We start from the raw sequence: 209,718 nt of genomic DNA, 5'->3' as shown, positions 1-209,718 counted from the left end.
TCGGGGCAAGTTCGCAGCCAGGCCCATTTAACAGCTGAAGCCCAACTCGTAGAAGAACCTGGAAGCAGCCCAAGTAGCAGAGAAGCCCAACTCGGATGCAAGAGTCTAGAGTCCTAATTCGAATGTAATCTCCCAAGAGGGAGAGAGTCTTATTAGATCTAAACTTTGAATGTAATCCTATAAGGATTAGATGGTTGGGGATTAGATAAGAAATAGGATAGGATTAGTTCAAAGAAGATCAAGACTCCCTAAAGATAAGATGATCTCCTAGAAGGAGTTGGAAAGCAGCCCTCTCCTATGGTTATATAAAGAGGGGGGCGAACCAGCTCTAGTATCACTCATTCCAAGATCCAAGAGATCATCAAGAGGCCAAGAAGCTCAAGAAAGCAGTTCGGCCATGGAGAAGCAGAGCATGGAGGTTTCGTAGATCATGAGTAGCTAAGCTTCTTTTCCTGGTTCAAGGGGGGATGGTCGATTGTGTCATTGTGAGGTTCTGTAGTTAATTTATTTTCTTGCTTTTTAATTCAAGTATTCATTGATTCTTGTGCATATCTTTATTGGATGTTGATGTTAATTAGTTTGACAAACTGAATTAATGTTGATTTTCCAACTGCTGTCCATGATTTCGGTGATCCGTAATTGTCACGAATAATGGTACAAGTAGCAATTAGGTTGATATCTTTTTGGGTCAATTGTTCGTGACAGCCTTTGACCAATGTTTTAACATGGTTCAACCTAAAGGAATCGATGGAACAAGATTCAGTAATTGCAGCTATTTCAATTATTGTTATTTTGGTTTAACTGTTTTCACAAATCTTAATGATATCACCGGTTAATATGGAACGCTATCGTACCCAGTTGAGTGGTGATAAGTGTTGATCGAATGCTGGGTTTGGTCAACTAAATTAGGAAAACACAAGATTTATTATGGTTATCCTAATAAATCTAAGGTTAAATGCTTGAATGGCAAGAATGCTGAAATTTACCTAGGATCGATGGCTAATCGATTCAACCCGAACCCTTGAACCAGAATTGGTAAGACTGATTTTCTCTTGTTTAGTTTGTTATTGCTTTCTTTTTCTTTTAATTTTAGTTATTAAATTTTTCCACTCAATTACTTTAACCATTTGGCTAAGAGATTACTGAATTGCTCCCTGTGGGATTCAACCTACTACCACTTTTACTGCAAATATCTTGTTGTGGGACTAGTAATAATTTTGAGGGCTTTGACAAACCTGTCAAAATTTTGGCGCCGTTGCCTGGGAGCAACGTTAATTTCTTAGCTATTACCTTCTTTTTTTAACCTTCTTGTTTTATGACTCCTGCTTCTCAACGAGGTGAACTCGAGTACAACCCCGAAATTGAGAGGACCACCTGTCGTTTAGGGAAGGAGGCTAAGCAAAGGAAGGATCGTTCACCAAAAAGGGTGAACTCAGAGTGCGAATTGCCCACTTGTGATTTTGCCATCTTCGAAGAAGGAGAAAGAATGGCTGACAGAGAGAGGACATTGAGGGAGTTGGCTGCACCGATTATGAACCAACAACCCTTGTGCATCACGTATCTCACTCTTGAGGTAGCCTTTGAATTGAAATCTGGTTTGATACAATTATTGCATATATTTCATGGTTTTCCAGGAGAGGACCCTCATAAGCATCTAAAGGAATTCCATGTCGTCTGTGCAAGCATGAAGCCCCAAGGTATGACCGAGGACCAGGTAAAACTCATAACCTTTCTATTTACTTTAAGAGATAAAGCAAATGATTGGTTGTATATTCTTCCTCCCGGTTTAGTACGCACATGGGATGAGATGAATAGGATATTCCTGGACAAATATTTTCCTGCATCCCGGGCTGCAAATATAAGAAAAGAAATATGTGGAGTTCGGCAATTTGGTGGTGAGACACTATACGAATATTGGGAAAGATTTAAACAACTTGTTGCTAACTGTCGACATCACCAAATACCCGAACAACTGTTAATCCAATACTTCTACGAAGGGCTGCAGCCCATGGATAGAAGTATGGTCGATGCAGCCAGTGGAGGAGCCTTGGTGAACAAGACACCCGAAGCGGCCAGGGAGTTAATCTCCAACATGGCTGAAAATTCACAGCAGTTCGGTGCAAGGACAGACGGTACCATTAGACGGGTTAATGAGGTAAGCCATGTAAATTTAGAAAATTAGATTTCTGACCTAACTGCTTTGGTAAGACAACTCGCTGCAGGACAATTTCAAACTGCCAGGGTGTGTGGTATCTGTTCGATTCCTGGTCATCCTACGGACATGTGTCCATCATTACAGGATGGGTCGATTCAGCAAGTGAGTGCCGTAGGAGGATTCCCGGGCCAGCCCCAATGAAAGTATGATCCCTACTCCAATTACTACAATCCGGGGTGGAGAGATCATCCAAACCTAAGCTATGGGAACCAAGGAGGACAGCAGCAATATCAGCCCCATTTTTCAGTCGACAGCCCCAGTTTTCAACACCCATCACAGCGCAAGGCCAACCCCCTAATTCAGGTACGTCATTAGAAGATATAGTTAAGGCTCTAGCTACTAATACTTAGCAATTTCGGCAGGAAACAAGAGCTAGCATTCAGAATTTGGGGAATCAAATCAGCCAACTTGCCACTTCCATTAGCAAGTTGGAGGCGCAGAGCTCCGGGAAACTACCATCACAAACAGTAGTCAACCCCAAGGAGAATGTAAGTGCAATGGTGCTGAGAAGCGGGAAGGAACTGCAGCTAGAACCCACCTCACTAAGGAAGGTGGATAAAAGACAAGAAGAAGAGGAGGTAAAAGACTCAAACGAAAGCCCCATTAAGGTAGGAGTTGGAGAGAATGTTTCAGTCGTGATCAAGAGGACCTTACCAGAAAAACATGCTGATCCAGGTATGTTCACCCTACCTTGTGTGATTGGCAATAAGCGAATCGAGCATGCCATGCTAGACTTAGGTGCATCTATCAATGTCATGCCATACTCGATTTACTATGCTTTGAGATTAGGTCCTTTAAGGGAAACTAAAGTTGTTATCCAATTAGCTGATCGTTCTAATGCCTACCCAGAAGGGATTGTTGAGAATGTAATGGTGCACATTAACAATTTAATTTTCCCAGCTGATTTTTAGATTTTGAAGATGGAGGAGGACACGATCGAAAGTTCAGCCCCACTTCTATTAGGCAGGCCATTCATGAAAACGGCCAAGACCAAAATAGATGTGGATGAGGGTACCCTCTCCGTCGAATGTGACGGAGAGACTGTTAAATTTAATATTTTTGAAGCTATGAAGTACCCAATTGAAGACCATTCGATCTATTCGGTTGACACTTTTGATCCAACTGTGCAAGAAATTTTTGAAAAAGATATAAATGAGGAGTTAGAATCGAGTGCACAATTGGATACGAAGGCCCCTATTCCAGATTTGAACCCACCTATGATGGATGGAAGGGGATCACACCGGAAGCTGCAACCACGAGAGTTAGGGTAGCAAAGGAGAACGTCGAGCATAACGACGTTAAACAATTACGCTTGTGGGAGGCAACCCATTGTGTTTAGTTAATTTTGTTATTTTGTTTGGTTTTGATTTTTGTGTTTAGCAGGAACCTCAAAAAGCGAACAGGGAAGTACCCCCAAATCCTTCTACTTTATGCATAATCACATACATTGGGGGCAATGTATAACTTAAGTGTGTGTGGGGGGGGATTAGGAAAATCTGATGGAAATTTGGGATACCTTACCTTCTTGAAATTCTTGCTCCCTGGAATCTTATCCTTGAATGATTTCAACTTATCAAGAATCATGTTTTTAGGCTGAATAGATAAGATAGGATGCAAGCATGACTAACTGAATCTTTCTTGGCTGAATATGGTACCTCATGATTTTAATCGATCAATAGGCAAGATGCATAAGGGTTTGATTGATTTTCACATAATTTTCTATCAAACATGGGTTGATTATTCTAGAACTTGCTGTGTTAGACATATTGAGACCACGGTCAATGAATTCATGGGTCAGGCGGCGAAACCCTGTGATTCTTGTGTAAAAAAAAAATTAGAAAATAAAATCGTGACTAATGTGAGATGGAGCATAAAATGCACTCACATCTAGAAACGAAAACAAGTGTGAGGTGGAGCATAAAATGCACTCACATCTTGAAAAGAAGGCAAGGGTGAGATGGAGCATAAAATGCACTCACCCTAGAACCCCAACCCCATTCTCTCCTTCAGATTCTAGGAATTCATACTAAGTGGTGGAGATGTGATACATAGCAAGCTTATGGCAATAAGCACACCTTGATTTGGCTTAAGAAACAAAGAAAGGTAAGTGAATCTGTCTGTATTGGTTTGTTAAAAGCAATAAGTACTCGTTCAACCAGGGAGTTTCAGCCGAGAAAGTTTGTCTCATTGACTATCGATTTAACTTGGGACCATGAGGAATGGTGATTTGCGATCACTCTTGGACAAGAAAAAGGGGAGGAAGAGATGAAAAGGGAAAGGTTACCAAGACTGGACTGAAGCATGCATTGGACCAGGTCTTATGGAGAGAAAAAGAAGAGAGATTCATTAGTTAGGTTCTCTTGTTTTGCTTGAGTTTTTGCCTTGCCCGAGGACGGGCAAAGTTTAAGTGTGGGGGGATTTGATGAGACTTAGAAGAACCTTATTTTGTCCCCTTAATTTCATCCTTTTACACTACTTTAGCACTTAAATGCACTCACTACTCTTGTATTTCGATTCAGGGCAATAAAGAAGGCAATAGGAAGGAAACACTTCAATTCGGGTGATTTTGCACAGTTTCGGCGACAATCAGTGATCTGGGCCTAACTCACAATTCCGGATTCCGAATTGGGCAATTCAAAAAGCATTAGAAAGAAGAAAGAAAGGCCCACAACTTTTGTTTTGCGCTTTGATTGATTCAGTCCGCATCGAGTACAAAATTGGGTCCGAAGTTGGGGCAAGTTCGCAGCTAGGCCCATTTAACAGCTGAAGCCCAACTCGCAGAAGAACCTGGAAGCAGCCCAAGTAGCAGAGAAGCCCAACTCGGATGCAAGAGTCTAGAGTCCTAATTCGAATGTAATCTCCCAAGAGGGAGAGAGTCTTATTAGATCTAAACTTTGAATGTAATCCTATAAGGATAAGAAGGTTGGGGATTAGATAAGAGATAGGATAAGATTAGTTCAAAGAAGATTAAGACTCCCTAAAGATAAGATGATCTCCTAGAAGGAGTTGGAAAGCAGCCCTCTCCTATGGCTATATAAAGAGGGGGGCGAACCAGCTCTAGTATCACTCATTTCAAGATCCAAGAGATCATCAAGAGACCAAGAAGCTCAAGAAAGCAGTTCGGCCATGGAGAAGCAGAGCATGGAGGTTTCGCAGATCATGAGCAGCTAAGCTTCTTTTCCTGGTTCAAGGGGGGAGGGTCGATTGTGTCATTGTGAGGTTCTGTAGTTAATTTATTTTCTTGCTTTTTAATTCAAGTATTCATTGATTCTTGTGCATATCTTTATTGGATGTTGATGTTAATTAGTTTGACAAACTGAATTAATGTTGATTTTCCAACTACTATCCATGATTTCGGTGATCCGTAATTGTCACGAATAATGGTACAAGTAGCAATTAAGTTGATATCTTTTTGGGTCAATTGTTCGTGACAGCCTTTGACCAATGTTTTAACATTGTTCAACCTAAAGGAATCGATGGAACAAGATTCAGTAATTGCAGCTATCTCAATTATTGTTATTTTGGATTAATTGTTTTCACAAATCTTAATGCTATCACCGGTTAATATGGAACACTATCGTACCCAGTTGAGTGGTGATAAGTGTTGATCGAATGCTGGGTTTGGTCAACTAAATTAGGAAAACACAAGGTTTATTATGGCTATCCTAATAAATCTATGGTTAAATGCTTGAATGGCAAGAATGCTGAAATTTACCTAGGATCGATGGCTAATCGATTCAACCCGAACCCTTGAACCAGAATCGGTAAGATTGATTTTCTCTTGTTTAGTTTGTTATTGTTTTCTTATTCTTTTAATTTTAGTTATTAAATTTTCCCACTCAATTACTTTAACCATTCGGCTAAGAGATTACTGAATTGCTCCCTGTGGGATTCGACCTAGTACCACTTTTACTGCAAATATCTTGTTGTGGGACTAGTAATAATTTTGAGGGCTTCGACAAACCCGTCAACGTTATTGGTCACGTCAGTTAGCCTTCCAAGGCGTTGTCAGGTGTGCTTCATCTGCACCGTTGATCCCTCCTCGGTCTGTGCCCCTGATAGTTATAAAAGGGAAGAGGGGGGCCCCTCCCTATCCTCAGTATTGCTTGCAAGAGTGTTTAGCATCCATTGCTAGGCAGATTCGTCGGTCATACAGTTTGGTAGATAGCTCGGTAGACAGCTTGGCAGATAGCTTGGTAGATAGCTTAGTAGCTTTCGTTCTTTAGCTCCGCAAATTGTTTGGTATGTCCTCTTCATCTCATCGGTCCTCTTCCCCATCCGGGTCCTCCAGTAGTTCTGGTTCCAGCTCTTCTCGCGGCTCGACCTACGAGCCTGAGCTGAGAGACTCCATGGTTGCCGAAATTGAGGAAGCCGAGGCTGGTCCCTCTGGGATGGAGATGGAGCTTCCTCTTCGGGTAGGTCACTGGTTCAATACCACACCCGGCGTCTTGACTCCTTGGGATATGGCTCAGATCCGATGCCCGAGGATATGGGCACTGATGCTCAGCCCGGTGAGCTGTGTGTTTATGAGCACAACTTGGAGGCTGGGCTGAGGTTTCCATTGAGTGAGGGGCTCGCCGAGGTGCTAAACTGGTATAGGGTGTTGCCAGCGTAGCTGATGCCAAACTCCTTTAGATTTTTACTCAGCCTTATGTCCTATTGTGCCATCCATGATGTCGAACTAACCCTGGGGATGGTGAGCTTTATCCTCCAACTGAAACACCACCAGCAGGGGTATTATTACTTCTCCACCTGGCGGAATATTTGGTCATTGGTCGGGGCCTCTTCTTCTATGAAGCACTGGAAGGAGTCGTTCTTCTTTGTGTGAATCCCCAAGGGTCTCCCTTTTCCTGTCGAGTTGCGGGGGCCGAGGATGACTCTGCCATAGCCTCAATGGTCGACACTTACTTGGGAGGAGAGGTTGGCCCTGAGCATGAAATACAAAATTGACGTTATCGCATACACGTGCTCAGAGATGCTGATGCTCGTCGGGCTGATGGAAAGGGTGATCGGTATGTTTCCTTTACTTTTATTTGTTGAGTTAAATTTACCTTGCCTGCTTTGTACTTATCTTGAGTATCCTACATTGCAGGTGTGAGCGTGGCCAACGAGGAAGAAATTTTTCGTCGGATGAAGGCAGTCCGACAAAGGCAGGAGCGAGTCGGTGTGCAACCGGAGGCTCATCTCGTGGCAAAAGAACGGCCACGGTCCGAGGACAGGGTGGCTCATCGGCTAAGAATAGTTCGGCAACGAGAGGTCGAGGAGGACGATGTTGTCATGGTTGACCCCGAAGGGGTCCAACGTCCCGCTGGTGCATCAGCAACTAAGGCAGGAAGCAACTCGGGCCTTCATGTATCGAGGTGGTCGGTTCACGTAGATGATAACCTGGAGATGCCTAGGGTTCCCGAGCAGTTACTGCGGGAATCATGACAATGTCCATAGCTTGGGAATCGGTTGGGGTTAGTAGCGAAGCCTTGGAGTGTGCGCTGCTGCGGTCTGCTTCCCAGGTAAATCCTCTTCTTCTTATTCCTTGTGTTTTGCTCTCTTTTTCGATATACTTATCATATTCGTCTGCAGAATGCTTGTGCGGCGGTCGCACTGGTTGATCATCTCCAAGACGTTCGATCATCGTACAAGTGGGAACACTCCGAGTATCTGTGGCAGAAGACCCAGTTGGCCGAGCTCCAGGCTATTGGGGAGCGGTTGGCTGCGTTAGAGAGGGAGGTGGTTGAGCTAAAGGCACAACTGGTTGATTAGGCTAGTCTTGTTCGGGAGCTAAAGTGGGAGATTTCCGAGCTTAAGGATGAGTGGGATAGGTTGAGGTAGGAGGCCGTTGAGGAAGTCATCAATGAGTACAAGGCATGGGAGGAGATGCAGCTGCATATGGATGAGTACGTCGAGGCTTCCTTCGCGGTTGGGTTCAATCTTTTCCGATGAAGGATACTTCGTCGTCACCCAGTGTTGGCCGTTGAGTCGCAAGGCTGGGATGCCTTTGATCCAAATTCTCTGCAAGGGTCCGCCGAGGGAGCTAAAGATGAGGCCGAAGCTTTTGTTGGTGCTGCTGATTTTTTTTGGCTTTTTTTTTTAGAACTGAAGATGAGGCTGAAGGGTCCTCCTTTGTTTATTATTTTCTATGTTTTCTGCTTTTTTTTTGGGATCGGTATGTCGAGCCTTTAAATGATGTAATGAACAGTTTAGTTAAATGTTAATGTTTCTTTATCTGATCATGTGTTGCTATACTTGTGCCTCTTTTTCCAGCTGAAGCCCATTTGGCCGAGCTGTTGTGTGTGCTAGGCTGGGCTGTCTCTCGTGTGATTCTGTTGGTTGGAGTGTGGTTGGCTGTGCCATTGCATGGGCCGGGGTTGGTTGTGCCTTGGGCAACCTCTTTGCACTTTGCGATTTTAGTTCATAAGTTGAGGTATAGCCGACCGAGGGATGGTTAGCCGAGGTGTAGCCGGCTGGGCTATGCCTTGGCGCCCCCAATCTTGTACTGACCGAGGTGTAGCCGGTCAGGCTATGCCTCGGCGTCCCCAGTCTTGTGCTGACTGATGTGTCGTTGTTCGAGATATTTCGGTTCCTGAGCTCTTAGCCATGGGACGCTCAGTTTTTGGTCTCGGGAGCCTTTGGGGCCCTTCTAGGGTTAGCCGTTTCCCAGCTAGCTCAGCCGTTAAGCCAACGGTAGTGCGGAGTTCCTCGACCACCCTCAGACCTTGGTGGGCGGGGGTGTTCTTCCTCCACATTTAGGCTCAGCCGTTGGTAGCTGAGTCGGGTAGCTTGCATGGCAATGTGTTGCCGAGCTAGGCGTAATGGGCTCAGTCGTTTGGAGATCAGCGGAGTCAACTTAGTTGATAGTGCGACTTAGCATGTGTGTGTAGTGTGTGCGGTGGTCGTAGGCGTGCCTCTGGGTCGGAGAAGTAGCTTAAAAGGAGACTTTTATTGCTTGTGGGTCTACTAGTAGTACATCTTGAGGTTTCCCGAGTTCCAACTCCTCGATATTGATGGACTTTCGAGGTCTTCAAGTCTATAAGTACCTGGTCCGAGGACTCTGGTGACCCTATACAACCCTTCCCAGTTTGGTCCGAGCTTTCCTTCTCCTGGTGTGGGGACTATGACTTTGCGTAGAACGAAGTTGCCTGTCTTGAATTCGTGTCTTCTTACCTTAGAATTGTAATGCCGTGCTATCTTCTGCTATTGTGCAACCATCTTCAGATGTGATAAGTCCCGAGCTTCTTCTACTAGGTCCAACTCCGCGCGTAGATCTTTGTCATCCTGTCCCTCGTCAAAGATCTCAATCCAAAGGGTTGGGGAACCTATCTCCACGAGGATCATGGCTTCAGAGCCGTAGGTCAGACTGAAAGGGGTCTCTCTAGTGGCAGTTGACGGGGTCATCCTATAAGCCCAGAGAATGCTCGACAGCTCCTCAACCCACTTTCTCTTGGCCTGATTTAGACTCATTGCGGCTGGTTACCTCGGTCTCCCCATTGCTCTGAGGTCGGTGTACTGCAGTAGTCCGGTGATCGATCCTTAAGTCGGCACAGAGGGCCTCAAACTTCTTGTCGATGAGCTGTGTTTCGTTGTCTTTGATGAGCACGCGTGGGATACCAAAGCGACAGATGATTCCCTACCAAAGGAAGTTTCGGTCATTATGGGCGGTGATGCGTGCCAGGGCTTCGGCTTCTACCAACTTCGTAAAGTAGTCCACTGCTACGAGAAAGAACTTCTACGCAACCGCGATGGGGAAGGGGCCGAGGATGTCCATTCCCCATTGGGAAAATGACCATGCGCTGGCGATCGGTCTCAAAGGGGTCGCAGGCTGGTGATGTAGATTAGAGTGACGTTGGAAACTATCGCACTTCTGGACTAACAGGGCGGTATCCTGCTTCATCGTCAGTCAGAAATACCCTGTCGGGGTGCCTTATGGGCTAGTTTGCGTGCGCCAGGGTGATCTCCGCAAATGCCCTCATGTATTTCCCTAAGGACATAGTCTACCTCGGCTGGGGGGAGGCACTTCAAGTAGGGAAGCGTGTGGGAACAGCAGTAGAGTTGACCCTGTATTAGGAAATACCTGGCTGCTATGTGTTGGAGTCTTTTCGCTTCTGCTCAATCCTCCGAGGAGGTGCCCTCTCGAAGATACTCGATTATGGGGTCCATCCAAGATGAGACATGTTGCAATGGAAGGATGAGGACAGTTGATGGTGCGATGCTCGGTTGGGCCAACGTGTCTAACCGGACAGTTGAGTCAAGGTCGGTCTGTGGCGAGCTGGCGAGCTTTGAAAGGGTGTCGGCTTGAGCATTCTCGGCTCGAAGGATCTGCGGGATGTCGAAGTGCTCAAGTTGCTAAATGAGCTCCTACACCTTCTGTAGGTAGCTTTCCATAGAGGGAGTCCGAGCCTCGAACTGGTCGTGGATTTGGTTGACCACGAGCTGAGAGTCTTTAAAGGCCTCGATTCGCCGTGCCCCAAGGTCTAAAGCAAGGCGGAGCCCACCAATCAGGGCCTCATACTCAGCCTCATTGTTGGATGCTTTGAACTCAAACTTGAGGGCGTATTCCAACACTACATCGTCCAGGTCGAGGAGGATAAGGCTGGTGCCGTTGCCCTGCTGGTTTGATGAGCCGTCAACCTGGAGGGTCCATGCTGGGGGCAGTAGGGCCGGTTCCTCAATGGTAAATGTATATTCTACGATGAAATCTGCCAAGGCCTGGGCTTTGATTGCCGCCGGGTGCGTACTTGATGTCGAATTCACTTAGCTCCACGCTCCACTTGACCAGGAGGTCCGATACTTCCGGTCTCTGTACCACCTGCTCGAGGGGCTGACTAGTGAGTACTCGAACGCTTTGGGCCTGGAAGTAGGGTCTGAGTTTTTCGGCTGCGGTGATGAGGGCCAGAGCGAACTTTTTGAGATTAGAGTACTGGGTCTTTGTGCTGTTGAGGACCTTGCTGGTGTAGTAGATTGGCCTCTGTTCCCGGTCCTCTTCTTTGACTAGTACTAAGCTGATGACCTCATCCCCAACTGAAAAGTAGAGTAATAGCTCATCTCCAGGGCTCGGCTTAGTCAAGAGGGGCGGCGAGCTCAGGTACTGCTTTAGTTCTCGGAAAGACTGCTCACACTTGTTTGAGGGCTTTGAAAAAGGGAAGGCACTGTTGAGCCGTGGTGTTCTAAGTGTTACCATAAACCCAAAAACTTTCCGGAGCCAACCCCGGAGGCGCACTCGGTTGGTTTTAACCTCATCTTGTACTTTCTAAGTGTGTCGAAGACTTCGTGGAGGTCGGCTAGGTGGTGTTCAGCCTTTTTTCTCTTCACGAGCAAATCGTCGACATATGCCTCTACATTCCTACCGATCTGTTCTTTGAATACCTCGTTCACCAGCCACTGATAGGTGGCGTCGATGTTTTTGAGGCCAAAGGCATTACCTTGTAGTTGTGCAGGCCATAGGCCAAAGGGCATTACCTCGTTCGTTCTTTGTCGTCCGGGTCCATCCGGATCTGGCTGTAGCCTGAAAAGGCGCCCATGAAGCTTAGGAGCTCATGCCCTGCTGGTCGATCCTTGGCAGGGGAAAGTTGTCTTTGGGACAGGCCTTATTTAGGTCGGTGAAGTCGATGCTAATTCTCCACTTTCCTTTGGCCTTCTTCACCATCACTATGTTGGCCATCCAATCGGAGTATTTGACTTCCGTAATGAAGTCGGCGTCGAGCAATTTCTGCACTTCATCAACGATCACTTGCCACTACTCTGTGGCGAATTTTCTCTTCTTCTGCTTTACAGGTTGGTAACGGGGGTCGACATTCAGCTAATGTATGATAACTTTGGGATTGATTCCATGTGTGTCTTATTCCGACCAAGAAAATACATCGGCATTATTCTTTAATAATTGAGCAAGTTCCTCTCAAAGGTGGTCGCCTAGCGAGGAGCCAACTTGGACCGTCTTTTCGAGATCTTCCTCAAATAGGGGGATCTGGACGAGGTCTTCCTTGGGTCGGCCGCACTATGCCTTTACTTCATCACGTAGGTCATATGCTTCAGCCATCAATGTCTCGGTCGCTGGACGTGGTCCTCGGCAGGATAATTGATAGCATTGTTGCGCTGTTTTCTGGTCTCCGCGCGCCACCCCTATGCCATACTTGGTTGGAAATTTCATGGCGAGGTGGTATGTTGAGACTACAACCTGCAGGGCGTTGAGGGTCGGCCTGTCGAGGATCACGTTGTAAGAGGAGGGGTAATGCACCACGATGAAGTCTACCATGGTCATCGCAGTCACGTCGCCATCTCCGATCAGGAGGGGAAGAATTATCCTCCCAGTGGGCTAGAGGGACTCTCCCGAGAATCCCATCAAGGGAGTGCTAACTGGTGTAAGTCGTTCTCTATCAATGCTGAGCTTTTCAAATGCATCTTCAAACAATACGTCGACAGAACTCCTTATGTCGATTAGGATCCACCGTAGCTCAAAGTTGGCCACTTCGGCTGGGGGACCTCGGGGCGGGGGCTGCCAAGCTTTGTCCACTCTTCATTCCTCTTGGGCTGACTTCTCCTTGTGGAACTCACAATATTTGTCTCGGTTCCTCTTGTTACTTTGCGGTCGCGGATTTGCATCAGAACTTCAGACTGCGGAATATTAAGTGGCGTGAAATTCCAATAAGTCGATAGAGGGGTGCAAGGTCTATGGTCGGTCTGGCGATCTTGTCTCTTGTGGTCTTTGTCCAACCTCTCGGAGTTCCGCTCGTCGTTCTCTCTCCTTTTTTTGTCGGGCTTCTCACCATCGTCTCTGAGCTGCGCCTGGGCCTCTTCAGCGTTGATATACTTCTGCGCGTGGTTCATTAGCGCAACTAATGTTTCAGGAGGATTATTGGAGATAGAGAAGTTTAATGGGGAAGGGCGGAGTTCATGTTGTATGGTCGTCACCGCGACTGATTGATTTAAGTCCCTGACTTGGAGTGCTTCTTTGTTGAACCTCGCCAGGTAATCTCTAAGGGACTCCACCTTTCTTTGTCGAACCTGCATAAGGCTGGCCGAGGTTTTCCAATGCTTCTGACTAGTTGTGAACTGTGCCAAGAACTGGGTCTCTAGTTGGGCCCATGACGCTATAGACCACGGCGGCAAGGAGGAGTACCATGCCAAGGCTGGACCTTGCCACATGGTTACAAGGGCTTTGCACATCAGTCCCTCTGACGCACCATGTAGCATCATTTGGGCTTTGAGCACCGCGACATGGTCGAAAGGGTCAGATTTCTTGTCTTACTTGTCAAATTGGGAGACTCGCCATCTGATAGGGGGTATCTCATCCACTATGTCCTGGATGAAGGGTTGCTCCTTGGTGATATGCGCGGTGGCCTACACAGGTTGGTTTACTGTGGGAATTGCACTCTTATGGGTGGAAGTGCGCTCTAACTCTTCTAGATGTTGCCGGAGCTCTTTAATTTTGGCATCTCTGTTGCCTGGGGCTACAATGTGTATGGCCTCTCTTTTGGGTCGTGTGAGGTGATCCTTGACCAAGCTTGACTCGGCAACTGAGACTACAAAGGGCAGTGTCCTTTTGCCAAGCCTTTCTTTGGCGGGGATGCGCGCTGACTGTTGTGTCTGGCTATGGTTATCTCGTCCACGGGAATGGGCGGTGGCGGCGGGCCTTCGGGTCGTGTCCTGCCTCATACGCTCAGACTGCTCTCCCTTGCATTTGATCGGCGTGCTTTGGGGTCCTCGGTCCGAGGATCGTCCTTCGTGCGTGTCGGGGCATGAGGGGGGACAACCCGGTTGGGTGGCGCGGCAAACCCTAGTGTTTGCATGAATTCAAAGATCTTATCAACCTTTTCCCACATGGCTCGGAATTGCGTTGGATCTACTACGACCGAAGGTTGCGGGACTTCTTGGTTCTCCCGAGATGGGGAATGGCCAGTTGATCGTTCAAGCTGGTTTTTAGGCATCTTAATCGCTTTCTTAATTGCGCGGCGAGGAATGAGATTTTCGGGAAAGGCTTTTTGTGCCCTTCCCATAGACGACGCCAATCTGATGCTGCTCGATCCGAGGTAGTGCACGAACCGAGGATGGCAATCAGATAGTCCTCGTTGGTAGGTCAGGGCTGAGCTTCAAGGACGAGGCCGCGCTTCAAGATCTGCGATCAAGGAAGAAGTCAGAAGCTCGAGGAATTACCCCCGGGTAAGTACTCCGACGCTCTAGTCAGTAGGAGGTGGTGGATGACTGGGCAGAGCTATAGGGATGTTGATCCGGGATAATTAGCAATGTGGGTGTTCCAAGTCAAAAGTCCCTTACCTCGAGCATGAAGTACCTTTTTATAGCCAGAGGGTCCGTATCTTGATTGCAGTAGGTTTCTAGGGAAATCAGGGTAGAGTTCCCCGCCGAGGTTACAGGGGGTAAAGTCCTACTCCTCGAAGGAGTTGTCTTCCCATCCCTATTCGTTAGGCGGGCTTATCTGTGGGGCATAGCTGACGTGGTCGGCGGAATTATGGCAATGCCATAGTCTGACCAGACTATGCCGACGTGGCCGAGCTGTGACAGATGGCCAGGGGCCTCATGGCCAGCTCAGCCATGTCCCCAACACCTACAATACATAAACTAAAGATAATGCTTGGGTCAGACATGGTCTCACTGGACCCAATTGGGTTGGGTACGCAACCCAAATTGAGTTGGGACAATCTATGTAAAAACTTGGGTTGGATTAGGTTGGTCTCACCCAAGTTGCAACCCCACACTTTATACTTCGACATTAATTTACTCTATTTTGCTTTCCAATCCCTTTGGAATGTTGTGATTTTTTCATTTAAAAAATAGATAAAATACAAAAACCTCCCCTAAAGTTTTTAATAATTATAAAACCTCCATTATAGTTTCATTTTAGCAAAAAACCTCCCTTAAATTTTTAAATAATTAGACAAAAATCTCCAATCCGTCGGTAACCCAGACGGAAAACATCACCATTTACGAAATTACTCATCCACATTTACGAAATTGCCCTTATCACACACCCAAATCCGGGGAAAATGGACGCTTATTTGTATCACACCCCCAAATCCTTTGCGCCTTCTTTCTTTTCTTCGAGTAACGTTAAAACATCAATCTCTGAACACGGTAATAAACATTTCAAACATCACCCTAAGATTTAAACGTTGAACAACATCAATTTCTGAACACTGTAAATTAACAACATATCAAATCTGAACTTAGCTCTTTATTGCCAGATGAACATTATACTCTTTGGCGAAGACGAAAGGGACGATCCCTTGAGGGAGTTCGACATGTAAAATTGCGATGTGGAGGAGATGGCCACATAAGCCAATAGCAATGGAAGCCGCAACCATTACTGTTGGGCCCATTAGAAAACGCATGATCATGATGAACGCTGCAACCAAGTTCCCACATGCCGGAGCACCATAACTAAACCGGTGCAGTTTCAGTCATGGAGACCTTCCGATAACTGAATCGGTGCATTTTCAGTCATGGAGCCGACCACACAAGACTAGGAGGACCACAAGAAACGTGATCGTTGGTTTCACATATCGGCCAATGGACCGGGGATAATTGACACACCTTAATTTACCAGAAATGTCACAGGCTATTGCCATCCATGGAAGTCGTCGCTTGCAGTAAATGACTAATCCCATCAAGCCTCAGTCAGCTCTCTGTTCAATCTTCTTGTGGCTAGAGAAGATTATTAACCATGGCCCACAAATTGGATGGCCATGTTCTCTTTGCCATTTTCAAATGGCTGAGAAACCAACGTTTGAGCACAGGGGACCGTTAATAAGTTATTAACGCCGGTCATTCGTATCCGGCCAACGCTCAGGCTGACTCTAACACTGTAATATAACTGTCTATACAAAAGTACATACACATTCAGTTTCATTGACTGAACTCACCTAACCAGAACATGGCCATTAGACCGGCATCAGAGTATAGAGATTGATCCCTTTATTATTTGTAACATCAACACGTCCCACTTGCATTAACGAAAAAGAAATACTCCATAAGCTAAAAGGCAACAAGCATAACGACAAATAGTTAGATAATGGATGCTTCATGGGAAAAATCAGTTTTTCTTCGCCGAGAAGCTCACCGGAAGGAAATGAAGGACCAAATAACACCGAGGAGGCTGAATACGTTTTTGCGCATGCTATTGTAATCTTTAAATAACGCCTCAGGGGTAATTTTGTAAGTATAAATGTTCTCTGTTTGGGTTATCGATGGAAGGGAGGTTTTTGTCCAATTCTTTAAAAATTTAGGGGAGGTTTTTGCTAAAATAAAATTATAGGAGAGATTTTTGTAATTGTCAAGAGAAGATTTTGTACTTTACCCCAAAAAAAAATCAAACATGGGCTGCTTACAACAAAATTATTTTCCCTTTCATTAGGGAATTGAATGTAATGACTCCCAATTAATAGGGCCATCTCTTAATACTCCCATTCTCAACTTCCTTGCTTCTTTAGACATCTTACTTCCTACTAGAAAAGTATGAGCTTCAAATGGTAGTCAAGGTTCTAAATATCAACACGGGCCGATATGCCAGTAGGTGGTATTTTTTTTATCAAAGATTCAACCATGCTAAGTTTTTTTATTGGTGCTTATTGTTAGACAGTGTATGCCCTTAGCTCCAATCAGCATGATGTACATTATGACATTTATTGTAAATGAATAAAGTACATATTTGATTCATGTTAATTATAGTGTGTTTCTTTGTAATACCCTTAAATTGGACACATATGAGATTCATGTTAGTTTATAATCTTCACAACCGCTGGATAGATCTGGGGAGACTTATCCTGCCAAGGTAGATACTGATGTACCACCAAGTTGGTTGGGGTAGCTTGTCTCAGCTGCCAGGGCGAGACCTGAGGTACATGCAGTATGAGTTTTCTTGAAACCCTGAACCAGACCAAAATTCCAGTATTGCCCTGGACCTTGGAGATAGATGGGAAAAACTAGAATGTTACACCTGACCCCTAGACTCGATTATGATACTGCACTAGGTGTCAGATTGGGCTATTTTTTATGTGTCAAACAGTGAGATCCTTAGAGGGGGTAAAAACCTAGGTATGTCGGGACAGTCCAAGAATTCATCTGAGTGGGTAATCATAGTGATAGGATCAGCCCCTTTGTCGGACAAAGTGAATGATCGGGGATGCACTCTCTCTGATGGAAACCTAAACTGCCGGCAGTTGATTTCAACCGTTGAAATTTGTTTTGCAAAATATATTTATATAGAGATATACATATATATATTATGGTTTCAAAATATTTGCAAAATGTTTTAATTCCCGGGATCCATGTGAGTAAAGAGTGCAGTATTGCACCTTGCAGCCGAGGGAGAGGTCATCTCTTATCGGGCAATATTTGATCATTATGGGTTGAGAGGTTAAGTGTAAGACCATTAAGGATTATACCTGATGGACTAATCTAGCATCTACCCATAGTCCTTGGGCCTTCATAAGATGGCTGGACCCAAGGACCATTTAGTGTAAATGTTAGGTCCATTAAGAGCCCATAGTGATGGACTCAGGGGTTTATTGTATTTAGCAGTGAATTTGGCCAGGCCTTGTAACAAAGGTTAGGCTGTACCCATGTGGCTATTGTGTAGATCAATGATAGGGTCCCACGCCATACAAAGAGAGCCAAGCTAGGCATCATTAAAGTGGAAGTGAGCCTGAAAGCTTAATGGGCCTAAAAGCCCATTTTGAATTGGGTTAATTAGATTAATTAAATAGGGGCGGATCTGGGATTTGGATCAGCAAATAAGATAAGGAATTATCCTTATCCACTTAAAGAGTCCATATCCGAATAAAGATTTGGATCAAAGGAACTCATAATTTGATTAGGAAGGCTAAGCTTTATCTGCAGATAAGATAAGGGATTATCCTTATCACTTAAAGAGTCTATATCCAAATAAAAGATTTGGATAAGGAAACTCCTAATGAGAGTAGGAAATTATCTCTTTAAGGCTATAAATAAGAGAGCAGGGTGAACATTCAAAACACATTTACTGAATACAGAGAGAAGACAACATAGTTAGATTGATCTTGCCTTCTGCTCTTTTTTCTTCCTACTCTTGCCGCCCTACCCTATTCGATCTCCAGTTCTTGGATTGGATCAAGATTCGATCTTGATATTGTTTCTTGCTAGAAGAAACAATCTAGAAGTTGTGCTCATTGTCCCACTCGATTCTTGCTGAAGAATCACTAGTTCTTGGTGAAGAACTACCTATTGATCCTGCCTCATTCTAAGCTATGTCATCTTTAGTGGATGGAGGATTTGGTACTCTCTTTGGGCGTGAACACCTACGTTGGGAGGAGCATTCTTGCGTGGATTCCGTATCAGGTATATCCCTCCCTTAATTTGGTTTCAGATTTGGCCTGGTTTGGTTACAAGAACAAACATTGAAAATGCAGTTTTCTAAATTGGGAATATGATTCCCAGATGGGAGTAAAGAATTTTTTTTGAAATTTCACCCAACCTTCTTGTAGGGTTCGGCCATCCATATGATGGATCTCCCATCCCTTCACCTATAACCAGAAGACCAAGAGTTTAGGAGTTAGCTTTGACTCTTTGAAATAAATTAGACTTCTTCACGGAATGGAGAGTTGTGTTCTATTATATAGAACAAGTAGCTTTTATAATATAACTTTAGAAATTCAAAATGCATAGAAGAAAGTAATTTAATTATCAAAGTGTAATAATCATTCAGAAAATGTACATAAAGCATCCAATTATCCAAATGAAGAAAAATATTTTGATTTTCTTTTTGTGGTTTTATTTGCTCTTTGGTGAGAATTCATGACCAGGGAACTACACGAACTTGATTTTTTTTTTCATTTATTTACTTACTTCGATGAAGTTTTTTGAGCAAATACTTCCCTGTTCCATTGCTCATATAAAGAAGCCCCTTTTGGGGTAACTGTAATTCCCATGGTGAACAGTGTATATTACTTTACTAAGAAATGTTTTAACCCTAAATAAAATTTAATTTCCATGAACTAGGGTTTTTTATTGACAAGGATAGTGAATGTTCTATTCAAAGATATTAGAAGGAAACCCAATTACTCTAAAGCTAGCTTGGAGATAAAGGAAATAGTTGTTGCATATATCAAAGCTTACCTAATTACTCTCAATCTATCCACTGCTTAACCTCAATGCTTTGGATGGAGAAGCCAAGTGAGAATCCAAACCCTGCTAAAACTCAAAACTTTTGATTGAAAAGGTGAGGGATGCAAGACATTCATAGTTATCTTAGAAAAAAAACAAGGAGAGATATTCTATTGTTTGGGTGAATTGCAAGCCCAACTCAGCAAACCTGATTTAGGGATGTAGCACATTTCGTAGTTATCATAGAAAAAACAAGGAGAGATATTATATTGTTTGGTTGAATTGCAAGCCCAACTCAGCAAACCTAATTGAGCTTATCTCCATGTAGGTCTACAAACAGATAGGAATACAGTAGATATACCTAGATCCAAATTTCACCGTTGTTCTTTAGTGTTACTTAGATCCAACCTAACCTAAACCCTATCTCTTTCTAAACCTCTCATTTCCATCATTGTGCTTCAGTATTGTCAAGAGATTGGACTGTTATTCTTTAGCCATCCCACAACTACTCTCAACTCTCCTCCCACAATTAAGTCTCTGAAACTCAGAAATCTTGCATGGTTGAAAAATAAAAAACATTTAAGCTTTAAACCTTGAAGTTATGCTGTTAATTTCACCCTTGTGGAGTCCCTGTATCTTATATCGGTCCAAAATATAAGTATAATATTATCCCATTACAATCTCTAAAGGCCCCTCTTATATCAGAGGGATCTGGGTTGCCTATGCTATATCATGTAGGCCTTCATTGCCATGAGACTAAGGGCTTCCACAATCAAGTTTCTTTCTTTCTCTTTTCTCTCTTAAGAATGTCTGAAATTTCTAACATTTCAAACTCGAAATCAAGGCTATGTTATCTTACAAATCCGCCCCAAAGCACAAATATTTGAAGAATGAGTTCAAGCTAAAAAATGATTCATTTTTAAGTTAAAATGTTTAGCTTCAAAGAATGAATAAGTTTATTCAAGCCCATAAAAAGAATTAGTTCCAACCAATTTCATAAATTCAAACTTAAAAATTTGATTTTTAGAATCACAAATTTCATCAGAATCAATTCTATGTAAGCATGATATTCAAATTTTACATCTGTTTGTCAAAGCCATATACATGAATAAATACAAATATGTATCTAACAATAACTATACAAGCAACTAACTGCATGGATTGCGGAGAAGCTCCACCTATATTTATTTATATACATAAATAAATTTGACCACTTGGTCCTAAAATCCTAGTCATTTACCAAAATCAAAACTTACGAAGTAAAAAGATTGGACAAAGAACCAAAGGAATTAGAAAAATTTCCATTGAAGTCATTGAAAGAAAGATCCCTTGCATCCACCAAAATGTCAAATACTCATTAATCAACCTATAGATGTTAATAATCATTCGGCAAAACAAATAAATCAATTTCCTGAAAATTGAAGACATTATTTATCATTTATTATTAATTCAGGACATTAACATAGAGAGTTTATCTATTGCTATTCCACCTCTCAGTTTTCTTCCAAAATTCATTTGTCAGTTATTCAAATTCTTCTATCACCTTCTCGTAATGGAATTGCTCCATATGCTTCAACATTCTTTAATACTTCTCGCAATCCCTAACAAATCTTTAGTAGAAGTCAATGACTAAACTGTAGAGAACAAAAACCAAGTTAGACATTTAATTCAAAGATTGTGGAACAATCCGAATGGGAACAAGAAAGAAGAAAAGGAAATAAAACAAATGACACCAAGAGAAGTTGTTTTGCCATTGATGCATAGGTGTCAAAATAGTCAATTCCTTCCTTTTGGTTGAGTCTTTTGACTACCAATCTAGCCTTAAAAGTTTGTACAGTTCCATCAGTATTGCATTTTCTTCTAAACACCCATTTATATTTGATTGGTTTTAATCCTGGAGTAGTCTACAGTCTACTAGTACCCATGTGTTATTTGACATTATCGAATCCATTTCATCATTTATATAGCTTCTTTCCAAAAGGCAACATCTCTAGAGGTTACTGTCTCATTGTAGGTCTTTGGATCATTTTCAATGTCTAATATAATGAGTATTTTATTTAAAACTTTTTCTTTATCAGCCTCAACCGAGAACACAATTGACTAAGTAGAGATAAAATCAGAACACAAGTGTTTTTATGTTCTTTGTCTTTGAATTTTTCTAGGTTCTAATATAGGTGTTATAGTCAAGGTTCAAAGTATCGGAAACGCCAAGTGTATCAGAAAGACAATTTTAAAAGACGTATCGAAATACATCTTGGATATGCATGCGTATCGGAGAAAAACTAAGATATGCATAGATACTCTTTGAAACACTATAAATACTTTAATAAATCATAAAAATACATCAACAACACTAAATATAAGACCTCTATGAGGTGTATATACATTAAACTAATATATTTTAATGGTTTTATGAAGAAATATATTGTAGTTAATTATAATTTCATTAAAAATCATATGCTTAACAATAATTTATAAATTATAATTCTTAAATTTTAATGTTTTATGGGATGGGAAAAATCCGACTCTCCTATCCAACCACAAAATATGCATTCGCACAACTTCTAAGTGAAAATATAATTGATAATTATTTACTATTTAAATAATTATTATTTATTATTTATTTTCAAAAATATCTAAAATAAATAAACATTATATAATATATTTAAAAAATAGTTATTAAAGAAGAAATTCTAATTACTTTATGGATATGATAGATCATCCATAGAATTATAATATATTCAATCATTGTGATCAAATGATAAAATACAACTAATTATTATTTATTTTTAATTCTAAAAATATAAAAATCAAAACAATATTATAGAAGAAATTTCAATTGTTTCTTAAAACAAATTGAAATTTCAATATTAAAGAAGAAATTTCAATTATTTCTTAAAACAAATATAAAAATCAAAACCAAAACAATATTAAAGAAAAATATTAAACAATATTAAAGAAGAAATTTCAAAACAAAAACTCTATGGATATGATAGATAAATTCATAGATGTATAACATACTTACTCTTTATAGGCAGAGAAAAAATTGCATTTTCAAATTTTTTTGTTAATTTATATTTCCCCAAATATCTTCATGAAATTTCCATAAATCTATTGATAACACAAAAAAATATTATGATTTTGAATGTAAGAAATGTAAATTAACATAAATTTGTACATTTAAGAAAAAAGAAATCATAAGATATTACAAAAACTTCAAAAAAATACATATTTTTACCATATTTTTTTTTTAAATTTGAAAAATCTTCAAAAAAATTAACAATTCACACTTGTTTCTTGCAAATTTTTTCAAATCTAGCACTCTAGGAATGTGGTTTGGAGTTTTAGGGAATGTTCATTTTCCTCTTAACTCTTATTTCTTAAGAGAAATCTTTTAACTTTAAGAGAAAAGTGGTTGGTCATTTTCTTTTATCTCTTATCTCTTAAAAGTGCAATCATACAACTTTTTGTTTTCCAATGATACCCCAAAAAAGACAAACAAAAACTCTAATATATGGGGTCAAAATAAATATTTGATAATTTTCAGAATTCAGAGTTCAGAACAACATTTTTTGCACTCAAAGTTCAGAGGAAAGAAAAGTTCACAAATACCAATATACCTCTTAATGTAATTATTGCATTTTTAGATGTCAGATTTCAAAGCAAACGAACAGGCCCTTTGAGTCATTTGGGGGTGAAAGAAGGTTTATTTCAGGGAAAATAAGCTTATTTTTCCCCTTTATTTTTTTTCAGTTTTTAGTCGTATCTTTTTTGTCGATATGCTACCAATACGCCCCGATACACTCTCGATACGCCTCCAATATGCCTCGATACACTCCCGATACGGGTCCGATACGAATGAAAAAAGACGATACACACAATTCCCTTGCATATCTTGTATCTATTTTTAAAATATAAGATAAATCGAATTTTAAACCTTGGTTACAGTTGTTTCATTTCTTCTTTTAGTCTCATTGTTACCAATAGGTATTGAGATCTGAGTTTTTCTTATTGGTTTTTTGTCATTTTCTGTGGATTCAGAATATAGTTTATTTTCAAAGAATTCAACATTTCTAGTTTCAATTATTATGTTGGACTCCAAATCTAGAAGCCTATAGGCATTGCTATGTTCTATATATTCAACAAACATATTTCTTTTTGCTCCAAGTCCTATCTTAGTTCTTTCAGGATTTGGAACTATGTAATATGCTAAATAGTCTCACACTTTTAAGTATGCTAAGTTAGGATTTTTTTCTGTCCATTATTCATATAGACACTTATTATTAATTATAGAAACAATCCTATTATATAAATGACAAGCTGTTAGGAGTGCTTCTCCCCATAGGTTTAAGGTGCATTAGCTTTCATCAACATACAATTTATCATTTTTGTAAGAGTTCTATTTTTCCTTTTGGCCAAGCCATTCTGTTGAGGGGTATAGGGAACAGAGCATTGATGTATTATTCCAAATTCTTCAAAGATGTAATTAAATTCATTCTTAAAGTACTCAACACCCCTATCACTTTTGAGTATGTTAATTTTCCTTTTCAATTGATTTTCAACTTTAGTTTTGTTTTGTTTAAACATGTCAAAGGCTTCATCATTAGTTCTCATAAAATAGATATAGGTGTATCTTGAAAAATCACCAATAAATGTTATGAAATATCTCTTACCTCTTCTAGTTAATGTACCATTAAGTTCGCAGATGTCAAAATGAATTAGTTCTAAAAGTTGGGAATTTCTCTCAACACTTGGGAAATATTTCTTAGCCATTTTAGATTTTACACATGTCTTATACTTATCTTTTAATTCATTACTATAAGTAATTAAACCGAGATTTCTCATGTTCTTTATGGATATAAAATTCAAGTATGCTTATCTATTATGCCATAAAGAAAAAGAATCAACAATATAAGTAAAAATTTTTTCCTTCTTTAATACTTAATTTGAATATACCATTACAATCATATATCCCTTTCCAATAAACATCTCATTTTTGGACATGATTAGTTTGTCGGATTCAAATACAACTTTGAATCCCCTCTTACAAACAAGATTTACTGAGACCAAGTTCTTTATAATATTAAGAACATGGAGAACGATCAAGAGAGCTAGTATTTTTTTGGACGTAAAGTTTAATTCCACGTTGCCTCTTTCAACACAAACTATAAAAAAAAAGAACAAACCAACTAAAAAAGAAACAAATAATTAGTCCACTAATCACGCATCTACTAGAACGAATTAATCAGTTTATTCAGTTATGGAGTTATTAATTGAATCTAATAAATCCTTTGACTCTAAATCCCAATTGTTGGAGAGCATCAAAGACATCTCATCCCTAGAAATCAACAAAAGATAGCCGAAGTTCAACTCCCCTGCATCATCTTTCTCTTTCCCCTCTATCTAATGGGTCTTATTCTTATACTCCCCCACATCAGCAACAAACAAGTACGAACAGTGGTTTCGTCTTATATTGTTTTGGGTTTGAGTTTCACAGTGTAAACTTTTATAAGAGGACAAATTCACAATGATAATGTTGCACACAAGGTTTTTAAAACTGGACTGGGCAGGGAATCATTATGGTTTCAGTTCCCAGGTCGAATGGTTTGATTGTCCGGTCCGAACGGATGACCTGCTCTAACAAAAAATAAATAAAAAAAAACAAAAAACAACCAAAAACCATTGTCCAAATTGACGATTCGACCGTTCGAGTCAACGTTTTGTTAACGTTTTTTGGCCAAAAAGCAGTTTTAAGGTAAAATGAAACTGGTCAAGTGATCGGTTCCCAATTTTTTCAATCTGGCCATTCGGTCCGATCCAATTTTGAAAACCATAATTACACACCAATAATAAAATGGTTAAATTTCTTAAATTACCGTTGTCTTGTTTTTGACAATTGACTATCAAAACCCTTACACATGTGACATCACAAAACGTTTAATTTTTTCAAAATGCCTAAACTATGCTTTTATGGTCCAACATACCCTTCGATTTTAGAATGGTGTCCGGAGCTTAGAAAATGCAAAGCTCAAAGATCAAAACCGGTTTTCGCAATTTGGGTTCTAGAGGCGATTCCAAAACCTTGTAAATTGACCAACGGGAGGAGTTGAAGTCTTTAGTCCAGTTACATCTGGATACAGAGCACCACCCCAACACTGCAATCTCCTCTATCTCAGCGAGCTAAAATAAAATCATACATGCTTCTCTCTCTATCTTCTTTATCCCATCCCCTGCCTCTTTGCATCAACGCCATCGCCGCTGCAACTCCTAGCAATGGCGGCTTCTTTGGTTACTCTCTCGGTCTCCCCTCTTTCTTTTTCTCAGCCTACACCTCTCTCTTGTTCTCAAGTGATCAATGCTCAAGAGCTCGTCTCAATGATCTTTTCCTTCAAAAGCATAATACGGACCAAACCCTATCGTTCTTTTCGATCACACCCTACTAATCTACAAGATTTTTGGATTTGATGAGTCGCCAGCGTTGCCTCCGTCTAATGGATGGAATGATCAAGTCAATGCTTCGAACAAGAGCTTGCAAGTGGGGCTTTTATCTGCACTCCTCTGCAACCCAAATCGATACTCATATCTAAGATTTGGTTCGTCATCCACCGCCCTTCTCTGTTGCCGATACTCGTCGCCCAAGTCCTTCAAACGCGCAGCTACTCCCAAGACCCGGGTTGGACTTTTCCCTGTCATTTAAACTCCCCTCCAACCTTTTCTCATGTGAACCCTAACCCGTACGAGACCACCAGCGACCAGTACCAACTAGATCTCATCTTGAGCACGATCTGAGGTTCTACATTCGACACTCCCGAGCCCTCGTCCCCGAAAACCACTTGCATTCGCTAGGTTCGTGTCAAGACAAAGAAATAGGGGAAGAATATGAGAACTAGATCGAAGCGATGTCAAACCGCATCTGGATTGCCTGTAACACGGGAAGGTCAGTGATGACACGGGGGAGAGAGAACGAAGGGGAAGAGAGAGAGAGAGAGAGAGAGTGAGGGGTTACCGCGCTAGTTAAGGATCGAGCCAGTTCGGTTTACCGCTACTTGAAGAAGATGGTGAAAGAGAAGAAGAATACGGTAGAGGGATGGAAGGTACGTCAAATTGCGTATTTCTGTACTCCGGTTTCCGTTTGCTAGCTTTTATTTGAAAGGTAAAAAAGTAATAATTATAAGAATAAAAATGTATTTTCTGACACTTTTATAATTAACTTTTTGACCAAACTTAATGCATCGGATCGTTGGAGTATTTAGTAAAATGTGAATCGCATTTGCATTCATCAACGGAAAAATGGGTAAATCGTCATACATATATCTTTAGCTAGTTGTAGTTCCTTGGGGTTTTTGGTTAGTTGTAGTTTTCTATTACAACTGAATCTTCTAAATTGTATATATACGATATCTTGCATAATGAAGACACAAAATTCTTCACAAAGATTTTTTCATGGTATCAGAGCGTGGTGTGTTCGAACGGAATCTCTGTGTAGCTTCGGTACTTGACATGTCAGACAACTTGGGTTTCTCCTCAACTAGAAACGGACCGCCTTCCTCCTATCGAAGTTCGACCAGTCATTGTAGCTTCCGGCGACATCCTAGAACCTGTGCGATCAGATAAAAGTGGATTAATCCTCCGCGTAGAATTTCCGGTCATATATGAAATTTTTGTGTCGGATTTGCTCTGCTGGTTTCTTGGAATGCAGAAGTCCCTTGAGTTGCAGAGCTTCTAGAATATGCTTTAGCGTCTCTAGATCCTTTGTTGGTTCATCGGTTCCCGCATCTTCAACCGCTTCTCGATCTCTCCGTAGAGAGAGTTCGTGTATTTTGGTTCCGGAAAGAAATCCTGCGTGTCAAAGAAACTCTTACGGTGCTGTTGCGTCTTCCATGATGACGTAGATAGGCCTCTGCTCGAAGGTCTCGAAGGTTCAGGCTTTGGTTCTCTCACATAGAAGTCAATTGAATCCGGTTTCTTGACGTTAGACTTATTATCTTTCGGAGCCGCATTGTCTCTAATCACATTGCTGGTGACGTTAGCTCCAAAGCTAGTCTGGAACTGCTGCTTCAGATTGAAGCAGATCTCCGTAACTTAGGCTGGTCTGATTTCTTGAGAGGCTTGTGCCTGGAGTTGGGCAGCTTCAAGGCCCATAAGTCGGGCTATGACGCTAGGTGAATGACGCTGCTTGTCGTTATCCTCAGGAGACACCGTTTCTGCAGAGCTCTCGAATTGAGTCGCGGCGAAAATCGCTGCGTTGGTTCGGATCTCTCTCGGGTATAGGCTTTCCTGTTTGAGTGAACCTAGACTGTTCACTCTCTTCCAACAACGGCGATACCGAATTCCCTTTCGGAACAGTGCAAAACAGTATCAGGAGCTAAAGCTCCAAGTTCGTTCCTGCCAGTCGACGATTCAGAGGATAATCAAAGACTGTTGTGTTTCTTACTATTTCTTACTGATTGGTACCATGACTGCCAATAACGACCGAAACGGTGAGAGCTCAAGTAAGTTGGAATGGTGGGGAGACAGACCTCGCGGTACGTCGTCCGGGAAGGGAGCAAGTCGTGGGCGAGGTGTTTCGAGCATGGGTGCTGGCGGACGTGGACGAGGGAACAATGCAAGAGCAAATGCTGCCCAGGTTGCGACGAGTGAGACTGGAGGACAGAAGGTTGGAACCACGAATGATCATGATCATAGCGGATTCCCTGGGCTGAGTGGTGAACAATGGACAACACTTCTTAATATTCTGAACTCACAAATCTGGTGGAATGGGAAGACTTTCTGGTAAAGAATTCTACTAATTGGATAATTGATTCCGGGGTGTCGCACCATATGACTGGAGATATTGATTTATTGATGGATGTACGGAATATTACACCATGTCCGGTGTGACTTCCCAATGGGAAGCAAACCACTGTAGTGAAGGAAGGGACTTTACATTTGGGTGGAAATATTTATTTACATCATGTGTTTTTTGTACCAAGAATGAACTGTACCTTTATTTCCGTAGCAAAATTATTGTAAGAGATAAATTGTACTGTCACTTTTACTGACAAGCTGTGTGTGATACAAGACCAAACCTTGAGGATTTTGATTGGAGCGGGTAAGCAGTGTGATGGGGTCTATCATTTTAGAGGAGCAGCACCGGTTCAGGCGAATAGAACAAGAGGTATGGATGAATGGGGGTTATGGCATCACAGATTAGGGCATCCGTCTAAACAGATATTATCTTTTCATCCTAAAGTAGATAAATTAAATAGTAGAATTGAAGGAGATAAGCCATGTGATGTTTGTTATAGAGCAAAACAAACACGGGAAATTTTTCCTGAAGGTAAACATAAAGCTGATGATTGTTTTTCTCTAATTCATTGTGATACATGAGGCGCCTATAAAGTACATGCCTCTTGTGGTGCAGTTTACTTTCTAACCATTGTTGATGATTATTCTCGTGCTGTGTGGGTTTACTTGTTACTGGAAAAAAGTGAAGTAGCACATATTATTGAGAAATTTTGTGCCATGGCAGAACGTCAGTTTGGCAAACAAGTCAAGATTGTTCGAAGTGATAATGAAACATAATTTAAAAGCTTGAAATCATACTTTGAGACTCGTGGCATTCTGCATCAAACTTCGTGTGTCAGGACACCGCAACAAAACGGTTGGGTGGAGAGAAAACACAGGCATATCTTGAATGTTGCGAGAGCATTGAGATTTCAAGCAGGCTTGCCCATTGGTTTTTTGGGGGAGTGTGTCTTAACCGCCGGATATTTGATAAACATGACACCTTCTGTACTTGGCGGGAAGACTACGTATGAGGTATTGTTCGGGACACCACCTCAATTCGAGCAAATGAGAGTATTTGGCTGTCTCTGGTATGCTCATTGGAGTCCTCGAGACAAGGATAAGTTTGGAGAAAATAGTAGGAAGTGTGTTTTTGTAGGTTATCCCTACGGAAAGAAATGTTGGTGCGTATATGATGTTGAAAGAGGTGAATATTTTGTCTCCCGTGATGTAGTCTTCCATGAGAATGTATTTCCATATGCTGCTAATATAAAAGCAACTCTGGAAGACAACCCTGGCCTAGCCATTGCACCAGCTGATACTGTGGTTGATGACGATGTTTTTCACAGCCACAGAGGAAATAAAGACAGGGGGAGTGATACAACCGATATTTGTGGTAGGGGGAGCCTTGAAAATAATGATGATGGTAGAGAGGAGGAGCAAGGAGATGGAGAGAGTGTGCAGGAAGTAGAAATCAATGGCGGTGAGGACGAAATTAGTGTGGATCCAGCACCATGAACAACACCAGAAGAGCAACTTGGTAGGGGACATTGACATGGCACGCCGTCTGTTCTGTTAAAGCCCTACGTAACCTACACTGCTCGGTGTTTGAAAGACCCCATTCACACTCAAGCCCACTCTGAATCAAAGTCCTCAGGTACGACTCCCTATCCCATAGCAAATTATGTGACATGTACTAACTTCTTTGCTAGACATCAAGCTTTCTTAGCTGCAGTCATTGTAGGAGCCGAGCCCACCAGTTTTTCTGAGGCAATGAAAAGTGAGAAATGGAGAGAAGCTATGAGAAAGGAAATCCATGCTCTGGAGGATAATGGTACTTGGACATTGGAAACTCTACCTCCCGGTAGAGTTGAACCCAAAAGGCATAAGGCATGCCTAGTTATTCTCTGGAATAGACAGGTTGAGGGGTTAGATTACAATGAGACTTTCGCTCCTGTAGCCAAAATGACAACAGTCCGATCCTTCTTAGCCGTGGCAGCCGCTTGGAACTGGGAGATGCATCAGATGGATGTACATAATGCATTCTTACATGGGGATTTGAATGAGGAGGTATACATGCAGTTGTCGCCAGGTTTTACAGCTAAGGATCGAACAAAAGTGTGCAAACTGAAGAAATCTCTCTATGGATTACGTCAAGCTCCCAGATGTTGGTTCTCGAAATTGATAGCGACCTTGATACAGTTTGGGTTTGTTCAATCGTATCCTGACTACTCTTTGTTCACTTATTTCACACACAATGTTTGTATGCATGTGCTGATATATGTTGATGACTTGATTGTTGGGGGAAAATGATACTGTAGCCATTGCGAAATTTAAAGAGTATCTCAATCGATGCTTCCATATGAAAGACCTAGGTCCACTCAAGCACTTCCTAGGTATTGAAGTAGCTCGTGGCCCTAAGGGAATATTTTTGTCTCAACGGAAGTATGCCCTGGACATTATCTCGGAATGTGGACTGTTGGGAGCCAAACCAACATCCGTGCCCATTGAACAGAATCATCATCTTGCGCTGGCAAATGGCGCTCTAATGGAAAATCCCAATCAGTATCGGTGACTAGTGGGGCGGTTGATATACTTAACAATCACACGACTTGAACTGTGTTATTGTGTTCATATCCTAGCTCAGTTCATGCAGAGTCCACGGCAAGAACATTGGGAGGCAGCTCTACCAGTAGTGCAATATATGTAGGGATATCCTGGACAAGGTATATTGTTACGTTCTGATAGCAATCTGTGTCTATATGCTTATTGCGACTCTGATTGGGCAAGCTGCCCGTTGACACGACGTTCGTTGACCGGCTATTTTGTTCTGTTGAGGCAGTCACCGATTTCTTGGAAAACGAAAAAACAACATACTGTGTCACGCTCCTCGGTAGAAGCAGAATATTGTTCAATGGCTGCGACAAGCTGTGAGTTGAAGTGGATGAAGAAACTCCTTTTGTCCTTGGGAGTGGTGCTTGATGAACCTGCACGATTATATTGCGATAATCAGGTGGCTCTGCATATAGCCGCAAATCCAGTGTTTCACGAGAGAACAAAGCATATTGAAGTCGACTGTCATTTTGTTCGCGATGAGCTACGGCATGGGAACATTGTTATTTGTCATGTTCGAACCACAGAGCAGTTGGCTGACATCTTGACGAAGGCTCTTGGAAAAGAAAAATTCGCCTATTTCCTCGGCAAATTGAGCATTCGAAATCTTCATACGCCAATTTGAGGGGGAGTATTGGGAAATCCTTATCTTATCGTCATACATGTATCTTTAGCTAGTTGTAGTTCCCTGGGGTCTTTGGCTAGTTGTGGTTTCCTACTACAACTGAATCTCCTAAATTGTATGTATACGATATCTTGCATAATGAAGACACAGAATTCTCCACAAAGATTTTTTCAATATGTAGTGTACATATTTGCATTTGCATTACAATCAAACACAATCTAAACATCGAATATTAACAGAAGCTAATGACAAGGGTAGTGCTAATCAATTGTCAAAAACAATACGGGTAGCGTTAGAAAATAATTAAACAATAGGTAGGCTGCATTTGGCATTCCTTATTTTAACGATTAGCTAAACTATAAGGATAGTTTAAGAAATTTATCCTAAAAAAATGCATAAAATCCACATAACGAGTAAAGGTGTAAAGCTTTAGAAGTGGACAAATTCACAATTTTAATGTTTCACACCAGAAATAAAATACATGGGACCCGTACAGCCAGTAAAAGTATAAATCTTTACAAGTGGACAATTTTTTTTTTTTTGATAGAAACCAAGAGGGGTTACACAAGACGGGGGTAGCATGTCCCCATAAATCAGACTTACAAATACAAGCTAGATTCCAAAGAAGATCACTAAGATTGAGACTTACTGTACCCTGTAGGGACGAAAATGCTTGATTGGCAAGCCAGTCTGCCGCTTGATTAGCTTCCCGATAGACATGATTGTAAACCAAGTCTTCGTTTGCTCGATTCTTCAAATCCAAACACTCTTCAATGATGTTCCAAAGGTTCTAGGGGGGGTCGATGAGTCATTTCAAACAACAAATCATGATCAAGGAGTCGCCTTCAATGATGATGGAATGGTTTGGGAAATTTCTTTGCCAAGTTGTGGGCCTCCCACGCGGCCCAAGCTTCCGCCAAGTTGATTGTCGTAGAACGTAAGTGGTAAGGCTTGTAATCTACCACCTCACCCATCAAGTTCCTAGCTATGGCTGCAACTGAGCACAACCCATTGTTTAGCTAGGACGCATCGAAGTTAATTTTGATAGTACCAATTTTTGGAGTTTGCCACACAACATATTTGCACGACTTATGAGAATCCACCCCATTAGTCTTCAAATTGGTTTCATAGTATTCCGAAAGGGCTGATAGAGCTCTTTCAATCACCACTTGAATAGGGGTTGATGCATTATTAAAGGATTTTTTGTTTCTATTTTTCCAGATGTACCATAATAAGAATGCACACTTTTCTCTTTCATTGTTTCCTCCATTTGAATTTTTCTTTCCAATTTTAAGCCACCAATCTTCCAATGAAGGATTAAATCCTGAAGGACCCTCCAAAATGGGATTTGTTGCATCCCAAATTTGTTTAACAACTGTACAATTTTTAAAAATATGTTCAACATCCTCATTATCTCCACAAAAATTACATTTTCCATCTACACTTAAACTTCTATTTTGCAAAAGCAATTTTGTTGGGAGTTTTTTATTATGCAGGAGATAGAGAAAAGTTTTCAATTTTGGTAGACAATTAACCTTCCAAATGGTCGAATTCCACTTTGGGTTCAACTCTTCATGAATAAACAAGTTACATTTTTACAAGTGGACAAGTGGACAAATTCACAATGATAATGTTCCACCCCAGTAAAAATGCAGATTCCATATATTTTATTACTGGTGTGGAACATTATCATTGGTTCCACAGCCCAATGAATAGCCATCACATTCAGCTAATTCTTGTTCTCATTGTTTTTTTTTTCTTGGTATTCGGTGCTATTCACCATTAATAACTTCCCCATTCCCCTTGACCCCTTTTTCCCCAAACTGCTGATTGTGGGATTTGATTCCACAAGCCAACCAGCACATATATCGTTGTTAATAGTCTTTACAATCTTCTCAGTCATGGAGAGACGTAGAGGAATCCAACGTCAATGTGCTCTTTTGGACCTGACTTTCTTGAGATGTGCTTGAGGCGTTTGATTGGCTATCGCGTGAGAGCTTCTCAAAAGCCTTAAACCTCATCCGTTCATTTGGTGAGCTTGGTTTCATTCGTGGCGCTTGTACTGGCATTTTGCCTTCGAGAATACTCACCACACTAGACATAGTTGGCCTGAGAGAAGGAGATGGATTGGTGCATAAGAGAGCCAAGTTCAGCATCCTCAATGCTTCTTCTTCAGAATAGTTTGATTCGAGGACAGGATCAACAAGCTTCAGGAGATTTCCCTGCCCTTGTAAAAGATAAGCCTGCAATTCCATGAGAGCAAAGATTAACAGTCAAACCACGTTTATATTTGTCTTATCAAAACTTTTCAATCATCACACTATCAATACTGATGACACTACAGTCATTTGCCCGACTAGTTCAAGAAAGATGACTTGTGCGTGAGGTGAAATTCCCTCTTAGGAGTATTTAAGAACAGTACAAGCTAGGTTGCGAGACTAGGAAGACATAAAACTTCTTTTGGAATGTTAGACCATTTAAAAAGAAAAAGTTTAAATAACCAGCTAATTACAAAAGGTTTGTCCTTTTTTTATTTTTTTTATTCCATATCATTTTTGAAACAACCAATGAGAAACTCTCCTTTTCACATAAAAATCTACTTAAAATCTCTCTAATAAGAGAAAAAATAAATAATACAAGAAGACAAATAATAAAACTAAAGTAATAAAGTTTAATAATTAATTAAAAATATTATTATAATTATAAATAATAGATTAACATTATAAAGTAAAAAAGTTATTTTCAATTTAAAAATGATTAACATAATAGAAAATTAAAAATGGGATATTACTTTCTAATTTTAACAATAATATTTGTTAAATTTAATTACATTAATATTATACTTAATTTGTAATAGAAAGATATAACATTATTAAAAATTTTAAACAATAATAAACTTAGCATAAAATAAAATCATAATTTAAATTATTCATTAATAACAATTTATTAAAAAAATAAAACTTAATAAAAGTAAAAAAGTTATTAATTTAAACTAAATTTAAATTTAATTTTAAATTAAAGAAAACTAAACAGAACAAATCTGGTTCAGTACATGTTTGCCTTCACCCTACCAAGGCCCTTCATTTTGCCACATCATTGGGCTCTTAGCCTTTAGCCACATCGCCCTACATCCCATTTCACTACCATAACAAAGGTGGAAACTTCCCAAACATTAAATGAATAGGTTAATTAAAATAAATAGAAAATCAATTTATTTTGATATTTTTAGTAACTAATTATTTATAAATACATATACTTTTTAAAATTAATTTATTCAGTTGAATTTATTTATTTATTGATATTATTGTTGAAATTATTACTCAAATAATTATCATTAATAATAATTAACAAAATAATTAATAAAAATAAGTTTCTTTTTTTTTCCTATGTTTGGATTCATGAGACTACACAATGACATGTAAGTTAAAACATGTCTTTTGCACATATTACATTAATAAAATCCACTTAATAAAATTATAAAAATTCTAACTAATTATAAATTGGGTAAATTTAAAGTAACTTAAAATATTTCAAATAAATTTGATTAAAAATTATATTAATAAAATATAAAATTAATTAATTAGTAAATATAAATTCAAATCTTAAAATTTAATAAGTTTCAAAATATTAATAAAATTTTTAACTTTATTAATAATTAATAATAATTAACAAAGCTCATCTGACCAAAAAAAGTAATAGTTGGATTGGGCTTGAACTAGTACAACCTAATTGGAAATGTCACAAGGCTCCTTTTGTTTCAATTTCTATGAACAAAAACACAACTTAGATTGCTCTTTTGCTTCAATTTTAATTCCCTCTATCATCGTATTGGATAGTGGCTTTTCCTGTGCATCACATGGGGCCCTACTAGCACTTCTCTTAAAAAATGATGGTAGTTAGCAATTTTTTGAACCAACCAACTTAGGATCAAATCCCGCCTTCACCAAGTCAGGAGTGGACCCCCCATTCTATAGCCCCATGAAACCAATAAAAAAAGCAGGTTTTGAGTGGAAATGATAGAGTGCTTTATGATACAAATGAACAGAAACAATGCCTGGCTTACCCAATCAAGAAGTTGAATAAAATCCTCCTGTGGCAGAAAACTTGTGTTACTTTTTCCACTGACAATCTCTAACAAGACTACTCCAAAGCTGTAAACATCTGCCTTGTCAGTCAAATAACCCCTCATTGCATATTCAGGAGCCATATATCCTCTACAGAGGGAAAAAAGAACAGGAAAATATGTTAAGTATATAATTTTGATGATAAAAAAACAAATGCATATGCCATATAAAAATGGAACTATGCTAGAAATGATGTAATGAAATCATTTAACGAATGGACTATTGATGGGATTAGCATTATTTTTTTACTATATTCTCTCACAGTTGCCTATTGTCAAATTATAGGTGCTTAAATCATTTCTTAGTACTTCCACCCAAGTCCTTTCAATCTGCCCCTTTCTTTTCTAGCCCCTTCAACTTGTAATAGATAACTTCTAATGGAAAAACTTGCGCTGTTTGTAGATAACAGCCTGAACTGTTTTGTGAGACTGCTGTGAATGATGTCTCATAATGACTGGGTAAAATAGTATTTACACTATTTTTTTTTTCAGTTGAAAAGACAAATAAATACCTGAGTTAGCTAAGGTGTCATGTGTAGAGGCTCCCAAGACAGCCCAGGCTGTTTTTTCCAAACAGCCAAGGTGACCTCTGCTTCTAACAATTGTCTATCTCCATTAGGTTCACAATTTTAAAATATGTAACTTCTTTTTATTTGACCAAAAAAAAAAGATCAACTTCTATTATTATAAAGGGCATCTTTTTCCTTCACAATTGGTATGTGTCCTCTTTATTTCTCAACCGCTCTTGCATTGCCTGTTTGAAACCTGCTTGTAGGAAGGTTACATCAGGTTTATATCTGGGCAGAAGCCCTTTTCCACATAATTCCCAAGGATCCTGATTTTATGCATCAAGCTCATGCTATGGCATGTATGCTTAAAATGAAGACTTCAGCTAATGTCAAATGGCAGACATCATTTTGTATACTTCAAGCAGTATGGAAAGACCTGGATGATGATCAATGTAATTATTTATTACTCTATATAGAGGATTTTAGTATTTTTTTTTAATTCCAAATCCAATCACATGCTGAGAAGAAATAAATAGGGAATAAAGTCTACTCACACAGTTCCAGCTACTCGGGTGCTGATATGAGTGTTTTCCTCTTCATCAAGTTTAGCTAAGCCAAAGTCAGATATTTTGGCATTAAGATCCCTATCAAGAAGCACATTTGTTGCTTTTATGTCTCTGTGGACAATCTTCAGCCTTGACTCTTCATGCATATAAGCTAGACCCCTTGCTATCCCAAGCAAATGTTACACCTCGTTGGCCAGTCTAAGTTCAGTTGATGTTTCTCTTTTCCTACATATAAACCAATTATTATCAACATTTAACTTTTTTTCTGGACTAACTGGAAACTACTATTATAGTGGCAGAGAGGAATCACTTCTAATGGATAAAATAAGGTCAAAGAGATTTACCAAATAGAGCACGTGCAAGACTATTATTTTCCATGTATTCATATATCAGTAATAGCTGGTTTCCTTCAACACAACATCCATAAAGCTTCACGAGGTTTGGGTGTTGTACAGCAGATATCATGCCTATCTCATTTATGAATTCACGGTTCCCTTGCTTTGACGTAGAGGAGAGCTGCTTGACAGCAATTACAGTACCATCTGACAGTACCCCCTAGGGTCACAAAGATAAATTCTGAATAATGATTGTGCAGAAAGATAAGCACATGAAACATGTGGAAGAAAAATGACTAGACATCAAGGCTGCAAGACAAATCAACCCTATGAACAAGACAAGCTAATTGATGAAGGATTTTGAGATAAAAACTCCCAATTCAGAATTACCTTGTAAACTGGCCCAAAGCCACCTTCACCTATCTTATTTGCATTGTCAAAATTCCCAGTTGCAGCTTTGATTCGTTTTAAACTGAAATAACCTTTCTGTAACTTAAGGTAGCTAAGTTCTGCAAAATCAGTGATAATTCTTTTACAAGTTAAAATATAACTTCATGAACAATTACTGATATACCTTCAGAAAAAGAATGTATTTTATTTCCTTTTCAATCTTCTATGGCCCATATTGTGTGTGTGTGTGTGTGTGTGTGTGTGAATGCATACATACAGTAGAAATCACTGTTTGTAAATCAGGATGAGTTCCTTACGAAGAGAAAGAAGAAGAAGATGAAGAGTTTCAGTAGTAGAGAAGAAAAGAGAAGAAATAAAGAGTGGGATGTTAACCAGAATTGAATTAGTTCTAGCAGCCAACCCCTCATTATATTTTATACTTAACTTAAAAGAATGAAAGATTACAAGAATGCCCTTAGTAGGGTGGCTACTAAAGTAGCTGAACAGTCACAACTTAAAAACATAAGCTAATGGGCCTAAATCCCAACAACTTAAAATAAGAACTAAACAACTGGGCCCAATAACTAGAAATCAGCCTAACTCAACACTCCCCCTCAAGTTGGGAGTAAATGTCACACATTCCTAACTTGCATAGATCATGCTGCAGCTTGTTCCTTGCAACACCTTTTGTGAGAACATCAGCAAGCTGCATATCAGAAGCAATGTATGGGAGACAAACTTTCCTACTGGGTTATGGGCAATGTTGATTGTTGCTTGGTTATCACAGTACAACATCATAGGTTCTTCTGCCTATACTCCAATTTCTCCCAATAGGGAACAGATCCAGAGAAGTTCTGAAACTCCATGTGCCATGATTCTATATTCAGCTTCAGCACTTGATCTTGCCACCACTGTCTGTTTCTTACTATTCCATAAGACAAGGTTACCCCCAACAAGGTGCATACTCCTAAAGTAGATCTCCTGTCATCAAGGCATCCTGCCCAATCTACATCTGTATAAGCCTCTAGTTTCAACTGTCCATGATTAGCAAAAAATATGCCTCTGCCCGGGTGTCCTATCAATAGCCTCCCAATGTCGGACTCATGGAGCATGCATGTATTGACTTACCACACTTACTGCATAAGAAATGTTTGGTCTTGTCATACACAAGTATAGCAACTGCCCCACAAGTCTCTGATATCTCCCAATGTCCTTTACTGGCTCACCTTCTGATGCATTGATTCTATGATTCTGATCAATATGAGTATTGATTGCCTTTGTTCCAAGCTTTCCTATTTCTTGAAGAAGATCCAAGACATACTTCCTCCAAGAGATAAAAATTCCATGTTTTGATCTTGCAACTTCAATGCCTAAGAAGTATCTAAGTTCTCCAAGATCCTTAATTTCAAATTCTTTGTGTAGATTCTTCTTTAGACAATCAATTTCACTTAGGTCATTCCTTGTGACAATAATATCATCCACATAAACAATTAAGACTGACACCAAGGATCCCCTTCGCTTCACAAACAAGGTATGATCAGATTAAGTTTGAGTGTAGCCAAAAACAACCAAGGTCTTCGTGAACCTACCAAACCATGCTCTAGGAGATTGTTCTAAGCCATAAAGTGACTTCTTAAGTCTGCATACCTTTCCCTTTTTAGCATCACTGTAGAAGCCAGCAGGAAGGTCCATATACACTTCCTCTTGTAGATCCCCATTTAGGAAAGCATTTTTCACATCAAGTTGAAACAAGGGCCAAGAGTATGTGGCAACAAGAGTAAGAAGTATTCGAACAGAGGTCATCTTTGCAACTGGTGCAAAGTTCTCTAGGTAATCAATGCCATAGGTCTGTGTGTACCCTTTTGCAACAAGTTTGACCTTGTACCTTTCTATACTTCCATCTGCCTTATATTTTATTGTGTAAACCCATCTGCATCCAACAGTCTCCTTGCCCTCTAGTAGGTACACAATCTTCCATGTCTAATTCTTAATTAAAGCTTCCATCTCTTCCTACATAGTTGTCTTCCACTCAGGCTTGGAGAGAGCCTCACTGACACCCTTGGGTATAGACATAGAATCAAGAGAGGAAAGAAAAGCACGATAGGAAGGAGAAAGTCCATTGTAGGATAAGTACTGTGAAATACAATGAGTAGTACACTTTCTCTTCCCTTTTTTGAGGGAAAAAGGAAGGTCCAGGTTATTTGTAACAGGATTAGTAGAATCAATGGAAACTGAAACAGTAGAGGTATCAAGAGGAATACCTGAATCCGTGTCAGCTGAATCTGGAGTTTCCAACGAATCGAAAGGAAGTGATGTGAGTTCTAGTGCAGTGGAATCAACCTCCCTATAAAGTCTCTATCATGAGTAATGCTGAGAAGCAGGACGCAAGGGAGGTGGTAAGGTAGGTGACACAGGAGGGTCAGGCATAGGAGTGGACTCAAGGACTGAAACTGGAAGAGGAATAGAGTGTTCACTCACTTCCCCAAAACACTCCCCCTGAGAAGGATTCTTTGAGAAAAAGTATGTGGACTCAAAGAAAGTCATCCATAGTAACATACCGACTCTCAGAGACTGGATCATAGCAGTAGTACCCTTTTTTATTTTCTGCATATCCAAGGAAGACACACTTCTTTGCCTTTTGGTCAAGTTTCGAGCAGTGAGGACCAAGGATGTGTGCAAAGCAGACACACCCAAACACCTTCAGAGGAATATGAAACATCTCCTCCTCAGGAAAAAGGAGACTGAATGGGGTGCTAAATTTAAGTATACGAGTGGGCACCCTATTGATCAAATATACTGTTGTGAGAATTGCATCACCCCAAAACTGAACTAGAACTGTAGATGTGATCATCATGCTTCTTGCAATCTCAACAATGTGTCTATTCTTCCCTTTTGCAACACCATTCTGCTGTGAACTGTAGGAGCAGCTGCTCTGATGGACAACAACATACTCTAACAGATATGAAGCAAGGTGCTTTTCAAAATATTCCCTGGCATTATCTGATTTGAACACCTTTATTCGTGTTCCAAACTGTGTTAGTACCATCTGATGAAATTGCCTTACGAAGGATGGTACATCATCTTGGGACCTCATCAAGTAAACCCAAGAAAATCGAGAGAAATCATCCACAAATAAAAGAAAATATCAATGACAACCCATAGAAGGAACATGATAAGGTCCCCACACATCAGAATGAATAGCATCAAAAGAAGAAGAACATCTTTTGTTACTAGCTTTAAAGGAATGTCTATAATGCTTTCCAAGTTGACAACCTTCACACTCTAGACTTGACAAACTAATAGACTCAAATAGCTTTGGAAACAAAAGACTCAAAGAAGAAAAAGGCAAATGACCCAAATGATTATGCTAAAGCATAATTTGACTCACAGACCCCGACTCTGATGAGGAGGAAGGACATCCAAGAGGTAGATTCCATTCACTTCATGACCACTCTCAATCGTCCTCTTTGAATCCAAATCCTGTAAGATACAATGACCAAGAGAAAAATTACTGAATAGTTCAGGTTCTTAATCAAACTATTAATAGATAACAAATTAGTGCTCAACCTGGGAACATGAAGGACAAAGGGAAGGGAAATGGAATCACTAATCTTGACAAACCCCTTCCCAGCAATGGGAACATGAGATCCATTAGCTGTGGAGACCCTGTCTCTGCCAGAACAGAACTGATAAGAGGAAAAAATAGTGGAACTATGGGTCATGTGCTCTGAGGCTCCAGAATCTATAATCCAAGGAGGTCCCTCCTTACCTGAAGTAGAAACATAATTTGTAGTGGCATGTGAACTACCTGTGTGAGCAAAGGAAGTAGAGTGTACTCCACCAGAACCACCTGTACCTTGTTGTCCACCTATTGCTGAACTAGAACTAGCTGTATCCCGCTGGTTCAGAAACTGTCCATACCTCTCAAGTTCGTCCCTTACTGTAGCTGCTGCAACAGACTCCAGAGCAGCTGTAGTAGGAGGGGCAGGAATGTATCCAGTGACTGCCATGTGAGCATTTCCCTTCTTATTTTTGAGTTTATTCGACACAAGACGTGGATGAAGCTTCCAACAAGTATCTCTTGTGTGTTTAGGCTTCTTATAGTAGTCACAGATCAAATCATTTTTGTCTTCCTTCTTGATTTCACTGCCACCCCGGTCTCCACCTTGTTTAGGTCTTAGAGTGTTAACCATGGCTGATTGATGAAACCCAGAATTTTTCATCATCACATTTCTCCTGCTCTCTTTGCCTGACACAAAGGCATATGCCTGGGAAAGAGTAACACTATCCCTGAAAAGAATGTGCTGTCTTGCAATATCATACTCGGGATTAAGGCCAGCAAGAAATTCAAACACCCTACACCTCTCTAGGTACTTCTGGTAGGCAGTTGCATCCTTAGTGGTTTCCCAAGCAAATGTCTCTAAATGGTCAATCTCCTACCATAGGGTTTTAAGGACTAAAAAGTAAACTGCAATAGGTTTATCTCCCTACCTTGTAGCATTTATCAGATTTCTCAATTGATAAGTCCTAGCAATATTCTCTCTCTGTGAATAGGTTTCTACAACCCCATCCCATATTTCCTTAGCTATATTTGCACACAAAAAGTTTTTACTTATATGGGGTAGCATGGAATTACATAGCCAAGTCATCACCATATAGTTCTCCTATACCCACCGGGAGTTGTTAGTTTCGGGTTTCACTTCTTCACCAGTGATATACCCTAACTTCCCATGAGCACCAATGGCCATCTTTGCAGATTATGACCATTCTAAGCAATTCGAACCATCCAACTTAACTATAGTAATGGACCCAACCCCGAAAAAGTCTCCAGCACCTCCTCCTACTGGTCCTATTTCACTCCTAGGCTTGTTTTCAACTCCGTGACCCTCCATACTTCTCAAAAGGTGCAAAGAAAATTACTGTAATATGCAAGAAGATCAAATGAAACACTTTTGGAACCAATGACATCCTTCTGGTGCCCTAGATGGTCCTCCCACAAAAGATTCCTTTTCCGCAAGACGAGAGAAGAGGCAGCCGCTCTCTCCAAAAACCTCCTGATCAGGTAGGACTTGAACCACCCCCTACAGAAAACTCCAAGGAACCCCAAAAAATTAGGGTGCCACTTCCTAGGTCAAAATTAAAGACTCCAATCGAAATAGGACTCTCCTCCTTTCTCTAGTTTTTCTTGATTTTGATGAGAAACCCTAGACCAGCTATAGGGCAAAACAGATTCACCAAAAAATCCAAAAATTGGGCTTACCTGAGATCTTTGATTAGCCTCTTAAATCACTATACAGTTGACCGATTTAGGGCTGCATCAAAAAACAGCTCAAGGAACCTTCAGCCTTACTCTGATACCAAGTAGAAATCATTGTTTGTAAAACAGGATGAATTCCTTGTGAAGAGAAAGAAGAAGAAGATGAAGAGTTTCAGCAGTAGAGAAGAAAAGAGAAGAAAGAAAGAGTGGGATGTTAACCAGAATTGAATTAGTTCTGGCAGCCAGCCCCTCATTATATTTTATACTTAACTTAAAAGAATGAAAGATTACAAGAATGCCCTTAGTAGGGCGGCTACTAAAGTAGCTGAACAGTCACAACTTAAAAACATAAGCTAATGGGCCTAAAGCCCAACAACTTTCTAACTTAACAACTTAAAATAAGAACTAAACAACTGGCCCAATAACTAGAAATCGTCCCAACTCAACACATACATACACACACACACACATATATAAAGACAGATAGAGAGAGAGAGACACTTTAGGGGTTAAAGCTCACTCTTTGGTACCCAACCACATTGCCTCCACCTTTAGCCTTTTAAAACCTTGATAATGAGTCTTATATTGCACAAATCGACATCTCTCTCTCTCTCTCTCTCTCTCTCTCTCTTTCAGAATGAATGAATGAATTAACCAATCAACAAATGATCTCCATTGCAATTTCAATAAGGAATTTGTTTTTCATTTCTAAGTTCAAAGATATATTATATAAAAAGACTTATTTCTCCATGTGAGAAGTTTGAAGAAGAGCACATCAGTAATCTCGATAGGCTCATTTTTTGTTTATTTTTGCAGTAAACAAAAACCACATTGCACCTTTTGCCAAAAAAAGAACTAGAAGTAATGGCCAAGGAGAACTGTAGTATTGCATAGAATGTATTTTGATAATGAAAAGATGAAAAGCATTATGTTTAATTTATTTCTCTCACCTTTGTCCTCAGGGCCCTTTCCTCTCAGGTAACCTTTCATCCAAAGGAATACCAACATCAATACAATAACCATGCACCCCGCAGCTATGATGCCAAAAACAGCTCCAACAGATAGCCCAGTATCAGGGTCAAAATCTACAGCATGAAAGTGATTCTTATTATGAAGCCGTTGAGAGTGGGAAGGGGCCAGGTCAGCAAATATCTAGATGAACTTACTAGGTGTCACTCCAATAGCTGATATAAGGGGTCCATATACACCTCTTTCTGGGACAAAAGTAGTCCCCTTTCCTGACCAATACAAGTGAATCTCCAATGTGCTTCCATTAACAAAGACATCAAATTCCCTAATGATGCTTTTACCAGTGCCATTAGCCTCTTTGGCAATGTTAAAGTCCTTCAATCGTATTTCACCCTAGATTAAGCAAAAAGTCCCAAAAAAATTAATCTAGATGGAACTAAATTCTCTGAAATGATTAATTATCAGTGGACTATCACCACTGAAAAATGAAACAAGTAGTTAGCTGTGGCAGCCTTCCAATTACTCACATGAATTGATATGTCAAATCTGCGCTCACCAACGCTGTTAAATGTCTGGTCTTCTGTATACATAATTTCAGCAAAATGGAGCTTCACTTTTAATTTCCTTTACGTAAGCAGAGCCCATAGTACCAGAGTGATAGAGGGGAAAGGCGAGCTGTGCTGTATATTGATGAACTACTCATGTTCAGCAGAGGATTTGCTTGGGCAGTGAATTTAGCTTTGTCGTTGTACAGGTAGTCTCCTGTAGTGCTACATGCCCATCTTTCACCATATTGGCGGAAGTCTGATGGACCCATTTGTTCCGAGTCAACTTCATATTTTTCCCCATTAAATTCCAATAATTGGCCACCACAATTAATGAACAGTGAATGATCTGTGTATGCAAGATGAAAAATATATAATCCCGCCGACAAAATAATAATTACTTGGTAGCATTGCTAATTTCAACACCCAAGGTTTGAAAACTTAATGATCTAATAGAAAGAAAAAGCTACTTAACATTTGGGCGTGCTAGTGCAGGGCAGGTCCTTCTTCAAGCACCAATTGATTCTACAATAAAAGATTTTAGATTCATTTAGTTCCTGAACATGTCCCTTGAGTGAATTAAATACACTTCAAATAAACTAATAACTTACAAGTTGTTCCAAGTAGATGAATAATTGGAAATTGCTTTCCTGTCGAACAACATGAAAAGAGAGGTTACACATAAAAGGAATGGTGTAACAATAGAATGTATATTAAATCCAGATAGCTACTTACACTAGATGTTGGTTCTCACAGCTGGGCTGTGTAGCGTATACAGTAAAATTATTGTAAGAAATGTCTCTGCAAGACAGATCTATCAGGTATCATGGCAATGAATTTTTGGGGGAAGAGAAGATTGCACAGGGAATCAGCAGGAAATAGCCAGAGGGACACTAGTTAGAAAATAAAAGCCATATATGGGAAATAAGAAACAAGTACAGATAGAAATATTGCATGGAAAACATAGTAAGATTTGAATCTTTTCATAATATGTACATACATAATTTTATTCCTGACCATGATCCAAGGTGGCACTAATCCAGTTAGTGAGTTGTTAGTGAGATACCTACATCCATATACAAGATTGTGTCTACCTTGTGTCAAAACAGTCTATCATGAAGGAAATCCAATAACCAACAGATAAATTAAACAAACAAAAGAAGAAAGAAAATTAAGAAAATCAATTTTTCTTTTATACAGAGAATTTACATACAGGTATTGTAGGCTTGACAAACCCTGAAATTGTGTAGGAATTTCACCAGTCAATCTATTGAAGGACAAGTCTCTGAAACAAACAAGTTAGAACAAAAACAATACAAAAATGAAATGTCTCATTAATTCAATAAACAGTGAGTTCATAGTGCACTTCATACACAGAGGTTATAAAACATTGCAATGAAGTACCATAAGTACATTCAGTATCTAGTGAAATAAGTTGCAAGGAAATTCCATAATAAAAGGGAAAAAAGGCAGATGTAGGCTGTAGTACCAGCTGTTATTTAAAATCTGCTGGTAATGGAATATTGGAATCCCATAAAAAATGTCTTTGTTGGGCCTGCATCATAGGAATACCAAAGCCTTGGGGTGCAACCATTTTATGCTTTGCAAATCCCAAGGTGAAAAAAAATACTAACTGGGTGCAGAAAGATAATGGTTATTACTTCCATAGTTAAATCTGTTAGGCAACACCTCCTAGATCTTGTCTTCAGAAAATTATTGACTTCAACAAATATACTTCAACGAATTTCCTTTTCTATGAAATAGATTCTTCCATGTGATGATTTCTTTTAAGAAGTTAAGTTCAATTTGCACATGGATATCAGGCATGGGGCAATACCAATAACATTTAACAGTTCATTAAATAATCTGGATAGATGGATTACTAGATATAGACAAATAAAACCAAAAAACCATGACTTGGATATTGGGATTGCAAACCTAACCTTGATTGTGCTGAAAGCCATCACAATAGGCTCAATTCTTGCCCAAGTGTCAAGTGAACCATTCAATAGCTTCAAGGTTTTCCCTAAACCTTGAAAGTTATTAAACGTAGGATTCATTTGGAAAGGCCCCACCTGAACCTAGCCAGACCAAATCCAAGCTCTTGCAGGATTGGACTTGGATTCTCAAGCTTCAGACTGGGCCTAGGCATGGAATTTCAAGCCTTCATTCAGCTTGGGTTGGATTGGGTTTGGGGCATAGGATGGCCCAAGACTGGCCTAACACAACCCAAGCCCACCTGACCTTATATATATACCCTATGTATCAACAAAAATATGTAAATGCATTTATACAATATGTATTTACACTATGTATATACAATACCCATTCCCCTGCCCCCTCACATACAAAGTATGTACTTCATGCATAAGTATGTAACTAAAAACATTTCCATGGATTTTTTGTTTATTATCCATTCTAAATTGGATTATAGAGTAATACAAATATAAAGTAGGAAATCATGAATAAGAAAACCCTCAAATTTGACAAACCTGCTTAGGCTCGACCAAACTGAAGCCTGGGCCTAGTTGTCGTAGGCTTTAGCTTGGGGTACGCTCAGGATTTACCTTGGATTCAACTAGACTCAGATTGGTTGGATGACTCTTAAAATTAGGCCTGGATTTGGCCCTAAACTTCACTCAGCCAACCCAACACTCCAAAGTTCAAAAAGTCTCGACAGACTTCGATCTTGCCTATACCAAACTACCAATCTTGAAAGTTATTTTCCTATTACAAATTCATTCAAATCAAGAATATCAAAATAATTGACCTTGATTGAATTCATCACTTTGTGAATCCTGAGCAGTCAGCAGACTTAGCATCCAGAAAAAGCAACATATAAATGAAGTTAAAAGACAAAGCATCTGGAGAAAGGTATCCAACCATATAAACTTACATCTTTTTAATGTTTGTCATTTCTTCTCCAATGTAGTTGGGGATTTGGCCTATAATCATGCAATTTCTGAGTATCCTAGAGAACACAACCAAAGCCAAACACCTTGTGGGTTAAAGGAACCACAAAAACATTGCCATGAAGTTACACCATGCATATTTAATCTCACAATTCATGCATGAATTTCATGCCACGGAGGTTGGGAAAACTCATATTTGATCCATTCAAGTCAGTCACCCTCCTGAAATTTGAAAGGCATCATATCAGAAAATGCGTACCATCATTTATCTTCATTGCTTTTAAGCTAAAAAACCACTAAACTTAATATAGAAGATACAAAAGAGTGGAATGATGTCTCACAGTTCAGTTAAGTTTTTCAACAGGGAGATTGTAGAAGGAAAAGGGCCCTCCAAGGATGTACCTTGCATGTCACTGCAACAGTTTGAAATAGTTACGTTGTTGATATAGTGTCTTTAGATAACAGTAATTGTTATCGATCTTGAATAAGCTCACAAAATGCAGAGAAGCGCAATGTAGTTAAATATCAAGTATGGTACTCACAGGCTTTCAAGTTTGGTCCAGTTCCCGATGAAGTTAGGTATTTTTCCAGATATACTGTTTCCATCTATCCTACTACATGTAGTGAGTAGAAACAAAATTTAGGGAAATGTAACCTGAAAAGCAACAGCGGCCCAAATTGGTAATATCGACTTACAAATCTGTCTAGTTCCTTAGATTTCCAAATGTCTCTGGTATTGGGCCCGTTATTTTGTTTGCAGAAACAACACTGGAAGAGTGATAAAGCAATCTATATTAGCTCAGCAAAAAGAGAAAAAAAAGAACATAGTAATAGTATTATAATTGTTAATGGCGATGATGCACTAAATTGGAGTTTGAAGGATTCAATAAGGCAACATGGTGAAAGAATGGCAGCATGTAGCTTGTTCTTTTACAGCTAAGGGGATTGTACCTTATGCTCCCTCCGGCCCCAAGGAGCTAATAAACTCAATTTTGAAGGATTCTCTTTGGGCAGTCCAAGTCCTTCAGGAGTTGGTGGGTGTTCAGAAGCCATGATGGTTATATCTTTAGGTCTATACAGAGGCTATTTATGTCAGAAACTCTGGTCATGCCATCATACTGTATCTTTTGAGAGATCCCAGACTGTACCCTAACATACCACTCTGTAGAGGAGGAGAACTTTCAGATCATGGTAGGCTAGATGAGAGACAGAGGGAAAGGACAAAGGATTGCAGACATCTCAGTCAGGAGGATAGATCCTTGGCATTAAGAAGGAGAACCTCATCCTGCTGGATCAGGGAATCTGCCAATAATCTAGTTGATTCCTCGGCCAGGAGAGTAGGCAGAACTAACTAAGATGCTTTGGGGCTTAACCCTCCCAGAGTGGTTTCTTTCAGGTGTATTGGAGGATGAAAAGGGTCAGTCTGAGGGACTTCATTCTTCCTCGGTTTTTTTTTTCTGTCTAGACAGTAAAAGAAAAGAAAAGAGGGAAAGACACACACTCAGAGATTTGAATTTACACTTTAATATATTCCATGCATATTGGATAGTTTACGAGGACGGGCCTTGGCACAATGGGGGTGACCAGGGTTCAAATCTTGGAAACAGTAAGGCTGTGTACATCTGCCCCTCCCCAGATCCAACATTGGCGGGAGCCTCATAAACTGGGCTGCCTTTTATATTGAGTATCTTATATTAAAAAGTGAAATCAGAATTAGTTAATCAATCCACCACTAACAGACTTGCCAATGATGTAGGAAGCCTAGAAATAAAGTCCATGGCATGGGGCCACATACTCTCTGACTTTCTTCTTCAGAGCAGGCCACTAGAAATGGAAAGATAATCAGTGGTACGTCCGCAAAATGCCAGAGTGCCCACCTAAGGGGCTATCATGAAACAGTTTCAGCAGCTATGGAATGAATTTGGATGTTAATGGTATCACCATCCAGCCCTTTTAGAACAATATATTCTTAGTTATAGAATACCCTGAGTGAAAGATTGTCGATGCTGGTCCATAAGGGGAAAACTACGTCTAGAAACTCCCAAGTGGGCCATATGCGTGAAAGATTGTCTGTTGCCTTGTTACTTAGACCTGGTTTGTATTCAATGACATAATCAAATCCCATTAACATGGCTAGCCAGGCTTCGCTGATCGGTTCTTATAATGATCCTCTGACCCAACAAATAGGCCTCTATCTGTGAACTGCAGAAACAATGGCCAGTAGTTTTTGTTTCATAGGCAGATTTGGCCTGAGCTTGGGGTGATAGAGCTTTACTAAAGAAGCCCAAGGGCCTAGATAGTACAGAATGGAAGACAGGATTTATCCTTCCAATCAATTAGGTGATAAGGCAGCTGCTGCTGATGATAATATAACAACATAAATTTTTCATTAGCATTAATATCAGAAATGGACAAATTGGTCCATATACCCAAACTTGAAATTAAACGGTAAAGAAGACAATAGGCATATTGTTGGAAACTGAAGTATACTATAATAAAATAAAAACAAAGGGAACAAGGTTAGAAGCCTTACAATCTCCTCAACCGACCTAAATTACCAAGCTCTGGAGGAAGGGTTCCTCCAAGCTGATTATCTTCCAACACCCTGAAAACCATATTAGGATCAGAAACATAGATGCCGTTTGTTGATATAATCTATTGAGAATATTAAATCATAACTTACAGCTCCTCCAGTGTTTTAATGCTACCAATTGCTGCTGGAATTGATCCACTAATGCGGTTTGCCAGAAGGGATCTGCAATGCACAATGATTTCAGTCATGTAATCCTATCAAATAATTCTGCTAGACCTATAAAACTCGAAATGCAACTACAGTAAAGGGATGAGAAATTACATGGTGTTAAGGGGGCACCGAGCCCAACTCGCAGGAATGGACCCATTGACATAGTTTCGGCTAAAATCTCTGTTGAAGAAGAAGGCTTTCTTAATTGTAAATGGTATGCACAAAACAATACTCACGAAATGCAAACCTCGAAATCTAAGACTGTTGCTTGGGGAAATTTTGGCCAATCTTCTCAAGCCATTGATCATCAGATGTAGGACATATACCCAATCTTCTTAAGCCATTAATCATAAGATGAGATACATAAATACCGTTTTCTGAATGCACAAGACAAGACTCACAAAATACAAACCTCGGGCTCGGTGATGATCAAGCAGCAGTCAAATATGGAAGATTGGGCCCCACAATCTACCAACGGTTATTTTCTTTTTTTTTTTTTTTGATGATCAAGCAGTATTCCATGTTCTCAAAAAGGGAAAAATATCTGAAATGCCCAAATAATCACTTACATCTCTGTCAAATATGGAAGATCCCCGAATTCGTCAGGAAGAACTCCGGTCAGGTTCAGACCCTTCAGCCGACTGCAATTCAGTAACAGTGAAAATAGATAATAAATATGAGAATAATGACCCCAGGCTGATCATGGCCATCGAAGCATTTGATTCAGTTGGAATCCCACTACAGCACAACTCGCTCTGGTTCGATCTAGAGAGGTAGAAGGAGAAGGAAGTGGGGGTACATACACATTTGTGACATGGCAAACGATGGAGTTGTTGAAAGAACAGTTGCAGATGACAATGCTGAGAACACGAGGACCAAAGGTTGTGTTGAAACCCCCATTACTGCAAGAAGTCGTGCTAATGTTCCAATATTTGTTATTTAATTTAGCTGATATTTGCTCCAGAGCCTTCACTGTAAAGAGTGATCACCAGTGATCGTTAAAAATTTAGCATGCATTAAATTTCCCAGCGAGCACAAATTAATTAACCAATGCAGTAATGAGTGGTAATATAAAAGCAGTTAATGACATTTTGGGTGAATGCAAGTCCTCTTTATTTTCTTATCAGATATGTATGAATACGTAAAGTTCATGAAATTAAGAAACTTTAAAGAAGTTTTAGCAACAGTCAAAAACTTTAGAGGAGGTTTAAATAATTTGCCCTTAATTATTTGATAACTTTTGAAAAATAAGAAAAACAATAACAAAATTCCAAGGGGTTGAGAAATAATAAATAGGGGTGCAAATGTTCTCTTAGAAAGAAAGGACCTAAACGATTTTCGTTTTATTTTTCTTGTTTTTTTGGACTTAAATGAAATTTAGATTTGGGAATGCACACAGACCTCACGATATGAAAACAAATAGGGGTGCAAATGTGGGATTCCAATTTGAACCCACCCGAACCTGACCTGAGTTTTTATATGGATTGGGCCTAAGGTTTTGGGTTGTAGGTTGGGCCTGAGCCTGCAAACTCGGGTCTGATCTAAAGTTGGGTTGGACTTGGGTTGAAGACTCAAGTAGCTCAAGCTTGACCTGAACTGGGCCCAATCCAAACCAAGCCCACTAAAAAAATGCATGCATATTTTATTATATTTATATAAAAATATATTTTTAATTATGTACTAGTGGGGACCCGTGCGATGCACGGGATTTATTAAGCGAACAACGTTAAATAATAGAAAGGTCATTTACTAAAGTATCCCTTATAGTTTCATGGGTTTACTAAAATCTACCCAATAGTTAAAATTTTACTAAAACACCACTTATAATTTGCAATGGATTTAATCAATCTTCCATTAGACGACAGTGGAAAATGACAGTGTTGATCCTAATATTCATTTAAATAAATTTAATCAAAAGAAAATAACAATAAAAATACCATTTCTGCCCTTTATAAAACATGGGCAACCACTCTATTGGTCATATTTAGTTAATTTTGTTTTATGTACAAAAAAAGTGTTAATGGTATTTTTGGAAAAAAAATCATGGGCCTAATGGCAAAACAAACACTCCTTAATGCAAGGTTGATTAAGTAAATAAATTGTAAAATATATGAGATGTTTTAATAAAATGAAAACTATAAGGTATGTTTAAGTAAATATATAAAACTATAAGATGTGGTGTAGTAAATGACCCTAGTAGAATTACATAAGAGTATACAATTATTTTATATTTTAACTTTTTAAATAATTATTAATTATTCATATTTTATATACTACTTTTAGTAATTTTTTATAATACAAAAATAACAATAATTAATTTTAGTTAGGTTTATTCATTAAACTGATGAAACCAACAAACCCGATCAACTCGACCCGAGTTGGTTGGTTTTCAAGTATTTTAGGTTGGCTTTGGTTAAAAAATTTCCCAATTCGACCAAGTTGTATCAATTTCACTTTGGCCATTTGTAAACCAACCAAAATCGAATTTCCTAACCATGGATATATATTAACATTTTATATTTTAAATATAAATTTTAATATGGAAAAGTGGAAAAATTCTCATATTTCTTAGTCTAAAATGTTATATATCATAAATCTAATTTTTAAATTTATATTTTAATAATTGCACTATAATTTTTAAAATTCAATTTAATTTTTAAGTTTAAATCTTTTGAACTGATTGACCAAAACAAAAAATCAACCCAAACCGATACAACTTGAGCGGATCGGTTTTCACAAAAAAGGCAGTCGGTTTCAACTAACCAACTCCCCAACCTGACTAGGTCAATTTGGTTGGCCAAATAGCCTATGACCGAATCAAACCAACTCATGAACACGCATCATTTTAGCTAAATTAATAATCTCAACTCTAATAAATAACAATAGTTTAATCTCCAATAATTATTGAAAATTTATAAAAAAAATACATAAATATTGAAAATATATTAATAATGAAAAAATACAAAAATTATAATAATTACAAAAAAATAATAAGTACAATAAATTAAATTTAAAAAATTCAATAATAGTAGTTTAATCTCCAATAATTATTGAAAGTTTTCTGTTAAATAACAAAACAAAATAAATTTATACATAATCATTGAAAATACATCTATCACAAAAAACAATAAATAATTACTGAAATACAAAAAATATTAATTTTAGTATATATAATTATATAATAAATACAGATTAAGATTTTAAAATTATTATTAATAAATATTATTTTTTTGAAAGATATTTTCTCGAATTATTACTTGATAAAAGTGAAATTCCTTATTTACAATATTATGTAAAAATATTAAACTATTATTATTTTCAATATTATGTTATAACTATTTTTTACTTTTCAGATTTTTTTTTTAAATTTATTACATAATTTCTTTATTTTAACTATTTAAAATCTATCTAGTTATGTTAAATATTTTTTATTTAAAATATTTAGTTATTTAAATACTTAAATAATATATATAATATTAATTATTTATTGAATTTAATTATCCATAAAATCATAATTTATACTATTATTACATAATTTCATTATTAATTTTGTAATATATTAAATTATTATTAATTTCATTATTATGTTATAAATATTTTTCTAATTTGAATATTTTTTTTAATTTATTACATAATTCCGTTATTTTAACTATTGAAAATCTAGTTAAGATAAATATTTAAATAATCTATAAAATATTTCAAATTTTTTGTTATTTGAATTTTATTTATTTAAAGCTATTACATATTATTAAATATTTGAAAAACATTTAAATTGATAATCCGAAAAACATAATTTAAATTGTTAGTACATAATTTCGTGATATATTTTATAAAACTTTAAAATTATTATTTGTGTTTTTAATAAATGTTTTAAAGTTATTATATAATTTTGTTAGAATATTTAAATAATTCTTAAATTTTTTAATCCGTACTTTCTTAGATAGATATAGATAAAAAGTAGGGGAGAGGATAAATAGGAATTAGAGATAATTTAGGAGAGAAACTCTATACTAAATTAGAGATAACTGTGGAGATAAATAGAAATTATAGATAATTTAGAAGATAAATAGGAATTAGAGATAATTTTGGAGAAAGTCGGGGGAGTTTGGCTTCAGTCTAGACACCCTCAGTCAGGCACCATTCGCGCAATTGGAGGACACGCCATGCATCCTCCTATTCGTGTAAACGATTGAAGCATGCAGGATGCTTCACGTCGTTACTTAACGACGTCGGTGAACCAGTGGTGGATTCTCTCCCATTTCAGACCTCCACCTCTACCCTCCCATCCTCTCTTTCTCTTTTGTCTTTCTCTCCCTTTCCCTCTTCTTCTGTTCTCTCTTTTGTCACTGTTGATATCTGGAACACTCCCTTGTTCAAGATGAAGCACAGTAGTGGCAAGCAGTGAACCCAGACAGAAATACGACCGGGACCAGCAGTAGCAGCGACAATCCCCTCCCATTTTCTGATCTGATTCACCTTAGTCGAATACTGGCAACCGGCAGCCATCATCACCGGTTATTAAACACAACCATTACTAGCAGCCATCATCACTGGTTATTAGAACTAACCGTAATTGGATACTAGAAACCGGTAGTCGGTAATGGTTGTTTTCAACTTTTTGTTTTCTTCCCCTCAATCGGCAGCTGATAATGGTCGTATTCAAGTTTTTATTTTTCTTCCTGGTCTAGGAAATGAAAATGTTCAAGGCTGGTTGTTTGAATTTCTTACTTCTAGATTCAGATGGCTTTGGGTGTGGTTATCTAAGGTTCAGGGAATGAATCACAGATGGCTTTGGGTGTGGTTGAAAGCAACTCTATCATACAACGACGAATTTCAGAGGGCTAACGGCCGCCTGCAACTGCTACGTTGCTTTCTTGAGGATGCTGATAGGAGAAATAATGGAAACCTCATGCCTCGCAGAGGGTATGCCATGTTAGTGGAGAAGATCAGATTCCTGGTTGAGAAGACATCGAGAATACTTGAAGGAGTTAATGAACGTGAGCAACACCTGTTGCGTGGTTACTCATTTTGGTGCTGCTGCCACCCTTTCTCCTTGTTAAGCCACTGCTGGGTGGATGAAGGGAGACAGAGGGAGAAGAGAATGAATCCCTGCGACACTCAAGGAGAGGAGAGGAGAGGAGGGGAGGGGATTCGAAAAATGAATTAGGTAAGGCGTGAATCATCCCGCATGCTTCAACTGCTTACACAAATTGGATGAGATGTGGTACCTCCTCCAATTGCGCCAAGGGTGCCCTAATTGAAAGTGCTTGAAGTCGAACTCAAGTGGGAGAGGTAGTTTAGGATAAATTTTAGGGTTTCTAGTATGTAAGGACAACTTTTGGTGTTTAATATCAATAAAAGTAATATATTTAAAAAATTTTAAAAATAAATTAACTTTTTAAAAATAATATCAATAAAGGGCAAAAACATTGTTCATCTTCTTTTTCTTGCCATTTGTTCACCAGAGCCGCCATCCGTCGCCTCCTCCACCCACCTCCTGATGGTCATTCCTCTGCCTGCCACCACTGCCACCTATGTCTCCACCCATCTCCGGCAACGTTGCCAGAGGTGGCCAGAGGCAGAGGTGGCGGAGGTGGGCGAAGGCGGCGACGGGCGACAAAGGACGGCAGTGGCAGGTGGTGGCAGACGGCAGCTTTGGTGAACAAATGGCAAGAAGAAGAAGATGAACACTATTTTTACCCTTTATTGATATTATTTTTAAAAAGTTAACATATTTTTTAAAATTTTTAAATATATTACTTTTATTGATATTAAACCCCAAAAGTTACCCTTATATACTATTACCCTAAATTTTAGCAGAAGAGATTATTTATGTAATTGGGAAAGTACATCTCATTGATTATTTCAAAAATGACATAGAATAAAAAAAATAAAAAATTCAAAAAAAAGAAAAAATTTCTTGACCACTTTATTTTAATATATATATATATATATATATATATATGTATTTATGTATGTATATGTATAACTTTATATAGATGACTATGTAATATTATGCATAGAAATTCTTTCAAACATGACCAATCCATCTAAACCCAACTAACCCAGCTTGAGCTTGAGCCCAACCCAAGTTGTATTGGGTTAAGTTCAGGTTGGGCCTAAGTAAATAAACTTGGGTATAACCTGAGATTGGGCCAGTGCCAAGCTCGAGATTTGCACCTTTAAAGTTAGCCTGAGTTGACCTTAAACACCACCCACCCAAGCCGCCCAACTTGCACTCCTAAAAAATAAGTAATACTGATACCGGAAAGCGTGATTAGTTAAATGGGCCCACACCTTACAACCCGTGGGCGACGATCACCATTTAGTACAAATTAAAAAGGTAGACTATCAGAGCCATCATCTGTGACTGTGTCCTCGTGGCTCACATTGAACCAATCAAAACCCATGACGACGACTGCATCTAGACGCCCAAACGTGAGTGAACTGTGAAGTGTCCTCTCTATATCTCTGGTGGAAAGTCTACGGCTCTATCTCTACGCTACGCTGGATCTTTACAATCAAAAGTGTAACGACATGAGAACCAGAACTTCAAGATTATTGAAACTTGGAACGGAACAATCAATGTGGAATTCCTTCTCTCTCTATCCCTTCGGTTCAACCAAGCATGAATCTCTGACCAGACAGTGAAGAATTTGCAATCCAACCGATCTGATACGGTTAGATAAAGGGAAAAAAATCTATGATGTGGGTTTTGATGAATATCATGTACTGTTATTGGTTAACACTGGTTGATTGGTACAAAGTTTTCGTGATATCATGCCTTTACCGTATCATGATCGAGACAAATTGCTCAAAAAGAAACTACGACAAGTTTTTCATTAGAGAGAGACGTACCTTCTTCTTCTGGCAAGACTTGCGCTTGAGATCTATACTCTCCGAAGCAATTCAACGAAAGAAAGAAGACGACAAGAGCAGATAACATCTTCTTATTCGAGCTTTTCAGTAGTACAGATACCATCTCTCTTTCTCTCCCTTGTAAGGTGAAATGAAACTAAACCAGACGGGATGGATACCCACGTTGTGTAGCCCATGAAAAGAAAAGAAAACCAGAAATGGCTGACGCCCAGTTGAAATAAACAAAATGACAAAACAGATGAGGATGACGATCCATTGCAGCGTGCCAGCGTGAGAGCCTTTCTTCATGGTTTTTAAAAACGAATCGGTGACTGAACCGGTCAGGGGTCCAGTTACCTGTTTGAACGGTCTGACCGTTCGACTTTAATGGCCGGCCCGTTCTGACAAAAAAATAAAAAAATTTAAAAATTTGAAAAATGGTCAAAACCTTTCGAACGGTTAATTGGCCGATTCAGTGGTTTGTTGACCAAAATCAACGGTTTTGGGGGAAAAAGCAGTTTTGGAGGAAAATGGAACCAGTCAGGTGACTGGTTCCCAGTTTTTCCGGTCCGACCACCTGGTCTGGTCCGGTTTTGAAAACCATGCCTTTCTTTGTTCAAAAAGGAAAAAAAAATATTTTTCAACCCCAACACGTTACAACATAATATTTTGTTGGCAGAAGTAGCTGACTCGTCAAAGTAGAGACCTGGGATCAAATCCCATTGCCACTAGGGTTGTTAAGGGAGGGGGAGATGGGCTACCTAAGGCTGCAACTTGGGCCAGGTTGGCCCGAACCCAACTCAAAAAAGTTGGGTTAGGTTGGGTTGGGTTGATGTTTGGGTTAGGGTTAGGGAATATTTTAAAAATATGAGAAAACTTAGAGATATTTTAAAAATCAATATTAAATCTATGAATATTTTACTAATTTACCATTAGGTTTAGGGAATTATATGCAAATCTCATCCCTAATTTGGGACAAAAATATTTTTCCTGTCCCCACCCCATTTCTGCCTTATCCCCATTTAAAATTTGAGAAAACTTGCCCCATTCGGGGCGAAGCAGGGTAGGGCCCCAATTTTATAGGAAAAATTGTAATCCCTGCAATTTTAATAATTTTCTATAACTAATTAACTAATAGTGAATTAAATAACAATAAATTATAATATTTTATAATAAATTCCAAAAAAAATATTGAAATTGCTATTGATTAGTAGTAATGTATAGTATATTAATTATTTACAATAATAATAAATTAATTTAAATTATTTATTTTTTAAGTCTAAATTATTTACTATTAATCAAAGTAAGTTAATGTAATTATGGTAAATTATATTATTTTTAATCAAAAGTAAACCATTTGTTATTAATTAATGTAAAACCAGGTATGATCGAAGTCAACCAAGTGGTCTAGATCGGTGTGGATAGATTCGGAATTGCCTCCATCAATGTCACAAAATGCTAGGCAACGGGAAGGAAACAGAGCAGCTGATTGGCTAGGCCAACGCAGGTCATGTTGCCACCTTAAGTTTAGTGAGAGACTTTCAAAGGGATCTTTCTCCCATTTGCCTTTTCGATCTTTGTGGAAGGCCCTCCCTCCAGTAGTTTTTTCATAGAGATTTCTTCCTTTTATATAAAGAAAAACAAGTTTATTTAATTTCTTGTTTCATTCACTGACATGAATGTCTCTATCTTAAAATATAAAAATTATCCACTCCTTTCTCCAATAAATCAAGAAAGACCAAACTAAATCTTAAATTTATATTTAGCAGAAACAAACCTCTACCATTTCGTCTGAATAATCCAACAAAAAATCTGCAAGGATCTATTACAGTAACCAAGAGGAAAACTAATCCAATCACGAGTTGTTTAAATAAATAAGAAAAGGGTATATTGGAGATTTAAAAATTTTAAATAGCTAAATGAGAATCTTTTTCTAAGTTAACTAAAGAAACTTTAATAGAGGGGGGTACTTGTGGCAAAGCAAAAGTTCAAGAGGTAATTGTCACTGACCCCATAGTACAAGGGGTCTTTGCAATTTACCCTTTTTGAAAGGCAAAAATTGAAGATTGCTTGGGAACTTTAATAGAGGGGGGTACTTGTGGCAAAGCAAAAGTTCAAGAGGTAATTGTCACTGACCCCATAGTACAAGGGGTCTTTGCAATTTACCCTTTTTGAAAGGCAAAAATTGAAGATTGCTTGGGGCTACAACTTGGTTTGGATTAGCCCAAACCCAGCCTGAAAAACTAGGGTTAGATTGGGTTGGGTTGAAGTTCAGGTTAGGGTTATTAGGGTTAAAAAGTATGACTATGAACCAAATTTAACTTTACGTTGTGTAAGGGTTGAGGCCTTAACCAACCTGAACCTGACTTAACAACATATATACACGTATAAATATTATCTAAATATATATATTCATGCATGTAAGTACTTGTGTATATGCAGATTCACTATTCTTGCACGTATGCATATGCAACCATGCAACATCCATAGATGTATATATCTTACATATATTATATGTAAAGAATTTTTAGTTTAAATATATTTTTTCTAAAATATGATAACTATTTTTTTTATATTTATACATAATAATGCAAATTTGAATTAACATGAACCCTTAGGCTCAGTTTGGAAGGTGTACAAATACAAATATGTAGAGTGCAAAACCTTGTATTTTGTATTATTTTTATGTATTTGTACTATACAAATTTGCATTTGTACTCTTTTCAAACTGAGCCTTAAAATCTAAGAAATAAGTATATTTGGCCAATGGAAGTAGAAAATTCGGGCCAACTTGTGCGGATTGGGTTAGGGTTATAGTTGGGGGTTTAACAACTTCAATTGCACTAGGGTTGACCTTACTCGAACCTAATCCAGCATGACTTTACCCCTTAGACCCGTGTATGGAGTTTGACTGCGATCAAAGTGATGCCCGTTCCAACAGCCCTTATAGCTTTGCATTGGGAATATCTTTGTAGTTATGTGCTTTATTTCATGGGGAGATATTCCCAATGTGGTTACAAGAGGATGTTGGGGTGGTGTAAGCACGGGCTTGACCTGATTGAAGCCAATCTCCCATGTGTGGGGGCAAGGTGGAGAATCAGGATATTTTTTTTTTTTTAACTTTTCCCATATTAGGGTGCAAGTATCTTCCGAACACCTAATTAATTGATTACGCATTCATACGTGGAGTGATCGACGGACCCGATTAAATATATGATCTGATAAAATACTTTTAAACAATGAATCATTCAGGGTTCGATTCCTGGGTCGAACGATCTGACCATTTGAACTGAACGAATGGCCTGTTCTAACAAAAAAAATTAAAAAAATAAAAAAATGACAAAAAATCACTGAACGGTTCGAATAGTTTGATTGCCCGAGTCAATGGTTTTTGGCTAAAATGACAGTTCTAGGGTAAAACAGAACCAGTTCTCAGTTTTTCCAATCCGATCATCCAATCTAGTCTGGTTTTGAAATCCATGACTCGGGCAATCATGATAAGTTCCTCGTCAGCATGTTTCTGTCCTCTCCCCTTCTCATCACTCCCACAAAGCCATGTCAACATTCCCAACCCAACTACCTAAAAAATATTCCTAGAATCTCTCTCCTAAGGTATCTCCTTTAAGCCTTTAGGAACTTATCATGTTACCTCATTCCTCAATCAATTCCTAAAATTTCTCCCCCCAATTTATATCCACTTTCCCTCCTTTAAAATATTCATATCAATTAAAAAATAGTTAAATATGGCTAATATTTAATCCAATCCATATTCAATGAATATTAAATAGTGTTATTGCCAAAAGTTGATAAATACGATATTAGTAAATTATCAAAAATTAAATATTCTTATTAGTATGTTTAGTAAATTAACAAAAATTAATAAATATTGTTATTAATTAACTCATTATGAGTTTTTAAAGTATTTTTGGTAAATGCTGTTATACTCATGTTAATTAACAACATTTTATAGATATTCAAAACTCTAACTAATTTCTATAAAATTCAGAATTATATTTAACAATTATCAAAATTATAAAAGTTTAGTTATTGCTATTATTATAGTTAATAATCGAATGCAGATGGAGGAATAAAATGTTATAATATTGAAAAATAAAATTACTAATTAATTTATATTGGAAAATAAAAGATAAATTAGTGTAATTTTGTTAATAAACTACCTAAAAAATAAATATTTAATAATAATTTAAAATAGATTTCAATAAATCTCCATAATTACACAAATGTAATCATTTTTTCAAAATTTTTCATCAAACTACATTTTTGTAAAATAACATTTTTGAAATTAAAAGATATAAAACTTTTGAAAGTTTATTTAAAATATGTTAAATGATTATTGAAAATTATTGGAATATTTTGGAAAATTTAGGAAAACTTATTACATTTGATAGGTTTTGGAAAACTATTGAAAAATTATGTACTTTTTTATTGTAAAGTATTAAAAAATTATTAAAGGTAAATGAATATGGGAAAGGGAAAATTGTAATTCGAACCAATAATTACATAAATCATTAAGATAAATAAGTATAATATTGGAAAAAGGAAACTATTGATTAGTTTATATTAGAAAATATAAGATAAATTAGTGTAATTCTATAAGTAAACCATTTGAAAAGAACATAAATTATTTAATAACAATTTAAAAATAAATTTTAATAAATTTTCAAAATTACAAAAATGTAATAAATTTTCCAAAATTTTAATAAAATTGCATTCTTGAAAATTAAAGACAATTTAGTGTACTTTTTAGAAATTTATCATGTGGTTGATACTTAGTATATCACTTTGATCATTTTTGTCATCAAATTGAATATTGGGTTGATAGTGAGTGGGTGCCTTGCCTTGAACCTGCCCAACATTGGGGATGGGGTGGGGAAATTCAAGGATTTCCCATCCTTGATGAGGAGTAGATGCCTTGCCCTGAACTCACTTGACATTGAGGACGAGGCAGGAAAATTTGAGGATTCCCCGTCCCTGATTGGGGGTGGGTGCCTTGCCCTAAACTTACCTAACACTAGGGATGGGGCGTGAATGGTGTAGACTATCTTGACTACGGGGTGGGGACAGCAATGGGGTGCCCCGCCCTGAACCCACTTAGTTGTCATTCCTATCTAATTGTTAATTATTAGTGAAAATAATAAACATGTTAGCTTTTGTAATTATTTTTATTTATTTAAAGTCAACCAAAATTTCATTTAAAAGTAATGAAAATAATAACAATTATTAAAATTACTACAAATGACTAATAAAATTAAATTTATTAAAAAATATATGTCCATATTAAATTAACAATAATTATTTTTTACAAATCAACATCAAATGAAAAATACAATTATTAAATTTTTAAATATTAACTATAAATTTGAATACTTTTACTTAAATAACACAAATTTTGATTATTAATTTATAAATTAATTAATAGTAAATAAAATTGTTCAATCTTTCAGATTTTCCCGTGCATTGCATGAGTCCCCACTAGTAGATATATGACAGTCCATGTCACTTTGCATCTCCATGCCTGCATTCTCCTTGAGACCTTGACTCTCTCTCCTCTCCCCCTTCTCACCACTCCCAATTTGCCATCTCAACACCCTATCTTCATTCTTCTCCCTTCCCATTGGGTTCTCTCTCTCTCCCCCCACAACTCACTTCTCCCACTTTCTATAACAACCTAACTTCTCTCCTTAATTAGCTCAATATATATTTTTATCCTCTCCTTCACTTCTATATCTAATCCCCTTCTATTCTTTCCACTTTCCCAAAAAAAAGGGCTATAATTATTAAGATTTGGTTTTCCAAATCAAGCAATATTTATATCTATAGACGGGATTTCAAGCAAAGAGAGGGGAATAAGGGGAACTTGATGTTTCCTATATTTTCATGGCATCTTCTATTATTTTTAAATAATCCATTAGTTATGAAAATTATTAAAAATTTATGGAAAATATTCTACCAAAAATTATTAAATAATTATTTCAGAAATAATCCATTGTTTAACAAATATTAAATAATTTAATAATATACCAAAAATTAATAAATAATCCATTATTTAATCATTTTTTGTTATTAATTAATGTCCAAAATTTATATGTTTAGCATAATTTACATTAATCTTTGTAATTTAATAATTTTTCATTAAATTTTTACAATAATAATTTATTGATAAAATATATTAATAATTAGTGTAATTTACTAATTTCTATAAAATCAATAATTATACTTAACAATTATCAAATAATTTAAGGAAACTCTTTAACTAATAATCCATAATTATTTTTTAAATAAGTAATTAAAAATGAAGAAATTAATCTATGGAAAAAATATTCTCCAAAACTATTTAAATATCAATCCATTATTATTATTATTATTATTCAATTAAATAATTATTAAAAATTAGGAAAACTAAATTAGGAAATTAATCTATAAGAAATTGTTTCATAATTATTTAAATAACAATCCATTATTATTATTTCAATAAATAATTATTAAATAATTTAGGAAATTACTAAGTCTATCCAAGCCAATCTAGACCACTTGGTTCACTTCAATCATACCTGGTTTTACATTAGTTATCAACAAATGGTTTGTTTCTAATTAAAAATAATGTAATTTATCATAATTACATTAATTTACTATAATTACATTTACTTTGATTAGTAGTAAATAATTTAGGCTTAAAAAGTAAATAATTTACATTAATTTATTATTATTATAAATAATTAATTTACTATACATTACTACTAATCAATAGTAATTTCTATAATGTTTTTGGAAATTACCATAAAATATTGTAATTTATTATTTTTTAATTTATTGTTAGTTAATTAGGTATAGAAAATTATTAGAGTTGTAGGGATGAAAATTTTCCCTGTAAAACTAAAACCCTACCCTGCCCCGTTCTAAATGGGGCAAGTTTCCTCAAATCTTAAACAGGGACAAGGTAGAGATGGGGTGGGGACAAGAAAAATATTTTTGCCCCAAATTAGGGATGAGATTTGCATATAATTCCCCGAATGGGGCAAGTTTTCTCAAATCTTAAACAATGATGGATAGAGATGGGGTGGGGACAGGGAAAATATTTTTTCCCCAAATTGGGGATGGGGTTTGCATATAATTCCCTGATGGTAAATTAATAAAATATTTGTAAATTTAATATTGATTTTTAAAAAAATATCTCTAAGTTTTCTTCATATTTTTATAATCTTAGGATCCCATAATTTCATTTGTAAAATATCCCCAAATTGTCATAATCCAATTCCTAAAATACCCCCAAATTCTCATGATCGTATTTTGTAAAATATCCATAAATTAGATTTTTTAGATGATTGCCTCAAGGTGAGGAAAATTTGGGAATCCCCCATCCCCAACAGAGAATGGGTGCCTCACCCCGAACCCACCCTGCCATTAGGGTTGGGGAGGGGATGGAATAGAATGTCTTGACTGATGGGGATTATTTGAACTATATAATTGATTCATAATAACAAGAATTGATAACAATAGAACCTGAACCAACATATCAGTTCAACTGCTTTGGTTTTTCAAGGTAAACCCGACCCATTTACAACTCTATGTTGAACTGAGTCCTAATTATAATACGAGTCCTGAAAGAGACCATATATAGTAGGGAGACCATTGTGAGCATGTAGAGTAAGCACTCAATAAATATCATGACAGCTGTCTTAGTATGCTCACATAGTGTGTCTACAGCCTACCTTATCACAGATGGGATGGGCTTCCCACAAGAGCATGCCTCACAGCCCATCCCCTTGAATTGGGAACATCTTCCCATGACAAGCACCGGAGATGTTCCCAAATGCCTGGGTAGGGCGTCAACAGTATTTGAAAATTTGATATAATTGAATTGAATTCAAATAATTTGAATATCTAATTGGTTTAATTTGGATATGATTTGATTTAATTCGATAAATATTTAAATTTAATTAATTATTTAATTGTTATATATAATATATAAATTATATAAATAATTTATATATTTTATATAAATAAAATACTTATTTTATATATTTATTAATTACCTAAAATAATTAATTGATCAAATTCGAATCAAATCGAATATTGAAATATTTAGTAAAACTCAAATTCGAATATTAATTTTCAATATTTGTTGGATATTGAATCAAATTCAGATATTGAATTTTTTAATCGAATTCATATTCAGATATTGTCTAATTTGGTTTGAATTCAATCCGTTTACACCCCAAATGGGGGTTGGGGTGGTGGGGGGGAGGGTGTGGAACGTGCTATGTGGGGACTATGCATTGGACACATTTTATAAACACATTGATGGAAATTGTTTGAGATGTGTGGGCATAGGTCATGTTGGGATGTGTTGGAAGAATTTTTTATTGGGAGGAAATCAGAACTCCACAGAAAGTTGGTTTGAAGGTCAAGAGCAAGTGAAGTCTAAGTTTTTTTTTTTGGAAAGGTCCAGCTGCTTAGTTGTGTAGACCCATCTACCCTCTCTATTTGTGAGGTTTTAAAGTTTTAATAAAGTAGTTATATTGTAAGTTGTGGACAAGGTTCAGATTCAAAAGCGCGCAAAATGGAATTTTCATATAAATCTGTTCCAATTCAAGAAAGCAAAAATCTTAAGAATTTCTTGACACTTCGATGACTCGTTGTTAGTCGCCAGTAAGGCTTCTCAAGGAAGGGAGCCCAGATTTCCTACTCATTTTTCTTATCCACTCTGATCTATCCGTTTTAAATTGGAGTGGAATCACATATTTTTTAATTTATAATAGAGATGTGTGGCACTAATTCACGGCGGGTAAAGAGTGGGTAAGAAAAGTGAATAAGAAATCCGAATGTCCTCAAGAACATCATCGAACAAAATTAGCCAAGCAACAGAAATTTATTCAAGGTGATATCGAACATGTTTTAAGAGAGAGAGAGAGAATGACGACGTACCTTCTTCGTCCGGTAAGCGTTGGGCTTCAGATATGAACTCTACGAAGCAATTTAACAAAATAACAAAGAAGAGAACAGCCAACAACTCGTATGAGTTCGCAGGAATAGCTACTGAAACCATCTCCCTCTCACACAAGCTCCAACACTCTTTGAGGACCAAAATCAAGGTCGTTCGAAAGGTGGATACTGGATACAAGAATGCGTAAGGAATCCCAACATTTATGGAGAGATGTTTTCAATCTATGATTGGAATGACTTGTTTTGTGTAATAAATAAATTAATCCAGATCAGCTATCAATACACAGTCCCAACATTCATGGAGAGATGTTTTCAATGTATGGCTGGAATGACTTGTTGGGAGCATTTTAATTTTATTTATAGAAAATCCTTATTTCAGTGATAGGGACCGATAAAGCCAGACACCAAAAAGTAGTGTAGATACAAAACGATATTTACTCAGGTCAAGGTCTAAGTCGTCGCTGATCATATTTTTCCATTCTAGTATTAAATATTGTACTAACAGGGTAATAATTAAGGAGTTTAGATATATTGTATGGTGCACATGTGGTACATTAATTTTACCACCAAGAGATGTTTTCAATGTATGGCTGAGATGACTTTTGGGAGCATTTTATTATTAGTAGATCCTTATTTCAATGATAGGGACTGATAATACAGTGAAAAAGCCAATATTTTACTCATGTCAAGGTATTAGTGCTTGTCAAGGTTTTCAAAATCAATCCAGAAACGGAACCACTTCGACCACTAGTTTTTGGTCAGCAGTTCAATCATTTGGGTCAAATGATTAAACGTTTCAATAATATATATCATCCTCATTTTTGGATTGAAATATCAGGGTAAGAAAGATATAAATACTATGGGAAGGGGGATGAAAATGAGAGTGAGGAGAGGTCTCTATCCGCTTAGAGAAGGAAAAAAAGAAGGTTGACAAAAAGAAAGAGAATGGAAGAAGAAGAAAGGAAAAAAAGGTAGAGGTGTGGGTAACTTGTAGCAGTGATGGCAACGGCCACAGCGACATTAACCTGCAACAAACATACTGTACTAAGAGGTAATAAAGAGTGTAGACATAGCATGGTGCACATGAGGTACATTAATTTTACCACGAATAGATGTTTTCAATGTATGGCTGGGATGACTTTTGGGAGCATTTTATTAGTAGTAGATCCTTATTCCAATATATGGATTGACAAAGAAACAAATCCAAACGTAGTCTAGACGTAGAAATGATATTTTACTCAGGTCAAGGTCTTAATTATTATCAATTTTTAAAAATCAACCCGGAAATTGAACCACTTTGGCCACCGATTTTCGGTCAAAAGTTTGACCATCTGGTTCAAATGGTTTAAATGTTTCAACAATATATCTCATCCTCCTTTATGAATTGGAATATGAGAGCAAAATAGATATAAATACTATGAGAAGGGGGATGAGAATGAGAGTGAGGAGAGGGCTCTTTCCACTTAGAGAAGGATAAAAAAGAAGGTTGAGAGAAAGAAAGAGAATGGAAGAAGAAGAAAGAAGAAAAGGCAAAGGTATGGATGGCCTGTAGAGGTAATGGTGACGAATACCTATAGCGGTGATGGCAATAGTGACCTGCAGCGGCAATGGTGACGGTGACATACAATGGTGATGAATCTCTCTCTCACAAATCTGTCATCTCAGCTTTGAGATCTCTCTAACAGATCTCATCTTTGAGATCTCTCTCTCTCTTTCTCTGTTTCCTTCTATTTTTATGATTTTTGTTATTTTTATTTTTTGAAAATTTTAAATAAGGTATATTAGAATGTAAACCATTGTTCGGGTCGAACGGTTCAATGGTCAAACCATTTAGATCAATGGTTCATTGACCAATTCAACAGTTTTTAGTAAAATAATAGTTCAACACTAAAAAGGAACCGATACTAATGTAGGCGCACATGGCAGGTCCAGGATGGCAACACGTGGCAAGGACTAGACCGCATCCTAGCCTTCCACTGCTAACAAACTCCTGGAAAGCTCAAGTATAAATAGGTGTTTCACTTATTATGTAAGTTGTCTTGGCTTTTCTACTCTCATGTTCTCTAGCACTCGGGTGACCTCATATGAGCTCCTTCTCTTAGGCCTCGTCTGACCCCTTGTTACGCACTAACTTTACCACAAAAGTACCTTGTTACCCTCAACCTATCCTTGGCAGCAACAATTGGCGTCGTCTATGGGAAACTTTGCTAAGACCTTCCCTTAAGTAAATACTTACTTCAAAAACTACTAAGCTTCCAAATAATGACTGATAATCAAGATAACGCCCATAACGCTTAGAACCTGGTAACCATGGACCAATTCAGGATGGTCCTCGATAAACTTGACAATATCACTTAGAGACTAGACGAGGTGGGGCGCTTGACAAGAGGCCGCCCATAGGGTAGCCCCCCTGTTGGGAGCCAAGGGCATCACATTGGACATTCTACCTAGGCTCCACTAATCCAATGCCCCTCGGACCTAAAAGAGTCGACCCCTCAGTGTGCAATAGAAGTAATTGACGCGTTAGCAAGCCGTTGAAGACCTCTTGCCTCCCTAGCCGATGGACGGGTGATCATGCCAGATCCCACGACAACCGTTAGGACCACGACCGCTACTATCAAGTAAAGAGCCCTTTGGACAAAGGCGGGCGCTCTGGCACCTATAGTCCTCCTCCGAGGGCTAGAGGATGACGCGACGCCTCTCCCTCTCATGTGATATACATCCGCGACCTCCTCAATGACCGACGGGCCCGAAGAAACCAGGGCATGCCCGTGTCAAAGAACTTTGGGAACTAGTCTGACCAGTTCCGCGTCCAAGAGGACTAGGACAAGGCCCAAGCTCTTATCGATCGTAGGATTGTTGACCTACAGACGCAAATCGACCCCATGCAAGATGAACTTCAACAGGTTAAGGAGGGTCAAGGTGATGCCTCCGCAAGTTAGAACCCCTCGTCCAACAAAATGGATGCCTCCACCGACTCCATCACCTCAGAGCCTCTCCTACCTCACTTCAAAGCTTCCACACTGGAGATGTATATGGAACCACTGACCCAAACAATCACCTGGAAATGTTTTGAGTGCTCATGCTCCTTTATGGATACTTCGACGCCTTGACCTACCAAGCTTTCCATAAGACTTTTAAGGGAGCAGCACGCTGATGGTTCTCTAGGCTTCCACCCTGGTTCAACTCATGGGAGCAATTTGCTGACCTCTTGCTCGCTTCATCAGCAACCGATGGTGCCAGAAGACCATCATCTCCCTCATGTCGGTCAAGCAAAAGCACGGAGAGAGCCTCCAAGCTTACATCAACCGTTTCAAGAAAGAAGAGCTCAAAATCTGGGACCTCGACCCCTCAATATCTATGCACACCGCAATCAACGGCATTCGGCCCGAACCTCTCAAGTGCTCCATCACTAAGACACCAACCAAGAATAAGGCAGAATTTTTGAAGAAGGCACAAAAGTACATCACCATGGAAGAGGCCAAGGCCAGCGAGCACCTCCATAAGAATGAGGCAGACCCCAACTGAGGGGCATCAAAGAAGAAAAGAAAGGACAGAGACAACCATGGCCACAACAACAACAAAGACTTTGACAAGAAGTTGTCGGCCCCATCCTTCAATAAATATACACCACTCAACTCCACCCGAACGCAAATCCTCATGCAAGTAGGGAAGGAGGACTACATAAAGTGGCCAACAAAGATGAAGAGGAACCCCAAGAAGGGTTACCCAAAGAAATATTGCAAGTATCATTGTGGCACCGGCCATGACACCAAGGATTGTTACGACCTCAAAGACGAGATTGAGTCCCTCATCTATCGTGGTCACTTGAAGGAGTATGTGGGGGGCAATGCCGATGCCTCGTTCTCACAACAATAGCAACAACAACTTGGTCGGGGTCATCGACATCATTATGGGGGGCACGACCTCGTGTGGAGCCTTGGCCTCGGCTCGGAAGGCCTATGCCAGGCAACTCAACATCCAAGGGCTGGCTCCTAAGAAGCCAAAGAAAGACGAGGTCATCTCTTTTTCGGACGACGACATGAAGGGAGTTTCGGTCCCCCATGACGACACATTGGTGGTGTCGATGACCATCGCCAATTTCATGGTGAAGAGGATCATCATCGATAGTGGATCATCATCCAACATCCTCTTCTATGATACTATTGAGAAGATGAAGTTGACCCCAGAGCGGCTACAGTCGGCCGACGTGCCACTCGTCAGCTTCTCCGAAAATGTCATCAAACCGGAGGGAAGAATTACCCTACCAGTCACGGTTAGAATAAAGCCTCGACAGGTAACAAGGATGACTGAGCTCTTGATCATGAAGATAGGCTCCCACTACAACGCCATCATCAGGAGGCCGACCCTTTATGCACTAAAAGCGGCCATTTCCTCCTACCACCTCACCACGAAGTTCCCAACCGAGCACGACATTAGAGTCATTTGAGGGGATCAACAAACAACTAGACAGTGCTATGTGGTAGTACTAAAGGGCAAAAATAAAGAAGCTTTGCCGTTGGAAAGGCTCAATCTCAAAGATGAACCAATGAGCCAAGAGTAGCCGGTCGAGGACCTTGTCTTAGTACCCCTAGACAAGGCTGAGCCCAAGAAGACGATGCTTGTCAAGTCCAACCTTCCTCCAAACACCCTTTCCTAACTATTAAGCTTCCTTAAATCTAATGTCAACATCTTTGCTTGGTCTACCATTGGCAAGCCCAAAACTGACCCCTCGGTCATTACTCATAGGCTGAGTGTGGACTTGAGTTGTAGGCTAGTTCGGCAGAAAAAGTGGAACTTTGTACCGAAGTGCTGGAAAGCCATCGGAGAGGAGGTAAACAAGCTACTTGACACCAACTTCATCCAAGAGGTGCATTATCCTAACTGGTTGTCCAATGTGGTCATGGTTAAAAGACTAACTGGAAATGACGGATCTGTATTGACTTCATAGACCTCAACCGAGCCTTCCCCAAAGACAACTTTCATTTGTCAAAGATAGATCACCTCGTCAACGCCACTACAGGGTACGAGCTACTGAGCTTCATGGATGCCTTCATCTGATATCATCATATCAAGATGCACTCTAAGGATGAGGAGAAGACCTCGTCCATCACCGAGCATGGCACATACTGCTACAAGGTTATGCCCTTCAGCTTGAAGAACACTGGTGCTACCTACCGGTAGCTTATGAACAAAGTCTTCAAGAACCAAATGGGAAGAAATGTCGAAACCTATGTGGACGACATGGTGGTGAAAAGCCTAAAAGCCGACTAGCACACCTTAGACCTAGCCAAGACCTTTGCCACACTGCGGAAGTACAACATGAAGCTTAATCCCAACAAGTGTGCTTTTGGCATCACCTCGGGCAAATTCTGAGGCTTCATCGTCACTCAACGGGACATAGAAGAAAACCTAGAGAAGATTCAATCCATTCTTGACATGGAGCCACCTCGGTCCATCAAAGAAACACAAAGGCTTACCGACTGAGTGGTTGTCCCCAGCCAATTCATGTCAAAGTCGGTCGACCACTGCCTACCTTTCTTCCGAGCCATCAAGAAACTAAAGGACTTCCAATGGACCAAAGAATGCCAACGAGCCTTTGACGAGCTGAAGTCTTACCTCACCTCGCCCCTTCTACTTACTCAGCCGCTTCCAAGAGATACACTATTCTTATACCTCTCGATCGGGGATGGGACCATCAATTTTGTTCTAGTGAAGGAGTGCAAAGACCTATCTACTATGTCAGCAAAGTCCTCTGCAACATCAAGACCAGGTACCCCAAAGTGGGGAAGTTGGTCTTCACCTTGGTGGTCTCGGCCAAGAAACTCAGACCTTACTTTCAAGCCCACAGCATAGCAGTGTTGACCAACCAACCCCTCAAGTCTGTTCTCTCCAAGCCTGAGACCTCAGGTCAACTGACCAAATGGGCTATTGAATTGTTTGAGTTCGACTTGCAGTTCTAGTTGAGGCCTGCAATCAAAGTGAAAGCCTTGGTGGATTTCTTGGTGGAGTGCACCTTCAGCAAAGCTCTCAACCAAGCCCCCGTAGAAGATAAGAGACCTCGACTGACCTGGAAACTATTTGTTGATGAGTCTTCCAATGCTAAGGGAAGTGGAACAGGCCTTATACTCCTCACTTCGGATGACAATGAGATGGAGTACGCATTGAAATTTGACTTCTTGGCCTCCAACAACGAAGTCGAGTACGAAACCTTGCTCATTGGACTACAACTTGCCAAAAACCTCGGTGCCTGGCATATTGAAGTATTTAGCAGCTCTCAACTGGTGGTAAACCAAGTAAATGGTGAGTATGAGGCCAGAGAAGCCAACATGGCTAAGTACTTGGCCAAGGTACGAGAGCTAGCCCACTACTTTCAACACTTTGCCTTGCTGCAAGTCCCACGGGCCGAGAACATGAGGGCCAATGCCCTATCCAAACTAACAAGTACCTCGGGTCCATCCCTTGGCCACACTATCTATGTCGAGAAGGTAGAATGACCTAGCATTGAAGAAGTTCAGGTGCTCCCTGTGCAAGCCGATCCCTGTTGCATAGATCCCATCATCACCTACTTATAGCTTGGGCAACTCCCCTCTGATAGAAATGAAGCAAGACGAGTTCGACGTCAGGTAGCCCATTATGCTTTTCTTGAAGGGAAACTATACAGAAGGTCTTTTACCTTACCTTACCTCTGTTGCCTTCGTCAGGAGGGTGAGTACATGCTCGAGAGATCCATGAAGGCATTTGCGACAACAACCTTGGATGTAGAGCCATGGCCCAAAAAGCACTAAGGCAAGGGTATTTTTGGCCAACCTTACAGAATGATGCAACCAAGCTAGTGCAGTAGTGTGGCCGATGCTAGAGACACTCCAACATCTTCCATCGGCTAGCTTCAGCCCTCTTGGCCCTCAGCAATCCATTTCCCTTTGCCAAATGGGGAATGAATCTCCTCAGCCCCTTCCTTTAATCCATAGAGATCAGAAAGTACCACGTTGTTGCTATTAACTACTTCACCAAGTGGGTCGAAGATGAACCCTTGTCATTATCACGACTAAGATGACCTAGAGCTTCTTTTGGAAGAGCATCATTTGTCGCTTCAACATCCCCCACATGCTCGCCACAGAAAATGACAAACAATTTGATAATGCTAGGTTCAGAGAATGGTGTGCTAGCCTCGGAATCAAGCAATAGTACACCTCAGTAGGCTACCCCCAATCCAACTGCCTAGCCGAGGTCACCAACAAAACTATCTAGGATGGGTTAAAGACCAGACTAGACAAAGCCAAAGGCCTCTGGGCCAACGAGCTATACAGTGTACTATGGGCTTACCAGACAACTCCTTGGACTGCCATGATTGAGACCCCGTTCAACTTAACTTATGGCTATCATTCCAGTAGAGATCGATTAGCTAACGCTTCGAATCGAGGCGTACAATGAAGAACTTCGAAACAACTTGGATCTATTGGAAGGCATCCGAGAGCAGGCTCAACTCAGAGTCACGGCCTACCAGCAGAGGGTAGCCTACTACTACAACTGTTGAGTAAAAGAGTGACATTAATTATAAAGAAGGAGACATCGTCCTCAAAAAATTTATGGTGCCCAAGTCCGGTGTTGGAAAGCTTGGCCCCAACAGGGAAGGACCCTATAGGATCAAGCAAATGGTTGGCCCTGGCACCTTTCGTCTAGAATACTTGAATGGAAGACCAATTCCTCATACTTGGAACTCTAAGAACCTCCAAATGAAAAGTGCAAATTTCCTCTCACCTCGTCTCCAACTTTAGTGTAAATGTTCCGACAACACTTAGGCTACCAAGACCCCTCGGTTGTGTGATCAATCGCAGCACACAACCTACACCAAGGTTATACGCTCGGACGGGATGACGGCTAGGGCACACGACTCTTGGCAAGTCATACGCCTACTTGCCTTTTTACTAAGGCAAAAAACCTCGAGGATCTCGGACACGATATCGGCCAACGACTTCGGCCCACTACCTAGTGAACAAACACACTAAAAAATGGACAAGTCACTTCACTAAGACAGGAAACACCCCATGACCTCGACCAGACATGCCTTGGTTGCACGTGGGTTCATATGATAAGTCCCCCGTGACCTCAACCCATGGTATCGGCTAAGGCATTCACCTCCATTTCCTTCTCGCTAAGGAAGGGGGTGTGGAGCCCTTGACGGCGCAATTTGGCCTTTGCCTAATTACGTTGATGGGGATGAGTAACAAGCTAGGAGAGCTAAGGCATTCGCCTCCCTTTCCTTCTCGCTAAGGGGGCCCCAAGCCCTCAGCGGCGCAGCTCGGCTTCGGCTTGACTCCCTTAAACTTAATTTCCTAAGTGAATGACTAAGTAACAAGCAACTACCTCTTCGCTACTTGTGACCCCTCGGAAGGGGGGGATGGCATCGTCCCCTAGCGTAACAAAAAAGAAACACAAGCATAAAAAAGGCACAAGTTAGACAAAAAGTTTGTTCATTGATATATTCGTTCAGCTTTACAAAAAGTGGCCTTGGATGGGGAGGCCAAGCCCCTTATAAAATTTTGGACAAGAGAAGGTAAAAGGGAAGGAGGGCCAGAGGACGACCCTTCAGGCATAGCGTTCCCCTCAGCCGCTTTAGTTTACACGGGCTGCACTTCACCTGTCTGACCCTTGGATGGCTGCACTTTGTCGGTTGGTAGGGACCCCTCGGCCACGGGATCATGCAGAAGCCCCAACTGGCTAATATCAAAACTAGGCATCAAGAGCAGCACCTGGCCTTGGTGTCTTCAATGCCCTCTAGATACGAAGAGGCACCAAAGGCAGCCAACTCCTTCTGGTAGTCCAGGGTCTCCTTCCATGCCTCCATGGCCTTCTTGGCCCTCTTCTCAATAGCCTTGCACCCCTCCTCCGTCAAGAGCAGGCTCTCCTCGACACCTTTCAGCTTCTCCTCGATAGACTTCAAAGAATCTTTAACAAACCTCAACAGCTCCCTCTCGGCCACGACCTTGGCCTCCAAGTCCTTCCTCCGGTCGCTCTCCTCCCGCATTGCCTTGGCGATCACCTCTCAGCCACTCTTTGCCTTGGCCACCCAGGTCTCCAATTGCACCCTCTTCTTCTCAGAGGTCCTCAACTGCTCCAGGAGGACCTCCACCTTGTTGCAAAAGCTGATCGCAGTACAAGATGCCTGCAACAGAAACACAACTCAGAAAAGGGAAAGCAAGAAGAAGAAAAATTTTCTAAGTACCAAAGGAAGTATTACTCACGTCGACCAGACGATCCAAGAAGGTGTCTCAGACACCCTACACACCCATCTGAGTCATGGCATGCCTATCCATAGGTGGCAACATCCCAGTGAGCAGGGCTCGGCTAACCCTTGGAGTGCTCAAGGAATCCCCCTCTCGGACGCTTCACTAGGGTAACAGGTTCGCCACATTGTGAGTGGCATGTCCTCGCGTAGCTCAGATGAGGTATGAGGCCCTGAGTGGTGGGACCCCCCAACAACTCCCTTCATCGAGCGCCCCCTCGGCGTGTGCAAGCCTCCTTCCCCGCCCCTTGGAGGCTGGAGGGGCTCAGTTAGCCTCTTTGTGGTCGGCTCCTTGCGCCAGTCAGCCTCGGTGAGCCCTTTCCCCTTCTCGACTCTCTTACCAGCAAGTGCCTTTGGCTGAGGGGTCTTCTTGGTTGGTGCCCCTCCCTTCGGTGGTTGTTTCTTCGATGGGCCCTTGCCCGGAGTCTTCTTCAAAGACTTGGCTTGCTTGCAGCAACATCTCCTTGGAGTTCCCCTACATCTCTACAAAAGCACCAAGAGTGTGTTAGTATGATACGCAAAAAAAGCAAGCTGACGTGTAAAGCTGGCAGCAGGAATTTCCCTACTGAGGCACACCAAAGATTCCTCCAACACCAAGGGCTCGGCGTGAATGGTTCCCGACACTTGAATGTGGGTAATCACTACAGTCTCCTCATCCTTGTGCTAGGGCATTATCCTCTTGCCCACAAGATCTGGTCCCCCTCCCCAACTTGACCAAAAGGACTAGCCCTCCGGACAAGGCATGGAGAAATACTTCTTCAAATTATGGATGAACGATGAGTTGTCGACCACCCTTCTGTGTCGGCCCTGGAAGTAATACAAACCATCCCTAGAAGGATGCTTCCTTCACGAACATGACCCGAAAGATCTTCTCAGTCATGTGGACACCTTGTAGACGAGCCATCACAAGAACAATAATGATTGTCCTCACGGCATTTGGGGTCAACTGGCTGAGAGAGATGTTGTAACACCTCAAAAGCTTAGGATGAGGAGATGTAAGGGAACCTAAGGCTGAAATAGAGGTAGTGCTCGTTTACTCACACCTCCCCCTTCTTTGGCTGCCAAGGCTGATCACTGGTATTGAGGACTCTAAGCTGATATCCCTCGGTATATGGTACATCTTAGCAAGAGTCTTCACCTACTCTATGCTAAGCTCACTATCTAAGTTAGAGTGCGGGTAGCACATTATTTCTATGCCTCGAGCTGCGACCTTGGCTATGAACTTGGGGCTCGGCTCTTCAGCTTCACTGCCCTCCACCACCACAGGCGAGGCTAGAGCATCGGCTGGGGTGTTACCCATCGGCCTCATAGATCCTACATTTTTACAAGGAGAGTCATCAACTCACCGGTTGCACTCGGTGCCTCCAAGAGCAGTCCTCTTCCTTAGTACCTGGATCTCAGGTCATTGAGGTGAGCCCTCGGACCCACTACCGCAACTCTTGTTGCTACTAATGGAAGTAATGGGACAAAGCGAGCTTGCACCTGATAGGTCAGGAAGTTCGTAGCACTCAGGACCACAGTCAGAGTAAGACATGGCTAAGGATGTAGTCTTTTACCTTGTGGACAAGGTCTTTGAAGTCTAAAGGATTGACTAAGATGGTGGCCGAGGTCTCTGAATACATGCCTCAGGCCATGGAGCAGCTGACCTGGCAGTCCTTTCCGAGGCGTAACACGTGTTGCCGACCTTAGGAATACGAAATGACACGGAACGACTTGGCCGGTTTGACCATCGACCCTGGGATATAAGTGACTCAACCCGGGTGGCCTAACGCCCATCTTGCGTACGGCCATGACCCATCGACTGCACGGCTATGACCCAATGCTTGTCTCACGCACGATCACCACCCATCTCGTGCATGGTCATCACTAGTCGACGTCAGCACCCATCTCGTGCACGCCTCCGCACTTCTGAGCTATGGCTATCTCCGACAAAGCCGAGGTCCTCACCAGAACACACCACTTAGCACCTCCCAGTAATGATGTTACACTCTCTTCGGCCGAAGCCGAGGTCTCCACTCAGTCCTCCACCACGGCCTCGAGAGTGGGGGGCAAATGATGTGGGTGCACATGGTAGGCCCAGGATGGTGACACATGGCATGGACTGGAGCGCATCTTGGCCGTCCACTGCTAATGAACTCATGGCAAACTCAATTATAAATAGGTGTGTCACTTATTACGTAAAATATATTGACTTTTCTACTCTCAAGCTCTCTAGCACTCGGGTGACCTCGTCTGAGTTCCTTCTCTTAAGCATCGTCTGACCCCTTGTTATCCACTTACTAAATTGACTGTCGGAGTCTCCACCCCTGGGATTACACCCAGGGTTTCTGACATGCTTTACCTTCATAGGTCGGACTTACAGACCCTCGGCTTCACCAGCCGTCGGACATATCAGCCCTCGGTTAAGGAAGTAAAAGTACCTTGTTACCCTCGGCCCATCCTTGGCAACGACAGTTTTAATACCATGCCGTTGCTAATCTTATGTTTTTATTCCAATATTGCATATTGTACTAATAGGGTAATAAAGAGTGTAGACATAGCATGTGCACATGAGGTACATTAATTATGTTTTCAATGTATGGATGGATGACTTGTTGGGAGCATTTTATCGGTAGTAGATTCTTATTCCAATGATGTGAACCAACAAAGCCAGACAAAGCCAAACGTAGTCTAGACACAGAATTGATATTTTGCTCAGGTCAAGGTCTTAGGCGTCACTGATCTTATTTTACTATTCTACTATTACATATTTTACTAATAGGGTTATGGGAGTGTATACATAGCATGGGTCACTGATCTTATTTTACTATTCTAATATTACATATTTTACTAATAGGGTAATGGGAGTGTACACATAGCATGGTCCACACGAGGTACAATAATTGTACCATGAAGAGTCTTTACACACTTAGGCCCCTTTTGATTCACAGGAATAGGGTTTGGAATAGGAATAGGAATGGACTATTCTGATTACAATTCTTTAGTTGGGTGGGATTGAAATCCCATTCTCATTCTTATTAGAATGGCATTCGGCCATTTGAGGGAAAGACCATTTCCTTTTTCTCCTTTGGTAATGAAATCCCAATCTTATCGATTCCAATTTTCATTCCCATTCCTGTCTTAACTAAACAGACAATGGGAATAGACCATTATGGTTCTGATTCCAAAGGATTTCAATTCTAACTCCAATTTCAATCCCAACTACAAACCAAACAGATCCTTAAAGGAGCACCGAATGACCATCTATGAGGTCATCTTGTGGTTATACCTAACATGATCTATAGAGAGTATAGACAAAACGTCTACATCTTTACAATTGGATAGGGCTGGCAATCTTGACCCTAACCCATTTGACCCACCCAACCCACCCACCTTGGAACCCACCCATTCTATTGGTGGGTCAATATGGGTCGAGCAACCCATTAGGGTCAGTAAAAAAGGGTTAGAGTGAGTTGGATCGAGGGAGTCAAGGGTTGGGTCGACAATTTCGCCAAGCCTCACAATAAAAAATGCACATAAAGGGAATTGAACTTGAATCCACATAACATGTAAACATGCTCCTATTTCAAGCCACAAAGCTAAATGAGATTTTGTGATTAAACATTGTACACAAACGATTTTATTAGCTTTTGTGTTCACATGCAATTTAAACAAAAAACAAATATTTATATTTAATAACTCTAACTAAAAATTAAAAAATATTATTTTATAAACTAATAGAATAAATATTCTATCAAATCTACATTTATATAAAAGGATGATGTTTAATATCAAAAAAATTATTCAAATAGAATACTAATAATGGAATAATTATTTTAATACTTAAAATTTATAAATTTGCAAATGATATAAATCTTAAAATTTTTATATATTTTATAAATTATTAACTAATATTTTAATTTACATTAATAAGTAATAACAAAATATTTATTATTTATAAAAAATAAAAATATTATAAACAAAAGTATTGATGTATAATATTAAATTGAATATATCAAATGCACTAATCTACATTTATTTCAAAAAATGATTTTTATTTTATAAAATATATAGAAATAAAAATAGTAATAATGGAATAATTATTTTAGTAATTAAAAACTATGAATTTGTATATGATATGTAGCGTAGAATTCTAACAAAATCGATACACTCTAAGTTAAGATTATATTTTTATAAACTTTTAATTCATATTTTAATTTGAGTTGACTTTTTGTTAATTTTAAAAAACTAAAATGGTAAAATAAAATAATAATTGATATAATAATTAAAATATAATAGGTGTGTATATTTACTATCTTAGACTCTTGATTGATCCATTATAAATAAAATTATATGATAGCTACGCATCTCAGTATACTAATTGTAATATATTTCTTGTTATATATCATTAAAGTTTACATTTTCCATGTATTTATATACTATTTTGTGATTATTTTGATCTTAAATTTAGTGTTATTAATGTATTTATAAAACTTGTATGTATTTCCATAGCATATCCATATGTTTCCATATTTTTTATTAGTATCCATACATTTTCAAAGTGTATTTGTATCTGTGTTATCCAATATAATACCCTATAGTCAATGCTGATATGTTTCCCCCTTTCTATTTAGTATCCTAAATTGTGGAGAGCTCATTATTCTTTTCCTTATTCTTTTGACTCATCTATATACATACATATATATATATATATATATATATATATATATTATAAAGAGAAAAGAGAGGAGGTGAGGATCCTCTCACCACAGGCCTCACATGTAAACCTCTTCACTCTCACACATTGCACATGTGGCCTTTAGAAAATAAAAATAATAAATATTAAGTCATATTATTTCCAGTCCAATTAGAACTTATTATTTCCACTCATATTATTTCTAGTCCTATTAGAACTTGTATACAGACAGTGCTTTCTCTTATTATTCTCATCAAGCAACGAGCACTTATGTTCTTCTCTACAATGATAAGAGGGTGATTGCAGCTGCAGGTAGTATAGTGCAAGCACAAGATCCAGCTGAAGCTGAATGGAAGGCAGTCTTTCTAGGGCTTCAAGAAGCAAAAAGAAGAAATATCAATATCATCACTATTTTTTGTGATGCCATGGGAGTAGTCGACACCTTACATAGCAATACTGTAGATTGTAACTGGGTCAATAAGTTGTATTCAGATGAGTTCTGCTCTCTTACTAGGTCTTTTGATGTATGCACAGTTAAGCATGTAAATAGACAACATAATATGCTAGCTCATGAAGTAGCTATTAAGCCATGTAGGAGGGGTTCGGAATTGGTCTTTCACTTAACCTCCTTGACATATTTTCAAATCTATAATTTAAGTATTCTCTTTTCAAAAAAAAAAAAAAATTATTTCCGTAGAGTTGTATATTTCGTAAAGAACAGAAACTTTTCTCCTTTTCCACCATCTTTTACACCTTATCCGTTACATTCACTTTAATTCTATCCATTACATTTCCATTAAAACACTCATTCATCTCTCCTTGAAAAAAATGTTCATTGGTCTTACTATTTTCTTTTCCTTTGCAAAATCAAAACATCCATTTTCTACATTAGAGTAGTCAAGCTACTTGTGATCTATATATTCAGTTTTAGGATTTTTCTCTTTTCATTATAACATAAAGAGAACTTTGAACTAATGAGCTAAAATAGATAGCAAGGCAACTAAGTATTTTTTTACTATGCTTTTTATTATGATAATTACGCATACCAATGTGGAAAGTAAGAAATTGTTTGACTATTTGGCCAACCTACTTTGCATCATTTTAGGTTTTTATGATTTATATAACTTAGGCTCAGTTTGGAAGGAGTACAAATACAAATATGTAGAGTGCAAAACTTTATATTTTGTACTATTTTATATGTATATATTTGTACTCTTCCCAAACTTAGCCTTAAAGTCATCCACCTTAAATGTATATTATATAATTCAAGTACAAGTGTGCAATATCATTTTTTAACCTCTAAGGGGGTGTTCTTTTTTTGGATTTTGAGAGGGGGGAAGTTGGTCAAAGGGATTTTGGTTCCCATTGACCAAGAATCTATGTTCATTTTTCAGATTTATGTAGGGACCAGGGAAAGTTTATTTTCCTGGGTATCACTTACCCGAATAAGTGATACCCACCTCCTAGGTGGGTAAATAACTTTCCCACCTAGGGGGGAAGTTGCTAACACTTGAATGGGACAAAAATGCCCCTTTTAATAATGGATTTTTATGGCTAAAATGGTCATTACCTTATTTGCCTAGAAAATAAAAGAACATGGATAAATGCACTTACCCAGGTAAGTGTTTCCTAAGAAAAACATAGTTGCATTTACCCGGGTAAATAACTTACCAAAAAGCGAACGGGGTTGCCGCTAATGTATCGCACGGGTTTGCCACTAATGTAAATATATAATGTACATTGCACTATTAATGAGTGACATAACAATTCAATTTCAAAACCTTCGACTCTGATTTGTCAAAATCACAATGAGAGTTCATAATAATTAAAAGGATAACTTTCTTTTTCTTTTTTCTACCACTATATATAGGATACAATTACAAACCTAAGGTGGATTTAGGGCTTCAAATGGTATTCATTTATCAGAATTTGAATTGAAATTCGATCCCATTAAGGGTGATTCAAATTTGATCCATTTATAATTGGTTCAAATATAGATCCACCTCTATCCAATTCAATTCGGTATATATGCACATATATACTTAAAATTTATAATGTACATGTATTCATAAAGCTGGTTTGAATATTATGTTTTACTGAATGCAAAATCTATGGTGCAACCTATGTAAATGTTGCAACATAACTTAAATATGAACAAACCAGTGATAAAGCAACAAGTCACAATGACATCTTTAACATTGTAAGTCTTTAATGATAAGTACATCTTGTGAAATGTGAAAGCACACCTTGTAAAATGTGAATCAATGAAAAATAAGTAGATTATAAGATATATTTAACGTGATTGGTTGAAATTGATGTAAAATGTCATAAAAAAACTTTAAATGCATTGCAATTGCACTTTACTAAATTGTCGTAGGTTCAAGTTTTATACAAATTATTTTTAATTGATTTTGATCATGAAATACAATGCAAAAGTCATTTCTAGTTCATTTATTAATAATATATGATATTTTGATCATTTTAGTTTAACTTATTAGCACTATTCAATATCTGATTGCAATCCAAATTTTACTCCAATATGTGATATACACCGAAAGGATATGTCTGGTTCCAATTTGAATATAAATGAATAAAATTTGGATCTATCATCCCAAAGCCTATTTTCTGAAGTAGTTCAAAAGAGTTTACTTTCTCCATGTCCAATTTGCATATTAAACTCAATTCTCATCATGACCGAAGTCTTGAGTTAATAGATTCATTTACTATCAGAGAGCCATCTAAACTTTGACAACTGTCTACAAACACACCTTGAAAAGGAGAAATAATTACATATATAAAGGTAGAGTTTGCTGCCGTGGTTATGACAGATTGATCATGAAATTCATGCATTGCCATCTGATCATGTATACATAAAAAATGTCGTATTTCCATAATAATTACATTACATATATAAAGGAAAAGTTATGAACAACACCCAGATATATGCTTACATTAAAAAATAAATAAAAAAAGAACAGCACTCATTCTAAATTAGTTTCAATGGCATCAGGCAAAAGTATGCTTCCACTGGATTCATATCTATTCTCTACTCTCTTCTTTGCTCGGGAGAGACGCAGAGGAATCAATCCATGGACCATCCATGGATATGCTCTTCTGCATCTGACTTTCTTGAGATGTGATAGAGGTATATGATTGGCTGTCTTGGGAAAGCTTCTGAAAGGCCTTGAACCTCACTTCTTCATCATCTGAGCGTTTCTTGATGATTGGGGCTTGGATCGCAATTTTCCCTTCAAGCATGCTCACCACGGAGGACATGGATGGCCTCAGAGTAGGAGATGGGTTGGTGCAAAAGAGAGCCAAATTCAGCATCCTCAATGCTTCTTCTTTGGAATAGTTTGATTCAAGAATAGGGTCAACAAGTTCTAGGAGATTCCCTTGCTCTTGTAACACATAAGCCTGCAATTCCATAAGAAAAAGAATTATATTTTTCTGCCTCATCAAATTGCAGTTGAGCTCATTTATCTGATACTAGGTATCTTTATTTGACCATTGCAAAAATGAAGAAAATATGAAGTTACACCAGTGTTGGATCAGATGCCTTCTTATCTAAAGTACCCTAGAAAATAGAAGATTGAAAAATTCAATGTCTTCTTTTGGAATTTTACCACTTCGAAAAATTCAATGGCCAGATAAGTGCCCATTTGGGAGGGCTGAAGTGTGGCAGCTTCTGGCTGTCCGTGTGTGAGGCCCACAGACAGCACAAAAGCTATATTTGGTGATAAATACAGAGAGCCAAATCTGCTGTCAATCAACAGTTGGAGGGCTGTCTGCTTTAGCATCTTTTCATAGCTTATCTGGAGCACCTTGCCAAATTATCGGACTTCTTAGGTAGCTAAGCCAGTTGGCAATAAACATAGCTTACATTATTTATGCAGCTGAACCAAAGCTTATCTTCAGATCAGACCTCCCAAATGGGCCCCCAAGGCCCAAGTAAATGAGCTTGAAGGACAATTAATCAAATTACCAGGACCATGTTTCAGTTCAGCAGGTCCAGAAAAAAAGTTCCAATGTTTCATACAGGCTATGACAACAAAATTATATGCATGATAGGTAGGTATATGCATGCACAACCAGATAACCCATATCATAGTCTGAAGTTTCTGAACCAATATGAACCAGGTTTTGTGCAGAAAGGATTCAATTCTATATGATATATATGGTCTGCAATTTTTAGCTTACCCAATCAAGAAGATAAACAAAATCCTCCTTTGGCCTATAACTTGTATTGCTCTTTCCACTGACAAGCTCTAATAGTCTGAAGTTTCTGAACCAATATGAACCAGGTTTTGTGCAGAAAGGATTCAATTCTATATGATATATATGGTCTGCAATTTTTAGCTTACCCAATCAAGAAGATAAACAAAATCCTCCTTTGGCCTATAACTTGTATTGCTCTTTCCACTGACAAGCTCTAATAAGACAATTCCAAAGCTGTAAACATCTGCTTTGTCAGTCAAATAGCCCCTCATTGCATATTCTGGAGCCATGTATCCTCTACAAAAAAAAAAAAAAGGAAAAAGAGTGTTATATTATATTCTATTGGCCATACTGGAAACAACCTGAAGAAAGCAGTTAGAAAAGAGATTACTGATGGGAGTTGCAATGTTATTTCAAATGCCCATGGTTGAGTTCAAATTTCTCTTTATAGGGATTTCTTAAACACAATTAATCGGGGAATATTCTCATACAGAGTTTCTAAGAAGAATTCTAAATTATAGACTTCTCTCCAGCCTTTTGAACTAATTTCTTCAACTAAGAAGTTTCTGCATCCTGGTCAATGGTCTGAGTCTTTGTAGCCTTAACAACTCAACTCTAGAAAGTTAAAGACTATGATTTTTCACTAGAAGATATTTACTCAACCAACAAGACTTTGGGATTAGTTAACTTGATTTGCACTACAAATGAGTCAATTTACTAAATTTTCCCAAGTTCAGTCACTTGATTTTGTTCTTCCCACAGTATATGCTAGGTATAGAAAGGACAAGGTGGACAGTTGGGTTGAAAGGTGTCCAAGATGCTAGCATATTGGACATATTAGCATCTTGGACATTGTCCTAGTCAACTTGGGAAACATTAGTAAATTGGGCTTCCAAGGGACTCATTTGGGTCACTTGGTTTATATGCTAGGTATCCAAGTGACTCATTTGGGCTTAATTAACTTGGTTTATATGCTAGGTATCCAAGTGACTCATTTGGGCTTAATTAACTTGGTTTATATGCTAGGTATCCAAGTGACTCATTTGGGCTTAACTAACTTGGTTTATATTCTAGGTATAAAAAGGACAAGGTGGACATTTGGGTTGAATGGTGTCCAAGATGCTAGCATGTTGGACATGTTAGCATCCCACAGAACATGCTAGCATCTTGGACATGGACTGCTAAGGAATGTTAAACACAATGAAAAAGTATAAAACACGGGTTGAGTGGTGTTTGTTACTATAGAAACCCCAATTGTGCATGAACATATTGTGTTCTAAAATTACATTCAGTATTTGATGCTAGCATTTCTATTTCTTTAATTCATCCTTTTTCATATGCATTTTCAATAGGTAAGTCTTAAAGTCTCAAGATTGTGATGACGAAGTGTCATCAAATTAAGCTATGACATATCTGTCCAAATCTAATCACATGTGGAGAAGAATTTAAGAAATGAGAAATAGGGAATAGCATAAATGACTCACATAGTTCCAGCTATTCGGGTGCTGATATGGGTGTTCTCCTCTTCATCAAGTTTAGCTAAACCAAAGTCAGATATCTTAGCATTTAGATCCCCATCAAGAAGCACATTGGTTGCCTTTATGTCTCTATGGACAATCTTTATTCTTGACTCTTCATGCAGGTATGCAAGACCCCTTGCTATCCCCAAGCAAATCTTACGCCTTGTAGACCAGTCCAGGATTAGTATCTGTTCCTCACGACCTACATACAAACTTCTTATCAACATTAATGATATAAAATTATTTTCTGGACCAAATGAAATCAGAATTTCTAGATGCACAGAGAACTCATTTTTTGAAGACTAAAATAAAAGGCTAAAGGGATTTACCAAATAGAGCACGTGCAAGGCTATTATTTTCCATGTATTCATATATCAGTAACAGCTGGTTTCCTTCAATACAACATCCATAAAGCTTCACAAGATTTGGGTGTTGCAAAGCTGATATCATTCCTATCTCATTGATGAACTCGCGGTTCCCTTGCTTTGACTTGGAGGAGAGCTGCTTGACAGCAATAAGAGTACCATCTGGTAATATGCCCTAAAACACAGGAAAATTTTGGAATCATAATTCTTCAGAAAGATAAGAGCATGAAACTTGAGTTAAAGGAAGAAATGGCCTATTCTTTTCTCCTCATGTGCAAACTTAGATCATAGAACTGCTATCGCTTGGAGCAAAGGTAATATCAGACTGACAAGCACAAGGCAAGTGCAAGTATGAAAGTGGCCATTCGTGCAAGAAAATGCTAATGGTTAGGTCTGTATCCAGTCAAACCCTTCCAAGACCCCTCTATGGCCAGAACTAACATTGTGTAATGGTCCTTATGCCAATTTGGATCAAAGACCTCAAGGTTCAATGACATACCATCAGGTTAAGCTATCAATGTTGAGAACAAGATGTGTTGACTTTGTAATTTGATGAAAAAGGAGAAAAAACATTGGAAGTTCAAAATTACCTTGTAAACTGGTCCAAATCCACCTTCACCTATCTTATTTTCCACATCAAAGTTCCTAGTAGCAGCTTTAATTTGCTTTAAACTGAAATAACCTGTCCCTAGGCCTCTAAGTTCTGCAAAACCAGAGATATTTCTTAGACAAGTTAAGATACAATTCTAGAAAAGAATATTGCATTCATTTTCATTGACAAATATTTAGAAAGGTATCCTGATAATTATGTAGCTTACCAATTTCCTCTGACATTTCATACTACAAAGAATTCTTAATCCAAATTGATCCAGTATTACAGTAGGTTTGAACATTAAATTCATCATTTTATTACCAGAAACTGTAAAAACATTTAACCAAGTCTGAAGAAAAGTATTTTATATACACAGCAGACCATAAATGGGTAGCTAGACTCAGCTAATTACCAATATGATTGCCAATTACAAGACTACAACCCAAAACATCTAGTCTGTATGTTTCTTTTTTCAACAGAGAAAAAAAATATTCAAATGAAATCTAGGTAGAACAAAGTTAGATAAAACCCTTTTAATGGAAAGGAGCTACATGCTTAGATTATTACAAGCACGATGGGGACCTCTCTTGAACAATGTCATCGATGCGGGGAAAAAATGCAAAATTTATCATTTGCCGGCCCCTGTTTTGCCAACCCATCAGCTAGGTTGTTTGCATATCAAGGTATCCACTTAATGAGGGACAAATCTAATTAAGGTAGTTAAGTATTTTGTCTATCTAATTAAGATTAAGTTGTCTATTTTGTCTGGGTTTAAGTTGTGTGTCCCATACTTAATGAGGGACAACTGTCTTTTGTAATCTAATACAAAGAGTATAAATATAAAGTGGGTCGGCTGACAGAGAGTGACTTTTCTTCTTCTCAGACTGAACCCTTTCTCCTTTTCTTATCTTCTTTCTCTTCTTACTTACTTAAGACCTAGAACTGAACTAGGGTTAATCGAATAATTCACATGGTATCAGAGCTCTAGAAAATCATTTTAGGACTCAGTTTTTTTTTCTCCCTTTGTGCCCCTGAGATCGCCATATCAGAACTTCTCTTTGAAGTAACTCCTAAACGAATTGGAGGATCGATAAGGGACCAAAAAGGAGTGGTTGTTTTTCCTTCTTGGAGGTAAATATGCCTCCAGTTGCTATGGTTGTGGTTGTTGTGGTGGTTTGCTAGAAACCCTCTAATTGATGACACAAATGTGGCTGGTTGTGGACAGGTGTGAACAGAAATCTCTAATCGACTGATAGTGGAGTGTGTTCTCTCTCTTTTGGGCTGGATTTCATCCATGTGGCAGTGTTGATTGGTAGGTATGTATATGAACCTTCTTTTTTGGGTGCTGAACCCATGACAGCAGTAGTGTCATCACAACAGTACTCTATTGTGTGGTGTGTGATGTAGTGCTGAATGGTAAAGGGTGATTTTTTTTTGCTTATCATAGTTGGAGTTTGTTTTTTGGCAGTGTGTGGTGATTCTGTTATAATGGCAACAACGGAGAGAGAGTAGTGATAATTAGACAAGTGTTATGATTTCTCCTAATTACCTGAATGTTCAAATGACCTCTATCAAATTAAATGGTGAGAACTATGTACCATGGGCTAAATCAATGGAAGTGTTCTTGAGAGCCAAGAAAAAGGTGAAACATGTGAGAGAGGAGAAACCCTCTTCTAACTCTCTAGGGTTTAGTGAATGGGAATAGGAGGATGCACAGATTATGACCTGGTTGTGGAATAGCATGGAGCCTAAAATTAGTGTGAATTTTATATTCCTGGATACAGCTAAGGAAATCTGGGACCATGCTAAGAAACTTTATTCTGGCCGAGATAACACCACTAATGTATACCAACTTTACCAGGAGTACTTTAACCTGAAGCAGGGTAATCAAAGCTTAGAATAATACTACGCAAGCATGAGAAATCTCCGTAATGAGCTTAATATGTATCACCCTCTTACTCTAGACGTTAAAATTCAGCAGCAACAACGAGAGACTTGATGTGACAAGGTTTTTAGTGGGTTTAAAACCTGAGTATGAACATGTTCGAGCACAAATATTAGGTAGATCTGCTCTCCCCTCTCTTGAGGAAGTGTTTTCCCGACTTTGGAGGATTTCTATTGAACCTATGGAGTCTTCCTCTCTCTTGGACAGGTCTGGTTTTATGGTGACAAGAGGGGGAGGTCATGGAAATAGAGGTGGTGGAAGTGGTCATGGATTTCCAGGGACCCAAGGTGGTCCTATGTTTAATCATACTGGTGGTCACAGTGGAGGTCAAGATTCAGGGGGAGGTCATGATAGAGGAAGAAGTTTGCAGGCTGAAGCAAGGAAACAATGCCAAGTAGACCATTCTGTGTTCAGCCATGAATCAGAAGCAAGGAAAATCGTAGTGTATGTGGATGATGTTGCCATAACTGGTAGTGGTAGCAATGGAATTGACAGGTTGAAAAACTTTCTACAGGATCACTCCCACACAAAAGATCTAGGTAAGCTGAAATATTTCTTGGGGATAGAAGTTGCAAGGTCAAGGCATGGTATTAACTTGTGCCAAAGAAAGTATGTCTTTAATTTACTTGAAGAAATAGGGTTGTTGGGTGCCAAATCAGATGAAACACCCATGGAACTGAATGTTGAGTATTGATGCAGGTGAAGAGTTTGATGTTCCTGGAAGGTAAAGGAGGTTGGTGGGTAAATTGAAACCTAACTATTACTTGGCTAGATATATTATTTGTTGTAAGCATGGCGAGCCAGTTTATGCAACACCCTCGAGTTCCACATTGGGAAGCAGTTCTAAGAATTTTTAGGTACTTGAAGAGAGCTCCAGGTCGTGGACTGTTATACAAGAGTGGAGGAACTCTTGAGATAGAGGGGTACTCAGATGCTGACTGGGCCAGATCTGTTTCTAACAGGAGATCCACTAGAGGGTGTTGTACCTTCCTTGGTGGCAATCTAGTAACTTGGAAGAGAAAGAAACAAATACCAGTGGCAAGAAGCTGAGTACAGAGCTATGGCTCATACTACATGTGAACTACTGTAGATGAAAAATCTTTTGCAGAAAATGGGGTTCTCAGTTGATAGACCCATGAGGTTGTACTGTGATAATCAAGCTGTTGTCCACATTTCTTCTAATCCAGTCTTTCACGAGAGAACAAAGCACATCGAAGTTGACTACCACTTTTTAAGAGAAAAGGTGATTAGTAGAGTGATATATACAGCTCATGTGAGTTCAGTAAACCAGTGGGCAAATCTGTTTATAAAAGGGTTGAGTCGGGGAAGAGTGGATTACATATGTGACAAGTTGGGACTATATGATATATACTCTCCAGCTTGAGTGGGAGTGTTAGAATCGACAGTACATGGGTAGTTTAAGTCTTTTGTCTATCTAATTAAGGTTAAGTTGTTTATTTTTTCAGGGTTTAAGTTGTGTGTGTCCCATACTTAATGAGGGACAAATCTGTCTTTTTTAATCTAATACAAAGAGTATAAATATAAAGTGGTTCAACTGAGAGAGAGTGACTTTTCTTCTTCTCAGACCGAACCCTTTCTCCTTCTCTTCTCTTCTTACTTACTTCAGACCTAGAACTGAACTAGGGTTAATTGAATAATTCACACTTCCTACACCTGAAATCCCTGGGTTGCCTAGGCTGCACCCATCACAATTCAGTTGTGTGTATGGGGAAGGTGGAGGGTTCCATTTATCACTTAGGCCCTGTTTGTTTGCCGATATTTAGTGGGGGGTAAGTTGGTTAACCGGGTAATTGACCACAATCCCTGTGTTCATTCACCCTCTCTTGAACAATGTCATCGACACAGGGAAAAATGCAGATTGAGGTACCCACTTGATATTTGCTCCCGTCACAATTTCTGATCATACTTCCTACACTTGAAATCCCTGGGTTGCCTATGATGCACCCATCACAATTCAGTTGTGTGTATGGGGAAGATGGGGGGTTCCATTTAGCACTTAGGCCCTGTTGTTTGCTGGTATTTAGCAGGGGTAAGTTGGTTAACTGGGTAATTGGCCACAATCCCCATGTTCATTTGCCACTTATTGGGCCCCACAGTAAGTGAAGATGCCAGAGAGTATCAGTTACCTAAGTAACTAATAACCTCCAGGTGGGTAAGCAACTTACCCACACTAAAATAAAACTCCCTCCCTCCTGCCTTCCCCTTTACCAGAGTAACCTGTATCACAAAAGAACTCTGGAACCTATCTTACCCAGGCAAGTTTTACCTATGAAACATTTGTCCGGGTAAACTCACATACCTAGGTAAGTCAAAATGAGCAGGCCTTAGTATGCCAGCAAGATCAACACACTCATTGACCTACTTTCTGGAAAGACACATGTCACATGAATTATTTATCGAGCAAAAACCAAAAGGAAGAATTCTATAGAATGTAAATTGAACTAAAAGACACAAAGTTTTAACTATATTTATCTCACCTTTGTCCTGAGGGTCCTTTCTTCCTAAGTAACCTTTCGTCCAAAGGAATATCAAAATCAATATGATAACCACACATGCAGCAGCTACTATTCCAACAATAGCTCCAGTAGATAGCCCAGTATCAGGATCAAAGTCTACAATGAGAAAGTGATTGTTACGACCTGATTGTGGAGAGGAGAAAGGGGCCTGACAGGCAAGTGTATAAGTAAACTTACTTGGTGTCACGGTAATAGCTGATATAAGGGGTCCATATACACCTCGGCTTGGAATGGCAGTAGTCCCTTTCCCAGACCAGTATAAGTGAATCTCTAGAGTGCTACCATTAACAGTGACATCATTAAATTCCCTAATAATTCCTTTTCCAACACCATTTGCTTCTTTGGCAATATTGAAATCTTTCAAGCGTATTTGATTCTACAAGAAGAAACAATGCCACAAAAAAACAGAAAATCATCAGCAGAAGAAAAGTTTCCTTTACTCTTTATTTATAAAATAGCTTAGCAACACAGAATTAAATAGAACATTTTTCAAACCCAGCATGGAGGCTGAACTATTTTTCCCTCCAGGTCAAAAGGTCAACCATGATTTCATAACAACAAAAAAATAAAAAAAAAAAACAGTAAGCTGTTAAATGGGTCAGATGGGTCAATAGTTCAACTGTTCAGGTTTGATGGGTCATTGACTAAGTCAGCATTTTTTTAAATATGGTGGATTAGAGGTTGACTCAAAACAGAACCGTGACCATGTCAATGATGGGTTGAAATCACTGGTTAGATGTAACTAAATTCTATATTCTATAGGAAATGATTATCAGAAAAATTATAGTCATTGGTCAAATGACATGCAACAGAACTCTAATGACAGCAATAGCTAATTACTCACTTGGATTGATACGTCAAATATACGGTTTCCAAGGCTGCTATATGTCTGGTCATCTGTGTACATAATTTCTGCAAAGTGGAGCTTCACCGTATAACTTCCCTCGCGTAAACAAAGTCCATAATACTTAAGTGACAGAGGAGCAAGGCGAGCCGTCCTGTATATTGTTGCATCAGTCATGTTCAGCATACTGTTTGAGGTTAAGTAATTAGCTTTGCCATTCTCCAAGTAGTCTCCTGTCGTGCTACAAGCCCATCTTTCACTAGAATGGTGGAAATATGATGGACCCATTGTTAATAAGTCATCTTCATATTCTTCACCATCAAATTCCCCCCTAGGGCCACCACAGTTAATGAACAAGGAATAATCTGCATATGCAAGATTAATAGTATGTAAAATTAGTTAAAGACAGGAATTCCCAGATGTAAATTAATGGCTAACGGTTTAAGATCTTGAGGATCCCATGGAGAGAAAATACTTACATTTGGGTTCACTAGAGCAGGGTAAGTCCTTCTTCAAGCACCAACTGACACTACAAAAGGTTTTTAGATTCATTTATTTCCTTAATGTGTCTACCGAGTGAAGTAAGCAGGATTCAAGGGAACTAGGAACTTACGTGTTGTCTTCTGAAGATGAATAACTAGCAATTGTTTTCCTGTAAAACAATATGAAAAGAAAGTTTATTTCCATAAAAAAGATGGGGTAAGGATTAATTAAATATCTAATCTGGAGAGCTACTTACACGCCTGATTGCTCACAGCTGGCTACTGTAGAGTATCCTGTAAAGTTATTGTAAGATATGTCACTGCAAGAAAGCATATTTAATAGGAAAGTCATGTATTTGTGAGAATGAACAATGAGATGTAATAGGGAATTATAAAGAAATGTGGTTTGAAGATTTTAATGGGAAATGCACACATAAAAAACTTGCTCTCCATGATCCAAGCTGGTACTGATCCAGTTAGTGAATTGTTAGTGAGAAACCTACATTCAGAAATGATATCATGTGAACTTTTTGGTTGGAGAAACTATATTATAAAAGAACAAAGAAAAAATATTTAGAAAAGAAAACCAAGATTATTTTATGTACAAGAATTTAAGTTTAAATTATTTATTCTAAATGGCTATATACGTACAGATATTGTAGGTTTGACAAACTCTCTAAGTTTTGTGGAATTTGACCAGTCAATCTGTTGAAGGTCAGGTCTCTGCAACACCAAATGTTATGATAAGAACAAAACAAGAAAAGATATCTCTAATTGAATAAGCAGTGATATCATGATCTATCTTCTTCATATTAAGTAGATTACTTAATAGCCAATAAAATAATCTTCATTGAAATTCCCTAATAAAAGTACAAGTTATGGTCCCATAATAATTTATTCTAAGAAGAAATAAGAATAAAACAAGAAAAGATATCTCTAATTTAATAAGCGGTGATATCAGATCTTCTTCGTATTAAGTAGATTACTTAATAGCCAATAAATTTCATTGAAATTCCCTAATAAAAGTACAAGTTATGGTACCATAATAATTTATTCTAGGAAGAGTGCTAATGTTGTGGCAATTCCACCCAAAAGGTAAAGCGTTACTCCTACAATGCATCCTTTTACAATTCTCAAGGCTTTAGGCTATACAGCAGCAACTTTTAATTTTCTTTGATCCCAAACAATGAATTCTATAAGTTTTTCACAAAGATCATGAGCCCTGCTTTCAAACAGGCAACTTTTTTACCAAGCTTACTTAATTTTCATATCTAAATCTTAGGCTGAAACCACTCTTTGTTTGGCAATACAATATGAAAAGCATTAGTAAATAGGTGCATAAAAATGGATTCATTCCAAAACAAGCCTATTAGGAACCAATTACCATTTTCTTATTCTTTGTAAAACCATTATCAACTTTCATAAATATGTAATATGCAGTATATTCTGCCAAAAGTCTTCTCCCTTGTGAAGTATCTTTTCCTGAAGTTCTACTTCAAGCATAAGATGACTGTCAATATAGGGTGATAATAGTTAAAAAGTAGAACATACATGGATCAATAATCAAATGTAGACAAATACAAACCAGGAAACGATGATTTGGGAATAGGAATTTCAAACATAACCTGGATTACACTAAAATCCATCACAATTGACTGGAAGCTTGCCAAAAGTGCATAAAAATGCAGAAAATTTCAGAAATTGGGCATTTCTCTAATCTTATCTATTCATCACATTAAGCAAAACAAGTGCAACAAATAAAAATTATTGTTGTCAGTGTTTAATAAAATAAATCGATAAATGCAAATAAAAAAGAATAGATGTCTAGCTCATGACCCACTGTCTGGGTCAACCAGATCAGCAGTTCAACCACCCAGGTTGCCAGGTCTCTGACAAAGTCAACAAGTTTTTTTTCTGAATGCAGGTTGGAGGTTGACCCAAGCCAGTATTATGACCAGATGATGGGCCAAATGGTTCAATCGACTGGCTCAACAACAGGCTGAAAACATTGCTTAGAACTCAAATACTATTACTAATATGTTGGTGCAGTAAAGATTCTAATAATAAAGGTTTGTAGGATTATTGGAAATTTTAACACATAGACATGGGTGGAATTATCGCCTATCTAAAGTTCTAAACCATCCAAGTGAATTAACCTTCGTTCATTCCACACCTTCTGATTCCACAGCAGACAAAATCAGAAAATAGGTTTGAGTGAATACTGAACTCTAATGTATATTTCAATAACTCTCAGTGGTGCAATATCCAAAAACCAATAGATAAATGAAGAAGCATGTAAAGCAATGCATCTGGAAAACTACATCAACTCATGGAAACTTACATTTTTTTAATATTTGTCATCACTTTTCCAATGTAGTTGGGAATTTGGCCAGTAATCATGCAATTTCTTAGTATCCTAGAGAACCAAAAAAACAGATAATGAGAGAAAGGAGCCACAGAGACTGTTTATACAATTATGCCATGCATGGGTAAACTTACAATTCATGCATGGCTGCCATGTTTTGGAGGTCAGGGAAACTCATATTCGTTGTGTTCAAATCACTTATCCTCCTAAAATTTAAAATACATGAGATTAGAAAACTCAAATAATAACTCTATTTTCAACTTTTATGCTGATAATTGTAGAAAAGAAAAATGTCCAAATGACTTGAGAAAGAATTGAAAAATAGTGGATTGTTGCCTCACAGTTCAGTTAAGTTTGTTAACAGGGAAATTGTAGAAGGAATAGGCCCCTCCAAGGATGTTCCTTGCATATCGCTGCAACATTTTGAAGCAGTAAATCATGAAGGTATGTTCAGGAATGCAGAGAAATTGCATGTAGGAAAATATTAAGGTACTCACAACTGCTTAAGTTTGGTCCAGTTGCCAATAAAATCAGGTATCCTCCCAGATATACTATTACCATCTATCCTACTGCATGTAGTAACCAAATTTAGGATAGTATTTGAAAAGTGACAGTTGCCCAAGTTTATAGCATCAACTTACAAATCTGTCAAGTTCTTCAGATTTCCAAATGTTTCTGGTAATGGGCCTGTGATATTGTTTGCAGAAAGAAGGCTGCAGGAGTAAGAAATCAATATACATGAATCCAACAACAATAACCATAATAATGATAATTATAATAACAACAGCAGCAGAAACAACAATGATAGAACAAATAAAATAACAACAACCATAACAATAATAATAGCCATAATAACAATATTGAAAGTGATGATGATAAGAAGAAAATTGAAGAAACACTAAACAGATACTTGTGATCCATCCAGGGCATTTTTGGAACCTCATAAGGAAAAAAAGAAGCCAGAAGGATACATAAATGGAGCCCAAGTAATTTGGGCCATGAATGCTTTACTAGCAAATTTACTCTAGCAGATGATGAAGTACAACGTAAAACCAATATAGAGGAGATTTAGAAAGCTCACTCATCAATAAGGATTCACCCTGAAAATATACAATGTTTACTATACAGAAAGGTGAGGGATATAAGAAGATAAAAACACTCTCTCTACAACTCATTATCCAAACTTAAAAGATCCGACTGCTGCTACATCCAAACTCTGGCCAACTTAAAAGAAGTATCAAGCTTCCCTTGAATAAGTTGACCACTCTTTCCTAATTCCTAATTGAGATTACTCAGAATTATAAGATTTTAATATTCATGCTACTATGTTCACAGACCAACTAAACGGAATTGCTTAAGGTACCCACAGGTATATTAATTTTTAACAGAACTGAGGCACTTATTGACAAAATCTTAATAAAACTATCATACCCCCCAACAACTTGAACAGGAAGAATTCAATTGTAACTAATCCTTGGAAACTTAATGATATTGCTAATTAGATGGCGCTGCAACAGGAAATCTTCAGATGCTCCACAAATTTGAATCTAACAAAAACTTATTAATTAATACCATGGTGATTCCTAATGAAAGATGATATAATGACAAATGCATACTCTATGGTAGTTCCATTACTACTAGTAAATCTATTTTGCACCTCTAACCTGGTCTATTTGCTTGAACCTTTAACCGATATAAACACTGATAGTATCTTTTAACCAGTATACCTTGACATGTAACATAGTGTTAGGTGGTGATGATGACTGAGATTATCCAAGCTCTGAAAGTTGGGAAGAGGGTGAATGGAGCTCAGATCTGCTGATTCGGAGATTGGTAAGAAAGGGAAACACTGAAAACTGGTGGAAGAGGAAGCTCGAGCTCCCTCGATAATGGTGGAACCTGAACTTGAGAAGGGGATATCCCCAGGTAGAGCTCCGAGGATGATTCTCCCCTTTTCCTAATTCCAAGGACTAATGTTCTCCTGTCCCCTTTTGAGATGCAGTTAGGTATTTATAGATGCTCCTAGAAGTTTCTGGAGTTTGCATTTTTGGTTGGTTATCTTTCTTGGGCATCACAACAAATAAATTTGTTATAAAAGAATATCCATCTGACATGATCGATCAACAGTACTACGTTGCTCTTATTTGTTATAGACAGGATCACGTGAGTATTGCTGTATCGATTTGCAGCAATACTGGGTTAAACCCCACATTGTGTGCCCTGGATGTGTCTGTTCATTTTCTTATTTCTGACATCTTACTTTCACAATGTTATAAACGCCAAACTGCTATTTCCACACACCCTTTAATGACTAACCACGGTTTTATGCAAGTCTATGCTCTTAGACATGGGATACATAAATAATCTAAAAACATAACAAAATTAAAAAAATCAAAGTGTGAACTCTTTATTTTATTTTCCTTTCTTATAATATTTTATTTATACATGCTAAGTGCAAAGATTTGTTACTGACTTTAACTTTGGAAAGTTGGAGCATCATTGTGATGCCATAAGAAATCATGTCAAGTACCAATCATCAGTAGTGTGTCCAAGTGATAGCACAAGTGGACCTTCTAGTTTCAAAATTCTTAGTATCCTGGCAATGTTGATCTTAACCAATAGCCCGCATGGCTCCTAGTTACTATAGGTAACTGATTACAAACCTTTGCAAATTATCATGTCCACCCAGAAAGTACAATTCTACACATAAAAGCAGTACAGTACAGCATGTTCCAAAAGCTATTTATAATCATACTTGTAATTCGTTTTCTATTGAAGTATGAGACATGCAATTTTGAGTAATAGGGAATGGCTCCATGTTTATCATGCATTCATGAATCATTTACATTGCCAGGCAATCATAAAAATAGAAAAATTTTCTTCTAGATGGATCATCAATAAAACAAAGCAAATGAAACCCATATACACTAGGAAAAGTCTTGAAGATATTCATCCTTGCAAGACAAGATAGGAAACCCTCCAAGTACCAAAACACATGGATGAATATTGTCTACATAAAGTGCATATTACTGACATATGAGAATTGTGTATTACTTTAACCTTTATAGTTCATTACTCAAAATCATTCTCTGAAAACATACCTGCATTATGACCACAAAATTGTTCCAGTACGTTGATTAGGTCAATAAATGACTATCTTATTACAGATCGACATATACCCAAATCAAGAGTATAATTTATGATATAGTTGACTATCCTTGTTATTGTGGTTGTCAAAATTACAAGGTTATGTAATTTTCAAATAGAACACGGTTAGTGCTCAAGTAAACTCTCAATGTAAGCCCTCAAATAAAAAAATTCCCCATGAAGGATACAGCATTTATTTGACATGTTATCAGCATTTATTACTATTCACTGCAAGCATGAGTTTTCTATTTAATGGTTTGCTTCAACTACTATAATTTGAGTCAGATGCTTCTAAATGATTTGGATCAGCAAATATCCAGCAATTACCGTGAGTAGACATGACACACAAAACATATAATGCATTTACGACAAATTTTTTCTTCTGGTATTTGTGAAGCTTTCTCCACCTTAAAGGCAAATTTTTGTTTGTCCAAGAACTTGAAAATCGACTAACCGTTCTTCAATAAACTACACAAAAAAATGTGCCACCATCTTCATAATGCCACTGCATTATATCACCATCCCTTAATGTAGGCCAAAGACCCAGTTTGTAGAGATGGTCACTTGGCACTGTTCCCATAATGGATATGCAGGATCAGACCTGCAGAATTGCAGGCTCTCCATAGTCTGGCCATTGGATCTCGCATGCACTTTGCTCTGTCCCCACCCCTGCATCCCTACTAACCTCTGACCAGCTATCCCGACTATTTAGATCATCATATACCAACTATATGGGATTGGCTACATGAATCCTGTTTCTCCATTCAGTTCTCAAATCAGGATCTATGTTCATGAGAGTTTGGCAAAAGTTTTAGTGCCAGCTGCCAATCTGATGCAACCCTCCTTATCCGGGCTTGGGACCAGCAGAGTAAAACAAGCTCACACTAGCAGTGTAAGACAGCCCTCTGCCTTTAACCCGACTATTGAGGTGCCAAAAGAAAATTACATTAATGTAGGAATATCAAATACTGCTTCCTGAGTCACCTAAAAGTGGCTATCCAAAGGACATGCATGTGTTGTTCATTTGCATTGAGCATACAAGAAAGAGTTCAAAAGAGAGAAGAACAGAATAAGTATGGGATTTCTACTAAATACGTAACAACCAGGTCCAAATGACCTCTATGGCTTTTCTCTAAACTGCCTTGTTTGATTCAAGTACTTTCAATATCAGAAATGCACAAATTGGTGGGGATACTGAAACTAGAACTTTTCTGCAATTATTGGTCAGCATAAGAGAGTATTGGAACTTGTCACAAAGTAAAAAGGAAAACAAAAAAGAAATTAGAACAGAAGCCTTACAGTCTCTTCAACCGGCTTAAATTACCAAGTTCTGGAGGAAGGGTTCCTCCAATCTCATTATCTTCCAAGACCCTGCGAAAGCCAGGTTTAAGATCAGTAACATAAGCAGACGTCATTGATTGCCATAATCTACCGAGAATATTAGTTAGTTTATGACTCACAGCTCCTCAAGCGTTTCGATGCTACTTAGCTCTGCTGGAATGGGCCCACTAATGCGGTTTCCAAGAAGACTTCTGCAATGCACGATAATTTCAGTTATGTAATTGTATCATCAATTGGTTCTATCAGAGCCATAGAATTACAAAGGCAACTAAAGGAGCTGAATTAGATTTAGAGCTCACATGGTGACAAGAGGGATCCGAGCCCAACTCACGGGAATGGTCCCATTGAGATAATTGCGACTGAGATCTCTGTTTCAAAATAGCAAGAAGAAGCCAAGCATTACAATTAGAATTCCCGAATTTTCAAACAACAGTTCGCCACAGACATAGGCATGATTCTGTATCATCAGACAACAATCAACAATTAAAACTCACATTTCTTTCAAGAATGAAAGGTTCTCGAATTCATCTGGTAGAACACCAGTTAGGTTCAGAGTCTTCAGCTGACTGAAACAAAGGAAAAAGAAAATGGAAATTAATCAGAAAAAGTGAACGTTGAAACCCTGATTCCTGTGTGTGTGTGCGAGAGAGAGAGAGAAAGAGTAATACATGTTGGTGACGTGGCAAATGGTGGAGCTGTTGAAGGAACAGTCGCAGGTGACATTGTTGACTCCAGTAGAAGTACCAGTAACATTCCCGCTAAAACCTCTGCTGCAAGAAGCTGAATTGATGTTCCAATATGTGTTCTTTAATTTCGCCGATATTTGCTCAAGTGCCAGAACTGCAAGAGTGATGACTATTCAGTCTTTTACGGTTTAACCGTTTAACTGCCAACAAACACTGGCAATGCGCTCAAAAGCTCAATGCAACAAGGCATTTTTTGCTTTTTTTTTTTGAAAATAATGCAACAAGGCATTTGATCACAAGCAAATTCAATCAATGCATTCATTAGAAGAACGAAATTGAGTTTTGTTGCAAACCAATTCCATGGATGGAACTCATATGACAGTAACACCCCACTAGTACAGAACTCCAATTTGAAAAAGATGAAAATGTTGAAAAGTTAAGAGGTAATTTTATAATTTTTCTTTAGGCTGCATATGTAAGAAATGCAATTTTTTTTTTTTTTTACCGTAATCGTAATCAAACAAAATAAGCTAAAATTTGAAACAAAAAATTGTCAGAATTTACACTCAAATCATTTGCATTGCCATAATTTTACATCAGTGCAAATTAAAACCCCTTTATATATTTTTTAATCTGAAACATTTTGAGACAAAGATAATGAAAAAGTCAAGAATAGAGTAAAATCCGAACCGAGCTCAAAATTATGAATTTTTTACTCGAATCATACTCAAGCTCAAGATTCTTACTCGAATCAAACTCGAACTTAAATTCAAACCTTGTAGAACAGTTTCAAACCGAACTCGAGCCTCATACTATTCGACTCGGCTCATACTATTCGAATCCACCCCTCAACAATAACTCAAAAGATAGGGTTTTCATCACTTAATCCATCGTTTGATTCATCTGTACTGTATTCTTAGGTTGGCATGATATATTTGACTGACTTATTACGCGCAACATTTAAAGAAAAGATGTCGACCCAACGACACAAAAAATACTGATAAATAGTGAAGAAAAAAACACCTAGAGGATTCTGACTTTTGACCAATTTAGGTTTTGACGTTGTTTGCTTTGGATAAAGCTTTACTTTTAAACTTTGAGCAAAAAGTACTTTTAGCATTCGATAAGAATCGCTTCTCCGAAGAACACTCCTAATTTTAAGCCCCAACATATTTTACATGAAAATTCATGTATAACCTATTAAAAATGCATATAAAATAAATATAATTATGTTTTACATCATAATAAGAATATATTGAAAATTAATCATCTTAGTATTTCTAATATTCTTAAAATTCAGAAAATTATAAATAATTGAGGATAATTTGGTAATTCCATCTTGGAAACGGACAAAACAGCAACCAAACAAAACTACCGGAAGACAACTTGTTTGGCATACGCACGAAGGTGATAATGTTTCCAACTTTCCATCATCGAGAAAACTGATGGGCCACACACACTCTTGGATGATGTATCTACAGCACTACACGTTATACCGTGTGACTCGCCTTTCAACTGTAGCGATTTGACTGACATATCAGTTAGATAACAGTCTCGTAGAATTGTAGATAAGATGGCAAGAAAGGGAAAAAGCTATAGCGGCAATGGTGACGTGTTAATTCTCACAGTTTCAGACAACTGTAGTAAAATGAAGAACATTTTGCAGAGGAGAGGTTGCCAATCCATTTACGCCAGATGGAAGATATAGGCTTTGGTGGAGGATAACGAAATAAGATTGAATTACTGAAGAAGAAAAAGCAGATTAATTTATAGAGATCTTCAATTGCAGCAAAATTAATGAGATGAAATGGACACGAACACAGACTGACAGACAATTTTCTTATGATGGCAGCGCTTCCCAATCGTCATCGGCAATTCAATCGATCTGAACTGAGACGAAACAGTTCAGTTTTCAAGGAATTTCTTCGAACAGATTTACGTGGCGTTCGGTAATCGTTCAAAATTAACAGAGAGCAAATTTCATTCCAAATTAAGAAGAATTTCAGCACAGAGAGAGAGAGAGGGAGGGAGAGTGGTACCTTCTTCATTGGGTAACACTTGAACTTGAGATCTGAGCTCCCGGAAGCAATTCAGCATGACGAAGAAGAGAAGCAGAGAAGGAAACAGGTTATTGGATTTGGGTAGAAGGGCTGCGACTGACGCCATATCTTTGTCCAAGCGGCAAAGCAGCTGTTCTTCTGTTGTTGCTTCAGAGCAAAAGTAATATGCGCTCTTTATGTCTGCTGGATGATAGTGAGATTAATGAAACAACAGAGATGAAGGGCCAAACATGACGTCGAAATCCAGGCGAAGAGAGGGGGATGGTAGGAGAGAAGTGGAGTAGCGGGAAAAGGAAACGAGAATGTATTCAAAGGAAGGGAGGGTTGAATCTTGAATGATCAAACTTGAAGAAGAAGGAAGAAGAAGGAGAGAGAGAGAAAGGATGCGGAGGATTCGGCCGCCACCGCCAGCAAACGTTCATATCGGTCAACCTTTGCTGGCTGTACTACTACTGTGTTCCCTCGCCTTTGTAGATTCAATCATTCAGTTATTATTGTGGGCCCATCATCAGTTTAACGAAATGACGTTGTGGTGGGGCCACAGCAATCCTAGATTGAAAGACCATGATTCACGGTTTTAGGCCTGCGCTACAACCATGTTACAGCAACTCAGCAAGAGTAAACTCTAAAGAAGGGAAAATTGCTTAACAGTACCTAAACTTTGGGGTTGTGTTAAGTCAGTCTCGGAGCTTCAAAATGTGTAAAAACAAAAAATCAGACCTGATGACGAGTGGACTCTAGTCCAAAATAAGAGGAAAATTCGAATGACATGATGAGGAGTGGATTTTAGTCCAACAAAATAAGATGAAAATTCGAATGAGAAATTTAGATGTTAACAGGAAGTCCCAAAGCACTAAACTGTTTGAGAGATAGAGGGATAGTCGATGGTATCCAAGGAAGGATCATTGGTCCCATGTGAAAGCAAGTAGAATGGAATCGGTATTCCTAAATTCCGGTCATGCTACTATTGAACCCCTTAACCATGGGACTTACCAGCAGAAACGGATTCAAAAAAGTAATAGCGGGAAAGAAATTCAGACGGGGAACCTTGGTTCCTGTAACAGATTTGATATGGAAAAAATTAAGGTGAACAATACTGATGCTATTTTTTTACAGGGAAGATAGTCAGTCTGTTGAGAAAATTGTTGCAGTTTCTCACAAGGTGGTCAGGGAAGACGATGAGATGCTAGACAATTGGGATAACATTCAGCCTCTAAATGAAGAAGAAATCCTTGAAGAAGCTGATGGTAACATGATGACTTATGAAGAGATGCTGAACCAAGAGATCACCAAACTGGAGAAGGACAAGCAAGGTCCTATTAGTAATGTGATCAGTGATGCAGATCCTTAGCTGGAATGTCTGTGGGGCTGGGAGGAAATGCCTCCAGTGCCAAGTTTTAGAGATTGTGAAAGTCTACAAAATTGATGTATGCTATCTTATGGAAACTAGAGTTAATCCAGATAGAGCTAAAAAGATCGTTAAAACTTTCCCTTTTGTTAATCATATTTTAGTTGAATTTTCTGGAGGCTTATGGGTCTTGTGGAACAAAAATGTTTGTAAGCTTCATGTCATTTTTTCTAATGATAGATTTGTTCATGTGAACATTAGTGAAATTGGCGGTAATGTATCTTGGAATTGCACATTCATTTATGCTCCTCCGGCTAAAGCTGAGCAAAGAATTGTATGGAATTGGATCAAGGATATCGCGTTAAATTCTAATTCTCCTTGGCTTCTCATTGGGGATTTCAATACATTTAGGTCAAGTGAGAATAAGAGGGGTTGTATAGAAGTGAGGCCTAGTCAAACAAAGGAATTTAATGATCTCATTTTTGAGTGTGAACTTATGGAATGAGAAATGAAGTGTAACCCCTATACGTGGAAGAACAATCCTACATGGGAAAAACTTGATTGGGCCTTAGTGAATGATGAATGGAGACAGTTGTTTCCCTCGGCACTCCTCAGAAATCTCCCGTTTATGGCCTCTGATCATACCCCGTTGGTGCTTTCTACCAATTCAGATCAAAGTTATGGGTTGAAACCATTCAAATTTGAAGCCATGTGGTGTCTAGATCCGAACCTTAAGCAAATAGTTAACCAAGCCTGGAATTTTAATTCGAATGGATATAGAGCAATGAGATTTGTAAGGAAAAGAAATAATCTCGTCCGTAAGCTGAAAATATGGAACAAAACTCGGTTTGAAAATATTTATAAAAAAAAAAAACAAGGTATTATCTCAGTTCTCGAGAAGGTCCAATTATAGCTAATTAATCAAGAAAATGACAAAGCTCCTAGGAACCTTGAATTGGCCCTTCAAAAATAATTAAATAATATTCTCTTGAGAGAAGAAGTTTATTGGGCCCAAAAAGCTAGAATTGATTGGATCAATCTTGGTGATAAAAATAATAGATTTTTTCAGGTTTTAGCGACTATAAGAAGAGCTAGAAATAGAATCACGTATATTTTCAACCAAGAAGGTAATAAAATTGAAAATCACTTACAAATTCCAAATTATTTTACTCATGAGTTTACGAAGAGATTTAAAGGTGAGGGCTCTGTCGGCATCAATGACTTCATTAAAGAGATTTCAAAGAAAGTCTTTGAGGAGCAAAATAAATTTATTATTAGAGAAGTTTCTGATAAAGAGACCTTTGAGGCCCTCCAATCTATTGGGGATCTCAAAGATCCTAGTCTGTATGGTCTTAACGCCCTATTTTTTTAAGAAATTTCGGAATATTGTCAAAGATGACTTTTGTGGGATTGTTAAGTCCTTCTTCACTAGGAAATTGTGCCCCATTCTGAATAAAATGTTCATAACTCTTTGTCCCGAAAGTAGAGAATCCAGAGACGATTAATAATTAATAATTACAGACCCGTTAGTCTCTGTAATGTGATTTACAAGGTTATCTCAAAAATTTTTGTGAATAGGATAAAACCATTCCTTGATAATCTAATTTTTTCATACCAAAGTGCTTTTGTTCCCAATAAACAAATCAAAGATAACATCCTAATTGTTCACGAAATGTTTAACTCCATGAGAAGGAAGAAAGGCAAGAAGGAAATTATGGCTTGTAAGGTTGACATGGAGAAAGCCTATGATAGGATGGAATGGGATTTTATTAAGGAAATCTTAAGGAAATTTGGGTTCCACCATAAATGGATTGGTTAGGTGATGGAGTGTATCAAGACGATTTCTTTTCATATTCTTATCAATGGCACTCCTTCCAAAGAGTCCAAACCTAGTAGAGGTATTAGATAGGGTGATCCTCTTTCTCCGTACATATTTGTTCTTTGTGCAGATGCTTTAGCCATAAAGCTTGAGAAAGAGGCTAATGAGGTTGGAAACCCGATTGGGTATAGAGCTGCTAAGAATTGCCTAAAAATCCCAATATTACAATTTGCGGACAATTGTATCATTCTTGTTGAACCCTCATTAGATGTTGGTCTCAAAATTTGAAAAGTTCTTTTGGATTATGCTAGGGCCTCAGGCCAAAGCCCAAACTTCAATAAATCTACTGTTCAATTCTCTTGTAATATCCCTAATAGGTTTCAGAAAATTACTGCTTGAATTTTAAAGACTCCTATTCAGTCTAAATCAAAGAAATATTTTGGAGCCCCTATTATCAATTCTAGAGTCACAAAAAATACTATTAAGGATTTAAAAGAAAAGGTTAGCTCGAGACTCTCAGGTTGGAAAAGGAAAACATTATCAAATGCTGAAAGGTCGACTTTGCTAAATTTTGTGACGACCATGATACCTCTTTTAATTATGAGGTCCTTTAGAGTCCCTCAGAATACTATTGAGGAAGTTGATAGAATGCAAAGAGACTTTCTCTAGGACAAAGATAATGGTAATAATCCTATTCATCTTCTTAATTGGAAAAAAGTGTGTACTCCAAGGAGAAATGGTGGTTTAGGGGTGAAGAGGCTCAAGTGGATGAATGAAGCTAGGATGGAAAATTCTTAATGAAGAAGATAACATTTGGGTTAAAGTGTTGAAAGGGAAATATTTGAGTAAGGAGAGTCTATGGGAGAGTAAGAAAAAGAAAGGAAACTCGTGGGATTGGAGAGTTCTTTGTGCTAGAGATCTCCTGAAAACGGGCCTTAGATGGGAACTTGGTAACAGTAACTCAATTAAATTCTGGACAGATAATTGGGATGAGGGTGGCCCCCTATTGGGGTATCTCCCTAACTACGGGACTATCAATGAAGAAGAAGTTGTAAATGATTATATTGATGAGAGACGGGTTTGGATGGAGAAAAAAATCCAAATTTAGTCCCAATGTACATATGGAACAAAATTAAAGTCGTCTTCATTCCAATGGTTGGTGAACAAGATAGATTAGCTTGGGGTTTAACTCCGAGAGGTTCTTTCACCATGAGATCGACTTACGAGCTGGTAGGTAATAGTAACTTTCTTTGTGAGTCTCCTTTGAATTGGTTCTCGATGGTGTGGAATGCTAGTTGCCCCCAAAGTTAAAGGTTTTCTTGTATCTTATGCTTAACAACAAGCTCCTCTCTAAGGTCAACCTTCATAAGAGGAGTGCTAATATTGTTGAGGGCTCTGTTTGGTGTGGGGTTAGGGAGGATGTAAAGCATATTTTCTTGGACTGCATCATTGCTAAGCAAGTTTGGGGTTGCACTGGTGTCAATCTTGACAATTTTAATGGGGAGAGTAATCGAATGGTGATTGGTGGACTACTATTCACAAGAGGGACATTACAGAGAAAAAATTTTTTAAGGAAAAGTGTGTGTTCATTCTATGGAAAAAATTTGTTCTGTTGCGGCAATTGTAAGAGACCATTTGGATAGGGTCTTGGATTCCAAATGCTTCACTCTTGGCACTACTTATATTAATGCGGCTAAGGCTTGGGATGCGTGGGAAGCTCACAATCTGGCCCTTAACTTTAATGACCACCCAACTACGATTGAGGGGGACTCGAAGATTGTTATTGGCTGCTTAAAAGAGTAAATTTCTCCACCGTGGAATCTTAGGAACGTCATCTTGGGTTGCTTAAAGTTGAAGGAGTTGCTGGAGAGAGGCAAACCAGGTGGTGGATTGGCTCACTCACAAGGCGATGTCTTCTATCATTATATTTTTTTCTTTTAACTCTTGTAATATTCCGAGGGATCTTTATTTTATTTGCTTTAGTGACTTCTAGGGTCGTGCTTCCCCCCGGCTTGTGTAGCACATTTTATTTCATATAAAAAAAAAAAGTGTTTTTGTGTTATCCTAACTTTCAAATTGTATTTATTAGGTTCTTACCGTTAATTGACCATCAGCCAAAACCATTACGTGGTATCATGTGTGTATTAATTAATTTTAAAATGGTAAAATTATCCTTTATGATATTTTTCTGACCATTTTACCCATTTCGTCCAAGTGTTAAAAGAAGAAAAGGGGAAGAAGGTTCTGAAACCAAATAAGTGATCATCCGGTTACAATTGATCATTGAATGGGGGATCTTGAAAAGGGGAGTGGGAGCTTCAACAGTTGATCTATCTAGTTTTGTAACCCTTTTTTCCCTTTCCTTCTTTTAACACTCAGACAAAATGGGTAAAACGGTCAAAAATATCATAAAGGGTAATTTTGCCATTTTGAAATTATTTAATGCGCACATGATGTCACGTGACGGTGTTAACTAATGGTCAACTAACAATAGGGACTTATTGAGATCAAATCAGCCCCCACAACATCCCACAACACATCCCCTTCGTGTATTGGGAACATCTCTCGATGATAATACTAGAAATGATAATGTCATCATCAGGAGATGTTCCCAATACACGACAAGGATGTGCCGTTGGACGTTGTGGGGGGGCTGATTTGAATTCAGACCTATTAGACACAATTTGAAAGTTCAGGGTACTATAGAGACACGTTTAGAAGTTTGGGAACTAACTTGACACAACCCCCAAAGTTAAGGGTACTGTTCAAGAATTTCCCAACTCTAAAATATCAGCTTCGAAATCGAAAGGACTGATATATCCTTTGTCAAAACTGCATTTTATGCGCACATGCATCATTTTGACTTTGATTTTTCTATTACATCAAGTAGGGTTTCAATTTGGGTGGGCCAAGTTTGAATCTGATCTAACTCGATCCAAGTTTTCTATATTGTTTTTCTTTTAGTTGAAGGTTTTTATATGGATTGGGCACGGGTTTTTGAGTTGTGATCGAGATGGGGCTATATAAAAAAAAATAAAAAGGGCTTGACTAAAATTGGGTTTGGTTTGAGTTGATGCCTTGGGTAGTTCGATCCTAATTTGAGCTCAATTTGACTAAATTCGGGTTTGTCCAAACAAATACATGTATAAATATTTATAAATGCAATTAGCATATATTTTTAATTCTACTCCCACTTTGGGCTATATAGAGCTCAATAAAAAATACATATACAAAATTACAAATACATATTTATGACTTCTTTCAAACCTAATCAACTCATCCAAGCCCGAGCCTAGGTCAAGTTATGTTGGGTTAAGCTTATGTTGGGATTGGGTTGATAAATTCAAGCTTAATCTCGAATTGGGCCTGGCCTAAATCTAATATTTGCACCTTTAGGGTTGGACTTGGGGTGATCTTCAACTCAAACCCAAATTGCTTGATTTGCACCCCTACCATAAGGCCTACCTCATATAGTCGCACACTCATTTAGCATACCACCTCCCATGAATTTGATAATTTACATATTTGTGGTGTCACCCCTTGCTTTATGAGATTGTAAATTGTAAATTAAGGCTCCATTTTGAAGAGTGTAAATACAAAAAATGATCAGTACAAATGCAAGTATGTAGAGTTCATGAAAATGCAAAGTTCATTTAGTTTTGTAATGAGAATTTTGTACTCTTGCCAAATATTTTTAGTTGTGATAGGCATAAACATGAATCCCAAGAATGATACATTTTTTACCATTGATAAACTTTGAGTGCAAAGTTTGCATTCATTTTTTGAATACAAAAAATGTCTTAAAATTTATCATTTTCAAGATATAAATGCATTACTACCAAACACTAGCAAAATTGAACCAAAGTGAGAATATGTACTAAACTAGCATTTGCGCTCTTCTCAAATGGAACCTAAGACTGCAATTGGAAGTAGTGTAACTACAAAACTCCATCGGTGGAAATAAAGAACGTGCGTCAATGTAAAAATAAAACCGGTCGAATGCACATTTTACACTTGTTCATTTGGCAGAACGATGTAAAATCATCAGTGGATTTTATGTGTTTGGAGCTAACCAACAGTGTAAAAGTACACCATGTTTTAATTAATTCTTAATTGGATCTTCCGATTTATGTATATATGGCACATCAATTCATTTCATTGATTAACCACACGAAGATTTTCCAAGTGGATTTTAGTGAAATCTTCTTCTCTTCTATCTACTGTCTCTTTGAAAACCATTGAAGAGTGGGGTTTTGTCACCTGTTTTTCTTTGGTTTGGCCTTTGACAATGTAGATCTTCTACTTAATTTATAGTAAGAACCAAGTTTGGACATCCTTCTCTAGTTTGTTGCCCGCTTGTCTAGGAACAACTCAAATCATTTTTTTCTCATTTCCACTGCCTCTCTTTCTTACTTCTTCTAATCTCTATGGCCGATACATATGTCCCAATGGATACAATCCTCCTCCGCTGTGGTGCTGCCCAAGAATCAATAGATGTTGATGACCAGAAGTGGACTAGTGATGTTTGTTGGAGGGATCACCCAACTGCACCGTAGGGGGCAAATGTGGTTTTAAGGAGAGTGATCAAGTGGCACGACTCAGCCCTCCTCTCTGCAGATTCTCAATTTCATTTTTCTGCAATACTACGCCACTGCAAGTTCTCAGTTTAGAAAGCGATTATCGATAAGTTCCACTTTACTTCTTTATTATTTTCCAACAATGTTGGTTCCAATTTACGTTTGTAACTACCAACACATTGACATCTACAACTGCTACTCAAGACCCCTCCGTCCCTGATGTCCCTCACATGACCGGAAGAATATTCCATTCTGAATTTACCTATAACTTCCCTATTGCATCTAGCCAGAAATTTGTTCACCTTTACTTATACACATCTTCCCCTCCGTCCGAACCTAGCACAAAGAGAACAAATAGTGAGAGAGAGAGGGGGGGGAGTGGAAGAGAGAAAAAGTAGGTCGACGTAGATTGAAACCATGACAAAAAAAGGAGGGTGCCAGAGAAGATTGAAACCACAATATCGATGGAGCAGCTTTGGAGGTGAAGAGAGATGTTACTTTTACACCAATGAAGAGTTCGAGTTTTTCACATCGATTTTTTCGATATAATTTTCACATCAATTCTTGATGTAAAAGTATGTTTAAATGCTCATTTACATTCTTATTTTACATTTCATCCAAACACATACAAAAATGAACCAGAGTGTAAAAATACATCAAACCAGGTTTTACACCACAAATAAATACAACCTAAGGCTTAGTTTTGAAGGAATATAAATACAAATGCGTACAGTACAAATATACAAAATACAAGGATTTACACTTTACATACTTGTATTTGTACTCATTCCAAACTGAGCCTAAGGGTCATTTGCTTAATTAGATACCACATGTAGTTCTACATATTTACTAAAGCTTTACGCTTTAGATTTCATTTTACAAAAACATTCCTATAGTTTGCAAATTGTTTTACTTGAATGACATTCTGTTTAAACTTTTTGTATTTTTGTATGGTAATGGTCACGTGACCCCTCAAAATGAATGAAAAATGTGAAAATGCATGGGCCCAGGTTTTTTTATGGGAAGGGGAAGTTTTGGTTCCTAGAAGGTTGATACGAGAACTATATATTAGTGATACTTTTGAAAAAAAACCCTTGAACTCGCGCCCTTTCACACTTTTCACTCATTTTAATTTTTAAAAGGTCACGTGATCATTACCATACAGTAATACCAAAGGCTCTTGATAGAAGATTGATTAATTAAAATGGTTGAAATTTTAGGAGGTGTTGTAATAATTTACAGATGAAAGGATAACCTAGGTTTTAATAAACACAAAACTATTGGAGTGTCTAAGTAAATGACCTTAAATTACATGCGCATGTAGAACACTAAAGCATTGGTGTAAGATTTGAACCAAATTAGAAGATTGAACCGTGAAAATTTGGGAACAGGCATTTCAATCTGTAAGAACCCCATTGATGACCTATTGAAAACCAGTGAGAACTATTGAAAACTGTTCGCTTTCAACGACAACCAATTTTAAATGACCTGTCTAGATCATTGATTTATCATAGATCATAATTAACAACTTCGGCCTGAGTTACAACATTGCATTAGAAAGTACTTGTACATACACTTGTAATTTGTAAATTGTAAATATATATTGTAAACTAAGATTTCGTATGGCTTAATAAAGCTTTCATTAAACAAATTGGTGCAAACAAATTTATAGAAAAGAATAGAAGAGAAGATGCCACATGTCAACTAAGGCAGAATAAGCCGATTTACTGAAATGTGTTCAGGTGAGGTCATGCCACATTTTATGTGGAAGTGTTGTGCAATTGTTTCTGTCTGCCACATGACAAGCTGTGATTGGAGGGTCAACTCACCCTGATCAATATGCAAACCACACTCTTTGTTATAGGAGTACCCCTTCTTATCTATTGAATCACAACCTATCTAATGGTTGTGTAAAAGCAAGACAACATTAACAGGATTGTTAGGGCTCAAGGAAATAGAGAATTAGAATGGCGTTTAGAATTATGTTTTTTAGCAAAACAATAAAGTAAAATCTCTATTTTCTATCTTTGGACAATTAACAAAATTATTGTTTATTAGTAGTTTAGCATGTTTTCCTTTTAAGAAAATTATTTATTCCAACAACAATAATGGACTAACAAAAGTGATTTATTACAAGTTGAAGGGGCTAGAAAGATTAGGGATAAAACAAACGACATGGGTAGAAGTAGTAAGAAATTATTTAAGTACTAGTAATTTAATAAAGGATATGGCTTTAAATAAAACAGGTTGGCGAAATAGGATTCAAATAGCCAACCATATATAATTGGGATGAGGCATGGATGATGATAATGATGATAGATTAATAAATATGATTTAAGGGCCTATAGCCTAGAAGTTTTGGGGGCAAACCCAAAAGAACATTGGTAGAAATAGTAAAATGATTTAAGTATACCAACATTTTACTTTTTTTTTTATTTTTAGTCGTATTTTCCAAAGGGTAAAATATAAAATCCTCCCTTGAGGTTTTACTTCAACAAAATCTCCCCTGAATCTTTAGAAAACCCAACAAATACCTCCCTTTCACGGCTGATCCAAAGAAGAAAATAGTCAAGTTGCAAAATTGCCCCTAATTAGTCGTTAGGGCATCTTCAACAGATTTTAAAATGCAAAAATGCCCTTTACTCGAGTTTTTCCCTACATATATGTTCGCAACCCCCGTCAGAAGGCCTTTTCCTTTCATCTCTGGATTGCTACATAGTGGAGCCTCCAATTTTGAAAGGGGGAGTAGGTGGAGAGAGAAAACTCACCCCTAACCTTCATCACTGCTCCTCTAATACAAAGTTGATTGCAGGTGTGGTAATCTTATTTTCTACAAAAACCCAAACAAACCCAATTAAGAAAAGAGTGAATAGAGATAAAAGAAGCACAATGGCCCAACTGGATTTCTCTTGAGTTCTGAATCACAATATGGAACAAGAAAAAAATGAGAGGTTTTGAATTGAAAACACAAGATAAAAACAACAAAACCAACTAGGTATTTTTTCTCTATTCCGCTGAATTCCAATAGAGTTGCAATGAGATATTGACCATATTGACGAGAAAGGTCTTTGTAAAGTTTAAGTGATATGTAAATTTCTCTTGGTGGGATTTGTTTTAGTGCAGGAAATGGAGAAGGGAGATCTCTCTAGTAGAGTTGCACAAGTGATATGTAAATTTCTCTGTTTAAAATGTTGAGTCTTAAAATGAGATCAAAGAGAAAACGAGGGTCTGTTGGAGAGAGAGAGAGAAGCTTAGCTAATATTTTAGAGGAGATGTCGCATAGTTCAATTGGCCAAGGTTGTGACCTTGGAAACAAGTTGGATACCCATCTCGGGTCCCTCCATGAAAAATTCAGTTTGTTCGTGTAAAGGAACCTGTTATTTCTGAAAAACTGAATTGGTTCGTATAAATAAGTTGAATACCCATCTTTCAACCATGCGATTGATTCAGGTCTCAGGCCTTACACTAGAACTTGTTATTTCTTGGTTCGTGTAAAGGAAGTATTGAGTGTGGGTTTAAATGAGTTGGATCGTGTAAAGGAAGTTTTGAGGGTGGGAAAGTCTATGGTGGTTGAATGCTGCTCTCTTCTAAACTCAATATATTGGGAGATTGAAAGATAAGAAAGAGGACATCAAATGGGTGATTCATGTTAGGGTTATTCTAGTAAAATTTTATATGAAATCATATAAAAAGGGTAAAATGGATATTTTGAAAAACGTAATGTATAAGTCAAACATTTTTCGTCTGGGTCAATGGAGGAAAGAAGGTATACGTTAGGTTTTCTATAAGTCAGGGGAGGTTTTTGTTAAAGTAAAATTTTAGAGGAAATTTTTATCATTGTCAAAAATTTCAGAGGAGGTTTTTATATTTTACCCTTTTTCAAAAATTCATTTTCATACATGCTTTTATATAATTTAATCAATAAAAAACTAATTTCCTCAAAACAATTGTTTATACGATGCGATTATATCATATTGAAACTTCCAAACTTGGGAAATTGGGAATGATGAAATAGGATGCCTGTAGTTGGCTTGATATAGTTGGGACAGTGCTTACACTCTGATGATATATGTAATTGTCAAAAATACTCAAAACGAGAAAGAAAGTTATTTTATTTTTCTTAATATTTTTGTTAAAAGAGAGTAAAAACCATTTACTTTTTTCATTCCCTGTGTCAAAAGTAAAAATGGAGTCTGCATTCCCTGTATGGCTGTATCAAAAGTAAAGCAAGGCTGCGTTTGTTTGCATTCAAAACCATTTACTTTTTTAACAAAAAAGTAGAACAAATTAAGCAGCAAATTGAAAATTTTAAGTGAGAGATACTGCAGTCAAATAATAACAAACGGGAGAGTTCTACTTCCGGATATGTATATGTTGAGGCTTTTGTACATACTAAGAGGGGCTGAGTCAGGGGTGGTAACGAGCCGAGTTTTCATGAGTTGCTCGAGCTCAGTTCGTGAAAAGTTTGGCTCGTCTCGTTTTCAGCCGAGTTCAAGCTTATTAGAACTTGGCTCATGAGTCTCGCAAGCCGGCTCGAATATATATAATATATAATATATATATATATATAATAAAATTATAGAAAAGAATATATATAATAAAAATATTATAATTCTTAATTTTTAAATATAAAATAAATTTTTTATATATAATTTTTATTTTTATAATAAAATATTTATAAAATATATAATAAATAATTTTATAAAATATAAAACGAGCCGAGCTCGAGCTTATGAACTTTTGACTCGAGTTGAGCTCGAGCTCAAGGTTCTGGTTCGAACTGAGCTCGAGCTCGAGCTCAAGCCTTATAGAATAGTCTCGAGCTAAGCTCGAGCCTGGTACTATTCGGCTCGGCTCGGCTCGAATCCACCCCTCGGCTGACCCAACGATCTTGTTCATTAAAGGCTTTTGTACATATGTTGCTCGAACTATCAATCTTTAGGGGTGTAAACGGTTCGAATTCGAATCGAGACCAGGCAACATCCGAATCGTATTTGATTAAAAGATTCGATATCCGAATTTAAATTTGATTAAAAAATTCAATATCCAAATTTGAATCGATATCTAATGGATAGTGAAAATTAATATTCAAATTCGAATCCAACTAAATATTCGAATATTCGATTCGATTCGGTTCGAATTCGACTAATTAATTATTTTAGGTAATTAATAAATATAAAAAAAAATATTTTATTTATATAAAGTATATAAATATATAAATTATTTATATAATTTAATTATTATATATAAATTATATAAAATATTTAAAAATTTTATATATTATATATAAAATTAAATAATCGGTTGAATTTGGATATTTATCGAATCGAAATAGGTCATATCCAAATTCGAATCCGATTAACTATTTGGTATAATAAGATATCCGAATTTGACCGCTTAAATACTCAAATTATCTAAATTCGATTCGACTATGCCCAATCTTAAATTCAAAATCGGATTTTTGAATACGGTTAACATCCCTATCAATCTTCCTTCACTATTGGACTACTCAATTAGGCGTCTCGACTACTCAATTTGACATTATAAAATTTTTTGAATGTGCTGTTAACGGTTTTAAACAGTGCAGTAACGGAAGTTCTGTTTATGTTAAATATGTAACTATCACGAGTGAAAACACTAGTGTTCCGTATAGATAAGACCCACATCTCATATTTCTTATAAAGAATAAGATTTGACAAAGGCTTCTTAGTCTTCAATCCAGCAGCCTGGTTTCTCACAAAATATGATTGCTATTTAGACAGATTTTAGTCTTCAAATCAAGTACTCTTTTTAGCTTAGCAAAACAATCATCTTTCCCTTTATTTGTTGTCACCATCAATGGAGTTGAAATCTGAATATTGTAATTAATTCTTGAGGATAACATGAGAGATGATGAAAGGGAGGATTTGGTTGAGTTGAACAAATTCTGACTCCAATAAGCGAACTAAAGTGAGAAGGCCCCTCATGGATTAATGGAAACCACACAATATAAATATTTAATTGGGGTTCTACAGACAACCATGGTCCACTGTCCTAAGTCCTAACTTCCCAGAATTAACCTCCCAACTTTTCATGCAAAATATCTCTCCCTCTTTTATAGGGAGCTATTGCTTTTGGCTCTCCTTGATTACTCTGTTTGTTAATCGAAGTCCAAATGCTTGAATTGAAATCTATTTCACGGTTTTCCACTTTCTACTTTTCTTCTCTACCTACCTGCTCTAACAACTCTTGTTGGCATCTGTATCTGTCAATTTTTGTTGAAATCAATCCTTCCTCGTGCGTCCATGTATATATATTATGAAGTTATCATCATCTTAAGTTGACGTGGGATTAGGTCTCTAATCCCAGCTTGCTTTTGCTTTTTTAATAGCTTGATTTTCGAAAGGCCACATATGTTGTGCTTTCAGATAATTAATTCTGCTTGGTTAATTATATGAAAAAAGAATAATAATTAATTCTGCTGAATTTCTTCATTCTAAAAAAAAATTATTCAAACTATTTCCTACTTAAAATCTCATTATAAAAATCAAATTTTAATATGGAATTGAAAATATTGCTTTTAAGAAAGAATGATTTTTGGTTCAAGTTCATGGTACTTTTGCCAAAATTCTAATGGGCCTAGACCAAAGCCTGAGCCCAAGACTATAAAATTGGGCCCAAAGCCAACCCGTGAACAGGTGTATTCAAGAGTAGAATTTTAACCAGATATGGTCAAAAAGGGTTCTAAGTTAAATAACGAACGTATCTGTTACACGTCGATTCATGCAATAAAAAAGGTTAAATAGTGCAGGGGCTGCAGCCTGCAGGAATATATTATAGTGGTATGTTGATTCCTTACGGCAAAGGAAGGATTAAGAAAGAATAAATGGTAATGGCAAAGAGAATATCGTAAAATATTGAAAATATAGCAGATATATTACAAATTCTTCTGTTTTCCAAAATAAATGCAGTCTTTATAATTAAAATGTTATACATTTTTTTCCATTTACAATAAAAAAATTATGAGGGACAGAAAGCAAAATTTTGCTAGAAAAAGAGGGTGAAAATACAACTCGGTTTTGCAATCAAAGCGTTCAATGCATTATCATAAACCCAATTTGAATCAGAAGTTATGTTACGGTGGCCGCAGCAATACATATGTTTTCGTACCATCATTGACCCAGACAATCGGATTATTGGGTTTGGGAACCGTCTAAATAACCGGTTCCATTTTAACTAAACCCAGTCCTTTGCCAGAAACTATTGACTTGGTCAGTGACCCACTGGCCCAGGTAATCAAAACCATTGACTCATTTGACCTGGATAACAGTTTTTGGATTTTTTTTTTTTTTGTTTTAGCAGCAAGCCACGTCAAAAGATGTTGGTCAAGAGATTATTTCCTACTCACTTTTCCTATCCACTGTGAATTCATAATAGAGATGTGTGGCTCCAATTCACAGCGTAGGAAAAGTGAGTAGGAAATCCCAAGTGCATTGTACATTTATCTATCTACTATCCATGTATCTATCGATCTACATATGTCATTATATTTAATGGTTAACTTTTTTTTAAGTATTGTCACTCTATGTGATCAAATTTCATCACCTGTGTAGGTTAGCCTAAACAAAACTTGCAAAGGAGCCCAGATCTCTTGAAAGCAAAAACTCTAACAACATAAAACCCATCCGCACAAAGAAAATCTTTCATACCTATCTCAAATTCATGAGAAGATAAGTTCCAAATATGCAGTTGGATTTGCAGAGTATTTGCAGGGTTTTTGCTTTCATGAGATCTTGTCACCCTAAGTTGAAGTTCGGGTCAAGAATAGGGTTAAAAAATATGAACTCAACTTTAGTTTGAAATAAGCAAGGTGCCAACTGGCCATTTGGCAAGGTATTTGCCTGGACTTGGGATTTAATCATACTTGACTAAGGTTGGGGGTATGAATTTGAGAATGGACTAACCCCCCCCCCCCCCCCCTCCCCTCTTCAATAAAAAAAAGATCGATACAAGCAATTTATGTGAATCAGAACGTACTTCTTTTCTGCATGCTTAACTGAAATTTGTCTAATTAGCAACACTGTTGTTATTTATTTTATTAATAATATATGCCAACACACTCATTTTAAAAATTTGTCTAATTCTTTTCTGCATGCTTAACTGAAACAGAAACTGGTCTTATAGAATATTGATTAAATTACTTTTCCATAATCTCGTTCCCTCAGTCTGTATTTCTTGATTCGACTTGAGATGTAATAAAAAAATCTACTTGCTGTCCATTGTTTACAATGGGGTTTTGGGACCTTACGTATCACTTCACCATTTTTTAATCCTTGTGAATATTAATGTTCACTATGGTTCGACTACGACGGGATAGTTCATATTGGCATTGGGCAATGGGCAGCAATCTTTGACAATCAAAGGATAACTCTCCATTTAATGTAAGCATGAAGGTATTAAGCATGGACAATCTGATATATACAATTTAGGTCAGTTGTATCCTTGCTAAATTATAAATCAAGTTGATTATTCAAACATTTCACATTAACTTACATTAAAAAAAAAACGTTAAGATGGCATTTTTCATTTTTCTTTTTACTTTTTGTAATTGCAGCTTCTTAATGGTATTCAATTTAAGCTAATGTCATTAACATCATGGATAAGTTTCCTTTCATCAGATTGGTGTTCATTCTCTTCATTGTACGGGAAAGACGTAGTGGAACCAAACCTGGGATCATCCGCGGATATGCTCTTCTGCACCCAACTTTCTTGAGATGTTCCTGAGATGTACGATTGGCTGTCCTGCGAGAACTTCTCAAAGGCTCTTAACCTCAATTCATCATTCATGGAGCTTTGATTAAGTGGAGCTTGTACTGGAATTTTTCCTTCAAGCATGCTTACCACACTGGACATGGTTGGCCTGAGAAAAGGAGATGGACCGGTGCACAAGAGAGCCAAACTCAACATCCTTAATGCCTCTTCTTTGGAATAGCGTGATTCGAGGGTTGGGTCAACAAGCTCTAGGAGATTATCCTCCTCTTGTAAAACATAGGCCTGACATTCCATCAGAAAAGAAATTGTATTTGTTTTTGTTTAATCAAAACTTCCTTATATCATTGGGGCAGATGAGATTGTTAATCCATCATTAGATTTATTGCTCAACCAATTTGAAAAGAACAAAGAAAAAAATAGTCCAACTAAGTTATTGAAGATTGCTTCTCATAAACACCAAAAGAATGTACAAGTTAGCTATGAAACTAGGAAGACATTTCACCGTAGTTTTTTATACAGTATTTGACTTCTGCTACAGTACAACAGGTACAAAATCCAATCATAAATAAATACACCAGAAATCTGTACAGTAACCAGATGTATCATGAATTAGATTTTGTAGCCCAGTGTACATGTCTTGTTTGTAGATTCAGAGCCATAACATTGATATTATGCATATATTAATTCATTTTTTTTAAATACATGCAACTATGCATTTTCAGATGTAAAAAGAAGATCAAGTTTATCAATTATATATACACACACACACACACATTAGATTTTCAAATTATGTTTACCAGACAAGAATGCAGCTTTATATGTTCTTTTATCATGTTTGCTTGACCATGTATATGTACGTGTGTATTAACTCTTGATACTAATTTATACATGAATTTTCCTGTATCAACTTATCCTCCAAAAATATTAGCTATTGTGTTTGATTACCTTGTCATGTAATGATACTTATTTATTTATTCATTCATTTATTTTTGAAAGCTGTGTAATGAATTTAATGATAATAAAGTTTAAATAACCAGATGAAGTAAGCAAAATTGAAGAATAAATAATCAAATTAGCAGGATCTATATTTTAGCTAAGCATATAAAATGCATAGACCAACATGCTTACCTGCTATGTCAATAAAAACAACATGCATTGACAGATAAATATATCATGACTGATGAATTTTCGTGTAGAAATGACACGAAGCTGTATGATTAAAAACTGAAATAATGCTCAGCTTACCCAATCGAGAAGATAAACAAAATCCTCCTTTGGCCTATAACTTGTGTTGCTCTTTCCACTTACAATCTCTAACAAAACAACTCCAAAGCTGTAAACGTCTGCTTTGTCTGTCAAATAACCCCTCATTGCATACTCAGGAGCCATATATCCTCTACCAAAGGAAAAAAAAATAAAAAATCACGTTTTACTGTTTAGCATGGGGCACAGAAGAAATGATCTGATGAAAGTAATTAAAAGAAAGAGATCATAATCAAGGTTTAAAGTATCGATACAGAGGGGTCGCTCTGTATTGAAGCTCGCTCCCCCTTTTTTTTTCTTTGAAACTGGTTCAGTGGGGTTGGTCTAAGGCTGGTCTACCCCCTGAACCAGGTAACACCCTGATATGACCCCTGTGGGGGTGTATCATTAAATGAACGATACGATACAATACGCCCGGTACAGGGCGTATCGTATTGAAATTTTGAACCTTGATCATAATGGGACTGGCAACAGTTTGTTGCTATACCCTTGATTGAGTTGTATTTTTCTTCATAAAAATTTCTCATGCTTAATCAAGCTCAGGTTATCTTCTCACAAAGTGGTCTTAGACAAGGTCCTAAATTATAGTCTTCTCTTCACATTCTTTCTATTTAATTTCCTTTAGGACTCTTTTTTCTTATCCATATCAATACTTTGAACCTTTGACATCTCAAAATTCTGGACTACCACTGGTCATAAGCTAGTCACTTTTCCTAAGAGAGATTACTCAAGCACAAATAATTGGGCTTAGTTGAACCAGTTTTGCTCCACCCAACAGATCAATTTGGTAAAGTTCAGGCTTACCATATTTGATCCTGTATCATTTCCTGTAATATTAGCATGCAACCAATGCCATGTATGCATGCATTTTCATAAAAATATTTAGTAATATAATAGGTTATTTAGAACAAATGAAGGTTATAACATGTGTTTAATGTCCAGTACAAACTTCTTTCTTCTTTTGCTTTGTTGTTTCATTTGAATCTGAATACAATAATAACACGTGAACTTGTCAATGTGGGAAATAAGAATTTTCATGTCCGTTCCTGTGTCTAAGTGGTTTTCTTTAGAAACTGAACAGCATTAAACATGTATATTTTCAATATAAATAATATATCATCTCAAAAACTTTCACAAAGATACCTAAACATCAGGAGAGAACAAAAACGGACACAAAGAAGGAACTACATTAGACCCCTCTCCAATGAGCCTTTTATTACATGAGGAATGCAAATCATATCCTCACAACTAGGATTAGAGATCTACTCTCATCAATTGTTTTACATGTGTCCATGTCAAAGGCACTTTGCCTTTTCACATGGTATTGGTTTGGTTATTTTACCAGCCAACATGGACATGTGTAAAAGCACTGGTGAGAGTACATATCTAATACCACTTGTGAGAGGAGGATTGAAATTGCTCTTTATTAAATAGAAGCTTTTATCTACAACTACAGATATTCCCTTTGATCCAAGAATGAAATAAAAGTGAAGGATGCACATAACATGATGCTATAACTGTACAATAAAATATTCCATCTATAATCCCTATGTTCACATCAAGGACCCCAATATCATAATTACACTTCATCTAATTGACCTATATTTCCTATTACCAGCTTCAGTAACCTAATTTTCATTATTAATTTCTAGCCATATGATTTTTCATCCATTTTACCGTTTAACCATCAAGGTTTTGCATTTTTAACTTCAAAATCTAATTTTCTTTTAATTTAAACCCAATAATATGCATAGAAGAAATGGTAAATAGGGAATAAATTAGATGGCTCACATAGTTCCAGCTATTCTGGTGCTGATGTGAGTGTTCCCCTCTTCATCAAGTTTAGCCAAACCGAAGTCAGATATCTTAGCATTCAGATCCTTGTCAAGAAGCACATTAGTCGCCTTTATGTCTCTATGGACAATCTTCAGCCTTGATTCTTCATGAAGATAAGCTAGACCTCTTGCTATTCCCAAGCAAATCTTGCGCCTAACTGGCCAGTTTAATTCTAGTCGATGTTCCTCACTTCCTACACGTGGATCACCATTCTTATCAATAAGGATATAGTAATTGACTGGACCAGATGAACAACAATAGTATTTGTGGAACTGAAATTTTTTTTTCCAAAATCAAAATAGAAGGTTGAAGTAAGGACTTTACCGAAAAGAGCACGAGCAAGGCTGTTATTTTCCATGTATTCATATATTAATAATAATTGGTTTCCTTCAACACAGCATCCAAAAAGCTTCACAAGGTTTGGGTGTTGTAAAGCAGATATCATTCCTATCTCATTTAAAAACTCACGACTCCCTTGCTTTGACTTTGAGGATAGTTGTTTGACAGCAATTACTGTGCCATCTGGCAGTATACCCTAAGATTACACAGGTAAATTTTGGAATCACAACTTTGAAGAAAGATGAGTAAAAAAAATATGTAGAAATTAAAAGATAAAAAATTTATGCTCTTTTTCATTTTATATGGAAAAATTGGATAAAACCTGCCAATAATCTGTGTTGACTTGACAGATCAGAAATGATCTGACCCAATTAAGACCCTAACCAATTATGTAAAATTATGTGTATATGTACATAAATGCATAAATGCATATAACAAATATAACCCCCAAAATATTATGTGTTTTCTCATGGTTTAACTGTAATAACTTTATATAAGATCTCTCCACTTTAAGAAGCCCATGGAAAGCAATTCCAACTTTCATGAAACATATAAGGTATCATGCAGTCTTTGTTACGAAAGTGAAGTTTTGGGAACAGACATGGTGGAGAGATTCTACTTTTTTTGAAGCCTTTCTGAGAATATATAATGTCACTACCTTTAAAAACAAACATATTGCAGATTTGATGTCTCATGACGGGACATGGGAGAGGGTGGGTTTGAGGCTGAGGTTAAGAAGGGCTTTGAGAGAGCAAGAGGTGGGTGAGATGATTTCCCTACTTGATGTCTCAAAAAATAAACCTTTGTGCTCAGGGGTGGATGAGAGAGTGTGGGAACCTGATGCTTATGGGTTTTTTTCTTGTGCGGTTGTGCCTCTTTCTTTCAAATCTTTCACTAATCTAATGAAGGGAACCCTTTTCCAATAAAAGAAGTACGGGCAGTCTTATCCCACCTAAGGTTAAGGTCTTCTGTTAAGAAGCTGCCAATCAAATCATTAACACCTTTGATAGGCTCCAAAGAAAGAGGAAAAGTTGGTTCCTGTCTCCTCATGTCTGTGCCCTTTGTTTGAGGAGTGGATAAACCACAAACCACCTATTATTGTATTGTACCTATGCATCCCAGATGTGGGAACACTTCTCATTGGTTGGGTGTATTTGGGTAGCTTCAACAGGTGTCAAAGAGCTGTTTAGTACAAATTGGATGAGATGCACCACAAAAGGACAAAAAATATTGTGGCTATGCATAAGGGATTGCTATATTATGGGGGTTTTGGAATGAAATTAACACGAGAACATTTTACAAGAAGGAAAGAGGGGTGGGAGATCTGATTGAGATCACTATGATAAGGGTAGCCCATTGGGCTTTGATGTGTGATAAATTTAAAGGTGTCACTCTAAGTTGTCTATAAAGGGGATGGAAAGTTATTGCTGATTTTCAGGAAAGGGTACCAGGAAGAGTAGTTAGTTAATAGCTAATAAAAAAAGAGTAGTCAGTTAATATGGACTGGCTGTAGGTAGTGTCAAACTAAATTTTGATGGGCGCAACCTTGGGAATCTAGGAAACTAAAGTATTGGAGGCGTAGTCAGGGATCATAATGGAAATATTCTACTTAGCTACACCGGTCCGAGAAAACAAGACATGATACCATGGAAGTTAAGGCTGCTGGTGAAACAGGCACGACCCTTATTGCACAGCTCATTCAATTAGGTGCCTAGCTGATTCTCTAGCTAGGGCAGGGGTGACTAGAAAACAGCTTGAATGGGGATGTCCAGGGCCAGGTTGTAATTTGTAACTTGATGGTATTTCTATTATTGGATCTCCTTGTGACAGGAGCTGTATTTTTGGATTCTTGAAAGCCTGTTTGTACTGCTTTTAGTTTGCTGCCACCTTTTGAGCAGTGGGTTTTGTTAATGAAATTTACTGTTTCCTATTAGAAAAACTTGTAATTTTAGTAGACGATCAAGGCAACAATCAGCCTTGAACCCTAATAGATTTCAGATTAAGAAAAGTAGAAGAAAAGTAAGAGGAAGAAAGAAAAGAGAGGAGAAGAACCGGAGAACACAAAGGTTTGTGTAGAGAACACTGATGTAGGCCCCACAGCTGTGGTCCCACTCTGTCCATAGGGTAGAATGTACCTAGTCATCCTAGGGTTAGCTGCTGTTATTCTAGTTGTTATTTATTTTTCAGTTTTATATTATTATGTGTTATGTAAATACCAAGGGCAGATGTGTCCTTTCATGTAACTAGCATAACCTATAAATATTAAATAGAAGTGGCGGCAGCAGAATGATTGAGATTCTGTCCTTCCTTTCAAAGTTTGTGTTCTACTGCTCTCTCACTACTCTTTCTCCTCTTTCCTCTATACTTTCTCTCCTCTTCGAACCTGAAATTTATTAGTGCTCAAGACTGATAGCAGTCTTAAACACTATCAGTCTTAAACACCTACATGGTATCAGAGCCAAGTTAGGGTTTCTCATGTGAGTCTACTACCAGCCGACCACATGAGAATCTCCTAGGACTGGAAGCTGAAAAGGTGGAGTTCGCAGACTGATTCTTGGAGATCGCCAGAAGGGCTAGCAGCTGTTGAAGGCTTGTCACGGTTGCAGAGTGTTGGTGGTCAGGAAGGATCAGAGAAGACTAGGGTTCGGGTAACCTTGGAAGGCAGCGAACTTTTTTTCCTTGTAAGTTATTTATTTTCTAAGAGAAGTTCTATCAGAGAAAATAGGTTGGACCTATCTGGAGAGGGCGGCCGAACCATTCTAGGGTTTTACAGCAAACCCTACTGTTGGGCCGAACTGCCTTAGTTTTGTTTCTCTCTGCTCTAGGGTTAGAAAGTGATCTTGCGGCAAGTCCTAGTGTTAGACTGAACCTTGCGATCTACCTGGAGCTGAGCTCAAGTTTGTTGTTAGCATTGATCAGATTCTAGGGTTTCATATTAACCCTACTGCAAGTCTATTTATACGGTACTGATTGGATTGTGCAACTGAACTGTGCACTTTAAGGACTGATTAAAACCCTAATTCTGCCAAGCATATCAGACTTACTTCTAAGCTTTTTCCAGAGTCTTTTGGGGTTTTCGAACTCTCTTAAGGGGTGAGAACCCTACAGACAGCTGCTGTTGTGTTTGCTAGTTGGTTTCAGATCAGAGTTATCCCAGTTTTGTGCACATACACTGTGAATACAGATTGGTTCTACACTTTTTGATTGTGATTGGTAGTCCACGTGCTGTTTTTGAGACTTGACCGAGATGGAGTTTAAAAATCAGGCAGAAGGCAGCTTTGGGAACATCAATTATGGTGGTGTTTCTAAGACGGGTGGTCAGATTACAACCGTAAAGTTTGATGGATCAAACTATTTGGAATGAGCCCAATCAGCTGTGATGGCTATTGGGGGAAGAGGTAAATTAGGGTACCTCTTGGGAGATGTGAAAGACCCCCCCAAGGGAGACCCTACGTATACCAAGTGGATCCAAGAAAACTACTTGGTTATGACATGGCTGTGTAATTCTATGCAGCCTCATATTAGCCGCAATTACTTGTGGGCAAAGACAGCTAAGGAGATATGGGATGTGATGAAAGAAACTTATTCCCAACCCCTTAATGTTGCCAGAGCATATGAATTGAAATGTGAAGTGAAAAATCTTAAACAAGGAGAGAAACCGGTTTCAGTATATTTCTCTACCTTGCAGTCCCTGTGGCGTGAAATTGATCACTTAGAGACTCTTGAGTGGGAGAGCCCCAAAGATGCACAGATATATAGAAAGCAGGTCGAGATAAACCGGGTGTTTGAGTTTTTGGCGGGCCTAAATTCAGAGTATGATATTGTGCGGCAACAGATTTTGACTAGAGACAGTGTGACTCTCTCTCAGGCATACTCGTTTGTGCACAGTGAAGAGACCAGAAGGAAAGTTATGATGCAACCTCAGCCCCTCACACCAGCCTTTGTAGTGGTCACACCCAAATCAGGAGGTGATTCAGAGAAGGACAGGAGGAAGGAAGACAAGAAGGATGTGGTATGTGAACATTGTAAGAAACCCAAACATACAAAAGAAACATGTTGGAAACTGCATCCTCACTTGGTTCTTGCGAAGTTGAGGAGCAAGAAGGGCACACTGCTCATGTGGTCGTGAACACTGATTCAACATCCTCATCTGGCACAAGAGGAACACCTTTAGAGACCTTAGTTGCAGTTCAGGCTGCCCTAATACAGTTAGAAAAGGAAGTTGGAAATTCAGCTCAGCCACCGCAGTCACCATCAACTCCTTCCACATCTGCCTTCGCACATTCGGGTACTCGAGCTTCAGCCTACCATGCCTCAGCTCCAGGTACTACTGAACCTTGTTGGGTAATAGATTCAAGTGCATCCGACCACATGACTAGCTTGCCTTCACTGTTTACCACTTACCATTTGTCTTCTGGTAGGGATAAAGTATCTATTGTTGATGGCTCCCTGGTTCCTATTTCTGAGAAGGGTGACATCAAGTTATCAAATACTATCTCCCTGTCATCTGTTTTGCATGTTCCTAAGCTTGACACTAACCTTCTTTTAGTCAGTAGTATTACCAAGCATATGAACTGCTCAGTAACCTTCTTCCCTGACCGATGTGTTTTTCAGGACTTGGAGACGAAGAAGGTGATTGGGACTGGCCGTGAGACGAATGGGATCTATCTGCTCGGGGAGAGGTTCCGTCAGGAAGAGTCAGTAGAGAAGGTGTCTTTTGTTTCTCAGAGTGTGAGTCTGGCTATGCTTTGGCATAACCGATTAGGTCATTTGTCCTTTCGATCTCTAAAGAGTCTGTTTCCAGCTTTATTTGAGTCTATTGAGTTGTTTCAGTTGCAGTGTGAAAGTTGTGAGTTTGCTAAGCATTGTAGAAAGCCTTATTTATTGAGCAATAAAAGGAGTAATAATTTTTTTGATATTGTGCATACTGATGTTTGGGGGCCTTATCACATCCCTTCCATGGGTGGGTACAGATATTTCTTGTTATTTGTTGATGACCATACCCGTTTTTCTTGGGTTTATCTCATGCGTTCACGAGATGAGGTACCTACCCTGACCCAAAACTTTCACCAAATGATCCTAACCCAATTTGATGCCAAGATCAAAGTTCTCAAATCTTATAACGCAAAGGAATACTTTGCTAAACCATTGACATCTTACCTTCTCAATCATGGGGTTATCCACCAGAGCTCTTGCCCTCATACACCTTAGCAAAATGGAGTTGCAGAAAGGAAGAATAGGCACATCTTGGAAGTGGCTAGAAGTCTCATGTTTACTTCCAATGTTCCTATTCACTTCTGGGGTGACGCTATCCTCACGGCGGTATATCTTATTAATCAGGTCCTTGATATGAGAACTCCTTTTTCCCTTCTATACCCAAGTGAGGAGTTGTTTTCTATTCCCCTTAAAACATTCGGTTGTACCTGCTTTGTTTAGCTTCTCGGACCCCATCACTCCAAGTTCGAACCCAAGGCCTCCAAATGCATCTTCCTTGGTTATGCACAAACTCAAAAGGGTTATTGCTGCTATGATCCTGTCTCAAGGAGGAAGTTTGTCTCCATGGATGTCACTTTCTTTGAGGGGACACCCTATTATCCTCGGGTTTCTCAGGGGGAGAGCAGTGAGAGTGGGGCAGTTCCTTTACCTATTCCATTGGGTGATGAGAGATGCAATGGTGAGGGTGGTCAGAGGGATCAAGAGTTGAGGGAGAGCTGCAATGGCGAGGGTGGTCAGAGGGATCAGGAGTTAAGGGTCTATCACAGGCGGTGCAGGCAGGTTGATCCCGATCATCAGCAATCCAGGCTAGCTCCAATCTCATCTGCAGCTCCAAGTTCAGGTATTACAGTCCCAGGGCCCACAGACTTCCTCTATTGTTGCCATTTCACCTCCTACAGATGAACTTGACCTTCCGATTGCCGTCCGTAAAGGGAAACGACATTGTACAACATCTACAACCCACTGTATTTCCCAGTTTTTATCCTATGATCGCCTATCTCCTACCTACGGGTCCTACCTTAGTTCCATTTCCAATGTCCCTACTCCAAGAATAGTGCAAGAAGCCCTATCCGTCCCGGAGTGGAAAGATGCAATGCAGGTTGAGATGGATGCCTTGTTAAAAAATAACACCTGGGAGGTAGTTGATCTGCCCAAAGGAAAGAAACCAGTTGGATGCAGATGGGTATTTACGGTGAAGCATAATGCAAATGGATCCATTGAGAGGTATAAGGCTCGGTTAGTTGCAAAAGGGTTCACACAGACTTATGGCATAGATTACTTGGAGACCTTTGCCCTGGTAGCCAAGATGACTACCATTCGGGTCCTATTATCCCTTGTAGCAAGTCACACTTGGCCTTTATACCAAATGGACGTGAAAAATGCTTTTCTAAATGGAGACCTGCAGGAAGAGGTTTACATGTGTTTGCCTCCTGGATTCTATGATGCAAAAACAGGTAAGAAGGTCTGCCGGCTCAACAAGGCTTTGTATGGTTTGAAGCAGTCACCTAGGGCTTGGTTCGATAGATTCAGACTAGCCCTTGTGAAGTTTGGTTACGTACAGGCCCAGTCAGATCATACTCTATTCATCAAGAGGGTAGAGTCCTCCTTGACACTACTGACAGTATATGTTGATGATATTGTGGTGACAGGGAATGATAGCCATGAGATTGAGTCCCTTAAATAGCTCCTTCATCAAGAATTTGAGGTGAAAGACCTTGGTGTACTCCGGTATTTTTTAGGTATTGAGGTTTGCTAGATCCAAACAAGGGATCTTTATCTCTCAGAGGAAATATGTCCTAGACCTGTTGGCAGAAACTGGAAAGTTAGGTGTCAAGCCTACGGATACACCCATTGAACAGAACCACAGGATTAGTGCAGAGAGTGGGGAGCTTCTTGAAGACAAGGTTATGTTCCAGCGATTGGTAGGAAAGCTCCTATATCTCTGCCTCACTCGGCCAGATATTACTTATGTTGTTAGTGTTGTCAGCCAATACATGCATTCTCTTAGAACCACACATCTTCTTGTGGAATAAAGAATTTTAGCCTACTTGAAGAGATGCCCGGGTAGGGGTATACTGTTCAAGAACAATAACCACATGAAGGTGGAGATCTATACGGATGTCGATTGGGCTGGGAGTGTTGATGACAGAAGGTCTACCTCAGGATATTGTGCCCTTGTGGGAGGTAACCTTGTCTCCTGGAGAAGTAAGAAACAAAGTGTTGTCTCTCGGTCTAGTGCTGAATCAGAATACAGGTCCATGGCTAACGGAGTGGCTGAAATCCTATGGCTAAGATCTCTACTTGAGGAGTTGGGTATTGAGTATGAGAAGCCCCTGATGTTGTATTGTGATAATCAAGCAACTATTAACATAGCACATAATCCAGTGCAGCATGACAGAACCTAACACATTGAAGTTGACCGACATTTTGTACGAGAGAGGGTCTCATCTCAAGAAGTATGCCTCCCTTACATCACATCCAGTATGCAACTAGCAGATATCCTCACTAAAGCTGTGTTAAGAAAGAAGCTAGAGCCGGATCTATCCAAGTTGGGAATGATAAACATTTACTCCCAACTTGAGGGAGAGTGTAGAGAACACTGATGTGGGCCCCACAGCTGTGGTCCCACTCTGTTCGTAGGGTAGAATGTACTTAGTCATCCTAGGGTTAGCTGCTGTTATTCTAGTTGTTATTTATTTTTCAATTTTATATTATTATGTGTTGTGTAAATACCAAGGGCAGATGTGTCCTTTCATGTAACTAGCATAACCTATAAATATTAAATAGAAGTGGCGGCGGCAGAATGATTGAGATTCTGTCCTTCCTTTCAAAGTTTGTGTTCTACTGCTCTCTCACTACTCTTTCTCCTCTTTCCTCTATACTTTCTCTCCTCTTCGAACCTGAAATTTATTAGTGCTCAAGACTGATAGCAGTCTTGAACACCTAGAGTTTGAAAGAAATGACAGATTCTAATGATCTGCCGCCGCCACTCTCTTAGTATTTATAGGTTATGTTCAGTACATAGGGGAAAGGATAGATCTGCCCTCAGTACTTACATGACAAATAAAGCAAATAAAAACTAAAATAAATAACAACTGAAATAACAAACTAACCACCAACTGACACTACCATGACTGAAACAAATAATTACACATATTGTCCTACAAACACAGTGGGGACCACAGTTGTGGGGCCCACATCAGTGTTCTCTACAATTTTATAGGGAATACACAAGATAAATTGTAAAGTTAGATCAAGGGAAATAATAGGTTTATTTTAAAATTTATGAATCTGAATGACCGTCAGTTATGATCAGGCTTATCTGGTCTGACCCAATAAGCCTGATTAATAATGCCAGTTCTGGTTTATTACTTATAGACCCTATAGGATCTGGGTGAGGATTGGGTCTATGTGTTTTCTTACCAGTTTGGGACTAAGTCTATCATTACCTGAGCCAGACCCAACCCATTGACATGCCTAGCTAGGGCTGTCAACCACAAGGTTGCTAGACATATCAGGTCCTGTTAAGATATCAGAAGAAATTGATGGGGGTAATAGAGAAGGGGGGAAAACCATTTTCCATCCATGATTACCTTGTAAACTGGTCCAAAACCGCCTTCACCTATCTTATTTTCAGGGTCAAAGTTCCCAGTGGCAGATTTAATTTGTTTTAAACTGAAATAACCTGACTGTATCTCTAGTCCTCCAAGCTCTGCAAAATCAGTAATAATTCTTGCACAAATTAAATATAATCTACAAAAAATACTGCAGTTTATTTTCTTTCAATATTTCATGAAAAACTACCTAAACCAATAGCATGAAAAAGTTATTTCATTTTTGTTCTATTATAAATTTATGGTTCAAATAAATCCACTAGATTTAAGTTTCCAAGTCCATCATTCTACTTTAGGCAATTTTCTTTTTCTGTCCTACCAGACAGTGTTCAGCTGCATTCATTTTCTTAACCTCACGAAATTCATTTGATACCCTGCAAACAGCCTAAATCATGAGACCTGAACTGCTGAATATGGTATAAGAAAGTTAAGACCAAATTGAAGATATCATATGATCAGTAATGGAAATTAGCATGTTTTATTCCTCAAATTATATTTGGACTCTTCAACTCTTAGTAGTAGGCTTTGACTCTCTGTTCTACTTCAATATCCTTTTTTTTATTTTTTTCTGCTTTCTTAAGTGTTTCAGAATCTACATTGTGAAAGACAGATATCAGAAAATTTATTGTTCTCCCTAGGTTAAGTAAAAGTAGGATCCTAGGTTACTTTCTCATTTTTCTTTTTCTTTCCATTTATAGAGTTCTGGAATTTCTTTTTTTTTTTTGGATCGCTTCCTGTTTTGGTTTAGGCAATTGCTATGATGCTGGAAGGGTATGATACTGGTATTGGAAGAACTTTGACCAAGCAGACCCTCCCCCCTCATGAATTTTTATGAATAGTGATTGATTGATTGATTACGACTTTTCTGATACCAATTTATTAGTTATCAGTTTTTACGGTATCATGCCCTTTTGGTATATAGATAGAACTCTATGGTTAATTGAGCCTACACAAAAGTAGGTAAATTGTATAAGAAGTTTCAATGCGGCTTACCTCAAGTCCAACTAAAATTTTCGTTTGCAGTCAAATAGTTTATAGAGCTTCTCTGGACCTGGATATCCAGCACCAAAAACTTGTATATGTACACAATATTGTGATGCAAGACGAGTTTACACAGAATAATGAAGTTTCAAAGAAGCTTTTGCTCTTTGGCACTTTGAATCGTATTTGAAGAGTTTACAATGTCATATGCACCTTTCACAACATATTGTGATGTTAATGATTGTTCAAATATAGGTTAAATTCCTTAAACTTATATATTTATTTTTGATCAATAACAAGGATTCATTAATGAAAGACCAAAAGGAGGAAAAATCAGATATACGAGAATGCAAAGGAAAATGACAACACAACCCTGCCCCCAGTTGACCCAAAGCTTTCTTCATTCTTAAATTTGTTATTTTAACTTTTGAGCTTAATGACATATCCTCTGCATGATTCTTGAATTTTATTCCTAAATCATTGTTATTATTCAATTAGTTCATACACATTTCTCCATGCCCAAGTCAACCAGCATAATTTCATATGATAGAATCCCTTTGATCCCACTCTATTCCAACCCTAGATGCTTTACTCTGAACCATAAAGTAGGCATTTTTAAATTGCATTGTCATACATCGTATCTTTTATGCTGCATAAGGGATGTATATGCATCATATATGGACATGTACAAGAGGTTGGTCACTTCAAACATGGCAAATGACATATAGTCAAAAAATGACAAAATGTTAGCTACATGCTATCCTGGATGAGTAAAGCCAAAGTCCCTGTCATATGAATTAGTCACCAAAAAGACAAGAAAAACTGATCAGGAAAGATGGGTTTTATGGAGTTTATGTTGATCTATAAAACACAAGTTTAAATGAATTTTCTTACCATTGTCCTCAAGGTCCTTTCTTCCCAGGTAACCATTCATCCGAAGAGTTACTAAAATCAATATTAGAACCACACATGCAGCAGCTACAATGCCAACAATAGCTCCAACAGATAGCCCAGTATCAGGGTTGAAGTCTACAACATAAAAATTGTCATTATGAAAAAGTTTTCTAGAGAGCAAGGGGCCCAGCAGGCAAATGTATATACATACTTGGTGTCACTGTAATAGCTGATATAAGAGGTCCATATACACCTCTGTCTGGAATGGCAGTAGTCCCCTTTCCTGACCAGTATAAGTGAATCTCCAGAGTGCTCCCGTCAACAAAAACATCTTTAAATTCCTGAATGTTACTTTTACCAACACCATTAGCCTCTTTGGCAATGTTGAAATCTTTCAAGCGTATCTCTCCCTGCAATAAGAAGCAATATACAAATTTTACAACAAGAGGAGCAATGATTATCAGAAGATTATAACCAATGAAAAATGATATCTATATTCATTAATAATGATGAGAATCTGCCAATCTCTCACTTGGATTAATACATCAAATATACGCTCCCCAAGGCTGCTAAATGTCCGGTCTTCTGTATAGATAATTTCAGCAAAATGGAGCTTCACTGTATAGCTTCCCTTGCGTAAGCAGAGTCCATAGTACTTGAGTGACAGAGGGGAAAGGCGAGCTGTTGAGTATAATTCTGAGTCAGTCACATTCAGAGCAGTGTTTGCTTGGACTTTGAAATTGGGTGGATCACTGTATAAGTAATCTCCAGTGGTGCTACAAGCCCATCTTTCATTAGAGGCATGAAATGCAGATGAACTCATTGGTGACAAGTCTTCTTCATATTCCTCCCCATGAATTACAACCTTTGGACCACCACAATTAATGAACAAGGAATGATCTGCAATTGTTAGATGAACAATAGGTAGTCATAATCACAAGAGAAATTGTGATTCAATTCTACAGTCTTTTCTAAACTAAGCACCAGAAGTATAAAAACATGAAGATCTCATAGAGAGAAACTACTTACATCTGGGTTTGCTAGAGCATGAGAGATCCTTCTTCAAACACCAATTGACTCTACAAAAAAAATCAGATTCATTTATTTTTCCGTTTGTACAGCTTCAGAGTTAAGTGAACCAAGGAACCGGTGACTTACAAGTTGCCTTCTGGAGATGAATAACTAGCAACTGTTTTCCTGTTAATCAATATGAAAAGGTAGGTTTACAGAAAAAAAAGGGTATTGACTTAAAAATGATATCAAATCCAGTTCATAAAGCAACTCACACGTTTGTTTGCTCACAACCAGGTTGTGGAGAGTATCCTGTAAAGTTGTTGTAAGATATATCTCTGCAGGATAGATCTAGGGAATGTCAGTGTAAAGAATTCCTTGATGGAATGGATAATTGCTTGAGCCGTGGTTAGGAGTTGAAGGGGGCATACCAGTCTAGAACTAGAAGAGAATTTAGTTATAAAAGGAAAGTGATATGTGGGAAGAAGACAAAGAAAATATCATTCAAATATTTTAATAAAAAGTACGCACATATATTTTTTGTTGTCAATGATCCAAGATGGTACAGATCCAGTTAGTGAGTTGTTTGTGAGATACCTACATCCATAAACAATATCATGTCTATCTTGTGATTAGAGAATCTATGAAGGAAAGGTAATAAACAAATAAAGGAGCAAAACATTTAAGAAGAAAATCAGAATTTTGCATGCAGAGAAATTGAGTTTAGATTAATTTACTCTAAATGATCATTTACTTACAGGTTACTTAAATTTGGAAAATCTTGAAATTTTGTAGGGATTTCACCAGTCAATTTGTTGGAAGAAAGGTCTCTGCAAATAAAGATTTATTATGAGGAAAAATGAAGGCAACATGCCTTTTAAATATAAACCATGAGTTCATGATGCATCTTGTCCATATTGGATTTCCCAACCATAGAATGATAAGGTTTTCATAGCTCCTAAGAATGGTAAGTTCAGTTGGACCATAAAGGAGTGGACCACTCCCCTAATTACCAGTCAAAAACTACATTCTTCAAAAGAGTGTAAGACTCACACTGGAATGGCCGGCTGGACCACCAGACCCGGGAACTGGAGGCCGTTCTGGTTTTTCAATACCCAGTTTTCTAGAAATCTGGAAAATCGGTCAAATTGGTCAAAACCCAGAAGAACTGTTGAAAATCATTCGGGTTTCAACAATCCAACCAGCTTTCACAACCTGCCCCGGTCACTAAATTGATACAATTTTCAAAATGTCAATATGAAGATTTGAAGTTCAAACCTCTTAGTCGTGTGTAACCATGCTACCACTAGTCCAACACATATTTTGAATAAAATGCAAACTGTAAGGCTTGAACCCTGCGCAGTTGAATCTAAAACTAGCACTTTAACCATCTGGCCGCATCTTAGACATGTGTTGTAACCCCCAAAATTTATTTTGTGTTATTTATACAATTCGACACTGCACCATTTGGCTTGGGAATTGATGGCCATTCCAGTTCTGTGTCCAGTCCGAGTCTTACAACATTGATTGCAAATGAAATTTCCTAATAAATATACTAGCTGAATTACCATCTGTGCTTTAAAATCTTCATTTCCAAACAGAACTCCATAAAAAAGAATTCTTTTACGAAGCTCAATTGAAAACCTAACCAAAGGATGCAAAAACCTTTTGTTTGGCAAACCATAAGATGAAAAACATTACTAACTAGGTGTGAAAAGAAATAGCTTTATTACCAAAAAACTCCTTAATGAAACAGTTTACCATTTATTTGTGTTTTTAATTCAGACATTCCACAACATGGATGATGCATGAATTACCTCTTATGCCAAAAGGTTTCCATCTGGTGATGTGATTTTAAGAGAAATTATACACAAGTTGAACATGAATGTCAATTTTGGGAAGATAATAAATGAATTTAACAATACAATGAAAGGATCTTCTACATGAATAGGTATAAAATATAAATCAAGAAACCATAACTTAGAAATTTAAGTTTTCAGCCTAGATCATACTAACTCTATTGCATTGAATTTAACAATTTTGGGAAGATAACAAATGAATTTAACAATACAATGAGAGGATCTTCTACATGAATAAGTATAAAATATAAATCAAGAAACCATGACTTAGAAATTTAAGTTTTCAGCCTAGATCATACTAACACTATTGCATTAACTTGAATCTTATCAATTTTTTAACTGAACCATTTAAATTTCAGAATTCCTTTTGCTTAAAATTATGAAATTCTTAAAGAATCGGAAGAGTCTGAACCAATTACTTTGTTGCACAAATTAAATTACTATTCATAGAAATATGTATTTTTATTCCAGTAGTGATACTATGTTAAGATAGTAATGCACAATCCCTGTCTTCACATAATCTGTATTCCCTAAACTTACAACTTTAGTTGTAACTTGGTGTAACAGAAAGAGCAACAAGGGAGAATATTCTTTTCTAAAGCTCCTGATCAAAGTGGTTAACTGCTGATGTTTTCAGAACCCTTTTGTGAAAATATATATCTTCACAGTATGGCCGGCCAGAAATAAGAGGAAGAGAAGAGAAGAGAAGAAGAAGAAGAAGAGAGAAGAGAGAAGAGAAGAGAAGAGAAGGAATTTGCAATGTAACAGTGCTGGCGGTGCCAGCCTTTATTATAATATATATAGGGCGGCAGAAATAACAAGGGAAAAGACCATTGTGCCCCTGAGTACAATAACAGACATAACAGAAGTGAAAACGAAATAAAAAAACACTTTAACTAACCAAACAGACCCTAACACCAACAACTAAAATATTTTAACACTTCCCCTCAAGTTGGAGCATAGATGTCAACCACACCCAACTTGTCACACAAATCTTTGTGCCGCACATGATGAAGACCTTTGGTGAAGATATTTGCAAGTTGTTCTTCTGAGCTGACATATGGTGTACACACTTCTCCATTTTCAAGTTTCTCTCTGATAAAATGCTTGTCCACTTCAATGTGTTTCGTCCTATCATGCGGGACTGGATTAGTAACAATATTGATGGCAGCTTTATTGTCACAGTAGAGTGACATAGGATTGCTCACTACGAAACCCAGTTCACCTAACAGATTTCTTATCCACATGATTTCAGCAACCCCATGAGCCATCGCTCTATACTCTGCTTCAACACTAGATCTAGCCACCACACTTTGTTTTTTACTTCTCCATGTGACCAGGTTTCCTCCTACAAAGGCACAATACCCACTGGTAGACTTTCGGTCATTGACTGCTCCTGCCCAATCTGCATCAGTATATACTTCCACCTTTAAGTGACCATGTTTCTGGAACAACAAACCAGCTCCGGGAAACTTCTTAAGGTATCTCAAGATCCTCTCTGCAGCTTCAAAGTGAGTTGTCCTAGGGTTGTGCATGAATTGACTAAGGACACCCACTACATAGGCAATATCAGGCCTGGTCATAGACAAATACAAAAGTCTCCCCACGAGTCTCTGGAACTTCTTCACATCTTTCAAAAACTCTCCCTGACTGTCTCCCAAATGATGATTAGATTCAATTGGTGAATCAATTGGTTTTACCCCCAACTTGCCTGTATCTTCTAGTAGATCTAGTACATATTTCCGTTGGGAAATAAAGATGCTCTTATGAGAGCAGGCAACTTCAATTCCAAGGAAGTAACGTAAGGGGCCTAGATCTTTCACCTCAAATTGAGTGGCTAAGAATTTTTTTAGTCTCCGTATTTCAGCCTCCCAATCTCCTATGATCACTATGTCATCCACATATACAATAAGAGCTGCAATTTTACCTTCACCTCTTTTCACAAATAGAGTATGATCTGACTGGCATTGTTTGAACCCCATCTATTGAACTGCTAAATGGAACTTACTAAACCAAGCCCGAGGTGATTGTTTCAACCCATATAAAGATTTTTTTAACCTGCACACCTTTTGTTCACTGCCTTTGGCACAGAACCCTGGGGGTTGGGTCATGTACACTTCCTCTTCCAAGTCGCCATTCAAGAAAGCATTTTTGATGTCCAATTGGTGAAGTTCCAAGTCAAGATTTGTTGCCAATGAAAGAAGAATCCTGATAGAGTTCATCTTGGCTACTGGAGCAAAAGTCTCTGCATAGTCCACTCCATATACCTGTGTAAAGCCTCTTGCTACCAGTCTAGCCTTGTACCTTTCAACAGTTCCATCAGCCTTGTGTTTCACTATGAACACCCACTTGTAACCCACTGGTTCCTTCCCTTCAGGAAGGTCTACCAACTCCCAAGTGTCATTTTTGTGTAAAGCATCAATTTCTTCCTGCATTGCATCTGTCCATTCAGGTTTAGATAAAGCTTCTGCCACATTCTTAGGAACGGGGACAACACTATCCACAGAAGAGAGGAAGGCACGGTATGAAGGTGAAACATGATCATAGGACACAAAATTAGAGATAGGATGATTAGTGGTATAAGACCTAACACCCTTTCTCTTAGCAATAGGAATATTAAGATCATTGATGACAGGTGAATCAACATTTAGAGGAACAGACATATCAACAGGAGCAAGTGTACCTGGCTGATGAGACGGATTTGCCTCGGGTGAATCCGATGATGTTGGTTGCATAGTGTCAGGTTCCACGGCTCTTGAACTCTGTTGGCTTTTATGGCAACGATGAAAAACCCAGAATGGAGGAGGAACCAAGAAAAAAGGTTGATTCTCAAAGAATGATACATCAATGGAGACATAGTACTTACGAGAGGTGGGATCATAGCAGCGATACCCCTTTTGAGATAAAGGGTAACCACGAAAAACACAAGGAATAGCCCGAGGATCAAGCTTACCACGAGTAGGGGACAGGTTATGGACAAAGCAACGACACCCAAAAACACGCATCGGAATGGTGGACAACGGGGCTATAGGGAACAAAAGCTTATGTGGGGCCTTATACTCTAGTAGCCGAGAGGGCATGTGATTGATGATATATGTAGCACACAAGACTGCATCCATCCAAAACTGTTTTGGCACATTCATATGAATTAATAAGCCACGAGCTACTTCGAGAAGGTGGCGGTTCTTCCGTTCAGCTACACCATTTTGTTGGGGTGTCCTGGCACAAGAGCTTCGTTGAAGTGACCCACTCAAAGCAAAAAACTCCGTGAGATCACTATGGAAATATTCCTTCGCATTGTCCGACTGGAAGATATGGATTTCCGTTTGGAACTGAGTGAACGCCATGCGTTGAAAATCTTTCACAATTTTTGGCACTTCATCTCGAGATCGCATAGGGTAAACACAAGTGTATCTAGAATAATCATCAATCAAGGTAATGAAGTACTTATAGCCAGCCTCAGTAGGTAGAGTAACAGGGCCCCAAACATCAGATAAACAATATGAAATGGAAATTCAGATCTTTTATTCCGCAAAGGTAAAGAACTTCTACAATGCTTACTCAATTGACAAGTCTGACACTGTAACTAACTCATTGACAAGGACTCAAACAACTTTGGAAACATAACTTTTAATGACTCTGTTGTAAGGCTTATTTAATTGTTACTTTATAGCTGTTGTTAGTAGGCTGACTTCTTAGGATACTATTAGTTAGTTACTTGTCTTTTTTTTTCTTATTATTTTTAGTTCTAAAATGTGCCGCCAGGGGCATACTTGTAATTTCTATTCCTTTATTAAGTTAATATAAATAAGAAGACTGGCGACAGCCAGTAGTATCTTTTTCTCTCAAATCGTACCTCTCTTTCTCTTCTCTTTCTCTTCTCTTTCTCTCTCTCTCTCTCTCCCACTCTCCATAAATCATTACATGGTATCAGAGCAGGTTTTCTGGGCTGTAAAAGACCAACAATCCCTCCTGTTTTAAGCAAGGTCTTCTTCTTTAAAAGTTTTGGACGTGGAAGATAGGGAAACCCTAGTAGATTTCTGGTGGAAACCCCAGCAGTTTCTGGTGGCAGTTTCTATGGAAACCCTAGCAGCTTTCTGGCAGCAGTTTCTGTGGAAACCCTAGCAGCTTTCTGGCGGCAGTTTCTGTGGTTTTTTTTCCTTGGTCGTAATACCAAAAAAACCCTAGTCGGAGAAGGGTGATGCTGGTACAGACTCTCTTCCTCCTCTGTTCGATGCTGAGAAGCCAAATTCAGGTTAGCACCTTCGTACAAGTGCTGAACAGGTGTGTTTTTTTGTTTCAGTCCTCTTTGGCCGATGGTGTGTAGGGCTCATTCCTTGGTTATATAGGTATTTGTTTGGATGTTGGATGGTTAGACTGTATGAACTACAGTCAGGCTGATAGTAATGTCTGTCTTGGTGGTGTTGAACTGATTACCGGGCTGGTTTAATGACTGGTTGTGTTGACTGAACCTTCTCAGAGTTGTTTTCAGCAGTGGTTTTTGTTCTCTTGCTCACATCCTAGAAGTAAATTCCTTGAGGATTGGTATTCTGATTGTGGCTCCAATGTAGTTGGGTGGTGTTTGGATTCTTTTTCAGTAGTATCCGATGGCAAATTATGAATCAGCTTCATCGGGGGCTACACCAACCCATAGAACAGTGGATATGGGAGGTGAAAACATGGTTTTTCCCATGCCAATTACCCCCTTAAACAGTCTGAACTACCTGGAGTGGGCTAAGAGTGTAAAACTCTATGTAACGGCAAGGGGTAAAGCTGGTTACATTAATGGAAGGGTGAAAGAACCCAAGGGTGAGACGACTGAACATGATAGGTGGGACCAAGAAAACAGTATGGTGATGTCTTGGCTCCTCGCAGCCATGGAACCTGATGTGAAGAAGAACTTTATGTGGGCAGACACCGCTAGTGAGATCTGGAACAGGCCAGAACTACCTATTCTGAGCAGAGGCACTATGCCAAGGTTTACCAGCTGAATCCTCAACATGTAAACAAGGAAACCGTAGTTTGTCTTCATATTATTCAGCCCTTACCTCCATATGGAAAGAATTGAATCATTATCAGGCTATAGAGTGGAAACATGATGATGATGCTAAGACCTACAGGAAGCTGGTCTCTCAACAACGTGTGTTTGCTTTCTTGTTGGGACTGAACTCTGCATATGGGCCGTTGAGGGTACAGATCCTAGGAAGTAAAGAGTTGCCTACGGTTCACGTGGTATACTCCCTTGTTCAATCAGAAGAAAGCAGGCGGAATGTAATGGTTACAGCTGAGGGGGAGCAACAAGTTGCTTTGGCTGTAATGAATAATAATTCCACGAGAAAGAAAAGTGACACTAAGAAGACTGATGATAAAGATAAGTTGTTCTGTACCCACTATCGGTGTTGACGACATACACGTGACACTTGTTGGGATATCCACGGGAAACCCAAGTGGGCAGCAAAGAATCAAGAACAGGAGAAAGGTCAAGGTCAGAAGAAAATGAACAATGCACATGTGGCAACCCAAGATACTCAGGTCGCCGGTAGTACCCGGGACCACCCTAATAAGTCTGACCCCAAGGAAGATATAATGAATTCCTTCAGAGAGCACCTGGATTCTTATGGTAAGGCTTTGCAGAAAATGGACAGCTCAGTCACCGGTACTCCCTCTACTTTATTTGCATCTACTTTAGGTAATACGTCTTCTGCATTCCATGTTACTCCCACGGAATCCCCTTGGATCATTGACTCAGGGGCCTCCAACCACATGACCGGTAAGCCGAACTTGTTTCAGTCTTATAGCCTTTTGTCAGGAAGGGATAGAGTGAGACTTGCAAACGGTTCTTTTTCCTCCATTGCAGGCCAAGGATCACTATCTCTTCCCCATGGCCTTAACCTGAATTGTGTATTGCATGTCCCTCGATTTCCTATAAATTTGCTTTCAATTAATAGCATTACAAGCTCCTTGAACTGTAGCGTGACCTTTTTTACTAACTCATGTATTTTTCAGGACCTAACTTCTGGGAGGACGATTGGTAGAGGAAGCCTAGTGGATGGTCTCTACATTCTCAACAACAAAGTTGGTCTCTCGGTGTCATCCTCAGAGTCACATAGTCAGTCAAATTTTTTTGTGGCATAGTCATTTAGGTCATGCTTCTTTTGAAATAATGAAGTCTTTGTTTCCAATTTTATTTAAGTCATGTTCAGTATCAGAGTTCATGTGTCGAACGTGTCAGTTGAGCAAACAGTGTAGAACAACTTTTCACTCAAGTAATAAAAGATCAAATGTTCCTTTTCATGTTGTGTATTCTGATGTATGGGGGCCTACCATTGTAATCTCTGAGGGCGGATATAAGTACTTTATCACATTGATCGATGATTACTCTTGCTATACATGGGTAATTCCTATGCGTAGTAGAGACGAAGTTCCAAAGATAGTGAAAGAATTCCAGAGGATGGTGTTTACGCAGTTCCATGTTGAAATACTGATCTTCCAATCTGATAATGCAAAGGAATACTTCCATGGGGAGCTCAATGAGTTCTTTGCCTCCCACGGATCAATTCATAGGAGCTCATGCGCCAGAACACCACAACAAAATGGTGTTGCAGAAAGAAAAAACAGACACCTCCTTGAGGTAGCTCACGGGATGATGTTACACATGAATGTTACAAAAAGGTTTTGGGTGGATTCTATACTTGCAGCTGCTTATGTCATCAATCGCATGCCCTCCAAGGTGCTAAACTACATGGCCACTCATCAGTTATTGTACCCCCAGTCTCCTTTATTTTCCATCCCCATGAGAGTCTTTGGTTGTCGTGCCTTTGTCCATGACTTGTCTCCATCCCGAGGTAAGTTAGACCCTCGGTCCATTCTTTGTGTCTTTCTAGGGTATCCCTCCTCTCAAAAAGGGTATCGGTGCTTTGATCAGTTAGTCGTAAGTTTTTTGTGTCTATGGATGTGTTCTTTGAGTCTGAGCCATTCTTCCCTTCTTTTCCTCAGGGGGAGAGTAGTAGTGTGGAAGAGGAGAAGTAGGTTCAGGTATCTCTTCCTTCTATTCCAGACCTTACTCCCTTCCCTGTCTTCCAACGTACACGTCGTAGAGATCAGCGGTGTGATAGAAATATGGAGCAGCCAAACACAGAGCAACCGACACCATTAGACTCCTAGGAGGTAAATCCACCCCCTAACCCTGCTCCTAATGTGGATGACCTCGACATTCCTATTGCCCAACGAAAGGGAGTCAGGTCATGCACTACCAAACACCCTATTGCCCATTTTGTCTCCTATGGTCACATTTCCCCCTCATACCATGCCTTCCTATCTACAATCGATTGCACCCCTGTTCCTAGAAATGTTGCAGAAGCCTTAAAATGCCCTGAATGGACAGATGCCATGAAGGAGGAGATTAATGCTCTTCACAAAAATCAGACTTGGAATTGGTAGATCTTCCAAAGGGGAAAGACCCTGTGGGGTGTAAATGGGTGTTCACGGTTAAGCACAAGACAGATGGAACAGTTGAAAAATACAAAGCAAGATTAGTAGCCAAAGGGTACACACAAGTATACGAGGTTGACTATGATGAGACTTTTGCCCCAGTGGCTAAGATGAACTCAATTAGGGTTCTCTTGTCCTTAGCTGCTAATCTTGATTGGGAATTGCATCAACTGGACATAAAGAATGCTTTTCTGAATGGTGACTTAGAGGAGGAAGTATACATGGTTCAACCCCCTGGATTCTGTGCCAAGGGGAGTGAAAATAAGGTGTGCAAGCTGCGGAAGTCTCTTTATGGCTTAAAACAGTCTCCCAGAGCCTGGTTCAGTAAGTTTCACATGGCAGTTCAACAAATGGGCTTCAAACAATGTCAGTCTGATCATACACTCTTTGTGAAGAGATGTCAGGAACAGGTTGCTGTATTGATAGTATATGTGGATGATACCATCATTACAGGAAGTTGGAGCTTAGAGATACAAAACTTGGAACAATTCCTTGCGTCTAAATTTGAAGTGAAAGATCTAGGCCCCCTGAAGTATTTCCTTGGGATTGAAGTTGCTCGCTCAGAAAAGGGTATCTTTGTCTCTCAAAGAAAATACACCCTTGATCTATTACAGGTTATAGGCAAATTAGGTGCAAGGCCGACAGATACTCCTATGGATGCGGACCACAAGTTAGGTGACTGTGTTGGTGAACCTCTGAAAGATGTGAAACAGTTCTAGAGGTTAGTGGGGAAGCTGATTTATTTGTCCATGACCTGTCCAGACATTGCCTATTCCGTTGGGGTCTTAAGCCAGTTCATGCACTCTCCTAAGAAACCACACATGGAGGCAGCAGAGAGAGTTCTTAGATACTTGAAGAAATATCCCGGAACAGGCCTACTATTCAGTAAACACAATCACCTAAAGGTGAAAGTCTTTACAGATGCTGATTGAGCAGGAGTTGTGGATGACAGAAAGTCCACTAGTGGGTATTGCACATTTGTGGGAGGAAATCTGGTGACCTGGAAAAGCAAGAAACAAAGTGTGGTAGCAAGGTCAAGCGTGGAAGTTGAATATAGAGCTATGGCACATGGGGTGGCTGAAGTCCTTTGGCTAAAGAATCTTCTAGGGGAGCTTGGAGTTGTTGTTCATAGTCCTATGTCCCTTTACTGTGACAACAAGGCTGCAATAAACATCGCCAGCAACCCTGTCCTACATGAGAGGACCAAGCACATTGAGGTGGACAAACACTTCATAAGGGAGAAATTGGAGAAAAGGGAAATTTGCATTCCTTATGTCAATTCCAAGGAACAACTTGCTAATGTTCTCACAAAGGGGCTTCCATGCTCGCGGCACAATGAGTTATGTGACAAGCTGGGCATGATAGATATATTCAGCCCAACTTGAGGGGGAGTGTTGTAAGGCTTATTTAATTGTTACTTTATAGCTGTTGTTAGTAGGCTAACTTCTTAGGATACTGTCAGTTAGTTACTTGTCTTTTTTATCTTATTATTTTTGTTCTAAGATGTGTCGCCAAGGGCATACTTGTAATTTCTATTCCTTTATTAAGTTAATATAAATAAGAAGACTGGCGACAGCCAGTAGTATCCTTTTCTCTCAAATCGTACCTCTCTTTCTCTTCTCTTTCTCTTCTCTTTCTCTCTCTCTCTCTCTCTCCCCCACTCTCCATAAATCATTACAGACTCAAAAGAAAGATGACTTAGACGACTATGCCATAAATAGACTTGACTCTCACTTGACGAACTCATGGACTCTGTAGCCACAAGACCAGCATTATTCTCCAACACGTAGAGACCATCCACCATGCTTCCTCTACCAATCATCTTCCCCGAGGCCAAATCCTGAAACACACATGAAGACGAAAAAAAAGTGACTGAGCAGTTCAAGGAGTGAGTTAGACTACTAATGGATAGCAAATTAATAGGTAATTTCAGAACATGCAGTACATTAGGAAGGGTAAGGCCTAGTGGGAGAGGTATGGTACCTCGGCCAGGTATGGTAGAAAAAGAACCATCAGTTAGTCTTACCTTATCTCTCCCAGAGAGAAGGTTATGTCTGAAACAAATTTGACTTACCGGTCATGTGGTTTGAGGCTCCGGAGTCAATAATCCAAGGAGAATCAGTGGTAGGAGATGACACATGGAAGGTTGTGGCAGCATTACCTGATGTAGACACAAACGAGGTAGAGGGAGTAGGACCAGAATCCATCTGGCGGAGAGTCCTACCATACAATTCCAAATGTTCACGAAAGGAGTTGATAATATCTTCCTTAGGGTCAGAACTGGGATACCTCTCCTAAGTTACCAAAGGACTAGTCTCTGTCGACGCAATATTAGTTGAGTTATACCTTTTTGATTCTACTGGCCTAGTTTCTTGCCCTGATCAAGTGTTGACATCTTACCCAAATCCTGTGCCCATTTAGGTTTTCCATGGAGATCCCAACATGCATCTCTCGTGTGTCGTGTCTTCTGGCAATTAGTGCACCAAAGTTTGCTCTTATCATCTGTTTTTTTCTGAGTCACCTTTTTTAAAAACACCTCCAACAATTGTATCTGAATTTCCCCGGACAGCTAGGGCAACTGACTCTCCTTCTACACCATTCATCACACTTCTTCTACTCTCTTCTGACTACACCAAGGCATACACCTCCTGAAGTGATGGCAAGTCTTTACTACCCAAGATCTGCAAACTGATGGACTCATACAAAGGATTCAGCCCTAAGAAGAAGGCAAAAACTCGTTGCTGAGATACAAGTGACTTATATGCCTTTGCATCTTCATCACACTTCCAATTCACATTCTGATAGTGATCAAGTTCTTTTCATATCGATGTCAAATTAGAATAGTACATCGAGAGACTCCTCTCCCCCTGCTTGCAAGTAGAGGATTCAGCTTGCAGTTGATATATCTTGGCATAGTGTCTCTACTCTGAATAGGTGGACTTCACTTGTTCCCATATCTCACAAGCAGTTTCAGCCCACATAAAAGTCTTCCTTACTTGTGGCAGCATGGAAACCAAGAGCCAAGACATCACCATACTATTCTCTTGGTTCCACCTATCATATTCAGCACTTCCATACTTCGGTTCCTTCACTCTCCCATTGATGTATCCTATTTTCCCCCTAGCAGTGATGTAGAGTTTTATTCCCCTAGACCACTCAAGGTAGTTCAGACCATCAAAGGGAATAACAGCCGTGGGAAAACTCATATCCATTCACCCACTCACTCCATTGTGGCTCCCTGAAATCTCGGAAGTAGCAGAATTATCAGACAACATGGTCAAAACAGATAATCAGTCCCAAACACCGGACTTAGGACCCCTCCTTACTCCACAAAACAATGCTCCACTCAGTCCACACCCACACACTTGGGTTTAAAAACAGGCTGAGTACAAACAGTACCAAATCCAGGACAAAACAGAGGCAATATTCGGAAGATTTCAGACCTGTACGGTTTTAGCAGTCCCAACCTACCAGCCTTCCAGAATGTCTAAAGCCATTAATCAGCAGGAGAGATCATTATCACTTATAATCAAGTCAAAATATTGAGATGACAGGTCATCCTTGACCTACAGTCGTCACACATGAACAGGATCACACGATCCAAAAAAAAACAGAGGTATACCGATCCGACAGCATTCAGCAACCCAGATTCATTTGGTTTTCACTTGGTACATGACCAAGGAGGGTAAAGAAGGGGAAACGGAAGAACTGTACCAGTTGTAGAGCTGTTTTCCTCAGTCCAGATTCAGATCTCTGTTCCACCCAGGTTCAGCAAGTCTGTTCGATTTGTTCTCTCAGTAAAGGTTGATCAATCTGCTCTCTTTAGTCAGTATTCCCGCTCTGATACCATCTTGACAGTATGGCCGGCCAGAAATAAGAGGAAGAGAAGAGAAGAGAAGAAGAAGAGAGAAGAGAGAAGAGAGAAGAGAGAAGAGAAGAGAAGAGAAGGAATTTGCAATGTAACAGTGCTGGCGGCGCCCAGCCTTTATTATAATATATCTAGGGCGGCAGAAATAACAAGGGAAAAGGCCCTTGTGCCCCTGAGTACAATAACAGACATAACAGAAGTGAAAAACGAAATAAAAAAAACACTTTAACTAGCCAAACAGACCCTAACACCAACAACTAAAATATTTTAACAATATAAAAAGTGAGGTTTCATCAATCCCCATATTATTTGGTTTAGTATTATTGAATGCTTGGAGCAAGGCTTTCTTCTACATATTTACCACTCCCTTCTAGTCTGGTTTTCTCGTCAATTATTTTGTTTTCGATAATAGATAACTTTCAAAATAATCAAAAGAGGAAGCAGAAAATATAGAGATGACAGAGGCCTTTAAAACAAAAAGGCTACCCACACCTTAATATAGCAACCCACCTGGAAGATACATTCACAACCACAGCACCCAATCCCATCTAAGCTGTTAGTCAAATTGTCCCTACTCAAGGAAGAGTATTGAAATAAAAGGACATTACCCAATGCTAGACTAGTGGTCATGGCTATCCTAGGTCTTGGAAGGTGTGTATTGGACATGGACCTGACCTTTAGCATTTTCAGTATTAAGTGGCCACTCATAGACTCAAACCTTCATTCTCACACCTGTCAGACAAAGATCTTACCATTGCAGCAAGTAATGGCTCTTTGTTTTGTTTTTACTTCTTATTGGCATTTTACTCCTATGGTTTATCCTGCTTTTAAATTAATAATATTGCAATGAAACATATAAGGGTATTTATTTCTGTTGAGATGGTAGATTGAGATGATTTGGTATGTGCAAAGAAGACCATCTACAGCACCTGTAAGTAAAAAGTGATCAGTTACAAGTTGAAGGGGCTAGAAGAGATAGGGGCAGATCTTAAAAGACTTGGGTGGAAGCAGTAAGAAATGATTTAAGCACTCATAATTTAATGATGGATATGGCACTGAAAAGGACATGGAGGCAAACATGCAGCTGATCCCATATAGTTAGGACAAGGCTTAGTAGCTTAGATGATGATGGTATTGGTATTCTGTTATTTATGTAGTATTAATTGTAGTTCTTAAGGGCATTTTATTCTTCTAGTTTATTGTTCTATTAGATTAATAATACTCCAATGGGATGTATAAGACAGCATAAAAAATTCTCACCATCCCTTTCTTCATCCTTAACCTTCACAATCTATAGTTGCAATTGTTGCTACTCAACCAGTAATGGAACGCTAGTTCAATGCAAGATCCTAGTAAGCAGATAGGAAATTGTGAATTTCTAGTTTGTAGGCATTCTCAACTGCCTCAATTATTTAAATATCCAAGTGAAATTACCTTGATTCATCACTTTTTTACAACCCTTTGATTCACTACTTTGTGATTACATAGCATCCAAAATCAGAACACATAATTGAGAAGCTGAAAAGCTAAGCTCTGATGCATATTTTAGGAATTCTCAGAATCTAGAAAAACCTAAAAGCTAATAGATAACTGAAGAAGTTTACAGAACAAAGCATCTGGAAGATGTTAGCCACCCATGGAAACTTACAATCTTATTATATTTTTCATTTCACTGATGTAGTCAGGGATTTGTCCTGTAATCATGCAATTTCTGAGTATCCTATTAACACAACAAAACAAAATGCGTCATGAGTGAAAAGAACCACAAACTATTACACAATTACACCATGCATATTTCATCTCACAAATCAGTTATGGATTTCATGCCACTGAGGTCAGGGAAACTCATGTTTGATCCATTCAAATCAGACACCCTCCTGAAATTTAAAAGCATCATATCAGAAATTCATATCATCGTTCTATTTACTATCCACATTATTCTTAACTTGTTAAAAGTAAGAAAAGTCACTAGACTAGATATAGAAGTTACAAGAAACTAGAAATATTAACTCACAGTTGAATTAAGTTTGTCAAGAAGGAGATCTCAGAAGGAATAGGGCCCTCCAAGGATGTTCCTTGCATATTTCTGGAACAGTTTCAAGTAATAATTCACATAAATTATCTTTGAAAACAGATTCTTTTTTCTGTTTAAGTTTTGATTAAACTTGCCAAACACAGAAAGACAAATTGGTGAATATCAGAAAAGGTACTCACAGAATATTAATTTTGGTCCAGTTTCCAATGAAATTAGGTATCCTCCCAGATATACTGTTCCCATCTATCCTACTGCATGTAGTAACCAGATTTAGGAAACTATTATTTGAAGATGTACGTTACCAATATTAAAAGCAACAACTTACAAATCTGTCAAGTTTTTCAGTTTTCCAAATGTTTCTGGGAGTGGCCCTGTTATGTTGTTAGCAGAAAGAAGACTGCAGAAGTAAGAGCAATCTACATGAGTTCAAGAAAAATAACAACAATAGTAAAGTAAACTAAATAACAAACATAAAATGATTATACATATGAGGATGTTAAGATTGATGAGGTAGGACATGGAAGGAGAAAATTAAAAATGAGCTACGAAATAATGACAATCAGAAAAATGATTGAATACTTATACTGAGATGGTTTAGCTATATGGAATGAGAACCAACAAGTGCAAGAGTTACTTGGTTAAAGTTGAACATTCAAAAAGGAAAAAGTAAAAAAAAAAAAATCTCAGTTTAGGCATTTAACAAGGATTTGTTGCCGATAAAAATTGTTTCAAGTACCCAAGCCATTATATTACGAAATTGTCACAAAGTATACAAAAATTAAAACAAAAAGAATAACAAAAGAAAAAAAAAAAGAGGAAATGAAAACATATCATACAGTCTACGCAACCGGGTTAAGTTGCCAAGCTGTGGAGGAAGTGTTCCTCCAAGTTGATTATCTTCCAAGACCCTGCGAATCCAGTTTTGGATTAGAGACATAAATAAACACCATTTTTTGTCATAATTTACCAATAATGTTAATTTGGTCATGACTCACAGCTCTTCAAGCGTTTCAACGCTTCCAAATTCCGCTGGAATTGATCCACTAATGCGGTTTCCAATAAGGTTTCTGCAATGTCAATAATTTCAGTGGAGACATCCCTATCAATTGGTTCTACTAGAGCCATAGAATTACAAATACAACTAATGGAGTTGATTTGGATTTTGGAGCTTACATGGTTACTAGAGGGATCCGAGTCCAACTCACAGGAATGGTCCCATTGATATAGTTGCGAATAAGATCTCTGTTTTAAGAAGACAAAACCTTGCATTAGAAACCTTCCAAAATTTCAAGGGTGGTGTAAGATGGCGTGGAAAAGTGGTGCCAATATTTTCTAGCCGTTGTCGAGCCCCTAACAATGTATGCAATCCCGTAATGGGAGACCCTGGAGACGAGTCCACTATACAGGCATATACACACGATTGTAGAACATGGAATATAAGCAACAACCTAATCAGTGATCACAGTCTGATGATCAAATTAAATAACAACCAAAACAATAATTGAGAAAACATGTTCAGAACTACCATTGTTAAAAAAGCACTTACATCTCTGTCAAATATGGAAGATCCCCAAATTCGTCGGGTAGAATTCCAGTTAGGTTCATACCTTCCATCTTACTGAAATACACCAAAGAAAGTAAAAGCTAAAATGGGAAAGTCAAATATTAAATATGCTCTCTGGTTGATCATATGCATGGAAACAATTGATCCATTTAAACTCAAAGACACGAGAGAGAGAGAGAGAGAGGGAACGTACAATTTTGTGATATGGCAAACGGTGAAGGCGTTGTAGGAACAGTCGCAGGTGATATTGCTGATGATATTCCGAGCATAGTTGTACGAGTTAATAAAACCTCCACTACAAGAGGTTGACTTGATGGTCCAGTATTTGTTATTTAATTTTGCTGATATTTTCCGGAGCGCCTGTACTGTAAAGATAGATAATAATCGGCTAATCGCCATTAGCAATTTAACAAGGATTGCCATTTTTCTAAAGTCCACTCGAAATCCAATATACATGTAAATTCCAAAACAAGTGGCAATCATCGTTGAACTTCGATTTTTTTGAACATACATGTAAATTCCACCGACGCACTTAAAAGTTAAAACACAAGAAAATAATATAGGGTTCATTCGTTGCTGGTTTGCGAGCTGTATCTTTTTTCGAGGCTGTGCATGGGTTGTTATGGAATTCGGGGGGAACGAACTTAAATTCCATTCCCAACTGAATTTCATCGAAATAAATATAACACCTTTCTTTCGGGTTTGAATCTCCAAAACTTTCAGGGCTTTCAAAAAAAAAATAAGAAAGAAAGAAAGAATTATCTGCAACTTGCAGCAAAAATGATGCCCCCAATTCCACAAATTTTCAATTCTGTGACTCCAAGTCTTTGCAGCCTTTGGAGTGTCAAATTTAAAATGTTGAAAGTCGAAACAACTTTTCCCCATCTGTATCTTCTATTGGGGTTCTTCTTTCTTTTCTTTAATATCCCAATAGAAAAAACAAAAATTCAATAGACAAACTTGGATTTCATGAGCAAAAGAACAATATAACAAGGTTTAGAATACAGATTTCGTTTTAACTTGCCATTGTCCATATCTATTGGCAACTTATTTGATCTGAAATTCCTAGGACGAAAAGATCGGAACGGAAGAAATAATTTTGAACTGGAATTAGGATCATAGGAATTGAACAGAGAAGAGATCAAGAGAAATTTATTCATGTATCCTTTATTTTGTTTGGTGTAGTAACCTGCTGTAAGTAGGGAGTCCGGATGGACCAGAAATAAGGAGAGTGATTTTGGTGGCGCAGTTCGAATATATATATATAAAATAAAATTATAGAAAATAGTATATAATAAAAATATTATAATTATTAATTATTATAATTCTTAATTTTTTAAATATAAAATAAATATATATATAATTTTTATTTTTATAAAATATTTTAAATATTTTTATAATAAAATATAAAACGAGTTAAATCGAATTCGAGCTTATGAACTCTTGACTCGAGCCGAGTTTGAGCCTGGTACTATAAGGCTCGGTTCGGATCAAATCCACCCCTACCGGTGGTCGTGTGCCTCACGTTAGGAGTGAAAAAATAACCGAAAAACCAAACTAAAAAGTTGGTTAACTGAACCGGTCGGTTTAGTTTTGGTTTGATGTTTTCAAAAAACCAGTAGCTTTGATTTGGTTTCGGTTAACCATTTAAAAAACCGGCGATAAACCGAACCAACTGATATATACAATGATATATATTATATAAATATTATATATATATATGTTATATTATATATTATCTTTTCATTTTTTTAAAATCTAATTCAGGCTTTCAGCCTTTTGAAGACAGACCGGCGAACAGGCTATAACTCAGGCTTTTTCAACCTTTCTCTTCAAAAGGCTGGCAGATTAGCAAATAGGTGAACTCAGGCGAACTCATTGTCAGACTAGCAGTCTCTCCCTTTGTCCCTAATAAGCCTCTTACCCCTACCGTACCTTTTCAGTTTCTATTTTCCCCTTTCTTTCTTCTCTGAGACTCTAAGTTTTCTTGGTCACTCTCAGTCTGAGTTCTCTTCTTCCCCAACGGACCGACGGCCTCCGGTGCTTCGCCTCCAATCCAATCATCGACGGCCTCCGACGATCAAGTCACCATCATCAACATTTGACCAGGCGACCATTTGTCTCACTCTCTATTCTCTTTATCAGATCATTCTTCTTCTTCTTCCTCAATGTCTTCTTCTTCTCTCTTAGTCTCAGCCATTCATCTCTCTCAATCTCTCATCTAATCTTAGTCTTAATTCTGTTCACTCTTCTTCACTCTCTATTTGCAAAAGGAAAGTTTTTTCCTCTTTTTTTTAATTTTAAGTACATAAAAATAAAAAAATCCAAACCATGATTAACCGGTTGCATCGGTCCGGTTTCAGTTCGATTAGATTTTAAAATCGAACATGTCGGGTTTGTCTAGAAAATTACCCCACGGTTCGGTTAATCGAACCGTCAGCACCCCTACCTCACACAGAGAGAGAGCCTGATCCCGATACACCATATTCGAAGGAAGACTGAATTTCTCAAGAAGTGCAGATTCATGGTGAGAATTCGAATGAGATGTCAACTTCGTGATCCTGTGCATTGGTCCCACCCAGACACCCACCATGTGAGCATGTACTTAGTATCCAGTGAAAAAAGGGCTTGTTTATTGCTACTTGCTAGCTTTCAGCAAAGAAACCACTGAAACAACGACAAATTTATGCCAGTACTTTTAAATTTTATATTCGAAGAATTATCGAAACAAATAGGCGTCGTTTTTGACCGGCCGAGGAGAAGAAGGTCACCAAAGAATTATCGAAACAAACAGGCGTCGTTTTTGACCGGCCGAGGAGAAGAACGTCACCAACAAGCAACAACGAAGTGCATTTCTATGGAAATCTCCGTTTCAACCAAGAAATTCTTATCTTGAAAATAAAGAATTTCCAGACATTTGAGGGAATTGTTCCTTTCTCCATTTACTGGAGTATATAACTATATATTTTGATTGAATTTTTTGTCGCCGGTGATGCGAATTTCCGGTGCCATGAATGGAGAGAAAACAGAGCAGTTCAAGTAATTTCATCGGCTAACCAAACAAAAATTGTACAAAGAAGATACTCTTTCGTTCTAAATTAATAAAAGATTCAAAACAGAGAGAGAAGATCGAGATGTACCTTCTTCATCAGGTAAGACCCGGGCTTCAGATCTGAAACCGGCGAAGCAATTTAACACGAGGAAACAGAGAAGAGCAGACAGAATCTTACTCGAGTCTGCTAAAACAGCCATTAGCACCTTTAGTGAATTTCTCGCTCCAAGAACAGAGAATCCGTTCTTCAGTTCTTCTGCAACGAAATTCCTCGTGGATTTTGCTACAGATCAACAAGCAAAGCTCCTACGCAAGCTGAAGTTAAAGAGCAGTGAACGGCCAAAGTGAACTTCAAAACATAACTACGAGATTTGAGAACCCTTGGAGAAAGAGCAGGACTTCAGATGGTTGACGTTGATGAGACGAGAAGAGAATAGCTGATTGTAGCGGGAAGAGTAACAAATAACCAAAGTACAAACTATTACGGTAAATAAAATATAAGGGAAATTGTTCAAACCTCCTTCAATCATCTCCTGAACTTTTTGATACACTTGCAAATAGATCCCTTTTAGATCACCCCAAAGGGCGCTCTACACATAGAAATGTCTAAAATACCTATATAATTACTATTAAGATTAGTTTCTACAAAAAAAAATAATACAAAGTTTATAAACAATTAAGGCCCGTTCACTTTTTGGTAAATTATTTATCCAAGTAAATGCACTTACACAAGTAAGTGTTTTTCACGAAAGATTTACCTAGGTAATTACATTTATTCATGTTCTTTTATTTCCCATGTAAATAAGGTAATGACCATTTTAGTCATAAAAACTAATTATTATAAGGGGTATTTTTGTCTAATTTAAATGTTGACAACTTTTCCCCAAGGTAAAAAAGTTATTTATCCACCTAGAATATGGGGTATTACTCGGTCCCCATATAAATATAAAAAAAAAAAAACATGAGATTCTTAACCAATAGGAATCAAAATGTCATTGACCAACTTCTCTCTCGAAATCCAAAAAAAAAGAACAGCCCCTAAAAAAATAAAAATGAGAATTTAAAATTATAAATTTATCTTTGAATTATTAATATGAAGGGTAAATTTAAAAAATAAATCAATTTTAGAAAAAAAATGGAAAGGTTTGAACTAGCCATTCATATAAAAAAAATTGAAAATAAAAAATTTTGGTCAAAAACATTTGGATACCTCTTTTTAGATTCAAACAAAGGGGTCCTTGTAACTATCCCTAAAAAAGTTTATAGAAAATGATTGCAATTACCAAATTTTAAAGGTTTTAACAATTTATCCTCCATTCCTTTTTGACATGTAGGTATACGGCATACCACCAATTATTGGTAAATAAGCATTAGACAAAATTATCCTTACTGTTTACTTTTTATTACTATCAACAGTGATATTCTTGGGAGCTGGTGTGCGGGAGTCTCTGGGGTTTTTGTTTTGTACCTGAGCATAGTCTTTTTCTTACATATGAAATGCAGAAAATTTTGGCTGTTAAGTGTTTGGGGAGAATATTCACATGACACGTTAATCCATTCAAGCCTCTGTGGCTCTGTTTGTCTTTTAAGCCAAAACAACACAGAGGGAAATTGTGATTTCACCCCACACCCACGGTTACGTGTCATATGCGATATGCCCAAAAGCTGGCCAAAGTTTTTACGGATGTGACCCAGAAGGGACGAACTTCATAAGATTAGGTCGTTAATAGTAAGTTAAGGCCTAATTAAACAAAAAACACATTACGTCAACTGATTTTGGCACATTTTACTATTTGACGCGACACAAATTCTTGGCCTCACGTCAAATCACCATTAACCCCCTGAAATTTGGGGGTAGTGACACTAAACCCCCGAACTTTCATTCCAGTCCAAGGCCCCATGAAGTTTTAGATGTCAACATTTGCTCCATTCTGTTTAGGGGCGGCAATTTTTTGATCCAACCGGCCAACCCATCCATTAATTAACTGTTTGGGTTTGGGTTGTAACCATTTAGTCTGGGTAACTAGTGGGTTGGTTAACCCAATAAATTACTATTTAATGGGTTGCAATAAACTATTATTTAATGGGTTGGGTTGGGTTGGGTTGGTCACGGTTATCTTGTGGGTAGAGGTGTAAATTGAGTCGAGCTGCCCGTGACCTGGTACAAAATTGGATCGGCCTGGCTCGATGAACCCACAGCCCACGTGCCAACACGGCCCAACCTGCGGCACAGCCCACAACACGGCCCGTCATGGGCCGGCATGGCACGACCCGCCTGGAATATAGTTGTTGCCCTCCCCCCAATGGGGCCCAATGGTTAGGTTTAGCTTTTTTGGGGGGTTTTATAGAAATACCCCCCAATAGCTATAAATAGCCATATTAGGGGGTATTTGTGTAGTTTGCTTATTTGGGGTTGAAAAAATGACATAAATGCCTCCCCAACAGTTATATAACAACTAGTTTAGAGGGGATTTTTGAATAAAGTTATAAATAACTTTACAATGATCAAAATACCCCTCTTAACAACTGAATAACAGCTAGTTTTTTGGGTATTTTGGGCAATTGAATTATGTTCAATTCCTATAAATAGCCCTATCCTCCACCATTATCATCACACCAATTCAACAATTCTCTTAATCCCTTCTCTCTCTCTCTCTCTCTCTCTCTCTCTCTCTCTCTCTCTCTCTCATACTCATACATTCTCAACTATCTACAATTTGAATAATTCTGATTATCTGATTGTTTGATTCTGCATTCTCCAATTCTCAAGTCTCAACTTTATTGAAGTTTCAACTTTCAACAAAAAGAAGGCTTACTCAACCAACTCAAGTATCTCAATTTGGGAGGCTTGGACGTTGAAAGGATTCAACCGTTGAAATCAAGTTGGGATTTTGATCCAACAATTTGGGTAAGTCGAATTAGATTAATTTTTATCTTTTTATAATTAAAAAAAAATGATCGGCTCTTTGAAAATCGATTCCCTAACATGTTCACCATTGATGATATTCAATCACATTATGATAGTGTTAGCACTGAAGTGATTGATGTCAATGGAAGTGAAACTTTCACCCCCGGCACTGATACTAAGGGAAAAATGAGGGCCTCTAAGTTGAGTAGCCCGGTTTAGAAAATTTTTAAAGTAAAGGATATTGAGGGGAAGGGGAAAAGGGCCGTTTGGCAAAAATGTATGAAGGATTTTAGTAATTGTAGCAAGGGTGGTACAAGTCATTTGAGTAGACATCTGCTCACACATGAGAAAGAAAAAGATGAAGGGAGAGAAACAACTCAAACACAATTTGGGAGGGGAGTAGTTTTGGTACTTTTAAATATTCACAAGAAAAAATGAGACAAGAACTTGCTAAGTATATTGTACATGCGGAACAACCATTTATATTAGCTGAAGATCTAATGCTTGAAAAAATGGTTGTGTAATTTTGTGAACCCACAATATAAAAAAGTTTGTAGGAATACTAATAGGTCGGATACTTTAAATTTTTTTTTGTTCATACAAACAAAATTTAATTTATTTATTAACAAATCTTAATTATAAAATTGCAATTACTTCGGATGTTTGGACATCCAAATTTAATATAAGTTATATTTGTGTTACCGGCCATTTCATTGATGAAAATTGGCTTTTGAATAAAAGAATTTTAAGTTTTACTAGACTTGAATGACCACATACTGGCACAATTATTGATGTAAGTATTTTAAATACTTTGCATGCTTATGGAATAGAAAATAAATTATTTTTTATTAGTTTTGGTAATGCCAACAATAATGATTCTGCAATAAATATTTTAAAATCCCAATTAAGACCATGCTTAAATGGTAAATTATTTCATATTAGATGTGCATGCCACATCTTAAATTTATGTATTCAAGATGCCTTGAATATTATTTCTACTCATATTTCAAAAATTAGAAATTGTATTATATATATATAAAAAGTTCAAGGGCAAGAAAACAAGAATTTAAATATTTATGTCAAAATTATGGTTTAAAATATAGACATTTTATATTAGATGTAAATCATAGGTGGAATTCTACCTATGCTATGTTAGAAAGTTGTATTTCTCATAAACAAATTCTTACTGATTTTTATAATTCAAAAATGCCTAATGATATGATATTTGAGGAAGACTGGGAAATGGCAGTGTGTATAAGGGATTTTTTAAAACACTTTTATGATGTAACTAATGAATTATCTGAAATTTATTATCCAACTAGTTGTAATTTACCTTATCAATTAATGGTAATTAGTGATTGTTTTGCAAAATATAGAAATAATCTACAATTTCAATGTATTGTTGAAATAATAGAAAATAAATTAAAAAATATATTGGGAGAACATTTCTCCCCTTTATTGTTTAACTACAATATTAGACCCTAGGATTAGAAAAGATGATTTAGATATTTTACTTGAATCATATTGTGAAAATATGAATATTGATATAGAAAATAAAAAAGAAGAAATTAATAATTTATTATTTGAAATGTACAGTTTATATTGTACAACATCTTCTACTTTTGACCTTGAGCCCAGTAGTAGAAGAGGAAAACATTTTTATTTAATAAGTAGAAGACAGAAATCTGCTATTTCTACAACAAGTTTATTTACTGAACTTAATTTTTATTTACAAGCAAATTTTTCTAATTTAGGTGAAGGATCAAATAATTTTGATATTTTAGCCTGGTGAAGTGAACATTCAAAAATTTATCCAGTTCTCGCTGCCATGTCACGTGATCTACTAACCCCTCTGGTGTCTATAGTTCCATCGGAGTCTTGTTTTAGTGCAGGTACCAGGGTGCTGGATGACAAAAGAAACTGCATGAATGATGAAAGCATAGAGATGTGCATCTACTTCAAGGATTGGCTAGATGTAGAAAATAGATTACAAGACAAAGGAGGGCATGCACCTAAAGCATATGATGAAAGTCATGATTCATGATTCATGAATTTGACTACATGTATAGAATTTTTTTTTATTTTTTTCAAATTATTGTAATTTTTTTAATTTTGTTTAATTTATTTGATATTTTTTAATTTTTTAATAATGCAATTTTGTATTTTCAATATGTAACTATATTGCATTTTTTATATTTTATTAATTTATTCCATTTTCATATTTCATTCATCCAAGTATCCAATGATCCAATCATTGTATTTGTAATTTGTACCATTCAAAATTAAATGAAATAAAATTTCTATTTTTCTTCCAATTTGTTATTCCATCATTCTTATTTCAATTTGGTTAAGTATTTTTTTTTTCATTTATGTATTAGATAACTTAGATTTCTCATTTCTTAATTTTTTAAATAGTTCCCAATTCCCAAAGTTCAAAGGAAAGTTAAATATTTTAGTTTTACAATTTTACTTAGAAAATAAATCAAAACTTTCAAAAAAACAAAAAAAAAACAGTGTAGCCCGGTTCAGCCCAGGCCCAAGGCCCCGCAGCATGGCACAGGCCCGCACGGGCCTGAGCCGTGGGCAGTGCCAGGCCGACCCCCAAAATTTCCATTGGGGAAGGCGGCACAACTTGTGATAGCCCATGAGCCAACACGGCACGTCCCATCTTTTGCATAGACTGCCCATGGACCGGTGCCCAACACAACACGCTTTACACCTCTATATGTGGGTAACCACTATTCCCCCTCTCTCTCCATTTTTCTCTCTCTACTCGTTTTAATTCTGCAACTCTACTCTTTCTTTCTAACTTATAATAATCAAGTCTTTTTTTTGGAGAAATACGGATTTGCCCAATGCAAATTTCTAATTTCCACTACAGAGCTATAAACATTCAAAAGGTCAACAATCCACACTCTATGCACCAATGCCTGGCCGTGAATTGGCATCAATTTCGAGTTGACACCTACCCCAACAGTACTTTGAGCCTACAAATTCTGACCCTCAGCTGATCGGTCATTCTCCCTTTTTTTTCATTCAACACTAGCTCCTCTTTTATTCATCAGTTCCATTAGAATATCAAAAAAGAATTGAAAACAATAATTGGAGCATGTGAAGATGAACAAATTTTCACTCTTCCTCTTCTTATATTTTTATCATTTTCACTTAACTTAGAGTAGAAGTGTAAATTAGGCCATGTCAGGTTGGCATGACACGACTTTGTTGGTTACCAATGTTTAGTGGGCCTATGTGGGACGTGCCTGCCTCCTTTGGGATCATTAAGATGTTAGGCCTGACACAACCCATGGCACGAGCCCAAGCAGGCTTGGGCCGGGCTTTGGGTTAGGCCATAAGATGCACATTTTTTAAAAGAATTGAAAAAATAAAGAAAATTTTTAAATAAAATAACAAAATTGAAAAAATCATAAAATTTTATTTTATTTGAATTTCGATGCATACAATTGTTTATATATGGGTTGTGTTGGGCCATGTTGCGGATTGGACTACGGGCCCGTGACAACACAGCTCACTTTGTTGTCTTGTGCCATGCTAGCTCGTTTGCCTAAAAGTCGAAGTCCAACATGGCCTGGAGGTATGGGTTAGGCCACATCATGGCTCGCATGCTACAATAACGGGTCGGGCCCGATACGACCTGATTTACACCTCTATGCAAAAGTCTTCATCAATTGGTGTTGAATAGATTTGTTCATGGGTTGTGTTTGGTCAGGTTTGGATCGAGCTTTGCCTCTTTATTAATAAAAAATGTTTAGGTCCGAGTTCGAACCTAACCCTTATACAAAGCCCAAAACCCAATTTGAATTGTTGGACATAAAAACTCTTACCTACGGTGTAATTTTTGTTAATTTTATTTTCTATGTTTGTTTATAATCTTTATTATATTTTCCTATAAATTTTGTTTTTTTTCATTTTCTATGTTTATATATAACTTTTGTTTTTATGTTTTTTTATAATTCCTGCTGTATTTTTTGTAATTTATGTATGTAGGATTAATGGGTTAAGGCGGTTTTGGGTTGAATCCAACCCATTTAAATTTTCCTAACTGGGTCATTTACAAGTTAGTGGGTTGAATCCAACCCATTTAAGCATAACCCAAACCGAATCAAACCCATCCCGTCCAATTTCCACCCCCTAATTCCGTTAATGGAATTTATAGAAAAGATAAATTTATTAAAATACCTTTTTAACTTATTTACAAAAGCATTAGGAAACCCTCCTTTTTTTTCTTGGGGCAAGGAGGAGAATTTGATGATGTGGAATTTGAATTGTACAGGCCGGCGCAACTTGGCACAATATGGGCCATTTCAGGTCCGGGGGCCCGTTACTATAGTAATTGTGTCGTGCCATGGCCTAGCCCATACCCCATGATGGGCTTGGATTTTGAGGTCCACGGACTAGTATGACACAATACGAATAAGTGGGTTGCATTGGCATAAGCACAACCCACATATATACTATTTTATTTTAATTATATTGTAATTTTTTAATTTTATTTTATTATTTCATATATAAATAATTGTGTTCATCAAAATTTATATAAAATAAACTTAATTTTTTTTTTCAATTTTCTTAAAATATGCCTTTCACATCCCAACCCACGGCTTGGCCTAGGCTTGTGCCACGAGTTGTGTCAGGCCTGACTTGTTAGTGGTTCCAGGCTAGGTGGGCATAACCCACTTAGGCCCATGGGCTAGCATAGCTCATCCCGTAAAGTCGTGACATGTCGACCTTGAACCAACTTTACTTACAGGGTAGGGGGTCTGTTTCCAAATTTTTGGAACTGACCCCCACCCAAGTCAGTTTCAAGGTCTAGGGGTTGGCCCTATTCAAACGAATCCGACGAACTGACCTTGGAACCCTATTCAAACCAATCCGACGAACTGACCTTAGAACCAAATTTACCTTGAAATAAATCCCAAAATATTTTTTGAAGATGTGGAGATTTGAACCCAAACACTCACGGTAACAAAAGCCATAGTCTCATTTGACCATCAAGTTATTAAGTGATTTGATCATTTGTTTTCATTTTAATATTATATGTGTCTAATAAATAATGTAAAAAGTAATATTTACAAAATTTAAATTATAATGACAAATTTTCAACCATATATTAATATATTATGATCATCTACATATTAAATTACTCAATTTAATCAATAAAGATAATATAAGTTTTAAATTATATTATCATTATTGAGAATCAAGTTTTTAAAGGACATGTTTCATTTTTTTTAAAAAAAGATAGAACAAAGAAAGAATAGGTTCTATAGGTAGACCTTGGAACTGACCCTGGAACCACCAAGGCCAGAACCACTAACCTTCACAAAGTAGGTTTTGGGTTTTACCATGAAACCAAACTGAACCGACCCATATTCATCTGCATAATTAATTAAACGCAATAGATATACATTTTGTGGAACCAATAATAACACTCCACATCAATCATAAAATATATACTGAATCACAACTATTCAACCTCTTAGCAGAGCTTCATGTATTTTATCACTAGCAGCGTGGGGTGTTATCAAGCATTTGGCTAATTGATTTATGGTAACTGAAATGGTCATTCAGCATACTCTGGAATCTGGATCTATTGCTCAGAAGACTGTAAGTGTAACGACTCAAAATCTCCCACGCATCTTTACCCATAAGACACTATAAATAATATACAACTAGGAGATGTATATACAGCTGCAATGTCATATAGGTAGGTGTGGGTGGGGTTCTTGTGCAACCCAATGCATGTGTATCGACATCCAATCACTAGTAGATGCGCTAGTGTTCCAGTACACATGGGACCCGCACAGAGAAAAATTAAAAATTATGGAGGAAGGCAAAACACCACCTTGCCCCAATACCCGGGCATACAAAGCTTTCTCTCACCATCTCCAGCCCACCCAAAACAAAGCAAAACATTGAGCTGAAAAAACAAAGCAAATTAAGGTTCTAGTTAATTCTAAGAAAACACGTTAACCAGCCTTGTGAGCAGTAAATCCAGGCTCTACCCACACTTACCATATGACATCTACCCAAATATGAGGAACATCTCCCGTGATTGTATATTATTATACATAGGAAATGTGGGTAAGAGATCTAGAGTATTTTGTGGGTAAGTGTGGGTAAGAGATCTAGAGTGAACCATAAGTGAGTCCTATCTCCTATGTGTATATAACACTGTCGTGTTCATTCATTATTGGTTACGGCCGTAGACTGTTATAAGCATTAGTCTTTGTAGTACACACTAAGGTTATGTTTGGCTCGAAGGAAAAGGTAGGGAAAGGAAAGGTAAGGTAGGGAAACCTATACAAGATTTGTAAACGTTTTCTTATCTTTTTCTACTTTTTTCTTCAAATCAAACACAACCTAAGTGCATTCAGCATCCCTTTTAAATGGAGTCGTGTGGGTAAATTGGCATGACCATAGGCTCTCTATGGTAACTGCAATGGATCTCATATGCACTCTGCTTTTTCCACCCCTTGATCATAGGAATGGCAATAGGATGGGTTCGGGGTAGGGATCATATTCCCCGTCTTCAACCTCGATCCCCGTTAGGGCTGTTCATAAGAAGACCCAACCCGACCAAACCGACCCAACCTGAATCGGCCAGGATTTCTTCAGCATCGGTTGGTTTCGAGTTATAAAAAATCATAAACCGATGATTCGGTTCGGTTTTTATTTTCATGTATGAAAACCAAAATCAACCCGAACCGAACTGACTTAGTAGTTAGTTCTTAATTAGTAGTTACAACCTACTTAGTTCCTACTTAATTAAGTTGTCTCTATCGTAGTTACAACCTACTTAACTAAGTTGCCTCTCAAACTCTGCTCCCTTCACAACTGGATCCATGGATGGGCCACAAAACATTAAGGAAATACTGGTTTTCTTTGAGAATGTAGAGCCAGAAATGAACACTTGAACAACAACTAAGTCACTACTAAGTAGAGCCGAAACCGATCCAAACCGATTCAAACCGATCATGTCGGTTTTGCTTAACACAAGGTCAGTTTCAGTTTCAATTTCAGGTAACCCGACTAGATCAGGTCGGTTGGAAAAACATCAGTGAACCGACCCAACCCAACTTGTAAACAGCCCTAATCCCTATCAGGGGTAAAAGTTGTCTTTCATCCCCGATCTCCAATGGAGATTTATATCCCTGAAATTTTTTAATTAACAATATTTTTTTAAAAAAATAATTTACTTAAAATAAATAAAAATTTTAAAAATAAATAATATTTTAATATATATATATATATATAATATAATAGTATATATTTAATGTGAATAATATTTAATATATATAATCAGGTTTAGGACAAGGCGGTGACTTTATTTTTCATCCCTGACCCCGAACTCAGTTGGGATCCCTATTAATCTCCATCCCCGACCCAATGGGGTCGAAGAACTCGGGTACTTTGTCACTCTATCAGGGATGGGGAAATTGCCATCACTCTATCATGGATCCCACAAGACACTACGGCTGCCCAATTGGGAACATCTCCCTATCAACGACAAAGGAGATTCCTAATGTGCGGTTGTAGTGGCTTTGTTTGGGAGCAGATCTTTGAACTTATAATGTGCGTTCTCTTAATACCGAAAAAGAGGGAAAAAGTAAGCATAATTTTTGGCTTGTTGGGAGCAGATCTGAATCTGTAATGTGCCACTTTTAATACTGATGAAAAAAAATGTATAATTTTCTCCTTAAGCTGCATTTATTTAATAACGTCTCTATGAATATGAAAGTGTAAGATCAAACCCGCGTAAATGCTGTTATCTGTTTCCCGGTAGTCTGTATTTGGTTTGAAGGAAAAAGAAGGGAAAGAAAAGGAAAGGTAGAAAAGCTTTTACAAAACTTATATAGGTTTTTCTTACTTTCCATACCTTTTCTTTCAAACCAAACGTAGCTTACAATGTCTAACATCTATGAGTTATAGTAGGGGTGTTTACGGTCGTGATTTGGAGAAGATCTTAACCCAAATCAGTAATTTATGGCTTGAAAAATTTTCTAATTAAATCAAACCATTTTAATATCAAAACCAAACCAGTTACAGTTTGGTGTGATTTCTAATATAATTGAGGACTTTGGGCCATTTTTGGATAAAAAAAACCAAATAACATCCCTAATAGTTAAAACTTAATATCATGTTAGAATGAATATTTACTCAATAATATATTTTTTATATTACTGCTTTATTCATTAAAAGATTTTACAATAAAATATTATATTATCAGCAAATCGGTGGTTGTTATCAAAGTGCCCGTGAGGCAACCATGCCCCAGTAGTTGAGTTGGTCAGAGTTGGTCACATGGCATACACTGGAAATGGAAGTGTAGCATCAAACCCATAGAACTGCAAGTTCCCCGTGGTAAGGTCAGTAAACCTCACATGCATCCTTCTCAACCCCTGTCAAGGTTCAAAATATCGATTGCCCTCTATAATGTCCCACAGCATATTCTTGCCGTGTATTGGGAACATCTCCCAACGATGACATCATCATTTATGGTATCTGGTACTATCATTGGGAGATGTTCCCAATACATGATGGAGATGTTGTGGGGGGCAATCTTGTGGGGGATTGATTTGATCTCCAAATACTTGCTATATGAAAAAAATTGTATTTTTTAAATTTTCAATAATGGAATACTCTTTTTTCTAACATTTTCAGTTTGATATTTTACAAATAGCTATATATGAGGACGAGTGCTAACATTTGAAATTATCAAAATCCCCTAATTCTCAATATTTATCATTTTTAAGATGCTTGATACTATACAATATGCATAATACATTGTGATACGTATCGATATTTTAAACCTTTCTCTTCACCCCTCATTAGTCCCTTGCTATGTGTATTATGTAATGTCAAAAACAAAATAAAAAAGGGAAAATTCCCAATTACTACCCTGTACTTTGGGTTTAGTGTTACTTTGGTTTTCGAACTTTAAAATGCGACAATTCAGTACTTGAACTTTCAAAACATGACAATCCATTACCTGATGTTAACTAGCCGTTAAGTGGCATTTGAAAAAGACATAAATGCCTTTCGAGTGTCATCTAATTTTCTTTATAAACCATCTAAACATTGACAAAAAATTAACAGTCTCAAATCCTTGTCTCTTCTATTCAAGAAAGTTAAGGTCACCAGAATGCCCACTCAAATGTACCCCCAATTTTCTTGAATGGAAAAGGCAAGGATTTTGGATTCTTAATTTTTTGTTAATGTTTAGATGGTTGATAAAGAAAATTAAATAATACTTGAGGGGCATTTGTATCTTTTTTAAATGCCACTTAAGGGCCTGTTCGTTTGCTTTGAAGTTTGACATCTGAAAGTGTAATAATTACATTAAGAGGTATATTGGTATTGGTGAACTTTACTTTTCTTTGAAATGTAAAAAATGTTATTTTGAATTCTGAAAATTATCAAATATTTATTTTGAGAGTTTTTGTTTATCTTTTGGGGGTATTATTGAAAAGCAAAAAGTTGTATGATTGCACTTTAAGAAATAAGAGATAAGAGGAAATGAATAACTATTTTTCTCTTAAAGTTAAAAGATTCCTCTTAAGAGATAAGAGTTAAGAGGAAACGAACATGCCCTTAACGACTAATTAACAGCCAATTAATGACAAATACTAGATTGTCACGTTTTAAAAGTTTGGGTACTGAATTGTTGCATTTTAAAGTTCAAGGACCAAAGTGACACTAGGCCCAAATTACAGGGTAGTAACTAGGAATTTGATCCCCTAAGGCAATTGATCTCAACCAAAATGAGCACGAATGGGTCATCCATCATTTGAGGTCAGCTTCATGAATAAAATTGAAGACAATCGCAACATCCAACTGAATGTCAAGAGAGGTTCCGGACTCCATGGAAAGCATGACACCAGATCCAACAAACAATTAAAGAAAACTGCTATTGTGATCTACTTTGGCCTTCAATTTTGCCAATGCCTCAAATGAAAAATGTTCTAGTCTTCATTTTCAAGATGGTACCAGTAGTACTTCAACTGATGTACTAAAAACCTGAAATTAGAGGTTCAAACTACACTTAAAAAACATTTAGGCTCTGTTTGGATTGTGGGATGATTTGGGTGGGATGAGAAAGGATGGGATGGGATGGAATGAGAAAGTGTGAAGTTTTTATTTTCCATCATTTGGTTTATGAGAAAAATATTGAGAAAAAACATGACATAAATCAGAGTTGAAAATAAAACTATTTAGCTCCAAAAATCAATTGTCCCTCTAAAAATTTTCAAACTCTCATTGAATCCATAATTTTTCACATAACAACGGACCATTGCTATCCATGAAATGGCATTTGTGAGAAGGCACTTTAATCCACTTTGTCCTGTAGTATCATGATTCATAAATTCTTTTTCTTCCTGTAGTGATTTCAAGTGCCCATAGGCTCCAAATTAGATGATAGGGATCACGACTGGTGACATGGGCTTGGATGAGACTGTTCCAAGCGAAGGTGTTTGACAGGGAATTTGGTCGAACATATGGTGAGTGATTGCAATTTTTCAGGTTTAGAGGAGATTTAAAGCTGGGCTTCAACACTACTGGCTTGCCAAAGTTGGGATTCGTTTATTGGTTTCTGGGCTTTGAACATTGTATCTGTTACAGTTGAAGGGCGTCTATTTGTTCTATAGTTGGATAAATTCTGATAGAAGGAAATCAAATGCTGAAGAGAGAGAGAGAGCATTGGCATTGGTTGTCGATTTGAGAAAGTACGGCCCCTATTTTCCCATCCCATTTTCGTATGCCTCACAAAACAAACATGGGAAAGTGGAAATACAGAGCCTTTCTAAAAATATTCCATCTTCCCCACCTCTTTCTAACAAATCAAACAGAGCCTTAAGAAATACAGGACTCCTGAGTCAACCGACCAAACGTGAACTTGGTTTTGTTTGGGCATAACTCAATTATATTATAATGGTGAATTTATACAGAATTTGATCAGGATTCCCTTTCCTCAAGGCCAATCCACTCAATTAATGCCAAGTTGAAAGCATAGCTCTCCATGTTGTGTCAGTAGGTCAAATATGTATCTTGCCACTAACCCATTAATCCATTAAATAGGTAGGTGTAGAATATAGCGCCTCGCCCTTAATACGGTCTAAAACCAACAAGGCAAGAAATATGGCACCATTTCTATGTAAAATTAGACTTGTTTGGATAAGTTTTTGCTTTTGAGCTTTGTGCTGTGGAAAATAAAATTAAGCAAAAAGGTGTTTTCAATGTTTGGTAAATTTTGTTTTAAATGCTCAGTTTGAAAAAAAATATAAATATAAATATACACAGTGCAAATACATACAAAATACAAAGTTTTTGTATTCTATAAATTTGTATTTATATTCTTTCCAAACTGAGTCAAAAGTACTTCAGGTATTTGTTTTTCTTATGTCCCAACTCCCAAAGCAAAGAGTTTTTCTTTTTTTTTTTTTCCAGCTACACAACAGAGACAAGCCATTCCTCAAACCCATAACCACTACAACCCTTGTAAAAGCAAGATTGGATCTCAAATCTTCACTACAACCAGCCAGTCCAGCCGGGGCTTATCAACCAACCAGTTGGCAACTTGCACAAAGCCTAAAATCGGGGTGTATCCAAATGCAACCTCAATAGATTTGTTCATGGGCTGAATAGCCCCCGCCTGACCCTATAAAGAACAGGACAGGATGGGCATGGGCTTTAGTAAATAAGCCTGACTCAACCCATTAGACTTATTCATGTGCTGGGCCTTGGGTTTGACTTTACACTGTTTCGGACTTGGGGCTTCAGGCTGGGCCCATTCAAATTTTGGCTAAATCTAATCTCAATTCTGGCCCATGAACATCTAGGCCTGACAATTAATAGGCCAGGCTTCAAGCTAACACATATTTTGAGACTCACAAGATCAGGCTATAAGTCTCAGGCCTGATTATTTTTCGAATTGGGCTTCCAATTTTGTATATAAGCCTGGCCCAAATCCAAGCCCAACCCGATAATATTATATATAATACAATATATATCAGTAAATATTAATGTATAACAAAAAACATATATTCATATTTATTAATATATTATATATAATAAATTTTGCTTGGATCTCAAATTTACTTTTACTTCGTATTGACTATTGAGACATGCTTCTGGCTTGATAAAGGTCAAGCTGAAGCTCAGGTTTGAACATTTTCTATTGATAAATAATAAAGTTCCACCCAACCCTACTACGCAAATAAGTCTAAACATTAGCCTTAAAAAAATAGAAAAATTATGTCTTCAAGTATGACATTGGAAAAAAAAAATAAAAAGTTGTAAGCAATCAATTCCTAAGAACCTATGCGGTTAATAATCAGGTGGTATTCATCAAAATTCGCCAGTAGTTTTGATTGATCAAAGTTCTTCCCGTATCATACCTTTTCAGCATCATGGATTTACCAAAACGCTTTATAAAAACTATAGAAACTTGTAAATCAATAAGCCGAGATCAGATTTTATTTAGTGGATTTATAATAATCATACCTTGGTCTGCACCAATGTTTTCAATCCGTCATTGATTTGGCCAGTGAGACCAAAGACACAATGACCGGGTACAAACTCATGGGTCAACCTCCTGCTATTTTACAAAAAAAACTATTAACACCCATCAATCCGTAGGGTTGAACTATTGATCTGTCGAATCCATTCAATAGATTACAGGTTTTTAGTATTATTTTAATTTTTTGATATTTTTAACAAAGATGACAACACAGGATGACCCATTGACCCAGAATGAAAAGCGGTTCAACCTTCGGGTCTAATTTTAAAACACTGGTCTTACTATGTTTAGATGCCAGGGACTCGCCAAAAGTCATAGTCCTGAGGATGATGTTATATCAGTACAAGGTTTAAAAAATAGACATGTATCAGTTCATATTGGTTAATACGTATTGTATCGGAAAATTTTCAATATGCCCTTATAGAAGATGTATCAGTGTTTTGACCAATTTAGGAGAGTGGATGGACCTTAAACCGAATTTAAAAAAAAAAAAGAAATCAAGACGTATCGATATTTTTAATCTTGCATATTATTAACTTTCAAACTAAGAAGTCAACTTCGATTAATAAGGTGAAGCCAGATAGAGGAATAGAATCAATTAAATGTAATTAAATAAGGTGACAGCTCTAATTGCTGTCACAATGAAGAACATAAACCGTTTTATTTTTATGTGCATCAAACACAACCATCCATGGTCACATGATAGAACAAGGATACAACTACGTAGTGTTCATGTGTCTATTAGCTGTATTATCCAAATACTACCTTCAATAAATGCTTGAGAGCAGGATGCGGCACAAATTGATCTCTTCTGAGTTGAGATTTTGGTCTCCCTCCACTTTGTTTCATGGCCTAGAGTGGATGACTTGAGTTGGAAATAAGGCAAAGGCTTACAAATTAAAATTTTATACAAAAATCCCTGAAGTTATATTTACGAAAACCTAGAAAAATGAAAAGTCCATAAATATATAGGCCCCATTGGTATTTAGTTTTTACGTACATGAGTTTATGTGGGCAAGTGTGTCCAAGGCTTTAGTTACTTGACCGTCTCCAGGGTAAAGCAATTTACCTGTCCTCCACGAGGGTATATAATTGATACTCTCCCAAGAAAATCACATTTTATAGGACCTAATATAACATCATATAAATGCGGGTTCGTGATTAATTACCTGATTTACCAATTTACTCCTCACAAGCATTAGCAAACAGATTTAAATGACACTCAAACTAAAAGTAAAAGCAGAGGTTAAGAGAAATAAGCACAGAAAAAACATACAAATTTATGTGATTCAGCTTATAGTCTATATCCACGGGTGAAGGAGGAACAAAAATCCACTATGTAGCTGATAATAATAGAGAAGAAATATAGAATTGTTCATTCACAGAAAATTCTAAGCCCAAATACATCTAATGTCTCACTCTTCTCTCACAATACCAAGACTCTGTTTACAAGAGAGGAAACCCTTGAAATAAAAAACTCTTTGTATTCGGTTCGGACCTATAAGATGAATATGGATAGAGTCTATACTGCCACGAGGGTTGCGCCCCCACACCCCCAATGGTGATTTGTGGTGGATTACGGGCTTGGACCGCTAGACCCAAGCCCTACGCTTCCACCACAAACCACTATTAAATTTTGCCTTCGGGTTTTTTTCAAATTAATTCGGAGCGTATTCATAAAGCGGGTTGCCACAAAGAATTTATAGCACAAACATAATAGAGCAATTGAGAAACTGAGTTCGGCTTCGATCAGTACAAGCATACGCTCACACCGTCCCAATAGCCTCTTGCAATCATGCATTAGGAATATCTTCCCATAAAATAAAGTAAACAAGTATGGATATATTCTCAATGCAAAACTGTAAAGGCACAGACATTGCCCTGGCCGAAACAGAGAAATCAACTTTCTAGTAAAATTAATTTTGATAAATTTTTGAAACAGTTCAATCAATGCAGCTCAATTAACACTAAAACCCTCCCAAACTGACCCTTCATGAAAGAGAAAATAGATTATGAGCCCCACGTAGGAGGACAATTAATTAGCAAGTGGGTCATTATATGGACGATTAATACATCAAATGACCATGTATAGAAGGAATATTTTGACTAGCAAGCAGAATTATCACAATAAACAAATTCTTGGTCACATGGCTATATAGCTTATCACATGTTTCAAGGATAGAACATTAATTGGGCTGAAAATCAGCTTTAGAATATATATAAGCCCTCTACCTCTAGCACACTGTATCCAAGAATCCAATATACATGGTTTTTAAAATCGGATTGGACGGGATGGTTGGATTGGAAATATCGGGAATCGATTAGGTGACGATTCTGTTTTACCTCAAAATCAGAATTTCACTAAAAATTATTGATTTGGTTAGTAAATTATTAATTCGGGTGGTTAAATAGTTTGAACCATTCAATGTTTTAGTCATTTTTTATTTGTTATTATTTTTTGTTAGAATGAACTGTTCAAACGGTTAGAATGGTCAGATCATTCGACCCGAGAATCAAACCCTTAATCGATTCTTGTCCGTTTCGATTTTAAAAACCTTGACAATATATACTTGCAATGGATAGTTGTTTTAATTTCATGGAGCTGCCATTGTCGAAGATGGATTTGGCCAACAGCAATCTCTATTTGTCGATATATATTTTTGATATAAAAGGGTCTGGTATTTAGATGATCCGTCAAGGTTTGTTAGTCCTCCCAAGGCTTGTCATTTGTGGCAGTAAACTTGTCTCCTTGAGTCCTTTCTCTTCTGCCAGAATAGTCTTCATCACCCTTACAGAAGTCAGAAACAAACTTGCTGAATCCATTTTGTACAATAGCAACGAAATCTCACTTTTGGGTTTCACAGTCTTGGACACGTTGATCGAAGGAAGATCGGAAATGAAGCTAGTTCTGTTTCAAGCTTAAAGATGGGCATGGGACGTTGTGTGGTGCTCTGGGTCATTGGGTTGAATTGCATATTGAGCTTGGGATCTGGGGCGACTCTGGTGCGTGATGAAGGTATAATTAAGATACATTAATTTCAGTAGTTGATCACTTCTAGACTTCTAGTGCTGTTCATGTCATCAGGTCGGTCTGTTGCTTAAGCAGTTTGGTTGGTTAGTATTGATATTTTCTCAATTAATTTTTTTCTTCTATGAACGCAGTGGATGCGCTGCGTCGGATAGCAAAGACGTTGAAGAAGACAAATTGGGATTTCGACGTGGATCCGTGCAGTGGCCAATCTGGATGGACGACACTTGACTCCGCAAAGGGATTTGAGAATGCCGTCATTTGCGATTGCTCCTTCGCCAACAACACCCTCTGTCATGTCACCGGCATGTATATATATATATATATATATATATATGAAGTAGTCAATGTTCCTTCCTGCTCTTTTTTAAGCTAAAATCCATGCGAATGTTCTGCTTCTGATTTATTGGCTTCTAATTTTATTGGCATAGTGGTGTAATTTTAGGGCTGTAAATGGATCGGATCAGATTCGGATATGTCAGATTTTTAAAAACATGATTTGAATTTGAATTCAAATGTATTATTGGATATTTGATTCGAATCTGATTTGATTAGAATTATATTTATATCACATAATATATATAATTATATAAATAATATATAAATATATAATATTTCATAATTAACGGATTGGATCAGGTCAAATGGATCAGATTAGCCAATATCCAAATTAGATTCATTAAGTTAATGATCAGCTTTTTCAATCCGATCCAATTTGTTAAGATTAAGAAGAATATCCAAATTCGCTTTTTAATGGATCAGTATTGGATTCGAATCGAATCTCATCCAACTTATTTGCAGCCCTATGTAACTTAAACGGATAAAAGGTCGGATTGGGTTTGGTCTGGCTGAAGTTCGGATTGGGGCTAGGGTTGAAAAAATGAACCAGACATTTGTTAAGGTGGGTGGTTTGACACGGCTGTGTTTGGTTGAGATGCTTCTTCAACCATTAAAAGTTTAAAACTGCTATATAACACCCATCGTTAATTATGCGTTCTCTGCAATAACAAATGACATGGCTAGTTCACGGGTCAGGTTACATGAAATTGAAATCGAAACCGATCCTATGTTAAGCAAAACCGACCTAATCGGTTTGAGTCGATTTGGATTGGTTTGGGTCGGTTTTGGCTCTACTTAGTGGTGACTTAGTTGCTGTACAACCTAACTTAAAGTTAGGTTGTAATTAGGATAAAGACAAATTAGTTAAGTAGGAACTAAGTAGGTTGTAACTACTAACTAGGAACTAACTACTAAGCTGGTTCGGTTCAGGTTGGTTTCGGTTTTCAAATATGAAAACCAAAATCGAACCGAATCATCGGTTTGTGATTTTTTATAACCCGAAACCGACTGGTACTAAAGAAAACCCGGCCGACTCGGGTTGGGTCAGTCCGAATTAGTCGGTTTGGTCAGATTGGGTCTTCTTATGAACAGTCATACCATAAACAAACCACACCAAACAGTTTTTTTTTTTTTTTCACCACTGGGGTCTAAATGTTGATGAATCGTTGATGTAGCAACATCCAAACCTCAAAATGGAATTGAAACACAACCAAACATCACCAATAACTTTTTATTTTATTTCAAACCAACCGTAGTGTAAGGATATATCTGTGCCTACCTTTCCACATGGGGTGGGTTTTCTTTTATAGAAAAATGGATTTTTGGGTAGGGACAGGTTTTGGGATTTTACTATATGGGTATAAGGTGCCATATTAGGCTAAATCAAATCCTCCCTGACCTGCATATCATTGGAAGGCAATATGAACTTATGTATTAGGTGTTAAACTTAATAATAATTTGAATTTTATGTAAAGGATAATTGATAGTTTATGTTTTTTCTACATGTTTTAATCAAATAATTGGAAGTTCTGATGTTGGCTCATGTTATTTTACACATTTATTGCTTATATATAACAGTGAAAAGTAGGAAACTAGATGTGGGTTTGGAATTCAATCCACCCATCCTCAAATGCCAGAAGGTAGGGTTGGGGAGGGTTTATTTTCATGGGAAGGATTTGGATTCTGAAAATCCATCCCACTATAGGTTTTGGAGAGGGTAGGGGTTATGAGGTCTTGGGAGATGAATCGAGTCTAGAATTTACAAAACCCTCCCCATTGCCATCTCTATTTATCACCTCACTCCTCTGTTAATGTGTGAGATTTTTGTTATATTATACAATAATTTCCTTATAATAAGCATATGAAAGATCATATATTATTTATGCTTGCATGGTTCCAACTCAATTTCTTTATTTGGGGTGGGGGTGGGGGTGGGGGTGTTTTTGATTAGGGTTGTGTTTAGTACCATTTGTTTATACATGAAATATTTCAGGTCGATCAATACAAACTGGTGAGAAGTATGGGGTTGGGGAAATATGGTTTGGGGGATCAGCTACCCTATGTTGTGTAGCCCTATGGAGACAAAAAGGGATTATTACTTATATATACATAGTACATTTAGGAAACTACTTCTATATATCATGTATTTTCAAAAGCTACTTATATGTAGACCTTTCAAAGGTTAAGAGATAAAATTTAAAAGACAAATCAAAACAAATTCTACAGCAGGTTGTTAAGATTCAAAGAAAGATTCATCTAAACTTAGGTTGTATGGGAACTGGTGATGGGAAAAATTCTCTCAAAAAAAAAATTAAAAGACAAAAAATACCATGAACTGTTTGTTAAATTTTCAAAACATGTCATGTTCATTCTCTTCTTCTTCTTTTTCAATGCTGCAAACACCACTGAAACTTTTACTTAACATAGTCTCAACACCACAATCGCCTTCCACTTCATCAATGCTTGCCAATCTCTTGTGTCTTAGACTCAGTGCTCCTCCTGGCCAGCCAAATCCCTAAACCCCATAATTTCATCTATAACTCCCTCATTAGAACCTTCTCTTGTATCTTAGACTTGGAGCTTCTCCTGGCCAGACAAATCCCCACACCCCATGTTTTCATCTGCAACTCCCTTATTAGAACTTTCTCTTACAAGCATTCACCCCAAAGGCCCAAACTTCCATTTTTGTTGATGTCCATATGCTGATTGTTGAGAGCCTCTTGTTTCCCACAATAACTTCACCTTAACACTGAAATCCCTTTCTGACCTCAAACACCTCAAAAGAGGGATAGGCCATCCATACTTTAAGCCATTTCAATGAAATCTATGATCAGAATTCATGGTTGAACCTCTACTCAGCATACTGATATGGATACATGTCAGGGTGTTTCATGCCCTGCCATTGACTAGGTTTTACTATTTAGAGGTCCTTTGTAGCAGAGATCCAATGGAGATCGGGGGGTTTTACTATATTTGAAGGTTTAGACCAAAACAAATAGGCCCTGTTCTCAAAAAACAAAACGCATATTTACATAGAGTCCTATTTAAGTAGGGGTAAAAATGGGATTAAAAAATTAATGACCATATGAAACGGCCTTAAAAGTTTTATTAAGAGCCTGTTTGTGTTCAAATGGAATGGCTTACTCCGATTCCAATCATTTGGTTGGTTAGAATTGGAATCTAATTCTTATTTCTAGTAGAATGATATTCCTCCATTTGAATGAATGGCCATTCCCTTTAGGGGTGTCCACGGTTCAGTTAACCGAACCATAATCAAAATTTTCAAAATGAATTGGTCTTATTGGTTTTTCGAATTCTCTAAACCGAAACTTAACTGATATCACAGGTTAACCAGTTGATCGGTTTTGGTTTTTGACCGGTTCGGTTCTTAGACTTTTTGTTTTTTATATTTATAATATATATTATATAAATATATGTATAATATTATATTATAAATAATAAATTATATATAATATATTATAATTTTTATAAAAATATATAATATATTTATAAATAAATTATTATAAATATAATATATGTATATATTAATATATATAATGCATATATATTTATATATAATATATAGAAAATATGCGACATATATTAAAAATGTATATATAATATACATATAAATCTATATACTGGTCGGTTCGGTTAATTGCTAGTTATTTTCTAGGTTAACCGAAAACTGAACTGGTCCTTTGGTTTTTCAAAAATACTGAACTGATTAGATTGGTTAACCACATTTTTCGGTTCGGTTACTCGATTTTTCGGTTTTTATGGACACCCCTAATTCCCTCCCCCTCCCTTTTGAGTAATGTTTTAGAAACCAACTTGGAACTAGAATTGCTTTGGTCACTGGTTTCCAAGTTAATGGTTTGACTGTCTAGTCTAAATAAAAAGTAAAAAAAAAAATAATGAAAACAAAAAATGGCTAAAATTGTTATTTAGGTTGAATGGTCAGTGGTTCAACCGCCTAGGTCAGTGGGTCATTGACCAGGTCAACAGTTTTGGCCAAAAAGCAGTTTAGGGGTGAAGTGAGACCAATTGCCTGATTGGTTTTTGGGCCAAATGTCTGATCATTTGGGCAATGACAACTCGAAAACCATGCTTGGGAATGAGAATCCATTCCAACCAATTCTGATTTTGATTTCAATTCAAGCCTGAACCAAACGGGTAGGGAAATAGACTATTTCAATTTTGATTCCGACTAAAATGAAAATGAGCTGTATTTTCTCAAATAATTGTAGGCATTTAATTGACATTTTAGGTAAAACTAATCAACCTAAAACGTTTCATGTGAAAACAGAAATCATAACAAATACAACCCTAATTTTGCTTGTTGAGGGCCACCAGCTGCCACGGGTGGGGATTAAAAGAATAATTGAGGTCAATATTCTTTTGATCGAAAAGACAGATAGGATAAGAGGGACCAACAGTGTTGGAACTGTCTCAGCATGACACGTTATAACGTTAACCCATTAATGCCTTTGTCTTTTTATCCGTGACCCGTGAATTAGAGGCAAAAATAGTTGGGCCTCCGGGTCAGTTATTAAAACATTAGGTTGATGTCTCATGCCAAAAAATGTTCCTAAATCCTAAGCCCAACGGCCAAAGTTTTCTCGATTAATTGGCATCAAAGTATTTGATCACAATAACCCGGCCCGAGCTGAAGCCTTGAATTTTATTTATGGATTTTTAGGGCAACTTTTTGTCCTGAATATCAATAAAAGATAATATATTTATAAAATAACAAAAATAAGATAATTTTTTTTTTTAAATATCAAGAAAGGGCAAGACATTGTTCATCGTCTTCCTCTGCCTCTTATTCATCTAAATACATTCTTCATACGAGAGGTGGAGCAGGGCACAAGTGGCGTTCTCCTTCACGGTTGTTGTTTCAGTCTTGAAGTTGAGGAGAGGTTTAGAATCGCGACACCGTTCTCTTGAAGCTGAGCACATTGAGGTTTCCTCTCTCTTTTCGTTTTTCCTTGGATTCGATGTTGTTGCAGAGGGGAAGATTGAAGAGGAAAAATGGAGCTTCGACTTCTCGAGCGGGTCTCCGTCTCTCATGGCATTGCTCACACCAGGCGTGTTGCTGAAGCTCTTACAGCACGCGAGTAACAAAGAGGTGAAGGTCGTTGGTGAGCACTGCTCGACGCTCTTGCAGGTAATCGAGATCGTGCCTTCCCTTGCTGGAGGAGACGATCTGTGGCAAAGTAGAGGATTCTTCTTGAAGGTTTCAGATTTGTTGCATTTGGCTTACGTTTCAATCTCGGACAAGGACGTCGATTTGATCTTCAGTGATAAGATCCAGCTCGGCCAGTTTGTTCACATCGCTCGGCTTGACTCCAGATCGCCCGTTCCGGTGCTTCGTGGTGTTAAGCCTGTGCCGAAGAGGCTCCTGAAGCCGAGCATCGGAAGAGGAGATAAGAGAGATAAGAGGCCTTACTGTCCCAACACGAGCAATCTTGAGGCAGTTTTCCTGCTTGTTCTTTGCGAGGAGTCTAAGCTCCATGGCTGCCTAGTGCGAGAGAGCAAAGAACGAAGGGGGAACTGCTCATCATCTTCTACCTCTGTATTCATCCGAATACATTGGATTTGAAGCTTCGGTGATATTTTTCAAAACAATCAGCAGAGGAAGACGATGAATAGTGTCATTGCCCTTCCTTCATATTTTTCGAAAAAAGTTACTTTATTTTTATTATTTTATAAAAATATTATCTTTTATGGATATTTAGGACAAAAAGTTGCCCTTATCCGCTAAAAACCCTTTATTTATTTTTTGATAGAAATGCATGTGAGGGATAGGGCTATTTTTTGAAACTGAATTGATATTACCAGCTTTTGGAAAATCGATAATCCAAATCGAACCAAAGCTAACCAGTTGACTGGTTCGATTTGTCAATTTTTTGGTTTTTTATATTTACAATATATTATAAAAAATATAAATATATCATAAAAAGCTAAAAATATATAAAATATTATATTTTAAATAATAAATAATATATTATATATTATAAATACATATTTATATATAATGTATATTCATTAATTTATAATATATATAATATATATAAAATATATAAAAATATATGTATACCGGTCGACGCCGATTTTCTATATTAATTAAGGAAAATATTAAGGGGCATTCCGAGAATTGAACTCGGGACCTCTCGCACCCTAAGCGAGAATCATACCAATACCAAATGCCTAATTGACATCCACGAATTCTATTTTTTAGTCAAGTCAATCTTTGTTTTCCTGGTTGCTCTGCAACAATTATATATTTTCCTTGGATTTTCAGAATTCTGAGGGCTCAGAACCTTTCGGGAGTTCTCCCACCAGAGTTGGTCAAACTTCCGAAACTCCAACAAATGTAAGGGTTTCTCGTTTCTATCGTAATCCTACGGTTCATTTTAACATTTACATTATTACATACGTAATTCGGTAATTCCCCAACTTAATCATTTACTGTATTAACTAAACTTAACTAATAACTACCATTCATGATTGTTCTTCCACACAGAGACCTCCCGCGCAACTACCTTAACGGCACCATACCTCCAGAATGGGGCTCTACGCAGTTGGTGAACATGTAAGTAGTCCATTTTATATGCCTCTTCTTCACAGTCACAGCTCCTTTCTGAGCCAAAGTTTTTCTTTTTCATCTGATATTAACCAAAGGACCTCACCGCAGTTCTCTCGTCGGAAACCGGTTATCGGGTTCTATCCCAAAAGAACTCGCAAACATCACAACTCTCAGAATGCTGTAAGTTCTTACTCCTCAATCCCCATTACCATTCTCTTTGTTTAAAGAAGTAATTCGAATTTTCAGGAATGTCGAGTACAATCAGCTTTCTGGTACTGTTCCTCCAGAGCTTGGGAATCAGGTCGGCATAGAGCGAATGTAAGGCCTTTCTTTCTTGCATTATTTCTGCGTTTTGTTGGGTCTCTGGGCTTTGCTTGAGTACATATATATTTGAAGAATTCGATATAGTAGGAAGAGTTGATTGTTTGGTTCAATAATCTGTCTTTTCTTTTTCCTCTGTTGTTATTCTAGTCTGCTTTCCTCGAATTATTTTACAGGGCAGTTGCCCGAGACATTTGCTAAGCTGACCAACTTGAAGGACTTGTAAGATTCTTTACCTTCTCCAGTTTTCTGTCTACAGTTACAATTACGGTCTTGTTCATGTTTGTATTAATTATTTGCATAATGCAGTCGGATAAGCGATAACCAATTTACTGGAAAGATGCCGAATTTTATAGGAAACTGGACACAATTGGAAAAACTGTAAGAGCTATATTTTGTTTTCTTTCAAATTTTGAGCGCTTTCTGACAGTAAAAATTGGAATTTCCACTTTTCAGTTTTCACTCGTTTTTAACACCTAATTTTTCTCAATGTCAGTGTCATACAAGCAAGCGGTTTGCAAGGGCCAATTCCTTCTAGCATTTCTCTTTTGGAAAACTTAACTGATATGTGAGTAATGATTAACTGAAATTGGTGTATATTCTTTTTATTTGGTGTCTTTAGACAAAACAGGCTTCAAATCCTACTTCTGCAGGATTCTTACATGAGAAATCTAAGGTGGCAACCTGTAATGAGTTCATTACCTTGTCCATATCAACCCTTGTAGCAACTTTTAATCCCTATTGTCATTTGCCACATGGCAAAAATGCACTTAATTTAGCCTTCTTTATTTGAAAATTCCAAGAGCTGTTTATTAGTTAGAGAAAAAAAAATCAGGACATGGTGTTTGGGGCTAATCATGAAAAATGGACATGTAACTCCCAGAAAATCCCTTAAGAGATGGGATGGTCTGGATTATCATGACAAACCTTATACTTGGCAGAAAAGCCCTGTTACTGCAAGCTTTCATAATAGCCAGTGAAAAAATGGAATGTCAATGGCCAATGGCTAATGTTGGTCCCAACTATCTGGAGACTTGGGAGGGGTGGACTGAGTATCCCTCCCAATTTATTTTCTAAAAGTGGTGAAAATTGAAATGCATTTCTCCTTATTTTATTTTCTAGCAAGTGGACACATTTTATAATATTTAGTTAAAGAGTCCTTTTGTGGTGAAAATTCTTTGCAGAAGGATTAGTGACATAAATGGAACAGAAGCAACTTTTCCGCCACTGAGTAAAATGATAAAAATAAGGACACTGTGAGTTGAATGGTTATTGATATCATTGCATAGGAATTATTCCTGTCTCTTACTATAGTGGTTTTAGTCGAAGTTAATCCAGTTTCTTGTTGTAGGATTCTAAGGAGTTGCAACATTATTGGAGAATTGCCTTCATATCTTGGAAGCATGAACATGACAAACCTAAAAACCTTGTAAGTTTAGATCTCCATCTCTATGAGAATTTCTTAAAAGAGAAAAGATACTTCCTAAGCAATGGAGCTTTCTTTTTTTCCCTTTTTTGTCAAGGGCTCATGTTTTATATATGACGAGATATCATGAGTTCCATGCACAAAACATTTTCCATTCAGTTTAAATGATTAGAAATAATGCTAGCATTATCACTATTAGTACTTAATATGCATTGAAATGAATTACCACTTTGTTTTCAGATCCACAGGTTATCAAACTAGAAGTACCAAAGGGGCATGGTTTGTATTACCTAATTTTATTGCATTGTGTTTACTTCTTCAAAACAAAGATTTCCCTGGGAACTTGGTTTCATGAGAAGCTTTAGGAATTTGGAAATTCCCAAATTCTCCAACTTATAGTTTCCTCCAACTAGGTATATCTTGCAGTTTACCTATTCTGCTTTATTTTCTTTTTCACTATAAGCTCCCTTGTGCATTTTCTTATTTTCAAATATAAATGCATTCTCTTGCCCTCCCCCCACACTCCACAAAATACTGGTTCCACACTCTCCCGTATAATCATTCCTCTTCTGCTTAGCCTTTCCATATGGCAGTTATGGGAGAGAGCTTCCACTGTAGATGGGAAGAATTATTTTACTCCAAAATAGCCATCAACTTCACTCAGATTAGATTAGCTACCTTGCAATGAATATACGGATGATCTGCTGTCTCTATTGTTGATGTACACAGAACACACTTCAAAGAATCCAGCTCCATTTCTCTCCTACTTAAACTGCCCTTTGTTAGGCATTTCCCATTCTTTTTGGTTCGTCCTGAATCAAGATCTTTGCACAGCTTGAGTAACTTATAATTCTGTATTAGACTTGATGTAACCGTTTTTGGTCACGTACCATTTTTTGGGATGTGTAAAATTTTTTGGCTAAGTACCTCGTGTTTGACCTGGTGGTGACGTGCCTTGGTGATGAGCTACTTGGTGGCGAACTTCCCGGGGGAGAACTGCCTGGTGGCGAACTGCCTGGTGATGCTTCCTGGTGGCGAACTGCCTGGTGGCGAACTGCCCGGTGGCGAACTGCCTGGTGGCGAACTGCCCGGTGGCGAACTGCCTGATGGCGAACTGCCTGGTGGCGAACTGCCTGGTGGCGAACTGCCTGGTGATGAACTGCCTGATGGCGAACTGCCTGGTGGCGAACTGCCCGGCAGTGCTACCTGGTGGCGAACTGCCCGACAGTGCTCCCTGGTGGTGAACTGCCTGATGGCGAACTGCCTGGTGACGAACTGCCTGATGGCGAACTGCCTGGTGGCGAACTGCCCGGCAGTGCTACCTGGTGGCGAACTGCCTGATGGCGAGCTGCCTGATGGCGAGCTGCCTGGTGGCGAACTGCCCGGCAGTGCTACCTGGTGGCGAACTGCCTGGTGGCGAACTGCCCGGCAGTGCTCCCTGGTGGTGAACTGCCTGATGGCGAACTGCCTGGTGACGAACTGCCTGATGGCGAACTGCCTGGTGGCGAACTGCCCGGCAGTGCTACCTGGTGGCGAACTGCCTGATGGCGAACTGCCTGGTGGCGAACTGCCCGGCAGTGCTACCTGGTGGCGAACTACCTGGTAGTGTTCCCTGATGGCGAACTCGTCACTTGACTTGCTCCTAGGCGGTCTGCAACTTCAGAGGATGGTGGAGCTCCCTGGTGCAGCGCTACCCGACTACCCCCTACGTGAGGTGATTTTCTCTCCTTTGTAGACGGCGGGAGCTGAGGGACCTGCGGGAACTGAATCAGAGGACCCGGGGGTATTTTCCCGGCGGGGACTCTCCGATGCCTAAGTTAGCATTCTGATTACAGAGGGCTTGGAGAGAAATGAGAGAGCTAGAGAGCGGGGGTTACCATACTCTTTTTTTCTCCTCCTCTTGGCTTTGGGGGTCGGAGTCCTTATATAGTGGTGCCCTCGCGGGTTAGGTGGGTAAAAAGCCTTCAAATGGTAAGATATCATATCCCGTCAGAACCGGGGTACGGTGATGAACTCCTCGAGGTTGTCAGGTCGGCGCCTGTCAGTCGACGGGTCGGTGTCCGGGCCAGGTTGCTAGGCCGGCGCCTGTGTCTGTCAGCGGGTCGGTGTCCGGGCCAGGTTGCCAGGTCGGCGCCTGTGTCAGTTGGCGGGTCGGTGTCCGGGCCAGGTTGCTAGGTCGGCGCCTGTGTCAGGGTCAGGTCATCAGGTCGGCGCCTGTGTCCGGGCCAGATCGCCAGGTCGGCGCCTGTGTCAGTCGGCGGGTCGGTGTCCGGGCCAGGTTGCCAGGTCGGCGCCTGTGTCCGGGTCAGGTCAGCAGGTCGGCGCCTGTGTCCGGGTCTTGTTGTCAGGTCGGTGCCTGTGTCCGGGCCAGATCGCCAGGTCGGCGCCTGCGTTCGGGCCAGATTGCAAGGTCGGCGCATGTGGCAGGCTCATCCGGCCAGGTCGCGCAGGTCGCGCCAGGTCGCGCGCAGTTCGCGCGCAGTTCGCGCAGGCCGCGCGCAGGTCGCGCGCAGGTCGCGCCAGGTCGCGCCAGGCCAGCCAGACCAGTGCCCGGGGGGGACCAACTTGGTAAGTTGTTGCCTGGGGGCTTGCCTAGTTGCCACGAGGTGCCACGTGTCGCAACTTCACTGGAGGGCCAGATCTGCCCTCATCAATTGCCCCCCACTCCCGAGCTGAGAGTAACTCAGCGAAGGGAGTAGATTTCTTTTGGCCTGTAAGTCGACGAGTTAGTAAGTTTTGATCCAATTCCTTAGGCTTTGGGAGCTGCCTGTATGTGGCGAGCTGCCAGTAAAACGAGGGGGTCTCCGCCGGTTTCAGTAGTGTAGCCCTTAGGCTCTGGGGCAACTTATAGTTCACTTTTGCTGATTTTGTTCCTGCTGAGAAAGCGTTTGGATATTTAGCAACAGTGTGGCCCGCAGGCTTTGGGAGTGACTCATAGTCTACTCTTTTTGATTTTCGCCCGTGCCGGAGAGGCGACCGGGTCTTAAGCAGTAATGTGGCCCGTAGGCTTTTGGGAGTGACTCGTAGTCTACTCCTTTTTGACTTTTGCCCGTGCCGGAGGGGCGACCGGGTCTTAAGCGGTAATGTGGCCCGTAGGCTTTTGGGAGTGACTCGTAGTCTACTCTTTTTTGACTTTTGCCCGTGCCGGAGGGGCGACCAGGTCTTAAGCAGTAATGTGGCCCGTAGGCTTTTGGGAGTGACTGGGAGTGACTCGTGGTCTACTCTTTTTTGACTTTGCCCGTGCCAGAGAGGCGACCGGGTCTTAAGCAGTAATGTGGCCCGTAGGCTTTTGGGAGTGACTCGTAGTCTACTCTTTTTTGACTTTTGCCCGTGCCGGAGGGGCGACCGGGTCTTAAGCAGTAATGTGGCCCGTAGGCTTTTGGGAGTGACTCGTGGTCTACTCTTTTTTGACTTTGCCTGTGCCGGAGAGGCGACCAGGTCTTAAGCAGTAATGTGGCCCGTAGGCTTTGCCTGTGAGGTGTCGAGCTATGATTGTGCTGCATCAGCTTCGTAATGCCGGTCACCCACTCCTACAAGAAGCTGCTAGGGGCTCGACCTTCGGGGGCAGCACTACTAACTTTAGGTTGCTAGCTCACACGGGAGCCTTGGAAGGCTCGACCGGTAAGGGCACCTATGTAGTCTGTTGGCCGTCAACTCCCGCGGAAGCCACGAAGAGCTCATCTTTGTAGGGGGACCTTGCGAAGATGACTGATGAGGCATCATCTGAATCGAAAGTAAGGTTTGGTAAAGCTACTTAGTCTGTTAGCCCCCTGCATAGTTTTTGAGTTCATAAAAAATGTAAACTATAAAGTGATATCTTCAAAAAAGTGAGGACTTAGCTTTGGTAGGATGATAACTTAGCTTTTGTAGGATGAGAACTTAGCTTTTCGTAGCGTATTCCCACAGACGGCGCCAATTGATGTAACCGTTTTTGGTCACGTACCATTTTTTGGAATGTGTAAAATTTTTTGGCTAAGTACCTCGTGTTTGACCTGGTGGTGACGTGCCTTGGTGATGAAATACTTGGTGGCGAACTTCCCGGGGGAGAACTGCCTGGTGATGCTTCCTGGTGGCGAACTGCCTGGTGGCGAACTGCCCTGCAATGCTACCTGGTGGCGAACTGCCTGATGGTGAACTGCCTGGTGGCGAACTGCCCGGCAGTGCTCCCTGGTGGTGAACTGCCTGATGGCGAACTGCCTGGTGATGAACTGCTTGATGGCGAACTGCCTGGTGGCGAACTGCCCGGTAGTGCTACCTGGTGGCGAACTGCCTGATGGCGAGCTGCCTGGTGGCGAACTGCCTGATGGCGAACTGCCTGGTGGCGAACTGCCCGGTAGTGCTACCTGGTGGCGAACTGCCTGATGGCGAACTGCCTGATGGCGAACTGCCTGGTGGCGAACTGCCCGGCAGTGCTCCCTGGTGGTGAACTGCCTGATGGCGAACTGCCTGGTGACGAACTGCCTGATGGCGAACTGCCTGGTGGCGAACTGCCCGGCAGTGCTACCTGGTGGCGAATTGCCTGAGGGCGAACTGCTTGGTGGCGAACTGCCTGATGGCGAACTGCATGGTGGCGAACTGCCCGGCAGTGCTACCTGGTGGCGAACTGCCTGGTGGCGAACTACCTGGTAGTGTTCCCTGATGGCGAACTCGTCACTTGACTTGCTCCTAGGCGGTCTGCAACTTCAGAGGATGGTGGAGCTCCCTGGTGCAGCGCTACCCGACTACCCCCTGCGTGAGGTGATTTTCTCTCCTTTGTAGACGGCGGGAGCTGAGGGACCTGCGGGAACTGAATCAGAGGACCCGGGGGTATTTTCCCGGCGGGGACTCTCCGATGCCTAAGTTAGCATTCTGATTACAGAGGGCTTGGAGAGAAATGAGAGAGCTAGAGAGCGGGGGTTACCATACTCTTTTTTTCTCCTCCTCTTGGCTTTGGGGGTCGGAGTCCTTATATAGTGGTGCCCTCGCGGGTTAGGTGGGTAAAAAGCCTTCAAATGGTAAGACGTCATATCCCGTCAGAACCGGGGTACGGTGATGAACTCCTCGAGGTTGTCAGGTCGGCGCCTGTCAGTCGACGGGTCGGTGTCCGGGCCAGGTTGCCAGGCCGGCGCCTGTGTCTGTCGGCGGGTCGGTGTCCGGGCCAGGTTGCTAGGTCGGCGCCTGTGTCAGTTGGCGGGTCGGTGTCCGGGCTAGGTTGCCAGGTCGGCGCCTGTGTCAGGGTCAGGTCATCAGGTCGACGCCTGTGTCCGGGTCAGATCGCCAGGTCGGCACCTGTGTCCGGGCCAGATCGCCAGGTCGGCGCCTGTGTCCGGGCCAGATCGCCAGGTCGGCGCCTGTGTCAGTCGGCGGGTCGGTGTCCGGGCCAGGTTGCCAGGTCGGTGCCTGTGTCCGGGTCAGGTCAGCAGGTTGGCGCCTGTGTCCGGGTCTTGTTGTCAGGTCGGCGCCTGTGTCCGGGCCAGATCTCCAGGTCGGCGCCTGCGTCCGGGCCAGATTGCTAGGTCGGCGCATGTGGCAGGCTCATCCGGCCAGGTCGCGCAGGTCGCGCCAGGTCGCGCGCAGTTCGCGCCAGGTCGCGCGCAGTTCGCGCGCAGGTCGCACGCAGGTCGCGCCAGGTCGCGCGCAGGTCGCGCCAGGCCAGCCAGACCGGTGCCCGGGGGGGACCAACTTGGTAAGTTGTTGCCTGGGGGCTTGCCTAGTTGCCACGAGGTGCCACGTGTCGCAACTTAACTGGAGGGCCAGATCTGCCCTCATCAAGACTCATTGCATAATGGTGAATGCTGAAGATACCTTCTACCCAGTAATCAATATAATAGGGCATGGATACTTTGTATAAAGGCAAACAAAAGTAGGAATAATGTAATGACAAATGGAAGTATCATCAAAATAAAGATTAATAGAACAGTTTCATCCATGGTTAGCAAGAAAGAATTACATAATTATAGATGAATTCTATGAATTTGGGTGGAGACTACAACAGTATGAAAGCCAATTCTGTAGTTTGGGGCTTGTTGGGTTTTGGGCTGATATTACTTTTTTTAGTTACATAGCATAGTTAGGGAGTTATTGGGCCTTAGGCCCATTAGTTTATGTTTTAAGTTAAGAGTGCTTATTCAGTTCTTACAAGTAGCCCACTTACTAAGGGCATACTTGTCTCTTCACTTTTTTTCTCTGTAGAAACCTCTAGAGGGAGTGGCATCCTCTTCTCTCTCTTCTCTCACTCCTACAGAAAAGGGAATCTTTGGAGGGAGGGGTTTCTAGGGTACCGGGAAGGTGTTTGAGGTTTATAATGGAGATAAATATCTTTCTTTTCATGTCAAATTGATTTCCTAATCTATTTTGGGAGTTATGGAGGGTTGTGGAGTTGAAAACAAATTTGTAGGTGAAATGAGACCAGGGAAGGAGGTGTTGAAGACCGCTTTAGGGCCAAGACCATCACTATAGTCAAGTTGGATGGTACAAACTACTTAGAATGGTCACAATCTACAAAGATGGCCATTGGTGCTTGTGGGAAATTAGGGTATGTCACTGGTGAGGAAAAGAAACCTGAAACTAACTACTCTCGTTGGGTACATGAGAACTACATTGTGATGACCTGGCTGTGCAATTCCATGTTGCCCCATATAAGTAAGAACTTTTCGTGGGCTAACACAACTAAGGTGATTTGGGATGGAGTAGCAGAAGCCTATTCACAGAATGAAAATGTTGCTAGAGCCTACAAGTTGAGAAACTAGGTGATTGTTGTTAGGCAGGGAGATAAGTTTGTTGCTATTTATTTTTCAGCCCTCAAAACCTTATGGATAGAGATAGATCATTTGGAGATTGTGGTTTGGGAAAGTAGAAAAGGTGCAATAACTTATTTGAAGTTGGTCGAGAAGAATAGGGTTTTTGAGTTTCTAGCTGGACTTAACCCTAAGTATGGCATTGCATGGCAGCATATTCTTTCCCGAGACAGTGTAACTTTCTCTCAGGCATATGCCTTTGTGTTTGGATAGGAGAGTAAGAGGAATGTGATGATGAGGAATCCAGGCCTTGAGCAGTCAGCTATGGTTAGCACAGTGAAGCCTAAGCCGAGTGGGGATAAGGGTGGAAATGAATTGAGGAAGGAGGACAAGAAGGATCTGATCTATGACTACTATAAGAAACCTAAACATACTAGAGATACCCACTAGAAGCTTTACTCACACTTTGTGTCGAGCTGACTCAGAAACAAGAAGGGAAATGTGAATATGGCAGTGACTGGTGATTTATCAGGACCACTTACTACAGCTTCTCTAGAGTCTATTGCAGTAGTTACAGTGAGGGCCGAATTGGAGAGATATGGGCAGTTTTTGAATTATAGGGATACAACCAGTTCCATCATTATTAGGTGGACAACAAGGTACAGATGGATTAGGAGGTAGCCATTCTACTTCATTTGCACATACAGGTAGTTCACATGCCATTGCAAATTATATATCCACTACAGGTAAGGGGGGCCTCCATGGATTATAGATTTAGGAGCCTCAGAATATATGACCAACATTTCTACCATTTTCTCCTCATACCACCTATGCTCTAACAGAGGTAGAGTTTCCACAACTGATGGATCACATGTTCCCATTGCTAGGGAAGGATCTGTCTAGATAATTAATACCATTACCCTACCTTCTGTCATTCATGTTCCTAGATTGAGTACTAATCATTTATCTATTAGTAGCTTGACAAAGAATTTGAACCGTTCAGTGATTTTTTCTCCTGGTCATTGTGTTTTGTAGGATTTGGAATCAAAGAGGACGATTGGGAGTGGTTGTGAGGTGAATGGAATCTATCTTCTTGATGCATTTCCTAGTCATTAGAGTTATCATGTCAGTAGGAGCATTGAGTCAGAGTCAGTGGGTCAAATTATGCTTTGGCATAATCGGTTAGGGCATTTTTCTTTTGCTTCTTTGCATTTTTTGTTTCCAAAATTGTTTGAGTCTGTTAGTTTGTCCAGCTTAAAGTGTGAGGGTTATTAACTTGGAAAGTATTGTAGGCATTCCTTTAAAGCAAGTAATGAAAGATGTTCTTCTGTTTTTGACATTGTTCATACTAATGTGTGGGGGCCATACCATGTTTCCTCTTTGGGACATATTGTCTTTGGTTCAACAATTCCATTACATGGTGCTAACCCAGTTTGGGGTACGAGTGAAAGTGTTTAGATAAAAAAATGCTAGGGAATACTTTGAAAAAAAACCTGGCATCATACCTATTGCAGCATGGAGTAGCCATCAGAGCAGTTGTACATACACTCCACAACAAAATATTGTAGCAAAAAGGAAGAACAGACATATTGTGGAAGTAGCAAGAAGCATGATGTTGAGTTCTACTATTCTAGTTCATTTTTGGGGTGATGTAGTTCTTACAACAATTTTCTTGATTAATCGGGTGCCTTCTCATGTTCTTGGATATAGCACTCCATTCAGCCTTCTTTTTCCTAAGGGGGAGATATTCTATATTCCTCTAAGGGTGTTTGGATGTGTGCTTTATCCATCTTCTTGGTCCTCACTGCTCAAAGCTAGACCCTAAGGTGAAGAAGTGTGTCTTCTTTGGGTGTGCAAGAAACCAGAAGGGCTATTGTTGTTATGATCCAATCTCCGGGAGTCGGCATATTACTATGAATGTCACATTTTTTGAGTCCACACCTTTTTTGCTCGGGGGTTATTCTCATGGGAAGTGTTTTGGGGAAGGAAGTGAGAAATCTATACCACTTCCTGTTCTAGCTCCTTTGTCCACTCTAGTGTCTAACTCACCTATCTCACCCACTTTGCCACCTTCCTTGCATCATGTCTCTCAGTGTTTTACACGACGTCGCCTACGATAGCATAGAGAGGTTGATTCCACAGTAGAGGAATCCACATCACTCTCTATCGGCTCATCGGAGATTCCATGTTCGATTGACACAAACCCAAGTATGCCTCTTGTTTCCTTTGATGGTTTAATTCCTATTGATACTACTACCCCTATGCCTAACACCATTGCAGATAACCTTGATCTCCTTATTGCACTCAGAAAAGTAAAGAGGAAGTGTATTGCTCATTGCATCTCACACTATCTTCCCTATAGTGGATTATCTCCTTTCTACCGAGCCTTCCTTTCCTCCCTCAACTCTATGTCTATACCTAGGAGTGTTAGTAGGCTCTCTCTGAACTTGAGTGGAAGACAACTATGCCAGAGGAAATGAAAGCATTGATTAAAAATTAGACGTGGGAGATTGTGGATTTACCTGATGGAAAAGAGATAACTGGATGTAGATGGGTTTATATAGTGAAGTACAGGGTTGATGAGAGTATAGAAGGGTATAAGGCGAGGCTGGTTGCAAAAGGGTACACTCAGACTTATGGTATAGATTACTTGGAAACTTTTGCACCAGTGGCAGAGATGATCTCAGTCTAGATTCTTCTATCACTAGTAGCTATATACTCTTGGCCACTCTCCAACTTGATGTGAAGAATGCTTTTCTCATTGGAGACTTGCAAGAGGTGTATATGGATCTTTGAACTAGCTTCTACAATGATGTGGAAAAAGGAAAGGTATGCAAGTTGAAGAAGTCTCTATATGGTTTTAAGCAATCACCCAGAGCTTGGTTTGACAAGTTTAGAACTTCATTGGTTGTATTTGGCTATATTCAAACTCAATTTGATCATACTCTTTTTGTAAAGAGGAGGGGGTTACTGGTGTCAACTTTGATAGTGTATGTGGATGACATTGTTGTCACAGGAAATGATCTGAGTGAGAAAAAGTTTGAGATTAAGAATCTTGGGGAGCTGAAGTACTTTCTGGGCATTGAGGTGGCAAGGTCCAAGCATGGGATCTTCATCTAACAGTGGAAGTATGTTATGGATCTACTACAGGAGACAAGAAAACTTGGGGCAAGGGAAACTGATACACCTATTGATCAGAACCACAGGATAAATGCTTCAGAAGGTGAACTAGTGAAGGATGTTGGAAGATATCAGAGATTAGTGGGGCAGTTGCTATACTTATGTATGACATGACCAAACATCTCTTATGCAGTGAGTGTGGTGAGTCAATACATGCATGCCCCATGAGGTCAGCATTGGGAGGCTATTGACAGGATACTTTCCTATTTGAAGGGACACCCAAGTAGAGGCATATTATTTTCTGACCGTAGACAGTTGAAGTTAGAGGCTTACACAGATGCTGATTGGGCAGGGTGTCTAGATGACAATAGATCTACATCAAGAGTTTGCACTCTTGTTGGAGGTAATTTAGTTTCATGGAAAAGCAAGAAACAGATAGTTGTGGCAAGGCCAAGTGTAGAAGCTGAATACAAAGCCATGGCACATGGTGTTTTAGAGTTCCTCTGGATTTGTTCCTTGTTAAGGGAGATTAGGGTTGAGGCTGAAGAACCTATGATGCTATACTATGACAATCAAGTAGCAATTAACATTGCCCATGACCCAGTTCAGCATGATAGGACGGAAAATATCGAAGTGGATAAACACTTTATAAGGGAAAGGGTGACATCCGGAGAAGTTTTCTTACCATATGTTGCATCTGACTTGCAGCTCGCTGATGTTCTTACAAAAGGTGTTGCAAGAAACAAGCTGGAGCATGATCTACGCAAGTTGGGAATGTGTGACATTTATTCCCAACTTGAGGGGAAGTGTTGAGTTTTGGGTTGATATTACTTGTTTTTATTTACATGGCATATTTAGGGAGTTATCGGGCCTTAGGCCCATTAGTTTATGCTTTAAGTCAAGAGTGCTTATTTAGTTCTTACAAGTAGCTGACTTACTAAGGGCATACTTGTCTTTGTACTCTCTTTTATTTGTGAGTATATAATCTATTGAAAGGGGCAGCCAGACCTAATTTTGGCTTCTCCCATTCTCTTCTATCTCTCTTCACTTTCTTTCTCTGTAGAAACCTTCTCTTCTCCTTCATTTCCTCTTTCTTTTACAGCTTTTATTATCAAAACAGGTCGTCCAAACTTTTCTACTGGGCTTAAAGTGTTCACCTACTTTTGCTGGCTTATCTCTCTGTTATGCTAATTTACCTTAATAGGTAATGCTAGAATGGTGGTTGAGTTGTGAGTATGTTGCACAACAAATTGTCTGAAAATATCGTTTTCTGGTTATTCAAAAATGTTTATACTACAAAACATTTCAACAGATTATGCTGATGTATTCTAAGAGCAATTCTGTGGTACACAAACTTGTTTTGTGATAATAGTACCATGGAAGCACTGTTGGGTTGTATATCTTGCAAATAAGGCTGTAAATATTGCATCCTAGACCATAGACCACTGTACATTGAGGTTATAAAAAGGGAGTGCAACTTTTACAGCCTCAATATGCAACAATTGTAGCCTAAAATACTTTTACAGTACCTGGAACTATGAAACAGATCTCTGTACCATAGAATTTGTGGTATTTTAATCATAAGTTGTAATATTGGCAAAAAAGTTTATAAAAATAAATGTGTATAAGAAATTCTGTAGCCCAAACTTTCTTATTATTTTTGATTCCATGTTCCACCTTTTCCTGCAGAGACCTGAGCTTTAACAAGTTGACAGGGCAAATTCCTAGTAGCTTTGAAAAGTTATCAAAAGTTAATTACATGTAAGTGATCTAATAATGAAGCTGTAGTTTTTGTATTTTAAGTTCTATTGTTGCTTGGGATGTGTTTGGTTGCAATGCAAATAAATTTGCACTGATGCAAAATTATGATAGTGCAAATGATTTAAGTGTACATTCTGATCTATCTTTGTTTCAAATTTTAGCTTATTTTGTTTGATTGTAGTACAAATGAAGTAAATTGAGACGTGAAGCAGAACAAAGTAAGACCCAAAACAAAATTAAACTAGAACATGCATTTTCTCCATTTGCACTCCCATACATTTGTACTAGTGCGAATAAAATTGCACAGCAACCAAACACAGCCTTAAGAACAACTGCCCAATCATACAATTTCATTGATGTGATTTTTGTCCAGATATCTAACAGGAAACTTTCTAAATGGTCCTGTTCCTGATTGGATGTTGAAGAAAGGAGAAATTATGTAAGTTTCTCTTCATGCTTTCTTTGAGTTTTAGTCATACAGATTACTGGATGACTAGGACAAAGAATTGGTTTTTTTAGCATAGTAGAAATTAGTTTCTTAAGTACTACCTTTTTTTTTTGTTTTTCATATCCACTTCTCATTTTAAATTGCAGTGATCTTTCCTACAATAACTTTACATTGAGGAGCTTAGGGCAACGAAGTTGTCAACAGAGAAATGTGTAAGGGCACTTATATGAAATTTCAACTTCTAGTTTGATGCAGTTAAATATTTTGTTTTGATTTCTAAACTTTTTGGCACATTTTATTTTACTCAGGAATTTATTTGGAAGCTCTTCTTTGGAAAACAACTCGTAAGTTTCTTCTTTTATTTCTGTAGAATTACATCATACGTTTTAAATTATTCAAAAAGACATGCCTTTTGGACTACCTCTTTGATTTATGTTTTTTCTCTATAAAAGCATTCAAGTACATACTTCATAAATCTGACATTCTCTTGACCTGATATCAATCTAGCAATGGAGTTGTTACATGCTTACAGGGCCTTCATTGTTCACAAAGTAAGTATGCATATTCGAAGTTAGACTACTATCCCTTTGTGTTTCTTGGTTAAAAATTTCTATGATTTTTTTTTTTTTTACTTTGTTTCTGTTCTAATCACATATTGCATATCATTTCTAACTAAATTAAGCAAGCATGCACATGAATCAATTCATTATAAAGGCCAGTGAGACATTTCAAATAGGATTTAGTCAAAGTAGAAGAATAATTTAAAATAGGAGAAGTAGAAGATAGAATGCAAAAGAACTAGTAATTTAGTTGACACAGTTAGAAAAATAGAAGCAAACTACAAATTATGATATCATAGTATTGTGGAAGGAAAAAGGAAATGCTAACCCTACAACCAAGAAGTGGTTGTAGAAGTTGCTACTAATCTAACATGAGACACATGGTAGGCCAATATTAGGCTACCTGTTTAGTCACTCACATCATTTTGTGTACCCTTTTACTTCATCCTGCCCAACAAGTAACCTAGGGCTTGCCTTTCATGATTCTTGTGTTGGGGTGGTAGAAAATTCTACAAATACTAGGTTTTAGGGTTTAGCATTTCCATTGTTTATTTGACCAAATTGTGCTGGGGTGGTAGGAAATTCTACAAATACTAGGTTTTAGGGTTTAATTCTAATAATAGTTTTGGAATTTTGGCCATGTAGCTGGGACGCACCCAAAATTTATATGTTTTCATGAATAAGTATGATACCTAGTCCTTTATTTATTTTTACTTTTATAGTTTTACAAAAAAATATATTTCTTTTTTGATCAGCAAAAATTTCTTATTAATAACAGAGAAAAAGTTACAATCAGTTACAATAGTTATAGGTTGCAGTAATGCATTAACCCAGTCTGCAAACACATACAAGCAGCTACATTTATGCCCAGTACAAGGTAGATCTATTTGCCCCCTGTTTTGCTAAGGTATCCGCCGTCCCATTTGCAGTCCGTTTGACCCAACCAAACTGAGAGTTGAGCCTCCTTGCAATTATGTCAAATTCTCTGAAAATAAATTTGAGCTTCCAAGGTGCTGATGTGGTGTTTTTAGCCCAAGAAATGACCAGTAGTGAGTCTCCTTCTATTTCTAAATCTGTTGTTCCAATCTGCTCAGCCATCTTTAGACCTTGAAGTAGAGCTAGAGATTCAGCCTGTATTGAGTCACCAATACCTATTGGTCCTGAGAAGAGTGCCACCACTACACCCAGATGATTTCTAATCAAAGAAAAGGTGTACAAGGCATTTACAGGGAAAAAAAACCCAAAAAATATAAAAGAAATCCTGATTCAGACATATAAGCCTTTAGCAACAACCAAACTCCAAAAATTATACTTGAACTGGAAGCCAACAAATAACTTCAAAATAAACAAGTCTCCTTAAAACCCCCAAAGCACACAAATCAAGAGAATCCAAATCTCTCTCAAGTCTCAATGGAATAAAGATCACCACTAGGGCAGATCACCCCTTTCCTTTACCTCTGCCACATGTACATTTTCATCTTGTTTTCTTTGTTCATGTCCTCTCACTACTTACAGTGTTGTCATATCACAACTTAACAGATTTTGGATCATTCTGGAAGTATCTCCATCAGCCTTTTCCATCACCAATTTGATCTTCAGAAAACTATTTTGTCACACAGAAAGACAAACTCCTATAAGATCTCAAACCTCTCTGACAGTTTCCTAGTCAACCTTTTCCCTTACTGACTTGATCTTTGGCAAATTCTTTTCCACCCATGCATGATAATCCCAGTGATTTTGTTGCCTGAGCTCAACACTCCAAGACTTGATTTATCAGAATATACTTTCGTTTTTTGATAAATGATTTATCAGCATATACTTGTGAGAACAACTCTTTTGCCCATTTTGACTTACTCTTTTGATTCATCTGTTCCTGATCAAAGAACTCATCAGACCCAACTAATCTTTTCCCTTATATTTTAGTCAGGCGTTCTTTAGTTTAATATTAAATTAAAAGTCCTAAAATAACTATACATCCTTTGGACCATACCTAACTATTGCAGTTTTAATTATAAAATAAAAACCTAATATAAAATGAGGGTCATGCCAAGCCATAAAAAATAAGGTGTTATGTTAAAGTCCCTATTTGTTTTTTTTTTGAAAATAATTTGTTGTGTGAGTAATCTGGTTGTTTGAGGGGCATTCTTGTCCTTTTATATGTCTTTTGTTATTAAGGCTGTGTTTGGTTGCAGTGCATGGGAGTGCAAATGTAAAAAATGCAAAATCTTTTTTAATTTTGTTTTGGATTTTACTTTATTCTGCTTCATGCTTCATTTGTACTGCAATCAAACAAAATAAGCTAAAATTTGAAAAAAAAAGGTCAGAATTTACACTCAAATCATTTGCACTACCATGGTTTTGTATCAGTGCAAATTTATTTGCGTTGCAACCAAACACAGCCTAAGGGGCTTAAATGAAATTTATGTACTCCAATATAAGTTCTAATGAAAGGGGGATATTCCCTAGCTTTTCTTTTGGCTCCAAATCTTTCTCTTCGAATGTTTCCTCTTCTCTCTTCTTCTCCTCTCTTCTTTCTTCTTTTCTTCTTTTCTTCTTTCTTCCTTTTATTTTATCCTTTCTTTCTGTAAATCTTCTTAATTTTTTTACCACTTACATAATGATAGGAACAACCTAGTCTTGCTTTTAGATATCTTCTGTTTAAGATTTGTTAAATTAAAATTAAATAATTAAAACCATAAGAGTAATCCAATTTTTGTTATGTTTCTGTTCTTTGAATGTTTCCACATTTAATGCATGTGTAGCTTGACTATTTGAAGAAAAATATCCAACTATACAATATCAAACTCTGATTTAGGTTATAGGTTGTATCCAAAAGCTAACTGTTAGGGAACCCTATCAGTAGATACTCCTGATTGGCCACATCAACCTTTCACATTTAAGAAAGCTGTCTACTGAGAACTGACTTGGTTGAGACACCTGAGACTTTTCTTTTCCATGAAAAAAGTTCCTTTCATTATTCGAATTTTTACATAGAAGAGAAATATTTCTTAATTTAGAGAGAAGCTAACACTGCAGTCGAATACATCTTTATGTGTTATTTTGACAATCTTTGCAACATGATCATACTCTATAAAGAAGATGGAGCTGATTATTCCTCAAAATGTTAAAAACTATAGTTTTTCTTTTTCATCTTATTCTTCGATATTTCTATAAACTAAGAGCTGGAATGGTTTTTCTCCGTCTAACGTGGTACCAGTTTGACTGACCATCAAATTTTTGCTGACATCTTATGTACATATGAGGACCATTTCCAAGGAACCAGAAGACAATGGTTGTGTTTCTGTTTCTGGAAACCAGAAACATGTTATATTTGCAAAAATACAGCATCCTTGTGATAAGGTGCATTAAAGTTATCACAGAAATGCATGATTTTATCTCAACCTGTTTGGCTTATTTGGCCTTAAAGGTGTAATGAAGGTATAGATAAGATGCAGAAATAGTGCCAGTGTCCAGAGAGTTAGGTCATGTTATTTTTCCACTCAAGAGAAAAATATCAAACATTGAATTTTACTCTATTCCTTTGGAGAATGGGAAAATGTCTAATCAATATTCTGCAGAATATTATTTGCAATGAGGTCATTGGAGATAATCAGTTGTGCCCACTAAGTAGTCTCCTTGGCAGAGAACACTGAATAGTGGTCTTAATGGTTCATTTTTCCATGTTCCATTGGAGTTGTTCCTGGGCAAGCCAGCACACAAGATTCCCCCTTCTAATAACTTTTCAACTATCAAAAACTGAGATGGAGTTTATTAGACATGGATATGGATGGTTGTAACTAAACCTATAAATTCTTTATACTTTCCTTTTTTGTGATTATATCAAGCAGACACTAATTGTTTATTGTTTTTCCAATTAGATGTGTATAAACTCAATATAAATTGTGGTGGACGAGAAGTTACAATAGGAGACAGCATATATGGATCTGATCAAGACACAGCTGGTCCTTCAACATTTTTCCAAAGTAAATATAACTGGGTCTTTAGCAGCACAGGTTACTTCCTAGATGATGACAAAAATGTGGATGACTTTTTAGTAACAACTGCATCAAGACCATTAAACAACCCTGAAAACTCTGAATTGTACATGTCAGCACGCCTTTCTCCCCTTTCTCTTACATATTATGGATACTGTCTTCTAAAGGGAAGTTATAATGTGAAACTTCACTTTGCTGAGATCATGTTCACAAATGATAGAAATTTTAGCAGCCTTGGAAGACGCATATTTGATGTTTATATTCAGGTAGTTAATATTTAATCACATTTAGAAATATACTTCTATAGCTTATATTTATCAGATATTAAGTGTAAGTAGTTTATTGCAGGGAAGATTAGCACTGAAAGATTTCAATATAGCAGAAGAAGCGGGTGGAGTGGGCAAGGCAATCATCAAAAACTTTAGTGCAGTTGATGTAACAACTGGAACTTTAGAAATCCGTTTCTACTGGGCTGGGAAAGGAACAACAGGAATCCCTTATAGAGGCATATATGGTCCTTTGATATCAGCTATCTCTGTGCAGCCTAGTAAGTCTACTGTTTTTCTGGAGATTTTCCTTTAACAAGTGTAATTTTAACTAAATAAGTCCAGTTCTTGACACAAGTAGAAAAAATAATACATAAGTATGCTATGTTGGTTTGCATTTACTAATTAATTGATTTAAATTGTATCGATCCAATGGTATTTATTTTCTCTTGGTCTATACTCTAAGGTAGATCAATTAGTGTCATTACCTGATGTTGTTGATCCTGGCTATCCAGGGTCTTGTGAGGGGTGGACTGGATATGGACCCTTCCTCTGGCATTTTTTGCATGAAGTGGCCAATCTCAGACTCAAGGTTGCATTTTCATGCTTGTCAGCTTGAGGTTTTACCATTAAACCAAGCAAGGGATCCTAATAAAGCATCTCAAATGACACATTTAAATGACAAAGAAGAAAAGATTATGAGAAAGGAAAGAAATGATTTATTTAATTGAAAGTATTTAGGTACATTAAATCTAGTCTTATCTGCTTGAGCTCTGGTTGGGTGATGTAGGACAGCCCATTTCCAGTCATTAGAGAATGTTGAATGCATCTTCCTTGGTCATAAACCTATGGATGTTGATGCCTGTAATGGCTTTTTAAAGGAATAAAAAAGAAAATAGAGAGAGAGAAAGAAGAGAGAGAATACCCGGAATCACTCATGGGGTACCTAGAATCACTCTAGGGTATGGGAATCACTCACCATAATTAGCATAAGCTCAAGACAAACTCAATAACCTTCATTTATCTTTTTGTAAAACGTCCATAAATGTTTATAGACTCGTACGAATCCTAGGAGTCAAAATTGTTAGACTCGCAAGAATCATAGTAGGATTCAAACTAAATTGCTATTATCCTATTTCAATTAAAAGAAGAATCAATAACTCTAATCCTACTTATTCAATGACTCTGAAACTTTAAACATAAACAAACTTTAGTTAGACAAGTCAGACCTTAAAATTGGACCCCACATAAAAATTATAAAATGACAATAATACCCTATTATCCCAAAATACATTAATACATAAAATTTCAGAAAATTCCAATTTTTGACTCTTCAGCTCCTTCATCATTGGGATTGTTTTTGTTTTGGATCACTTAAATGAATATGATTCTTTGAGATCTGTTTGCTCATATGACAAATGGAATTAACTCAATTTCAACATATGACCCATAATTCAGCTGTTGCTTTATAATTAACCATGGATATTTGATATTGTTTCTTCTGGCAGATTTTAAACCTCCTGAAGACAGAAGGAAGAAACCTGAAGGTGTTGTAGCTGGAATTGTGGTCTCAGTAGTAGGCCTAATCTCCTTGGTACTCGGTGTTCTTTGTGTCCTTTGGTGGAAAGGCTGTATAGGATATGATACAATGGACCAAGGTAGGGAAAAACTGGTTATATAAATCCTATAAGAAATGAAGACATAGTACTTTTACTGCAGATATAAAGAAGAAAGACAGATTCCTGCTTCATTGACTTAATAAGCAATAAAAAGGAAATAAAGAACTTCAATTTTACTATGTAACCAAACAAGAAAAAACACCTTTTATCTTCACTACTTTTTCTCTTTTTCAAATATATGCTTCATTTTTTATGGCTTTCAAATATTCTATTATTTGATATCTTATTGTTTTATTTTTTTTTCCTTGAATGAGTATTCATACTAAACCTAAATCTTAATGAAAATTTAAATGGTGGCAAAAATATGCTCAAAATTGACCTGTGATCTATTGTTTACATTCTGCCTTTTCTTTGTGTCACATGATTTGGACCTCATGATTGCAGGCAACTTTACTAAGAATCATGTTGAGAATATAAGTTACTAGTCACAAAAGTATTTGTCTTTTTAAAATAAATTTCTCATCGAGCTTTACTCTTTGGGCAGATTTGAAAGGTTTAGATCTACAAACTGGTTCCTTTACATTAAGACAAATTAAAGCTGCCACAAACAACTTTGATGCAGCAAACAAGATAGGAGAAGGTGGTTTTGGGCCTGTTTACAAGGTATTCTATATAAAAGCCTATTTTCTTGCTCTGTTACCCAGATATAAAAAGGACATGGGTAACCTAATGTTGGAGAACAAATTTACGCTAAAAAACAAAGTTTATGGCATGGTATGGTACTGATGAACAAGTTTAGGGGTATCACTATCACTCTCGGTGTATCACTGTTTCATCCAAATGCATCAGCATATTTAATTTACTAAGCATTACTTAGAATAAACCTTAAATTGTTAGTTTATCACTGAAATGCAGGGTCTTTTATCAGATGGAACCATTATAGCAGTTAAGCAACTTTCATCCAAATCAAAGCAAGGAAACCATGAATTTGTGAACGAGATAGGCATGATTTCTGCTCTGCAACACCCTAATCTTGTAAAGCTTTACGGATGTTGCATTGAAGGAAACCAATTGCTGCTAGTATACGAGTTCATGGAAAATAACAGTCTTGCACGTGCTTTGTTTGGTAGGATCAGCATTATTTAGTTCAGTGCATCTGTTTCAATAAATTATATTCTAATTTTTTCTAATCTGATGATGTAAAGGTCCAGAAGAGTGCCAATTAAAGTTGGACTGGGCAACTAGACACAAGATCTGTGTTGGGTTAGCAAGAGGCCTTGCTTATCTCCATGAAGAATCAAGGTTGAAGATTGTTCACAGAGACATCAAGGCTACTAATGTTCTTGACAAGGATCTTAATCCCAAGATATCTGACTTTGGGTTGGCCAAGCTTGATGATGCAGAGAAGACACACATGAGCACAAGGGTTGCTGGAACTTAGTGAGTTACCATGAACTGCAAATTTTTTGAAATTCTAGTATATAGTTTTTACTCTGTGCTAAAAAAGAAAGGAATTTTGTTTTGTTTACCATTCATAATTAAGAAAAAAATTTGATCTGCTAAACAAGATTCTTTAGTTCCAGAAATCCCTACTCAATCTATCAAGTTTGAAATAGTAGCAACCTGTCCAAAGTTGCAGAATAATTTTAGTAGTATTATACCCTTTAGAGAAGTTTAATAGTAATATTTGGTGAGAAGTGAGAACCATAGCATATGATAGATATGATATCATATAGAGAAAATATGAATTTTATTATTATTTGTTTTCAGTGGATATATGGCACCAGAGTATGCAATGAAAGGTCACCTTACTCATAAAGCAGATGTATACAGTTTTGGAGTCGTTGCCTTGGAAATTGTTAGCGGGAAAAGCACCACTAATTTCAGGCCAACAGAAGAATGTCTTGATCTTCTTGATTGGGTAATTTTGTTATGTTACAATTCCATTGTTCATTAATTTGATGAATCATTAACAACTTTTATTTAACTTGAAAAGAAGATAAAACAGGGCTTACCAGATGTCTTATTTTAGGCCTTTGTTCTGAGAGGGAAAGGAAATTTGATGGATTTGGTGGATCCAAGGTTAGGATCCGAGTTCAACAACGAAGAGGTGATGAGAACGATTAATGTAGCTCTATCATGCACTAATTTCTCTCCTGCACTTAGGCCTATCATGTCTTCAGTGTTGAGCATTCTCCAAGGCCAGTCAATGATTCCAGAGTCTTTAAAATCAAGCATCTCTTATGATGAGTTAAGGCACAACTCTATCCAGGATCATTATCAACAGAGCCAATATCAGAATATGGTTAAAAGCCAGAACTGGAGTTTATCACCAGATGGACCATGGACTTCATCTTCTACATCCAACACAGATCTATACCCAATCAATCTGGACTGCCTGTATTGGAGCAACCGAGAGTAAAAAAGTGTATTCTTTCTTGGTTGGTTTTCCACGTTTGTCACATGTATCCATTTGGTATGTTTATTATTCATTTTGATCTCTGCTTAATTTGACAATGAATGTACTAGGACGAAATGTTTTTAATGGATTGTAACAAGGACTAAATTAGGGCAGATTAATGCATAGAAAGCTTAGCAACATGTATGATAAATCAGGCAGGTATGTATTTTTACAAACGACAGATATGTAAACATTTGGATACAATAGAGAAATGCATATAAATCACATAAATATATTAATAACACTAAATTTAAAGCTGAATTATCTATGAATAAAATATAAACACATAAGAAATGCACACTTTAATAGGTTATATGAAGATAAACATTACAATCAACAATACTAGGACTTTAGAATATATACACGATACAGTAACTATTACTTTGTTTCAATTTTTGTAACTATAATTTCCAACTTTTATTATTTTTTGGGAAATTTTATTTATTTAGTATTTTATATAAATAATAGCTATTTTGTCGTGTATTCTGCTACAGAACTAGAGCTCCTGGAGATCTCAAGTTGGTGGTTAATAGGCTTGCTTCTTGGCTATCTCTAATTTCAGAATTTAAAGATAAGAATGTCTTTCAGCTCCTCGATTCCCACTCCATTTCGGACTTGTAATGTAGTACCTTTCCTGGTGTTTTCTCGTCAGGTTGCTGTTGTACTATAATTTTCCTTCATCAATAAATCTTTTTACTTTACCTTTTCAAAAAAAATAATAATAAATATGTTTTATTTTTAACATATAATTATTTTGTTTTAAATTTATATTGAAAAATAAAACATATAAAATAAATGAAACAAATAGTAAATATGTTTCTTTGAAATAAAATCTTACCTTACCTTTTCCAAAAAAACATATAAATCATTTAAGGTAGATAAAATAAATTATTTTTATAATTTTCAGCTTTTATTAAATTTTTGGGGAAAATTAAATCCTAAATTATTTATTTTAGTTTTGATAATTATAATTTTCAATTTTTATTAATTTTTGTTGGAAGAATTTATTTAGTATTTTTATATAATTAATAATTCTATTTTTTCAAATAAAAAAATATGTTTTCATTTTTAACATATAATTTATATGTAAAATAAAACATATAAATCCTTTAAGGTAGATAAAAAATAAATTATTTTTATAATTTTCAGTTTTTTTTAAATTTTTTGAGGATAATTAAATCTTAAATTATTATTTTAGTTTTTGTAATTATAATTGTATTTCAAATTTTATAATTATAATTTTGAATTTTTACTAAAGTTCAAATACAATCCAAAAGTGATCAATATATTGTTTCATCAAGCTAGGCATTGATATGCTTCCATATTGATGTGTATTGGACCATATCCACCAATATAGAATGATACAGTCGATAAGGAAGCATATCATGCTGATTCACGATTTATGGGATGTATACCAAGTTGTGGCATATCTTGTATCCATGGTCGGTATTGGGACTATCATATCGATACTTTAAACCTTGGTTTGATCATCTAGTTGAACACATTCAAATAAGAAATGCAAGAAAAAAAAGGAAAGACTAAAAATAGTAAATATTTAATAATTTAAGTTATCTTTTAAAATATTTAATATAAAAAGCCTTAAATTAATAAATGTTATAAGCTATACCAAGTATTAACATGTCTTTGAAGTAGATTTTGCAAATCAATATTTCTAAGAATTGGGTAGCTTAATAACCATTTTTACTGTTATTTTCTAATGGGTAAAAGACCTAAACATACCTAAGCAATAGGGGTGAGCAAATAGGTAGGTTCAACCAAGAACTAAATGGAATTGGCCTTCAATAGACCCAATACCAGGTATTGGGTAGGGTCTAGTTCCAAATTATTGGAATCAACCCCCAACTAAGCTAGTTATAGGGTCTCGGGGTTTACCCTAGCCAAATGACCCAATGAATTAACCTTGATTGGCCTTGGTGGAATCAGCCTTGGAAGAGATTGGATTTAGTCCTAACAATGCATAGCCACAAGTGGTGTGAGTATGGTGTGAGCACCATTTTGTGAGGACTGAATCCGAGTTCCCCTTGGAACTGAATTTGCCTTGAAATAAACCCTATAATACTTTTGGCGATGTGAAGATGTGAAACCAAGCACTCATGGTTACAAGGGCTATCGCCTCATTTGACCATTGAGTTACTTAAATGATTCAATCATTTGTTTGTTCATTTTAATATTTGAATGTGTATAATAAATAAAATAAAATGTAATATTTACAAAATTTAAATTATAATAATAAGTTTTGAGCCATTTATTAATATATTACATAATCTACATATTAAATTACTCAATTTAATCAATAAAGATAATATAAATTTTAAACTATATATTATACTTAATCATTAAAAGTCAAGTTTTTAAAGAACATGTTTCATTTTTTAAGAGGGAAAGTAAAGAAAGAACAGGTTCTACAAGTAGATCTTGGAATCAATCCTAGAACCGCCATGACCAGAATTAAACCTGAAACTAATAGGGTAGGTTCAAGTTCCAAAACCTGAAACTGACCCATAGAGTATGTTTTGGTTCCAAAACCTGGAACCAACTTATAAGATATGTTTCAGGTCTGCTATGAAACTGAACCAAACCGACCCATGCTCACCCCTAATAAGCAGCACTTGTGAACTTTGATGACTGGAGTGATGCGGGGTTCCTTTACGTGTACCTACCATGTTTGCGGTTGTTGAGGCCATTGGACACACTCCATTTGTAAATGCCTTGTTAATGGTCAGGATGCTAGCTGTATTTAATTTTCTTTAGATATTAGGTTTAAGAAAAATAGGCACCGAAAGAGAAAAGGAAGAAGAGGAGATAAGGAAAGACCCACCACCCACATGGGTTCGAAAAAATTCAAAGTATATGTTAAAAATATGAAAGAAAATGAGAGATAAAAGAGTCATAGATATATTTAAATTTATTTGAAAAACTCAGGGTAATTTAAGTCAATTTATATATGAAAGTTGGGTCATGTTTTACCTTTTCTACTTCTGATGGTCCAACCATCTAGTCCAATTCAACTATTGAACTTTGGCATGTATTGGCTCTACTCAATTAAAATACTATTAATTTCGAGTTTCAGACTTTAATTAAAATTCAATTTTCTAGTTCGAGTTCAGCTCAATTAAATATTTTATGAGTTAAAATTCAGTTAAAAAATTCAAAAATGAATATATTTTTATAATATATTCTTAAATTATATATAAAATATAAAAATATATTAAACCAGGCTCATGAATTTTCAAACCAATTTTTTTATTGATCGAACTCGAATTCAAATAATTAATTAAAGCATGCATACCCTAAGATTCAAACTCAAATCGAATTTAATCGAATTCGAGTCTAAACCTACACCCGGACTTAAGCCGAAAATAGTAAGCGAAGAAGTGAGACTCTCCAAGGTCCATAATCTGCTATGGTTTTTACGCATGGCAGAGTGAAAACAAATGTCAGCGTAATATAAAAGTCAAAGCATGGTTTTTAAAACCGAACTGGTCAGCGGTCTGGTTATTGGACCGTTCGAACCAAACGGTTGACCCGTTCTGACAAAAAAAATTAAAGATTTTGAAAAAATGTCAAAACCATTCAAACGGTTCAGACAGTTTGAACGGTTAACCAATTGGTTCAACGGTTTACTGACCAAAATCAATGATTTTGAGGAAAAAAATGGATTTGAGGAAAAATGGAACTGGTCAGATAACCAATTCCCGTTTTTTCTGATCCAACCGTCTGGTCCGATCCGGTTTTGAAAACCATGAGTCGAAGCTTTTGATCTGTCACGGTGTTCTACAGCCGCAACCTACAGGTCCCACTAGCACTGCATTTCTACTAAAAAAATTAGTGAAAATTGAAATATTGATCACTTAAATACAGTTGATGGATGTTGATTTGTGTAAAGAAAAGGTTTATTCGCAAACGGGAGCCATGCGATGAACTTTTCACGACGGAAGGGAAATGCGATGAAGTTACGAGAAAAGAAAAAGAATGAAAGAATAAAATGCTGTTTTTAACTTATATATATATATCGGTTGCCAGCTTGGCTTTTCGGGAATTCCGCAACGGGTTCTTGTTCTCTTAACACCCCCATCAAGTTGGGCATGAAAGGAACGAATACCCAATTTGTCAAGTAGGTAATGAAAATTTTCAGCTCCTAAGGCCTTGGTGAACAAATCAGCCGACTGCTCCTTTGTTGGAAGATGAGAAGTTTTGATTTGTCTTGGCCTGCACATGTTCACGCAGGAAATGGCAATTAATGGATATGTGCTTCGTCCACTCGTGAAAGACTGGATTTGCTGCTATATAGAGGGTCGCTTGATTATCGCAATAAAGCAATAAAGGTTGGGCGATAGGAATGCTGAGATCTGCGAGGAGACGTTTGAGCCAGAGCTGCACATGTTCACGCAAGAAATGACAATCAATGGATATGTGCTTCGTCCACTCGTGAAAGACTGGATTTGCTGCTATATGGAGGGTCGCTTGGTTATCACAATAAAGCAATAAAGGTTGGCGATAGGAATGCTGAGATCCGCGAGGAGACGTTTGAGCCAGAGCACACGGTGGTGGATGCCATTGCACAATATTCTGCCTTGGCAGATGAGCGAGCAACAATGTTTTGTTTCTTTGTCTTCCAAGATACAGGTGAATTAATGACAAAAATCACACATCTTGTTGTGGATCGTCGGGAGATTGGGCAACTGCCCTAGTCGGCATCACAATAGGCTCGAACAGTAAAATCATTCGATGAAGGTAAGAGAATGCCTTTGTCTGGAAAAGTAGAGAGATATCTGAGGATGCATAAGGCTGCAGACATGTGGGCTTCAGTTGAGTACTACATATGTTGACTGAGGTCATGAATAGAGTAACAAAGTTCTAGTCGCATAATGGTTAAGTATACTAATCGGCCAATGAAATGGCGAAAGCGACTAGGATTCAGAAGTAAGGGACTCTGTTCATCAATCACAGTTGTTGTTCCATTGGAAATGAAGCTGGGTGACAACCAGTCATATTAGCTTCATGTAGAATGTCAAGTAGGTACTTCCGTTGATGTAGAAAACCCCCAGAGGAAGAGTGATGAACCTCAATCCCCAAGAAATAAGTGAGTGGTCTTAAATCTTTGAGACTGAAGCACTTGTTCAGATATTGCTTTAGATCATTAATTTGATCGATATTGTTGCTAGTGATGATCAGATCATCAACGTAAACAAGTATGACAATATATGAACTCGAATTGGAGGAGAAGAGGACCAAATAGTCATTTAATGACTGAGTGAGTCCGTACTGCTTAAGGGCGTTTGAAAACTTCTCAAACCATTGTTGAGAGGCTTGTCGTAGTCCATAAAGGAATTTGTTTAGTTTACAAACTCGGTTGCCACTAGGATGAGAAAGACTTGGTGGAATTTCCATGTAGACTTCATCATGGAGATCTCCATTTAGGAAAGCATTATTAACATCAAGTTCGTGAAGGGTCCATCCTCAATTAGCAATTATTGACAAAAGGCACTTGACTGTAACTAGTTTGGCCACTGGTGTGTATGTGTCATGAAAGTCCAGGCCCTCAACTTGAGTGTATCCCTTAGCTACAAGTCTCACCTTATACCGCTCAACTATTCCATCAGCTCAATACTTGATTTTGTACACCCATCATGGCTTGTTTTCCTAATGGAAGCTCAACAAGAGTCCACATATTGTTTTTGTTTTAATACTGCAAGTTCATCTTCCATAGCTTGCTGCCACCATGGATCAAAAACTGCTTGTTTGTATGTGTATGGCTTAGCTGGGTTGTCCACATGATGAAGAAAACTAGTTGAGTGTCTAGAAAACTGGCAATCATAACCTTGTAAATATGCCAGAGTTTTTCGTTGACGGTGAAGTTGAGTCATATTAGTTATGCTGGAGTTGTCTTGGTTAGGGCAAACTAGATCAGACTGAATTGAGTCATTCTAAGTTGAGTTGAGCAGAACGGTTTGCTCACTATGTGGAAAACAACCAATGCTGTCAGGAGTGGCATGTGTTGACTCATTCAGCATGAATGGAAAATGATCTTCATAAATGATGACATCTCGTGATGTGAAGATCTGTCAGGAGTCCAGATCAAGGATTTTGTAAGCCTTTTGCCGAAATGGGTATCCTACAAATACCCCTCTGACTGCTTGAGCAATAAACTTATCATGTGTACAATTGTGGTTTCTAGCATAAACGAAACAGCTGAACACACGAATATGGTCATATGATGGCGGTTGATTGAACAACAATTCAAAGGGAGTCTTTCCGTCGAGTACTTGAGTTGGGAGATAATTGATCAGATATGCTACCGTGATCATGCATTCTCCTCAAAAGGAAAGAGGCAGCCTTGCTTGGAAGCAAAGTGCTCGGGCTATCTCAAGCAAGTGTCTGTACTTGCATTCGACTACACCATTTTGTTGTGGTATGTTGATGCTCGAGACCTACTTATAGGAAATGACATGCGCGATTGCTTTGCACAATGACAAGTGTCACATGACAGTCCTGTAGGAAGAGTGGAGATGCCATGAACCAAAGAAAGAGAGTGTTGAGAGGCATGGCCTAGTCGTTTGTGCCATATATCAATAGTGACTTCATTGTGAACAACCAAGGCAGAGGAACATGGAGCGTCTTTAACAGTGAAGTGATAGATTCCATTCAATGCCTTACCCATGCTAATTACTTTCTTCGACACTGGGTCCTAAATCACAGAAGTAGTTGGCAAAAAAAGATAGTGCATCACAATTGATCAGTTAATTTGTTATTGGATATCATATTACAGTGGAAACCAGGTATATGTAGAACCTTATGAAGAGTAATATTGGGGATTAACATAACTGACCCTTGATGTGTACCTTGCAAAACCACTCCATTGGGCAAGCGAACTGGCTTGGGTTGGGCCAACAATTTATAAACAGTAAGGAATTTCAAATTAGAGACCACATGATCTAAAGCTCCGCTATCCAAGATCCAAGAAGGTTGATGGGGAGAGTTACCAAGATCCTTACCAGAGGTATTGGCTATGACGTTATCCACTGTTATGAGTGCCATAAGCCAATTGTATTGTTCCAGGCTCAATCCCTGAATAGGAGATGCTTCAACATTCTGTGTACTGGCTGATGCTAGGGTGGATTTCATTCCTTTGTCGTATGCTTGTGTTTTACCCTTGTTCCAGTTCAGTGGATACTTGACAAACTCAAAACAGCGGTGTCATGTATGCCCAAGTTTCTTGCAGTGTTCACATTTCACTTTAGGCTTTGTCTAGGTATTGGAACCTGAATGATTCTTGGAAGAACTCGCAAAGAGTGCCGCTACAGTATCAAGATTTGCATTGGTCGGTGCATTAATGACAATAAGATGTTTTTCTTCCTGGACAATTAGAGTGTATGCCCTATTGATGCTTGGCTAAAGATCCGATCCAAGAATGTTGGATCTGACATTGCTGAAGATATCACCAAGTCCCATGAGAAACTGATGTAGTTTCTCATCTTCTCTCATGGCTACAAATTGTTTGGCCACTCCGCAAGTGCACTTAGTTACTGGAACACCGTTTGAAGTTCATCCCATAGAGCCTTCAATTTGGTGAAATAGGCCGCCACCGAAAGATTTCCTTGCTGCAATGTTGCAAGGTTCTCTTTGAGTTGGCATGTTCTTGGCGCATTCTTCTACAAGAACCTTTCCTTAGGATCTTTTCATATTTCACTGGTTGTTTCTGCGTAGACAACACTGTCATGGAATTCACGCGCCAGTGAATTGAAAATCCAAGAAATCACCATTGAATTGCATTTGATCCAAAGCAATTCTTGTGGTGACCTTGTATCAGGCTTTGATAGTGAGCTATCAACAAAGCAATACTTATTCTTGGCTCTCAAGGCGTTTCTCATCGCACGCTGGCAAGTCGGATAGTTGTCTCCATTGAGAGGACAAGACACCAACGGAGTTCTAAGTTATCTGAAGTATGCAAGAAATAAGATGAATCATGGTTTAATTCCATTACAGGGAAATTAGAGAGAGGAACAAAATACAAAAACCCAGAAATGCTATGATACCATGTAAAGAAAAGATTTATCGCAAACGGGAGCCGTGCGATGAACTTTGCACGACGGAAGGGAAATGCGATGAAGTTACGGGACAAGAAAAAGAATGAAAGAATAAAATGATGCTTGTTAACTTAATGTCTTGACACACACATATATATATATATATATATATATATATATTAATCGATTAGGACAAGTGGGCCACGTGTCTATTACAACTATCAGTTGCCAGCTTGGCTTTCCCGGAATTCCACAATGGATTCTTGTTCTATTAACAATTGGAAAAATATGTAACAGTTGAATGTAGGTTTGTGACGGTTCATGGAGGCCAAAGTGCAGTCGTCGATGAGTTGTTTTAAGAAATGCTGGCTATGTTTTGTCTTGGAAGAAAAGGTTTTGAATGTATAAAAAATTAGATATTTCTTAAAAATAATGGTGTATCCAAGACCTTTGATTATACATATTTTTTAAAAACAACGATGGATCCAAGACCTTTGATTAGTGGGGCAAGTATTATCATAACATCAGTTTAGTCATAACAAAGTGGGTTTTGGGTGGGGATCATATTTCCCATTCCTAACCCTAATCCCCATCAGGGAGAAAGGTTAACCTCTATCGTCGATCCTTAATGAAAACATCAGAGACTCAAATCCTCAACTTTTTAATGAAAAATTTTTCTGGGAAAAGTATTTACTTAAAATAAAGAAAAAAATTAAAACATAAATATATATTTGATATAT

General features: G+C 38.1%; 3 protein-coding genes and 1 pseudogene across 11 annotated transcripts; 1 reads left to right on the top strand and 3 right to left on the bottom strand.

The window, feature by feature from the left end:
• Positions 1-32,844: 32,844 nt before the first annotated feature.
• Positions 32,845-65,654, bottom strand: LOC104589778 (putative LRR receptor-like serine/threonine-protein kinase At1g53440; annotated as a pseudogene). The gene is made up of 24 exons (XR_016084201.1): positions 65,455-65,654; positions 50,454-50,622; positions 50,220-50,291; positions 49,762-49,830; positions 49,591-49,662; positions 49,441-49,512; positions 47,604-47,675; positions 47,450-47,521; positions 47,249-47,320; positions 47,058-47,129; positions 46,892-46,966; positions 45,209-45,280; positions 44,996-45,061; positions 44,731-44,796; positions 44,607-44,645; positions 44,471-44,520; positions 43,978-44,344; positions 43,648-43,843; positions 43,432-43,566; positions 37,225-37,343; positions 36,844-37,054; positions 36,488-36,724; positions 35,365-35,515; positions 32,845-33,544 (listed from the first exon to the last, which is right to left on the bottom strand). The product of XR_016084201.1 is annotated as a putative LRR receptor-like serine/threonine-protein kinase At1g53440 (transcript).
• A 16,531-nt stretch (positions 65,655-82,185) lies between these two features.
• LOC104589771 (putative LRR receptor-like serine/threonine-protein kinase At1g53440) lies at positions 82,186-101,978 on the bottom strand. 4 transcript variants are annotated; one of them, XR_016083998.1, is made up of 24 exons: positions 101,515-101,978; positions 99,458-99,629; positions 99,284-99,355; positions 99,089-99,157; positions 98,909-98,980; positions 98,748-98,819; positions 94,943-95,014; positions 94,799-94,870; positions 94,643-94,714; positions 94,436-94,507; positions 94,278-94,352; positions 92,588-92,659; positions 92,370-92,435; positions 92,194-92,256; positions 92,068-92,106; positions 91,934-91,983; positions 91,455-91,819; positions 90,788-90,986; positions 90,572-90,706; positions 86,127-86,239; positions 85,501-85,711; positions 85,136-85,373; positions 83,634-83,948; positions 82,186-82,850 (listed from the first exon to the last, which is right to left on the bottom strand). XR_016083998.1 is itself a non-coding variant. In XM_088900985.1 (24 exons), exons 1-24 carry the CDS (start codon positions 101,639-101,641, stop codon positions 82,473-82,475), a joined length of 3,027 nt encoding a protein of 1,008 aa, XP_088757111.1. In that variant the 5' UTR covers positions 101,642-101,978; the 3' UTR covers positions 82,186-82,472. The 4 variants fall into 4 exon arrangements, 3 of the variants coding, with proteins under 3 accessions (XP_088757111.1, XP_088757112.1, XP_088757113.1); XM_088900985.1 differs by having other exon boundaries at positions 83,798-83,948; XM_088900986.1 differs by lacking the exon at positions 94,799-94,870 and having other exon boundaries at positions 83,798-83,948; positions 101,515-101,853.
• Positions 101,979-117,735: 15,757 nt separating this feature from the next.
• LOC104589770 (putative LRR receptor-like serine/threonine-protein kinase At1g53440) lies at positions 117,736-153,267 on the bottom strand. Of its 3 annotated transcripts, XM_010248202.3 has the most exons (24): positions 152,921-153,267; positions 149,974-150,145; positions 149,763-149,834; positions 149,390-149,458; positions 149,212-149,283; positions 149,053-149,124; positions 148,542-148,613; positions 148,396-148,467; positions 148,196-148,267; positions 147,987-148,058; positions 147,830-147,901; positions 133,722-133,793; positions 133,495-133,560; positions 133,239-133,301; positions 133,111-133,149; positions 132,982-133,031; positions 132,485-132,852; positions 132,164-132,362; positions 131,953-132,087; positions 130,057-130,175; positions 121,454-121,664; positions 121,085-121,322; positions 119,276-119,426; positions 117,736-118,312 (listed from the first exon to the last, which is right to left on the bottom strand). In XM_010248202.3, the coding sequence occupies exons 1-24, from the start codon at positions 153,030-153,032 to the stop codon at positions 117,887-117,889; spliced, it is 3,066 nt and encodes a 1,021-aa protein (XP_010246504.1). In that variant the 5' UTR covers positions 153,033-153,267; the 3' UTR covers positions 117,736-117,886. The 3 variants fall into 3 exon arrangements, with proteins under 3 accessions (XP_010246504.1, XP_088756994.1, XP_088756995.1); XM_088900868.1 differs by lacking the exon at positions 152,921-153,267 and having other exon boundaries at positions 149,974-151,013; XM_088900869.1 differs by lacking the exons at positions 133,722-133,793; positions 152,921-153,267 and having other exon boundaries at positions 149,974-151,013.
• A 23,172-nt stretch (positions 153,268-176,439) lies between these two features.
• On the top strand, positions 176,440-201,081 carry LOC104589779 (putative LRR receptor-like serine/threonine-protein kinase At1g07650). 3 transcript variants are annotated; one of them, XM_088901451.1, is made up of 23 exons: positions 176,440-176,815; positions 177,953-178,024; positions 178,175-178,243; positions 178,346-178,417; positions 178,503-178,555; positions 178,709-178,780; positions 178,868-178,939; positions 179,055-179,126; positions 179,743-179,814; positions 179,910-179,987; positions 191,510-191,581; positions 191,955-192,020; positions 192,176-192,241; positions 192,338-192,373; positions 192,537-192,580; positions 196,468-196,850; positions 196,933-197,131; positions 198,359-198,508; positions 199,014-199,132; positions 199,385-199,595; positions 199,675-199,909; positions 200,240-200,390; positions 200,502-201,081. In XM_088901451.1, exons 3-23 carry the CDS (start codon positions 178,217-178,219, stop codon positions 200,889-200,891), a joined length of 2,640 nt encoding a protein of 879 aa, XP_088757577.1. In that variant the 5' UTR covers positions 176,440-176,815; positions 177,953-178,024; positions 178,175-178,216; the 3' UTR covers positions 200,892-201,081. The 3 variants fall into 3 exon arrangements, with proteins under 3 accessions (XP_088757577.1, XP_088757579.1, XP_088757578.1); XM_088901453.1 differs by having other exon boundaries at positions 176,441-178,024; positions 178,484-178,555; positions 178,735-178,780; XM_088901452.1 differs by having other exon boundaries at positions 176,441-178,024; positions 178,484-178,555.
• The last annotated feature ends 8,637 nt before the right edge of the window (positions 201,082-209,718 follow it).

Source organism: Nelumbo nucifera, chromosome 3, assembly GCF_055504915.1.
Source record: "Nelumbo nucifera cultivar China Antique chromosome 3, China Antique-T2T, whole genome shotgun sequence".
Taxonomy (NCBI): Eukaryota; Viridiplantae; Streptophyta; class Magnoliopsida; order Proteales; family Nelumbonaceae; genus Nelumbo; species Nelumbo nucifera.
Note: the sequence above shows the minus strand (reverse complement) of the source record. Positions and strands in the feature narration are given on the sequence as shown.

Excerpts from the sequence above, each read along its gene's own strand:
- LOC104589779 (XM_088901451.1), top strand. The coding sequence starts at position 178,217 with ATGGGGCTCTACGCAGTTGGTGAACAT. Across the intron at positions 178,781-178,867 it reads CTGACCAACTTGAAGGACTT|TCGGATAAGCGATAACCAAT; the intron begins GTAAGATTCTTT and ends TGCATAATGCAG. Across the intron at positions 199,596-199,674 it reads TCTTGCACGTGCTTTGTTTG|GTCCAGAAGAGTGCCAATTA; the intron begins GTAGGATCAGCA and ends GATGATGTAAAG.
- LOC104589771 (XM_088900985.1), bottom strand. The coding sequence starts at position 101,641 with ATGGCGTCAGTCGCAGCCCTTCTACCCAAATCCAATAACCTGTTTCCT. Across the intron at positions 95,015-98,747 it reads TTAAGCCGGTTGAAGAGACT|CCTTCTTTCTGCAAACAATA; the intron begins GTAAGGCTTCTG and ends TTACTCCTGCAG. Across the intron at positions 90,987-91,454 it reads TATTTGACGTATCAATCCAA|AATCAAATACGCTTGAAAGA; the intron begins GTGAGTAATTAG and ends TTCTTCTTGTAG.
- LOC104589770 (XM_088900868.1), bottom strand. The coding sequence starts at position 150,665 with ATGGGGAAAAGTTGTTTCGACTTTCAACATTTTAAATTTGACACTCCA. Across the intron at positions 149,835-149,973 it reads GTTTGCCATATCACAAAATT|TAAGATGGAAGGTATGAACC; the intron begins GTACGTTCCCTC and ends GGTGTATTTCAG. Across the intron at positions 149,459-149,762 it reads CTTCCATATTTGACAGAGAT|AGATCTTATTCGCAACTATA; the intron begins GTAAGTGCTTTT and ends TTCTTAAAACAG.